The sequence below is a fragment of the Hesperophylax consimilis genome, chromosome 29 (genome assembly GCF_061612785.1).
Source record: "Hesperophylax consimilis isolate HC1 chromosome 29, BYU_Hcon_1.0, whole genome shotgun sequence".
Classification (NCBI taxonomy): domain Eukaryota; kingdom Metazoa; phylum Arthropoda; class Insecta; order Trichoptera; family Limnephilidae; genus Hesperophylax; species Hesperophylax consimilis.
The window spans coordinates 1,649,845-1,912,530 of NC_142864.1; the positions used below are offsets into that span (position 1 = coordinate 1,649,845).

The following is a 262,686-nucleotide window of genomic DNA, read 5'->3' on the forward strand; positions in this document are numbered from 1 at the left end:
AAGCAACGTTTCAATTCTGAATGGTGGTCTTACACCAGGGCGATACTGAGAGTATCTTCCACTCTGGAACGTGCCGCAAATATACTATATATTATTTTAAATTAATTAATTGTGAAATAACACAAATTAATCAAATAAAATTTATTTGCGCACGCCGGGTTCGAACCCGCGACCTTCGGATCTGTAGTCAAAAGCGTATACCACTAGACCACGCCGGCCGTCGTATGAACGCGTAAAGGAAACAACTTCAAAAAAATACAATTATTATCGCTAAGATTATCTGTGACAGTTTCACTTGATTAACTTTTTTATAAAATTATTTAAAAAATAAATAAAAAACAGTTTTGTGCTTGAAATTGAACGTTTCTAGACTCCATTTGTCAAGCGATTTTAATGCCTATTACCTACAATATAAGGTACACCAAGAATACACACATTTTTGGCTTGTAGCTTCCTCTTAAGACGGAGATCGCGGACTTAGTTAAAAATCTGTTTAATTTGACAAATATCAATTGATTACGCAGTGAAAATGTAAAAAAATAGTAATACAAAAATATCAATTTACCAAAGCAAATACGGAATGCATAATAAAATTGGCTAAATTTCTATAAATTCAATGTTAGTCAATGACATCCATAAATAAACCACTCTCTAGATCGATATCTTTGGGCTTTTTGTATGGCCCCATTTTGTCACCCCCTTAACCACAGATAAAACGGTCGTTTGGTCCAGACAGGTAAATATATTGTGGACCATAAATAAATCTCAAGGCCATTTAAAAAAGTGCAAACATAGACAATATAACTGCACCCAGCTAACATCGTTCATTCACTAGCCCACAAAAATTATATTTTAAAAATAAAAATTTGGAATGCAGGAAAAGGAAAATAAAAAAAACCCACAGCTATGCACACATAAAAATACTTTTTATTTTCAAAAAGACAATGGACAGTAATACAAAAGGGTCAGTACAACCGATGTATTGAGCATTGATTTATCATTGAAGTAGAAGATAAAACTAATATATATAAACAAAACATGAAACAGAACAAGACACAGAAAAATAAAAAGTAACGGTCTCAACTAGGAATCGAACCCAGGATTTCTGTCTTACTGCAACAACTTAATAGGATTTAATTTGACCTTGCACAAAAATACAAGAATATATACACAAAATACATATTCAACAAATTTAAGTGTTAATTATTATTGCCACAGCACTAGAAGTTATTCAAATTCTCCTGCAAGGGTTTCATATAATTTCCACAGCTTTGTCGTCAGCAAACATCATGGAAAATGCTGGTTAAATCTGAATACTTACATGATGCAATTCTGGAGAGGTTTAAATGACCTTGTAAGATGTAATCGTGGCTTTTTTTTAGCAGTTTTAGCATCCTAATACGTGGTATTGTATCGCGTCGGAATACGGATAGGTCTGAAAAGGAAAATTAATTAAATTATTAGCCAATGAAGTACATTCAGAAATCAGGAACATTGTATCAAAGAACGAGAGGTTAGTACCTGTATTTTACAACGGGTTCGGGTCCTTCTTTCAATTGGTGGAGATAGACCGGATATCACACTTTAACACAACACGGCATTAATTTATCACCTTGAAGAATTCTAGCACGTAACATTATTTTTAGATGGGTGAAAGAAAATTCAAAATATTTACGCTAAAAACTTCAACTGACTTTTCAACTTACGAAATGGCGTCTTGGAAATTACCGTTAATTTTTATCGGAGCATAAAGCATGCTTAGCTTCTCTTTCTGTTACACAAGTCGCTATGGTAGAGAGCGAGAGATCAAACTACAATTTTTGCTCTAAGCCAATGAGATCTGAGCTTTCAGCCACAACAGCTTTGTCTATAAGAATTTGGGTATTGAATAACTCCTCTCATCAGGGTTACAAGGTCATGCGGGAAAAGGGACTGGGACACGGTCAAGCGGCTTGATCGCAAGCACGTAGTTTTTTTGTCTATTGTTGTCTATTGTTGTCTATTATTGTCTATGCTTAGCGGCTTGCCAGCCCGCATCAAGCCTCTTCGTCAAGCATGGCCACGCCTTCCTGTGATTTCGTGGTGGTCAAAATTTTATTGGTTTATTTATGCATCTATGTATATGTACTTCTATGCCTTCCTGTCATTTCGCGACTCGCGACTGTCAAAAGTCAATTTTGTGCAAAATGGAATCTGTCAAAGACAAAGCGTTCTTGGCTCTTACGTTAGCTTTATGTTTGAATAAAAACAATAAAAAGAAACGAATTTGGTGTCAAGAATGGTACAAGTTAAGGTACCGCTTTACCCATGAGCATTTGCAAAATGTATTACAGGCTACAGCACTAAATGATTTCAAACATTTTCTCCGAATGGATGACCATATTTACGAATCATTATTACAGATGGTTGGACCTCTTATTAAAAACACAGGGGAAACAAACCAGTCTGGTCTTGTCGCTCTATTCTATTCATGTGTTTTAATAATAAGTATCAATATTTTAGAATGTCAATAGTTTATCAATATTTTAAAATGTCATAGTCTCACTGGATCCAGATGGGAGCAGTTGATACTCTTGTGCGGTATTCATACAAAAAATAAGTTTTCTTCATTGAAAATTCAGAAAATTATTTATTCTACAGTTTGATTATTAATGACCTTGAAAACCGCTGTCATAATTATTAAAAAATACTAAAATACTTCCAGAATTTATAAATTAGATGGATTTCTACAAATTGAACACAAAAACAATAACTAAGTACCCATTTTATAATAATTTTATTCAATTTATATCATTGTTTATGATACGTGATATTTATTTGTCTATTTTCGTTTGTCTATTCCCACAAAAATATAAATTCGCATCAAGCCCCGCCGCCAGCACGTAGTATTGCGCAATGCTTGCAAGCCAGCTTTGGTACACGGTCAAAATGCTTGTCACAAAGTGCCATAGACAAAAACTACGTGCTTGCGATCAAGCCGCTTGACCGTGTCCCAGTCCCTTTATACGCCCCTGATGACATCGCAAATGTCATCTGAAGAAACGTGAAGTTAGCAACTAAACGCAAAATGCAAAGAATTACCGTGTTTTTGAGGATCAGTACAAAGTGGTGCCAGTCTAAAAAACTCTTGCATGAATATTATTATGAGTAAATATTTTAACCTGAGCAGTATATTTTGTTCAGGTTTATTTAGAAGTCGTATTCTGACACGAAAGTCATAATTTTAGCCACTGCCGTGCCCAAGAAAGCGGCTGCTCTGTATACTTGCATGGATACCTCCAGAGTAATATCTTGAGGACCTATTAGAGGTTTGATGAGGGATATTACAGCAATCTGCGGATAAGTAGTCAACCTGAAAAATAAAAGATTAGTGTGACAGTTCGCGCTACGCAGCATAGATGGCTCTAGTGCTAGTATCTCACAGAGTTTGTAGACTTCGCCAAGAGATGTCTCTAATATACAGGTTCGCCTCTCCAGTTCACAAGCGAGAGCAGATTTTGAGAGCATTAGAGATAAGACATTTTAATAGCCAGCCTTCCGTGTGAATAATTTAGATTTGGGTAACACCCACAAAAAACACAATATTTAGTTTTAAAAGAATCCGACAGAGGTGTCACTGTCTGAATTCGTATTAGGAATAATTTTGGGGATGATTTCATAATTTAAATGACGGAATTAAATTACCGACATCTATTGCCATTTTAGAAAAACAAACCCATTTTTAGTTAGCACCGAGCAAAAGAACGAAAGTTGAAATTTTTTTTTGTATTAGGCAATTCACCCTAAAGAGAGTGCTTTGTGCCGATTGGGTTAAGATATATGGTTAAACTGATGTGAATTATCTATAAGGGCACTGGACATATCATATATTAAAGTCATTCAAATCTATAAACTTATAAAGAATAGAATATACGCGAGAGTTGTTGAGAGACAGCAAATATGGAATACTAAGGGGAGACTGGTGGGTGATTTTAATAAGCAATCGATACATGCCTTTGAAAGAAGAATGGTTTTTACAATTGAAGAAGACATGGTCAAGAGTCTCATCCTCCACACCACACTGGCATAATGAACTTTCGAGCACCCGAATTTAAACAAATGAGTTGCAATAGAGCAGTGGCCAATTCTCATTCTCGAGATACAGGAAATAAATCTTTTGGACTTTTTTTTGCCGTGGAACCAGGGTTTACTTGGAATATGATTTTGTATTCCAGCATAGAAAAATCCAGTTTGAGTTTTCGTGACTGTCCAATTTTCTTCCCAGGAACGAGACATGTTGGATTTAAGAATAGAGAAGACGTCAGAGACAGGAATTTTAAAATCTAAAGGAATAGAACCAGATACAGTTCCAAGTTTAGCGAGAGAATCAGCTTTCTCGTTACCCTCAATTCCTAGATGGCCAGGCACCCAAACCAGTATTGTCTCAAACATAGAATCGTTTAAAGAATCGAGGATGTTTTTAATATTACAAATAACATAGTCTTCTGGACATCGAACGATATTAGAGGAAATTTTTAATACTGCACTTAGAGAGTCAGTACACACTAAGGCTCGACGAATATTGAGGAGTTGGATTTGAATTAAAGCTTGTTCAATTGCGAAGCATTCTGCAGTAAATATGGAAATTTCTTTAGGCAATTTATAAGACAGATTAACATTGAATTCAGGAATATATACCGATGCGCCACATTCTTTGTGGTCGGATTTGGAACCATCTGTGTATATGAGGGAAAATCCAGGAAACTTTGAAAATATAATGTTTTAAAAATGTTCTTCAACATTTTGAAAGTTATTAGCTGATGATAAAATGTTCGTCCGGAAGTCAGAAATTATTACGTTTGGGATAAAATTAATAGCATTAAACGGGGTACTGTAAATAGGAAGGATTGGATCATCTTGTAGATTTTGAAGGTAAGAAGACAGAGATCTAAATGATAGAAAACTTTTCAATAAGAGAGGGAATCGATCTCTATCTATTACCCTCCTTCTGTTATTCAAAATACTGAACAAACGATCGAGACTCTGTTTCAATGAGTGACGCGATAAAGATAACGCTTTGAAGATATATCTATCCGCGAGGTATTGTCTTCTCAAAAATAAGGGAGGATCTACACATTCTATCTGAAGAGCATTAATTGGAGAAGATTTCATTGCCCCAATAATCATTCTGAGCCCTTTTGATTGGATTCTTTCAAGTTTTTTATCCAGATATTTAGGAAGTGGGTCGAAAAGAAATGTGCCATAATCCAAGTGACTTCGAACGAGGGAATTATACATTAGTTTAAGAGTAGTAGGATGGGATCCCCACCATACTCTGGAAACAGCTCGCATCATATTAAGCCCCTTTTCACACTTAGCAGAAACGTTCTGAATATGCGGGAGCCAGGAAAGCTTATGGTCCAAAAGCAGGCCGAGAAATTTTATTTGCTTAGCGATTAGAAGGGGGAAATTATCAAAAGAGACTGTAAAGTGAGGCAGTTTTCTTTTGCGAGTAAAAGCCACTACCTTAGTTTTAGAGGTAGCTAAATTCATTCCATTTGTCAACATCCAAACTTTAATATTATGTAAGGCCAAATTTAATTCCTTCGCAGCATGCGGTAAATTTTTGTGAGATAAATATATGAGAAAATCGTCCGCAAAATAAAGTCGCTTAGTAGACGAAGGGATTACAATGTCTAAATCACTCATATAAATAATAAATAATAATGGACTGATTACAGACCCCTGGGGTAGCCCTTTCCAAAGTTTGCGCTTCAATATGTTTGAGGAAGAGTGGATAATAATGGATCTGTCTGTTAGCAAGTTGATAATAAATTGAACTAATTTTATGGGAATTTTTATTTTAATTAATTTTTCCTTCAAAACATCAATTAATACATCGTCGTAAGCTGAAGAAAGATCTAGAAATGTGGCCAATGTACAAGAGTTAAGGGATTGAGAAATACGGATATCTGTTGTTAACAAACTTAAATTATCCATAGTAGATTTCTTTTTCCGAAAGCCGTATTGATTAGGAGGGATAATACTGTGATTTTCAACAAACCATTCTAATCTGTTCTTTATCAAATGTTCCACTACTTTAATTAAACACGACGAAAGAGCAATAGGATGATAGGATGAGACTTCGGACGGATTTTTCCCTGGTTTTAAAACCGGAAGGATTTTTTGAACTTTCCAGACATCCGGAATAAATCCTGTTTCAAACATGTTATTAATTAAGGATAAGAAATATTCAACCGACATGTCGGAGAATGCTTTAAAGAAGCTATATAATATTCCATCAGGACCCGGAGAAGAGTCAGAAAGAGATTTAATTACTCGTTTTAGTTCACTAACTAAGAAAGGAGAGTCTAGCCAGTTAGAGTAAGATGGATATGAAATAAAAGAGGGCATTTCTTCACATCTGGCAACTGAAGGAGGGGCAATCTTATCAGCAAAACCTATAATAATTTCCTCCGGAATATGTTTGGTACGCTCCGGAGCATATGACGAACCGATTTTTTTTAAATTAGTCCAATCAGATGACTGAGGAGTTTCAGGAGACAAGTTTTCACAAAATTTTCGCCATCCAGACCGCTTTTTATTTTTCAAAATACGTTTAGTTTCTGATTAGACGCGTTTCACTGATAAGAAATTTTCAAAGGACATGCATTTGCGGTAAATGGAAACTGCTTCTTTTCTAGAGTTAACAGCACGAGTGCATTCTTCGTCCCACCACGGAGTCGAATGTTTAGTTTTAATGCTAACTTTACGCTTTGGAATGGATTTTTCTGCTGCTTTTATAACTATACTAGGAAATAATTCACATTATGTTCTGATGTTCCCAAGAGAAGATTTTACAGAGTGAACAAGAGAGTCTAATACAGAAGAAAAAAATCTCCAGTTCGCATCTTTCGTTTTAAATTTAAAATTATTGTTAATTGTAAAGGAATGCGAGGTGGTTAGATAGTGAAAGAAGATTATAATAGGGAAATGATCACTGGAAAGGGGGGTCTTTAAGTATGTTCCAAGAACATTTACGTATCACCGAAGATGAACAGATAGATAAATCAACAACACTTTTCCTTTGTTGAGGGGGGGGGTGAATCTGGTTGGAGATCCGTCGTTTAAAATACATAAATTATGGGAATCAATAAAATCTAAAAGATTACGGCCAGAACGATTCGTTAATTCACTACCCCAAGAGGTAGAATGAGCGTTAAAGTCGCCCAGTAACATATACGGGGGACGGATCTGAGACATAAATGATGACCTATTTTTGACACTATTTTTGATGAAAACGAAAGGTTGTTTTCATCAAAAATAGTGGAGGGAGGGACATATATTGATAGTATTGTAATATCACATACAACAGCTGCTACTATCTGAAAATTGTTAGAGAGAGTATGAAACATGATTGGCTTGAAAGGGATAGAGTCATGGATGATTAAGGCAGCGCCACCTTTACCATCCAGTCTATCATGTCTAAGACAATTATATCCAGAAATCTTAAATATATACGAGGGTTTAAACCACGTTTCAGAAATAGCGGCAACTGAAATTTCATGTTCATTGAGTAATTTTACAAGTTCAAATTTATTACAGATTAGACTTCTGATATTCCACTGAAGAATTCTGTTCAGTTTCGGAGACATTAGGAAGACAGGATAGTAAAGATTTAATGCAATCGGCAGCGTTGGACGGTATATTATTGTTGTTTGAAAGAATAGAAATTAAGAGGGTAATTAAAGTCTGAATGAAAGCAGAATTTTCATTCACCACTTTCCCTAAATTAGGGGAAGATTGGGAACTATTTAAAGCACTCCCATTGAGTGTCTGAGATTTATAATTCTCATTTGGGAAACAAAATATCACTATGTTGATTTTTATCAATAGAAGCAATAAATTTTGGTTTTGGTTTTAGTGGTATAAAAATTGTTTCCCTGTGAGAAGATGATGGAGGAGATTTAGAGTAAGATAGATTGCAAGGAATTGAGGTAGATGTTACCTCTGCAAACGATTTTATTGCAGGTGGGAATAATTTTGATGCCTGGAAATAGGAAATGTTGTCTGAAGCCATTGATTGTTTAATATTCCTTTGTCTGGTCAATTCTGGACAGGCCACACTAACCGCTGTATGATTTCCCTTGCAGTTAATGCAACGTGGATCATTCGATGATTTTTGGCAAAGATCAAAGGGGTGGTCCTCTCCGCAATGAAAACAACGTGGAGGGGAACGACATATGGGTTTTGAGTGTCCGAAACGGCAGCAGTTAAAACACTGGATCGTCGGGAATTTGTATACTTCCACAGGGAGTGCGTTGTAATAAATAAATACCCGAGATGGCAAAGTTTGGCCTTCAAAAGTAATAACAACCGATTGTGAGGGTTTCCATGTAGTGGTTCCATTAGATGTATCTTTGTAATTTCATCTACGTGCTTTTAAAACCTTGGGGGTCACTTGAGAATCATTAAGTGCATTAACAATTTCAGTTTCTGAGAGATCGGTTGGTATACCTCTCACTCGGCCCATTCTAGTAAGGTTGTAAGTTGGAATATAAGATTTAAATTTGTGGTGTGAAAGCGTATCAATTTTTTGGACAAATTCATTTGCAAAGTTTGCGGATTTAAATTCTAGGGATAACTTATAGCGGCCTTCCGGCTTAATAGATCCGTTAACTATGCCAAGGTTACTGTTTTTTGAACTAAAAATGAATTTCCCGAAATCCAGAGGATGAATGATTTTTCCTTGTTCAGTACTTTGGACATTGACAATGAATGGAGCCGAGGAAGATGGGGAATAACTCAGTTCAGTATTTTTATTTTCTGATAATATGGTATCCTTACGACTTTCCTTAGGGTTTGAGGTTTCATCGGATTGCGAAGGTTTAATTTTGGGTGGTACATTAAGACAGAGCGATGGTCTTCGTTTTCTGGAAGGGAGTATTATAGAAACATCCGATTCATACTCATCTCCAATATTAAATATGGACTCGGGGTCAGGAGGTCGATTTTCATCTTCTTCCATATTTATAAATTAATTAACAAAAAAAAATAATACAGTCTATTTGATTGACTGTACACACTAATTTATCAAAACCTAAATATAACAAACAAATAATAGAAGAAAAAAAATGTAACAATAATTTCTTATCTGTACGAAGTCCGCGACAGCAGGTAGGAAATTCGTCAAACACAGAGCACGACTATCCACTACCGTAGTTCGATGACTAATCGAAAGTTGAAATTAAGATGGTTCTCAAAATATGGGTTTATTACGGATTTAATTAATTAAATATTTTTTTAATTTTTACAAAAAAGTTATTTGTAGAGGTATAAAAAATTAATTTTCTTTAGTAAAATACTACATAAAATACTTAAAAAAAAGTTAATTTAAAACTTTTATAAAATCAATTAATATTTACATATTTTTTCAATTTTTTTATTTATTTATTTCTATTTATAATTTACAGTTTCACATAATTATTTATATTTATATATGATACATTTCAAACTTATAACTATAATATGTTGTGTGTAAGGTAGGTTTGAGAAGGTGATACTGTATGTGAGTAATATTGTATGTTTCGTGAACACCTCACTAGGAGAACCTGTGCTGAGGTGTTTACGTGGTTATGTTTAGGTGTGACAAGTATTTATGTGTTGTTGAAGTTTTTATTTTTTATAAGTTTTAATATCTCATCTATGGGATGAGTGGGATTGCACTAACCTCCCCACATCCTGGAATAAAGAATTTATTATTATTATTATTATTAAGTTTTTTCGGAATAACTTTATTGAGTAAAATCTCAAATTGTAATATTTAAATATTGAAGACAATATTAGTGATTTTTAAACGAAAATCTGAAACAGAAAAATCAGAAAAGGAAATTTTTTAATTATTATTATTATTAATTTTTTTGTTTTTTTTTTTGTTTTTGTAAATTGAATATTCATAAAATTTTAATGGTTTTTGTAAATTGAATATTCATAATAAATATGTAAAAAAATATATATTAATATATATTAACATATATGTAAGTGCATATATTTGTATTGTAAGTGTGAGTATAGTTGGTAAAATCTCGAAAAACGTGTTTATTTATTTTACACTTTTTATGGTTTAGTTATGTTTGGTTTGGAGTTATTATGTATTGAAAAAATAAAATATCTTGGTTTTTGATCCAGGCTGTGATATGTTTTTTGTGAATGTTTGCGGATGTATTTGCAGTTAGTAGTTGCTTCAGAGTAATGGGCATATTATTAAACAGTTTTGTAGCGTAGTATTGAAAGTGTCTTTGTCCGTGTGTGGTGTGTGTTATCGGTATGTTTTATTTGTTAAGGATCTGGTTTTTAACGAGGTTTTTGGTTGAATTGGAATATGGAGTTTATGTTGGAGGAGGTGTAGTAATGCAGATTTGGCGTAAAGTTGTCTTATTGACAAGACTTCTAATGTTTTGTAAATTTCGCTTAAATCTGTGTCAAATGGTACTTTTAGGATTATTTTAATTATCGCCTTTTGAATTTTTTGAATTGGGTCAATTGTCATTCTTGTAGCACTTCCCCAAGCTAGTATTCCATATGTGGCAATGGATTGACATAGTGCAAAATATATGGATCTGAGTATTGTTAGAGGAAAAATGTTTTTAATGGACTTCATTAGGTACATGACTCGTTTTAGTTTGTTAGTGATGAAAGTAATGTGTTCAGTCCAGCGTAAGTGTGTATCAATAATAACCCCTAGGTATTTTATTTGTTTTACCCTTTCTAAACGTTCGCATTGGCAATTAAATGAAGTTTGTTCACAGTCATGTAGTAATAGGTCTATTTTAGTTGGAGGTTGGCCTCTTTGTGTTATACTGTGTGTGATGTATTTTGTTTTATTAATTTTTCGGAATAACTTTATTGAGTAAAACCTCAAATTGTAATATTTAAATATTGAAGACAATATTAGTGATTCTTAAACGAAAATCTGAAACAGAAAAATCAGAAAAGGAAACGGTCACATCTGGGACTCGAACCCAGGACCCTTGTCTTTCCGGGACAATGCTCTACCAACTGCGCTAATGGGACCCTATCCTACTCGGTCACTTTTAACTGTATCATACTTCGAATAAGAACTACCAACATTGTCTTCATTTTTTCACCGCACATTTTTATTGGCAACTATCTTTATGTATGATCGCAAGATTCAACCCGAACTAAATGCAATCCAGACAGCGTCTTTTAGATAAACCTATCTTATTATTTTTATTTTTAATGTGCGACATCTGTTGACTTTTTCTGCAAGTCTAGAATGAATATTAATTTTTCGGAATAACTTTATTGAGTAAAACCTCAAATTGTAATATTTAAATATTGAAGACAATATTAGTGATTCTTAAACGAAAATCTGAAACAGAAAAATCAGAAAAGGAAACGGTCACATCTGGGACTCGAACCCAGGACCCTTGTCTTTCCGGGACAATGCTCTACCAACTGCGCTAATGGGACCCTATCCTACTCGGTCACTTTTAACTGTATCATACTTCGAATAAGAACTACCTTGCGATCATACATAAAGATAGTTGCCAATAAAAATGTGCGGTGAAAAAATGAAGACAATGTTGGTAGTTCTTATTCGAAGTATGATACAGTTAAAAGTGACCGAGTAGGATAGGGTCCCATTAGCGCAGTTGGTAGAGCATTGTCCCGGAAAGACAAGGGTCCTGGGTTCGAGTCCCAGATGTGACCGTTTCCTTTTCTGATTTTTCTGTTTCAGATTTTCGTTTAAGAATCACTAATATTGTCTTCAATATTTTGTTTTAATTGTATTAATGGTAAGAGTAACTGTTTAGCCATTTTTTGACAATTGATAAACTTTTTTCGGCTATTAAAAATACATCTTTCCATGTGGCTGCTATATATATCAATAAGGTTTTTCTTATATGGTTATCTTTACAGGGTGTCCGGGGCTAAAGTGCTCAAACTTCAGGAGGTTATTCTAAATGCTAGTAGTAGTAAAAAAGAAATGGAAATTTTTCGAATTTCCAAATTTTTTCCACAAAAATTTATTTCCCGTAGAAGAAATTGTTTTTTTTTCTATCAAAAAAAATAAACTTTTTTACCCGAAAACTATCTTAAAACGTTGAAATTTCAAAAAAGTTTTTTTTCTTTTTTACTTGTACTATCAAGTAGAATCACCTCCCGAAGTTTGTGCACTTTACTCCCGACATCTTGTATAATATGCGTAATATAATATTTATACACATGTTATATCTACTTTTGTACATTCATATAAATTATATACACGCTTAAATTTTTATGCTCATCAAATTTATTATATTATAAAGATAGATAGAAAGACCCTTAGTGCCTCCTAAGGACTTACAAATCAGAAGACCTTATTGTAATTATTTATTTATTCATTTAAACAATTATAAAGAGTAATAAAACATGTATGCAACATAAAATTATATTCTAAAATGTGAAAGGGGCTTTATTTATTTACATTTTTTTGAAATTACTACTTTTAATAGTTTAAGCTTTCAGTGAACTTTCAATTTTATTTTTAACTTCTCTAAATATTATTTGTTTAAATTTTCAAATATAATTTAATCACAAACACAAGATTCACTCAAAATGAAGGATTGGCGGTTCCGAAGTGTTCCCATAAATACGGTGAAAGAACCCTTAACTATAAACTTATTACCCTAAACATGCTTCGAGCGAAATGCGGATCTGGAAACCTTATCGTCAATCTGAGCAAAGAGTTGGCCTAACGTCAAAAATACTTTTGGAGTGTGACATGTGTCGCGTCAAATTTACAGTCATGGCAACTAACGCGCATTTCTCCCACTCCCTTGACACTAACACATTTTTATTGTTGAACAATTTTTGGGACATCGGGGGTATGTTAACAGCCGTCAAAAGCTTGGACAGTTCAGCAAGTCCAATTCCTGCAGGAGTCATCCCCGATACTACTGCTACATTGACGTCCTTAGTATGTTTAGGTTTTGGGTCGCATGTCTTCACTGTAAATTTGGCGCGACACATGTTACATTCAAACAGTATTTTGAACATAAGGCCAAATCTTTTCTCAGATATGACAATAAGATTTCCAAATCCGCATCCAAAAAGAGGATGGTCCGATATGGATTTCAATAGTACATTCTTGTTTACGTAGACTCGTACATCAGATAAACTGTAAAAAAAATAAAGTAATAAATAACAAAATAAATATTTCACAACACAATAATTTCATCGAAAATCTTTAATCCGTTTCACCTTTCTACATTTTCTATATTCTCCTTAAGAGTATAATCCTTAGGTAATGCCTTTTCAGATTGTTCGTGGAAGCTAGAAAAAAATAAAATCATTGATTATAACTGCATTTCAAGTGACCTTTTAAATAACAGTAAAAGGCTCAAATGATTTTATTATTACCTTCGTGCTATAACATCTTTACAAGATTCGGGCAAAACATTCTGTAGCGGAGTATAGATTTCACATCTGAAACATAATTAAAGATTTTATTGAAAATAGAACACCTAGGTACGGTTAGTCAAAAAACGTACAATAAAGTTAATGCTGGGTAGAAAATGTACAGTTGACATTCAGGACAGGTTCACTCCCTCCTCCTCAAAAAAGACCCTCTACACAGCATTCTCAAAGATGACACAGGCTCTGAGGGAAATTATTTTCTTCAGGGCCTCCTTCCGACATAAAAAAATAACATCACTGAATTAAACTAAATTCCCCACAGTTTCAGAACTTTCAATAGCTGTTTTCGCTCGCACGTTCTTTATTTTTCTAGCTTGCACGTTCAAGTATTGTTATTTGAAACAGATGGCCCATATATTATTATTACATATTATATTATATTTCGGACATCGTTGCAGTGTCAATCATTAGAGCAGATGTGAAGTGACGTGTGTGTTTTTGTACGTAAAAAGTTAATTCACAAATAAATCACGATCATATAGGTTATCCTCAACAAGCAAACTAAAAATAAAAACTTACCCCGTAATTTCTAATGCATTGGAATTAGTTTTATTTCCCAAAGTACGTATTCTGAAAAAAATAAAAAAATATTTTTTATAACTTTTTACTACACAATACATAAATAAAAATATGAATAACTAATTTTATAATAAATTATCGTTTTTCGTATTCTGAAAAAAATTAAATAATAATTTTTATAACTTTTTACTACACAATACATAAATAAAAATATGAATTACTAATTTTTATAATAAATTATCGTTTATAATAAATATAAGTTTATAAATCAAATATTGTATTTTTTTCTTCTCACCTATTAGCTTGCATCATGCGTTGAACCCTTTGGAGATATATTGTTTTCTTTGAAATACGAGATGTCTTTTGGGTATTTCCCATCTTTGAAAAAACAATATTTACTAACTTATATACTTTACACGCGTAAAATTATCTTTATAGGTTCAAATATTTGCACGTAATCGCACGTCTGTAGATCATAGAACGTGGAGCGACACATCTGCCCCCAAAGCCCTCGAGTTGGCGGATGAAGTTTTGCAATGAAAGATAGGTTAATCTTCATGTGGAGCGGGCGCACTATAATAAATGTGATTTAAAAGCAATAAGCGTAAGCGAAAATTGTGAAAATATTTAATTAAACACGACTTATTTACAATATAGCCAAAATTTCTTTAAAATCACCTTGAGTAGCATTAAAAGAAGCAATGTGACTTTTTTCATACGTATAACTTGTAATATAACAGAAACAAATGTGTAAATAATCATTTTTGGAGCATACTTGCAATTTTTTTCTATCGAGGGAATTTTATGTAATTAACGTTTCGGCCCTAAATATATTCAGATAATATCTTGAAAAATAGCATATATTTTTTTAAGAACTTAGAAACTTAAAGTGTTCAAGGGAAATATGATACAAATTGGTAGAATATCGGAATTCCGGCCCTCTCCTGACTGTCAAATACACTCTTTCCTGATAACAAGAGTTTTTAGTCAAAAATAATAGTTCTGTGAACAGCAGTCCTCGCATTCACAAAAGTATGTTTCTAATTTTCATTTACTAGACTTCGCCGAGAGATGTCTTTAGTATATAGATTCGCCCCTCCAGTTAACAAGCGAGAACAGATTTTGAGAGATAGTAGATTTAGAGATAGTAGATTTTAATCTCCCGACTGTCAAATACACTCGTTCCTGAATACAAGAGTAGTCTAAACTAATCTAGTCTAGTCTAAACTAATAGTTTTGTGAACAGCAGTACTCGCATTCACAAAACTATGTTTCTAATTTTCTTTTACGTAATAAAACAAAACCAATATTTCATTTCAAATCATAAGATTTGTACATAGGTACTTAAATACCTACCTAATTAATTATCAACCAAATAATATTGTTTCTGTAACTTTTTTTTTTTAATTCAGAATCATGCAATTTGTCCAAAGAAACGTCACTATCTCAGTCCAGTCCCCGAAGTATTGAATAGAAAGAGGTGGTGCGTGGTGTGCTAGCAGAAATCCACAAATCACTGATAAAAATTATGAAAATCCAATTACCCAATTCCTTCTCTTCCCCATTCTTCAGTCTCGCAAATACCCCGATTGGGTGTAACCAAAGTTCTTTCTCCAATTCCACGACTCACCAAAAGTAAACATATATTTAAAAAAATTGGATTTTATCAAATTTTACATAATACCAGTATTTTTATTTGATAAATAAGTACCCATACATACATACATTCACAATAAGAAGTATAATTTTTTTTTCAAAATGGGACAGTGTAGCAAAAATCAATCTCATGTTATTGCTATCGAAATTAACAAGAATCAAATCCGTGTTCTTACTGCATCTATTGAATTTAAAGTTTTCACAGAGCAGAAAAACCATTTTTGTGTTCTGACTGCAGTCATGTTAAAAAAGGCGTATTTTCAAAGGCATAATTTGGACTAACAGCCGAAATAATCATTCTCGCAGCTATTCGTGCAAGTCATATATAGACAAACACGGGATGACTCACTTTGAAAAACTATTCCAGGGGTGCAATGCAACTATTCGTGTTAAATGATAAGTATTATGATTCAATCTAACTAAAACTAAGCCTTAGAATAGTTAACGAATCTACTTCAGTATATAATACGGGAATCATTCATTCATTGTAAATTTAGCGTCACACTTGTCTTAGCCCTGCTTTGACCGCTGCAAAATATTATCTTTGTTTTGCACACAGAACCTGTTCTGTGGTTTTTCGTTATTATTTTTTTGAGAAGGGACAAAATATTTAAGAAGTTTTCTTTTCACAGTGGCGGAAAAATTAGCGTACCATTGCACACCGGATTTGAGCACTGAGATAGTCCCACCCAAAAGTGTTATATTTGTTAGAGATTATCGACAAAAAAACTCACTTGAAGTAATCACTGGTAGCTATTTCCACTCCTGGAGGCGCTCTTGTTTCCACTAAACTCAGTGAGAACCACGGTTGAGTAGAGTTTGAACCTTTCATCGTGAAAATTTCCACCTGAAAAATCATACAGAAATTAATTCAGACAAAAGAATTTGGAGTGATACTAACTAATCTGACCGGTTATTAACCGGTTACCTATCTGGTAACACATCTAATACTTATTTTTTTTTTAAATTTTGAAATATTTTGTGTTTGTATGTAGAATTAATTTATGTTTGTGATTACTCTTGTGTTTGCTTCACTATAATGTAAATTGTTAACCTCGATACAGGCTCAGTCCTAGTGAGGTTGATTTTTATGAGAAAAAAAAGTGTTTTATGTATAGTGAGATGCAATAAATAAATAAATTAAATGAGTGTAAAAATGCGTCGGGTTCCCAAAAAGCCTTCATCATAGATTCGATTCCTCCGCTCCTTCATCATTGTAAAAGCAACATTTATAATGGTTGCTCGGGCACTGCAGGCTTATTATTACCTTTATCCGCCCCCCTTTACAATAATTTTGTCACTGTTCAATAAGCTACAAGTTCAACGCTGAGGTACGTGCGCTTTATGAAGCAATTTAAATAAGAGTGGATCAAGTATGAATCCTTTAGGAACACCATAGTTTATGCTATAGAGTTGACCTTTTTTTGACAAGAACAAGAGTTTAGGGAGCAAGAGGTCACCCAAGGTCATTCATATTCGATATTATGGTGGCATCCTCCCAGCCGTACCAGTTCACTTATCTCACTTTTCCCAGGTATCAATCATCCCATAATTTGACAGCCAAAATTGAAATTCGTGGCCTAGATTGCAATTTCCTAAGCAAGCTTTCGAAACAATGGTGATAGTACGAGTTTTTCAAATATTGTCAGTTTATTCGCTTTATGCACACGGTGTCGTACTAATAATGGTTTTGGCCCATCTCCCTTGTTTCTATTATCTACGATCTTACCTGTGGTCGACCACTCATGGAAATGTTCAATTTGGATACAAAGGTGATAAAGTTGAAGGAGTATGTCGAGGGTTGTTGGATACAAGTGGGGTCGTCCGTCCGGCAAGTTCCTGGGAGGCGATCACAACGACTGTAAGGGAGAAATCGCTAATAATACCTATAGTATTTTTCCACTGGCCTTTTACGCTTTTGCAGAAAATGTATCAAAATAATTTCGTTCAACTCATTTTGATTGTCTCCTTTATTATTATACATCGAAACTGTGTTTTTGTGCTTGATATTCAATTTTAAATTAGCCTGGAATAAGCGTGGAACTAGTATGAATCCTTTAGGAACACAATATTTTATGCCATTGACTTGAGTCAATTGAATTTCAAGCAGCTTATTGCATTATGTTGTTTAGGTACGATTTGATAATTTTTGTCGAGCAGTTTTGGACAGGTTTGAACAGTTTGGATAGGTTAGGTTACCAACTTTTTACTGTTAGGGTGTCTGATGTAGCCATCGGGGCATATAATTGAATTGCATCGTGCTCCTCCATGAGTGTTCTGGCACAGTTGGTCTTCCCTGCACAGGTGCTCTGATTCCTCGCATTCGTTAATATCTGCAAATATCAACAAAGTCATTACTGTCTCATATAAAATGTTTTATTCAATGATACTCATTTCTGATGTTTATTATATATAAAAATAAGAAAAAATATGTACATGTATTGTTAGTTATAATAAAATTGTACCATAATTGGACTAACCTGTCTGTCGTACAATAAAAAAAAATAAAAAAAAATAAAATTGATCGATTAAAATATTATTGTAGAGTGTATGGTATGGATTAAATAACTGAAAATATTTTCCCTAGCAGCACAATATACCCCAAATTTAGGATGCTATAGTTTCACTGGCTCCAGGGCATCGATTTTTTTTTTTTTTCTAACAAAACATATTTTGCATAATACATATTATATTTAGACGATAGATAGGTAGTCCAGCGAAGCTGCCACATGGCTGCTTGTCTGCAGGTTCTACCTCAGTATAAATTCATTTATATTTATATACAAAGACAAAGATACACGCTTTCAGAGGTACAAAAATATTTTAATAGCCTTCCCCAAGAATAAAAAAATAACATGTTAGGTATCATTCAAGAAAAGGTCAAATTATTCTTAAGGTTAACAACCCCACCACACATCACCACTCTTTTCTTTTTTATTCTTTGTTTATTTAATTTTTTACAGATATATATTTTTTTCATTCATAAGCCACATTTTTCATGCTTAAACTCTCATTTTCCTCAGTCCTTCAATCCAGGTCTCTCGCAATCGCCGTCGAAAGTAATACATTGGTCGATGTTCTTATTCTTGAGTCTCGTTGAAGGTATATACTTACACACACCAAACGTCAAAAGTCGTTCCGATCATTCCGAAGTCATTACGATAAAAAAATAAAAAAAATGATTACATGATCAGCAACGAGCTTAGGATTTTTTGTGGTTTCAACAATATGTCCATCAATAGAAAGTTTATTTTGTAACGTAGCTTGTCACCATATATTATATTAAACTCACCGTATTCTGGTAATATGCTCCACCATAGCTTGTAGCAATAAGGAGAATTGAAAAGAAGACTCAGAATATCAATTGTGATATAAAATATGAATGTATATTGAATTTAAACCTTAAATACAAGAGCAAGACTTAAATTTAGAAAATCAGGGGTGGTTGGCTATTTGATAGCACAACGTAATTTGAACTCGGCCACGACATTTACTCGTAAAATTATATTAACTATATAGCTTAAAATAAGACATCACCTCTGAGCGCCAGTCTAGAAAACTCTTCTAAACAAATTTATAAACATGGTGATATCTAAGAAATTATGTGTCTAATTCATCTGGATTAATAAAATGTCTCACGTGCGCGTTTCAATCTCCGACGATCAAGCAGCCCGTCCTCAGGTGTCCTTTCGCCACACGCCTCGAAAACCAACTGACGGCTTCTCTGGAATTCAACGCCTAGCTTATTATAATCCTCCGAGTGGCAGCTGTAATTCCTGCCAACGCGTGTCTAGAAGTCATGGTATGTCAGCGGATGGTTCCTACCGCTACATTACCCCCCTGGCCAACAGAATTTCTCCAGGAAGTTCCACTACGCCACCTGGCGCCTGTAGTCGCATGACAGAAGAGTGTTGCAGCTTCCAAAAGTATCTTGAAGCCATCCTAGAAGACCAACGTGAAGACGTCCAAGGAGCCATTCCCACAGAAGAAATAATTTCAGTACCCTCTATGTTACTTGAAGTCGGTTTAAATATCAGACTGGTGAGGTATTTTGGAGTAAAAGTGGTGCCATCCATAAAAGCAGTTCCAATTGAAGAGAGACTTCTGCATACTCAATGCCACTTATCTTCAAAATTACCAGAATACTGTAGACGTCCAGAGAAAACTGAAAAGCCATTCTTGAAGAAGTTCCAATTGAAGAAATATTTCTGCATACTCAATGCGATTTAGCTTCAAAATTACCAGAAGACTGTTGACGACCAGAGAAGACTGAATAACCATTCTTGAAGAAGTTCCAATTGAAGAAAGATTTCTATATTGTAGGTTAGAGATGGTTGTAACCGATGACTGATGTTGAGATCCAGAAAGAATTCCTAATAACACGTGAGACCTACTGATGGATATACTAAAACTTACAAGAAAAATCACCATGTTTTGAAAGATCTATGTTTTGAAAAAAAAATGAATAAGATATACAATATTAACCATGATAAGCAAAATTTAAAAGCAAAAAACAACTCTATTTCAAATTATCAATTGATCTCCACCTTATGTAGTTGCTGATGAAATACGAGTATATTTTTTTTAATTTTTTTTTATTGTGAGACCTCACAAGAGTCCCAACTGCTCCCGTCTGGAGCCAGTAAGACTATGGCATCCCCAATTGGGGGATGTTGTGAGGCTGAAGGTAAGTGGGGAAGGAAAAGAGAAAGGTGGGGAAGTACCTGGCTATTCAGATCTAGTCACTAAACACGGCTAAAGCCATTTGGAGCAACGTTTCAATTCTGAATGGTGGTCTTACACCAGGGCGATACTGGTAGTATCTTTCACTCTGGAATTGAAATAATAGTTATTAGTATTGAATAATAGTATACTGACACCTATAGAATCCTAGAAAAGTAATATCCAAGAACCAAACCTCTATAGATTTATTTGAAATTTGTCATTTGAATTTTTTTTTTTTTTAACTCCCCTGACATCTGTTGAAAAAAAAAAAATATTGTAGTCATCTGAGATCCACCCCATGAAAATGACCATTAGAAATAATTAAAACTTCTGTTGAATAAGTTTGTTTAATTTCTAATTAATAATATTCGTCATAATTAATCAAAATTAAATTCGAGATTCGTATTTAACTCAAATGTAATAACTTTTAAACATGCAACAGAATTTCCTAAAACTCTGGAAGAATAGATATTATAAGCTTCTGTAGCTATCATTTTCAACGTACAATTTATCTGGTGAGGAAAATAGAACCTCCTCTGGAGAAAAAAGAATTGCTCAAAAAAAAAACTAAATATTCTAAGACATTCACTACAACACATGTTAAGACTAAGTAATACACACAAAATTAGGATCATCATACTTGTGAGAAGTATACATTTCAGGGATCCGAATGAAAACTTCTAACAACCACGTTGTTATGCAAAAGACATTCCCGTTCTTTTCCTTTTTGTAATTATAAAAAAAAAAACAACAATGCCAATCACAAATCCAACATGTCTGATATTTCTCAACTATACCTAATCAAAGTATGGTCGTGATGGCCAGTCACTCCCACACTCTGACAACACTTAAGAAAGATAAAAAATATATAATAATGACAAAACAACTACAATACCCAACAAATACAAAACACAATCACCACAAACATTCAACGTAAGGACACAAAGCGCAATCGTGTTCTCACGATGAATGTAAGTTTGCAAACATAATGTCGGTTTATGCATGCCACATAAAAATAGCGGTACAACAGACCGAAATAAAATCTCACCAAGAGAACAAAGTTTTGCTAGAAAGAAAATTGATTAAGACGCAGAACCATCAACTTGTTCTACTTTTAGCATATCTTTCACACGAAAGGTACCCAGTGCCTTCCCATTCATGTCAGCTAATTGATTCGCAACCGGGGAAATTTTCCCTACCACCTTGCTTTTGATGAATTTTGGTGCAAGTTTAGCGGAAAAATGTTTACTCGCATCTGAAAGAATGAACGATCTCCGCCAGATGATATCTCCTACTTTGTACTGAATATCCCTGCGACGCAGGTTATACTGACGTTTGTTGCGTTCATAAGACTGTCTTAACGATGTGCGCACCTGTGAAAAGATATCATTTAATTCCTGCAAATCAGCAGCCCAGGTGTCACGTTCTGAAAATTTAATATCCTCAGCATTGAAATCAGCATCTGCATATTCCTTACCTGAGATGACAATCTCTCTACCAAAATTAAGGAAAAACGGCGTGTACCCTGTAACCTCATGCACTGCTGTATTTATTGCTAATTCAATCTCAGCTAAATGGTTCGCCCATGTTCTGTGGTCAGAACCAACATAAGAAGCAAGGGCTTAAACTAGAACCTTATTGACGCGTTCCACCGGATTATTCTGCGGGTGATACCTACAGTTGTAAAACAAATGCCTTATGTTGAATTTTTAAACTAAAGCCTTCATGTCCCGTGAAATGTACTGTGGACAATTATCCAAAAAGATGGTGTCTGGTACCCCAAACTTATAGAAAATTTCATCTTCTAGAATGCTAGTAATGTTATTCCCTGTAGATTTTCTCAGAGGGAAAAGTTTGGTATATTTAGAGAAGAAATCAGAAATAACCAATAAATAAGTGTACCTTTTCTTGTATGAACTCGGATAAGGACCTAGTAAATCAGTCGCAATCATCTGCCATGGGCATTGAACTAATTTGGGATTTCCCATAAGACCTGGTGGAAGCAAATCAGTGCTTTTATAACCTAAGCAAGTTTGACATTTGTTAATAAATTGTTTCACATCTGCTGCCATCTTGGGCCAATAATATTTATGCATTATCCTATTTAACGTTTTCATTTTACCAAAATGAGCACAAACCGGAGGAACGTGGTGTTCTACAATAACATTCTTTCTAGCTTCTTTAGGAAGAACCTCCTTCCAATCATACGACCTATGAACAGCTTCCATGCTTTGAATGTGTTTGAAAATCTTATTACTCACCACTTTCCACGCCGAAAATTTATCAGGACTGGCAATAATTTTTTCTCTTAATTTGATGTACCATTTATCAGATGTGACAAAGGTTTGAGTAATTATGCTAACTTGTAAGGGGTCACGCGATAACGCATCTGGAATTATGTTGTCCTTTCCTTTACGGTGAATAATTTCAAAATTAAATTGTTGAAGCCTTACTGCCCAACGCGCCAACCTTCCCGAAGGTGATTTTAGGCTAGTAAGCCATTTGAGACTATAGTGGTCCGTAATTATTTTTACCGGAATTGGTGAGCCTTCAATATAACCTCTAAATTTTTCTAAAGCGAAAATAATGGCATTTAATTCCCTTTCCGTAGTGGAGTGATTTCTTTCTTGAGCCGATAATGATCACGATATGAAAGAAATAGGGTGTTCTATTTGATTATCATCATGTTGGCTAAGAACCGCACCGAGGCCAACACTTGATGCGTCGCAGCTAATTGTGAAAGGCTTACTAAAGTCAGGACAAGCGAGAACAGGAGCATTTACCAAACAGGTTTTCAATTTCTCAAAAGCCGCCTGAGCTTTCTCGTTCCAAGCAAATTTTCTCCCCGCGAATTCTTTCTTTGTTAAGTTATGTAAAGGAGCAGCAATAATAGAAAAATTAATAATGAACCTTTTATACCAGGAAAGAATCCTATAAATCTACGTAGGCTCTTTTGAGATGTAGGCGTTGGAAAATCAACAATTACTTTTACTTTATCTGGATCGGTGCGAAGCCCTTTGTTGTCAATGACAAAACCCAAATATTTCAGGGAATATCTGCAGAAAACCAATTTATCTACTTATTTTTCGGAATAACTTTATTGAGTAAGTATTACTCAATAAAGTTATTTCGAAAAATAAATATTCATTCTAGACTTGCAGAAAAGTCAACAGATGTCGCACATTAAAAATAAAAAATAAGATAGGTTTATCTAAAAAGACGCTGTCTGGATTGAATTTAGTTCGGGTTGAATCTTGCGATCATACATAAAGATAGTTGCCAGTAAAAATGTGCGGTGAAAAAATGAAGACAATGTTAGTAGTTCTTATTCGAAGTATGATACAGTTAAAAGTGACCGAGGGGAATAGGGTCCCATTATCTCAGTTGGTAGAGCACTGTCCCGGAAAGACAAGGGTCCTGGGTTCGTGTCCCAGATGTGACCGTTTCCTTTTCTGATTTTTCTGTTTCAGATTTTCGTTTAGAAATCACTAATATTTTCTTCAATATTTCAATTTATCTACGTTTATCGTAAGGCCCGCGGCCTGTAATTTCTGTTTAACCTGTCTCAAAAGATGTAAATGTTCTTCAAAGGAAGTGCTAATGGTTTTAATGTCATCAAGATAACAGAACACTGCCGTCGAACTCTTGGCCAAGTATCTTGTCCATTAACCTAGACATGCGCGAGCTAGCATCATGTAAACCGAATGGAATTGTCACAAAATGAAATAATCCTCGTTTAGGAATTGTGAACGCGGTTTTTTCTTTTGAGTTCTCCTCTAGAGGTATTTGAAAGAATGCGTCATTCAGGTCTAAAGTAGTTAAATAGCGTGCACCCCCCAGACTATTCAATATATCAGAAATGAACGGTGTCGCGTATGCATCACGCTTAGAGTTGGCATTTAAGACTCTACTGTCAAGACATAATCTGTAAGTGCAATTCTTCTTGGGTACCAAAACTATCGGAATATTCCAAGAGCTATTGCTAGGTTCCACTACCCCAAGTTCTAATAGTCTGTCCAATTCTGCGTGTACTTTCGGAAGTAAATGAGGCGAGATAGGATAAACTCGTTGTTTTGTGGGAGAAGTGTTACCTGTGTTTATGACATGTTTTTCAAATGATGTTCTACCTAATCAATTACCCGAATAGGAAACATATTCGCGAATTACACTATCTAAAGCAGAGCGCTGAGAAGTGTTTAAGTTTGCTGCATTGTCTAAACCTATAACCTCAGTTTTGCATTTCGTATTGTCTAGCTCACTTGAGGACATCATTTTCGAAACTTTCGGACAAATATTGAAAACCTTCCAAAAATCACAGCCTAGAATAATGTTAGCTTTAATTTGAGGCATAACTACAAAACTGAAAGATTTTTCTACCTTATCTAAATGGACCGGAACCGTAATTTTGTAAGAACACAAAACAGAATGCCCCGTAGCAGATACTAATGAAAAACTAGAGTCTAATTTGGATAGCTTGAAGCCTTCATCTAAAAACTTACTATGAAAATTGTTACCTAGAATAGAAACGTGTGAACCAGAGTCTAATAAACCAGAGTAAGAAGAATTACCTACTTGGAACGAGACGTGAGGTCGACCGTCCCTGTTGGCCGCTCTCGCCTCGCTTGAAGCACGCAAGTCTTCATAAAATTTTCTTACTACCGCCAGCCAGGAAACCCATTCTCCGGAAGCGACCTTGGCGAACGCTGACGTCTTGGCGCTCGCTTTCGGGAACTCCCGGGCAATTAGTTTTTTTGGACGACGGCAACCGCAAGCTGGAGACTTGACCCCCGGTCTGCCGCAACGGAAGCAATGCACGTTCCTGGAAACATTATTAGACGGGCTAAGATTATCATAGTTTACATTACGCTGATTATTCCTTAAATTGGGATTAAAATTTCCATCGTTAACATTACGTTGTTTGTTTCTGAAATTAGGATTAAAGTTACCAGAATTCCTATTCTTATCCCTATTCGGAATATTATTACTACCCCCAGAATTAGAATTCAAGGAATGAGACACAACCTGAGGAGATCTGTCATTTGAACGGCTGTCCGCCAATTCTATCATTTTACCTAGTCTCTTAAGAGAAGAAATGTCTGGAATTGTTGAAACCGCCAGCTTCTGTATATACCTGGGCAACATATTACAGTGAAAAATCTCTAATAATTCTGACTCAGGAAGTTTAGAAGATAAGCGATTATTCAAAATCAAAATCCGTGTTATAAAAGAACTTAGATTTTCTTTTTGTAGCTGAACTGTAGATCTTAGCTCTGCCAATAACCGTCTTTCTTGATCTAGAAGTTCGAACTCATCTTTCAGTCCTTCAACGATCTCCTCCCAAGAGGTGAAAGAAGTACGATTAACCCTGAACCAAAGGAGTGCATTTCCTGTAAATAATTCAACAGCTGAAGAAAAAAGTGAATCTCTACTCACGTTTTTAGCGAGAGCTAACTCTTCGACTCTTTCTATGAAATTGCGAACATCGGATGATCCATCATAAGAAATGTCCCATTTGTAAACCGGTACTGATGCTGGCGTGGGAACAGAGGCAGCTGTCGACGATGTTTCTGCTAATTTCGGCATATTGAGATGTGATTCAGAATTGCTTCTTGTGATAATATTTATACTTCATAACCTAGCTCAAGCAGGGTAGGAAAAAAAAATTATTAGAACATGCAACAACAATGCAACGTGTAGACATATGTAACATACAATAATTGTACATGAAAACTACCGTGATGTTTAAACAGGTAGGAATAAAAATATTAAAACTAAAATGTCTCCAGCTCACTGGGGAACATTAAAAAACGCCGAATGCGCTGAACTATGAGCTGGTTCGGGCACAAAACTGTATAAATCTATAAACTACGAAGTGGTAAGCACAATGAGAACGAGCTGCTTGAAGATTAAACACGCATGAAAAACAATCCACCACGAAAACGACACATGATTTAGTAAAAGTTCGTACAAATCGGAAAAAAACATCGCTGGCCAAAATTCAAATCACGGTTCGATTAGCCGTTGTGCGCCATTTTGTAACGTAGCTTGTCACCACGTATTATATTAAACTCACCGTATTCTGGTAATACGGTGAGTTTAATAACTCTACAACTAACAATTTGTAGGCTTTTTGAGACAGTTAAAATACAGTTAAATTAAAATAAAAAAAATATAGCAGACTTAAGGTCATGCGATGACCAGTGTTTTTTGATATAGTGTCCTCTGCGTGCAGTTTTATCTTTTATAAGCATAAACTTTTTAATATAAGTGTGTTTGTCGGAAGTGACTTGCCAGGTAAGTATGTTTTGGTATCTTTTCTAAATAACAAATGTAGATCCTAGGAAATAAATTGTACAGCGCCCTTGAGGTGATTTTTCACAAAAACGGCGCTCTACAAATTATCCAATTATTTTCATTATTATTATTATTAATATGCTCCACCATAGCATGGAGCAATAAGGGGAATTGAAAAGAAGACTCAGAATATCAATTGTGATATAAAATATGAATGTATATTTAATTTAAACCTAAAATACAAGAGTAAGACTTAACTTTAGAAAATCAGGGGTGGTTGGCTTGTAACATTATTGCAATGGATGGGTGATGAAAAGGTTAATTGTATAAAATAATGATGGATCTAACGATTGTGACATTAATTGGTAATTACCAAATACAATAATCTAGTCATCTACGCACACGCACTGGACACTATGTATGTAGGTAGAGATGAGATCTGAAGGAAGTTAAATAATAGAAGGTTATAAATATCAACAGACGCTAATTTATTAAAATAACAATTAATAAAATACTTGATCAATAAAAATAAACATGAGACTCTAATAAACATCTTATCTCCGGGCGTGTCAAGAATGTACGTAAGTTTAACGCCATCTTGATAAAAATATGACTAAAGAGCAGGTAACATTATTAGTTTAAAACATTAAAAATCTTGTAAGAATGTCTGAGTGGGCGCCAGCGTAGTATAAAATAACTATGCAAAAAGTTAAATAAGTAATCCCTATTAGAATGATAAGTTACATGATTAAAAAGTAAAAAGAGAAAAAGACCTTTCGTGACTTGCAAAATAGACCCCCATGTTCCAGTGTCGCACGAAACACACCACAGTCTCCAGAGTCCGGCCAGCAACTGAACTCAACGAAGTACGCTCCGCAACATCAAGTCGAAACAGTAGTGCCAAGCGGAGAAAATTAACCAATGATTATTCTAATCGGGTAGGAACTACGCCGCCCAGAGTAAGCACTGCTACATTACCCCCCTTCCAAAGGAAAAAAAAATTTTCCGAACGACAAATTTTTTTTTTTAAATTTTCTTCCTATGCCTCCAAATCCAAGTCCAATAAGAGGTAAAGAGTCCCAAAATGCAGATCATGCTTCAGAAGATGAATCCAGCCCGTTCTGTAGAAGTCCGTGATGTGCTCGCTGAGCAAGGATTGAAGCGCCAACACCAAGGAAGTAGAAGGAAGAATTCTCGCTGATGGACTATCTGAATGACCCTCTTCTGACAGCAGTGAAGAAGATTGAACTTGCTTGGCGAAGATAATGAGCCCCGATAATTGTATCACCATTCTCCAATGTTGACAACAAAGGCAATCTTAAGAAGCTGCACCCTCTTTCGAAATAACAATTGAAATGATAAACTGTATTAAAGACTAACAAAATTTTTATTAAAAATTTATAAAACGAGTCTAGCTAAAAGAATAAGACAAAAGTGAAAGCTGAGCACCCAACAAAAATTAAATTGAAGCTAAAAAACACTATAAAATGAAAATAATAAAGTCTAAACCCAATTTGAAGTTACTGCCCTCTGCGAGCAGAGATGAAAAATTATTAAAATTATCCCAGAAACAAACCCAAATTCAAAATAAGATAAAAGTGACCGGCTCAAACAGAACCATATATTGATGATACAAAATTGACAAAAATACGGCTAAATCCAAATGAAATTGATGCGACTTGTCTTGAGCTCAGAGAGAAGCCACACCAATTGCATGTGAAAACGCATAGTATTTGTTAACAAAATTTAAAAAAAATAACTCATTTACATTCTTAATAATATGAACAAATATCATTTTAATAATAATTCAAGCCAAGGACATTATGAGCAAATAAAAGTAAAAAAAAACTTCATGAAAGGATGCAATTTTTGAATGTTCATAATATGTTTATGTAATTCTCAAATAACATGAGCGAGTGAAAACTCACAAAATTCCAAAATAAATATTAAATAAATAAATAAATTATTAAATTAATTATTATGACATAACATTTTTATAAAAATATTTGAAAAGTGTATTAAACAATGACTAAATCAAAGAAAACACCATGCCAATGGTTTCCTAAAACCAGAGAAAAATAGAACGTTATGAGCATCTATCGCGGAAAACTGCATGAAGTATTTTCTAAATTATTGAATTAAAATAGTCAACCAACACCAAGGCAAACTAAGGTACTATTGAACAACATTTGAAGAACAACCATGCACACAATTAAAATGACACGAGGACCAAACTCGGTACAGAACTGTTAAAACGAAATACAGCTTCGTAAATGCCATAATTGAAATACAGTATGTCCCTCTAGAAAGGACAAACCGTACCTCAAAACAAGTCGCCATCACGGACTTAGTTCATTAAAGAACAATTAGTATAATCTCACAAAGTAAAATCAGCTATTAAAAGATCCCTCGAACAGAAAAATAGCACAAAAAACAGTGGCCAACTGAGATTGTGAACCTTACTGCCCTAGGATAACGCATAAAATGATACAATGGATTCAAATCGTGAGATTACAAAATAGTCACTACAATATGATTGCACTTAAATCCAAAAAAAAATGGATTCAATGCGTGAGATTAAAAAAGTCAATCCCCCGCGTTGAATCGGAATGGACAAATTACTCCCCAAAACACATAATACACATGTACACAAAGACAAAACAAAACTTATACAAAAATACACTCAATGTGAAGACACAAAAATACTAGTCATGTCCTCACAATGACAGAACACAAAGAAAAATTGCAAACCTGAGGGCAAGGCAAGCAATAACCTAATTTATAACAAGAGAAAAGGGATTAATTCTCAAATAAAAATATAACGGTTACAACAGAAGAAAAAATAGTTCATCAAATAACCAACCCGAGATCAGTTAGCTTCTTCTAACTTGATTATATCCTTAACATGAAAGGTTCCCACGGGTTTCCCTGTCATATCCGCTAATTGATAAGCAACCGGCGATATTTTGCAAATAATTTTACTACGTATAAATTTGGGGGCTAATTTTGCTGAAAAGTATCTACCAGCGTCAGACAAAGCAAATGACCTTCTCCAGACAATGTCCCCAACCTCATATTGAACGTCCCTACGACGCAGATTATATTGAACCTTATTACGTTCGTATGATTGTCTTAAGTACGTGCGAACTTGGGAGAAAATGTCATTTAATTCATGTAAGTCAGATGCCCACGAATCGCGTTTTGAGAATCTAATGTCTTCCGCGTTGGAGTCTACACCTTTGTAGTCATTTCCAGAAATTACAATCTCTCTACCAAAATTAAGGAAGAACGGTGTATAGCCTGTGATTTCATGAACAGCCGTGTTTATAGCCAGTTCAATTTCAGGTAGATGGCACGCCCAGGATCTGTGATCAGATCCCACAAAAGAACCCAGGGCTGCTACCAAGACCTTGTTTACACGCTCAACAGGATTGTTCTGCGGGTGATATCTGCAATTATAAAACAAGTGACGGATATGAAATTTATTGGCCAGCGCTTTCATGTCACGCGATATATATTGTGGGCCATTATCCAAAACAATCGTATCTGGAACACCGAATTTATAAAAGATATCATTTTCCAAAATTTCCGCAATAACACTACCCGTTGCTTTCCTAAGTGGAAAAAGTCTAGTATACTTCGTAAAGAAATCAGAAACCACTAAAAGGTAAGTATAACCTTTTTTGTAAGAATTAGGGTAAGGACCTAATAGATCTGTCGCAATCATTTGCCACGGCCTTTGCACAAGTTTCGGGTCACCCATCAGACCAGGAGGCAGTAAGTTAGAACTTTTATAACCTAAACAAGTATGACATTTACTTACAAATGACTTCACATCAGCTGCCATTTTTGGCCAGTAATATTTAAGTTTAATCCTATTTAACGTTTTTAAGATGCCAAAATGTGCACAAGAAGGGGGAACGTGATTTTGAATAATGAAGTTTTTCCTACACTCTTTTGGGAGAACTTCCTTCCAGTCATAAGACCTGTGTAGAGCCTCCATGCTCTGAATGTGTTTGAAGATGACACCATTGCAAACTTTAAAGGCTGGAAATTTTTCCGTATTAGCCAAAATTTTCTATTTCAAACTTAAGTACCAACGGTCGGAAGTGGAAAAGGACTGATCAATCAAGTCAACATGTAAAGGGTCACGAGACAGTGCGTCCGGAACAATGTTGTCTTTACCGTTCCTATGTATTATTTCAAAGTTGAACTGCTGTAGTCTAACCGCCCACCGCGCTAATCTACCCGACGGAGACTTTAAGTTCGTAAGCCATTTTAGACTATAGTGATCAGTGATAACCTTGACAGGAATAGGCGAACCTTCAATATAACCCCTAAATTTCTCTAGTGCAAAGATCATAGCATTTAACTCCTTCTCGGTTGTGGAGTGATTTTTCTCCTGTGCAGATAGTGATCTGGAAATAAAGGGAATAGGGTGTTCTATACCATTAACGTCAGATTGAGAAAGGACCGCCCCCAAACCGGTGTTCGATGCATCGCAACTAATTGTAAAGGGTTTACTAAAGTCGGGACAAGCAAGAACAGGAGCCTTGACCAGAATATTCTTTAATTTAGTAAAGGCAGCATCAGCCTGTACATTCCATACAAACTTTTTACCAGCTAACTCCTTTTTGGTTAAATTATGCAAAGGTGCTGCAATTAAAGAAAAATTAAAAATGAATCTTTTGTACCAAGAAAGTATACCGATAAACCTACGCAAGCTCTTTTGCGACGTTGGAATGGGGAAGTCAACGATAGCTTTTACTTTTTCCGGGTCAGTTCTCAAACCATCCTTATCAATCACGAAACCTAGGTATTTAAGGGAATCACGACAAAAGACTGACTTCTTTACGTTAATAGTCAAACCCGCAGCTTGTAACTTTTGTTTAACCCGTCTTAAAAGATCAATGTGCTTTTCAAAGGTAGAGCTAATGATAATTATGTCATCTAGATAACAAAAGACCTTCCCATCGAACTCCGGACCCAAAACCTTGTCCATTAGCCTCATCATCCGAGAACTCGCACCATGAAGACCAAAAGGCATTGTTACAAAGTGGAAGAGGCCTCGTTTAGGGATAGTAAATGCGGTTTTCTCTTTAGAATCTTCCTCTAACGGGATTTGAAAAAAAGCTTCATTAAGGTCTAAGGTTGATAGATAACGTGCTCTTCCGAAACTATTTAAGATATCAGATATCAACGGTAGGCTATAAGCGTCCCGACGCGAGACCGCGTTGAGTTTTCTACTATCCAAGCAAAGTCTAAAAGAACCATTTTTCTTGGGCACTAAAACAATAGGATTATTCCACGAGCTATTGCTGGGTTCTACTACTCCCAGATTTAATAGTCTGTCAAGTTCTCTGTGAGCTTCCGGCAATAAATGAGGAGATATCAGATAAACACGTTGCTTAATAGGCTGACAATCACCCGTGTCAATGACGTGTTTTTCAAGAGACGTTCTACCCAAACGATTTCCAGAAAAGGCTTCAAATTCTTATATAACGTTATTTAAGATTGATTGTTGAGATGAATCTAAATTTTCAAAGCTATTCAGTCCTCTTACCTCAGACACGCAACTATTGTCAGAATCATTAGTCATTAATTTAGTTAACTTGGGACAAATGTTAAAAACTTTCCAAAAGTCGCAACCGAGGATGATGTTAGATTTTATATCTGGCATAACTACAAAATTAAAAATTTTCTTAACGTTACCAAGAACTACCGGAACCGCAATTTTGTGAACGCACTCCACAGTATGACCCGTAGCAGAAGTGAGTGAAAATTTTTTCTTAAGAACAGAAAGATTTAACCCTAGTTTTAAAAATTGACGATGAAAATTATTACCAATAATTGAGATATGCGAACCAGAGTCAAGAAGGCCAGAAAAGTTTGTACCCAGAACCTGGAAAATGATATGTGGACGGCCATCCCTTTTAGCCGCACTCACCACCTTCGAAGTCCAAAGGTTCTCGAAGAAAGCTCTGGTTTCCGACAGTACAGCAAGCCGATGCCTGGCGGTGATGTCAGCGAACGGTGTCGACTTGCCGCTCGCAGACAGGACCCCCAGGACATCTAGTTTTTTGCCTGCCGGCAGTTGCATGAAGGCGCCTTCACACCAGGACGGCCACAGCGGAAACATCTCACCTCCCTAGAACTCATATTTGACGGGCTACGTTTATTGAACTCAAAAGATTGACGATGATTCCTGAAATTGGGATTATTCTGAGACATTCTGTTGTTCCCTCTGCTAAATGGATTATTTGAGGAGGAATGAGAAACATTATTATAATTAACAGTATTTGCATTTGGCGGGGAAGGTCTGGAATCAGACCGACTGTCTGCTAGTTCAATCATTTTTCCCAATCTTTTAAGACAATTAATGTCCGAGATGACAGAGAGCGATAATTTTTGAATGTATCTCGGTAACATATTACATTGCAATATTTCCAGAATTTCATCATCTGGTAATTTTGACGACAATTGATTGTTTAAAGTCAAAACACGAGTTATGAATGAACCCAGGTTCTCTTTTTGATGCTGGTACGTGGCTCTGATCTGAGCAACTAAACGTCTTTCATGGTCCAGTAACTCAAATTCTTCCTTTAGAGCATTTACAATATCCGTCCATGACTTAAATGAAGAACGGTTGACTCTAAACCAGTCTAGAGCATGACCTGTAAAAAGTTCCACCGCAGATGAAAAAAGAGAATCTGTACTTACGTTCCGAGATAGAGACAAATCGTTGACCCGTTCAATGAAATTATGTACGTTCCCAGTACCGTCGAAGGTTAAGTTCCATTTGTAAACCGGAACCGTGTTAGACGCGACCGCCGAATTCGCCGAAGTAGTGCCATCCTCTGGTTTAGACATGATTAACGCACGACTTCTTGTTAAAATGGTTGAATCCGTCATACCTAACTAACAGGGTAGGTAGAAAAAAATCATAAGAACATGCAAGCATACAACAACAACAATCGCCGCAAAACACAAAAAAATAACATAAAATAAGTGTGACGTCATCGTACTAACGAACACGATAATGATAAGACGAAAAACGTCATGAGTTGTGCCGGATAACAAAGCTGCGTAAAAAGATAATTAATAAAAAACTCGGTGACACGATGTAAAATCGTACAACACCCAAACATCTACCATGCAACACGAAAGGTCTTTTCAAGGGATTATACAAGAAAATTCATTAAAAAAATCAGACATCTCAATACAAGATTAAAACAAGGAAAGAAAAAAATACTGCATTATGATTTAGTCAAAATTAGGTTCTCCCACAAGGGCTGCCATTTGTAACATTATTGCAATGGATGGGTGATGAAAATGTTAATTGTATGAATTAATGATGGATCTAACGATTGTGACATTAATTGGTAATTACCAAATACAATAATCTAGTCATCTACGCACACGCACTGGACACTATGTATGTAGGTAGAGATCAGTGGCGTAGCTAGGTAACCAAGGGCCCTGGGGCAAATTAAAAAATGGGGCCCCACTGCTATGTAAACTGATTAGGTTTTACCAAATAAAAATATAAAATATACAAACACTTTAAAAATGCTAAGCTACTTAAGCTCTTTTTTGTGCACTGCAGACTGCAGGGCAGGTAATAAAAATATTAAACAGTAACAACATAAATTACAATTAATACTTGGTGTAGGTTTGGCTAATAAAACAAAATTAAAGCGAGAAGATTAAAGGTCGGGCCTACCAACTGACTAAATAACAATTATATTTTAAAAAAATTCCTAGCTTTAGTTTTCGCAAAAGTATCAATGACTTCGTTTAAATCCAGGCTTGATGCGGTTTTGTTTTCAATCGCTATTAGCGATAAACGTGTTTGGCCCATCTTATTTCTTAAACAATTTTTTATTATTTTTAATTTGCTAAATGATCTTTCAGCTGCTGCAGAAGTGACAGGAATTGTAAAGAATAATAACATTGCTGTAAATACTTCCGTTAGGTCGCATTCTAGCACTCCATATTAGCTCATTATTTCCTTACATCATTGGTGAACAGTCCATGCTTGAGTTAGTTTAGGTAAAACTAGATGGTAAATATTAATAAATTGAAGTGAAAAACTAGGGCCTATTTATTATATCTGAATATTTTCTTTGGAATTCGTCGCACTTTTGTAATAAAGTTGCTTCATCAACATGTAATAAAAATGTTGGTGTTAGAAAATCGAATATATGACAGACTGCACTCATACCAATAAAACATGCATCTAATTGAGATATTACTGTGTCTAGTACATTATTGAAAATCTCAATTTTAAATATTTTTTCACGGTTTGGAAATCGGTGATCAGCAGCTAATTCATCAAAATGTTTTAAACTTTTCTTTGCCTTTTTTCTTGAAAATGGGTATCAATACCATATTTTCTTGCAGTTTCACTGGCTTTGCACTTGAATAATTAGAAATCATTTCTATAAATTTGCAACTTTGCTTTGGTCTCTGCTAAAACTTTACTCGCCTTGCTCAAATTGATGTCGCATTTTTGTAAAGTTTTGGATGCATAATTGATGTCGTTCAATACACTGTGCATGAATTCGCAAAGCAACACGAACTCGAAATTTAGCATTTTTGTTTTAATACTCTCTGCTTCACTACGCTCATCTTTATAAGGACTCTTTAGAACTATTTCTGATAATGCTTTGATAATATCAAAATAAGGAAGTTTTATTGCAGATATCGTATTGACCCTACTGGACCATCTAGTCGGATTTAGTTTTTTTAGAGTGGTGTCCGATTCGCCAGTGAATTTTGACAGTAGATCCCAACGTTTGATGCTGTTTCCTGAATTTAGGGGAATTCCCTAGGCATAACTTTTGAATTTCTCTCAACTGAGTTGTCATGATTAAAGTGGGGTTGCAAGTTGCAACCTGTCATATTTATTTTGAAAATGGGAGAAATTTCCAAAAGTTCAGTTCGATCGAGATTTCTGGTAAGGATTCGAGGGCCCCCTGAGCTTGAGGGCCCCGGGGCACTGCCCCGCGTAGCCCCTAGGTAGCTACGCCGCTGGTAGAGATGAGATCTGAAGGAAGTTAAATAATAGAAGGTTATAAATATCAACAGACGCTAATTTATTAAAATAACAATTAATAAAATACTTGATCAATAAAAATAAACATGAGACTCTAATAAACATCTTATCTCCGGGCGTGTCAAGAATGTACGTAAGTTTAACGCCATCTTGATAAAAATATGACTAAAGAGCAGGTAACATTATTAGTTTAAAACATTAAAACTCTTGTAAGAATGTCTGAGTGGGCGCCAGCGTAGTATAAAATAACTATGCAAAAAGTTAAATAAGTAATCCCTATTAGAATGATAAGTTACATGATTAAAAAGTAAAAAGAGAAAAAGACCTTTCGTGACTTGCAAAATAGACCCCCATGTTCCAGTGTCGCACGAAACACACCACAGTCTCCAGAGTCCGGCCAGCAACTGAACTCAACGAAGTACGCTCCGCAACATCAAGTCGAAACAGTAGTGCCAAGCGGAGAAAATTAACCAATGATTATTCTAATCGGGTAGGAACTACGCCGCCCAGAGTAAGCACTGCTACAGGCTATTTGATAGCACAACGTAATTTGAACTCGGCCACGACATTTACTCGTAACATTATATTAACTATAAAGCTTAAAATAAGACATCACTACTGAGCGCCAGTCTAGAAAACTCTTCTAAGCGAATTTATAAACATGGTGATATCTAAGAGATTATGTGTCTAATTCATCTGGATTAATAAAATGTCTCACGTGCGCGTTTCAATCTCCGACGATCAAGCAGCCCGTCCTCAGGTGTCCTTTCGCCACACGCCTCGAAAACCAACTGACGGCTTCTCTGGAATTCAACGCCTAGCTTATTATAATCCTCCGAGTGGCAGTTGTAATTCCTGCCAACGCGTGTCTAGAAGTCTTGGTATGTCAGCGGATGGTTCCTACCGCTACAATTTATGCTCTGTTTCTCTTTTGTAGTTTGCGAGTTTGTGGCTTCTCTATGTATTTCCCATATTTTTTTGGGTTTATTGTTACTTTAATTCTTTCTGAGTAGTAAATTTATTTTGCTTTTCTGATGACGTTACAACACATGTTTCTATATTTTTTATAATAGTTGAATGTTAGTTGGTCATACGGATTTTCTTTGGTTTTTTGTGTAGCGTGTTTCTTTTGTGAATGCAATTTATAATGGAGTGTTTTTTTTTTTTTTTTTTTTTTTTTTCTATTTATTTTCATTTCTTTACATATATTATACATAATAATATACAGTAAATAATAACATAATATATATTACCAAAATTGTATACACAAGAAATGAAAACCCACTAAGGCACTGCCTGAGTGTGGGTAATATAAAACCATTACTATATTTCAAGTACCTAAGTATAATATATATAAGTAGAAAAAGTTTTTTTTTTTGTTTATAGTTATTATAAAAGTAAAGAGAAAACATTATGTACAATAGTTTATAAAGTTTCAGCAAGTGAGTTGTAGAAAGGATCAATAAATTTATATAAAAAGCGTTTCAATATCTGCGTCATTCAGCCATAATTTTACCTCCTTAACATATTCTCTTGTTTTATTTATCATTTGAGTTTGTAGTGGTAGAAGGTTAAATGTGCGAGGACCAATGAAACTGATATGTGTCTGCATTAATTTAGTATTTGTTTGGGGGGTGTAAAATATATTATTTGTTCTTTTGCTCATTCTGTTTTCATTTATTTTGAATTTTTTTTTTGTTTTTAAATAAATATTTCATTGTTTGTAATATAAATAATTTACGAATGCTAAATAATTTAGTTTCTTTGTATAATAGGTTGGTCGAGAATGTTTTATTTTTGTTATATATTACTTTAATTATGTGTTTTTGAATTATTTGTAGGGGCTTAATAAATGTATCAGGTGCACCACCCCATCCTATTATGCCATAAGTGATTGCAGATTGCACCAGGGAGAAGTAGATCATTTTCAATTTTTCAGTTTTTAAAATTTCCTTGAGTCTATAAAATATGAAGGTAAGATATCTTAGTTTAGAAGTGGTTTGATTAATATGTGATTTCCAATTTAGATTAATATCTATTGTTACTCCTAAATATTTTATATTTTTGACATTAGCGAGTTCGTTGCATAGGAAGCACATTTCTTGATTGCAAATTGTATTATGGATTCTAATTTTAAGGTTGTCTTTTGGTTTGTTTTTATGTTTTTGTAAAAAGGCAAGTAAAATGTTTTGCTGTAGTTTGAGACAAGTTTGTTGTATTTTAACCATTTTGAAACAAGTGAAATACATTCAGTTGCTTTCGAAAAAGTTTCTGTCCAATTATTACCATCCACTATTATTGCCGTGTCATCGGCGTAAGAAACAATTTTACCAGGGATGACAAAATTACATAAATCATTTATATAAATTAAGAATAAAATCGGGCCAAGCACAGTTCCCTGCGGAACTCCGTTTTTTATCTGTGTCTCTGAACTATAATTATTCCCAATTTTTGTTCTTTGTGTTCTGTCTTTAAGATAGTTTGATAGTAGTTTTGGTGTGTCTTTTTTGAAGCCCAGTCGAGTTATTTTTTTAATGAGTAAATTATGATTAACGGTGTCGAAAGCTTTTCTTAAATCTAGGAATATGGCAAGACATTTCTTTTTTTCATCGATAGATGTGTAAATATTATTTGTCAATTCATATATGGTATCCTCAGTGCGTAGATCTTTACGAAAGCCGTATTGGTTTTTCGATAGAATTTTATATTTTTCTAAGTGTTCAATGACTCTAGATTTGATGCATTTTTCGAATATTTTTGATAGGTTTGAAACAAGGGATATTGGTCTGTAATTGTCTAATTTATGCGTATCCCCATATTTATGAATAGGTATTATGGTGGAGATTTTAAATTGTTCTGGAAAATGACCATCTTTGAGGCATATATTAAAAATATGTTGTAATGGAGTTAAGACATAATGTTTTATTTTATTTAATGTATCACATGATAGTTAGGGGTACGTAAATTTCGCAAATAAAAAATCGTGATTTCGCATTTAAAAAAACTCAAAATAGAAAATTTCGCATTTATTTCGCAAAAAAAATACAGTGTTAAAAACTCAATTAAAGTGTTGTTATTTCTACATTTTCATCTTTCATTGTTTGCCTGCGATCAGTTACGACAATGTTGTAGATACTAAAGTACCTCTCGGCATCAACACTATTGACAGGGCAATTGAATAGCTGCTTTTGCAAATCCAGGGTAGCATGATTTTGATGTAACTAAAACATGCATTACATCCACAGGAGCTTCTTGACCGACCAATCGAAGTAATTGTCTGTGAAAATGTGAGTACCCGTCAATTAGTTCTTCTTGTGGTACACTTTGAAATTTTTGCGAAGCTTTCCACTATGGAATTTGAATTGACAGAAGAAGAGGGCACATTTGCTGCTTCTGATGGACAAAGTAATCTGTCAATGTGCTTGTAGCACTCATTTGTTGGATTCGGCCCCCCATGTGTACGAACAATTTATCCAAGTTCTTTTGAGCTGCTGTCTTCAACATCATGCTATGATCGATAGAATTTTCGGTTGATAAAATTGCCGTCTCTGTCTGTTTTGAACAGAGTTGTAATAATTATTAGCGCGTCTGATCAACATTTGAAAGCACGTAACGTAAAAAGGTGCAAAAGTATTTAATTTTCAAATTTCGCTTTTATCGCAAATAAAATGCAGATTTCGCTTTTATCGCATCTATTTCGTAAAAACGAAATTTACGTACCCCTAATGATAGTCCATCATTTCCCTTAGAGTTGGATGGTTTTAGGCTATCAATATATTTTTTTTATTTCATTAAATGTAATAGGAGAAAAATATTCTATAGAGTTAATTGAATCGTTATTAGAATTTAATTGAGGAGATGTCTCCATATAATCATCATTAACATTAATGCCGGAAGATTGAAGTACCTCGTCTACTATATTTGTAAAGAAGTTATCAAAACATTCTGAAATGGTCGATTTGTTAGTTATTATTTCATTATTTATTTTAACCTCATTTACAATATTTGAAGACATTATTTTTTTGTTGGCAATTTCATTTATAATATTCCAAGTTTTTTTAGTATTATTTTTAGCATTTTCAATTTGTTCACAATAGTATTTCTTTTTGCAGTTTCGTATCAGTCTATTTAGTAAGTTTCGGTACATTAGATATTTTGTTTTAAGATAAGGCATTGTTCTGATATTATTATTTTGGCAATCCATTTGATATTTTAACATTTCTCTATACAATTTATCCCTTTGTTTAATTGATATAATTAATCCAACTGTAATCCAAGGTTTATTTTTTTATATTTTTTGTTAGTGACAACTATTTTACTTTCACTTTTTAGAATATAATCTCTAAGAGTATTATAGAAATTCTCTAATGCTAAATGTGGATTTTCTAGTGAAATATCAATTGTAATTTTTTTTTTTTTTTTTTTTTAAAGTAATAACATTTTCCCAGTTTTCTGATTCAAGTAAAGAGTTTAGAGTTTTATAATCAATGTCTACTTTTTCTAGAGTAACGGAATTTCGGTTTAAAGGTGTATTTTTGAAATGGTGTCCATAAAAGATCGGGTAATGATCTGTGATATTAGTTTCGAGAATTGAAGAGATAATATTGGCCGCCTTGTGCGACTTGACAAATATGTGGTCTAAACATGCAGAGTTACTTAAGGTTACTCTTGTTGGTGAGCTAATATATGACATATATCCAGAGCTTGATAAACAATTTAAATACTCATTTTGACCATTTACATTTATATTGTTATCATTAATATTTATATTAATGTCACCTGTCAAAATGGAAAACGTAAAATTATTTCTGTCAAGATTTCTAACAAAAGATTTTAGTTCTTTTACAAATAAAAAAATCATTTAATGATGGGGATATGTAAATGTCTAGTACATGATATGTATAGTTGTTTTTAAAAAAGGTTAATTTTATTGCATTGGCTGACTTAAATTCAATAAATTCAGTGGCAACATTTTTCAGAGTATTATGAGAGAAGACAGTGACTCCATCATGACCAGTATGCTTACAGGCAGAGGAAATTGTGGTATATTCTGATAAGTTATAAGGAATAACATCTTTCATTTGAGTTTCAGTCAAAACAATTACGCTTGGAGAAAAATCTAGGTTATTAATAAGGATACAGAGCTCATCGAAGTGTTTCCTTAAACTTCTAATATTCATATTTAATATCGAGAAATTAACATTTTTAAAAAGTAGATTTAGTTCATTTGGGTTTGTACATATATAATTTTCATGTATATGGTTTTCTTCAGCCATGTTAAAGGTTGATTGGTGTTTGCTATGTGGTGTTATTATTATTTATTCGGAGGGGATGTCTTCTGAGCTTCTTATTTCTGTGATTGGAGATTTTTCATTTTTTCTCATCCAAATTTTTCCGTTCTTTGCCCAAATAAATTTATACCCAAGCCTTGAAGATTTAGCAAGGTAAAGTAGATGTTTATTGTATTGGGTCAGTTGTTCGTTAATATATATTGTGTTGTTTGCTTCATAATTTATGTTTTTTGCATATAAAATACCATATTTCTTTTTATGTGTTATGATTACATCTTTACTATCTTTGTTTTGTAGACAAACTACTATGGGAGGATTTTTGTTCGGGTTTTTATTTTTGTTTCTGAAAATATTTGCCACTTTAATAGTTTCTTTATCACATTTGAGTGTTTCCAATATATTATTAAATACTTTTGTGATATTTTCATTTTCCTTCAAAGGAACACCCTGTATTTCGACGTTATTTTGTTTTTCATTTTGCTCCATTTTATTAATATGTAGTTTTATTTCTTTATTTTCTGCTTGAAGTTGTTTAATCAGTAATTCTTTGTTTTTTTCTTCATATTCGTCTAGTTTCTCACAACAAAATTCGACGGACTTCTTAAGTTCTTTTATTTGTTCATTAAAAGATTTCATAAGTTGACTGGTTAATTCATTAAATTTTTTTTCAATGCATTTGATCATTTTATTAGTCATTGTGTCTTCTTCTTCTGAGTCGCTAGATGGCGCCTTTTTTGAGGTTTCTTTTGCTTATTCATTTTAGAAGAAAGGTTCGATGATCGGATATTTTTAATTTAAAAATAAAAATGTACGAATTTATTTATTATAAAATATTTTTTTCTTTGGGCTTCAGTAGGATTCAATCCGGCTGTTTATACCACTGACCCACGAACGCCGCAAGGTGAGCTGTGAATTTATCAGATTATAATAGAATCCGAGCAGCAGAGAAATAAAAATAGTTGTTTATTGTTGTGTTCATTGATTGCTGTTAATTTTGTTTTAGAGAGATGATTCCTATTTCACCGATTCAAAAACACTTCGTATGATAATTTAATTTTTGTTAGCTAATTTTATATGAACAGAATTTGATGTATTTCGCTAGACAATTTTAAATCATAGTTGGTAGCAGGAAGAGTTTGCCTACCTGGGCTCCATCATAACGCAGGACAACGAAGACCCAGTAGAAGTAAGAAAGCGCATCACAGCCGCTAACAACACTTACTTCGCGTTGCTGCCAGTGTTCAAATCCCGAAACGTCCATAGGAAAACCAAAATAACCCTGTACAAAACAATTATTAGAACAGTCTTGGCCTATGGATGTGAGGCGGGAACATTGACAGCAAAGTCTGCGGAACGGCTGGACACCTTCGAAAGAAAGGTACTTCGAAGAATCTTAGGAGCGGTGCGAGAGGGAGAGGCATGGAGAATCCGCCACAATAAGGAGCTATATGACATCTACCAAGCTCCCAGACTCTCTACTCATTTACGGCTCCAAAGACTAAGATGGGCCGGACATGTGCACCGAATGCCAAGCACACGTGTACCAAAGAAGGTTTTAACAGGACACCCGGGAGGCAAACGAAAGGCGGGCAGACCTAGGCTGAGATGGGAGGACGATGTCAGGAAAGATGCCAGAGGACTACTCCATGTTGCAGATTGGAAGACGACGGCCGAGGACAGAGGGCGGTGGAGGCTCATGTTAAAGGAGGCCAAGGCTCGAAATGGGCTGTAGCGCCATTGAAGAAGAAGAAGGTAGCAGACATTGAACTGTCACTTTTTGATTGTCACTTTTTGATTGTCACTTCACTTTATCATTGGATCACAAATGTTTCTCAGTACACAAGTCACTTTTGTATTGAATTAAATTGAAATCCTTCACTGTAAACACTTCAAACACCGCAAAAACTTTTTACTTTGTATTTCATGGGTTAAAAATCATAAATTTTTTATTTTTGTTCGGAGCGATTAAGATGCGTGTATACTGTTTAAGGTGGTACTTGTGTCTTCTTGGTTAATCCATGGTTTCGAGGGTTTCAATTTGTTACTTATATTTTTGGTCATCGTTAGGGTATGGTGGTGTAATTCGTTTTTCAAATAGTTAATAAAGTATATCCATGCGTCCTCTAATTGTTTAATTTGGAAGAGTTCTTGCCATGATTTGTTCTTAAAATTGGTTATTATATTTTGAAAGTTGATTTTATTGTATGCTAAAGGCAGGCTACATTTATTTATTTTGATAGCTGTTTGTAGTGCAAAGATAGTTGAATAATGGTCCGTGATAGTCTATTTGTAGACGATACTTTTAGATGGTTTTTTTGACTTTACCATAATGTGGTCAATGCATGATATAGATCCATTTGTTGTTCTTGTTGGTGAGTTGACAGTACTCACTAGTCCATGATATTCTAACATGTTGATATAGTCTTGGCTTTGGTGGCGTTGGTTGCTCGGTAGTATGTTAATATTTAAATCGCCTATTATTATGATATTTTTAGTATTGGAAAGATTTGAAAGTGTGCAACTAAGACTGTTTAGAAATGGCGTGATGTTACGAGTCGATGGCGAGCGGTATATAGCGAGGATAACTGTATCATTGTTGTATTCTATTTGTGTGCAACTTGCATCCTGAATTTTTAGTTCGGTTACTGTGAAGTTTTGATTATTTGTGTGTAAACAACAATCCCATCGTTCTGATAATCAAACATAGTTGAATTGTGTGATGTGTAATTTTTGATGATTTTAGGTGTATATGTGTTTGACAACCAGCACTCGGTCAGAATGATTATCTCGAAAACAACATCTATGTGGTGAAGTTGTATTAAGAGTTCGTCAAAGCTTTTATTTATAGATCTTATGTTTTGGTGCATAATTTTTGCATTGGCAGAGTTTCCAATCAGGCGTTTACATATATTAGTATCTGAAGTTGCGTAAGACAGGTTTTGGTTGTGTAATTCCTCATCAAAAAATTCCATTGAGAAAAGCATATTGATATAATAATTATACAAAAATTAAAAAAATACTTTATTTGTTTATTTATTTATTTTATTTATTTATATTTTAAATGCATATTTACAGAATAAAAAAATTCCAATAACAAAGATGGGAGCTTATGATAACGGATTATAGATTGTATAGATTAAAGATGGGATTATAGATTATGGGAGCTCCACTGTCCGTGGCAGTCACCGGGAGTTTCACCCTAGTTGTAGATAGAGAATTACCGAAATGGAAGCCACCCGTTTTATAGCATCAAAGGGCTGCTCGTCATTTTTTGGAATGAGGCCGGCAAACTCCAGTGAATCATCTAGTGATCTTTGATCAACTTCCGCCAATCTGACTTCCAGGCACTGGAAGCACCAATGGAACTGCACCGCGCCGCTCCTCGTGTGTTCTGGCAAACTTCGTCTTCATTACTGAATATCTGTAAAAATTAAAAGTCAGGGTAAGCAATTATTAATCTCTGGAGAGTTGGAAGCCTGTTTTAGATGGCTAGCTCTTCTATCCAGGATGGATAGACTGAATCTGGAGAGATTCATTCTTTGATGATGATATTACATCTTACCAATACAACTGCGCTTGTCTGAACCTATGCGGTATCCCCTGGGGCAGGTGCACTGGTAGCTGCCGGGGATGTTCTGGCACTCGCCCATGCAAAGACGACTATTATGCTCGATACACTCGTTAATGTCTATGCAGGTTCTGGAATCAGACACGCATACTGAGATAGTGCAAAAAGTATAAAAATACATTTATCGGCATTTCAACCTGAAAGGAATCTGATGGAACAATGGAAACTGACACTTTTGGATACTATTTCACCCAACGTTGAGTGCCAATTATACATTTTACGACGGCTGGATAGTATTCGAATCTGGTCCTTTAAACACAACTAAGCCATAATCCAATAATGGGTTTCAATGTGGCAAAACTGAAGGAATAACAAAACTGACAATATTTGAAAATCTCCTACTAACAGCACAGTAAGCAGAAAATGTTGCTAGTGCTTTACCGTGATGGAGAATTTAGCCAGTTGAGAAATTGAACGTACGATGCCTGGGTGGGACCCAAACACGATTTCAACTTAGCCATTGATCTTTCCACGAATCCACGACTCTGGAACGATGTGCAAATCTTTCGCTTCTTAAGTGTGGGTATTCTTTATAGCATGCCTCTGGCAGTGGCAATTCATCCCAATCAATGAGGCTCACCATCTATTCTTTCTGCCATGGTAAATTCATGGTATACCAATAAGTATTATCGGCGCGTTTCTACTTTTTCGACTCCCATACTCACAATAATCTTGAAAATCGTGATCCGCTTTGTATCATTGATACAAAACCTTTAAAAAATCCAAACTAAAAACATTTTGCGAGCTGATTACCAAAAAATATTGCGCCCTTAGTTCATTTTCAGCTATATGCACAGATAATATCACTACGTACTCGTCTCTCACCCTGCTTGCCGCCTGAAGTTCTTAAAAACCATTCTAGATGGAAGGAGAGAGACTCCTACGGTTAGCCCACACTCCAGGCGATAAGTGAAAACTTGAGTGGCAATCTGTCAACTTGAGAAATGCTCAACTCTTACATAAACTCACTGTCTCATAAACTCAGGTCCTTCTTCAACAGGATAAGGTGCTCCCACTACCGGTATGCCCACATGATGCATAGATGATGCTAAGAAATGGTTAGGACCCATCTGGACTTGAACCAGGTGTAATGCAATTTGCTAGCTCAGTGTTAAAAGGTAAGCCGATGAGAACTCGAATCCATCAGGGGTGGGGAGCTTCTTAGTTCATTTCTTCGTCCATCGGTCAGGGATGGGGCAGGTCAAAGCAATAATTACTCATGAATATGAAGGACACAGGTATATTTAACATTTTCTAAAGAAACACAGGGTTGAATTGAATCTGACTCTCTCTCTTCCTCTCTCTAGGACGACCGGGTGAAACGGGGATTATTACATGAATTTACCGATTTGAACACAAGTAAGGGTATACTGAAGATGCTTACTGAACTCGCCAAGGCAGGGCGGTGGACATCTTGACTCTTGTGCACTTTTGCTCGCGAATATTACCGAGGTACGGGTCCGACAGGCGAGTTAAAATAATGAATCCAAAACATATTGAGACTGGTATGGCATAATATTAATTACAACCATTGTGAGTTTGTTAAAAATACGTAAACTACGCGTGACTTTGTTCTTAGCGTCATGTTGAGAGCTTTAATCTTTGTTAAACGCGGGACGCTGCTTACGCAAAGGCGGGTGATTCTTGACTGCACGTGTGTCCGAGGCAAGCGAAGGATTAGAACTGACGGGCCGTCGAGCCGAGGCAAGATGGTGGCCGAACGGTCGCCGCGGGTGGTCTATCACGTGCATTTAACATGACCGTGGCCATGGGGGAAAGTGGGGTAGCACAAGTTGTTAAGCGATCGTATTACGTAACACATTCCCCCTCCGCCAGTAAAAGGCGACGTGGTAATGAAGCTTTAGGCGCTAAAAAATCCTCTTCACCTTGTCGTGAGGGAAGTAGAGAGTAAAAAGCAGTGTTGATTTAAAAAAAAAAAAAAACAAACATGGTTATGCAATGATGAAAAGAACAAAAAACAAGGTTATGCAGTGATGAAAAGACAAACATACAAGGTTACGCAGTTATGAAAAGACAAACATACAAGATTATGCAGTGATGAAAAGACAAAAAGGACTCTAAAATTTCATTGGTCTGTAAGCTAAGTTTGAAGAGCGTAGTGTTTTCGTAGAGTTACACTTTCACTGTAACTTGACCCATTTGAGATTGCACTCAAGGCCTATAGGCTGCACTAGGGCCTTAGGAATTTAACTGTGCTTCTTGGTTGTGGTTGAGAGATGATGATGCGGAGGGCAAGAAGTATCCGGGTTTTGTTGTCGTACCAGCGTGAATTCAATTATGTTGATGTGGTGGAGCAGTGGTTGTCAAGGTGAAATGAAGTTGGTAATAACATGGAGTAATACCAGTAAGTTGATTGATGGTTAATGCGCAATGGTTATTATGTTGAGTTTGCGCATCGGCAAGTGGTTGATTTGTACAACGGCAAGTGGTTGATTTGCACAACGGCAAGTGGTTGATTTGCACAAACGGAAAGTGGTTGATTTGCACAGCGGCAAGTGGTTGATTTGCACAAACGGCAAGTGGTTGATTTGCACAAACGGCAAGTGGTTGATTTGCACAACGGCAAGTGGTTGATTTGCACAACAGCAAGTGGTTGATTTGCACAACGGCAAGTGGTTGATTTGCAGGAACATAACTAACCCTGAGCTGGCATGCTCTGAGGTTGGTTCTTTTGAATATGGTTTGAATGGTGAGACAACTTGATTTGCTACTGCACGCACGACTCACACCTAATTTGGGTGCGGTAGGGTGTTTTTGGTACGCAGAGATTGGAGAGATGTGAATGATGGAAGTGAAGGCGGTGATGAAGTGAAGCTCAGCTTGCAGGTGATGAGGAGGGCTGCTGGTCTTCTTTTTAATCCAGGGACAGGTTATTATTAGAGCCAAAATTCTTGAAGTTTACCTTCCTGGTAGACCAATGATGCAAAAAAGGTTTGGAGAGAAACAAATTGTGTTCAAGAGAAAAGACGAAAAGACAATAAAACGTAGTTGGTTAGAGAGGAGAGAGAGTAGAGAGAGATTCCATATGCTGACTACACTATGAGTATCCCGAGATTGGGAAGACAAAAAGTATCACGACTGGCGTGAGGTTACCTATTTGACATACAAGGTATAGGTAGGTGGTTGTACAGTAGTAACACCAAGTTTCTGAAAAAAGTTGGCCTTCCATGGCCGGTGTTAGCGCTTGAGCGATAGCAACTTACGACTTTCAAAATCACAAGAAATGTGTTGATTACCTAGGAATGGGGTGAAAAGGAGAGATTATTTTGAGGCAAATTTCATGGATAAAGATTGTCTTATAGACAGACGATGCGCTATGTGCGTAGGGTACACTTTCCAGATTCATGAAATTAACCTCAAGGATAATGAGGGATTTTTTATTTATTGTTTTTGTGTTTAATTCGTAGAACTCCATTTAATTTTTTTATAAATTTAATTTAGATTAAATTTGATAATATTATTATTAAGTTCTGCAAGTGTTTTAGTTTTTTATTATTGTGACAGCTGTTTCGGCTTACAAGGCCATTTTCAAACTGTGGTTAGTCCACATTGAGACGACGTTTTTATACTATTTCAAATGTAAATTTTGAAGGTGCATACATTGATTTATTACTGGTTACACCGATGACATGATCTATTGTTGGTTAAACCAATCTATGTTTTCCCCTCAGTAAATGGTAATGGGTTCTTAATTATTTACTAATGACTTTATTGCTATGAATTATTTGGGTGCATTATACTGCTTGGGTTTTGTGAAAATACTAAGAAGTTTACTTAATTTACTCACCACTTCTTAGTATTTTCACAAAACCCAAGCAGTATAATGCACCCAAATAATTCATAGCAATAAAGTCATTAGTAAATAATTAAGAACCCATTACCATTTACTGAGGGGAAAACATAGATTGGTTTAACCAACAATAGATCATGTCATCGGTGTAACCAGTAATAAATCAATGTATGCACCTTCAAAATTTACATTTGAAATAGTATAAAAACGTCGTCTCAATGTGGACTAACCACAGTTTGAAAATGGCCTTGTAAGCCGAAACAGCTGTCACAATAATAAAAAACTAAAACACTTGCAGAACTTAATAATAATATTATCAAATTTAATCTAAATTAAATTTATTAAAAAAAAAAAAAAATAAAAAAAAAAAAAATAAAAAAAAAAAATAAAAAAAAAAAAAAAATAAAAAAAAAATAATAATGAGGGATGAAAAAAAGGGGTTGAGCGAGAAGGTCTGTTGGTGATGGGGCTGATTCCCCATTCGATCTCTTTCAGAGAACGAAATATGGTCAACCACAGATTTCCTAGCTTCTTACAAATGTACAAGAGTTTGATGGAAGGGTGAAGGATGGAGGGTTGAGCAGCGAAAATTGATAGTGACTGAGCTAATTCTCAATTCGCTCTCTATGTGAGGACGAAATATATCAAATTTCCTAACTCTTTACAAATATACATGGATTTGATGAAAAGGTGAAGGAGAATACAAAGTAATAACAATCTATTCTTTCACGTGTATTTGGTGAAAGATTAGGGGTCGTTTTTAATCTTCCACAGTTTGTGAGAACATGACGGACCCTTGCTCAAATTTCACAAACCTGGGAGTTTTTCTTATTCGTCTCCCAGATAACGATTTAGGTGGTTTTGTGTCACTGTCCCGATTAATTCCCACGACACGATACCTCATAACCAAAAGTGAAGCTGATGGCTAGTCCATGGTCAATGGATAGTGGATGGTTCTTGGGTACGCTGACAAGAAGTCCACAGGTATCAATTACCGAAAAAATTGCTGAATGCACAGCTTCATGTTTGTTTAAGTAGAACGAAAATTCTCACTACAGTGAAGGACATTTCCCTCAGTGTGATGAGTTATACAAAAGGATCCCAATTAAGGGTGACAAGTCAGGGTAAAATGATCTACGTCCGGCAGAACAAGTACATAGTGTCAACCTATTTAAAGAAAACAACAACAAGATATTGTATCGTTCGCACGAATCATGATAAGTATTATAACGTCTCCACGTCTCATGTAGAAATATAACGAATTAAGAAAGAACCCTAGTATTGAAAAGACGGTACAACATAGATATTTATAACCATTTAATGGAACAAGTTATCTCTTTGGCCACAGCGTATTTTAGCCAGTAAAAAGTAATTATAACGAGCTTCTCGTATCGTGGTAGATATTATAACATTCTCATGTATAGTGTTAGATTTTATAACGATCTCTCGTCTCATGGTGGATATTGTAACATTCTCATGTATCACGAAAATAACATATCAAAAAAGTACCAATTCAATACCGGAAAAAAGATACATACACAATGTCAAAAACAATCAAGTAGTGGCTATTTGTATTATCAAAAAAATGACGATGGCATAACCTTTGGTTGGGTTTTTTTTTTTTTTTTTTTTTTTTTTTTATTTAGTTACTTTTTAAAATAATTAGGTACATTTTTGTATGGCACATGAAATAAAATATATAAATAAAATTAAAACAGATCATTGAAGTCCTCCTCACTAGGAGATCCTGTGCTGAGGGGGACTATATATGTTAGAATACGTTTTCAGCAACTAAGATGATGTTTTAAATATATTAGTTAGTTCTTCTTCCGATATTTCCATAAGCCAAGATTTGATGTCCTTAATGTAGTTATTTTTCGTTTTCCTTTGTTTGATGTTGAGAGGGAGTTTATTATATAATTTAATTGCTAAAAATTCAGAGTTTCTTTGTCCAAAGGTAGAATTACATTTAGGAATATTTAGCATGTCTGTTTGCTTGGCTCTGGTTTTATGATCGTGAGAGGGGTTTGCCTCTGGTTTATTTTTTAAGTGATGAACTAGAATATTTTTAGCATAGATTTTTTGTAAACTTGGAACATCAAACAGATTAAAAATATCAGTAGTTGGCGTCCTTACGGGGAGCTTTAATATGGTCTTTATGATCCAATTTTGAGTTTTCTTTAGTAGTTTAATATGGGTTGATGATGCTGAGCCCCATCCTATTATTCCATATTCCAGTAGAGAGTGGCATAGCGCATAATATACTCTCTTTAGATCTGTAGTTGACAAGATATTTCGTAATTTTTTGAAGAAATAGATGAGTTTTGTTAGCTTTTTTGAGGTTCCTTCGATGTGTGCATCCCAATGAAGTTTGTCGTCAATTACGATCCCAAGATATTTAATTGTTTTAGTTTGGACTATATGCGGGCAAGAACATTGCGGATATTTATTTAGACATTCATGTAATTTGAGTGTATGTTCATTCGTTGGTTGACCTCTGTTGGTTTTAGAGAAAGTTAGATATTTAGTTTTACTCACATTTAATGTAAGGGAGTTTGCTTTTAACCAGTTTTGGAGTACAGTCAGACCTTGCTCCGCTTTTTTATGTGTGCTTGTCCAATTTTGTTCATAGAATATAATGACAGTGTCATCTGCAAAGCTCATTATGTCTCCTTCAATGGGAAGACTCATAAGGTCATTAATATAAATGAGAAATAGTATTGGACCCAATACGCTTCCTTAAGGGACACCGTACTTGATTGATAGTGTTTTGCTACTTTTATTACCAATTTGTACATACTGCTCTCTTCCAGTTAAGTAACTTTTAATTAGATTTAGAGTTGTTTGTGTTATTCCATTTTTTTTTAATTTAAAAAATAGTATTTCATGGTCAATTGTATCAAAAGCTTTTTGAAGGTCAATAAAAACTGCCAAGCATTTTTTACCTTCATCCAGTTTTTTTATAATTGTATTTGTTACTTTAGCTATAGCATCACCAGTACCCAGGTTTTCCCTAAAACCGTATTGTGTCGTTGATAATATTTTATTTTCATCCAAAAATTTAACCATTTGTTTTTTTATTACTTTTTCCAATATTTTCGATAGTGTAGGTAATAGACTAATTGGTCGATAGTTAGATATATCATTTTTGGGACCGCTTTTGTATATTGGAATAATCGTAGCAACTTTGAGACGTGTGGGAAAAATACCTTTTCTTATTGAAAGATTTACAAGGTACGTCAGTGGGTAGATTAGCTCATTTAGTAGATATTTAATTGCTCTGTTTGATATCAGTTCATTTCCCGATGAGGTATTTGTGTTTAGGGAGGCTATGGTATTTCTTATATCTTCACTTGTTATCTTGACTATGTTAAGGGAGTTTTCTTGATTGACATTTTCATTCCATACTGTTTTTTCGGCAGTAAATGAAGATTGTTTGATTTTATTCGCTAAGTTCGAGCCTATATTGCAAAAATAGTTGTTTGCAAAGTTGAGAATTTTTTCTGGATGTTCTGCAAAAGATGTTGGTATCCTGTCAATGTTTAATTCTTTAATGTTTTTAACATTGTGCGAGGCTTTAGCGTTTGTAATTTCTGCGTTAATGCGTTAAGTTGGCAATGTTGGTTTATGCGTTAAGTTGGCAATAATACAAGACATATGCTTAAGGATGTCTTACACAAGACACACAATATAGCAGAAGAGACCTATTTGGTTTTACTAACTCTTTGCTTACAAAAAGGTTTGTAGTGGTTTATTTAAGACCTGATAGGGTTTTACCTACTTAAAATGACCAAACAAAAACTGGGAAACACACTTGGTGTTGCCAAAATTGCCACGAGCACGAATGTTGTGAACTTTATGATACAAATTTAATACAAAAGGCACCTAGAGACACAGGATGACTTAATATGAGTGACCTGGCTTGGTGTATTTGACAAGGCAAATTAATGCTATTTAATTCAAAATATAGTACGCAATATAACAAATTGGGGTCAGGAAGTTGAGATCTTATTATTTTACATACTCAATGTGACTGAAAGGTGTTAAGTATGATACATTGTTATTGATGAGGAGGACAAATCGGCGTTTGTTCTCCTTTACAACAACCTTTTTCAGAATTGACGTGTCAATATCAAATTCTCAAAAAAAAAACAAATTAGAGCAAATGGGAATGTTGAGCGCCATTCAATTTTTTAGAAAAACTGAAAAAACTTTAAACAAAGGTAAATGTAACTTTTATTTCTTACACCTGTGTAACTTGAATCAAATGACGATACCAAACTGGAATTTACTCACGCATTATGATTACAAATTACAGGGGTAGAACATTCACCTCAATTGGGTGTATGTTGCACAGGGCCATTGGTTTATACGATGGAACCCAATGGAACAAATGTGAAAGAACAAAAGTGAAAGAACAAATGTGAAAGAACAAATGTGAAAGACAATGTGAAGAACAAGGAACATGAGGGAGAAAAAGAAAAAATATTTACAACACAATGTTGTACGTGACTTTTGTGGTAGTTATGACAAAAAATAGTTACGTATTTAGTGACGTAAGTGTCAGAATGGTAACGACTAACAATTAATGTCCAGGGACGCGACTCCGGGAGCATCAATTATTTGGGAAGCAGAAAAGTCTCTTGACTGGAATGATCAGTTCCAGAGAAGATACGTACAAAATATGAGTACAAATTATATACATTACACGGTGAGGTGTGACAAAGAAACAAAAATAACAAAGGGTTTATACAAAAGAGCATAGTAGTACAAGTATGAGTGAGAAATGATTTAAAACCACAGTTGACACTTCTGTGTTTTTAAAAAAAAAGGTTACCTTACAGGGGTCGAAATGCGAGTTTTTGTATGAAACTAACGCGTTAAGACATGCTGTTTGTCTGCACGAGGGCCAAATCTCGTGGGACAAAGGTAGAGCCATAAGTTTGTTAGTTATGGGTGAGGTAACCTAGTGAAAGTGGTGTCCATTATGTCCACACTTCCTAGTTTGACAATATCTTTCACGTGGTAGTTACCGATGTGTTTACCAGAGGCGTCCGATAGGGTATATACTACATCTGAGATTTTTCTCAGCACTTTTGCTTTAACAAAGCGAGGAGCTAGTTTTGCAGAGAAGTACAGAGCACCTTGTGAGAGTGTGTTGTTGCGTCTCCAAACTGTGTCGTTTTCCTTAAAGGTAACATGTTTCCTGCGTAAATTGTATCTGTTTGTGTCAGAGATTATACTGCCGGGTTGAAATTGCAGCCCTTTTATGTATTTCCTGTTGAAATATGCTGCGTATTTAATCAGGACGTTTTTGTTTTTGTTGAAGGGAGAAATATTCCTGTCTTTTAATTCTTTTTCTAGGCTTTGTGTACTTTTAGAGCAGATGTTGGATATTTTGCCTAAGGTGTTGTTTTGAGGATTCATTTTGTAGGAAGTCGAGTTAGACTTTGTGAGAGAAAGAAAGAATTGTCAGAGTATTGGTTGCTGGGTTATTTAAAACAAAAGGAATTTGCTTGTGACGATGGGTGAAAAATTTGTGAAATTTTTCTGTGAATAAAAGTCCTCAACTTGTGAAAAAAACGGCCAGGGATTATCCTGTATTTTTAATGAAAAAGTCCCTGAGATGCGTGTTTTTGAAAAAAATTTCCGAAAAAATTTCAAAGTCCTTGATTTTTGAAAAAAACGGCCAGGGATTATCTTGTATTTTTAATGAAAAAGTCCCTGAAATGCGTGTTTTTGAACAAAATTTCCGAAAAAATTTCAAAGTCCTTGATTTGTGAAAAAAATTTCAAAGTCCTTGATTTGCGAAAAAAACGGCCAGGGATGATCCTGTATTTTTAGTGAAAAAGTCCCTGAGATGCGTGTTTTTGAAAAAAATTTCCGAAAAAATTTCAAAGTCCTTGATTTTTGAAAAAAACGGCCAGGGATTATCTTGTATTTTTAATGAAAAAGTCCCTGAAATGCGTGTTTTTGAACAAAATTTCCGAAAAAATTTCAAAGTCCTTGATTTGTGAAAAAAATTTCAAAGTCCTTGATTTGCGAAAAAAACGGCCAGGGATTATCCTGTATTTTTAGTGAAAAAGTCCCTGAGATGCGTGTTTTTGAAAAAAATTTCCGAAAAAATTTCAAAGTCCTTGATTTGCGAAAAAAACGGCCAAGGATTATCCTGTATTTTTAATGAAAAAGTCCCTGAGATGCGTGTTTTTGAAAAAAATTTCCGAAAAAATTTCAAAGTCCTTGATTTGTGAAAAAAACGGCTAGGGATTATCCTGTATTTTTAATGAAAAAGTCCCTGAAATGCGTGTTTTTGAACCAAATTTCCTAAAAAATTTCAAAGTCCTTGATTTGCGAAAAAAACGGCCAGGGATTATCCTGTATTTTTAATGAAAAAGTCACTGAGATGCGTGATTTTGAAAAAAAATTTCCGAAAAAAATTCAAAATACAGATTTCGAGGGAGAATTGTTTGTTCTTTCAACAATTTTTGGGAGGTTGTAGTGATTCGTGACTCTTTTAGTCAGAGCTTAAGCAAAACCAGTTTTTGGTTATTTACACGCAAGTTCCTTACATCCCGTCAAAGCTGCTCGAATTAGCGAATATGTGACAGATGTTGGGGAATTTACGTCAACGCGACTCTCAATTATATGTAAAGAGTAGGTCGGCTTTCTATTTTTAAAAAACCCAACCCGCCTTCATTACATACAAAACGGATTATCAAATGGCAGAAAGATTTTAATTTTCCCCGATTGTGGTCATGCTAGGCAAGGAATGTCTTATCACTTCCACAAACAAGAAATTTATTTTGTATCATGTACAAGATTTGAAATTGTTGAATTGTAGTTAATTGTAGTTCGTTCCCACTAATAGTTGTATTTGGAAAGAAAACCTTTATGGTTTTAGATCACCATGTGATGTTTAAGATGTCCGAAAAGAAGTAAACGTCGTTTGCGCACTTTGTGATGAAATACCGTTACTTAAATTATTGTCGAGTGACGATTCGTAAAAGTTGTAATTTAACACTGAACAGTTTTAATGTGACACGGTTATTTAGATTTATCGCGATGGTTTGTAGAAAGGCTATGATTAATTGGAAGAAAAACATGGTATTCAATGGTTATTACAAACAAGACATAAAACACAGTGAAAGAGTACAAAGTTATTCCCAATTTGACCTCCTGATGGACGATAAATGAACAAAAAAAAACCCACGTTGCGCCAGTGCTAAGAAATGGTTATGACCCATCTGGACTTGAACCAGGTGTAATGCAATTTGCTAGCTCAGTGTAAAAAGGTAAGCCGATGAGAACTCGAATCCATCAGGGGTGGGGAGCTTCTTAGTTCATTTCTTCGTCCATCGGTCAGGGATGGGGCAGGTCAAAGCAATAATTACCCATGAATATGAAGGACACATGTATATTTAACATTTTATAAAGAAACACAGGGTTGAATTGAATCTGACTCTCTCTCTTCCTCTCTCTAGGACGACCGGGTGAAACGGGGATTATTACATGAATTTACCGATTTGAACACAAGTAAGGGTATACTGAAGATGCTTACTGAACTCGCCAAGGCATGGCGGTGGACATCTTGACTCTTGTGCACTTTTGCTCGCGAATATTACCGAGGTACGGGTCCGACAGGCGAGTTAAAATAATGAATCCAAAACATATTGAGACTGGTATGGCATAATATTAATTACAACCATTGTGAGTTTGTTAAAAATACGTAAACTACGCGTGACTTTGTTCTTAGCGTCATGTTGAGAGCTTTAATCTTTGTTAAACGCGGGACGCTGCTTACGCAAAGGCGGGTGATTCTTGACTGCACGTGTGTCCGAGGCAAGCGAAGGATTAGAACTGACGGGCCGTCGAGCCGAGGCAAGATGGTGGCCGAACGGTCGCCGCGGGTGGTCTATCACGTGCATTTAACATGACCGTGGCCATGGGGGAAAGTGGGGTAGCACCAATTGTTAAGCGATCGTATTACGTAACAATGAGTCCTCAAGAAGAAGCTACAAGCCAAAAATGTTAATATTCTTGGTATACCTTATATTGTTATATTGTAGGTAATAGACATTAAAATCCCTCGACAAACAGAGTCTAGAAGCGTTCGATTTCAAGCACAAAACTGGTTTTTATTTATTTGGTAAACAATTTTATATGAAAGCAAAAAAGTTAATCAAGTGAAACTGTCACAGATAACCTTAGCTATAATACTGTATTAAAAGTTGTTTTTTTTACGCGTTCATACATTTCTATTGAAGATATATTTTTTTGAGTAGGTAGTTTACATTTTTATTTTTTATTGAGTAATTTAATATTTTGTTTGTGTTTTAGTCAAGCGAAACGATAGGAAGACCTTCAATTTATCTAAAGAATATTTTTTGGTATTCATAATGTACACCAATTCGTTGTAAATATTAATCAATGGCGATGTGTGAATGCGGTGCGGTGCAGACCACCGAACATGTGGTCAATGAACTGTGAGCATTCATTCATTCTATATTCATTCCCCATAGGGATTGATGTGGTCCACGGGGGCGGCTCCTGAAGCTGGCCCGCTGACCTAGATGTCTCCCTGTAACCCACCCCATCATACGAAAGAAGAAGAATAATAAATATCTAGTTACCTGTTGTCGCTGGCTAATCTGAAGCCACTATCACAAGCACAGTGGTACGAGCCCCACACGTTGACACACTTCTGGTGGCAGTTGCCCAGCCCACCGTTGGGCAGGCACTCGTCTATATCATTGCAGAGCTGTTTTGACACTGGGGAGGTCGTGAAACCGGGGTGGCAGTCACAGCGGAATGAGCCTATCGTGTTGATGCACGTAGCGTAATGAGTGCACACCTGGAACGCATGACAATCAGTTATAAGTGTATTGAAAATACTACAAGTTTTGTGAATATTGAATTTCAACACAAGAATCAACTGCTCCCTGCTAACTTGGAATCGAGGTATGTTGTAAGACTGGCGGATGAGAATGAAAAGAGATGTAGGTGGGGATGTACCTGATTATTTTTTCACTATTCTGGCCTTACGTAATATTTACACTGGGAATATAAGTTGAGGCGGTCAATAAACTAGTATGCGCTCTACATGAGGCCCTGTGCCGAATTCTAGAACCCATTGTTCACTAATATGCTGACCGACGGCTGGGTCATCACCTGGATGTAGGAATTTCGCAAGATCCAACTGCAAAAGGCCAGCCTCATCAACTGTAGAGTGGGACAATGTACTTGTAGTATATAAGGCGTAATTTGAGTTAATATAGTTCATTTGATATTATTCTGTCCCATTAACACACGAGTTTTGTGATTTTTAAGTGTGAAAATATGATTTTACTAAAGCCCACCTTGCCCTGGCTGTCCTTGCACTCGTCGATGTCCACACAGTCCCCCTGGGGGGTGATGCGGTGTCCGGGCGAGCAGTGACATAGGTAGCCTCCGGGGATGTTCACACACTTCTGGTTATCTTGGCAGGAATGCTTATCACTTGCGCATTCGTCCACGTCTGTAAAATAAACAGATTAAATTTCATTACTACCAGGCCCGGTTCTGGACCGAACAGCACCTCGGCAAGTCGGCGCTGGCCCTGATTATTACTACTACTTATTTTAGTGTCCCTATATGCATATGTGGACATATTCATAACAAAAAGTAACAATCACAGAATAGAACATTGAAGAAAAAGATCAAATAAACCTAGCCTAACCTATCCAAACATATTCCTTTCAAAATCAATTTACCAGATGGAGTTGGTTCGAAAAGATAGAAAGATCTTCCACAAAATGGGCTGATGACCCAAAGATAATTGCTTGTCGCCAAGAATCGACAAGAGCTGACACATTTATGTTCAAAAATGGGTTTCAGATGGCTTACGAAGAAGAATAATATACCTAATCTATTGGAAATAACAATAACAATCATAGGAAAAAGAGAGTCAGAGGTATTGGAGGATTGATATTAACAGTTTTTCTAAAAACAGCAAGATGGTTTTGTACTTACCAACACAGCTATTTTGAACTTTATCCATTATATATCCCCAGGAGCAAACATTGTTTCGAGGAGCACTGGTCACAGAAACTACTCGCACTGAAATATCAACAAACAAAATCCATTAGTCATCCATCTTAGTCAAACTCTGTGTTACTTTAAGTGACCTGCTCAAACAAGGGGCTCCATCAAAGCAAGTGTACTATGGTAATGCACAACTGCTTACTCTTTACAAACCGTAAATATACCCCCACTGTTGATTTTAGCAGCCACCCATAGGTGACCAGAGTCTGGAGCCAAAAGATGCGTGATTTTTATCATTGATCAACAGTAATTTTGACACTGATCATTGTATTGCAAGGATTCTCAACTTACCCGGTGGTCTGGATCTGGTATAAGGTGGTATTACAACTGGTTTGACACATCTATCTTCTATCTGTTCAAAACCGGGAGCACATTGACACCTGAATCCACCGATTGTGTTAGAACACTCCTCATTAACGGAGCAGCGATCGCTTTCAGCGCATTCGTCTATATCTGTAGAACAAAAAATGTATTTTGTAACTCTAACTAAATGGATACCACTCACGAATGTCCAAAATGGCCAGACTTGTCAACTCAAGTCAGGATCTTGAATTTTTTTATGTCTTAATGATTTTTGTCAGTCATTGAGAAAGTAATATTTTGTATTGATGTAGCAGAAGTCGTGAACTCCATCAAAACCTTGTTCCTGTCTTGACTTGACATTATCTTTATTTTTTGTGCCCTATTTTTGTCAAAGCTGTAATTATTTAAATATCCTTTACTAGTTAATTATCATGTTCTCGTAATTGGCATACAACCATAGACTAAATACAACTAGACAAGCCGTGCAACCATTGAAAAATAACCTCAACACTATTTTGGTTTGGTTCACGTGCACATTTATGAAAAGGCGCACGCATTGTGTCCCAATGCGAAATGGGCACTGTGCATTGCGTTTTACCTTTTGTTGGTCTAGAGTTAAGCTATTTTGCTTGTCAGCTATGCTGGGCAAGTTCATTTTTTCAATCACAAAAATAACCCAGTTCCAAATATTTTAGATTGTACCTATCGCGGACTTTATTTTAGAAAATGTAATCAGCTATCTGAATACAAAAAAAATATAAGTACCTTACCGATAGATTGAAGGCAACGCATTAACAAATATCAGAAATTAATAGAATTTCACTAACTACAAGTAAATTTTCTGACGTCATCTTTCAAACTAGTCACAATCATGACGTCATGCAGTGTGTTATCCGCTTTTAACGAATACATATAAACAAGAGTACATGGCACGAGCTTGCCACATGGTAATTATTGATGTGTTGGTTAAAATCACGCGTTTTTACTTGATGCGTGCAAAAAACTTCATAAGTATTGGTTATTTTTTAGTCTTGTCACTAATTCAGGGTTGTATTAAGTCCACAATTATTTGCGTGTTAAATTATATGAAAAAATCGCGTCGTTGAGTAATTGTAACGTCAAAGAATTGTGCAAGTTTGGATTGCCAGGGTAGTGCCCGATTATTGTTTTGTTGAGAGTTTTTTTCGGGTGGCTGCCCTGCGATCGGTTGGACGGGCGAGCAAAAATAACGCGGGTAGGTAGAGCGGGAACAATACGAGAGACGACGATTCCGCGGTGCGCGTGGCGTTAGGCGAGAAAAAATGGAGATTGAAATTATTAAAAAAAGATCACGCGGATACCATGAACCGATCCTTCGGAGACTTTCAGTGTAAATTTACAAAACACAAAAGAGACGTTTTGACTCCTGCGCGAGATCAGCAGGTTCTTAAAGTTCGAGTGTGGTTGTTCGGTGAGATGGAAATCTTGAAGGATACAGCCTTTCCGTGTAGACTAACCAAACATAAAAACAAACGTTTTGACTCCTGTGTGAGATCGGCCTATTCTTTGTTCGAGTGTTGTTGTTTGAAGAGATTAAAATATACAATCAGTTATTTGAAATAAAAAATGGTTTTATTTGTGAGTGGTTTTGAAGGGTAATTCCTTGGAGACTATACTGGATTACCAAGCATGCTGTCGAGGTGACGCAAAGATAAAGCATCATTGTCCCTTTAAACGTTCAATGGATGCTGATTAATTGAGGATGGCTTCGCGCACTCCATCCCACGAATCTCTACCCGGAGCTAACTCATACGGATTTCGTGGAGACCTGTCGTCCTGCTCACCGCTGGCGGACTCTCCAAACACCTTTAAACATGATCAAGGTTCTTCAATGCTTTTATACATTATGTCTCCTTGCCTTAGCCCCATAATAGCCCTGGTGATTGACAAGGGTCCATGCTCATCAGACGGGACATCAGACGTGACATAATTTATTTTGTGTTTACTATTTTAATTACATTTTTCTTTTCATTGAAAAAATATATATTACAAAGTATGTATAAATATATATTACACTTACTTTTTTATTATAACTATTGCCGTAGAGGTGATGAAGGTGGTGGAAGATATGTAATATGAAAAGGAACGTTCATGTAGGCTTAAAATGTTAGGTACAGGAATAAATATTTTCTATATACATTGCGATAATTATTCTTAAAATGTCTTATTTTCGCTTAGGTTTCCCCACAAACCGAGAAAAAATTTAGAAATGGATATAAGCAATCCGGATTCAATTTTGTGAAAATAACTAGGTTATATTTATTATTTATAACATTCGAAAAAAATTCCCCAATTCCTCGTATATGTGCACAATCTAATACAAAATTTTACAGCATTGACATTTTTGGTAATAACCTAAAGAAATATCGATATGAAGTAATGCGTACGATCGATTATTAATATGAGAGTATGGAATGTATCGGGAGCATCTCCTATCATCTTCCTATTTTCCTCTTCCTCTCCCCTTCCTTTAACACCAAATTAATTTTAAGATATTACACTTCATTTCCAATGAATTTTAGCATACGAAACTTCTGTGGCTTGACTTCAGTTAACTTGTATATTTATATTTATCATTTTATATTATATAAAAGCTGTTTGTATCTTACAAAATAAGTAAATAAATATTTACAAATACGGAAAAAAAGAGTGTATGCTAATTTATTTTAAAAAAGCGGATTGCAGGCCTTTAACGAACGAATGAACAGGTTTCTGGTTGAACTTTTAGTAAATTTCCAATACATTCATTATCACGATGTCGGAACAGAGTTTTTCTAATTTATTTAAAAAGGGATTGCAGGCCCTTAACGAATTAATAAACAGGTTTCCTGTTAAATTGTTAGTAAATTTCGAATACATTAATTATCACGATATCGGAACACGTTGACCGTACCATCATCAGGAAGCCATTTGTGCTCAAATCATTTTCATCCCAAACGTTTAGACTGCAATTTCCTACAGGTCCTTTATAATCTTTGAGCATTCTGTGTGGAGGAGAGAATGTAATATACCCACAAATTAGGTATCGTTGCTTAATCTTAAATAGGTTATTTTAATTACTGGTTGTTATTGTCTAGCTTTGATTAAGCACCATCTATAAATTTCACAAAAATGGTACTACAAAAATAAACCGAATAGGCATTTCTCTGAAATCGTATGACATTACAGCAGTTAATATACGAAATAAATGTCGGTCCGATCGGCATGCATTAAGCAAGGTTGTTGGCGCGGTTCACTCCAATCCTTGGGAAGGAAGGTACAATCATAATTTTTTCCGTAGATATCTAAATTTGTGCCTATATTAAAAAAGGAGACAAACACAATGTAAAAATGTAAAAGCTTATTTAATGTGCATAAATAAATTGATATTATTACCATGTAACCCCCACCCTCCCTTTTCCCACCCGACCACACCCTCTCTGAAGCTCTGTCCTCGTCTAATATGATTTCTCTCGCTTTATTTTGATATTATATTTTATAAATTATTAATAAGTACCTAGACTAGTTTTTTATAATGCTGTCTTATAAACCTAAGCGGTTAAAAAAAAAAACTTTTCATTTGATTAAAGTATCAAGCCACAAAGTAAACGCTTTCTTTGATAATTATATACTATTTTATTTAAATAATTTTGTAAATCATAAAACTTCTACTCAATAGTAAATATGTGTACGTTTCCCGTTTTGGTTCAATATGTAGTGTACAGAATCCAAAACTTAAAATGTGAAAATAAAAATCATTTTGTGTTATTTATTAGTCCTTTACCTGATTCAGACCTGGTTAAGCAAAAAAAAATTATTTTGGTGACGGTTTTGTATTCAAATTACAACAACAACTCGGTAACAAAATGAACGCTGTTCCTTAGTTTCGCTTACGAGTTTGAACGTTTGTACAAGGAGTTAAAACAGAGTTGGGTTGTTAAGTTCATCTCCATATTTGTGACGTACGCTATGTGGTGTCATTTTTAAAATGGATTTAACTAGACAAGGCTAATCTAGTATAATACATCAATCCATACAACCGTCTGTCTGTCTGCCGCCCCTGATCATAATTTTACATCTTAACCTTACCTACATATATTTCTATTTCATGTTTGCATTATTTAAGCAAGAACTATTCTTGAGCTCATAAACCTAGCTATTATCTATAATATTATTATCCTAGCGTCTGGACGGTCTGGGCCCTCTGATTGGTCAAATTTAAATAGTATGTTTCGGATAAATTCCGCTAACTTGAAAATTAAGACCCGATTTCATACTAAAATAGCATCGCCTCTTAAAAATACGAGATTTCTTCAAAAGCATCGTTTTTGCTCATATAATTTTTAGATAATATCGAAGAAAATATGTTTTAGAAAGTCCATAATTCATTGGATTAATTACATTACAATGAAAATTATCCACAGTTACGTGATTATGTTTGACGTTTATAAAAAAATCACGCTTTCCTTCAATATGGCCGATACGCACGGCTATAGATGGCCGACAGAGCGCACCTCTGGCGGTATAAAAACGAACCAAATGACTGGCGCGAATATTTAAATATGCAGCTCACAATACTTGACTACTTGACCATTAACAAGCGTTTAATACGAAGATTTCTTCTGGAAACTTATCACTTTGTAATAGTATTTTTCATTATTATTTATTTATTTTTTTTGCTTATTAATTATATCTGATTTTATATTGACATGTTTTTTAATTTCTAAAATTTCAAAATTATTTATTTGCGATGATTAATATCCTGAGTGAAGTATTTTAAGACATGAATTATCGAAAGTGTGATCATTATTCAAAAGATGATTTGCAAACTCAGATTCACTATTTCCATTTAGAGCCCTGAGATATTCTTTAGTACTGACTTCAAAGTTTCTATTGGTTCTACCTTTGTAAAAGAAATTACAATACTCCCAATTGAGTTTTTAAACTCCTGATTTTTTTTGTTTGATTTTTGCTATCTTTATTATTAAGAATAGATTTCTTCGTTGTTATTAGTACCCGTTCACGGTTGACGTTGGCTTCATGAGAACGGGCCGTTTTTACGACTCGTTTTTGTGTAAGTCGGCTCGTATGTGGAACGAGCTACCGGCATCTGTTTTTCCTCCCTCCTATAATCCGAGCCTCTTCAAGGCCCGCATTAACAAATCCCTTCCTACAGCCCCTACCTTACTCCGCCTCACAACGCTGCCCAACCGGGTGGTGACATAGTTCCCCTGTCTGTGCACTGCACAGGCAGGGACACTCTTGTGAGGTGTCACATAAAAAAAAGTATAAAACGCCAGTTGAATAGTACCAGGATTGTTTTTATATATAATTTTAGAAGTATCGTTATCCACAAACAGAATTCTACGCCATTGTTTATTTTTATCTTTAAATAATGAATGAATAGTGTTGCGGCGTGAATGGACTGTAATTGCGGTATTTTGTGATATTGTTTGATCGACTTACCAATATCTCCAAACTGTCGGCACCTTCCACTTTGCTCTGCTTTAATCACCGGTGGGGGTAATTGTTAGTATTGGAGGAGGTCAAGGAAAGGGAATAGTGATATTGGATTTTGCGAAATGGTTCAATGCGTTATATATTGCTATTTTTATGCACTCTTCACGGCGTTCTTTGCGGTTTAACATTTGCCTTATACAGCGCGGCGCGGTGGGTTTTAACTCAATATAGGTTATGCGGAAAGCGGTTGCACTTGCGGCGCGGTTACTTAAACAACTGACTTGATGTAGGTAAACGCGCGGAACGCGGGCGGGAAACAACTCGAACCAAATACTATGCAACAATAACTGGCCCGAGCATGCCCCCCGCCTTGACCAATGGTCAAAGTAACTAATACAACAAAGAAAAAAAAAGAAAAACAAAAACACGTTATGAAAGGATTCAATAAACAATACTGAACCCGCGGTAGAACTAAATTCTAAATTAACTAAATCTAAGATAACGTTAAAGTTATTGTGTAGGCAGGGGACAGAGTTTAACGACTGCCCTGCGATATGTTCCGGAGTTAGTCTTAACGTCCGCAACGCGGATCACCCCATCTACGCCGGGGTGGACGTTTACCACTACGCCAATAGGCCATTGTAGTGGTGCGATATTGTCACTCTTAATTATTACCACGGTGCCTTTCGTTATTGGATTCGAATTTGTATTCCATTTCTGACGCGATTGCAGCGTGTTCAGATACTCCATTCGCCATCGATTCCAGAAAGTCTGGACGAGACGATCGACAAGATGTTTTCGTTGCAGCAAATTTACTGGCGCATCTGACAAATCAGCAGCGGGTAAAGATTGTAATGGAGTGAGCGTTAAAAAATGCGCGGGTGTTAAAGGCAATGGAGCCGAAACATCGGTAACGCTGAGCACTGATAATGGGCGTGAATTTAGAATAGCTTCAATCTGATGAAGAACCGTTTGCATCTCTTCGTATGTGAGAAGAGATGTACCCACAACTTTATTTAAGTAACATTTAATGCACTTAATGTTACTCTCCCAGATCCCACCGAAGTGGGGTGCTTGTGGAGGATTCATCTTCCACTCGATACGGTTTTCCAACAAATTTTCTGAGAATTCTTTCTTGTAGTCCGGTGACTCTAAAAGTTCGAATAAAGCCTTCAAATGCTCCTACGAAATTTGTCCCATTATCAGAATACATTACATTTACAGGCCCTCGACGGGATAGAAAACGTTTGAACGCGTTGAGAAAGACTTCGGTCGAGAGGTCTGAAGCGAGTTCAATGTGAACCGCGCGGGTCACCAGACAGATAAATAAGCAAATGTATGCCTTTTGGCTTCTAACACCCCGACGTCTATGCGGGATTATTTGAAGCGGCCCAGCGTAGTCGACCCCCGTGTGCAGAAAGGCCTTAGCTTCGCGGACGCGGCAAGCGGGTAAATCTCCCATTATTGGGAATTGCGGTTTGGGATTGACTCTAAAGCATGTATTGCACTGATGCACGCGTTTCCGAATCAAATTGCGCGAAGAAAGTATCCAAAACCTTTGCCTCAACAGAGACATAAGTAAGGTGGGTCCCGTATGCAAGTTCTTAGTGTGGTAATAATCTACTATTAAATCAACTATATGATCATGAGCGGGTAATAAAATAGGATGACGACTATCAAATTCGAGTTCGGCGTTTCTCAATCTGCCTCCTACTCTTAGGAGACCGTCCTGAATAAATGGATTTAATTTAGCAAGAACTTGCCGTACTTTCTTGCCATCGTTCACTGACTTCATATCATCGGAAAAATGTACTTGCTGAACTGCCTTTATAATAGCGGTTTCTGCAATGTCAATATGGCTTAACTCAAATTTACGCGGCAATTTCCTAATGAAGCGAAACACGTAAATGACAATTCGAATCAATTTCGACCACGAATGAATGCGAGAAGCCAATGTGCATAATAAAGGTGACACGATTGTCTTGAGGCGATTATCGGTTTTAGGTTTCATTTCGGGTGTATCAGCTACACGAGAGCACAAGCCAAAAGTGGTTGGCTGTTCATACTGATTGGGTTTCAATTCCGGTAACTGTTCTGAATTTGCGTGCTTAAATGGTGAAATAGGCCACTCGAAATGCGGCTGGCAAAGCCATTTTGGACCATTCCACCAAATGTCATTTGCTATCAATTGCGATGGTAGCATACCTCTTGACAGGCAGTCGCTAGGGTTATCAGCACCTGCGACATGATAAAAATGACAACTGTTTAAATTTTCGTGTATTTTTGCTACGCGATTGGCAACAAAGGTTTGCCAGCGGTGAGGTGATGAATGAATCCAACTTAATGCAGCGCATAATTCTAGGCGTGCTAAGGAGACGATTTTTAGCGGTGCTACCTTTGATTTTGCGCAAACTAATTGAACCTTAATTCGGTTATCAGGAGTGGTCACATGAGCGTATACCACTCCTCCATATGCCTTTTCGCTTGCATCCGCAAATCCAACAAGTATTAACGTGCATCCTTCAGTGACTCCTATATGACGTGGAATACGAATCGACGATATTGACGGCAATTCCACGTTGAACTGCTGCCACTGTTGTGATATCCTTGCGGGTGGGATTTCGTCCCAATCGATTTTCAAATTCCACAGCTCCTTTATTAGAAGTTTGGCTTGTACAATTATAGGTGCTACCAGACCCATCACGTCAAAGAGTCTAGCGACAGATGATAAAATATTGCGTTTCGTACAAGTTCGATTGTCTGGAGTAACTTCAAATGCGAAAATGTCATCCGAAGGATGCCATCGTAGCCCAAGGATTTTTAGCGATGCATCATTATCGAAAGTTACACTTTGCGACAGGCGAAGTTCCAATGGAACGTTTTCTAAAACTGTGCTGGAATTGGATGCCCACTTAGCGAGTTGAAAACCTCCTGACTGGAAGAGCTCAATCAACTCTTCAGCCGCGCGGATAGCTTCTTGCTCATTTAAAGCAGAGCTAGCGATGTCGTCTACATTTTTTTTTATTTATTTTTTTATAATATTTAATTTTTATTTAATATTAAATTTACAATTACATGTTATTACATTACATTAAGATTATTTTCTTTTTATTACAGTACATCGTGATACACCTTTTTTTAGAGCAAATGCTCGTGTTAAAAAGGCGGAGAAACGCGTGTAAATAGTAATTTAACATATTTTTTCAGAGAGTGTAATGATAATGAAAAGAATTTTTATTTTTTAATATAACAAAATAAAAAATTTATATGTAACAAAATTTTATCAAATAGAAAAGAGAAAAGGATGTAAAAGAAAGAAAGAGATAAGAATAAGAAATAAGAGAAAAGGATTTCAATATAATAATAATTGAGAGATTATATTGTCTTTTTAAGTATAAACGATTTTAATGTGCTATTGATATAGTGCTTTTATTGAGCTTTTGAATTTTTTGTAATTCATTTCCAATCTTAAGTTAAGAGGTAATTGGTTAAACCATTTGACACCAAAATATTTATAAAATTGTTGGGCTGTGGTGGTGTTACAGCGCGGGATAGTTATAGAGCCAAGAATACTTTGTCTATTGCTGTTCGAAAAAGTTATTAAGTTGTCAATGTTGAAACAATCTTTATGTATTTGAAAAAGAGTTATTTTTTTATAAATAATATGAAGTGAAGGGACTTTAAATTCTTGAAATAATCTAATTGTGGGGTAATCATACGGTTTTTTCAAAATTATTTTTACTAATATTCTTTGGATGATTTCTAAAGGTAAGAGAGAAGTTTTGAATGCTCCACCCCAACCAACAATTCCGTATTGTAATACTGATTGAATTAGTGAAAAATATATGGTTCTTAATAATTTAAAATTTAGTATGTTTCGTATTCTAAGAAAAATGTACAATAATTTTCTTAATCTTTCTACTATTGCATTGATTTGTAATTTCCACTTTATGTTACTATCTATAATTACACCTAGATATTTTACATTAGTTTTAACAGTAAGTACAGAGCAGTCAGGTTTACATAAATTTGAAATTCTATTACAATTACATGAGTGTATACTTATCTTTAAATTATCAGGGAATGAATTTTTATTAATGGTGAAAGGTATTATAAAAGTTTTTTCAGTATTAAGTGTTAACAAATTATTATCGAACCATTTTTTTAGTATGTTTATATCTAACTCTGCTGTTCTTTGGGTTTCATTCCAAGTTAATCCCTCAGTTAAAATTGCTGTGTCGTCAGCGTATGAAATAAGTTTAGACATAATTGAGAGATTAAAAATATCGTTGACATAAATGATGAAAAGAATTGGACCTAGAACAGTTCCCTGCGGGATGCCAAAATTTGTGGTCTGCGAATCACTCAGAGAGCCATTTAACTTTACAAATTGCTCTCTATTAAAAAGGTAATTTTCAATCCACGTTAAAGCATTGTTAGTTATACCAATTTTCGCTAGTTTCGAGATAAGATTAGAGTGTGATATACTATCAAATGCTTTTCTTAAGTCGACAAATGTTCCAATGCATTTTTTTTATTATCTAAAGATTTATAAATTTCAGATGTTAAGTCAACGATAGCATCTTGAGTGCTCATATTTTCTCTAAAACCATATTGATGTGCATTTAAAATATTATTTTCTTTAACAAATTTAAATATTTGTTTTTTTACAATTTTTTCAAATATTTTGGCAATGTTTGAGGTGAGAGAAATTGGCCTATAGTTACTACTTAGATTGGGGTCCCCAGATTTAAAAATTGGGGAAATAATAGTTTTTTTGTAGGTAAAGGGAAAGTTGCCATTTTCAAAACTTGTATTTATGATGTGAGCCAATGGTTTACAGAGTGAGTCAGAATTTTTTTAAAGTATTTCTACAGAAATATTGTCAAAACCAGGGGAAGAATTACCTTTTAATTCATTAACAATTTGTTTAATTTCATCAACATTAGTTCGTTGAAATTGACTCAAGTTGTTACAATTATTGGATGGTGACTGTAGATCTTTATTATCAGTGTTATTTATTTTAAGTGATAATTTTTCATTATTATCAGTGTTTTTTATTTTGAGTGCTAATCTTTCACCAACTGACCCAAAATAACTATTAAAAATATTTGCACATTTCGTTGGATCCGTGTTTACATCGTAAAGTTTGTTATCAATATCTGTGATTTTGTTTATGTTAGATTTTTTTGGTTTTTTATTGATAATTTCATTTATAGTTTGCCATATCTTTTTATTATTGTTGCCAGCAATATTGATTTTTTCTTTATAGAAATCTTCTTTGGTTTTCCGAATAATGTGGCATAGTTTATTTCTGAATTTTTTAAAGTATTCGTATAGTTTATAGTTTTCTGGAAACTTTTTATGTTCTTTATAATTTTTTTCTTTATGTCTAATTGAAATTATGATTCCTTGAGTGATCCATGGTTTTAATTTTTTAAATTTAGTTTTTGGAGAGTATTTTATAATGGAAGAGGAAGATTTGATGTGCTTATTCAAGATTGCTTCAAAATTTAGTGAACATAAGTCGGTGTTATTAGAGGATAGAACAGTTTCCCAATTTTCAATATTAAGGTTTTGTTGTAATTTTTCGTAATTAATAATAGTTTTTGGGAAATTATTGCGGGAGTAATTATTCACATCTATTTTGTCAGTTTTAAAAGCTACAATACATGTGTGATGATCAGTAATGTTATTTTTCCAAATAATTGTTTTTATTTTTTCAGTTTCATTAGAATTACACCAGATATGATCTATGCATGATGGCCTTTGTCCATGAAATTCTCTCGTATATTTTTTTATACATAGTTTAAAATTTAGTTCCGTTAATGTGTTGATATATTCAGTTTTTTCATTATTTCTATTATTTTCAAATTCGTTAGATATATCAATATTAACATCGCCTACAACAAATGCATTTTGAGAACAATTAGTATTTATAATAGATTTCAGATTCTCGGTGAAATTACTAATGCTCGAGTTATGTGTTCTATATAATGCTATTATATCATAAAACGTGTGTTTTATAATAATTCGAATATGAAGACAATTTACAAGATCGATATGAATTTCATTAACGGAAATATTCTCATGAATAGATTTTACAAAAACAATGATACCGCTGTTTTGATTTATTTTGTAAGTTGTGACAAAGTATTTGTAACCAGGTAAATTATAGGTACCTGAGTAGCCGCTAATTCTGGCTTCAGACAACACAATACAATCCGGTTTATGAGTGAGTTCATTTAATGCAAGTGTAAAATGATCAAAATTTTTCGAGACACTTCGAATATTTAGGTGAAGGATTGTTAATGCTTTTAGAGAATCTATTTCTAATAATGTGTTATTACATTCAACACTAGTTAGACAAATATTTTCCGAAATATTAAAAGATGAGTCTATCTCTTCAAATAATGAGTCAGACATGGTAGTGTTTTAAGAGTATAGAAAAAAAAAATTGATTTCGACATTATTGTATTGTTGAAATATAATTGTAGGAAAAAATGTATTTGAGGAGAAAAAGTGTTCGCCGAGTGAAACATTAGTTTCAGCAAGAAAATAAATATTAACAAAATTATTAGAATAAAAAAAAACACAATGGTAACAAAAAATAAATTGGTAACAAAATCTCTTATGAATCTCATGCATGAATTTATACATGAAATGTAATTTAATTCTGCTAACATATTTAAATAATTTAAGTGTCCGATAAATAGCAATGATATTAAATGAATAATTCATAAAATTTATCTCCAAGTTTAATATATTGACATTGTTCACCATTATTTCATTTACACTTGTGACAGCGTAAATATTTGATACAAATATGGCGACGCCGCAAATTCTGTTAGTTTTATATTTTGTTGTATAGTACGAGTAACCCGGTATATTATAATTAATTTCACTCGATGAATGCATTTCTGATAATATTATACAGTCAAGTCTATTTAATTGTTTAATAGTTATTAGAAATTCTTCGAAATTTTTTTCCAAAGATCTAACGTTCATGTGTATTATTATTAGGCTGGCTGTAGGTTTTATATCTATAAAATCGTTTGTATTATTTACCGTGTCAACAATCCTTACGTCTATTTTATATGAATTATCTATTGCGTTTATTATAAAGTCGTTCATTTTGAGGTAGTAATAAAAATTAACAATAATGTTGGCGCTGGGAATACACTTCACATTTGCAATTATAATATTACTTGTGTTGACTTTTATATTATCACTGCGTGTTAACACTTTGCGGGAGGGCTTTTCGCAATATTTTTTTGAAATATTGTGCAATTTATTTAGGTTTTCGTTAGACTTGTAATTAATGATATGCATCATTAGTCGTAATCGATGCGATCCCTCGCAATTTTCAGCATTTTGTTTCTATAGTTGCACCTAATACTGTTGGCTGCGTGGTCCGTGGTGTTTTTTTCTCCATATTTAGAATTTTGTCTGGTGCAGTTTACACATGCTGGTACTGTTTTTTCTCTTCCCGGACATTTTGAAAGGATGTGGTCGCCCATGCAGTGTGGGCAAATTGGAGGGCTGGTTCGGTGTAGGCATCTTTTAGCCGTATGCATGAACATACAGCAATGAAAACATTGAGTTAATGGATCGCAATCTTCAATTTTTACTCGTTGAAACTGTATATTTAGTTTACCGAGTGCAAGGAGACTTTTTCGCATTTTGCCACTGGTTTCCATGATGTAGCTAGTGAATTGGCGCTGCTTTTCGTTTATGTTTGTGTTTTTTATCTCCGTTATAAGTGTGATTTTGTTGTCTTCACTTTCCTTGTAAACATCTTCAATTCCTTCATTCTGGGTAATTATTCCGCAAACTATTTCGTCTTCAGTAAGATTGGATTTTAATCCTTTTATTATTATTTTTGGTCTTTTCTTTTGAATTTCATTTACCACCAAATCGGTATTCAGTTTTTTTATTTCGGCTGTTAAGGTATTTGCATATTCCTTTTTTGGGCATGATATTATTATTTTTTCTTCTTTTGTTTTTCTCAAACCATTTATTCCTATCTTTATGTTACTTAAATTTATTTCTTTTTTTATTATTTTTTCAATTTCTTCTGCTTTAGCATTATTTTTGGTCGACGAAATGATGATTGAGAATCTCTCTTCTTCTCGAGGAGTAACTTTGGTTGTTGATACTTTCTGGGCATATGATGGTGTTGTTGCGCTTTTCATTATTTTTTCAAATTTTCCCACATAAACATCTCTATTAATAATATCCCTTGCAAGAGGGAAGCGAGCGCCTTCATCTAACATTAATTGTTTGATTGCTCGAAGGGCTAAGAACGGACTACATTTAAGACCGAATGTTACGCGATTGTATTGGTAAGCCTGAAGCGGCTTTTGCGGATCGAATCTATATAAAATTCGTTGATAACGACGATCTTCTTTGCGAACATTTATACATAAATACATTTGACGAACGTCTGCGGATATTGCGATAGGAAAAAGGCGTAAATTCAGAAGAATGCAAAATAAATCATTCTGTAGGCTTGGTCCCGTGTGTAAAATATCGTTCAAAGATAAACCAGTTTTTGTCTTTGCGCTTGCGTCCAGAACCACTCTCACCTTTGTTGTCAATTTATCTTCACGCCTAACTGCGTGATGCGGGATGTAGTATGCGTTTTCTGACGGTAAGGCTTCCACCTGGGACAGATAACCTTTATGAATATGTTCTCTTATTACTTCATCATAAAGCGGTTTTAGTTCTGGCAGATGATTAAATTTTCTTTCTAGTGAGTAAAACCGATTTTGCGCAGCTTGCAATGAATCACCTAAGTCACAAGGGTTGCTTTTGAATGGCAAAGCCACTTCATAAGAACCGTCCTCGAGGCGAGTTGTGGTGCCTTTAAATATGTCTTCAGCTTCTTTTTCTTCGAGGCTGTGAACTGGTTCCGAACCAATATCTTCGATTTCCCAGAATTTTTGCATTAAGTTCTCAATTTCGTGCGTAGCGCAGAAAGTGAATGCGGTGTTTGGTTGAGAATTTACTGGGGCGTCACCCATAAAAACATAACCTAATGTGGTTTGAATCGCGACTGGAAAACCGGGGGTGATTATCTTATTTGGTAGCAACAGTTGAGAGAACAGACTGACGCCAATTAGCAAATCGATTGGGCCTGGTATTGCCCAGGTGTCGTCTGCCAGCGGAACATTTATAAATTTATATGACGTCAAGTCCACCTTGCAAGTAGGTAAATGAGCGGTAATTTTTTCTAAAACTAGAGCGGTTATGGAGTATTTGAAGTAGGGATCAATCCTAGATTGAATTGTCAATGTGACACTTCCTCTTATTGATTGCGTTTTGCCACCTAAACCCTGGACTGCGAAGCGCGTTCCTGAACTGACTGCCAGGCCTAATTTTTCACAACATTGTGAAGTTATATAATGCTTTTGTGAGCCTGGGTCTAGAAGACAGCGGACGGTATTCTCTTCACCGTTTCGATCAACAGTGTTAACTTTGGCGGTAGCAAGAACTTCAGTGGTTGCCCCTTGTCGCGTGGTTGCTGACATAGTACATATCGGCGGTTCTGCATCGTTAGGTTGAGTTTCTCCATTGGATGTGGAGGCGTTTGCTTGACTGGGTTTATCAAAATGAAGAAAAGTATGGTGCTTGCCATGACACTTATGACAAGTGCCTTTTGATTTACATTTTGTAGATGTATGTTGCGGGCTCAAGCAATTAAAACACAAAGATTTTTCCTTTGCGAAGGAAAACCTTTCCTTTGGTGATAATTTTAAAAATTGTGTACAAGTGTACAGTTGCGTGTGGTTCTCATTTTGACAATAAAGGCATTTTGATTGCGTACTTGTGTAAGTATGATGTGTGCGGAGTTGAGCTGTGCGACCAGTTCCACCGGAACTGGTTGAATGTGTGTTGGCGGTGTTAGGTCCACGAGTTGTTGAAGTTCGTTGCAGAATTTTGACCTGATCTTGCACAAACGACACCAATTGCTTGCAGGTGGGAATCTCAATTTCTCGAACTGAGAGCTCAAATGCTTGTGCAGTTTGCGACTCTAACTTCTGCAAAGCGCATTGTAGTAATATAAAATCCGAAAGGTCTTCTATTCCCAATTGTTTTAGTGCGGCGATAGATGCTGAATATTTTTCTATAAAAACTGTCAGATTGTTTGCGTTGTGAGCTACGGTTTTTGAATGAAATATGTTATTCAGATAATAAGTGGCAAGAGATCGCTTATCTTGATATTTATTGACTAGCGTATCCCAGATTATTTTATATGTGTCTCCAGTTGGCACTAAACCTGACGTAACATTTTTCGCGGTTCCAGTTAATTTTCCAATTAAATATTGTACGCGTTGCGAATCAGATAGTTGTGAATTTAAATGAACATTTGTTTTGAATGTTTCATAAAATATATGCCAATTTTCCATCCGTCCATCAAACGTAGGTAATTCTATAGCGGGTAACTTAATAAAATTATTATTATTAGTCGTAGCAGCACACGCAGATGTAGATGTTTGCGGTTTTGTAGCTAAATTTGGTTTTAAATTATTTCGTGCGCGAATAATACGTGTGTATAATTCTTCAAACTGTTCCCAGCTTGAATAATCTGGTTCAGAATTCGGGTCTGACGTAAGAGTATTCTCGTTAATTTGATCAATAATTAATTCAAATTTATTTTTAATTTCTAAAATACTTTCAGATTCAGACATAAATGCTTCACCTGAGCGTGACGCTTCGAAATTAATTGGCAAATTATTTGCAAGCAAAACTAAATTTTGAACCCTTTTTAGAATAATATCTCTTTTACCTTTTAGTAAAACTAATTGTCTTTTTAGTTTGTCTTCCATTTTTAGAATTATTTGCAAACTAAAAGTTTAATTATTTATAAAATAATGCGCAAGAAACACAAGTGTACTGGGCGACAATTTGTACTGACGAATTATAGTGGAGAAGTTATTTTCCAAATAATTAAATATATTGTGCCATAAACTCAAGCGATGTTTACGTACGTACTTAGGTTGGCATTAATACATAGACGAATATATTACGCTGGAATATCTTTGCGATTTGCACCGAATAAATTTGCTACAACAACATCGATAAATAATTTAATTACCCAAAATATCAAAGAGTACCTATACCTAGGCATGTAATTTCAAATAGCGGGCGAGTATTGCTAACTGAATTCTTACACAAAATGAATGCGATTTGCGATTGAATAGGAACAAATATGGTTCTAGAATTACCAAAATGTAATTCTCAATTTAAATAATGCGGCTCGAATAGGACCAAATGTTGCGGCGTGAATGGACTGTAATTTGCGGTTTTTTTGTGATATTGTTTGATCGACTTACCAATATCTCCAAGCTGTCGGCACCTTTCCACTCTGCACTGCGGTAATCACCGGTGGGGGTAATTGTTAGTATTGGAAGAGGTCAAGGAAAAGGAATAGTGATATTGGATTTTGCGAAATGGTTCAATGCGTTATAGATTGCTATTTTTATGCACTATTTCACGGCGATATTTGCGGTATAACATTTGCCGTTTTTAGCGCGGCGCGGTGGTTTTAATAACTCAAGATAGGTTATGCGAAAAGCGGTTGCACTTGCGGCGCGGTTACTAAAACAACTGACGCATGTAGGTGCAAGGCGCGGAACGCGGGTGGGAAACAACTCGAACCAAATACTATGCAACAATAACTGGCCCGAGCAAATAGGTTTAATTTTTTTATTTAGTTTTTCAACTTCAATTTATTATAATAACCGTTATTAAATGCTATTTGTCTTATGAATATATTGTTTTATGGTTATATGCTATTTGTTTTTTTTCAGGTCTTAAAATACTTCACTATAAATAATTTAGAAATTTTAGAAATTAGGAAACATGCTAATATAAAAGCAGATATAATTAACGAGAATTTTTTTTATAAACTCTCTTTTAAATATTTTCCCACTTAACTGGTCTTTCCCGTCTAACGATATTGTAATTCCTAATTATTATAAACCCAGCCTACTCTTACCCCTCCCCCCTCCTTCCACTTCTTCTTTCCAATTGCAATCTATATTTAATTTTTGACTTCGGTGTGTACAAAATAAAATGTAAACATTATATGATTTAAGATTTTCACGGCCAAAAGTATTTTTGTTATTTGTTTTTGGGGTGTTATGCCGTGTTACGCTAACTCCTTCTTTAGCCAACGTTTCGGACAGCATTGCAGTGTCCATCATCAGGGCATATATAACACATAAATAGGGCATATATAACACATAAATAACACATCTGCCCTGATGATGGACACTGCAATGCTGTCCGAAACGTTGGCTAAAGAAGGAGTTAGCGTAACACGGCATAACATGTAAACATTATATTTATTTATTTATTGGACAATTTGCATAGCGCCGCTTTTGTGAGATATCACCTCAGGGGCGCTATGTTGTAATAATCTACTTTTATATAAAGATTTTTACTCGCCTGATGAAGGTGTATATATAATCTAACTTTAAACTTTATTAGATACAGTAATAGTTGTAGGTAAAGAATTACCACCAGTTGGAGTAAAATTAACACATTTTAATTAAACCGACTGCTAATCTCATCGCACAATTACCCTCCTTTTATTCATAAACACGGGTACAGTTAATCAATATGTAATAATCTATTATTTAAGTCAACTTTGTTATAACTATCTTTGACTGTGACAAACCATACGATATTGATTCAACTTATAGACATTGACGGTTGTAACACATATTTAAGCACTGCAAGTCTCCTACGAGCTAATTATATTAGATACGATAACAGTTAATATCCGTTGTAGACGTGTAGTCAATAATAGTGTTTCATTTGAAATAATCCATCACAAATACGTAAAATTGCATTTATTCAAACAACTGTCATTCTTATTATGCGTAAATTAAGCGTGTTAATATTCATTAACTCCTTCCTCTTCCGTGTTTTAACAATATATACTCACCCTCTCTCTGTGAATGACCTAATATCTATCTATTAAATGTAACTGTTGTTAATATCACTTAAAATGGGCGAAGCCAAAGCAAGTGCCGTTGAAGCGGAGCGGGTTTTTAACTGCTAGTCATATTTATTACTCATTATCGAGCCCCCTTAAATAATGAAACAATCCTCGAAATTCGACTTGATTACTTTGTTACCTCAAAATCACTGGATTGTTCAAGCTGTTGAATTAAACAACTGAAAGCAGGCAAAACAAATCAGAAAACAGAAATGTTTACCTTCTGGTTTTGCCAGTTCAAGGATGAATTACTAGCACGACAAACTGTGGGAATTTAGTAATTAATTCTCGGCGCTGTGATGCCTTTTCATATTTCTGTTTAGATATGACGACTTTCGCAAGTTGTGTTTCTTTGCAAATCCTTACCCAAGGTACCCCCCAGAGGAAACCGGCATTTACAGTCGATGTCACTGGCGTAGGTGTCCAGTACAATTATAATTATGTGAATGACTACGAATTTTAAAGCGTTTCATATGACGTTTAATTCATAATATATATTGTTCGAAGACGTTTCAAAATGATTGTCTCGGACTGTGTTATGATTTTTGACAGAATCGATTTGTCCATGAAAATCAATCGAAATATTTCGATGATCAACAAGATCAAGTAAACCATAGCATTCACTTGGGGTTGGGGGTTGGTTACACCTTAGGGGAGGGGTGAGGGGCGGGTGATAGAACCATTTTAGAAAGTTAGCATTAGCAGTAGAGTTAGCAAAATGCATAAAAAATGATGTCTTACCAATACAGGTGCGTTTGTCATCCCCCATGCGGTATCCTTTGGGACAGACACATCGGTAGCTCCCAACGGTATTCACACACAGACCAGGGCACATGCGGACATGCATCTCATCCTCGCTGCACTCATCGATATCGAGGCAAGTTCTGGAAAAAACAAATATACACTCGGTGTCACAAAAATCGCACATCTTCGAAAATAAGTATGCGAATCACTTTGTGGTTTTATTGTGAACTGTAATAATATTTGACACCGGGGTGGCTGTGGTTAACAGTTAGAATTGGAAAAGGATTAAAGGAGGAACTTATTCTGACTTAAAATCTGCACTGGCTCAGATGTCCTGAAAGAATCCAGTTCAAGGTATGCTGGATGGTATTTAAGTCACTTAACGGAATGGCTCCGGCTTATTTATCAGAATTGTGTATTCCAGAAGATTCCAACTCCCGACAGTCAACCCTTAGGTCAGCAACGTCATCAGCTATCGGAAGGTTGAAGGAACCAAAGCGCACACCAGATACTAAGTTCGGTGAGCGTGCTTTTGCCGTGTCAGGACCTAAAGCCTGGAATGGACTGCCACATGATTTGAGAATGATTGCAGACTCGACAGAATTTAGGTCTAAACTTAAAACGCACCTTTTCAGACAGTCGTATCCATAATTTCAGAAACCTCCACTTTCACAGTTGACGGCAATTTAAATTTAAATTAACAAAATGTAAAAAATACTAAAAATAAAATAAAATAAATAAAAATAATAATTAAAAATAAATAAATAAAAATGATAACAACTAACAATTTGTAGGCTTTTAAGACAGTTAAAATACATTTAAATTAAAATAAAAACTATAGCAGACTTAAGATCATGCGACGACCAGTGTTTTTTGATATAGTGTCCTCTGCGTGCAGTTCTATCTTTTATAAGCATAAACTTTTTAATATAAGTGTGTTTGTTGGAAGTGACTTGCCAGGTAAGTATGTTTTGGTATCATTTCTAAATAACAAATGTAGATCCTAGGAAATAAATTGTACAGCGCCCTTGAGGTGATTTTTCACAAAAACGGCGCTCTACAAATTATCCAATTATTATTATTATTATTATTATTATTATCCCCGGTTTTTTAGATCGATATTATGGCCTTAAGGGACACTGCTGGTAATCGACTCAAATTAAACGCACTGAGGGAATAATTAGCGTGTACACTGCACAGGTTTTCTTAACAGACTTGCTATGTCACTGATGTAGGTACTAGGGTGGAAGAATGCAGTAGCATATATTAAAGGGAGACGCATATGGATGCGTAAATTTCCCAGATAATTTCACGGGAGGCCGACAACACAGACTTCTCATTTTTCCCAGATGAACTAACAGTGCCCTAATAAATAGTAAAACTTGACTTCTGTTAGACGTAAACAAAATATTGTCTATTTACCTGCCGTCGCTGGTCAATTTGAAACCACTGTGGCATGCGCAGTGATAAGTTCCCCAAATGTTAACACATTTTTGTTGGCAGTTCCCCAGCCCACCGTTGGGCAGGCACTCGTCTATATCAACACAGCGCTGCTGGGACGCTGGAGAATAAGTGAGGCCGTTACTGCACTCGCAGATGTATGAGCCAAACGTATTTATGCATTTCCCGAATTGGCCGCAAACCTGGAATGCAATACAAACAAATGCTAAAATAGATCTTAAGGCGAAGCTTAATGCTAAATCACTATTTTGATTAGGCTGGCCGCATACATACGTTTTCCGTATTCGATTTACTAATTCGTTTTCCGTATTCGGACATCCGAATGCACGGAATCAGTAGAAAATACATTAACTGCCGCACACGTTCGTTTTAGTTCCGAACGGAACAAATTCCTTACGCACGTTCCGAATGCAAGCCGGCGCGTTCGGAGAAACCGAATGGAAAAAACTTAATGACGTCATGTGGAACGCAGCTCTTGCATACATTTTGTTTGTGTCGACGCAAACGTTCGGAAATTTCCTGTCAGTAATTCAGTGTTGCCAACGGGTCTTGACCTAATATCGCCGTTTCTCATACATAAGGTAGCGTAAAGTAGCCGAATTTGCTGTTAGGTGGGACATGTTTAAAATTGATTTTTTTACGTGAAAATAAAAATTTCTTGGGGGGGTGGCTAGAGAATTTCAAGAAAATATAAAATTTGTCCCCAGAAAAATAAATTTCATGGGGGGGGGGGGGGGGGGGTGGCTAGAGAATTTCGGGACATGTTTAAAATGGATGTTTTTGAAGTAGCTTAATTGGCGACCAGTCGCCTTTTAGATTTTTTTTCGGCGCCGATTCTCGCTCTGAGTTGCCTAAATGGCGATATATCGCCCTTGTTGGCAACACTGGTTCTGACGTTTATACATTCCGAATGAAGAAAAACGAACGTTTGCGCTAGTCTCATGGAATTCCGAATACGGAAAACGAATTCGGAAATCGAATACGGAAAACGTATGTATGCGGCCAGCCTTAATCTTTATAACGAATTGGTTTACATTATGAATACCAAAAAATATGCTTTAGATAAATTGAAGGTTTTCCTATCGTTTCGCTTGAGTAGAATATAAATAAAATAAATAAATTACTCAGTAAAAAATACAAATGTACAAACTACTAAAAGAATTTTTTTCCATAGGAATGTATGAACGCGTCTTTACGCGAAACAAATTTAAAAAATACAGTACTATAGCTAAGATTATCTGTGACAGTTTCACTTAATTAACTTGTTTTCTTTCTTATAAAATTATTTACAAAATAAATACAAAACCAGTTTTTTGCTTGAAATCGAACGTTTCTAGACTCGGTTTGTCAAGCGATTTTAATGCCTATTATCTACAATATAAGGTATACCAAGAATAAAAATATTTTTAGCTTGTAGGTTTCTCTTAAAAAAACATTTTGGTAATTCCAGAATCGCTGGAAATCGTTAATAAACACAAATTATTTTTATGACCTTTAGAGTCAGTTCAATTACAAAGAGGAGCATCTATTTCAGAAGCAAAATGATGCAAAATAATAACCACTCCGTTAAAATTATAATTGATTGTTCAAATTTTAATTGATTAATTTTATTTTAGCCATTTTTACATCCCGATTTACCAATTTCTATTTTATTATTATTTATATATTTACATTTATTTTGATTAATATGGCTACTACAATCCAGATTGAATCTATTGATTGGTCTGCTTATGGTTATAGTAAAATATTTAGTGTATTGGCTTTGTCCTTTTTTGTAAGCCTATTTTCATTGCTCGTTTTTGTATGTGACTATTTTGTTGTGTCTTTAATTATTGATAAAATTTTTAAAGGGAACAATTTCATTACTATATTAATAAACAAAATAAGAAGGCTAGCCCACATTTTCAAAAATCTAAGAAACATATTGAACAAAGTTAAATTAAAAACTGTTTATTATTATGCTCTTGTTCAATCAATGCTTTCGTATAATGTTGTCTGTTGGGGTTCTTGTAACAAGACTACCCTAGAGCCTTTGAATGTTGCGCAAAAATTTTTTTTTTTTAAATAATGTATAAGATAAGTTTTATGTATCCATCAAAGTTATTATATAGTGAAAGCAAAATTATGACAGTAAGGAAGTTGTACATAATACAGGCTTTCTGTAAATTTTTCCACAACATTTGTTTAGTATTGAAACAGCCATTTTGAATATTACCTACTATTTTTCCTATACTATTCATCTCCTTTCCTAAAAACAGCCCTACCCACATTGGAGATTATGAAGACTTATGTTGCACTAATTGTCGCAAATGCAGTCGAATTCGTGTCGTACAACAAGAAGGTGCCACCTTAGTTTCGTCGTCGTATCATTCACATGCAAATACCAAAATTACAAATACCCGTGATATTCAGAACCAATTGAATGAGCTTCTAATTATCGTATTAGTTATTATAAATTTGGTTTTACAGTTCACTTAATGTGTAATAGAATACGTAACAACATTATTTCTGCCAAAAGATCTCAACAAGTGCGCAACACTAGATTGGGTTCTTCTATGTATCAGCCGGTGTATACCAGAACATCCTTCGGACAAAGGAGTTTGAAAATATAAAAACTATAGGTACATTAAATTCATTCAAGAAAATGGTCAAAATCTCTGTACTAGCTGAGAGTAATGATTTTGGTTCACCCATGTTGTCTTATATCATAAATCCGTGTGGAAGCCCTGTTTTGATATTTACTTATATAATCCATATTTACTTACTGCATATGTACTTAAATAGTTCTTAAATTACTTTTTGTTAATATTATTTTCTTATTGTTTGACTTAATTTCCGGGTTAAATCTTCCCCACAGGAAAAACTAAACCCTTCCACACACTTTACCACAAATGATCATCTAGTCCAGGGGTGTCCAAACTAGATGGGACCCAGGGCCAATAAAAAAGACTAAATACATTGGTGGGCCGCAAAATATTTATAAAAATAAAATACTGGTAATAATACGTAATATCGTTATTTTATTATCTACTTTTTCATTAATTTGTCTTTTACAATTCTGTCAACATCAACCTCAATACTAGTGGTAGCTAGGCGCAGTGCATGTTTAAGTGAAGTATCTGTCAATGAAGACCTGTATTTCGATTTAATAAACTTCATTGTTGAATATGCACTTTCACAAAGGTAGGTACTGCCCATCATCGAGCCCATTTTTTGCCCGAAATTCGTCAGTTTCGGGAAACGTTCAGCGAGGAGCTTAAAAAAATCAATTCCTGTTTCTGTTCTGCCCTTGTAAAAGGGGTCTGATTGCAGATCACACAGTTCCAATTGATAATCAATCTTCACACTCGCAACTGCGATCGTTAATGGATGAGTAAAGAGAGCTATATCACTCTCAATTTTTTTTTAAATCTGCAAAACGCCGCTCAAATTCGACGATTATTTCGTCCATGTATTTGAGGTGGTCCAAAAAATTACATTCTTCAAAATTTTTCATCTCTAAATACCTAATGTTCTTTACAACTTGAAAAAAAAGAAAAATCATTTTGTTGTAGAGACGTTTTGAACAATTTCAGTTTACTTCTGAATCCATTCACATTTCCGTACATGTTGGCTATATTGAGGTTTTTACCTTGCAATTTTAAATTTAATTCATTCAGGTGTTGCGTCATATCAGTTAAAAACGCAAGATCAGCCAGAAACTGAGGATCTCGCATTTTATCTTGTAGTTCAGAAGTGTCAGATGATATCTCATTTTTTAGAAATAAAGGTATTTCTTTTCTTAAGGCGAAAAAGCGTTGCAAGCACTGGCCAGCACTTAGCCATCTGATTTCCGAATGCAATAGTAAATCTCCATAGTTTGCATCGATTTCACTTAAAAAGTCTCTAAATTTTCTATGTGTCAAAGCCCTGTTTCCAGAGGCGGTTCCTTGGTACGTGCATTTGTGCATTGCACTGCTTGTCTTCAATCTCCATATAATAAATTACAAAGACATCTGTGCCCCAGTGATCGATGTAAGAAATTCGTAATTCCCGTCGGGTCATTATTTGAGCTATCTTCTAGTAAAAAAATCCCGCACAAGAGCAAGCGGTCGTGCATACCCAGATATGCACAGAACCAACTTTTACCATACTACTAAAACAGCATCGGGCGGTATCGAGACAGCCCGAAGTAGCCGAAACGGTGACATGAGCGAGACAGATTACACTCTTGACGTCAAATTACGTGTTAGAGCAGTGCAGATACATAACCCATCCGTGCATTATCGAAGTGCTTTGACGGCGAGTGAATTTTGCATCACTTTGATCATGCGTAATCCAATGCGTTTGGAATGGATTCGCTTAGAAATACTAATGTTCAATGTTAACGCAACAACATTAACACATTGGAACTCGTTCGCGGTGAAATCAAACGGTTTCGCTATATTTTCAACGATGAATTGAGTGTCCTTTATTTTCGAGATAATTTTGTATTTTTGTATTATTTAATCAGTTATTTTACAAATATAACTTAGAAGATAGAATGAATTGCAGTAGGTGTTCCCATTCATTAATTTGCTCCACCTAAATTACAGACTAGGTACATTTTAAAAGTGAAATGCACTGCTGGTAATTACAGTCACGGGCCGCCTCTGCCTGTTTCCACCTCTAATCAAATTGGTTATCCTTATAACAACTTTCATAGCATTCATTTGACGCAAAGATTTTCCACACAAGGCTTCCTGATGTATAATACAATGCAACAACGGGCAATCAATGCCATTTTGTGTTAGAAGTCCCGCGAATCCTGTCACTGTCCCGGTCATAGCTTTTGCCCCATCGGTCACAATACAAGAACACTTACGAAATCCTCCATATTCTACTATAGTTTTGTTAACCGCTTCAAATATATCACTGCCTTTAGTTGTTCCATGAAATGGTATTAAATCCAGCATTTCTTCCGTGACTGTAAAATCTTTGGAAATGCAACGTATAAAGATTATTAATTGACTGACATCGGTCTGGTCGGTACTTTCATCCAAACATATTTTTTTTTATTTTTTTTTATTGTGTTTATTTCTTGCTAGAGCAATCCCGATGAGTAACAGAACTCATTTTAGGACAGGAGGAACTTACAATTCATATGTAGGAGGTAGTAGGAACAATTTTACAACGGTATTTTGATATCAAATATAAGTTTCACATTCAATACAGCATAAAAATTAAAAATTAAAATAATGACACTTTAAGTAGAACAAACAACAATAGAAAACAAGTACAGAAAGAAAAAAAAACATGGATAAGATACAACAAGAAATGACAACACAGTTACATATTTTCATTTTTAAATGTAGTTAAAAAATATTCTTTTAAAGCATTGCTTTGCAATTTTTTATTGTGGTGGATGTGTTTGTACATATCTGGAAGCGAATTATATAGTGTATAGGCAATATAGTTCAGTGATTTTAACCCATATTTTGTAGTGTGTGTTTGAGGAATGCGGATTTTATTGTTATTTCGAGTATTGTGGTTGTGGATGTCTTGATTGTAAAGTGGCTTGATGTTGGTGTGAGTTGATTTTTGGGTAATTTGTAGGATGGTGCTTGTAATTTCATATTTAGGAAGGATTGTAATTGGAAGGATACCAGAAACTGAATAGATGTCCCTAACATGAGTGTCCCATGGAAGTTCAAACACATTTCTGAGAGCTCGGTTTTGAGCCACCTGCAGGTCAGCTATCAATTTCTTTGAGGCAAAACCCCAGATACAGCAGAGATAGGAAAGGTGTGAATGTACCATGGCATAGTATACTGAAGTTAGTAAAGGAATGGGTAGTAACCCTTGAAGCCTATATAGTACACCAGTTATAGGGGTAATTTTCTCTTTTATATGATTTATATGGAGATCCCACGTGAGTTGGGAATCTACGATCAGACCCAAATATTTTGTGTTCATTTTCTTTTCGAGGCAGTTGTCTCCAATTTTAATATCGAGGCTGAAATTTTTCTTGTTACCGAAAAGAATATAATGGGTTTTTTTTACGTTAAGAGTTAGTTTGTTTATTCTCAACCAGTTTGTGAGATGGGAAATATCAGCATTCATCTCCGTTTCAAGCTCCGCTAGGTTCAGTTTATTGTAAAAAATTACCGTATCGTCAGCATAAAGTTGTATAGTTCCTTTAATACCCCACTTTGTTATGTCATTCACGTAGATTAGGAATAGCAACGGTCCAAGAATTGATCCCTGTGGTACTCCACATGTTATTTTACCTAATTCACTCATTTCTCCTCCAAATTCTACTGCCGAAAAGCGATTTGATAAATAAGATCGGAAAAGCTCCAGAGGTGTACCAACAATACCCAAATGCTTCAGTTTTTCGATCAATACGTTATGATCCACCGTGTCAAACGCCTTCTTTAGATCAATAAATATTGCCGCCGTAAAATCACCGTCATCTATATGTTTCTGCAGATTTGATATAAAATCGAAGGCTGCACATTTAGTGTTAGATCGTCGTCTGAAACCATATTGTTTTGACGTGAGAATTTTGTTGTGTTCGAGATATTTCAATAGTCTTTCTTTAATGACACTTTCAAAAATTTTAGAGATAGCTGGAAGTATAGAGATTGGACGATAATTTTGGACATTTTTTTTACATTCATCTTTATGTACAGGAATAATTTTTGCAATTTTTAGTTTATCTGGAAATATACCCTTTGATAGAGAGAGATTTATTAAGTGAACGAGGTCATCCACCAGTTCACCCTTGCAGTTTTTGAGAAGGAGAGAGGTTACACCATCGGAACCAGCTGCTGCTTTAGACTTAAGGTTAGATATGATCCGTAAGATTTCCTTTTTATTTGTCCTGATCATGTTAAAAGATTGTTTTGCTTGAGGTTCCGTGTAGATCGTATTTACATCAGTTTTTGAAGATTTTATGACTGATGCTAAACTTTCCCCAACTGAGAGAAAAAATGTGTTAAATGCAGTTGCAATCTCTTTTGGTCCCTTTACTTCTTTGTCATTTATGACTAGAGATTTACAAGCTATTGTTGGGTTTCGCGAGCTATTTGATAGAATGGAATTGATTGTTTTCCATGTTCGTTGTGGCTTATTAATGTTTTCATTAATCAATTTCGTATAATATTTAGATTTAATGTATCTTCTATAGTTGGTGACAGTATTACGAGCTTTATTTTTTTCTATTGTCAAAGGAATACTTTCTTGATTTTGTTTCCAAAGTTTAAATATACTATTTCGTTTTTTAATAAGTGTATCAAGTTCAGCATTAAACCATGGAGTATTGTTCAGTCTTTTGTCGCCTGTATTTGTTTTTACTTTTGTTTTGCTTGAATTTATAGCATTCTGGAGATAGTCAGCGAAATTATTATAATTTTTGTTTACATCATCAGACGAATGATCAAATTTACAAGTTTTAAGTGAAGTATTTAATTTTTGATAATTTATTTTGTAAGCATTTGTGAGGTTTATTGCGGATCTGTTATTGGGAAGGTTTTTCAAGGAATTTTCATAATCCAATATAAGTATATTGTGGTCACTAAGGGGATCATCAATGTTTGAAATTGTGCCGGAAACATTTGTCCTATTTGTAATGATGTGATCTATCAACGAGCTAGTGTTATTAGTTACCCTTGTGGGAAACATTGTGTTACATAGATAAAAGTTATATGATTTCAAGGTGTGAATATATCTTCGTGTAGTATCAGTGTCTTTTGAGATATCGATATTGAAATCTCCAAAAAGTAATGTGTCTTGTTTGTTATTGTTTAATATTATTTCGAAAGATTCAAAGAAATCTGTTATATTTGAGTTCGGCCTACGGTAAAAAACATACAAATTTAGAGGTTTAATACTTTTTGACGTGACTGTAATTCCTAGAAAGGTATTTTCGCTGCAGCATTTTTCGATCTTCTTACTGTTGAGTGTATTATGCATGTAGATGGCGACCCCTCCTCCTCGGTCCATCTCGCGGGAAGCAAAGATTCCAGAATAGTCAGCAATATTGAAAAAAGTTTCCTCTCCTTTACGTAGCCAGGTTTCCGTAATCACGAGAATATGTACTGTTTGTGTAATGTTTTTGAGGGTTTCTTCGATTTCGTCTATTTTGTTTCTGATGCTTCTAGCGTTCATGTACATAATACGCATACAGGAATTTATAGTAGTGTATTCTTGTATACTGAAACATTTTTTTTCCTTTATGTTGCCTTTAACAGTGGCCCACGTAGTCTACCCTTTCTCTTGAATAGTATTCGCAATCTACAAAGTAATCACATATTTTTTTGTAATATAATTACCCATGTCCTCTATTCGTCGCGCCACCGTTTGATGAGATAATGCAACAGATTCAAACTTTTCCGCTAATTTCGGCTGCATAAAGCGTTTAGCCATTTCAACTGCGCATTTTTTTATTAAAACTCCATCACTAAATGGTTTTTTTGCTCTGGCTAATTGTAATGAAACTTCATATGAGGCAGCCAAGCTTTGTTCATTCTCAGTACTTACTTTTGAAAACATACTTGTTTGCTGTATTAGTTTTTTTTTGTACTCAGCCACCATAACTTTTCTTGCTTCACCGACATGTTTTTTATACTTTTCTTCATGTAAAGAAGTATAGTGTCGCTTAACATTATATTCTTTACTTACAGATAAAACTTGCATACAAATCAAACACTGAATTTTATTGTTATTGTTGGAGATAAAGTAGTCTAACTCCCATTTCGCATTGAATGTACGATTTTCTTCACTTAACTTCCTCTTCTTTGTAGACACGATGAAAAGTTCAATATACTCAAACACAAAGCGAACAACGTAATACCAAACTTTAAAATAATGTTAAAGTCTTTAATAACCTGAGAGTAACCTTGCGCAATCAAAACTTTCATTGCGTTGAATGTAGAAGTGAGTCGTTCGCGAACGAGTCGGCTCAGTGAACCGGATCTTTACACCGATCCGTAAGATCCGGTTCCCAAATCAGCCGCTCACTCGTTCGCGGATCGGTAGTGACTCACCCGTTCGGGAACGGTGAGCCGGTGACCCGGTGACCCGCTTCACTCGTTCGCGAACGAAGAGCCGGTGAGCCGGTGACCCGCTTCACTCGTTCGCGAACGGTGAGCCGGTGAGCAGGTGACCCGCCAGACCCGAAGAGCCGACTCACCCGTTCGCGAACGAAGATCCGCATACATCGTTCAACGGATCTCACGGCTCGCGGGTCACTACTGACGTACTGACCGGATTGATCATATATACGACATAATAATACTGGTATTCCCGCTTGCATAACATTTTAGTTGTTGTGTCGGCACTTATTTAGTTTATTATAACAGGAACAAGGAAGAGTTATATTATGTTCATGGTTTATTTTCAGTTAATCATTGATATCGAAATAATCGTAAAAAAGTAATGTTGGCATTGAGTACTTACATGAACGACGTTTAGCTATTATTCTCACACCGAAGTATTTTGTTTCACAACACAATTTTTATATTATTATTACACTTATTTGGGACAGAATTAATTTAAAATAGATTTAAGTTTATTTTCATTGTTCTATATTTTGATTCCATTCACCAATTGATTTTTTTAAACTTAATTTAAAGAATTTTTTTCAATTGTATTGATACAGATTATTGTAATTTAAAAATAACACATCTGACAATTTTTGTGGCCGCAGAAAAATGATTCCAAATTTCACTCTTTTTTCTTGTGGAAATCATGGTAAATTTAAATTAAAGCTATTATAAAGTTCGTAATTATGTTTTCCGGGTAAAAAAAACTAAAAAGCGATAAGAAACGTGATTCAACGATTACCGTACGATTGAAGTTTGACGTTTTGTACCAAAAACCTAACAAAACAAAAGATTTCTCGATTTCATTTTTTCATTCTAATAAAAGGGTATTCCAATAAAATTGGGAATCCCCTTTGAATGTAATCATAAATATACGATATATTGATCGATTTTTCTGGGCAAAAATTTTGTCTTCGAAATATATAATATTCCCAAAGAAGCAAAAATGTCGGAATGTTTCCTCACGATAGCAAGGTCCCATCTGACGAAACGCAGTCCTGAGAAATGACCTTTAAAGCATTTATCTTTTCAGCTTATTCTTCCGGAGGGAGCTTTGTCAGACGCAACCTGTTATGAAACATCATAAAACCCTAAAAATATTTTAAATGCAACTTTTATAAGAGAAAAATGAAATCTCATGGTTTCAAGTTTAAATGCTTTTATTTTATAAGCAATAATTATTAGCCTAAAACACTCATCCACATTGAAAAATCTCCTGATAAAAGATACATGACGCCAACGGGACTTGAACCCGTGTCCTTTCGATTTCCGGTCGACAGCTCTGACCACTGAGCTATGGCGGCTTATCTCTTATCCGCGAAATAATTCAATATATATACTAGTGTTTCAGGCTAATAATTATTGCTTATAAAATAATTGTTACCCTTTGTAATATGCATAAAAAATCTTGTCTTAAACATTAGTTTACCAAAAAAAAATAATAATAAGTACTTTTAATTTCACCAAAACATAAAAATAGCACATTGTATAATAAACGATCCAATTTGATTTCGGTCACAATGTACAATTAAAATAAATTTCACTAGCGAATCTTAAACATCTTAGGACACTGTAGAGTGTAGAACACAGGTCGATTTCAATATCTGTACCATTGTATAATATAGACGACTACACGTATGTATTCTTTTATCGCGAAGAACTTCGTTTTTATTTTATTTATGGAGGGGAGGGGGGGGTTCAATCGAGCCGGTTCACTGAAGCGGATCTTTCAGGTGAACGGGACCCAGTGAACCGGCTCCCTCAACTGAGCCGCTTCGCCCATCTCTAGTTGAATGACAAGTGACAAACAAATGCCCAATGAACGATGCGCGGTAGGTACCTATTTTGAGTTCGGGGAATTCCCCCAATTCTCGAGTCAATAGTGATGTGAGCGACGTGATCGAACATACCCAAAACGTTTGAATTTCGTCGCGAGAAAAATAGTTTGCTCATTAATGTATTTAAAACTTCGAACAAAGAATATAATGAACTAAAATCTGAATAATAATTGCTTTCATTCAAAATGTGACAAGAAATAAATAAAGTAACTAAGTTAAAGCAATTATTAATTAAAATAAATATAGTTTAAAAAAACTAAAAAACACGCTTTTAAATAATATCGAACTAAAAACTTCAAAATAATTTTTAAAATAAGCTTAAAGCAATAATGAATGAAAAATGATAGTATTATTGTTAAAAAGCGTGGGCGCTTTGTGCCATATTTTTCGTATATCGTGCGCCCGACGCACAGACATATATGTCTATGGCCCGACGCTTTTTCACAATAATACTATCATTTTTCATTCATTATTGCTTTAAGCTTATTTTAAAAATTATTTTGAAGTTTTTAGTTCGATATTATTTAAAAGCGTGTTTTTTAGTTTTTTTAAACTATATTTATTTTTCACTTTTTAGTTTCGTATGCTACAAAAGCGTGTTTTTTTAGTTTCTTTAAACTATATTTATTTAATGGTAGTTTCTTTATTACCGACTATGGTTCTAACAGGTAACTTTTATTCCGGAGAGGGAGCCTGAGAAACGGCTACCACTAGGGCCGAGGAAGGCAGCAGGAGAGTTACATACAAGCAAGCAAACAAGCAAGCAAGCAAGCAAGCAAGCAAACAAACATACAAGTGAAGTTAATATAAAAGCGTGTAAATAAAGTATTATTATATGCAGTGGGTACACCTACAGACCTCTTTGTAGTCGGTGTAACCGAACCGGACTTTTTTTTGAAGTCGGTTAAAAAAAGGTTCAATGGGCCGCAATAATCTAAACCGCGGGCCGCATGCGGCCCGCGGGCCGTGGTTTGGACAGCCCTGATCTAGTCAATCCACATTATGCAAGGGAATTATATAAGTATAATAATACAAAATAATAAAAGAACAACACGCCAACTCACCAGAGATCAAATGGGAAAATAATTCACCGACTCCCGATATTTTCTTATCAGAGTGTTCGGCTCGGTAGAACTTCTAACTGGACCTATAAATCCTACTGATCCCTCATTATAAATATTTAAAAAATCTTTCGTAATCGTGCATGTATTTAAAATGACTGATTTTTCCATTTTTATGTATAAATTCTTTGACAGATCTAGTATGCCTAAATTTTGAATGAGAGAGTTAGGTATAATGCCAGTAGCCGAAATAACAAATGGTAATATTGTTAGAGTCTGAGAATGCCAAATTCTTTTAATCTCATTTCCTAAATCTGTATATTTTTTTTATTTTTCAGAAACAGATATTTGAATATTACAGGAATTTGGAAAAGCGACATCAATGATTTCAGTTATTTTTTTAATTTTGTCATGTAAAACTATATCGGGTCTATTATGACTAATCGTTAGGTCTGCTAGTAAAGTTTTATCATAATATATTTAGTGAAATTCATTTTCCAAAAATGAATTTGGTTCGTATTCATAATATGGTACTATATTACGGAAGTCTAGACTAGTATGGTCTAATCTATTTGATTTTGGGTATCCTAAATACTTAACCTCATCCCTTTTCATACTAGTAATTTGGAAATTTCTAAATATACTCTCAATTTTGCCTTTCTCTATATGGATCGTTCTACATTTATCTAAACCAAAAGTCATTTTGACATCATCTGAAAAGTTTTGAACTACCTCGATCATTTCCTCTAAATTTTGTTTAATAATAATAATGATATTTGGCTAATTTATATAGCGCCGTTTTCGTGAGAAATCACCTCAAGGGCGCTGTACAAATATATTTCTTAAATAGTTTAGAATTGGAAAATAATTTTATATCATCCACAAATAATAAATGCGAAATTATACTACTCTCCCTTGTATTACCCTTAATTTTTATTCCAAACTTGCTTTTAATTAACATTTTAGATAGAGGATTCAATGCTAAGCAAATTTTTTGGTCATTTTATTTTTTCTTATAATTTATTATTCAATTCAATTCAATTCAATTTGTTTATTCCTTTAAAAACATTACAAAATTACATTTTATTTCGTTTTTAAGTACATTTGTAAAATGGTATTACATAATAAGTAAGCGGTGTATAAACTATACCAGCATCAATAGAGCGTGCCTTTTAAAGGCAGCTTCACCTTCAGCTAAATATGTCGATATCCGAATTAATTCTGTTCAACAGCAAGACTGCTCTCCCCACCGGCATGACCATTGGCAAGTTAGTACTGCAGGCCGGGAGATAAACCAGTCTATGCTGTCGGTGACGGAGATAACCATCAGGAACATAGAGACTAATACTCTCCATGATAGTAGGATTTTCAAACCATCCACGAATCAGTTTGAAGAAGTGTGATACAACATGCACATCTCTTCTGACCCGTAGATGGTTCATACCGAGCATGCCCAAGAGAAAGTCAGTAGGATAGAGCCACGGGTAGTAGCCATACTCCCTCAGGTAGAGGAATCTCACAAATTATTCATACTATCCATCGTGTAATTGTTACTAAGCGTGACTATTAGTAAGTATTATCAAACTGTAGTAATAAACACACAGCAGAACTTGTTTATAAAATAAACTGTTAATATAAGATGAATTGTAATAATTTTTTTCAAATTTTCTGGCTTCACTCTTCAGGGGTGTTCTAGGCCATCATTTCAAAATATTGGAGAGAGGGAAAGTGAATTCACATGTTCATTTTGTTTAAATGGGCAAATTTCAAAATTACATGAGAGATAGGAGTCAATTTCGGAGTGGAGGGGAGGCAATTTTAGATAAGCTTGATAGAAGAGAGGATATTTGTTTAGGGAGGGACAACCAAAAAATATTTGATATTCCCACTTCTAGACCACAGAATGTACAATATGGGGGGACAAATTTATAAAGGAGTGAAGTGAAAGGAACAATGTCCAATTTTCATTCGAATAAGTTAGGAAATTTCTTTTATGGAAAATGGAGGAATTGTTGAAACCACGGTTTTGATGGGATAGTCCTTTGTATCGAGGCGTAGCGAGCTCCTTTGAATTAGCTAGCAGAGTGCCAATACTCTATCCAAACATTGCGGGATCTATCTTTGAGGATAGAAAAAATTTCAGATAGGGGAATGTGGTTTATAAGAGTAACAATTGGATGCCTCTTGTTTTGCCAATAAATCTGCAACAAATCAGAGCAATTTTTTCAGAGCCTATGGATGGAGGCCATCAGAATTAGTATTGAATCCATGAAAAATAAGAAAATTTCAAAAATAATAAAAAAAGAATGGACAGGCAGTTGGAAAGTTGGAAAGGATAATGATAAAGTGCCCACAGTGACCTGTTTATCGTTGCACTCGTCAATGTCCAAACAGTCACCCTGCAGAGTGGTTCGGAGACCATAATTGCAGTGGCAAGTGTACCCCCCTCCAGGATTATTCTCGCACCTCTGGTTGTCCCGGCAGGTGTTATTTTCCCTTTCGCATTCACCCCCAGCTGAAAATAATTGAAAAATTGGACTGTAAAACATCTGACACTGAATACATATCAAGGGTCGGAAGTGGTTGGAAAGGTCTATAAAACGCCACATACCTGAGGGTATGTGAGTGTGTGTATTGATCTTTTGAATCGAATATGAAGTTACTTAGACTAAAACAAAACTACTTTATTTTGTACTTTTGAATGTAGGTGTAACTTTGTGGGTGTCTTAATAATTGCTAAATATATAAGCCAATACTCTTAGTTTTGAATCCATTTTCACGCCTCCCCCATTATGTCGTTACGTTAACATATAGTTCGCCCTAAGGAACGAAAGGTTGTTCTGAAACCTGTCGGCTTGGATATAAAAAAAAATGTACATAGCGGGTTCAAACAAAGTTATATTGTTTGATTTAAAAAAAAACTGCTTGTCAGTAGGAAAATTACAAATAAATAAAATACGACGATAATTCATACATATATATATATATATATATATTTTAATTATATTTAAACAAGAAAATTCTTTACAATGTATGATATACATATATATTTCACTAGTAATAAGATAAAAGAAATTATGATATGGTTATTATTTATTATTTTCAATGTTCTCCCTTAATAAGCAATTGCTTGTGTGTATGGGATGAGGTATTATTTGTTTAGTTTCTTAGATTTATTTTATTTTTTAAATTAATGTTGTTTTTTTTTCTTTTATTTATTTATTTTTTTAATTTAGTTTAGGTTATCAGTATATTTTTTAATTGTGTTTTGAATTCTTTGAATCTATCTTTAAGTGATCTTATATTTTCTGGCAATTTATTGTATTTGTAGTTTTGTTGACCTAAAGTTTTTTTACAAATCGGAATTGGTAACATGTATTTTTGCCTGAGATTTGCTGTGATTTTGAATGGTGCGGTTTTGTTTAGGATATCATCTTTGTAAACTTGTAAGGTTGAGTGATACAGGAAAAGAGTATTTAATTTTCTGACTTTAAATTCTTTGAAAATGAGTTCAGATGAATATAAAAATGATTTATTTAATATTATTTTAATTATTAGTTTTTGCGCAATCTAAAGAGGTTGCGTGTGAATTTTATAGGCACCCCCCCATCCTATTATACCATATTGGATTATCGATTGACAGAATACGAAGTACGTCATTCTCAGTAGTTCTTTATTTAGAATATGTCTCAAGCAGCTAAATATAAAGGTTAATTTTCGTACTCTGTTTTTGAGAATGGTTATATGTGGTATCCATTTTAGGCATTGGTCAATAGTGATCCCTAGATATTTGGTTGAAGTTTTGATTTCAATATTGGTACATAGTAAGTTACAGTGGTGTTTTTGAGTGTTTGGTGCAGAGTGAATTCTAATGTTTATTTCATGCGGCGTTTTTGGTTTGTTTATGAAAAATGGTACGTAGTGTGTTTTTTTAGAGTTTAACGCAGTAGGATATTGTCAAACCATGTTTTCAATTTATTGATGTCTGAATTACCCTTTTTGTTCAGTTCTAACCATGTGTTTGATTTTAAAGGAAGCACTGTGTCCCTTCCCTTGCCTGCCCTAAAACCGGGTGGCGATATAGTTCCTCTGTTTTTGCATTGTGCAGACAGGGGCGCCCTTGTGAGGTATTACACCAAATGAAAATGGACCAGGAAAAGCAACGGGAATTTCTTTCTGTAGCTAGCCGTACCCCTTGTTCTTTGTTAGCGCTTATTCCGATCAGTTCTTCTTGTCTTATGATATCCGATTCTTCAACATTCCATTTCCACAGTCAAAATGTCCTCAAACTTAGTTTTGAAGTCTGTGTGAAGTACATCTAAATGTTGAACGTCATTATTACCCTGGACGTTTTTCAAAAAGTTTTTCGAAAATTCGCGGCTTCCAATGTGCAATGTTTTGGTTCAATATATTAATTCTGACGAGAAAAGGAACGTAGACTCTATTTATATACCTCAATAAACAACTTTACGATATTTAAACATACAAATATCAAGTGAGTAATTTCTCTGACTATTATTATTACGTAAACTGTGTTATTTGGGTGTATTGTGTTATTTACGGAACTCCTAAATATTGAGTTGAGGTAAATGGGGGTCCGCTCGTATGTACCCCCATTTGATTTTTTTTTCTCGCTGACATAGACCCCCAGCAAGCCGATATCGACCCCTGGGGGTCCATATAGACCAATTTGGGAACCTCTGTTTCAGAAGGTTAAACGGGGCGTGTTTGGAATAACAAAATTTAATCTGTTTGATCCTTATAATGCACATGTTACAATATACAATGTTGGTAAATCACGCTTGGTTATTGCAAAACCTGAACTTTTTAATATTTATAACTTAGCACATCTTAATCAAGTTACACCAGTTTGACACATCTATAAACCACCCATGTTTGACAATAATATAAATGATTTGAAACGAACCTTCGTAATTTTTTATTTCCGTACAAGCGACCACCGATATTAAAACAAACAAAAATTGACAATACCACTTCATGATGAAATAAAAAATTATAATATTTCTTTATTCGCGGACAAAGCGGCAATAAACATGGCTTGTACACAAATAAATACAAGGCTAGGTGATAATTTTTAGATTATAGCATACAGTGGCGTACGGTGAATATCCAAGCTAATGTAAAAATAAATGTGCTGAAAAAAAATAACGCATAATTTAAACGAATTATGTTATGACTTTTAATTATTATTTATTTATTAAAGAAATAAGATAAGTACATATAAAACAGGATTTACAAAATGTTTCTACATATTATGAGATTTTAATACTAATCTTCCATGTAAGCGTTTGCTTGTGGTTGGTAGAGGAGTGTACAGTGCATTATTGTAGTTATTTATCAGTAATTATTAATTAATAATATTGTAGGTATATGTATGCTGTTGTAAGTATATCGTAGAGAGAAATTAAAATAGTAATAAAATAAAAGTAAAGTATTTTAACTCAAAAAATGTCATTTTGAGTTTTTCATGTATTTTGTTTGGATATAATATAAACTTTGTATTGTGGGAGTTAGTAAAAAATGTAATTTTTCGTAACTCAATAATCCAATTTCATTCTACAACGTATACTATCGTAAGTAATTTTACAATAGTTTACACGGGCGGTCTGCGCAAAAGATACAGCGAGATAATAGAGAGAACTTACATATAATAAATGAAGCCATTTCTGATTTAGCTCGTGTAACTGAATCAGTTAATACAGTGCTGTTAGCCAGCAGAGATTTTGGGAATAATAACGAATAATTGAATTTATATGATTACAACAGTAATAATCGTACACAATGCAAAGTATAATATGTTTTTTTGTAATTAAAATTAAAATACATTAATATTTATAATAATAATAATAATAATACTTTAAAACGTGTTAAGAATTATTTAATTACGATGGTTTACGTCATTTTATTAAATTGAATAATTATCGTTTGTAAAACCTACGGTTTGTCATTTTTGGCCAGTATTATGTTTACCAAACGTATCTAAACAATAAAATTAGAAATAATACACAATAAAATCCACATATTAGAAAAAATGGGATAAAATCTCTTAACTATATTGCCTACACACTCTATAACTCTCTTCCAGATATGTATAAAAACAGATAGCAAATAAAAAAACATCAAAGTAAGGCTTTAAAAGAATATTTATTAATACATTTAAAATGGAAAATACGTAATTCTTGTCGGGTTGTATTTTGTTATGTTTCTTTCTCTCTCCTTTCCTATCCCCCTTTATTTGTAATCGAGCACAATCAATTTTTACCAATGTATTAGTGGGTAAGTACCTTTTTGTAAATTCCTACCCTGGATTTGTGCTTATGGGTATTTGTCTGTTTCTTTTTTTTCTTGTTGTTCTACTTAAACTCCCTTTTCTATTTTTTTGTATGTGAAACTTTTAATTTTTATTTTAAAATACCAATATATTGTACCTATTAACTGCCACCTACAAATTGTACGTTCCTCCCGTCCTAAAATGAGTTTTGTGCTCATCGGGATTGCTCTAGCAAGAAATAAAAACAATAAATCATGTGTATATTTTGGGAAGAGTTTTTGGAAACAATTTTTTGTTATTAATGTTTTTAATTTCATTTCTGTTATTAATGATTGAAAAGGGTTCTTCCTTGGTGAGAATAATAATTTAGTGCAAATAAACTATTTAATTTGTTTTTCATTTCACCGTAGAACGGAAATGAATAATCCTGGTGGGGGAGAGGAGGGAAATCAGAAAGATGAGGGTTGGGTTCTAGCAAGTACTTGGGTTTTCTTATCTCGTCACAAAATACGGCTGAAGCCTTTTCAAGCGACATTTCGATTATGAACGGTGACCTTTCCTGGAAAGTGCCCCAAATATACTGTATACATTTCTTTATTTGAATAATGTTTGAAATGACTCATAAATTAGTCAACTCGCGCCCGTGACCCCTGATTCGAAGTATGTTTTCAAAGGGTTCGAATGTTTAATAGCACTGGTTACGTCATAGTAACAACAACCAAAACTATCGACCACACAAGCATATAATCCAGCTATCTAATAAGCGCGTACGCAAAATCATAAACTATATTAAACTCTAAATTCGATTGTCGTAATCTACTGAATTCAATCAATCTTTTTCTCGGAAGATTTTTTCAATTTACATAGGGTTTCAGGCTAATTGCTTAAAAATTGTATGTTATCCTTTGTCCTATGCATAAAAAACCATGTATCTTAAAACATTAGTTTATCATTAAAAAAAAAATAATTGATTTGATGGATACTGGGCAGATTGTGAGTGAATTATTTAATTATGCATTTAAAAACAATATTTAAAAAAATTCAGGAGTACCTATATGAGCAAAATCAAAACATACATCATCGGTTTTCCCAGAGTCAGTGTGTTATTAAGTTATCTTACAAATATGTGATTATGGAGGTCAATAGGTTATGCATGATGCGCAGAATTCACAGATGCGGACACAGTATTGTTTATTGTTTATTGTTTATTGTTGTTGTTATACGCCCATAGGGGCTTTTACATAGATTATAAATAAGTTTTACATAAGTTATCGAGTTAGAATTTATACTAAGAGTTATAAAAGTGAAGAATTTTAAAAAAATATACAAGTAGTTAGTATAGACCAGGGGTGCTCAAACTTGAACTGCTGGCGATCTACCTCAATATTATTAGATTCCGATCGATCGACTCTGAGAGGCTGCAAGTATGTGTGATGCAGGATTGTCGTCTATGTGGGTAGGGTGTATCGTGGCAGGTATAAGTGTATATATAGGGACGTTGCATAATTGCATGGCCACGAATCCACATAGAATTTGGAGGAACGACAGAAATTAGTTCGCAATATGCATTTTTTAGTCAAGGTAGGTGGAGGTCTGCACTAAAAAGTCAAAAAAAAAACTAATATTTATTCAAAATTGCAAGTTTATTGGTTCTTACAAAAACAAACGAGTTATATTTTCTAAACTTAACTAAATAATGACTTTGGATGTTGAAGCGTGGCACTGCATGTCCTCAGCATACTTTTCATACGATGGTACGTAATTACCGAGTGCTAATCGCAAGCACGATGACATATGTTCGTCAGTTAGTCGATTGCGATATTTTGACATAATTATCTTCATTTCAGAAAATGCAGACTCGCACAAGTAAGATGACCCAAACATTGTCGTCAACTGAAGGGCGATTTTCCTTAGATTCGAATATTTATCTTCAGATATAAAATACCAGAATTTTGTGTCAGATGCTGTGGCTATGAGATGTATATCTGATATTATCTTCAATGTTCCAGAACACTCCGTTCAGTAACTCAGTCCGCTACAAGCTAAAAATAAATAATAAAAAAGAAGGCATGAAAAATGGGAAATTTTTCTCGAGATCGACTCAAAAAGCACTCGCGATCGACCGGTCGATCGCGATCGACCGTTTGAGCACCCCTGGTATAGACTATAGATTAGTTGGGCAAAATTGACGATTAAAAAGTCACAAAAGTGACTACTGACTTAGCTTTTTTAATGTCTTGTTTTATGCAACAAACAAATAAACATATTGAAATTTTATGGCCGTTTATTAAAATAATAAAATAAATAGCATCTACTGCCAAATAAAGAAACAACATTTTATGTAACAAAAATCTAAATCCAAGTAATTGGTAGAATCAATGTGATTTCTGACATTGATTTTGTTTTAATAATTCTCCTATGTTAGGAGTCAGTTCAGATGTTGACAGTAGCAACAAATCGTATGTTGCTCAGTTAGAGATGTGCGGTATTTATTTTTAACAAATTTAAGATTAGAAAAAACTTTTCACAGACAAACGTTGATCCAAAACTACTTCAAAATTGAAACGCCAGTCTTACTTTGGCACCAATTTCCAGAAATCTCCAAATTCTTCCGAAGAAGTTTGTGATTTAAAAATATTTTTTCTGCAAAATGGTTTTTCATTGCAGATTGATTTTTCAGTTCAGTGAGTTCAAAAGAAGTGAGTGGTTCGACCCACTCGTTGTTCGAGTGGAATGACTTCGTCGAGAATCGGTTTTCGGACATTCGATCGGCGAGCATCTCACATTACAGTGATGGTATGTCTAGGAAATTTCCGTAGATCTAGGGAAAAAACTTTTTGGCTCAAAAGGTCGGAATATTTCCGCTTTGCAATAAAATCCAAATAAATGGAATATTTCTGAACGTTTCCGAAAACTGTTTTTGAAAGGTGATAAAATACGCTTTCAAATTTTATTATTAGAAATAAACATATTTTTGACAAATGTATGGTTAACATTACTGTCACCTCACTTTTTGTCGTTTCATATAAATATAATTAATAAAAAAATCTTTTTTAAATTGCGGTTGGAACCTTTGGTTTAAAAAAGTGCACATTTTAATTCTTCTGTGGTTAGGTTATTTGAATATAAAGCGTGGTGTTGTCTCTTTCTAACACCGTTTAGATCACATTTCTCCTCACAACAATAAGGGAGATACAACGATTTCTGTGAGATCATATGAGTTGTTGTGTACAATTTAGCCTGAAGTAAAAGGTAAAAATAAATCATTTAGGGGATTTACATACACCGGCGGATCCGTGTGTAAATTCTGCGCATTACAAATTACACTGTCAGTGAATTACTCTGTGAACAACGATAAATTTAGAAAAAAAGATATTGCCTTTAGCCTATTGACACTTTAAATTATTCAAATTATTTCAATAGTTAGAGATATGAATGAAAACACTGTTAATTAAAGTGACTTGTATTTATTTAAAACTAAGAATAACACTTTTTTGTGCAAATTGTCTGCCGCCAAGTCATATTATTTTGGTCCTTCATGAGTTGGATTAACCGGCTCTGTGCAGGTGCAATTGAAGCAGCCCTCTCCGGGCATCGACTTGCCAAGGCGCTGATAATACTTATCACCTAACACAGCGCTCTTAAGGTTATCAGTAGCGCCGTTTGACTCAGGGCCGGGCCTGTCCACTAGGGTGTATCGATTTTTAACTTTTTTTTTGTTTTCAAATTCCAAGTTGAGAAAAAGTTGCTACTACGTACCACAACTTACCACAAAAAGTTTTGGATTTAAAAAAAAAATGTTTAGGTCTCCCGCACAAGGCCTAAAGTTTTAATTTTTTTCAAAAAATATCCAATTTTTTTAAAAATAAAATCGTAATTTTTGTGTTTATTCCAAGTTAAAAAACAGTAATATTAGGGCATAAAAATAAGTAAAAACGATTTTTTTTATAAAAAAATTATTTTAGGTCTCCCGCACAAGCCCTAAAGTTTGTTAATTTTGATGAAATTTTGTAATTTTGTGTACATATATGAACCATGTTTTTTGTTAAAGTTTAAACCACCGGAATTAATTTTAATTTTCTTACAGAAGGCATAAAATGAGTTCAGAACACAAAAGTTACGATTTTATTTTTTTAAATTTAATTTTTTTTTAATATTTTTTGAAAAAAATTAAACCATTAAGCCTTGTGCGGGAGACCTAAACATTTTTTTAAAAATCCAAAACTTTTTGTGGTAAGTTGTGGTACCTATTAGCAACTTTTTCTCAACTTGGAATTTGAAAACAAAAAAAAAGTTAAAAATCGATACACCCTACTGTCCACAGGGGGCAGCTTAATTTCTTTATAGAGCTTACAGGAAAGGAACAAAAAAGTAGTCAGAATAAACTAGAAATATATTTACATACAAGCTGACACATACCCGGCGTTGCTCGGGGTTATGAACTGGGCCGTTTTAAGCCGTGAAGCCGCCCAAAATATTATTTTGCGTTTAGAAATGTTTTTTTAAATTTATTTTGTAGATTACCTCCATACATATAAACATGACTTGCCGCAGATCAGTCCCAATTCCTTAAGTGGAGTAGACTCAAGTGACCAGAGCAAAGGGCGTGGCAAATCCGTTTCAACCCTCTCAAAGACGCGGAAAAGCACTGCAGGCATAGACATATGAATATTAGTAGACCTGCCCTAAGTAATTAAAAGCGTATTATTCCCCACTCCCCATACCGGTTCCATTGGAGCCGGATGGGCTCGCGTATGGCTTCCCGTGAATCTTGAGAATGTGACGTCATCATTCTTGTTCGAACTAGCGTCGAGCTATGGTCGAGGCATTTTACGAAAAAACACGGCAAAATGGTTGCTTGTGATATGAAAACTTGTAAAAATAGATGTGAAAAAGAGAATAAACCCAACTGTCGTATTACATTCCATAAGTAAGCATTATTTTACTTTATTTTAAGCTTATTCACACCGTATTATATGGATCAGTTTTAGAAACATATACTATCACCTCACAATGTAGCGATTCTCAAGTGTGCTCATCGTTGTTTACTGGGGTAAGTAAATTATGAAACATTTGTAAAAGTGTCATAACTAAATACTCTGAAACTAACTACGACTCTGAAAATGGAAGAAATTTACTTTGCCAAATTTGGACTTCGCAAATTAGTTCATAACGTGGCGAGTAATTTGCGCTCCCATGAAAAAATGTCTATTCATTCAAAAGCAGATTTTACTTTTAAGAACTAAATGGTGATATTATAATGCGAGATGCCTATATCCTGTCAGATTGATTTATTGACGAATCACAGTCAGCTTTACCCCCTTCGTTCTTCAACAGTTGATTTTACCCCTCACCTTTAATTTCTAGTCTATATATTCTTATGTCTGTGACTGCAGGTGAAATTTTTCCATGGTATCTCCTTGCGGCAGATATTTTGTGTGGAGAAGGGAGTGGAATATGAAACGCGAGCGAAAATTTTTCTAGGTCGAATGCTTTCGAATTTTATTTCTCGGAGAGTCAGTTTCCCAACAATATTCAGATGAAAATTCTTTGGTATTTTCTTAAACGGAAATATTTTAGTATTATTTAAAACGGAAATCTTTAAAACATATCAGCTTAACCGCCTAGTAGCCGAGTGGGCAAATGTTTAGGATTCCCACCCAGACTCCATGACTTCAAACCACTACTAGCTAAGTCCTCCATCATTGCACAAGAACCATTTCCACTTACCCATGTACCTGTAGCCGGGGCCTTCTCCGACATTGGGGCCCTATGAAAATTTTGTATATTGTTTTCTGAGTCCTGTGTCATCAATGTGTACCGTTTTCACCGCATCCCTAAGGATGACATATTATATCTTAAGGAACGTATTTCCCATCGGGGCCTCCGTGTGGAGTAATTAAAAAAATTAATTAAATTCAGTTCTTGGTGCGGGACCCCATCATGAGGTTGATTCTCTTGGCCGGGATCTCTCGGGTCTAAGTCCGGCCCTGACCAAAATGACGCGTTATGTGTGTTTCTGACAATAAACACATTTATTTCACATTATTATAAAAAAACAGATGTGTAGTTTTGGCGCCAGTTACAAATGTCTTTTTTCCAAGGTCCTCAAATTTCACAAATTACTCATTTAAAATTATATGTGGTATATTTGCGGTACGTTCCAGATTGGAAGTTACTCTCAGTATCGCCCTGGTATAAGACTATCATTTAAAATTGAAACGTTGCTTGAAATGGCTTTGGCCGAGTTTTGTGACCATATTTGAATAGCCAGGTACTTCCCCACCTTCCTCTACCCCATCTCCTTCCCCTCCCCACTACCTTCAGCCTCACAACACACGGCATGCATAGCATTGGGGATGCAATAGTCTCAATGACTCCAGACGGTTAGGAGCAGCAGCACATGTTGCATATCATTGGAGACGAGCATTGATTCTTGGGACACCTTTATATCTTCAAGTGCCTCACTTCTGATGCGATGGAGAATGCCAGAGTCTTGAGAATGACTTTAACTCTTAGAATGTCCTCCGTATGCCAGCTGACACTACTTCAGTAATAACATTTTTTTGTCTTACCAGAGAATTCTCAGTTTTTGTATTTATAAAAAAATGATATATCTGCCTTATATAATTTCTCCAGGAAATCTACTTAGAGCAAAGTTATTTTCTCAAATTTTTTCGCAATAAAAATAAGTTATACAAGAATTTGCTGTAAATAAATAATACAGTACTGACTTTTGAAAATAGGAATTACGACATTTGGCATGGAATTTTGCGACGCGCTTTTTCACAGATAAAATACATTTTTGCAAGTGACGAAACGACAAACTAGAATGATATTAAGATGCATTATTTTCTTACCAAGCGAATAAAATATATTTGACTATGCTATGAGCATTTTTTAATATTCAAAATCAGTAAAATCAGGGCAAGTCTTGTGAGCTACTTGGAAATCCACGGTGGATTTCTAGGCACACTAGGGGTTAAGGTTTAGGTGTGTTCAAAAGTTGGAAAGACTTTTAAAGGGATTTTGCTGTGGAACAAGAATTAAGACCAAATGATGACAACAAAAGGAAGGAGTTGGATTGGGCAAAATGAGAAGAAAGTAATGCTTTGTGAAGGCAATTTATTTTTAAAAGCATTTTATTAATAATAAATCAATAAAAAAAATTGAAAGCAATATTATTATTTGTTTAGTTTGTTAAACCTTAGTTGGAATTTAAAGTATCTATATTCATAAGAATGTTCCGATGGTCGGAGGGATGGAGTTCATGTCCACGTTGGACACGGTGTTCATGGCCACGTTGGACATGGTGTTCATGATCACGTTGTACACGGTGTTCATGGCCACATTGGACACGGTGTTCATGGCCATGGTGGACACGGTGTTCATGGCCACGTTGGACACGGTGTTCATGGCCACACAAAGCTCTCTATCCAGGGAACGTACTGGGCCACACGAAGAAAGAGTTGTTTGCAGGTGTCACCCTCTTTGCGATTGTGATCTAAGTAGAGCCCCACCAACATCTGTGTGCAGGACACCCTGTAGCCGTTGCGGGCGGTGACGTGGTACCAATGGCCGCTCTGCAATGCGTACAATAAGAGTCAGACAATGTGGAATATCAATTTAAAATAACAATTTTTTCAATGAAATTAATAATCTTTGCATTATTATTGATTACAAATTTAATTTTCTTACACACATCAATACAATAACAAATAAAGGATTAAAAATGCTTTGCTTCACTCTCCAAAATTTCAGATAATATTTCTACATTAAAAATCTTTTATTCTTCTCTAGTTCTAAGTCAAGTTGAATATAATTCTTCTATCTGGATATCTAGCACGGTCGATCGATAAAACCCTATACCAATATGATATTGACTAAATCCATCACCATCAGTTACCGATATTTGCGAGCACGGTCAACAATTATCAATAGACAAATTATAGCGCGGCCTCCATAGTATCAGATAAGATTTGGTTAACTGTCAATAAACACATATTTAAAATAATTTTGTTCTCTATGCAATATTACTGGCTTATTCATGAACAGAGTTAAAGTAACGAAGCTCTTAGAATTGAAAGAAGTCGTGTACGCGGCGAGTTGAATCCGTTCGGACCAATGACGTTACGGTTCGGTTTATCGTGCCAGATCCACTGCTCCCCTCACTTTCAAATCCACACCAATTCCATTGAAAAATATCAAAATAATTTTCTAAGATAATATATTAACTATGAACTCGGTCCTACCTATTTTAACCACAAATTACAATAACTTAATTAAAGAATAAATTATTTTTATCTCTCAGATAAAATACTTGACTAATACAAGTAATAATAATATCAGGAAAGAATCATTTGGATACTCGTTTGTTCCTAGATTGTATACAGTTGGCAATGATTTAGCAGAAATAGTAGATGTGTTCAACTGCGTGAAATATAGTTATAAGAAGGCTATAATAGCATACCTCCTAAATAATTACTAATGTAAACATAATATTTATTTATTTATTTACTGTACGCCCATAAGAGCTTTTACAAACATTTGATAATATGAACATAATAATTCAGTAAATCAGTAATTAATATTTGCATTTAAGAATATACAGAACCCATACAGAAGAATGGTATTATGGTAAACTTAATCGTTATTATTATTGAGGTATGTTATTATAGCCTTCTTGTAACTATATTCCGTGCAGTTGAACACATCTACAATTTCTGAGAAAACATTGCCAACTGCATGCAATCTAGGTGCGAGTATCTAAATGACTCAGTCCTGATATTTTTATTGAAATTAAAAAGAGTTTTGGATCGATTAGTTCTTGTAGGTATATGGAAGGTAATTATACTTAATAAATCAGGGCTGTCTATAATACCACTAACAATTTTATAAATACTATCACTCATGGGTTCCAGCTCGGTTGTGGAATGATTTACCGGCCTTTGTGTTTCCTCCCTCTCTTCAAGAACCATGTTCACTCCTTTGTCTCCTCAAAAAGATCACCCACACAGCATCCCCAAAGATGACATGTCGGACTGTGTGGAGTTAATGAAATATAAATAAATAATAATAGTTGTGCGATCGCCACTTACACGACACCGCACATCCCCTGCCCTGGTGGTGACGCACATATGCCGGTCAGTCACTCCGTCAGGCACGCCTGTACTGCCGGGAGGGAACAGCTTACCACAGGCTTCTTGGGGAAGGAGGTCGGCCGGGAACTGATACCATGGGTAACCCTGTACATAGAACGAATAATAGTAAATTATTATATTATTTTACCAATGCATGTACATGGAGAAGAATAGGTTTTGCGAATCTCTTCAAAAAAACGGGATTTTAGACCGTTTCCTGATAAGCTTTTAATAAATTCCTAATACAGATTAGAAAACACTATAACTTTTGCCAATGGCGCCAAATGTCAATTCCGTTTTGAAATTTGTGAAGTAAACAAACGCAGAATACAAATCAACAAGATATGAATCGGTTTACTCCGGAATAACAAGCAGTACCAAAGTTTGTCATAAAAAAAAAAATTACAGCAAAAGAACATCGGGTGATTACTTTTGCCCCACCCTGTATATCCGCACACGTTTTTGTGCACATCCATTTGCCTACGATTACGAATAATTTGAAGAGATTCTTAACAAATTAGTAACAATCGATAAATAAATTTGAAATGTTGGAGGTCAAAAATTTACATACATAAAAGCTTTTTAAATCTGATATTATTAATACTCCAGCGTCTGGACGGTGTAGGCCCTCTGATTGGTCAAATTTAAATTGTGTTTAAATAAGACTTTAAAGATTAAGACACGATTTCATACTGAAATAGAATCGCCACATGTAATACGATATTTATTCAAAAATATCGTTTCTGCTCATACAATTTTTGGATAATATCGAAGAAAATATGTTTTAGAAAGTTCATGATCCATTGGATTAATTACATTACAGTGAAAATTATCCACAATTACGTGATTACGTTTGACGTTTGACGAAAAAAGCACGCGTTCATTCAACATGGCCTCATACGCACCGCGTCAAAGATAGCCGACAGAGCGCTCCTCTGGCGGTGAAAGAACGAACCAAGGGGCTGGCGCGAATATTTAAATATGCAAAATAAAAAGATTTCTTCTGGAAGTTTATTTAAACTTTGCAATGTCATCGTTTCTAAAACAAATATTTGATTCAACTTAATGACAATAAACAACAACTCTTTGCATGTACGATTTTGAAAAATATTGAAATTTAATATTATTTACGTAAATAATAATTTCGCATTATTTTGACAGAACACCGATATGATATACGCGAAAGTATAGGCACTGCCAACCCAATAAAATAACATGAAAGACAATCGGAAGATAGAAACGCTTCGTTGATTGTAAAATTAGCCAACAAATCTCTAATCTGACATGTACTTATATGTATAATAAAACAATCATTTTGCCAGGTATAAATATTTATATAATATATATTAAGGTATTATTCGGAAACGCTGGACAAGGATAATACGAAATATTTTTAAGTAAAACCTTCGGATTTACCTTAATTAATATAGAAGGAATCTGAATGCATTCGGGAATTTTTGAATTTTAGCATTTTAATTTTTAATCACGTAAAATTAAAATTTGCTTTCGTTGTATTGGATGACAGCCGGAATAATTTCCATTGATGACATTTTCTTTTTTTGGTATTCCTGATATGAGTGTCTAGAATTTTTACCATAATTTACTCTATGCAAATATTATTTTGGTATTTTGGTTTCTTTTACAAGTAAGGAAATATTTAAAAAAAGGTTATTATAGGTTAGGATAGGTTAGGTTGGGTTATGCTAGATTAGGTTGGATTAGTATAGTTCAAGTTAGTTTATAGGTAAGGTTAGATTGTTGGATTATTATGGGTTAGGATAAGTCAGGTTATGTTAGGTTAGGTAACATTAGTTTGGGTTATTATGGGTTAGGTTAGGTTGGGTTATTATAGGTTAGGTTGGATTTGTATAGGTTAGGTTAGGTTAGGATAGGTTAGGTTAGGATTGGTTCGGTTAGGTTAGGTTAGGCTAGATTGGATTATTATAGGTTAGGTTAGGATATAGGTTAGGTTAGGTTGGATTATTATAGGTGAGGTAAGCTTAGGTCAGGTTAGATTATTATAGGTTAGGTTGGATTATTTTAGGTTAGGTTGGATTATTATAGGTTAGGCTGGATTATTATAGGTTAGGTTAGGTTATTATAGGTGAGGTTAAATAAAATAATAGTCAAATAAATCATCTGTGCTAAGTAGGCACTATTTTGCCGGAATATTGTATAACATTATATTTTTTTAATTTACGTTTTTCAATTGTCTCTAGCCGCTCATTTCAGGAATACCGACAAAAGAAAATGTTATCAACAGAAATTATTCAGGCTGTCATCCCATACAGCGAAAGCGAATTTTCATTTTACGTAATTAAAAATTAAAAAGCTAAAATTAAAATTTTCCCAAATGCTGTTCGATTCCTTATATAGTAATTAAGGTAAATCAGAAGGTATTATTTAAAAATATTTCCTATTTTCCGTGTCCAGCGATTCCGAATATTTACCTATATTAATTTACCTTTAGCCATTTAGGCAATTATTCGGGAAAGGTAAAGTTTTACCCGAACAACTGTCATTATTATTATGCCTAAACGCCTTCATGTTCCGTGTTTTAACAATATATACTCACCCTCTCTCTGTGAATGACCTAATATCTACCTATTAAATGTAACTGTTGTTAGTATCGCTTAAACTGGGCGAAGCCCAAACAAGTGCCGCCCGCAGGGCCTAGCAGAAAAAAACCCGCGGAGCGGGTTTTTAACTGCTAGTATATATTAATACCGCATAGGGGTACTGACTGCTCAGCGCCAGTGGGACTTTAAGGCTCCTAATAAGCGTTCAAAAGGAAGAAGAAGATGGTTTGAAGGGCAGATATGTAAATTCGAAAGTTAAAGGGAGCGCGCTAAGATTAAAAAAAACGTTTTTAATAAACAGCAAAAACCTCTCGAAAGAAACACTGATTTTTTTCATACCTATAACATGGAAATAACAGAACCAGATGTGTTTTCAATCATTTACGGAGAAAACTTTTTTTTTCTATTTTTTTCCTATCGAGGGAATTTCATGTAATTGTTTTTTCAAGGCGGCAAACGTACAGAGATTATCAAAGACTTGCAGAGTCCCAACTGCTCCCAACCATCTGGAGCCAGTGAGACTATAGCATCCTCAAATGTGGTATGTTGTGGAGGCTGAAGGTAGTTGGGAGGGGAATGAGTTTGGGAAGAGGCAGGTGGGGAAGTACCTGGCTATCACCATCTGTTTCCAGTCACCAAACTCGGCCAAAGCCATTTCAAATCTGAATAGTGATATTACACCAGGGCGATACTTGAGAGTATCTTCCATTACACTTCTAAAGCTAATTTAATTATGAACAAATACTTATTGGTAGCTATTTTTACATAAACAAGATGCAATTATTTGTGGAGGAAAAACCCTCCTTCTTCTAAATTAATTTGGAAACCCCAAACACCACTTTAATGACCAAATTAAAACAATGTAGTTGTTTATACTGTTTTATTTTTGGGATATTATGCCGTGTTGCGCTACCTCTTTCTTTAGCCAACGTTTCGGACAGAATTACAGGGCATGATGCAAAAAGGGCTGATCCTTGGATGAATACACTATTAATCCCAGTAAATTTTATTGAAACGTTGCCCTTTTGTCTTCTTAATTATTTAATTGATAGTTTGGAGCAGTTCAAGGTACGTTGTTCACCTGTGTGTACGAAGCCAATGATAGTAAACTCACCACACCAGCCCACCATCTGACTGTAAGGTCTAGCACTGCCAAGGGTAGGGGCTCACGTGGGGGGAGGCACACCGGTCGAAGACTCTTGCTAAAAGTAACCCTGAAACAACAGTCAAAGTTACTCAATAATATATGTATTATTTTATGCTTCCGATTTTGTTGTCCGGGTTAAATCTTCCCCATAGGAAAAACTAAACCCTTCCACTCACTTTTCCACAAATGATCAGCTAGTCAATCAACAATATGCAAGTGCATTATATAAGTAAAATAAATACAAAACAATACAAGAACAACAACACGTCAACTCACCAGAGATCAAATGGGAAAAAAAAATTCACCGACTCCAGATATTTTCATATCAGAGGGTTCGGCTCGGTAGTACTTCTAACAGGGCCTATAAATCCTACTGATCCCTCAACATAAATATTTAAAAAATCTTTCGTTATCCTACATGTATTCAAAATGACCGACTTTTGCATCTTTATATATAAATTTTTTGATAGATCTAATACGCCTAAATTTTTAATGAGAGAGCTAGGTATAATGCCAGTAGCCGAAATAACGAATGGTAATATTTTTATAGTCTGAGAATGCCAAATTCTTTTTATTTCGTTTCCTAAATCTGTGTATTTTCTTATTTTTTCATTAACAGATTTTTGAATGTTACAGGAATTTGGAATAGCGACATCAATGATATAAGTTATTTTTTTAATTTTGTCATGTAAAACTATATCGGGTATATATTTTTATTGAAGAATAAGATAATATTAACAGACGAAACTGAAAAGATACAGAAATTAAAAAAGTAACGATCGCAACTGGAAATTGAATGCAGATTCTCTGTATTACCGAGACAACACTCTCCCAATTAAGCAGAATATAAGAAATGCATTGTGGGCATATTTTGTGAACAAAAAGTCTGACCGGTCTGACCTTACATTTTAAATACAGAAATTTGATTCACCATCATTTCATTTGATCAAATGGAATAGCAATATACAATCTCAAGACAGTGTAAGAGAGATAGAGTGCGTGCAATATGTAGCATATTTTCAAGTAAAGGTAAATAAGTAAATAATACTGTGCTTTCACTAGGGTGATAGGGGCCGTTCAAGTATTGCGTAAGCAGATTTATTACAATTATTTACCCCCTCTTCCCCTTGTCACCAAAAGTAAGCAAAGCTCTTACCCCCCCCCCCCCTTCCCATGCTTACGTAGAAATTGGTACCTATATGCATTTTTCTGTTAATGTATTCTGTTTTTTTATTGATTCATAAGCAGCACTTATGAAATAGACTTAGGATAGAGGACTTTAATGCACATAATATTCATTACAAACTTTATTGACACAGTGGGAATCCCCGAATATGTATTCGGTTTTCAAACATAGACAATGTGTAAAAAAAATAACTACTGCTGAGCAGTGCTGATGTAATCACTATCTCGACCCCCCCACCCCCCCATGTCATCAAAAATAAGCAAAGCAAAGACCCCCCTGCCCCCCTATAGTGCTTACATAATACTTGAACGGCCCCATACTGAGAATATCTACTACGTGCAAAAAATAAACTTGCCGCAAAATTTACTACTGAGGCGGTCGCCGACGGGTCGGTAAAGAATCTAAAAAAACCGAGTGCTGTTAAACCGATGTCGCATGTTCTCTGGACGCGGCAGATAAGCTACGTAGCTTGTAGCTCAGTAACTGTAAATTTCTGTTGTCGGTGTTTCTGTCACCGACTTTACCCTGATGTCATCATATCATCTGTAGGTTGTAATTATATAGGCACGGGTCAAGGTTCGTAGAATATTATACTAAATACTCTACAACCTTGGGCATCGATGCCTCTTGACCTCCGTTATTAATTGGAAATTGATTGTTTGTTTTACTGCGACAATAACAGATGACTGAGTAGACGGCCTAATGGCGCGTAACACGTAAACAATAACAAAAGACTGTGAATTAAATGAGTCACCAAGTGACAACGAGGTTGTGGAATTTTACATTATGCGTAAATCCTTAAATAATAAATGATAATTAGAAGTTCGTTACGTGATATCGGCGATGTCACGATAAATATTGAGTGTCAACTGTACACAGAAATTGCATTGTTGCATCGTTGCACCGTTTGCAGGCCACAATACAAAAATATGTGAGCTAGGTGTGATCTTGTATATACAGGGTGTATCGGCACTAACCCGACAAACTTTAACCAGCTATTCCTTAGCACATTTGGAGTAAAAAATGTTATGTGCACTTTGCTGTCCGGTAACGTTTTTTTTTAATAAAAAATTAATTAAACATATTTTCACCACATGTCACCACTGTTTTATCCTTTGTCAAAATTTGAAAGCAACATCGCAACTCTCGCGTGTTGCTGCGAACGAAGCCCGTATTACATAATCCAGTACCAGAAAAGAAATATTTTATTTAACAATAATGATTATTCACATTTTTCGTATGCGAATCACTGATTGTCTTCTTGTATTGTACACATCAGTTTTATTTTTGTATCTAAATTGTTTCACCTCTGGAATGCTTTGGTTTCACCTCTTACGCGTTTCACGTATTAAATAGTCTAATTTTGAAACTAAGAAACTAATTAGTAGATTTCCTGAATTTATAATCGAAGTCCAATAATTCTGAGCACTTTTAAAAACAATTTTCCTCACTTAGGTACTTATCAATAATAATAATTGGATTATTTGAACAGCGCCGTTGTTTTTTAAATCACCGTAAGTGCTCTGTCAAAATGTTACTTGCTAGGCTATCCTACAACGTATATTTTTTAATAAATTTAGTTATTTACAACTTCGCGGAATGTGATTTATGAATATTATTGCTTATGTTAAAAGCCTTCCAGAATTACCGGAATATAACGAGCAGCTTGACACACTTAAGTTTATTTCCACTAATTTGAAGGTACAAAGAATGTATAGTTTTAAAAACAATCCCGATGAATCAAAAAACGGTTCATATAAAACTGCTGCGCAACACACTGAGACAAAGGAAAGCACTCACACAAACGTCATGACTGCATTGGATTGACCACCTGCAAATGAATGCTGCCAGATTGCTAATTTATTTAAACAATAATTATTAAATTTTATTTAAAATATCGCAATTTTTTTAAAAAATCGACAATAAATTACAACTATAATTTAAAAAAAATATTCTTAACCCCACGCTTTTTCGTAATTGATTAATTAATTCAGAATTTAAACGTTGCTTGAAATGACTAGCCGTATTTGGTGACCAGATCTGAATATCCAGGTTCAGAATTTAAACGTTGCTTGAAATGACTAGCCGTATTTGGTGACCAGATCTGAATATCCAGGTTTAGAATTTAAACGTTGCTTGAAATGACTAGCCGTATTTGGTGACCAGATCTGAATATCCAGGTTCAGAATTTAAACGTTGCTTGAAATGACTAGCCGTATTTGGTGACCAGATCTGAATATCCAGGTTTAGAATTTAAACGTTGCTTGAAATGACTAGCCGTATTTGGTGACCAGATCTGAATATCCAGGTTCAGAATTTAAACGTTGCTTGAAATGACTAGCCGTATTTGGTGACCAGATCTGAATATCCAGGTTTAGAATTTAAACGTTACTTGAAATGACTAGCCGTATTTGGTGACCAGATCTGAATATCCAGGTTCAGAATTTAAACGTTGCTTGAAATGACTAGCCGTATTTGGTGACCAGATCTGAATATCCAGGTTTAGAATTTAAACGTTGCTTGAAATGACTAGCCGTATTTGGTGACCAGATCTGAATATCCAGGTACTTCCTCACCTTCCACTCCTTCCCTTAGCCATAAAACTTACCCCAATTCAACATAAAAATTGTTTAAATTATCGGATGTAATGAAATGCATAATAATTAGACCCCAAAATACTTAATTATTCAGGGAAATAAACCCCTGAGTCATCAGTTGGAAATACCAACGACATTAAGTGAAATTAACAATGCAATAATCCTATTATTGCATTGTTTAAAATTTCACTTAATTATTAGCATTAGCAAATAATATTGGGATTAGCAAATAATAATTTACGACAATTTACTCGGAAATCAATAAAGCCAGAATAATAAAAAAAGAAAGTTATCACTTACGTCGTCTGTAAGTGGCTTTACCAAAGTTTGATAATGCCGTCAGAAGGTGAAACAGCTGTCACGCGTAATAATAATTACAACTAGCAGAACTTGTTTATAAACACACTGTTTTTATAAATTTTTTAATAAGACTGTTAAAATAAAAAAAATCTCTAAATTGAAATGGAGTTCTACAAACTAAACTTAAAATCAAATAAATTTATTGCGAAGGTTCAAAGTACTGTACTGTAATATTATATTAAATAATTTTTACGTGTTTAATTATTGTTTAAAGTCAGATTAAAGCGATTAAAAAACCCACCTGGCAATTCTTATTCGAGTTTCGTTGTTTTTACGTATTGGCGCGCTTACAAGCATCAGTCGTCTCATTTTTAACCATTAATATTTAGTGTGTAGGAAAGAGAGAAGACGCTTTTCGACACACTTGTCGAAAAACTTGTTGAATGCCGACGGGCATACTCTTCTACAGATTTTATTAAATATTGATATGTAGGTAATATTGATGTGTAAATGAATGACATTGTGAGAATTTTACCAATAAATAATAAATGAAAATGCGGACATGTAGTTTATGTTAATTTTTTTATTGGAGCATTTGTTCGAAGTGACTACCATTATTTTCGATGCAAGCGTGTAGTCTTGTTATATTTTGATTATTTAAGTTTGCAGGATTTGCTTTAATTTCTGCAGCGGCTTCCATCACTCGTTCGAGCAGTTGCTCTCTTGAGGCTATTGGCTTAGCATACACTTTTTCCTTGAGAGCCCCCCACAGGTAGTAATCCAGGGGGGTCAGGTCGGGTGATCTTGGTGGCCAAGCAATGGCCGGACTTCCACGGCCTATCCAACGACCAGGAAACTCGACATCCAAGTAGTTCCGCACGGCAATCGAATAGTGTGGTGGGGCTCCATCGTGCTGGAACCACATTCTCCGTAGTAATTCGAGGTTCACATCTTCCAGAATCTCGCCCAGTTGCACTTGTAAGAACTCCAAATACATCGGTCCATTTAGTCTGGGAGGCAACTCGATTGGACCGAGTATTTGATTTCCCAGGATTCCTGCCCACATGTTGATGGAAAATCTGTCCTGGCTCGACGACTCCCGAACAAGCTTGGGGTTTTGTTCAGCCCAATGGTGCAAGTTGTGCACATTTAGCACTCCTGTTTTAGTGAACTGTGCTTCGTCGGTAAACAATATGTTTTTCATGAAGTCTGCATCTCTTATGACATTATGCAGCATTCTTCTGCAGTACACGACTCTGGAAAAGTGGTCATTCTCCATGAGGCCTTGGCAGCGCCTATAGTGAAAAGGTTTGAGCCCGTGCTTCTTCAGAACTCTCCATACCGCCATGTGTTCCCTGTGTCCTATCATCAGAGCGACCCGACGCACGGACAGCGTGGGGTCTTCGGTAATTAAGTTCAGGATTCTCTCCTCAACTGCCACAGGAACGATGTTGTGTCCTCCGCCGGCGCCTTCAATCCGTCCGATGCCACAGTCACGCAATTGTTGATACATCTGAAACAAAACAACAAATAACAACTGCTTTTATTATTCAGCTCAGTAATAATGTCAAATAAACAATCGCGGGCTTTTTCACTCATTTTATTTTTAAAGAACACTTATTTTAGGCACATATCAGAAAACTTACGTTTTCTCTTCATTTATTTCATTTTTTTATAGTAAAATGTATAACAAAGTGTTTTAAATTATAATTTTCTTAACTAGGTACGGTTGATATCTTGGATTCACAGGGGTGAAATTGAATTCAAGTAATTTAAATAATCCCATGGTGAGAAAGGGAGTGAATTCAATTGCAGTGAATGATGCATTTATTAGAGATTAAAATTAATTAACTTTTTAAAACGCCGTTTAGTGACCACTGAACACAAATCACCTAAAGTACAATTTACATTTTTAAAGTTGGTGGCCCCTTGTTATGTTTTTAATGTTCCCAGTTTAAATTTCAAAAGCGCTTTTTGGCATTATCAATGAATGTAAATAGTTTCAATAAACAATTGATAGGGTACAAACCTGGACAAAGGTAGCATGGTGTGGGACGCGTCTTCCAGGAAACCTCATGCGATACTCCCTTACGGCTGCTCGTGAATTTCCATTGCAAAATCCATAAACAAAAACAATATCTGCTTGCTCGGCAGGTGGATAATTGAGGGGCATATTTCAACAGTAAAAACTTAGATAACAAAACAAAAACGAAACTAGAAACTTGATGACATGCGAACTCCCAAAACAGCACTGACCACTGATACGAGACGGGGTGGCGGGAACCACACGGGACTTGAGACAGAATATGTGTGAAAGAGATGACAGTAGCGCGGCGTTGCCAATTATTTTACCCCTATACTGTGGGCAGTAGCGGAGTGTGGAAATTTTATTTATTTTTTGTTTTTAAAAGAAAAAAAATGTTATGTGACAGCAAAGTGTACATAACATTTTTTACTCCAAATGTGCTAAGGAATAGCTGGTTAAAGTTTGTCGGGTTAGTGCCGATACACCCTGTATAGGACAATATTTTTATCGATTCTATACCGACACGTGGGACGGCCGCCGTGCTTAAAAAATAATAGTAAGAATTAACAATTCTAATGATGATTAATGCTTACGGCTTGTTCATTTCCAGTAGGCCTATATTATCAGCTAGTGTGGTGTTACTGCTGTAGTATTGTGGGAGATGTACAGTGCGTGATACAGTGAATATAGCCTCTGGGGTTAAGGTGATATTCTGACCAGGGGACCTGCAACAAATAAACATTAAAAACAAAACCGTCAAAACTGACTTTTCATTTTTTCGAGATTCACCAGTTTCACGTTTGAGTTTTAGTGTATATCCTTGGTTGTTCAGGATTCTAACTTAACTTTCGTTTGTTCTGATACATGATATATGTCAAATATTGCACAGACAATTTCTTTTTATCAATAAATAATCGCCTTATGTGAGTTCTGAAGTGACAAAGTTTGCAAAGATGAATTCTCACAATCTATTGAAAAATTTCTGATTTTGAGGTTAAATTTTGTGTAAAGTTTTTTCATTTAAAATATTATAAAAAGAAACATTTTAATAGGACTTATACTTACCATATTGCAGATAGAACCATATGCAACAAGTTAGGACATAATAATTCATTGCATAAGGTTCTAACTACATTCCTTAATTCCATTCCAAAACAGGGCCCACGTCCTATTTAAATGGCTTCCTTTAAAATATGTTAAAATAAAATAATTTATACAAAATTTAACCTCAAAATCAAATATATTTCAATTGATTATGAGAATTTATCTTTGAACACTCTGTGACCTCAGAACCTGTAAGGCGAAGTTCGAACCTGATTCAATTGAAGTTACGAATTACACAGTGTAATTACAGTGTGATTACATTTTCGTCATACAAGTATCTACTGAAATACAAATCAGATGGCTCTGAAAATTATTTTGGTTATAGAAATGAGCAAATGAAATGGTTTTGCATTCAATGATTCTTTTTGAAAAAAATGCCTGTTGTCCAATCAAGGTGACAATGTGCTCTTGATATTAATCATTTCCCAACGAATTTGTTCAAATTTACAAAGTGTAACTAACGTTTTCTGTGCAGTACTAGTAATACTACCCAGAGGAATATAACTTCTGCTGCTGTTATTTTAATATACTTGATATTAGTGTATAATCTCACCCATAGATGGCACTAAATTAGACTGTTGGGTTACCCATAGATGACGTTAGCCGTCGAGAGTAATAAGATAATAAATAAGGTGAGAACTTCAAGAACAGATTATTCCAATTACCTGCTAATTAAGATATTAGAGTCAATGTCAATATATCGATACGTACAATTTTATTATTTAATCAGAGAGTTTCTCTCAATAATAAAACCTCGAAGACACAACAGTTACTATTACTAACAGTCTGGCCTACAAATACGCTGGAAGTTAGTATTTGAACTTACTCTAGCACGGCATCCAAGTCTGTTGCTTTCGCAAGAATCCAGCGATCACTTACCAAGAAGACTGGAATGGTAAAGGACGAACCAAACTCCAACAATGCCTGGAAATTGTAAAATATAAGATGTATTAAAAGTGGACACTGTGAGCGCGTTAAGCAGAAAGGGCTATTGACTACATCCCTACATTGCGATGAATTGCAACCATTACCAGTTGAAAATACATTGAAGCCTGTCACGGCCATCTTCAGACTGGTGTAAATACTCAACTTTTGGGGGTTGTTGTGGGAACATGTTATGTATAAACAGAGTGTAACAGCACTTACCCGAAGGACTTCAACTATTGACTCGTGAACATCTCACTGTCTGACGAAATATATTTTTTTTCAATTAAAAACAAAAATAATATTTTTCTATGACAAGTCGCTACTGATCACACTGCTACACGTCGCGACGCATCACATGATACACGCTTTGTCTCGTCTATTACCGTACTGCTGAAATCAGATGGAGTGCGATCACATGACCCGCTAGGCTGTACCCAACTACCTAGCGGCGACGTGCGATGGAAAAAAATGTTGTTTTTAATTGAAAAAAATATTGTCGGACGGCAAAATGACATCTACGTATTTAACACCAGATATGCTCAGGTTACTGGTTAAAATCCTTTGGGTATGTGCTTGTACATCATGTGAACCACAGTTTAAATAAAAATTATACCAGTCTGAATATGTCCGTGATAGGCTAAAACTAAAAAAAAAGTTTAAAATCGTTATAAAATATAAATATAATGAAATTCAACCACGAATTGTCAATCAAATCATCATTTATCAAAAATCGAGAATTATGGGTCTCAAGTTTTCAGAAGAGCTAGCGTTGATTCGTTTGACATTACTTTAAAGCTGGAAGATCTGCCAAATCGTTTTTACGACTTGCTCAACAACTAGATTAAACAACATTTTGCCGGCTTATGTTTCCTACCTCCTGCGCCACGGTAAACAAACTGTGATTTCTTTCATATATATTGCCACAACTCAACTCAACATATTAAGATATTAAATTTTATATTTCTTCAAGAATTGTTACTTACGTATCTCTGTGCCTCTGAGGGATTAGCTTTTGCTAAAGGAACCATAAAGTTCCCTTGGAGAAGTTGGTCCGGCGCGGTTCCGCAATAGTCTCCTCTGCTCCAACTGGAACCGTTTTTCTGGCAAGGAAACAGCTTCTCAGCCAAATCCACGCAGTCTGCAAGCAACAAGGAAACATGATTATTCGAGTGATGGAAATTCCTTAGGATATAGACCTAATCTTTTGTAATAATTGTGTTAATGATTCGCTAATTATTGACGAAGACACTTTACCTATGCCTCCATAATCACACAATAATCATTCTCTGTTCAACTGATGGAGGAGTTGGTAAGAGTTGGGGTGAACTCTTTATCATTGATGATACATAATAAAAAATGTATTAATTTAAGTTTTTCCATAAAAATAAACAACTTATGGATTATCACATGCCACCTAAACTAAGAAGCCAACGTAGTCACCATAACACAACTCAGCGCTTTAAAAAAATAGTTTACGCGGTAGCCAGCCGAGTACTGACGTCAGCATAATTCTTCAGGATAGTACGAAGCCACGACCATACCCCTACAAGCCTTCTGGCGTTTATAGTCCTCCCTTAAATGTTTTCAGATTTGTCAATTTTTGGCAACTCTCACCCACACGGGGACTTCAAATCACCAGCCCATCTCAGACCTCTGCTTCTATTCCCCAACCAAGAACCCCATGCGATGAAACTGTGATACCAACGTCTGTAGTATAGTTTCCACTAGAGGAGACAGATTGTAATGATAATGTCGTCCATATTCTACTTGATCCTTATTCATTTTCGTTTAACACGAAACATATGAGTAAATCTCAAATTGAGGCATTGAAGACCCAGAATTCATGCAGAAATAATGCGTGAAATAATACTTACAGTCGTTGGCCTTAGAGCCAGTTTTCTGCTGGTTGACAGTCGAAGTTGGCAGAGGTGGGCAGGTCGGCGCAACAGCCACACAGCAAATCTCTGGACTGGAGGGGGAGCAACTCTAAGAAAACGAAAACTCTAATATTATATACTTGTATTTATTTTCTGCATAAAAGGTTCATACATAAATATTATAAAATAATACACTTATGTTTGAAAAAATTGTTTGTTTTAACCAGTTTTGGTAAACTACATTCTTTCCCTTTTACGATAGGAACGTCTTCGGGCTATAACTGGGATCAGGGGTGAAAGTGATTTCAGCACAGTGAAATTGATAACTTTACAATATTGGATCGATAGGCATAACTACCGATGACTTTATGATGAGCACAGTCGTGCTGTTGATGGCCAGACCGATAATGATAAAGCAATAAATAAGAAATCAATATACGCCAGCAACACTGAAGGTATTGTCTATGAATTTACATTCTGAAACATCATACGCCATACTTAATTAGTTAATGAGGTCTTTATTCATGTATGTGAAAAAATTTCGTTTCTCCAAGTCTAAACAAATGTGGGGTCATTGGCCCAAACAGATTCAACTCGCAGCATATACAGCTTCTTTCAATTCTAAGAGCTTCGTTAGATCAACTCTGTTCGTTAATAAGACAGTAGTTTTGCATAACGAATGACATTCTTAAGGAATAAGGAAAGTATATTGACAATTAACCGATGCTTGTCTGATACTATGAAAGACACGTTAAAATTTCTCTATTGGCCATCGGAACATTTCTTATCAATAGTTGACCGTGCTCACAAATATCGCTAACTGACCATAGATGACGAATTTGGTCAATATCGTATTGGCACGGGGCTTTATCAATCATCCATGATATACACCAGCTTTTTATACCACCCGTGAAGTGTAGATCCCTGCTTGTCCAACAGAGATGAGAGTAACGCCTCTGGCGGCAAATCAGCGAACTAATCACTGTGGCGGAAGTATGATATAACTATAAGTCCGGCACTGAACTCTAAAGCTTTTGCATTGAATTTAAGTTTCATTTTCAAAATTGTAAATATTTGTTTGAATAAATCAGACAAGCGATCAAGCACCTACCTGTAATGTATGGTATTTTTAGCTGAAATTATTTCCATTTTCAATATTGGTACTGATTTGTTGAGAATTCAGACCATCCCCATTAGATAAGACACCGCACACTGCTGTGATAATAGTGGAACACGTTTCAATGAGATATTAGTATCCAATAACGCCTCTATGACTATCCTGTGATTTGACAAAACGTGAGTAAAGTTGCATTTTATCTGTATTGGTGCACTCCTTGCTGGTAAAGGATCTATCTATTCAGATAACCTAACGTGAGGTAACTTTCCGAACTAGTAGTTACTCAATATACAAAAAAGTTCCATAATTTGTCCGTTAATGTTATACCTGCGGCAGAATTCTATGTGCAGCCTCTTCAATCGCTGCCGGACAGTCGGAGAAATTCCGACAAACGCCTGAGGATCCCTTCACCCTACAGCCAGCTTCTGCAACTAGAAAAACATACAACTCTCATTCAGGGAAAGGTACAAATCGAAATATCACTCCAAACCTAAAACCTTAAAAGAACAAGCACACAACAGGCATCCAAGCTAATAAAGCCGAACACACATGGTGGAGCTTGGAGCCTTTTGGACCCGGTCCAAATTATTGTGACTCACATTACCGTACGAGCCTCGCCGAGCCAGCCCAGTTTGATCTGTCACCATCGAATGAACAACTAGAACTTGTGTGTTAAAGTAGGTTATTTTCTTCACAAATATTCAACAGAGCTGTATTTAAAATTGAGTGGGCATTAAAAAATAGTTTTTTGAACAAATACATGAAAAAATGTTTATTTCAAATTAACTACAGAGTTTAAAATAATTAATATCATCCAGAATTAAATCATGTCCGCTTGAAGAGGCCATACTGTCCAACTCATAGATATACCACTAAAGTCACCACCGACTCGAGATCTGAATTCATAGTGGATGGATTTTAAGTCCGGGATTGCCCAAACACAGCAAAGCTTTCGAGTCATTGGCCTGGGGATTTGCCACATACGGCCGAGCCAAGCCTTGACTTAGAAAACGAGCCTGTGGAGCCATGCCGAAATATCTGAGTTTCTCCACACAAAATGAGTTTTGGCTCGGCACGGGGCCATTTGGCTCGTTGGCTCAGTCGTGTGTGACCAGCACACGTTAAGGTTCAGAAGAAAACTACAGAAAGGGAATTGTTGATTGTTTATGGCAAAAATACTGAAGACCATATTCAAACAAAAAAATATAGAAAGATTTGCGATCTAATGGTGATTTCAACATCCAGAAAATTAGATTTACCTCGTGGTTGAAGGTCGTCCAAATTTTTGGAAAGCCAATATCGATGCTTAAATATGTTTGTGTAGAGAGCTGCAACGTTATTCTTGCAGGGATTGCTCAGGTCTTTGGAAGTCGGCGCATTGCTTAGTATGGCGCGCAGATACCAGCGAGGAAGGTTTGTGCTTGCGTTCTGCAGCGGTAACACCAGCCCGCCCCCGCTGTCTCCCGGGCACACGGCTGTTCCTGGAAGGTAATGGAAGTTTGTACATGATGTAGTAAGTAAGTCTTCCTCACTAGGGTTTCCTGTTCTGAGGCGGCTTGTACTTTTATAACTTTGTATTATTAATTAGTTGTCTTTACATACTCTTCATAATGTTTGCAAGTTGATTATCGCTCAGTTCTCTCAGTCATGTTTTTCCTTTTCGTTTAAATATATTAGTTTCTTTTTTTTTTTTTTTTTTGTTATTTGTTTTTGGGGTATTATGCCGTGTTGCGCTAACTCCTTCTTTAGCCAACGTTTCGGACAGCATTGCAGTGTCCATCATCAGGGCAGATGTGTTATTTGAGAGGAGTGGAGAAAAGTTGACAACATGACAGACGCAACTTCTGTACTGGCAAAGGGGATGAATTTTGCAGTGGCCCCCAAAAAGATACCTGTGGAATCCATCGTATGTGGTGTAGAGACTGCACTACATACAATGATGAAAGTACACAAAATGTCAGAGGTGCAAGCAGAGGACATCCGGCAAGAGACTTGCCATATTTTGAAAAGGGCTGAAATACCCCGCCCCAATATCACGAAAGGAGAGTTTGCGGCCCTAAAAGAGTTACGCGCCAATGAGGAAATCTTGGTTCTGCCAGCCGATAAAGGAAATGCCACTGTCGTGATTAATACGGCAGACTACACAAAGAAGATGGAAGACCTCTTGTGCGATTCAGGCACCTATAAAAAGATTAAAAACAACCCCACCAACAAGATTGACATAAAGACAAGGGAACTAGTGAAAGCTTCTAGCATCAGGAAAGAGGATTGGTCTAAGCTTTTTGTAAAAGCCTCTAGAACTCCTGCCCTGTACGGTCTCCCAAAAATACATAAAAAGGAAATCCCAATGAGACCGATTGTCAGCGCTATTGGTGCTCCTACATACAAACTTTCCCAATACCTTTCGAGATTACTGCAGATGCAAACTGGAAAAACCGAATCGTGGATTAAGGATTCAACAGATCTGATTAGTAAGCTGAAGAAAGTTAAGACTGAGGAAGGAGATATTCTGGTCAGCTTTGACGTCGTGTCACTTTTCACAAATGTGCCTCTAGAAGACTCCATGACAATGCTCAGGGAGATAGATATATGAGGAAGACATTTGTAAACTTTTTGAACACTGCCTCAAAACGGGATACTTTGCGTTTCAGGGTGAACTATTTGAGCAATTGGAGGGAGTTGCGATGGGCAGTCCGTTGTCGCCAGTACTAGCCAATTTTTTTATGGAGAAGTTTGAAGAAGTGGCACTCGACACAGCTTCGGCTGTCCCTAAAGTATGGTGGCGCTACGTCGACGATGTCTTCGCCATTTGGCCTCATGGAACGGAGAAACTAAACGAATTCCTGGACCATCTTATTTCTCTCCACAGCAAAATTAAATTTACAATGGAACTGGAAAACGAAGATAAAATCCTGCCCTTTCTAGATGTGGAGGTGATGCGGAAACACGATGGTAGCCTAGGGCATACTGTATATAGGAAACCAACCCATACGAATCGGTACTTACACGCTGATTCGCACCACCACCCAGCGCAGAAGAGAGGACTTATCCATACATTGGTGACCCGAGCGACCAGAATATGTGAAGAACATAAAATCGGAGCGGAACTTACGAAGCTGACCGATGCACTGGAGCGTAATGGCTACCCAGCAAGTCAGACAAGGCAAATCATAAGAGCCAAATCTGCACCAAACGAAGACAGAATTGAACAAGAGTCGAAAGGCTGTGCCTTCCTGCCTTATGTGCACAATGTGACAGACAAAATTGCCAGGCTATTGAGAAAGGAAAATATCAAGACTGTCTTCGGAACAACAACAAAGATACAGGACTTACTGAGGTCTGCAAAGACTAAGTTTCCTCTGGAAACAGATGGAGTGTATAAACTCAGCTGTTCCGGATGTGACAAGGTCTATGTAGGCCAGACAGAGCGGACTATCTCCAAAAGGATTTCAGAACACTTCAGAGCTTGTAAACTCGGCCACCCTGACAAATCGGCAATTGCCGAGCATTTGATTGACACCGGGCATTACTTTGGATTTGTTCCTGAAATCCTGGGGAGACCGAAAACTTATAGAGCACGGCTGATTACGGAGGCCATTGAAATTCATAAAAATCCCGTAAACATTAATAGAGATGATGGAGCTAAGCTTAATAGTTCTTGGTATCCGGTAATTGACGGATACACCAGAGCTAAACGAAGAAAACCACTTTAAATAAAAATGATACGTTAATGTTAGCTCAGAGGGTTGGAGCTGGCAACACGGTATCACAACCTCATACATAAGCTCACATTTTAACACAACCTCAAATAACACATCTGCCCTGATGATGGACACTGCAATGCTGTCCGAAACGTTGGCTAAAGAAGGAGTTAGCGCAACACGGCATAATACCCCAAAAACAAATAACAAAAAAACTTTTGGCCGTGAAAATCTTAAATCATATATTAGTTTCTGTTAATTTTCTGTTTGATTTGATACTGTAAAGTTTTTTTTGTTGACATTAATACCAAACAGAGGCCCTGAGAAAAATAATTTCCTTCAGGGCCTATGTCATCTATGAGGAAGCTGTGTGAAGGGTCTTTTTTAAGGAAAGGAACTTCTGGGAAGGTAAAGGGTACGAAGGTGAGGGTGTCTGAATATATCCCTCCCACTGCGAAGAAAGGCAATGGGTCGAGACACCAGTTCGAGAGGTCAAAGGGTCTCCCCAAACCAGCCTCTCCCGATCTAACACGCTACACAGCTGATGGACAGACGCATCTTGAACACATCTCACCCAATGAACCCGGGCACCTCTGCCAAATCACCAAACGTAGCGAACCACTTGGAGTGTTTTTTTTTATGTTTAAAAAAAATACATTTTGAATAAAGTTTTAGCGTATTGCAAGCTTAAAGTTTTTAAATAATTTGTCTGTCAGAGTTCTAATCTGAAATTTCATTTATAATTAACCATTTCATGGTTAAGGCGAAGCTTAATGCCAAATCACTATTTTGATTAATCTTTATAACGAATTGGTATACATTATGAATACCAAAAATGTGCTTTAGATAAATTGAAGGTTTTCCTATCGCTTCGCTTGAGTAGAATACAAATAAAAAAATAAATTACTCAATAAAAAATATAAATGCAAACTACTTAAAAAAATATGTTTTCAATAGAAATGTATGAAGGCGTAAAGGAAACAACTTTAAAAAAATACATTATTATAGCTAAGATTATCTGTGACAGTTTCACTTGATTAACTGTTTTGCTTTCTTATAACATAATTTAGAAAATAAATAAAAACCAGTTTTGTGCTTGAAATCGAACGTTTCTAGACTCCGTTTGTCAAGTGATTTTAATGCATATTACCTACAGTATAAGGTAAACCAAGAATATACACATTTTTGGCTTGTAGCTTCCTCTTAAGAACTCCTTTATGGACTGTGTTGTGCCTTTCTGTGTAAGTGATCAAGTATACTCTATTTGTGATCGACACAGAGCATAGCAGTATACTTTTAATGTCGTTTATATTGAGGATATTTCTAAAGAAGTGAGTTTTTTTGTAATAACATCAATATGTGTGTTCTATCGGAGATTTTCATCAATTTCAATTCCAAGATATTTAATGTTTTTAGAGTGTATTATCGTGGAACAGAGGCTTGATAAACCTTGATTGTATTTATTTTATTTAAATGCCCAAAGGCAGCTCTGTTTTTCAAAAAAATGACAGTAAAAATAATAATGAAAATGCACGAGAGTTAACGTAATAAAAATAAGTAACATAAAATATAAACAAGTATCATTAAAACGGAAAAAATGTATTACATAATTGTTGTTAACAATAATTTATAAATTAATACGTCCATGTTGATTGAATATTTGTTACCAAGCAAACATAAACGTTGTATTGGTGAATGAAAGCTATAGTTCGAATGAGATGTATTTATATATTATAAAATGCTAATGTTTGTCTATTGCTCGTGTAGGTACATGTGGATTTATTAAATGCAAGAGTTCACAGCAAAAATGTTAGGTCGTTTGTTTTGTCTAATTTCTAAAATTGGAATATTTAAAATTTTCTTTAACAACGGGTCACTTATGTGCTCTAAAGGGATGTTAAGTTTAAAATTTACTAAGAGTAGAAATTTTCTTTGAATTGTTGATAGATTTCTTGGCATTTATGTAATTTGAGTGTATGGTCATCCGAAACGTTAAATATTTTTGTTTTATTCACATTTGAATGTGAGGGAAGTATTCAGGAAGGGATTATCGGAGGCGATATAACACCAACCAGGCCCTGCTGTCTCCCGGGCACATTGCTGATCCTGGAAGGTAATGGATAGTGTTGGTCTGGCAGGGATTATTGATGGCTGTGGTATTCGAGAACTTACCGTTAGTGAGCCCCGCGCAAATCTTCTCCGACGTGATGAATGACGTGAAGGAGGATGGGAACCCCTGGATGCACTCCACCGGTCCTACTACAGGGACCATCAGGAAGTTGAGATTCTCTGACGGTACGAGCAATTCCGTGAGCCCCCAGCCCGCCACCTGCAGGAACATTAAACAATTTAAGGATAAACATAAAATAATTTATAATCTGCTCGGTCATAGATAGTATTAATTTAATTATTTTATTAATATACGCTTTTTGCAAGTTATGTTTTACAATATTAAGACGAAATTTTTGTTTGCGCCCGTACGTATGCTATATGAATATGAATAAATAGTTTTGTGCGTATAAAAACTCAAACCATTTTAGAGAGGCATGCAAATACAATATTGCATTGAATCACTATGCAATATTGTATTTGTATGCCTCTCTTGAAAGAATAGAGTATTAATAGGGAGAAAATTATTTATTTTAAACTGTAAAAAAAGTGTATACCTACATGTATTTTTTTTATTTTTTTTTTATAGTGAATACCTCACAAGAGTCCCAACTGCTCCCGTCTGGAGCCAGTGAGACTATGGCATCCCCAATTGGAGGATGTTGTGAGGCTGAAGGTAAGAGGGGAAGGGAAAGAGGAAGGTGGGGAAGTACCTGGCTATTCAGATCTAGTCACTAAACACGGCTAAAGCCATTTGGAGCAACGTTTCAATTCTGAATGGTGGTCTTACACCAGGGCGATACTGGTAGTATCTTCCACTCTGGAACGTGCCGCAAATATACTATATATTATTTTAAATAATTAATTGTGAAATAACACAAATTAATCAAATAAAATTTATTTGCGCACGCCGGGTTCGAACCCGCGACCTTCGGAATGGCAGTCCAATGCGTTACCACTGGACTATGCCGGCCGTCATTGAATAATGAAATAAAATATCACATTGCGTTTTAAAAATATCTATTTAATATTTATTCTCCATTATAGTTTGTTGTGCAGGAAAAATCCCCGTTTATTTATTTATGCTCTTATCAAACATTATCTCTTCACAAGAGAGAACTTTAAACTTTTTGGTAGCATAATTCAATGAACCACAATCGCTTATCAGAAAAATAACCACGGCCAAGGGGAGTTTTTTGTGCAAAGCTCGATACAAGTCTGTATTAATGATTATTTGAAATTGGCGTTTGTCCGTATCGGGTGAAAACGAAAAAAATATTTTAATACCTAACGTGGAGAAAAATATACTCTGTCCATAAGAAGAGGAGGTTTTCTGTAAAGTTGGTTTGTGCAGTAAAAAAGATAAGACAAACTTGTATTACAATTTTACCACCCTTTAAACAGCAGAAGGCGGGGACGCTCGAGGAAGTCATGGCACGATCGAGTGAATCAGATACTTGATTCGGGCCATACCAAGAGTCAGAATAATGGAAGAGTATGTGTGAGACGATGTATGAATTTGAATGAGACAAGCAGTGTGTGTCAAGACCGAGTTGTCTGTCCTATCTGCCTACTACTCTGAAACTAAAAAATTCACCCCTCAGAATGATACTCATACTGCCCAAAAGGGAGTCTGGAATGAATCCCATAGGTGCGTTAAGAACGTAAGCTCATATGGGACCTTTTTTAATATTTATTAGGTTCATACAAAACATACTGGTGGCGCCAGAACGGTAGATATGCAAGCCATGGGAATACTGCCTGAGTGCGGTGCACCTATGAGAAATTTTACTTTACTTATTACTTTTTTGTATAAAATCGAACAGTTTGAAAATAGTAATATTCGGATGTATAATAATTTTTGGTAGCCAGCCCACGGCATTGTAAAAGTTTATTCATAAACGTATTAACGAAACGCCAAATTGTAATTTGTTGCTAGGTCGCTAACCTCTGTTGCAGTGATTCGATGACATTTCTTTAGATCTAGGAAAAAAATATACATATACTCGTATATGTTATGGAAAAGACCAAGATGGGATTTTTATTTCCATTTTTTATATATTCTATAATTTTTTATATTTTCTTTATGCAAATGAAAGACTATTTCGGGTTTTAATATTACCAATTGCACATACACAAATTATAAGCGTTGATTTTGTCATCTCAATCAACATATATTTTAAAAGTAAGTGTACAATGTGCGTGACGCTAAAAGAAACAAGTCCCGGTACGATCAAGAGAGTTATATGGTGTGGTAGCCCTCTATCCCCCATCCATGAAGAAGGTTCCCGTTTTTACCTGAAGGGCGTGCTTTTGAAGAAACAAGGGCTGGAAATTTCGCCCTCTAGAAATTTCTAGAACAGTCCAGAACATTTGAGATTATTCGAGAGCATTCCACAACATTCCAGAACATCCCGGAACATTTTGGAATGTTCGGGAATAGTCTTAATGTTCGGGAACATCCCGGAACCGCATTGGTATTCCTAAATAGTATTAAACAAAGTCGCTATCCGCGTCTATCTGTTTATGGGCTTTTTTTTTTTTTTTTTTTTTTTTTTTTTTTTTTTTTTTTTTTTTTTTTTTTTTTTTTTTTTTTTTTTTTTTTTTTTTTTCTATTGTTTAACTTATAACATTGTTACATTGTACATAAAATAAGTTAAAAATAAGTAATAGTGTAAAACATATGTTGTTGAATTTCTACTCCAATGAAGAGTTTGGCGTAGGAGTTATTTGACAATTATTTCATGTTTATATCAGTAATTAACATTATTACAGTACAATAAATATAAACTTAAAAGAGGATTGTGACTGGTTGATTAGTTCCTCTAAACTATGCAACGGAGTTTGATAGGGTTTTCACTATCATTTAGAGAATTTTTTCCGAAAGATTTATATGTATAAAGTAGAGAAAGGTCAGCTAGTAATGAAATATATAAATTACCTTTCCCACACTGCCTGAACTGGTCTGCGTGGTGTAAAGATCCCTATCTACCAGGTCAAGGCAGACAGCGCGTACTGTGGCGGAGAAAGTGAACGTCGTCATTAGATGGATGATAGCAATGTCGTCTTGAAAATTTAGGACACTTCCTCCGAAATCGTCTCCTAAACGCACTGCTCGCACCTGCAACATTATTTAATTATAATCTTATTACATTTTTATAATCTTATTTCATATCATTCTTAACCCTTAAGAGGAAGTTAAAAGCCAAAAATGTGTACATTCTGGGTATACCTTATATTGAAGATAATAGGCATTATAATCGATTTATAAACGGAGTCTAGAAACGTTCGATTTCAAGCACAAAACTAGTTTTTATTTATTTTGTAAATAATTTTGTGAGAAAGAAAAAAAAAAGTTAATCAAGTGAAACTGTCACAGATAATCTTAGCTATAATACAGTATTTTTAAAAGTTGTTTCCTTTACGCGTTCTTACATTTCTATTGAAAAATTATATTTTTAGTAGTTTGCATTAATATTTTTTACTGAGTAATTTATTTTTTAATTTGTATTCTACTCAAGGGAAGCGATAGGAAAACCTTCAATTTATCTAAAGCATATTTTTTGTTATTCATAATGTACACAAATTCGTTATAAAGATTAATCAAAAAAATGATTTGGCATTAAGCTTTGCCGCAATATTAATGTATTTTTACAGCGCTCTTGAAGTGATTTTTACGAAAACGGCGCTATATAAATCAGCCAAATGTAATTATAAATTAGCGCTCGTTTTCTGGTAAATCGAGTCCGAGATTTGAATTTTTTAGGACAAATTTGCTAATATCTGCTGCACCTATAAATGTTTTGAAAGATGCGTCAAAGATATTGATGTTCCAAGAATTTTTTGAAGAAGAAAGAAAAAAGGTGTCTGCGATAAACAAACTGATTTCCGGCATATTATGTTGATTTTTAAATAGTTTTTATATATTAATGTACACTTATCTCGAGTTGTTGAAAAATACATGTTTACAAAGTAGGTCGAGTGAGATATCGTTTACAATGTTTTCATTCATGCTGAATAGAATGAGATAACTCCGATAAAGTCGATAGTATCAATATTTGGTAAGATAAGATATTTTTAATAAAATAACGTGAAAATAACAAGGATTAACTACCTAGATCAAGGCTGCCCAACCCCAGGCCCGTGAACGAATTATAAGCCGCCCGCGTGAACCATTTTCAAAATAACCGCCAATTTGAAAATTACTTGGATCGAATATTTTCGTATCATTGCATCATCCACCAGGAGGCGTTGTGTGCAAAGGACATAAAGTTGAATGATATAATGGAGCCGGTAGTACGCTACATAAACTACATACGTTCAAAAGCTCTTCACAGACGTCAATTCAGAATTTTTTTTGAAGAAGAAGAAATCAGCGAATTTGGAGAGTTACAACTGTATTGCGCTGTGCGATGGCTTTCAAGGGGCAATATGTTAAAACATTTCTTCATCTTGAGAGAGCAGGTGTTGGAATTTTTAGAAGAAAAAGGGGCGTTACCTTTGGAAAGTGATTTACTCAAGAATAAGTAAGTACTGGTTGAGTGATCTTGGATTTCTTGTTGACATCGCCAATTATCTCAATATTTTAAATCTCAAATTACAAGGCAAAGATTGTTCACTTCCGACTATGTTTAGCCGACGAAAATATTGACCTTTTTCCCATACTCAAAGATTTTAAAGAGAAGCTCAATATTGTCACCATAAAGTACGAAGCTAAAATTAGATGCTTATTACAGTCGTTTGAAAGCAGATTCCAGGACTTTGAAAGTACAAAACAATTTTTTTTTCTTTTCTTAATCCTTTCACATCAGTTTAACTGAAATAATTAGTTATCCTGCCAATATCCAGTTGGAACTCACTGAACTGCAAAATCATTCTGCACTGAAAAACCTTTTTAGAAAAAAATAAAAATTTCAAAGTCACAAACTTCTTCAGAAGAATTTGGAGATTTATGGAAATTGGTGCCAAAGGAAGACTGGCGTTTCAATGTTTAAGTAGTTTTGGATCAACGTACGAGTATGTTTGTGAAAAGTTTTTTTCTAATCTTAATTTTGTAAAAAATAAATACCGCACATCTCTAACTGAGCAACATACAGGGTGTATCGGCACGTACCCGACAAACTTTAACCAGCTATTCCTTAGCACATTTGGAGTAAAAAATGTTATGGGCACTTTGCTGTCCGCTAACATTTTTTTTAATAAAAAATTAATATTCATATTTTCACCACATGTCACCAATGTTTTATCCTTTGTCAAAGTTTGAAAACCCATCTGGCAATATTTTGTTCGAGTTTCGTTGAATAATGTACGTACGTACCTACGTTGGCGCGCTTTTACAATCACAACGAAATGGCACGGCACCATTCGTCTCATTTTTAACTATTATTATTTAGTGTGTACGAAAGAGCGAGGACATTTTTCACACACTTGCTAATAACAGCTGTTGAACGCGAGAAACAATGCAAATGACAGTGACGGAGTGTTGATTTTTTATTTATTTTTTGTTTTTAATGGAAAAAAAATGTTACCGGACAGCAAAGCGCCCATAACATTTTTTACTCCAAATGTGCTGAGGAATAGCTGGTTAAAGTTTGTCGGGTACTTGCCGATACACCCTGTATATCTGATTTGTTGCTACTGTCAACATCTGAACTGACTCCTAACATAGGAGAATTATTCAAACAAAAACAATGTCAGAAATCACATTGATTCTACCAATTACTTGAATTTAGATTTTTGTTACATACAATGTTGTTTCGTTATTTGGCAGTAGTCAGTGGTCCGCCAGTGACTTTAAAATCGTCAATTTTGCCCAACTGTAAAAAAGGTTGGGCAGCCTTGCCCTAGATCTAGATGGATGTCCCATCACTTTATTTTGGGCTGACTTGTGGATCTTTATTTCTACTGCCAAGATGAATGTACGAACAATGTTTTGTGAACACACAAATTTTGTCATTTATCGAACCATATTTTACCTGTACTATAAATTATTTTCACAAAAGTGACAGAGAAAAGAGAAGGGACGGAAAATGAAAGAGAAAGAATGAAGGCGAAGCTTAACTAATGCTAAATCACTATTTTCGTTAAATCTTTACAACTAATTGGTTTACATTATTAATACCAAAAAATATGCCTTAGATAAATTGAAGGTTTTCCTATCGTTTCCCTTGAGTAGAATAAAAATAATATTTTTAATTACTCAATAAAAAATATAAATGTAAACTGTTAAACAAATTATTTTTTTCAATTGAAATGTATGAACGCATAAAATAAAGATTATGTGTTACAGTTTTCCTTGATGAACTGTTTTGCTTTTTTATAAAATTGTTTAAAAAAAAAATACCACTTTTGTGCTTGAAATCGAGCTTTTCTAGACTACGTTTGCCAAGCGATTTTAATGCCTATTACCTATATTCGTGACTATAATAGACATACCAAGAATATACACATTTTTTTATTGTAGCTTACTCTAAAGATTGGTGGAAAACAAATATTTTTTTACCGATTTTCAATAAAGGCAAATAAAAAACAGTCCTTAAATAAATAAAACCAACCTCTGATTGTTGTCTACCTATCTCTGTAGAATTCCAGGAAGAGAGGCGGGTTCCTCCAACTACTCTATAATCATCCACATTAACCTGGTGATTATGAGTTTGGTCGGAGAAGCAATGCGCAGCTAAAAACCAAAAAATAAACAAGCTTTTAACGAATATTTAAAAAATGTATTAAAACAGTTCTTCTATGACGGCCCCACGTTGGGTGTCAATTTGTAACAGGATTTATCTACATATTCATACAATTCTTATTAGTGCCAAGAGTGTTTAGAGAGTGGTTTGAATTGTAGAAGACTTCGACCAAACAATGGTAAAAGACATCAACCAAACAATGGTAGAAGACAATGACCAAACAATGGCAGAAGACATCGACCAAACAATGGTAGAAGACATCAACCAAACAATGGTAGAAGACATCGACCAAACAATTGTAGAAGACATCGACCAAACAATTGTAGAAGACATAAACCAAACAATGGTAGGAGACATCGACCAAACAACGGTAGAAGACATCAACCAAACAATGATAGAAGACATCGATCAAACAATGGTAGAAGACATCAACCAAACAATGATAGAAAACATCGACCAAACAATGGTAGAAGACATCAATCAAACAATGATAGAAGACATCGACCAAACAATGGTAGAAGACATCAACCAAACAATGGTAGAAGACATCGACCAAACAATTGTAGAAGACATCGACCAAACAATTGTAGAAGACATAAACCAAACAATGGTAGGAGACATCGACCAAACAACGGTAGAAGACATCAACCAAACAATGATAGAAGACATCGATCAAACAATGGTAGAAGACATCGACCAAATAATGGTAGAAGAAGTCGTGTTATCTCTGCACTGGAATGAGATACGAAGTCGAATACAAATCGATATAATGTAGTTTTTTTAACAGTAACATTGTGAAAGAATTCAAAGACATCCGAGAAATACTGTTAACAATGAAAAATTTAATATTAACAATGTGATGTACCGTATTGAACGGTAGAAAATATGATTAAATGTGGTTTACAGTAGTGAATGGTGGAAGTCTGGCATGCCCGAGGAAGACGTGGCACGATCAAGTGAAACTAAAACTAAACATAAAAATTATAAGTTTTCAATTCTTTAGAATAATATTATTTCCACCTTAAAAATAAGACCAGTTTTTAGGTACACTAGAATTCACAATCTCAAAACTTTATCCCAAACCATTAATAACCCCGAGCAATTCCAGGTACACGTCAGTTAGTTTGTTATAAAATTAATTTATTGAATTCGTATCCAAGACTTTTTATCAAGTAAGGCAAGCAACAGTTAACACCTTGGGTGTTTTTGTGCCTATACTGACACAGAATCGTCGAATTCGATACGAAATTTGACACGTGTCACTGCTAACGCCTCGGCGTCTAAAAGATAACTACCCTGCAGATTATTGAAGGATTAAGCGGCTGATTTAGCCCGCTTAAATTTGAGCAAGGATACGGACTCTTTCTCTTACGGTAGTTTCTCCAGGGGGGGGCGCTAAGGTTATAGGGTTAGATAGGTACCTGAAAGGAAAACTGGAGACTATTATAATTGTTATTGTAATTAAAGGAGAGTGCGTAAAAGGGAGTCTGCCTAAGAACTCACCACTAAGCACCACCTGCTTCCGTACAATGCTTCCTCCACATATGTACTCGAACTCGTCTCCTTTCTTTCGGAAAATAGCCACGTGCCACGGGAACTGATTTGCTTCCACACCTTGTCCTTCCCACACGCGGTCAGCTAGAGACATTTCTTCCAATCCGCACTCTGGAATTATAAAGTCATCATCATAAATCCATTGCAGGTCCATCCTCTCCTCGCATAGTCTCTGCTATTGCTTTATCCAACTTAGTCTGGGGCCGCCAACTGCACGTTTTACATACTTCCGGGAGTATGGCATCGGTGAACAGGGCCGTATACTGCCCGAGTTAAAATCTTTATTCATAATAATATTTATGCAAGATTTTTTTAGACTGTCACCAATATTGTTCCAATCCTCAAAAACACGGTCATTTCGCATTACGCGTTTAGTTGCTAACATCGCGTTTCTTCAGATGACATTTGCGATGTCATTGACCCGGTCTGTTTTGAATTGCTTCGAAAGTTATGTAGGTATTTTCTTTGGTAAATCGATTTAAAATCTCTGATAGTGCTGTAAATTGCGCGACCGATCGATATTTGCAAATCAACCGGATTTTTAACAAAATCCGCGATCTTTGTAAGAATTTCGTCCCTTTATTATCAATTTAGTGTTACCAAAGAAAAATCACGGAATGTAACTTGACTTGATTAGCCAAGCTGAAAACTGTGATATTTTGATCCTTACAAATCAAAAAAGATTACACGACTTTGATTACATCAGTTCCAATTATTATCTTAATGACTGTACAGCTAAAGATTGTTGTAAACGGAAGTGGTGCCCTCTGTTATTTTTAAAAAGAAGCGCTGAATTATTCAAACCGCGGCAGCGGTTTTTTGTTTGCTAGTTCATTATAAATATTATATTTTTACAAACTTTGTTATACCACTATAACGTTCCTTACTTTTTCATGTTGACAGTTTATCTCGCAAGCTCTTCGAATAACAAAAATAGACAGAAACCAGTTTTTTTTAAATAATACAAAAAAAATCTCAATCACAAGCCAAAGACAAGGCATTTGCCAAAGCAAAACGAGTTTCAAATGATGCATTTTAAATTTATTAGTATAAGTAGGTAGTATTTTTCCTCCTTAGTATACAGCGTTATTTATACAATGACCCACTGAATAAATTAGCATGCTTAATGACAAAATATTTTGTTTTTCATCTGAATTTTTTATCTGAAAAATGACTGAAAATATAAACGGGCAGTAGTATAATTGCCGGAATAATTTTATGTTTCGCGTTTTTCAAAAATTTTGATTTAAAAAATAACACATTTTGGTTAAGTTTTTTGGCCTCAAACCTCAATCCAAAAAAAAATTTTATGTGAAAAGATACCCAACCTAATCTTTCCAAGACAGACACAATGTTTGCATCAAACAATAAAGATATTGGTGGATGAAAGAGTTAGTAATACTTTCAAAATAGTTTTTTTTTACTTAAACCCAAACATAGAACCTATTTTATGTACTTGGGTTCATAGTTTGGGTTAAATAAAATAAGAAAAAACTTACATTAAAACTTTCACGATAACGATTTTTAATTTTCCGTCAAAACAAATACTGTTTTAGAAACAAGATAAAATTATCTTACCGGTGTAGGTATGCATTTAAAATAAGCATTACAATTTTTAAATAATAAAATTTTAGTATCTAAGTGAAAAATGTTGTCCAAACCACATTTGTACTTCATAGAAACATACTCCAATCATAGAAAAATGTTGTCAAAACCACATTTGTACTTCATAGAAACATACTCCAATCATAGAAAAATGTTGTCAAAACCACATTTGTACTTCATAGAAACATACTCCAATCATAGAAAAATGTTGTCAAAACCACATTTGTACTTCATAAAAACATACTCCAATCATAGAAAAATTGTGTGAGCTCGATATTTCGAAAGCAAGTTTGTTTGTTTGGGGAATTTGTAAGAAAACTGTACCTTCACTTTTATCTCGTTTATGTAATAAAAAATAAATTTTAAAGTTAAACCGATTGTTACGATAGCGGCGCGAAATATGAATTATTCATTTTGGCTATTTTTTAGATTTTATTAATGGATTCCTGTATAAATATTTGAGACAAACTGGAAAGAATTATTATTTCCATTTTTTAACTTCAGAAAAATTAAGTTTATCCGCATGATAGTAAAAAAGAAAAAAATACTTTTATTAAATATGGACGCCCGGTCATATATGACCTTAATAGGAAGCTACAAGCAAAAAATGTGTATATTCTTGGTATACCTTATATCTTAGGTAATAGGCATTAAAATCGCTTGACAAACGGAGTCTAGAAACGTTCGATTTCAAGCAAAAAACTGTTTTTTATTTATTTAGTAAATAATGTTACAAGAAAGCAAAAAAGTTAATTAAGTGAAACTGTTACAGATAATCTTAGCTATAATACTCTTTTTTTTAAAGTTGTTTTCTTTATGCTTTCGTACATTTCCATTGAAAAAAATATTTATTAGTAGTTTGCATTTATATTTTTTATTGAGTAATTTAATTTTGTATTTGTATTCTTCTCAAGCGAAGCGATAGGAATACCTTTCATTTATCTAAATCATATTTTTTGGTTTTCATAATGTACACCAATTTGTTATAAAGATTAATCAAAATAGTGATGTTAGAGATCTACAAATGAAACTTTAACCAAATAGAAATAATTATTTTATGCACATTTACATAGCAATGATAATGAATGTAATAAAGATATTATATTGACATACCGTCTTCAAATTGGTCTCCGACACAAAACGCAGCACAAAATACAAAAAACACTTTATAATAAATCATTTTAGCAAGATATGATTTGATAAACATCGCGCGATGGCCGCTGTACTTCGCTAAATAACTAACTAATTCAAAGATCTAGAAGAAGTTTAGAGAGAAGTTAGTGAAGTTGTACAAGTGCACAGTCGACGCGGCAGTTCTCGGCGAATAAGCCGGAGATGCAGTTTGCTGTGAGTAGTTAGTTGTGCGGTTTCAAGTTAGATGGCGGGCGAGGCTATTCTGGTTAGACTGGTTAGATAAAGAATTAGAGATGGGCATGCTGGAGGCCACCGTTTAAAAGAACCCGGGTTCTAGGAGTAGTTTCCGGAATCTCGAGGTCTTAGGTTCAAGCGTTCAAAAGTACCGACGGGTATTTTTTTATCATATTTCAATCGTTTCTTTGTCATTTATACCTGCACGTTTTTTGCCGGTCACCAAAAGTACTTTTGAGTAAGAATCGGTTTTGGAATAAACCTCTTGAACTTCGGTACAGGTTCACCACTGTGCAGGTACAAGGACAGGTAAACGGTTCATAGGTGGGTAGGTACATACATATTCTAATATATATTTTTTTAAGTTACATGATATATTCATTTAATTTATGATGTATTTATTAAGAAATATAATAATTGGATAAAGATACGTAGATTCTGCTGGGTTCGTTTGATGAAGATTATAAAGATGTAAATTCTCAACGAAAACTGAAATTTACATAAGTATATTTAATTTCGTCGTAGTCAGTCAGATGGGCTATGTTAAAACACAAATGGATTTCGTCAAACTTGGGCAAAACGACATTAGCTCGCGCCTAAATTTTAAAAGGGAGTAGGAGTGGGTTCTTCTTCTCGCAAAGAACTCGGGTTCAAGAACTCGAGTTCAAGGACCCATTCCAGCTGAACCGACACATCGCTATTTCGAGTAGGTCTTGAGAGCCGGCACCGCGTGTTCGCCGGCTGACTTCGCGTGGGTCGGCAACCTCTGGTGATTGGTGGCCCGCGCGCCCGTCCTTAGCAGGGCTGGCACACAGCTGCAGTCAGCAGCAGGGTTACCCTCCCAGAAGCGAAGTCGCGATAAGTAGCTGATGACTGCTTCTCCGAAATTTAAACACTTATTAAACAAATTAGTAACATTAAAAATACAAATGTAGGTTTTTTGTGCGTGGGTAAGTAACATTATTCAAGTTCAATACAATTTTAATAAAAAAAAATGGAACTACCTATCGTATCAGACATGTGATAAAGTAGGTACCAAAATAATTGTATCAATAAATAATTTTTGTTCCAAATGCGTATTTCTTTTTATTTATTGCTTCACAGATACTTATATGAATTAACCCTTAGTTTACTTGATCAAGCCTCAATCAACTTTATCAAGTAAACTTGACCTGTGTGTAGTGTAATCGAATGACAAGTGTTCGATTTTCGATTCTGCCAACTTGATCAATCTTCAAGCGTCATGCAATATTTTTTTATTTATTTTTTATTATATACAATACTATACATATTTTTAAAAATTATTTGGTGATGTGGGCCTCACTGAGTGATTTGCCCGTGCTGTGACCTCAATTTTACAATTTAATAAAAATACAATATGAAATAATAACAGGGTATACAATAATAATAAAGGCGGTAGTGCTTTTTTTAAATCGGTACTTTGGTAACTTCTGTGAAGTACGGTTTTTTATCGAATGAAAGGTCTTTGTCCAAAGCTTGTGTTTACCGTCGGAGTTTTTGTGTTTTTTTTTATACACTTTTCTAATTGATCTATTTATGATATTTTGTGTTTGTTGATATTTGTTTTTTTTTGTAAAAATGTAGTTTAGTAGTGTTTTTATGTATACTTAATGTATATCTAGTACGTCAAATGTGTTGAATATTTGATCTGTGTCATTCAACGTTTTTTAAGTTTTACCTATTATGGTTTTCTGTGCGATTTCCATCTGACCGATAGCTGCGTTTGTTGCTTCTCCGCAAACAATGAATTCATGTTCTATTATGGATTGACAAAGTAAAGTGCGAATTTGTTTTAGTTATATGTATATGATTTTTATATTTAGGGAGATGTGTATTTTTTAAGGAATTTATTTGTGATTTGTTTAATGTTATGATTTGTCCATCTGAGGCTATGGTCAATTGTGACATTTTATTTGGTTTATACTTGAACGTGTGTGTGCGCGTTTGACAGTTCAGTCACAGTTACTTGGTCAAACATACTGCGACTACAACAGAGTACTTACCGCGACCACTCAAAGAGGTGAACTCACGTGAACTGACGTCACTTCAAATACAATGTAATGTGTATACCCACTATGAATGAACTACATATTGGACCTAATCTCAAGTTTCGTGCTAATTAGACGGGAATTGAGCCCGCAACCTTCCGATTACCGGTCAGGTGCTCTACCAATCGTAGCGCAGAAGGCTGCGGGTTCAATTCCCGTCAGCGGCATGTATTTTTTTTCTAGGAATATTTTTAATTTATGAAGGTGTTCCAGGATAACAATTATTGCTTAAAAATAATTGGCTAAATATGCAAAAGTAAATAACAAACAAGAATGGGTTAAAGGTAGAACAGAATTCTGTCAATAAACATATTATTACTGTCACCACTGATCTGGTAGGTATTATTATTGTCACCTGTACTGTTGAGACACTGATCTGGTAGGTATTATTATTGTCACCTGTACTGATGAGATACTGATCTGGTAGGTATTATTATTGTCACATGTACTACCGGTGAGACACTGATCTGGTAGGTATTATTATTGTCACCTGTACTGTTGAGATACTGATCTGGTAGGTATTATTATTGTCACCTGTACTGTTGAGATACTGATCTGGTAGGTATTATTATTGTCACCTGTACCGGTGAGACACTGATCTGGTAGGTATTATTATTGTCACCTGTACTGGTGAGACACTGATCTGGTAGGTAATATCGAGGAAATTTCATATAATTACCGTTTCGCCTCTACAAATGGCTCTATAAATACAAATGATACTTAAAAAACAACATATATTTTTTAGGAATTTAAAAACTTATAGTGTTTGTTGAGAAGTGAGTTAGTTAAGAGCTTCACTCAAAGAAGGCAGTGCAAAGAGCTTGCTTGGAAGTCCGTAAGATGGCAGCTAGTGGCCAGTAGTCGCCATGGCCAGTGAGAATGCTCCCAGACAAACTTACTGTTCCCAGATCTGGTATAGCCAGCATCTAGTTAGGTCGACTATCGAGTCAGCATTGTAATACGCGAAGTATTAATAAATCCCTGATTTATCACAAAGAACCAGTTATTTATAATCTCCTTCCACGACGAATTGGAGAATTGTTTGTGGGAACACAACAGTGTTTGAGAAAAAAACATTGTAAATCGTTAGAAATTCGGAATACCGAGTCAACAATATATTTCTGATTCAGATACATTCTGCACAAATAATAAAAACACGGCATATATTTATAAAACATAATTTATTGACAAAATACTGAAAAAACTAACGTGAGACATAAAAGTATATTTTAAGTATTCATAATTATATCTCCATCTACAACTACAAAATTTTTGAGATAAATATAAAAATATGGTTATAGATTGTTGATCATAAGGTTCATAAGTTCACAAGGTTCTTAAAGTACAAATGTAGTCAATGCTACATGTGGTATCCACTCTATCTTTCCTCTTTCCTTAACAGGGACATAAAAAGACGCTGTCCATCATTCTTCTTTGATTCAACTTTTGTGCCCAAGTAAATCGTTGATCTCTTTTTTTAAATACAGTATACTCTCGATTTATCAGCAAATGTGGTAACAAATTGGTGGTTGGTTAAAATATGTATATTATACGATTAATTTGGTTAAACATTGACCCCCTTACTAATAAACGCGGTATAAATAGTTCGCGGTGTGTAAGGTCGGAATAGTGAAAAACTCAACTTATTACCGCGGCGTTTATGTGGATAGGAATATGGATAAAATCAATTTTTTTGAACCTATTATTTTTTAATGGACTGTATTTTGTAATTTAAAACACAAATAAATAAAAATAGATTATATCCGTACAAGATATTTGTTATATTTATTTATTAAAAAATGAACTATTCAGTTTGGTTGAGCATTTTGGCGTGAAAACCAAATTAAAGTTTTTGTATGAAAACGGCCGCTTATATACTTGCAGGCGTGCCAGTACTGATTTAAGGAATACATAATGAAGTATCCAGCTTCTATAAGAAGGTGAAAATTGTCATTATGATAGTAAATTTCGAAAGGAGGGGGCATTAAAAGAAGAATGAAGAACGAAAAATAAAGACTTGACATGAACTGCCACAAGCAGTCGATATCCGAAATACATGGACCTTTATAAACTACAGATCGGTGTGCAGTACGCAGTCACTGCCTGAAGCAGTCGATATCGACTGTTTGTAGAAATCAGCGTATTCCCAACGTATAAGTATGGTAAAATATTCAACCACCAATAGAATCAAAACATCAATAAGAAGACTCCAAGCAATACAATTTTAGGACCAAAAATCCAATATTATTGCTATTGATTTTGTGAAGTTCTGTCGTTTTGCGCATTCTCCACCTTTATTCAGCTTTTCAGACCGCCTTGCAATGACCATCATCTCTCCAGCCATCTGACTTGCCCTGATAATGGATACTGCAATACTGTCTGAAACATTTGCTAAAGGAGGAGGAAGAGCAACACGGCTACCCCAATAATCAATCACAACAATACGTTTGACCGTGAGAATCTGACAAATAATCTATGGGTTAAATTGTGACCAGAGAATATATTATCGAATCCATCAAAGTAGCTAGCCCAGGATAGTCCCTCGCCATTATGCTGATAGATTTTTTACAATATTCTTAGGAAAGTATTTTTATTCGTCTATTCATAAAAACACTTATTATTATGTTATTTAGAACTCGAATTCTGATACAAATATGAATATTTTAGCGACTGCTGTTCCCTCGAAGTTGCCCCAATTGTACAGCTCCATGGACAGTTCTAGATGAATGTCTTGTGGACCCAACGGAGGTTTGACGAGGGACACCAAGGCCTGTTGCGGTGAAAGGGTTAATCTGGAAAGAATAGGGTCATAAGGGTTAATTCGATTAGTCACCGAACCTCGGTAGTGTGCAGTCGTGTTTACTACCAGTGCTCTGTGTTTGAAGGCTTGCTGACGGCGGCGCGGCGTACAGATAAGATTTATTTATTGTTACCTTTTCGTATTCATTATTTTTGTTTGTGTTATTGGTTTGCGACGAAGTTGCGTGTATTATTTCTATCAATTATTATTTCTAAAATAATAATTATTGTTTAATTTTTTTTTTATTTGTTTAAATGGAGGAAGACGAAAATCGACCTTAGGACCCTGAGTCCATTTCTGATATTGCAGACGTCTACGATTCTGATGATTACCAAACTTCTGTAACCATTCCTTCCCGAAAACGACGACCTCCGCTTTGCCTTAATGTACCTCCTAAAATTAAATCTCTTTCACAAACAAACGAAGCCCCAATCTCTCATGGAAGTTATAATGATACCATTCCTACAGAAGCAAAAGCCATTGAGCTTATGTATTCTATTTCATCTTCAGCTCCATTTATTGTTAATTTCCAAAGGACTGAACAGGGGAAAATAATTCATCCCCTGGATTTTGGTAAATTTAGTTTTAGCTCAAAACTCAATAACCTCGGTATAATAAATGGATCAATAAAACCGGAAGGTCGATACAAACTATCCATAGAATTTAACTCCGCCACATTAGCTAATGATTTTGTTAAAAAAATAGGTTCTCTTTCAAATAATAAATTTTAATCGTTCATACCTACTTTCAATTTAACCAGAATGGGCAAAGTAAGAGGTATCCCAACCGATCTATCAGAAACAGAAATAGTAGACGCTCTTAATGACTCTCAATTAACTCCAAAAGTTTTAAAAGCACGTCGTTTGAATTTCAAGGATACTTCCACCGGCACCACTATATGGAAACCTTCCCAATCCGTTGTATTTCTTTTGAAGGTCAAACATTACCATCCCGTGTATTTATTTATTATAACGCTCTTCCCGTTGAAGTATACAGATTCCCGACGATCCAATGTTTCAACTGTTGCCGTTTTGGCCATTCAAAACCTATTTGTCGTTCCCCTCCTCGTTGCTTCCATTGCGGAGAGGATCATCTCTTTGAACAGTGTCAAAATACAACGAATAACCCTATTTGTATTAATTGTAAGGGCAACCATACTGCTGTTAGTGTGGCCTGTCCAGAGTTATCTAGACAGAGAAATATCAAACAGTCAATGGCTGCAGACAACATTTCCTACTTTCAGGCTTCTAAATTATTCCCTCTTACGAAAAAATCTTTTGCAGAGATAACGTCTAACGCTTCTCTCTTTCATTTTTCTTCCCCTAAATCCCCTCTATCATCTTCCCACAAAGAAACAATTTTCAAACCGATAAAATCTAATCCAAAATTTATTCCTTCTTTCGATAAAAAACTACATAATGATCTTTTACTTAACCCGAATGGGAATAATAAATCCCAGGCTCCCAATGGGACTGCCTTAAAAAACTGTTCCACTTCCGATATCTTACCTAAAGTCACGATTGAAAATTCTTCTTTTATTCAAACTTTAATTACCCTATTAATTACGATCCTTTCAAATAACCATAAAGTACCGTCCAACGCTGCCGATTATATGAAATCTTTACTCTCTAGCCTTCCCGATGTATCCGCAACTGAGCAAAATACTTCAATGGAATAGTAAAAGTCTATTTGCCAACGAAATTGATCTTGTACAGTTACTTGATGAACATAATATTTCAGTTGCTGCCATCTCCGAAACGTGGTTAAAACCCTCATATCAATTTAAGATTCCCGGATATCATTGTCTAAGTCATGATAGACTGGATGGCAAAGGTGGCACGGCTCTTATTATACATAATTCTATCCCTTTTAAACAAATCATTTTCCACACTCTCTCCAATAATTTTCAGATAGTAGCAGCTGTTGTATCTGATATTACATTACTATCAATATACTATATCCCTCCCTCTACAATATTTGTTGAAAACGAATAGTCAACATTTATATCCCAGATTCGTCCCCCGTATATGATACTTGGGGACTTCAATGCTCATCCTCTTTCTTGGGGCAGTGAGTTAACAAACCGTTCTGGCCATAATCTATTAGATTTTATGGATACCTATAATTTATGTATTCTAAATGACGGATCTCCAACTCGTTTCACTGCCCCTCATCATCGGAAAAGTGCAGTCGATTTATCTCTTTGCTCATCTTCGGTGATTCCCATATGTTCTTGGAACATTCTTAAAGATCCCCTTTCCAGTGACCATTTTCCTATAATAATTACCTTCCACCATATATCTTCCACGCATTCCTTTTCGATAAACAATAGTTTTAAATTTAAAACGAAAGACGCGAATTGGAGAAATTTTTCTTCAGAATTAGACTCCATTGTTCAAGCATCTAAGTCTTCCCTTGTATAGTTTACAATGTGAATTATTTCCTAACATGATAATAAAAGCTGCAGAAAAAACACTTAAAAAACGTAATGTTAACATTAAGATAAAACATTCCACCCCATGGTGGGATGAAGAATGCACTAGTGTCGTTAAATCCAGAAGAGAAGCAATTTCCATTTTCCGTAAATGTATGTCTTGAATGTGTTGATCCCCCCTTAATTTTGAGGAGACAATTCCTGGCTGATAAATATATTTTTAAATCTTTTTCTGTATCGCGTCACCCTTTAGAACAAAGCCTTGATTATTTGTTCAGTAACTTAAATAACGAAAAAAGATCGACAGATAAAAATCGACTTCCTCTCCTTCTAAAAAGTTTTCTTTCATTCAAATCTCTGTCTTCTTCCCTCAAAAATCTACAAAAAGATCCTATCCTTATATTATAATAAAACAAATAAAAAACTTTATTCCACTTAATTTTATTTTGACCGTAACCGGTTTCAGCTCGTCAAAGCCATCTTCAGACTGGTACACAAAATTCTTAGTCTACGGTTTATATACACAACATATGGGGGAGGGGGAGAGGGGTAGTTTAAAGGGTTTTAATCAATTTTATTTGTTACTAAGTCGTTTAATATTGTGGAATTTCTAAATATTTGGTAATTCCAGTAAGCTAATTACCTTGGGTTTGTAGCTCATTTCAATATTTATTAGGGAAAAACCTCACAGGTAATATGCATTATTAATGACCTAATTTTATTGTCAAATCATTATTTATGATGGGATTATATTTGCTTTTTGAAATGATACATGTTTACCTTTGAGAAATTATTATAAGAATTAAGAAAGTAGGGACTTAGCAACTGATACTAATAGCTTATTAATTACAAAGTTACTTATTGAAGGGGTACATGTTTACATTGAAGTAGGGATGGTCTAACCCAGTGATTCCCAAAGTGGTCTATATCGACCCCCAGGGGTCTATGACAACCTGCAAGGGGTCTACGTCAGCGAAAAAAAAATTGGGGGTCCATGAAATGAAAATGGGGGTCCACGATAGTGGATCTCAACATACACTGATAGTACCTATTTACTTACATTATACTATCTTATAATATTAAGACATATACATTATTTATAAAAGTACATAGGTACTTCATAGGAAGTAAAAAAAATATTTTCTATTTGTTATTTCAAATATTTCAAATAACACATCTGCCCTGATGATGGACACTGCAATGCTGTCCGAAACGTTGGCTAAAGAAGGAGTTAGCGCAACACGGCATAATACCCCAAAAACAAATAACAAAAATACTTTTGGCCGTGAAAATCTTAAATCATAATATTATATATGTTTATAAAATTGTGAAAGTTGTAGGATGTAGGCATTCGCTATGTGGTTGTAATACATTTTGAACTTGTAAAAACCTGCACATAATGATATACCAGTATCATCTTGTTACAAGCATATGAGCAGGAAAAATTCTTGTCAATTATTGTCTCAGAGCTTCGCGAACTTGCACTGACTTGTTCAATTCGTCACTCTATAAATACGAATGTGAGACAAATACGTTTATTCGTTTCCTGAATCTTGAAAAGGAAAGTGCTAAGAAAATATTTAAAAAAATATAAACTGGTAGTTTATCACACAAATTATAGTGAATCAGTGTTATTTTGTTTGAGAGTGCCGGAGAAAAGTAAGTACATTATTTTTTATTAAATTTTAGTTTTGTACTCGTACTTAGCAAAGATAGATAAATTATGCCGATCATAACTTCAGTTATTAGTAGTTTAATATTCAAATAATGCAAAATTATACGAGTACTCCTCAATAGTTTCTTTTTCAAAGTTTTAGCAATCGGTATTATAATTACAGTGCAATCTCCGTAATCCGAACTAATTACCGAAAAGTTCGGATTATGGAATGTTTTCGGAAAAATATAAAAAAAAGACAACTTTACATACATATTACGTATGTATTTTATTATTAACACACAATATGTTACCACTTTGAAAGATAAATTAAGAAAATATGAAATCCAAAACTGTATAGCTGCGTGTTTTTTGAAGAATTTCCAATACACACTCTCATTTCTTTGTTTTTTTTTTTCATAGAATTTAAATGTTTACATATAGGAAACATATTAAAAAAAATATTTTGGAATTAAACTACATATTTTGGCCGGTCACATAAATAAATATGTATGTGTGTCAATATTTACTTATTTATGACCTTGCTAAGTATTTATTATTCTTTTATAAATACATATATCTTACCAAATAACTTCACAAAAAAGTAAAAAAATTGTACTTTTGTCCATTGGTCGTTACACTGTGGGCCAGTTCGGATTACTGGAACGTTCGGATTACGGAGGTTCGGATTATGGATATTGCACTGTACATACTTCTCTATATTAAAATTTTAATTTTGTATTATTGCTAAAGTGCAACCAGTGAACTTTTACACATGACAGTCGAATGTACGTAGAGATAAATCGCATAAAAATTTGTTATTATTATTCGTTGTATAATATTTTATTTTAACATTTTTTGTCATGTTACTTTCAAATTTCCTTAAAGTTCCATCATACCAAAACCTTAGGTAACATTCATAACATTCCCCTTCTCACATTAATTTATAATGGCTGTACGCCTATGCCTGCCATAAAATCTAAGACCATACAATTTAAATTTGACTTTGATTTTTTAATATACAGCTGCTGGACTTTATGTCTTATTTAAATAGATTATTTTTGCCCACAGATGATTGATGCCATGTTCGAATCTAAAAAGAAATGTAGACAGTACAGTGTTGAATATTTGAAGCTTGGCTTTATTCCATCATTGTTGGACAAACAATTGCCTATGTGCCTTTTATGCAACAAAGTTTTGGGCAATGACGCTATGAAACCATCTAAGCTGCAGGATCATTTGAGAAGATGTCACCCTGATAAAACAGATAAAGATTTGAAATACTTTCAAACACTCAAAGATAAACTTCAGAAGAGACCTACGCTGGACAGAATGTTCGCTTCGACGTCACAAAGAAACGATGATGGTTTTCGGGCGTCTTACAATATCTCGCTACTTATAGCAAAATCCAGAAAACCGCATACTATCGGAGAGAAGTTAATTTTGCCAGCCGTTGAAGAGGTTTTAAAAACTTTTTTTTTAAAAACCTGCATCTGATATCATTAAAAGAATTCCCTTAAGCAACAATACTGTTGAAAGATGTATTGATGAAATGAGTTCTGATATTGAAAGGTTCTTGTGTAATTATTTGCAAACGACCCATTTCTCTATATACAACTGGACGAGTCAACTTTACCTGGTAATGAAGCATTATTATTGGCATATGTTCGTTTTATTATGAATCAAGAAATCTACGAAGAACTGTTCTTCGCAAGAACTTTGACAACCGACACTAAAGGTGAATCAATATTTCATGTTTTGAAGGATTACTTCATTGAAAAAGCAATCCCTTTATCAAATATAATGTCAGTAGCTACAGATGGAGCACCTGCCATGGTTGGACGTTATCATGGATTTATAAGCTATTCAAAACAAAATGTGCCAGGGGTGATAGCAATACATTGTGTCATCCATCGACAACATTTAGTTGCTAAAAATTTGAGTGTTAGATTACATGAATCTCTTCAATTAGTCATTGATGCAGTAAACCGAATCCGAAGCAACGCGTTGAATACGCGGTTATTTGCGCAGTTGTGTGAAGAAAATGACACTTTATATAACTAAAATCGTTTAATAAAGTCGCCTTCTACCGTAGATATGTAGATGACATTCTGATTATCTGGACAGGAACAAACAGACAATTAGATATTTTTCTAAAAGAAATCAATAAAATTAACAAATCAATCCAGTTCACAATGGAAATGGGAGGTAATAAGATTAACTTTCTCGACATAGGTATCGAAATCATTAACAATAAATTAGAATTTTCAATTTATAGAAAACGTTTACGTATACGTATACAGTTTGATAATGCCTTTAGAGGGCGAAACAGCTGTCACGCGTAATAATAATTACACAGCAGAACTTGTTTAAAAATAAACTGATTTTATAAACCCAATAATAATATTATTGTATATATATAAAAAAAATAAAATGGAGTTCTACAAATTAAACTTAATAACAATAAATAAAAACGTTTACGTTTACCAAGTGAACTGCGCCAACTGCCCAGCATATTACGTTGTTCAAACAGGGAGATCTTTCAAAACCCGAATTAAAGAACATTTTACAAATCGGGTAAATAATAAAGGCGAATTGTCAAATGTAGCATCACATTTATTAGAAAACAAACACTCGTTTGATAAAGACAGAGATGTTAAAGTCCTCCATACTTGCAATAAAGGCCACAAGCTTGATAGATTAGAATCTTTAGAAATTACTCGCTTAATTAATAAAATAGACCCTAACTTTGTAATGAATAAACAATTAGAATCATTTGCCAAGTCTCCGCTCTTGTATCCATTGTAATTTTCATAATAATTTCGACATTAAAATATGTAGTTAGGTTAGACCATCCCTACTTCAATGTAAACATGTACCCCTTCAATAAGTAACTTTGTAATTAATAAGCTTTTTTTTTGTATTAGGCAATTCACCCTAAAGAGAGTGCTATGTGCCGTTAAAGTTAAGGGAGATGGTTATAATTTTATGGGAAATCTATACGGGAATAGGAAATCTCAAATATTGAAGTCATTCAAGTCTATGAACTTGTATAGAACTGAGAAAATGTGAGAATTGTTGAGAGAAAGTAAATAAGGAATACTAAGGGGAGATTGGTGGGTGATTTTTATAAGTAAACGATAAATGCCTTTGAAGGATGAATGATTTTTACAATTAAAGAAAACGTGATCAAGAGTCTCATTTTCCATGCCGCACTGGCAGAGTGGACTATCTAGGACCCGGATTTTAAACAAATGGGATGCAATGGAGCAATGACCAATTCTCATTCTCGAGATACAGGATATAAATCTTTTGGATTTTTTCTTGCCGTGGAACCAAGGTTTACTTGGAATATGATTTTGTATTCCAGCATAAAAAGCACCAGTTCGGGTTTTCGTATTAGTCCAATTTTCTTTCCAGGAGCGGATCATGTTGGATTTAAGAATTGGGATGACGTCAGAGATAGGAATTCTAAAATCTAAAGGATTAGAGCCAGAAATTGTTCCAAGTTTAGCTAGAGAATCGGCTTTCTCGTTACCCTCAATTCCCAAATGGCCAGGGACCCAAACCAATATTGTCTCGAAATTTAATTCATTTAAAGATTTAAGGGTGTTTCTGATATTATAAATAATATAGTCTTCTGGTTTATGGATATTTGAGGAAATTTTCAACACTGCGCTTAGTGAGTCAGTGCACAGTAAGGCTCGTCGAATATTGAAAAGCTGGATTTGGCTCAAAGCTTGTTCAATTGCGAAGCATTCTGCAGTAAATATGGAAATTTCTTTAGGCAATTTATAAGACAAATCTAAATCGAATTCGGGAATGGGTACCGCAGCTCCACAATCTTTGTTATCAGACTTAGAACCATCTGTGTAAATGAGAGAAAATTCTGGAAACTTAGAAGATGTAATGTTTTTAAATTTTTCCTCAACATTTTGATTAGATGAGGTTAAAATATCAGTTCGGAAGTCTGAAGTTATAACGTTGGGGATATAATTGATAGAATCAAATGGGATGGTGAAAATAGGAAGGATAGGATCTTTTTGTAGATTTTGGAGGGAAGAAGACAGAGATTTGAATGAAAGAAAACTTTTTAGAAGGAGAGGAAGTCGATTTTTATCTGTCGATCTTTTTTCGTTATTTAAGTAAATGAACAAATAATCAAGGCTTTGTTCTAAAGGGTGACGCGATATAGAAAAAGATTTAAAAATATATTTATCAGCTAGGAATTGTCTCCTTAAAATTAAGGGGGGATCAACACATTCTACCTGGAGAGAATTAATTGGAGAAGATTTCATCGCTCCAATAATTATTCTGAGCGCTTTGGACTGAATTCTTTCAAGTTTTTTGTCCAAATATTTAGGAAAAGGATCAAAAAGAAATGTTCCATAATCCAAATGGCTTCGCACTAGAGCACCATAAATTAATTTAAGAGTAGTAGGATGAGATCCCCACCACACTCTGGAAACAGCTCGCATAATATTTAGCCCCTTTTCACACTTAGCCGAAATGTTCTGAATATGCGGGAGCCAGGAAAGTTTATGATCCAAAAGTAGTCCAAGAAATTTAATTTGTTTAACGATTTGAAGAGGGACATTATCAAAGCAGACATAAAAGGGGGGTATTTTTCTTTTGCGCGTAAAAGCCACTACTTTGGTTTTAGACGTAGCTAAATTCATCCCATTTGTCAACAACCAAACTTTAATATTATGTAAAGCCAAATTCAATTCCTTCGCAGCGCGCGATAGATTTTTGTGTGATAAATATATAAGGAAATCATCAGCAAAATAAAGTCGCTTGATAGATGAAGGAATTACACTGTCTAAATCACTGATATATATATATTAAATAATAATGGACTGATTACGGACCCCTGAGGTAACCCCTTCCATAGTTTGCGATTTATAGTTTTTGAGGAAAAGTGGATAATAATGGATCTGTCTGTTAGTAAATTAATAATAAATTGAACTAGTTTTAAGGGAATTTTTATTTTAATTAATTTTTCTTTCAAAATGTTAATTAATACATCGTCGTAAGCTGACGAAAGATCAAGAAATGTGGCCAGAGTGCAAGAATTAAGGGACTGAGATATACGGATGTCTGTTGTTTTTTTTTTTTTTTTTTTTTTTCCTTATTATTTCTGGCTTTCACCCTTCAAGGGTGTTCTTGGCCATCATTTAAAATTATTGAGAAATGAAAGGTGAATTTAAATATTAATTTTATTTAAATTGGCAAATTTCAAAATTATAATGAAAATTGGAGTCGAGTTCAGACTTAGAAGAGATGAGATGTTGAATGGAGGGGAGGCAATTTTAGATAAGGCTTGATAGAAGAGAGGATATTTGTTTAGAGAGGGACAGCCAAAAAATATGTGATCTAAAGTTCCCACTTCTAGACCACAGAATGTACAATCTGGGGAGTCAACAACGTGAATTTTAAAAAGATGGGAAGGAACGGAACAATGTCCGATCCTCATTCGAATGAGTGAAGAAATTTCTTTTTTGGAAAAATGAGGGAATTGCTGAAACCACGGTTTTGATGGAATAGTCCTTTGTATTGAGGCATAGCAGGCTCCCTTGGATTGACTAGCAATGTGCCAATACTCCGACCAAACATTGCGGGATCTATCTTTGATGATGGAAAAAATGTCAGATAGGGGAATGTGGTTTACGAGGGTAACAACAGGGTTGGACGCTCCTTGTTTTGCCAAGGCATCCGCAATATCATTACCCATGACACCAACATGTCCAGGAATCCAAATCAGAGTTACAGTTTTACCAGAGCTTTGAATGGAGGCTATCATCTCTCGAATAAGGCATACAAAGTGATCATCAGGATGAAGAAGAGGACTGGATTTAAGTTTTTGGAGGGAACTGAGAGAGTCAGAGAGAACGAGGGAATGTTCAAAATTATTTTTGATTATATATTTGAGAGATTCTATTATTGCAATGCACTCGGCTGAAAATATTGAAAATTGATTTGAAATTGAATGAAATATTCTGTCATTAGAATTATTGTGGTAAACGTTAATACCTATACCACAGTTAGGAGAGTCGGGAGATTTGGATCCATCAGTAAATAAAAGAGAAAAGTTGGGCCATTTAGATGAAATAATGTCATTGAACATATTATTGACAGTTCGGGCCGGGAGATTGGAATGGCTTTTAAGGATTCCGATCCCTTCTATTATTGTTGGGGATAGGGTGACGTGACTATATTTTAATTTGTATAAGGGAAGTAGATCATTTTGGATAATGTGAAGCTCTGAGAGAGACTTAAAATTTTTACAGATGTCAGGAAGAGGTTTAGTTGAAGCTCTGATTGTAGATGAATGAGTTGAGTGAATGAACAACGAGACGCTGGGGATAACCTGATGACATTTAGAATTTAAACATTTAAGAACAAATTTGTCAGCAAATAGTTGACGCCTTAAATAAAGAGGAGGATCAGAACATTCTACTTGAAGGGAATTGATGGGTGACGATTGCATCGCTCCAGTTATAATTCGCAAAGATTTAGATTGAATTTTGTCTAATTTATCAAGTACATTTTTTGAGGCAGTACTAAAAAGTGGGCAGGCATAGTCAAGATGGCTTCGAATAAGTGCGTTGTAAAGCAACTTAATGCAAGTAGGGTGAGCACCCCACCAAACGCCAGATAATGATCTGATGATATTTAAATTTTTTTCGCATTTAGTAACTAAATTATTAATATGGGAAGACCATTTAAGTTTCCTATCAAATGTTACTCCCAAAAATTTTACTTCAGAAGCGTTGGGGATTGGAGAATTTTTAAATAAAATTTGAACGGGGGGGTTTTTATGGCGATTTGAGAAGGTGACACACTGAGTCTTTTGGATTGAAAGTTCAAGACCATTTAACGTGAGCCATGTGCAAAGGGCATTCATGGCTTCGTTAAGATATTTGACGGCGAGAGGGATGATTTTGGATGATAAGAAGAAAGCTATGTCATCTGCGAACTCAATAACTTTTACTTGTGGGGGAATAGCGACATGCATATCATATGTGTATATATTATACAGTAAGGGGGACAATACATCGCCCTGTGGTAAACCCTTCCAAATAGACCTACTTTGAGGAAAAATATCTGGAAGTTCAATGAAAATTTTTCTATCTAGAAATAGATTAATAATAGATTGAACAAACATGGGGGGAAGGCCAAGGCCTAGAAGTTTTTTTTTCAAGATTGGGATGGAAACATTGTCAAAGGCGCCTTCTATATCTATAAAGACGGCAAGACAAACTTCCTGTTTAGAAATTGATAAATTAATATCAGTACTGATGATGGCAAGGTTATCTTGAGTGGATTTTTTTTTCCTAAATCCAAATTGAGATGGAGAGAGAAGCTGTTTACTCTCGACAAAAAATTCTAATCGGTTTTTAATTAATTTTTCATAAAGTTTACTGAGGGTGGATGAAAGAGCGATTGGCCTGTAGTTGGATCCAGAATTTGGTGATTTGTTTGTTTTTAAAATAGGGATGATTATTTGACAACTCCAGTCATCAGGCATTATACCAGTCTGGAAGATTTTATTTAAGATGCTTAAGAAGTGGTTTAGAACATTATCATTACTATTTTTGATTATGCTGTAAGGTATACCATCTCTGCCTGGAGATGAGTCCTTGACTGTTGATAAACAATTTTTTAGCTCAATTAAGGTGAACGGAGAGTCTAGCCAATGATTAGACATAGGAGTATTATAGATGGGCGTTATTTCATCTAAGTTAGGTACAGAAGGGGGGGCAATTTTGTCCAAAAATTCATCGATCCATTTAGAATGAGACGCTCGAGGAGATGGTGAACTGAAGGAGGATCTAAATCTTCGGATCATAGACCAAACTTCCGAAATTGGAGTGTTCGGAGATACTGAACTGCAGAAGTTGTACCACCCAGATCTTTTTTTTGACCTCAATACCCTTTTGGCATTGGATTCAGCATTTTTGTATATAAGATAGTTCTCCATAGTCATATTGTAACGATAGGAAAGAGATTTAGCTTTCCGAATTCTTACTACTTTGGAACATTCCTCATCCCACCAGGGAGTTGGAGGGAGTTTTTTGAGAGATTTAGTTTTAGGGGGAGGATTTGATTTATTTATTGCAGTTATGAGCATTGATTTGAAGTTATTATAATCATCTTTGACGGAAAATATATCGGTGGCGGGTGAATTTAATAGGAACTTGTCCATATGAGAGTTAAATTCATCCCATTTGGTGTGTTTCGTTTTAATTTTTGTCGAAATATGAGACTTGTCTGATTGGAAAGAAGTTTGATAAGTAATGGTGATTGGGAAATGATCACTGGAGCAAGGGTCGGGGGACACCACCCACGAGGAGAGAGAAGCCAGACTAGTAGAACATATCGATAGATCCACTGCACTGGGGTTTGTGCTGGGGCGTGAGATCCTAGTAGGAGATCCGTCATTCAAAAGGAAAAGGTTGGATTGATCTAGGAAATCCATCACACTTCGACCATCTCGGTCGGAGAAAGCAGAACCCCAGACGGGGGAATGGGCATTAAAATCGCCTAATATAAAGAAAGGAGGGCTTAGTTGACTTACAATTTGCAACCAAGTTTGTTTATTGAAGTGGGCTGTTGGGGGAAGATAGACTGAAATAAAGGATGTGTCCTTTATTTTAGCTGCAACCATTTGAAAGTCAGCATTGGGGGGTTTGATATTATTTATTGGGGAAAATGATATGGATTTTTTAATAAAAAGGGCAGCACCGCCGCCCGAACCTTCCGGGCGGTCGTCGCGGAGACAGGAATACCCTCCCACATTAAAGTGGGTGGATGGAGTAAACCAAGTCTCCGAGATAGCAGCCAAAGAAATAATGTTGGAATTTAATAGGTTAAGGAGATCAGATTTGTTAGAAATAGCACTTCGGCTATTCCACTGAAGTATTCTGACATCCTGAAGAGTCATTTTGAATAAATGATTTTAATGTGGAAATAATAGTAGCAGCGTTGGACGGTAGATTAGTTTGAGAAGAAATAAGGTCAATTAGAAGCATAATAAGAGTTTGGATAAATGAAGAATTGTCTTGGGAGAGTTTTTCAGAAAGTTTAAGAGAGTTCATTGAGGACGGATTATAATTATTTGCACACCCATTTGTGGCATTTGAAAGAGGTGAACCATTGGGATTTAAGAGCAGTGAGTTGTGTTGTGGCTGATCGTATCCAGGAGCCGGTTTAGAGATAGCGTTTTTGTATGTGAATTTAGTTGAACGAGAAGAAGTTGTTGTAGTGGAGGGAAGAGAGTTGGATGAGGAGTTGCTGGATAAAGCCTCAGCAAATGATTTTTTGACAGGCGGGAATAGTTTAGAAGCCTGCAGAAAAGACAAGTTCTGAGAGGCCATAGAAATTTTAATATTTTTTTGGCGAGATTGTTCTGGGCAAGATGTGTTGATAGCTGTATGTGAGCCTGAGCAGTTAAAACATTTAGGTGAGGATGAAGAAGGACATTGGTCAGCTGCGTGGTTTTCTCCACATTTAAAACATCTGGGTTGAGATCTGCATGCAGCTTTGGTATGACCAAAACGGCAGCAATTGAAACATTGAGTGGTGGGATAAGTATACATTTCAACTGGTAATGAGTTGAAGAATAAATATATATGGGAGGGAAGAGATTGACCTTCAAAGGTGATAACGACAGATTGGGAGGGCTTCCAAGAAATTATACCCTCAGAGGAGTCCTTGTAATTTAGCCTCCTGGCTTTTATGGGATTGCCAATGTGTTGGGGGGTTGAAAGTGAAGACAGAATTTCTTCGATGGACAGATCGGTCGAGATACCTCTGACCAAGCCCATGCGAGTGACATTGAAAGTAGGGATATATGCCTTGAACTTTGAATTAGATGAAATGAAGATATTTTTGATGAAACTGTTGGCAGCTGACCCTGAGAGGAATTCGACGGAGATTCGGAAGCGACCCTCGGCTTTTACACCTCCAGGCTTGATTGAAAGATTCTTGCTATTTGATAGGAATTTGCCAAATTCAAGAGGGTGGATGGTTTTTCCTTGCTCAGTTTTTTGGGCGTATACTATGAATGGGCCACGGGAATGAGGAGAATAAAAGTTTGTTGGAGGAAGTTGAGAAAGTGCTGGTGGGGACTGTGAAGTCGAAGGCGAGTCAAGTTTTATTGGGTAAGAAGGAGTAAATTTCCTTTTTTTGGTAGAAGTCAAAATGACAGAATTACTGTCAGAAATTTCTACATTTTCCCCGTCTGGGGGGTCCGGAGAGGGATCTGGGGGCTTTGTAGGGGGTCCAGGAGGGAAATCTCCCTCCATTATTCACAACAGTAAACAACTACAATAATAGTATGAAAAATGACAGAAGTAAAAAAGTTTATAAATATCTGGAAATCAGCAGCGAAAAGTGACTCCTGGAAGATCAGAAGGGAGAAGAAACCTCAAGGCACAACACACTACACTTTTTTTTTGGCCAGAAAACAAAATAGAATGGAAAAAAATTAATTTTAGATAGAGCAAAACAAAACAACTGATGACAGCCATGTCTGTTGTTAACACACTTAAATTATCTATGGTTGATTTCTTTTTCCGGAAGCCATATTGATTAGGAGAGATAATTCTGTGATTTTCAACAAACCATTCCAATCTGTTCTTTATCAAGTGTTCTGCTACTTTCATTAAACATGACGAAAGAGCAATAGGACGATAGGATGAGATTTCAGATGGATTTTTGCCAGGTTTTAAAATCGGAAGGATTTTTTGAACTTTCCAGACTTCCGGAATAAATCCTGTTTCGAACATGTAATTAATTAGGGATAAAAAATATTCAACCGACATGTCTGAGAATGCTTTAATGAAACTATATAAGATTCCATCAGGGCCAGGAGAAGAGTCTGGAAGGGAATTGATTACTCGATTTAATTCACTTATTGAGAAAGGAGAGTCCAGCCAGCTAGAGTGAGATGGATAAGAAATAAAGGAAGGCATTTCCTCACATCTGGCAACTGACGGAGGATAAGATAGTATCAGCAAAACCTATAATAATTTCTTCTGGAATATGTTTAGAACGCTGCGGAGTATATGACGAACCGAATTTTTTTAAATTGGACCATACGGATGACTGGGGAGATTCAGGAGACAAGCGTTCACAGAATTTTCGCCATCCAGACCGCTTTTTGTTTTTCAAAACGCGTTTCGCTTCTGCCTGGGCGCGTTTCACAGAAAGGTAATTTTCGAAAGACATACATTTACGGAAAATGGAAATTGCTTCTCTTCTGGATTTAACGACACTAGTGCATTCTTCATCCCACCATGAGGTGGAATGTTTTATCTTAATGTTAACATTACTTTTTTTAAGTGTTTTTTCTGCAGCTTTTATTATCATGTTAGGAAATAATTTACATTGTAAACTAGTGTTGACAAGGGAAGACTTAGATGCTTGAACAATGGAGTCTAATTCTGAAGAAAAATTTCTCCAATTCGCGTCTTTCGTTTTAAATTTAAAACTATTGTTTATCGAAAAGGAATGCGTGGAAGATATATGGTGGAAGGTAATTATTATAGGAAAATGGTCACTGGAAAGGGGATCTTTAAGGATGTTCCAAGAACATATGGGAATCACCGAAGATGAGCAAAGAGATAAATCGACTGCACTTTTCCGATGTTGAGGGGCAGTGAAACGAGTTGGAGATCCATCATTTAGTATACATAAATTATAGGTATCCATAAAATCTAATAGATTATGGCCAGAACGGTTTGTTAACTCACTGCCCCAAGAAGGAGAATGAGCATTGAAGTCCCCAAGTATCATATACGGGGGACGAATCTGGGATATAAATGTTGACCATTCGTTTTCAACAAAAATTGTAGAGGGAGGGATATATATTGATAGTAATGTAATATCAGATATAACAGCAGCTACTATCTGAAAATTATTGGAGAGAGTGTGGAAAATAATTTGTTTAAAAGGGATAGAATTATGTATAATAAGAGCAGTGCCACCTTTGCCATCCAGTCTATCATGTCTTAGACAATGATATCCAGGAATATTAAATTGGTATGAGGGTTTTAACGACGTTTCGGAGATGGCAGCAACTGAAATATTATGTTCATCAAGTAACTGTACAAGATCAATTTTGTTGGCGAATAGACTTCTACTATTCCATTGAAGTATTTTGCTCAGTTGCGGAAACATCGGGAAGGCTAGAGAGTAAAGATTTCATATAATCGGCAGCGTTGGACGGTACTTTATTGTTATTTGAAAGGATCGTAATTAATAGGGTAATTAAAGTTTGAATAAAAGAAGAATTTTCAATCGTGACTTTGGGGAAGATATCGGAAGTGGAACAGTTTTTTAAGGCAGTCCCATTGGGAGCCTGGGATTTATTATTCCCATTCGGTTTAAGTAAAAGTTCATTATGTAGTTTTTTATCGAAAGAAGGAATAAATTTTGGATTAGATTTTATCGGTTTGAAAATTGTTTCTTTGTGGGAAGATGATAGAGGGGATTTAGGGGAAGAAAAATGAAAGAGAGAAGCGTTAGACGTTATCTCTGCAAAAGATTTTTTCGTAAGAGGGAATAATTTAGAAGCCTGAAAGTAGGAAATGTTGTCTGCAGCCATTGACTGTTTGATATTTCTCTGTCTAGATAACTCTGGACAGGCCACACTAACAGCAGTATGGTTGCCCTTACAATTAATACAAATAGGGTTATTCGTTGTATTTTGACACTGTTCAAAGGGATGATCCTCTCCGCAATGGAAACAATGAGGAGGGGAACGACAAATAGGTTTTGAATGGCCAAAACGGCAACAGTTGAAACATTGGATCGTCGGGAATCTGTATATTTCAACGGGAAGAGCGTTATAATAAATAAATACACGGGATGGTAATGTTTGACCTTCGAAAGTAATAACAACGGATTGGGAAGGTTTCCATATAGTGGTGCCGGTGGAAGTATCCTTGAAATTCAAACGACGTGCTTTTAAAACTTTTGGAGTTAATTGAGAGTCATTAAGAGCATCTTCTATTTCTGTTTCAGATAGATCGGTTGGGATACCTCTTACTCTGCCCATTCTGGTTAAATTGAATGTAGGTATGAAAGATTTAAATTTATTATTTGAAAGAGAACCTATTTTTTTAACAAAATTATTAGCTAATGTGGCTGATTTAAATTCTATGGATAGTTTGTATCGACCTTCCGGTTTTATTGATCCATTTATAATACCGAGGTTATTGAGTTTTGAGCTAAAAATAAATTTACCAAAATCCAGGGGATGAATTATTTTCCCCTGTTCAGTCCTTTGGACATTGACAATAAATGGAGCTGAAGATGAAATAGAATACATAAGCTCAATGGCTTTTGCTTCTGGAGGAATTGTATCATTATAATTTCCATGAGAGATTGGGGCTTCGTTTGATTGTGAAAGAGATTTAATTTTAGGAGGTACATTAAAGCAAAGCGGAGGACGTCGTTTTCGTTAAGGAAGGTTTACAGAAGTCTGGGTATCATCAGTATCGTAGTCGTCTACAATATTAAAAATTGGCTCAGGGTCCGGAGGTCGATTTTCATCTTCCTCCATTTCAACAAATTAAAAAAAAAATTAAACAATAATTATTATTTTAGAAATAATAAATGATAAAAATAATACACGCAACTTCGTCGCAAACCAATAACACAAACAAAAATAATGAATACGAAAAGGTAACAATAAATAAATCTTATCTGTACGCCACGCCGCCGTCAAAGTAAGCCGTCAAACACAGAGCACTGGTAAACACGACTGCACACTACCGAGGTTCGGTGACTAATCTAATAAGCTATTAGTATCAGTTGCTAAGTCCCTACTTTCTTAATTCTTATAATAATTTCTCAAATGTAAACATGTATCATTTCAAAAAGCAAATATAATCCCATCATAAATAATGATTTGACAATAAAATTAGGTCATTAATAATGCATATTACCTGTGAGGTTTTTCCCTAATAAATATTGAAATGAGCTACAAACCCAAGGTAATTAGCTTACTGGAATTACCAAATATTTAGAAATTCTACAATCTTAAACGACTTAGTAACAAATAAAATTGATTAAAACCCTTTAAACTACCCCTCTCCCCCTCCCCCATATGTTGTGTATATAAACCGTATACTAAGAATTTTGTGTACCAGTCTGAAGATGGCTTTGACGAGCTGAAACCGGTTACGGTCAAAATAAAATTAAGTGGAATAAAGTTTTTTATTTGTTTTATTATAATATATTATAATGGAATTCCACCACGACTTATCGGTCTCAAAAATAGAAATATTTAAAAATCCTATCCTTCTTATTTTCACCATTCCATTTGAATCTATCAATTATATCCCCAACGTTATAACTTCAGACTTCCGAACTGATATTTTAACCTCATCTAATCAAAATGTTGAGGAAAAATTTAAAAACATTACATCTTCTAAGTTTCCAGAATTTTCACTCATTTACACAGATGGTTCTAAGTCTGATAACAAAGATTGTGGAGCTGCGGTACACATTCCCGAATTCGATTTAGATTTGTCTTATAAATTGCCTAAAGAAATTTCTATATTTACTGCAGAATGCTTCGCAATTGAACAAGCTTTGAGTCAAATCCAGCTTTTCAATATTCGACGAGCCTTACTGTGCACTGACTCACTAAGCGCAGTGTTGAAAATTTCCTCAAATATCCATAAACCAGAAGACTATATTATTTATAATATCAGAAACACCCTTAAATCTTTAAATGAATTTAATTTCGAGACAATATTGGTTTGGGTCCCTGGCCATTTAGGAATTGAGGGTAACGAGAAAGCCGATTCTCTAGCTAAACTTGGAACAATTTCTGGCTCTAATCCTTTAGATTTTAGAATTCCTATCTCTGACGTCATCCCGATTCTTAAATCCAACATGATTCGCTCTTGGGAAGAAAATTGGACTAATACGAAAACCCGAACTGGTGCTTTTTATGCTGGAATACAAAATCATATTCCAAGTATGTCAAGTATATCAATCAAGTATGTCAAGTATATCATATTCCTTTTTAATTTGGGAGGTGGTCAATGGGTACCGCCGCCCCGGGAACCATACTCTGGGTTACCAACACCTCTGCCACAGGTCACCTGAAGTGGTTCGTTACGTTTGGTGACTTAGCAGGGGTGCCCGGGCTCATGGAGGGTTGTGCGTTCTGGATCACACTGATGAATGGGTCAGCCTACTTACTGTGGAGCGGGCCGGGCTGGGAGAGGCCGGTTGAGCCGGTCACGACCAAGGGTGGGCTGCCCCATCAGCCAGCGAAAAAACCCTGCCGCTGATATTGTGCCGGTTCGTGACCGGTGAGGACCCAGCATCCAGCGTTTGGGGCGCACTGGGCGACCTCCACAGCCGGACTCTCCTGCCCATTGCCTGGAACCGCAGTCAAAAGAACATACCCTACATTTGGTGTATCCAGTTGCTCAACTCTCCAACTCCCCACCCAACCTTTTTAACCTAATCCTTCCCAACCCATCCTAAATCCCACAAACAAATAAAACAAACTTAAAAACTATGAACTCACAACAAATCAATATAAACTCAGCGACAGCGAACAGTAGGAGTCCTCAGTGTGGACCGAGGATGAAGGTGAATTTCGCTAACATTCGCGGTCTGCACACCAACCTAACTCCCATCCACCACCACCTTCTCTCACAAAATCCCCATCTCCTCTTCCTTACGGAAACACAGATTGCCGAGCCCCCAGATACCTCCTATCTGAACTGCCCAGGATATCATCTGGAAAGTCTTTTCAGGCCAAAAGGAGGTGTCTGCCTTTACAGCCGCGCTGACATCAGCTGCGCTCGTCTCGCAAATATCGAGAGCGCAAAACACAAAGTGTTATGGGTACGCGTGGATCTCACCGGTATGATGAGAATTTATGCGTGCCTATATCGCTCACCAAACCTTGCCGAATCAGACACTGTTGAGTTGTTTAAATACTTGAGTGACACTGTAGATATTCTCTTGCCCCGTTACCCATCGGCCGAGTTTGTAATCTTAGGGGACTTCAATGTTCATAATGAACAATGGCTGAAGTTCTTGGGCCCAACAAACTCTGCCGGTAGATCAGCGGAATCCTTTGCTCTTATCCATGGACTAAGCCAACTCGTAGAATCTCCGACCAGAATACCAGACATCCCATCACATCGAGCCAACCTACTCGATTTGTTTCTCACTAGTGAACCACTCGGGTACAGAGTGGAGGTGACAGCGCCCTTAGGATCCTCTGACCACTGCCTGATAACCACCTCTGTCCCATCCTCCATGAACCGTCAACCCGACAAACATGTAAAGAGGAAGGTATGGCACTACAGGGCAGCGAAATGGGACGGCATGCGGTCTTTCTTCGGCGCCTTTCCTTGGAGTACTGTATGCTTTAGCTCCGAGGACCCATCAATTTGTGCACGTGAGGTAGGAGAAGTAATCACATCAGTAATGAATTGCTACATCCCCTTCTCCGTCAAATCCTTTGGAGCGGGCACAAAACCGTGGTTTGACCATCGCTGTGCTGAAGCTGTCAGACTCAAAAATACGGCTTTTGATGCACTCCGGAAGATTAGCTCCATGAATAACCTTTTGGAATACCGAAAACGGGCAAGGGAATGTAAGAGAGTTCTAAATAGAGCTAAGAGCGATCACGACCAGAGAATTGCGAAAAAGCTGGCTGACTGCCCCACTGGTAGCCGTGCTTTCTGGTCACTCGCTAGCTCGATCGGAAGAAATTTCTGCAGAACCAATTTCCCACCTCTGACCAAGCCTGATGGTCGGCTGGCTAACTCGGCCCGTGAGAAAGCTGAATTATTAGGCAAAATTTTCGCGGAAAACTCAACTCTTCAAGATAACGGAGAGACTCCCCCTTCCATTCCGCACTGCGGTTTTCAAATGGAGGAACCGAAGATCCGGAACAGAGAGGTTCTCCGAGTCTTGAACGAGCTGAAAGTCGACAAAGCCAGTGGGCCGGACGGAATACCTGCCTTGGTCCTCAAGAGGTGTTCTGCAGAAATGACTCCAGTGCTCGCGAAATTATTTAGTCTCTCTCTCAAAGGTGGAAAGGTGCCAGATCTTTGGAAAAAGGCAATCGTTCACCCAATCCCAAAAAAGGGGGACCGCTCCGACCCTTAGCCGCCCCATAGCCATCACTTCCATACTCTCGAAGGTATTAGAAAGGGTGGTTAACAACAAATTGCTCACATATCTCGAAAATAACAATATCCTAAGCGATCGGCAATATGGATTTCGTCGTAACCGATCGTGTGTCGATCTACTCGGATATGTAACGCATATTTGGGGGCGGTACATGGAACGTTTTGGTGAAACCCAAACCGTTGGGTTGGATATCTCCAAAGCCTTTGACAGAGTCTGGCACCGGGCGCTTGTCGGGAAGTTACCATCGTATGGGATCCACCCAACCCTGTATAGTTGGATCGCGGACTTTCTGAGGGGAAGAACAATTCAAACCGTGGTTGACGGCTCTTCTTCCTCACCGCACCAAATCAATGCGGAGGTGCCACAAGGATCTGTGCTGTCTCCGACGCTGTTTTTATTGCACATCAATGATCTCGTTGAATGTGCACCAATTCACTGCTACGCTGATGACAGCACCGTTCACGAGGGTTATCTTTTTGACAAGCCCCCTTCCACCTCTGATGTCCGAACAGCTCGGGAAGTTTTAAAGCAAAAAATTGACCACCACCTAGAGATGGTTCGTGCGTGGGGTAAGGCCAACTTGGTCAGTTTCAACGTTTCAAAAACCCAAGCGTGTCTGATTTCGGCAAAGAGGGAGATCAATGACTGTCTGGTGCAATTTGATGGGAGCACTCTCCCCAATAAAGACTCCATTGAAATGCTTGGAGTTACTATATCAGACCAGCTCAAGTATCGGGGATCCATAGAAGCCCGAGTAAATCAGGCCTCCAAAAAGTTGGGCGTCTTGTACAGGGCTAGGAGATTCTTCAACAGTGACCAGCTGCTGACCCTGTACAAGTCTCAAGTCCGCCCAACTATTGAATTTGGGAGCCACCTTTGGGCTGGTGCCCCAAAATACTTGATAAACCTGCTTGAATCTGTGCAAAGGAGAGCGATCCGTCTGATTGACAATCCGTTGTTAACAGACCGATTGCCTTCTCTAATGCATAGACGCAATGTAGGCATGCTGTGTCTGTTCTACAGGTGTTTCAATGGAGCCTGCTCCAAGGAGAAAGCAGCATTGATTCCTGATGCACCGGTGCACGTGCGCGAAACTCGACGGACACAAACTGAACACCCGTTCACGGTTGACGTTGGCTTCATGAGAACGGGCCGTTTTTACGACTCGTTTTTGTGTAAGTCGGCTCGTATGTGGAACGAGCTACCGGCATCTGTTTTTCCTCCCTCCTATAATCCGAGCCTCTTCAAGGCCCGCATTAACAAATCCCTTCCCACAGCCCCTACCTTACTCCGCCTCACAACGCCGCCCAACCGGGTGGTGATATAGTTCCCCTGTCTGTGCACTCCACAGGCAGGGACACTCTTGTGAGGTGTCACATAAAAAAAAAAAAGTAAACCTTGGTTCCACGGCAAGAAAAAGATTTATATCCTGTATCTCGAGAATGAGATGAAATGAGAATGGTCATTGCTCCATTGCATCCCATTTGTTTAAAATCCTGGTCCTAGATAGTCCACTCTGCCAGTGCGGCATGGAAAATGAGACTCTTGATCATGTTTTCTTTAATTGTAAAAATCATTCATCTTTCAAAGGCATTTATCGTTTACTTATAAAAATCACCCACCAATCTCCTCTTAGTATTCCTTATTTACTTTCTCTCAACGATTCTCGCATTTTCTCAGTTCTATACAAGTTCATAGACTTGAATGACTTCAATATCTGAGATTTCCTATTCCCGTATAGATTTCCCATAAAATTATAACCATCTCCCTTAACTTTAACGGCACATAGCACTCTTTTTAGGGTGAATTGCCTAATACAAAAAAGGGTTAATTCATTGACTAGCCTCCACACTAGCAACTAAATACTTGCATTGAGTACATAAACATTACTAAGATTCAATCGAAGATCTGAGTTCAATCACTTTTATTTTTATTTTTATATTAACTCCACACAGGAGGCCCTGAAGAAAATAATTTCCCTCAGGGCCTATGTCATCTTTGGGGATGCTGTGTGGAGGGTCTTTTTGTGGAGAGGAAGGAGTGAACATGGGTCTTGAAGAGTCCCATGTTGTAGGAGTGAGGAAACACAGAGGCCGGCAGTTCGTTCCACAGCCAAGCTGTTGAACTTAAGAACGAATCGTAGAAGCAACCCGTTCTCATATGACAAGTGTCAACCGTGCACAAATGTTGGGCACGCGTTTGGCGTGTATCCCGACTACGCACCAGTGCCGAAAGGATCAATGACGCTAGTTCCTCAGAGCATCTTCCATTGTAATACCGATAGAACAAGGACAGCATACCTACCTGACGCCTGTGCTCTAAAGATTGCAGTCCGTTTGTTAAGATTGGGGAATCTATCAAACGGACCGCCCGTTTTTGCACAGAGTCAAGGGTTTTTTTCAGGTATTTAGGGGCTCCGGACCAGAGATGGCTGCCAAATTCGACAGTAGGGCGCACTTGCAATTTGTATAGGGTCAGCAGTTGTGTACTATTAAAGTATCTGCGGGCCCTGTACAGTACGCCCAGCTTCTGAGAGGCCAGCTTTACTCTGGCTTCGATGGAGCCCCCATACCTGAGCTAGTCACTTATAGTTACACCAAGCATATCAATGGAAGGCCTGTTCGGAAGATTGCTTCCGTTGAAGGAGACTAGATTATCATTTAGATCCCTTTTAGACGTAATCAGACTGGATTGGGTCATTGAAACATTAAATTCGACGAGATTATTTTTACCCCAGGAGGAAATACTCTCGAGATAACCGTCCATTCTCTGCTTCAAAGCCCTCCGAGCCGTTGGAGTTTGTGTGCCCTTTGGGGGCTTGTCAAACAAAAAGCTATCATGAACTGTACTGTCATCCGCATAACAATGAATCGGTGCACATGTCAAAAGGTCATTGATGTGCAACAAAAACAAAGTCGGAGACAGAACCGATCCCTGTGGGACGCCAGCATTTATAGAGTGTGAGGATGAGGTGAAACCGTCAGCAACTGCCTGAATCGACCTATCCCTTAAAAAGTCAGCAATCCACGTACACAGGTATGCGGGAAGTCCGTAAGAAGGCAATTTGTTGACAAGTCCTCGGTGCCAGACCCGGTCAAAGGCCTTGGATATGTCTAGTGCGACCGTTTGGGTCTCACCGTGACGTTCCAGGCACCGCCCCCAAACATGCGACACAAACGCGAGAAGATCACCGCACGAGCGGTTCCGCCGGAATCCGTATTGATGGTGGTTGATAATTTTGTTCTTCTCGAGGTATGTGAGCAGTTTGTCGTTGAGCACACGTTCCATCACTTTGGACAGAACTGATGTGATCGCTATGGGGCGGTAGTTGGCCGGGTTGGAGCGGTCACCTTTCTTGGGAATAGGGTGAATGACCGCTTTTTTCCAACCAGAGGGCACAGTGCCACACTTCAGGGACATTTTGAAGAGCTTTGTCAAAACTGGAACTATTTCCGCAGCACACCTCTGCAATACCAGGGCAGGTATTCCATCAGGTCCACTAGTTTTGTTAACATCGAGCCCCCGTATAGCTTTTTCATATAGAAGCCGCAGTGAGGAACCGACGGCGGAACAGCACCTCCGTCATCGAGGGTCGAGTTTTCCGCAAACATTTTCCCTAATAAGTTAGCCTTTTCGGTGGCGGTGTTTGCTAGTGAGCCGTCAGGTCTGGTAAGAGGTGGCAAACTGGGTTAGCAAAAATTCCGACCTATTGAGCCCGCAAGGGACCAGAATGCTCTGCTGCCATGCGGGCAGGCAGCCAGCTTTTTGCTGATCTGCAGGTCGTGTTCGAATTTTGATCTATTAATGATTCTCTTGCATTCCTTTGCCGATTTGTTGTATGCTGATCTGCTTTCGGGCGTTCGAGATGTGTTGTAGGCTCGGTAAGCCGCGTTTTTTCGTCGAACTGCTTCGGAGCATTGTCGACTGAACCACGGCTTTGAGCCCACACCAGTTTCTTTAGTAGTCGATTGTATGAAGCCATCCATCGCCGATTTGATGACTTCACCAATCTCCTGGGCACATCTTGAAGGGTCCGAAGTCCGAAAACAAACAGCTGACCACGGAAAAGCGTTGAAATGGGCCCGCATACCGAACCAATCTGCTGACCTATATTGCCACACTTTTTTCCTCAGCCTCTCATTGGTTGGTCTGAGGCTAACGGGGATTGATGTCGTCACTAGGCAGTGGTCAGATGATCCCAGAGGCGCTGTGACGTCAATCTTATAACCGTGTGGCACAGTAGTTAAGAATAGGTCTAACAGATTGGAACGGTGAGTCTGGACATCAGGAACCCTTGTAGGCTCCTGAACCAGTTGCTCTAATCCGTAGCAAATGGCAAAGGATTCCGCCTGTCGGCCAGCCGAGTCCGTTGGGCCAGAGAACTTCAACCATGGTTCGTTATGAACATTGAAGTCCCCCATAACAATAAACTCGGCCGAAGGGTAGTGGGGCAAGAGATCATCAATAGTATCTCTTAAATGTTTGAAGAGCTCGGAAGTGTCTGATTCGCTTTGGTTCGGGGAGCGGTATAGACATGCGTAGAATCTTTCCGTACTGGCAAGATTGACGCGCACCCACATTACGTCGAATCTGGAGTTTTCCAGACTCAATAGTCGCACACAGTTGACGTCAGCTCGACTATAGAGGCAGACTCCTCCTTTGAGTCGGAACTTGCTTGCAAGGGTAAAGCCCGGGCAGTCCAGATAGGAGGAGTCTGGCGGCTCGGCTATCTGAGTTTTGGATAGGAAAAGAAGGTTGGGACGTTGGAACAAAAGATGGTGATGAACTGAATTTAAATTAGTGTGCAGACCGCGAATGTTGGCAAAATTTACCAACAGTTTTGGCCCGCACCGGGGACGCCTGCTACTCGCCGCTGTAATGATGTTAAGTTTGTTTTTATGTGTATTCATGATTTTAATTTTTTTTTTAAGGGTATGAAGTGAAAGGAAGGTCTGGAATGGAAAGGTATGAGGAATGGGTAGGAATATGGGGTTCAGGCTGTCCAGGAGTGATGAGTGTTTGGTTCCAGCCCACCCACTGCGGTGCTAGGCGATAGGCTGGGAGAGTCCGGCTGGAGAGGGCATCCAATGCGCCCCAAACGCTGCTGCTGGGTCCCCTCCGGTCACGAACCGGCACAACAACAGTGGCAGGGTTTTTTCACTCGCTGATGGGGCAGCCCACCCTTAGTCGTGAGCCTGAGGGTCGGGCCCCTGTACTATCGAGCGGCCCGGACAGCGGTAACCGGTTGTAAAGGGTCTCCCTCAACCAGCATCTCCCAACCGGCCCGCCACGCAGAAGGTGGGCCGAAGCACCCGCCACCAAGACCTGGGCAAACCTTAACCCATGAACCCGGGCACCCCTGCTAAGTCACCAAACGTAGCGAACCACTTGGGGTGACCTGTGGCAGAGGTGTTGGTCATCCAATAAATGGTTCCCAGGGCGGCGGTACCCATTCCCGCCTACCAAATTGAAAATCGTAAAATGTTACGACATGTAACGACATGTAATGACATGAAGTAAATACCCTTTTCCAACGAGTTCCATATCTGATTTACGTTCGGTAAATGATGCAGTGAACAAAAAATCTAAGATGTCGCAAATTTAATACGTTATTTCTAAGTCCCTGATAGCTAATGAAATTGAGTGTCTCTAAAAAATACAATTTTGATGTTTGAAAAAAGGTTTTGATAATTTTACAGAAGTGAGGTAATTGACTAATTGATAATTAAACAAAAAAATTATCCCAATAAAACATTAATTAATAAAGTAAAGAAAAAATATTTTTTCTCCACTTCTCGGTATGTTTTCAATTTTTCAATTCAATTTCAATTCAATTTGTTTATTCCTTTAAAAACATTACAAAATTACATTTTATTTCGTTTTTAAGTATATTTGTAAAATTGTATTACATAATAGTTAGCGGTGTATAAACTATACCAGCATCAATAGAGCTTGCCTTTTAAAGGCAGCTTCACCGATGCTAAATATGTCGATATCCGAATTAATTCTGTTCAACAGCAAGACTGCTCTCCCCACCGGCATGACCATTGGCAAGTTAGTCCTGCAGGCCGGGAGATAAAACAGTCTATGCTGTCGGTGACGGAGATAACCATCAGGAACATAGAGACTAATACTCTCCATGATAGTCGGATTTAATAACCATCCACGAATCAGTTTGAAGAAGTGTGATACAATATGCACATCTCTTCTGACCCGTAGATGGTTCATACCGAGCATGCCCAAGAGAAAGTCAGTAGGATAGAGCCACGGGTAGTAGCCATACTCCCTCAGGTAGAGGAATCTCAGAAATTTCTTCTGCACTCTCTCCAACATGAGGGAATACTTCACCTGATGTGGGCTCCAAACCACCGACCCACTCTCAAGCCTACTCCTAACCAACGCAATGTATAGCACTTGGAGAACCCGGGTGTCTCTAAAATTCGTCGCAGTGCGTAGGACGAAGCCCAGCATTTTCAGTGAAGCACTACACGTCATTTCGATATGAGCATGAAATGTCAGCCTACTATCAAACATGATGCCAAGATCTTTCATAGTGGAGACACGTTTTAAACTTCGGGCATTCATGGTATACCGGTAAAACCAAGTATGACGTGCCCTTGTGAAAGAAAGAATGAAACATTTAGAAATATTGAATTCGATCCGATTCCGTTTACTCCAGTCAACAATTCTATTAATGTCCGATTGGAGTCGAATGCAGTCTTCTAAAGTTTTAATTTCCAAGAATAGTTTTAGGTCATCAGCAAAAAGAAGTGACCTGGAATGCAGAATATTTTCTGTAATATCGTTAATAAAAATTAGAAAGAGGAGCGGTCCTAAATTAGAGCCCTGTGGAACGCCTGAGAGTACAAGGAATAATTTTGACATGAATATTCCATGAGATACAAATTGCTTTCTTCCAGTAAAATAGCTTGTTCACAAGACCAATTAAGAAAACTTTACCATTTAATGTGGGGAAAACAAATTTCAAAGTACGAAGTTTAAGAGGGTAAATAGAAAAACACAAATAAGTTGTCTCAACGCAGCCTAGCCACAATTTGAATGCCGAAACAGCTGTTTCAATAATAAAAAAATAAAATTCTTGCAGAGCTTACAACATAACTTAATTCGATTTACATGAAATTTTTTTAAGTAATTTAATGGAGTTCTATTAGAATTCATTATTAGAGCAGTGTGTAGTGTTATAATGTATTAATGTTTGCGTTAAAGGGAGCTGTATCTCGAATTTGATGTAAAAATCCCTTCCTCTGACTCACTTGAAGCACTCGATGGTAGCCAACTCTACGCCTTGAGGGGCCCGGGCGTCCACAAGCTTCAGCTGGAAACGTAGCATGGCCTGCGCCCAGTTGGGACCGCGCATTGTAAACAGATCAACCTGAAAACGATGAAACAAAAATCAGCTTATCACCACTTTAATCAATATGTATTGGTTTTGTAGCGGTTAGGCCAAACTAAATACGAGTATGATAAATAAAAGATAAGTAAATTAAAGAGTATGAAGAACAATGTGACACGTGTAAGATATGGTAATTAGAGAAGATAGTTTGGGGCTGACTCTGTGTTTCTCACATCAAACTATTCATGTTTTTGCTGCAGTTTGCCACATAGGTCGCTTTAAACTAAAATAATGACTCCAGGAAAGAAAAAAGCTAACCCAAGTTGGTATCTGAACCAATTATATTTCATATAACATAGTATGCTGGGGATCATGTCTAAAGTCCAATGTAAAGCCACTAAATATTACCCAAAAATTGATTCTTAAAGTTCTGTTATCCATCCAACATACTATAATACATATATAAGGAGTGTAACGTTATGTGTATAAAACAGCTAAATATCACTCAAATGCTTTGTCGATTTTTGATCAATATCAAATTTGCAGAAAGAACACAAAAAACCCGTACAACTAGAATTGGCTCTTCTTTGAACTTTGTGGCCGTAAATACTAAAACTTCTTTTGGTCAAAGAAACTATTTATATTAGGCACCACTTATGTTTAATATTCTTCCAAATCTACCAATTTCTTAGTTAAATTAAAAAAGTTAGTTTATATGTTGTATTGACAGGCTTGTCTTAATATATTTTCACCCTTGTCCTTTCTTAAATAATAAGATTTTATATAATTCCTGTTTGCTAAAAACTAAATGTCACCCTTGTTGTCTTTGTTCCCCCATTTACATTTCTTCGAGGGTACTCTCGGAAAACTGGCTAAGGGACGCGGGTGCTTGGGATCGTTGTGGCCAGGCCGCTTGCCACGCTCATTCTTGCCGGGACTGCCCCGTGATAGTGGGGTAAACTGCCCTCGATACGCGGCTTGTATATTTTTATGTTACTAACAATCATGCATGCAGGGACATTGGAGGGTCTAGAATCGTTTTAAAATAAATTTAACTTCTTTTTACAAAAAAATTAGAGTCCTGACGTGTGCGGCTAAGGAGGTTAAACAATCAGTTTCCTCACACAGCCGTCGGGAAAGGGTGGGTCCCCTCCAATGTTGTCTTTGTTATCTACTTTGTTTCTTCTTGGGAATAATGATTAATGATTAGTTGTGGTCAATTATTGTTATTATATACTGTCAAATTACCCCTTTGGTAACTCATATAATACATATTTTTTCTTACTTTTTGAAATATTTTGTGTTTGTATCTAGTATTACTTTATGTTTGTGATTACTATATTGTGATTACTCTATGTTTGCTTCACTCAAATGTAAATCGTAAACCTCGTTACATGCTTAGTCCTAGTGAGGTTGATTTGTATGAGAAAAAACATGTTTATGTATACTGAGATGCAATAAATAAATAAATTGAAAACTACCTGGGAGTTATTCAAGGATCCGAATAGGGTACAATTTTAACTATAATTTACTAAATTGATGTAATAACAATACAACATTAGGAAATCAAACGTTTTGCGGATGATAAGTTAAGAAATATTATTTTATATTTATTATAAAGACTGCACAAACGACGCTAATTGAAGCGAAGTAAGTTTGAAACTGACACTTCGTTGATCACATTTTGCTGCCTCAACTCCTACTCAAGGTAAAGCTTCGTCACCTGGTGCCTGTAGGCTGTGGGATTAATTATGTGTTGTCACGTTTGCCTCGCTCTTACTTACGCTTTTGGACTTCTTTGTAAAAATATTCACTCCGAGGTAATATTATGTTTATACCTGTGATCGAGGTCCAGTGGGGATGTTCAATTTGGACACAAATGTTATAAAGTTGAAGGAATAAGTCTCAGGTTGGTAAAGGCAAGCATAGTCGTTCACTCTGCAACTTCCTGGAGGGCGACGGCAGCGACTGGAAGAAAAAAATCACATTAGAAATGACAATAGAAGTATAGGAAGAAGGATGTAATGCTGTACTTGAGCAATCGTTTAAATATACACTTCATAGGACCAGCGAATATTGTACAATCTGTTGACTAGCTGGAAGCAAATGCTTCCACACCTGTAAGAGACTAGTGGGGCCTAATATACTAGTAATAGAAGCATACTTAAAACAGATTTAGACCAGAAGAACTGCAATAATCTATAGAAAGAATATTTTAATATTTGAAACTGTTATTTCGTGGTGGAATTCCATTATAAATATATATTTAAAAAAAACAAACAATTTTAAACTTTTTTCCACTTGTTTTTATTTGACCGTGACCGGTTTCAGCCTGTTAGGGCCATCTTCAGACTGGTACAATTTTTGTCTTAAACTAGGGTTTTTATACATAGGCAAATTACATTGAGGGGAGGGGTTAACGTAATAGGTTGGTTTGAATTATGAGGGGTTTTTCGTGAAATATTATATTTCCTAAATAAGTATTATACTATCAATTTACATACAGCGACAACATTATACATAACACATCTAGACACCACATTTCTCACAAATTATCAGTATTTAACTCACTCATTCACAGACTCTTACATATACCCCTGAATTGTATAAATTAAAATAATGAACTCAATGTTATTAAAATCATAGCAAATAATAATGGATATAGTAGTGAACTTATTGATGGATTATTAAAGAAAAAAGGATAAAAAACTCACACTGGCAATTATATTACAAGGTCTTACAATCAACAATGAAAATGATGTCACAAAAAAACAATGGGTTAAAATACCTTATATTGGTGATATATCCACAAAAATATCTAGGATAACCAATAAAGAAAATTGTAAAACAGCATTCTATAATGTAAATTCATTAGGTAAAATCCTAATAAATAATAAAGATAAAAGGGATAAAATGGAAAACTCAGGAGTTTACCAAATCAACTGTGCCAATTGCCCGTCTTACTATATGGGCCAAACAGGTAGATCATTCAAAACCCGCATAAAAGAACATTTTTCAAGCTGGGTAAATGACAAAGGCGAAATGTCGAATGTTGCGGCACACTAACTTGAAAATAAACACTCGTTTGACAAGGATAGAGACGTAAAATTTTTACATACCTGCGACAAAGGTCATAAATTAGATAGGCTAGGACAGTGGTTCTTAACCTGGGTTCGATCGAACCCCAGGGGTTCGGTGAGTCAGTCTCGGGGGTTCGGTGGAGGTCAAGACCCCCGACTTATATGATTCGTGGTGACACGCCCCGCTTGTCCATCATTGGCTAAAGGTGATCACGCAGCGGTAGAGCTTGAGATTACCGGTCAAGATGGCCGCCCGAAAATGACCATAGTCATTATATACGGACCATAGACATTTACTCCTAATTTTTCAAATTAGGAGGGGTTCGGTGAATGTGCATATGTAACTGGTGGGGTTCGGTACCCCCAAAAAGGTTAAGAACCACTGGGCTAGAGTCATTAGAGATAACCCGCCTAACTAAAAAAGTAAACTCCAACAATGTTATGAACACAAAATTAGAATCAGTTGCTAAATCTCCGCTGCTATATCCATTATAATCAGTATGTCACCTATCCTAAATAGGTATTTGAATTATATAAAATCCATTAAAATATTTTTACCTAACCACACAATAGATTCCTAATAGGCACAATTATCATAGTTCTATAAATAAATTCATTTGATTTTAATAGTTAACAATTAGCTGATAACTTTATGTTGGGTAAATCCTCAAATTGATAGTAAAATACTTATTTGGGAAATATAATATTTCACGAAAAAACCCTCATAATTCAAACCAACCTATTACGTTAACCCCTCCCCTCAATGTAATTTGCCTATGTATAAAAACCCTAGTTTAAGACAAAAATTGTACCAGTCTGAAGATGGCCCTAACAGGCTGAAACCGGTCACGGTCAAATAAAAACAAGTGGAAAAAAATTTAAAATTGTTTTTTATTATTTTTTTTTATATATATTTATAGAAAGAATGCCATTAACAAGATACCGAAAAACATGTCCAAGTGCCTCCAGTCCTTCCTGTCTGCTCGAGCTACCTTCCATGCATGGTCCATTTTTTTCTGGTCTCCAGTCTGCCTGGATTACTTTCATTTGGAAACAGTTAGTTAGATTAGGTTAGGTTGGGCTCCAACGACTTTCTACGCACTTCTTTCTGATCGCCAGTCTCTCTGGATCACTTTCACATGGAAAGAGTTAGTTATATTAGGTTAGGTTCTGCTCCAATTACCTTCCATGCAGACAGTCCACCTCTTTCTGGTTTCCAGTCTACCTGGATCAATTTTACTTGGAAAGAGTTGGGTAGGGTATTTTGAAATAAGGGACTCACTGTTTGGTGCCGGGGTCCCTGTTGTAGCCAGGAGGACATGCAATGGAACTGCACCGCGCCCCTCCTCGTGTGTTCTGGCAAACTTCGTCTTCATTACAGTTGAGCTCTGACAACTCGCATTCATCAATATCTGTAAAAATTAAAAGTCAGGGTAAGCAATTGTTCAATATGCTCAGTTTGGTGAGCGGTGTGTCCAGTAAGAATGACGAAGAATAAATTAACAACAAAGTAATTAACAACTATGCAGGGCGTGGTCTTGAGTGAGCTTGTGCCCAGCGCTCACTCAGTAGTGGCGTTTGGTGCTGGTAGGCTGCGGTCACCAACGTATTGGCGGCGGCCATTAGCCGCATCCTGGCTCCAGTGACCCGGTGTCTCATCAGGCCGACAAATCCATTCAGTCCTAGTTCCGTGAATACGCCGCTGTATCTTCGGTATCCAAATATGATTCTACAGGCGTCATTATATTGAATTCGGAGTCGTTCCATCGAGCAAGTTCGGTAGTGACACTGGTGTCTCACACGTATACAGGCCAATACAGAATGCTTTGAACAGTATTGCTGCATTTGCAAAATCTGCGGGCAATCATGTTAGACTATGCTTAGGCTTCTTCTTTGTCGTTCGATATCGCCATCGTCCAATAGGTCTTGATTAATAATGTGCCCCAAGTATTTCACTTTCGAACATGTATTTATTTTTGCCTCGTTAAGGTATACGGGGAGCATCTTACTTGTATCTTGACTTTTTCCGTGGTGAAACGCAATCAATTCCGTCTTCTTTAGGTTGTGCATCATATTATGCTGTTCCAAAACTGTACAGTACTAAAAACAACAAATAAAATTAAATATCTAGGAGTAATTATTGATAAAAATCTGAAATGGAAGGAACAAATATGTCAAGTAGTAAACAAAATTAGAAAATTAATATATATATTTTTAAGAATTAGAAACTTTCTGTCGATAAAAAATCTATATTTAATTTACTATGCCTTAGTTCAATCCACTTTACAATACGCTATTATTAGTTGAGGATCCACGTATAAATGTAACCTTCTTCCAATTGAAATTATACAAAGAACAATTATTAAAATTATATTAAAAAAATCCTTTGACTACCCAACAGAACGCCTGTCTGAAGAATTTCAAGTACCCACATTTAAAGACCTATATATTAAAAACTCATCAATCCAAATTATAAAAGAAAAAGATAAATATCATTTTTTAAATGAAAACAGAACGCGACTTAGACATGTTTTTCTATGCCCAAAACTAAATACGTCTTTTGCACAACATCATTATACTTACAAGGGAAGAACTTTTTTCAATCGTCTACCAGAAGAAATCAGAAGCATTAATGATAAAACCCGAATACTGCTCTCTGTCAAGAGACATTTTAAAAATATTCTGAAAAAAAAACTACTGTCACTTAATTAATCTCACAAATATCCTTAGTTTTCCATAACTTCCTTTCTTTTTTAAATTTAATAAATTAATATATTATCCTTCACTACTATCAAAAAAAATACTACAGCAAACATACATTTATGTAAAAAAAATTATTTAAGTACTAATTAACAACAACATTTATGTACACTCCCCTTCCATACACAAGCAAATGCTTTCAATGGAAGAGTAGTAAAAAAATACAAGATGTAAAATGAATTATGTACCATGTAAACATATTATTAAAAATAAAAAATAATTACAAAAAAAAAAAAAAAAAAATTATGCTGTTTTCCATATTCTTCACAAGTTTTTAAGAGTAATTTTAATCCCTTGATCGACGGAGCTAGTTAGCTCATATGATTCATACATATACTGTTAACACGACAGCCCCCTCTGATGTCCAGGCGACTTGACAACTCGTCCATGTATACATTAAATATAATGGGGGACATACACCCTCCTTGCCTTACTCCTGACCGCAGATATATCGGCTGGGAGTATGTACTTGCCCACTGTACAACATTTTCCTGCTAGGAGTGCCATCGGGATAGTGTGTTTATAAATAAGGTAGGTATATTCCTAGCTTTCAATTTGTCCCATAATGTTTTATGACAGACCCTGTGGAAGGCGTTACATAGGTCTAAAAAGTTTTTCGTACTTTTTCGTTTCTTGTAGAATTCTATTATTTGCTTTGCAGTATATATTGCCATATTAGTGGATAATCTACATTTAAATCCCATCTGGTTATCTTTAGACATTATTTATTTATTTATTTTATTTATTTATTGTTTGAAACATTTACAGAGTGTTAACAAATTATTACATTTATATTATTTCGGTGGGAATGTGCACATATATTAACACCCCAATTAAAAATGTTCACAGCATGCGTAAACAAGGTTTAGTTGATATTAGGCGGAGATGCTAGTGGTGAAAGAAAAAAAAAATACAAATATAATAATAATTAAAAAGAAATATAAAACATGAATATTAAGTATGAAATATGAAATATAGTAAATGTACAGAGAAAGGATAAGGAAGAAAAGTAAAGAAAATAATAAAGCAATTATATCTCTTAACTGTTCTCCATAACATATCATGGTAGAAGATGGTTGATTTGTTTTTTAAAATATGCGAGACTGTTTGCGAATATATCTATAAGGTCGCATTCAACTGTATTGTACAGACGACACATTCTAGATAGTGGATTGAAATATGCAATATTATTATTAAATATATCAATATGGAATATATTTTGGCTCCTTAAATTATGTCTATTAGGGACTTTAATATGAATATTGCTCAGACAATTAGTGGTAAGAAGTTTATCATGAATAATTTTATATAAACATATTAAGTCTGCAAATTGTCTTCTTTTTTCCAATGTCGTAAATTTGAAGTTTAGTAGACGTTCTTCATAAGATTTGAGTGAGGCATTTAATCCAAGTTTATAGGATAACAGTCTTAGGAATTTTTTTTGCACAGATTCAATACTTTTAGAATATTTTATATAATGTGGGTTCCAGATAACACTCCCATATTCCAATTTGCTTCTGACCAACGAGTTGTATAATGTTATAATGGATTGGGGGTATTTAAATGGTTTCGATATTCTATGAATGAATCCAATCATTTTCATTGATTTACTTATAATATCATTTATGTGTACATCAAACATAAACTTTGAATCAAGAGTGATTCCTAGATCTCTTATAGTGGTGACTGCATTTAATCGTACATTATTAATGGAATATGCAAAATCCTTTCGTTTTCTGTTACGAGTAAAAGTAATAATGCAACATTTTTCAATATTTAAAAACATATCGTTTTGAATGCACCAGCTATTTAGTGTGCAAAGGTCTTCTTGAAGCTTAACATGATCAGAATCAGTGGAAATTTTGCGGTAAATCTTGAGATCATCGGCAAATAGAACAAAATCACAGCGTAACATGGGGCCAAGGTCGTTAATAAAGATTAAGAAAAGCAGTGGGCCAAGATTGGACCCCTGGGGTACGCCTGATGTTAAAATTATGGGAGGTGATTCGTACCCATTAATAAGTACTAATTGTGTTCTATTTTCTAAGTAAGACTTAAGCCATCTAAAAAGATCACCGTGAATACCTATTCGATCAAGCTTCTGTAGTAGAATAGAATGGTTAACTTTATCAAATGCCTTTTGAAAATCTGTGTAAATGGCATCTACTTGAGTTCTTTCATTGAAAGCATTACAAACATAATCACAAAAGTCAAGAAGATTTGAATTTGTAGATCTGCTGGGAACAAACCCATGTTGATTGATGCATAATTGCGGTTTAAAGTGTGAAAATACAGAAATATATATTATAGATTCAAAGACTTTCGCAAAACAAGATAAAATGCTGATTGGTCGGTAATTTTTCACAAAAGATTTATCACCAGATTTATGTATTGGAACAATATGTGCATTTTTCCACAAGTCTGGGAAAGTTCCTGAAGATAATGATTCATTATATATTAAAAGAAGTGGGTTAATCAGCGCGCTGGAACAACATCTTACAAACAAGGGAGGTATTTTATCAGGTCCTGGGCCTTTGGATGTATCGATTTTTTCTAAACAAGATTTAATGGTTTCCTTGCTAACATTAATTTTTCCAAGATTAAATTGGTTGTTTTGTGAAACTTTTGGCATGGCAGTATATAACAAGGGATTAGATTGAGTATAAACGGATGCGAAATAATTAGAGAAAAGATTGGCAATGTGTTGTCCATTATCTGCAGATATAGAATCCAGGTGCATTAATTTAGGAATGCAATTGGTAGTACGCAACGATTTTGAGTATGCCCAGAAAGCTTTTACATTTACTTTTATGCCTTGTTCAACAGAATTTATATATGATAAATAGCATTCTTTTTGCATTTTTTTCGATCTTTTTCTTAGAATACCAAACTCAGCATAGTCTAGCGGGTTTTTATATTTATTGGCCCGCAGTCTTACTTTATTTTTCTCTTTGAGGGGCTTAATAAGAGACTGACTAAACCATTTGGGGTAGTGATTTCTTATTTGTGTTTTTTTTTTCGGGATATGTTTATCAATAATATCCCACAAAGTATCGTAGAATAATTGTACCTTATTGTTGACATTCGAGTTACTGAAAAGTGAGATCCAATTAACATTTGACAGATCTAGACGACAAGCTTCATAATTTCCTTTCTTAAAATTGTATTTAATAGGGCAATTTTTTTTTTGTTATTTGTTTTTGGGGTATTATGCCGTGTTGCGCTAACTCCTTCTTTAGCCAACGTTTCGGACAGCATTGCAGTGTCCATCATCAGGGCAGATGTCTTATTTGAGGTTGTGTTAAAATGTGAGCTTAAGTATGAGGTTGTGATACCGTGTTGCCAGCTCCAACCCTCTGAGCTAACATTAACGTATCATTTTTTTATTTAAAGTGGTTTTCTTCGTTTAGCTCTGGTGTATCCGTCAATTACCGGATACCAAGAACTATTAAGCTTAGCTCCATCGTCTCTATTAATGTTTACGGGATTTTTATGAATTTCAATGGCCTCCGTAATCAGCCGTGCTCTATAAGTTTTCGGTCTCCCCAGGATTTCAGGAACAAATCCAAAGTAATGCCCGGTGTCAATCAAATGCTCGGCAATTGCCGATTTGTCAGGGTGGCCGAGTTTACAAGCTCTGAAGTGTTCCGAAATTCTTTTGGAGATAGTCCGCTCTGTCTGGCCTACATAGACCTTGTCACATCCGGAACAGCTGAGTTTATACACTCCATCTGTTTCCAGAGGAAACTTAGTCTTTGCAGACCTCAGTAAGTCCTGTATCTTTGTTGTTGTTCCGAAGACAGTCTTGATATTTTCCTTTCTCAAAAGCTTGGCAATTTTGTCTGTCACATTGTGCACATAAGGCAGGAAGGCACAGCCTTTCGACTCTTGTTCAACTTTGTCTTCGTTTGGTGCAGATTTGGCTCTTATGATTTGCCTTGTCTGACTTGCTGGGTAGCCGTTACGCTCCAGTGCATCGGTCAGCTTCGTAAGTTCCGCTCCGATTTTATGTTCTTCGCATATTCTGGTCGCTCGGGTCACCAATGTATGGATAAGTCCTCTCTTCTGCGCTGGGTGGTGGTGCGAATCAGCGTGTAAGTACCGATTCGTATGGGTTGGTTTCCTATATACAGTATGCCCTAGGCTACCATCGTGTTTTCGCATCACCTCCACATCTAGAAAGGGCAGGATTTTATCTTCGTTTTCCAGTTCCATTGTGAATTTAATTTTGCTGTGGAGAGAATTAAGATGGTCCAGATAATAGGGCAATGATTATCTTTTAAGTATTTCAGTTTTTCAAATTTTAAAATCATTTCGAAAGGGGGATGATGATTGTCGACTTTTGATAACCCTGTTGTTCTAGACAGATTAATATTAGTTTCATCACAAAAAAGTAGGTCAAGAATATTAGAATTTCCATTAAGAATATAATTGAATTGGTGAAGGTTACACATTGAGGCCAAGTTGACAACACAGTGAGCTTTATGACTAGTGTAGTTGGACGGAGCTAGTGTTTTGTTGTTATATGCTATGTCAGGTGTCCATTTAATCTCAGGTAAATTAAAGTCGCCGATAATTATAAATTTAGATTTCGGATTACTATGTTGTAGATATATATCCTGAATATTCTTGATTCTATTACAGTAATCATCAACAGATAAATTGGGAGGAATATATAATACACAAATGTAGATAAGTGAGTTAGAATATTCGTGCGGTTTTATTGATAACCATAAATCTTCTCCATCACTTTCCCAAGATGATTTGCGTGTTGTTATTAATTTTTTATCGACTGCTGCTAAAACTCCACCGCCTTCTGTGGATGCTGAACTAGTGGATTCGCGATCTCTTCGAAAAACTAGGTAACGCTCGTCAAACAATTCATTACTAAATATTGATGAATTTAACCATGTTTCAGTGAAGCAGATTATATCGTAATTGTTGATTGAAATTTCATTTTTTATGTCATTTGTTTTAGTTTTGACTCCTCTAACGTTTTGATAAAAAAAATTCAGTTCCATTTTGTTTTGTTGAGATTTTGATAGATTATACATTCTACAGATAAATTTAATTGGGAAATTTAGGTGAGAGAATCCAAGGAGTCATGATCGCGGATCAACAGTACGTGAGCAGAGTTTTCATTTTTTCGTACAAAGATCCGTCCATTTCGGATCCATACGAATTTATGATGTGTTTCTTTGGCTTTCATCCTAGTAGCTGCATACAGGGCCTTATTTGCGGGAGAGAGATGTTCACTGATGTAAATTGGTGATTTCGTGCCATCGATGCCTTTGTGTGTAGAATTTAGTTTGTTCGTCTTGTTTTTTTTATTGAAGTTGGCAACTGCAGCCAGCACTTCATTCTTTACCCTCACGCTTGGAAGCTTCACTATTATTGACTTGGGTCGGCTGGATTCAGGATGGACCTTGGGAACCCGATGTAAGTGAAGTATTTCAGATTCAGCAATGGGACGGGAAATTACGCTTCCAAGTTGTTTGATGATGGATACTAAGTTCTCAGATCTATTTTCAGGAACACACTGAATCTCTACATTGGTTTCTCTGGCCATCTGTTCAATTTGGGATACGCGCGTGTTAAGATTACGCATTTCTGTGTGAAGCCTCGTATTTTCGGCCTGTAAGCTTTTGATGGTGGCTAGTGATTCCGAGAACATTTTTTTTAGGTCCTCGTATTCAGCGGAGATGAAGTTTACGGACTTTTTTAACTCCGGTAGAATGTTGAGTTTGTCGTGAAAAGATTCGAACTCTGATGCAATACATCGTCGAACTATAAGCATTATCTGCTCGACATCCGGGTTCTGAGGCGACTTCATACCGCACGCAGGAGAAGCAGTAGACACTCTGTTCCCGCTCGAAGATTGGTTGACTTTGAACATTAGTTTATCATGTATCTCACTTAATATTACCCTTTCAAATAATCTTGCAGTTATAGTTGCTAAAGATATTGGCCGGTAATTGCTGGAGTTAGTCATGTCACGCTGTCCCGATTTCAGGATTGGAATTATAATCGTTTTCGTCATTACAGCGGCGAGTAGCAGGCGTCCCCGGTGCGGGCCAAAACTGTTGGTAAATTTTGCCAACATTCGCGGCCTGCACACAAATTTAAATTCCGTCCATGACCATCTTTTGTCCCAACTTCCCAACCTTCTTTTCCTATCCGAAACTCAGATAGCCGAGCCGCCAGACTCCTCCTATCTGGACTGCCCGGGCTTTACCCTCGCAAGCAAATTCCGACTCAAAGGAGGAGTCTGCCTCTTTAGTCGAGCTGACGTCAACTGTGTGCGACTATTGAGTCTGGAAAACTCCAGATTCGACGTACTGTGGGTGCGCGTCAATCTTGCCAGTACGGCAAGATTCTACGCATGTCTATACCGCTCACCGAACCATAGCGAATCAGACACTTCCGAGCTCTTCAAACATTTGAGCGATACTATTGATGATCTCTTGACCCGCTACCCTTCGGCCGAGTTTGTTGTTCTGGGGGACTTCAATGTTCATAACGAACCATGGTTGAAGTTCTCAGGCCCAACGGACTCGGCTGGCCGACAGGCGGAATCCTTTGCCATTTGCTACGGATTAGAGCAATTAGTTCAGGAGCCTACAAGGGTTCCTGATGTCCAGACTCACCGCTCCAATAGACCTATTCTTAACTACTGTGCCACACGGTTATAAGATCGACGTCACAGCGCCTCTGGGATCATCTGACCACTGCCTAGTGACGACATCAATCCCTGTTAGCCTCAGACCATTTCCGCAGCACACCTCTGCAATACCAGGGCAGGTATTCCATCAGGTCCACTAGCTTTGTTAACATCGAGCCCCCGTATGACGTGGAGTACATCCCGATGCCGGATCCTCAGCTTTTTCATATAGAAGCCGCAGTGAGGAACCGACGGCGGAACAGCACCCCCGTCGTCGAGGGTCGAGTTTTCCGCAAACATTTTCCCTAATAAGTTGGCCTTTTCGGTGGCGGTGTTTGCTAGTGAGCCGTCAGGTCTGGTAAGAGGTGGCAAACTGCGGTGGCAAGCGACCAGAATGCTCTGCTGCCATGCGGGCAGGCAGCCAGCTTTTTGCTGATCTGCAGGTCGTGTTCGAATTTTGACCTATTGATGATTCTCTTGCATTCCTTTGCCGATTTGTTGTATGCTGATCTGCTTTCGGGCGTTCGAGATGTGTTGTAGGCTCGGTAAGCCGCGTTTTTTCGTCGAACTGCTTCGGAGCATTGTCGACTGAACCATGGCTTTGAGCCCACACCAGTTTCTTTAGTAGTCGATTGTATGAAGCCATCCATCGCCGATTTGATGACTTCACCAATCCCCTGGGCACATCTTGAAGGGTCCGAAGTCCGAAAACAAACAGCTGACCACGGAAAAGCGTTGAAATGGGCCCGCATACCGAACCAATCTGCTGACCTATAGTGCCACACTTTTCTCCTCAGCCTCTCATTGGTTGGTCTGAGGCTAACGGGGATTGATGTCGTCACTAGGCAGTGGTCAGATGATCCCAGAGGCGCTGTGACGTCAATCTTATAACCGTGTGGCACAGTAGTTAAGAATAGGTCTAACAGATTGGAGCGGTGAGTCTGGACATCAGGAACCCTTGTAGGCTCCTGAACCAATTGCTCTAATCCGTAGCAAATGGCAAAGGATTCCGCCTGTCGGCCAGCCGAGTCCGTTGGGCCTGAGAACTTCAACCATGGTTCGTTATGAACGTTGAAGTCTCCCAGAACAACAAACTCGGCCGAAGGGTAGCGGGGCAAGAGATCATCAATAGTATCGCTCAATGTATCTACCTCAGTATTTTATGTGTTCAATACTTACTGATTATCATGTCCCGGAGACTTACCAGCCTTAGTGCCTGTTATGGCCTTCATTATACTACTTTCAGAGGGGTAAACGTTTTGTCCATCATATTCCATAATATCAGGGACAGACGGTACTTCATTTCCGGAAATATCTGCAAAGGTTCTTCTAAAAGTATTAGCAATTTCCTCCGTGTTTGTGGACCCATAAATTTGGCTGGCGATTCGATTTTTTGGTTTGATCAGGTTATTGCTTTTCTTCCGGAATTGGGCAAACATCTTTGTGTCAAGTGAATTTACGATATCATCAATTTTTGTTTGTTCAAAAGAGCTTTGGCAGTGTTTTAGAGCCATTTTGAACTCCTTCCTTTTTCATTTTATTTCATCCGCAATGGCACCATGTAATGGTCTCCCATTTTTAATCCACTCCATCAACGCCGATCTGGAATTTTCGTAGTGTTCTTTAACTTGTTGATTCCACCCAGCAATGTCACGATGTGTTTTTGGTCTGCTTTGATCGTTCTCTCGATGAAATACAGTATTGGCAGCCCCACTTAGGGCTTCAACGATGTCTGTGTATATATTTTTCATGTTTTGTATATGGTCGCATCTGTCACATATAGAATCCGAATTACAAATGGATTCGGAGTGTCTTTGATAGATCACACTAAGTAATGCTTCTGCTACAGACGTATATTCATTGATTTTCTTATTATTATTCCTTCTCCATATTATGTTATTAGGCTGTTGTGGAATATTAAAAAAAGTTGCAGGTAATTTTTCTGCAGCGATTACGCAAGAAGTCGGCCGGTGATCGGACCAGTCGGTATCATAGTGTATTTTCAGACTGCCTATTTTGTTCTTAAGATTATTAGTGCATATACAGTGATCGAGCCAGGAAGTGGTATTGAGTGCATCGCCAATATATGTGTAATTTGGTAGTGTTTCAATATCGACACAATTGTAGTTATTTTCGGTGTAGAAATGAGAGAGTTCTTTCCCAAATATGGAGGATGGGTGAGCGTTGAAATCTCCCATAACAATAATTTAGGAGTGTTCGTTATCTTGAATGATCGTATCTATTTTGGAAAGGTAGTTGGTGAAGTCGGTAAGGTTGTCCGCGTGACATACCGGCATGTAGACAGTCAGTATGCTTATCGTCCTTCCGTTGGTGGTTATCTGAATACCAGCGATGCGGTCATCTCCACACGGTATTATTGAAGCTTGCCATGCTTAAGCTTATGCTACAAAAAGGCCAACTCCCGATGCAAGTTATTGATTTCCCAAAATGATCCTATAAAAGTAACAGTCTGTTAACTAAACCCCGAAAACCTTCATAGGAGGAACTTACGATGTAACACTGACATAACCATAGTAGTGATGGGCAGGATCAAAACATTTACATGATCTAAATATTTTGTACGAAACATCAAAAGAATCGAGTGATTAATCGATTCAATCGCTCGGAGTTCAGCGTTAACAGCAGCTGAGATTTGGTAAGCCTAAATTTTGGTAGGAATTTTCGAAAAATGGGCTAAACCAGTGTTTTCCTATTGGCAATGATGTTTATTGTTTACTTGCAGATAGCAACATAATGATCGTATTATTATTATAATTATGTGAATGACTACTAATTTTAAAGCCTTTCATATGACTTTTAAATTATAATATATATTGTTCGATTACATTTCAAAATGATTGTCTCGGACTGTGTTGTGATTTTTGATAGAATCGATTTTTCAATGAAAATTAATCGAAATCTTTCGATGATCAACAAGATCAAGTAAACCATAGCATTCACGTGGGGGTGGGGGTTGGTTACACCTTAGGGGAGGGGTGAGGGGCGGGTGATAGAACCATTTTAGAAAGTTAGCATTAGCAGTAGAGTTAGCGAAATGCATAAAAAATGATGTCTTACCAATACAGGTGCGTTTGTCATCCCCCATGCGGTATCCTTTGGGACAGATACATCGGTAGCTGCCAACGGTATTCACACACAGGCCAGAGCACATGCGGACATGCATCTCATCCTCGCTGCACTCATCGATATCGAGGCAAGTTCTGGATAAACAAATATACACTCGGTGTCACAAAAATCACACATCTTCGAAAATAAGAATACGAATCAGCTTGTGGTTTTATTGTGAACTGTAATAGTATTTGACACTGTAGCTGCGGTTAACAATTATAATTGGAAAAGGATTCTGACTTACCCCCGGTTTTTGCGATCGATATTATGACCTTAAGGGACACTGCTGGTAATCGACTCAAATTAAACGCACTGAGGGAATAATTAGCGTGTACTCTGCACAGGTTTTCTTAACAGACTTGCTATGTCACTGATGTAGGTACTAGGTTGGAAGAATGCAGTAGCATATATTAAAGGGAGACGCATATGGTTGCGTAAATTTCCCAGATAATTTCACGGGAGGCCGACAACACAGACTTCTCATTTTTCCCAGATGAACTAACAGTGCCCTAATAAATAATAAAACTTGACTTCTGTTAGACGTAAACAAAATATTGTCTATTTACCTGCCGTCGCTGTTCAATCTGAAGCCTCTATCACAAGCACAGCGGTACGAGCCCCACACGTTGATACACTTCTGGTGGCAGTTCCCCAGCCCACCGTTGGGCAGGCACTCGTCTATATCAACACAGCGCTGCTGGGACGCCGGAGAATAAGTGAGGCCGTTACTGCACTCGCAGATGTATGAGCCAAACGTATTTATGCATTTCCCGAATTGGCTGCAAACCTGGAATGCAATACAAACATATAATAAAATGGCGACAATATTTTGATTAATCTTTATAACGAATTGGTGTAGGTACATTATATATACCAAAAATACGCTTTAGATAAATTGAAGATTTTCCTATCGTTTCGCTTGAGTAGAATACAAATGAAAAAATAAATCACTCAATAAAAAATTTAAATGTAAACTACTAAATTTTTTTTTCCTCAGTAATGTATGAACGCGTAAAGGAAACAAATTTAAAAAAATATAGTATTATAGCTAAAATTATCTGTGACAGATTCACTTGATTAAGTTTTTTGCTTTCTTGTAAAATTATTTACAAAATAATAAAAACCAGGTTTGTGCTTGAAATCGAACGTTTCTAGACTCCGTTTGTCAAGCGATTTTAATGCCTATTTCCTACAATATAAGGTATATCAACGATATACATATTTTTGGCTTGTAGCTTCATCTTAAACAAACATTTTGGTAAATCCAGAATCGCTGGAAAACGTTAATACACACAAATTATTTTTATAACCTTTAGAATCAGTTAAATTACAATGAGGAACATCTGTTTCAGAAGCAAAATGTTTCAAAATAATAACCACTGCGTTAAATTTAAAATATATTTTTCAAAGTTGTAATTAATTAATTTAATTGTACCCATTTTGCATCCCGATTTACCAATTTCTATATTATTATTATTTACATACGTACAACATTACATTTATTTTGATTAATATGGCTACTAAAATCCAAATTGAATCTATCGATTGGTCTGCTTATGGTTATAGTAAAATATTTAGTGTAACGGCTTTGTCCTTTTTTGTAAGCCTAATTTCATTGCTCGTTTTTGTATGTGACTTTTTTGTTGTGTCTTTAATTATTGATAAAAATTTTAAAGGGAACAATTTCATTACTATTTTAATAAACAAAATAAGAAGGCTAGCCCACATTTTCAAAAATCTAAGAAATATATTGAACAAAGTTAAATTAAAAACTGTATATTATTATGCTCTTGTTCAATCAATGCTTTCGTATAATGTTGTCTGTTGGGGTTCTTGTAACAAAACTACCCTAGAGCCTTTGAATGTTGCGCAAAAATTAATTTTAAAAATAATGTATAAGATAAGTTTTATGTATCCATCAAAGTTATTATATAGTGAAAGCAAAATTATGACAGTAAGGAAGTTGTACATAATACAGGCTTTCTGTAAATTTTTCCACAACATTTGTTTAGTTTTGAAACAGCCATTTTGAATATTATCTACCATTTTTCCTATACTTTTCATCTCCTTTCCTAAAAACAGCCCTACCCACATTGGAGATTATGAAGACTTATGTTGCACTAATTGTCGCAAATGCAGTCGAATTCGTGTCGTACAACAAGAAGGTGCCACCTAAGTTTTGTCGTTGTATCATTCACATGCAAATACCAAAATTCACTCGTTTCTCGTTCATCTCGTTGTGGAGGAAAATTCACCCATTATTGCCCGGATTCATGGGAATTCAGGTAGGCTGTTTCCTTCTTTCCACTTATTCCCGTGATATTTAGAACCAATTGAATGAGCTTCTAATTATCGTATTAGTTATTATAAATTGGTTTTACAGTTCACTTAATGTGTAATAGAATACGTAACAACATTATTACTGCCAAACGATCTCAACGAGTGCGCAACACTAGATTGGGTTCTTCTATGTATCAGCCGGTGTATACCAGAATATCCTTCGGACAAAGGAGTTTGAAAATATAAAAACTATAGGTACATTAATTGTATAATTTACTACCGTTTTCTAATTCATTTGATATCAAGCAATTCTTGCTACCATTTTGTTTTTACTTCTTGCTATCTCATTAATAGTACTACATCTAACTACAACATTTATACTATATTATTTATATTGAGCACATTTACCATTTTAACTACATTTGGAATCGCATTTAATTATATATTACTCGGGAACCAACTTCTATACAACACACAACCAACACATACTTATGATTCAATTAAATTATGATACCGGAAATGATTCCGGCATAGATCTTAACATGAATGTCATTGATGATATGAACAATCTAAATAACTATAAATGGTGTGCTTACGGCGTTAAAATTATACACCAAAATATAAGAAGCATTTCTAATATTGACGATTTTTTAATTTTTCTGGATCAATTCAATTACCAATTCGACGTTATTATTTTATCGGAATACTGGCTTAGTACTGTTAAACAAAATCACCAAACTTCTGATGTTTTTCAACCTAAGATTTATGGTTATGCGCCCCTGAAGCCTGTCTGCTCATTATGTACATCACTACTGTAAAGCGTATCACATTTGTACGTCGCACACTAACTCTGTGTGAAACTTGGTACCTACTACGGTAATGATTTATAATAAATACATAACACAATATGGCGTACGAAGTAATGCACCAATTTCACCAAAGTAGCACTAAATCAGGTACTATGTATTTATATTCATAGTTTATGTTTCATAGTTTATATTTCTATCTATATATATAGTTATTGTTTTTACATTTTAGCAGTAGTTCAAGAAATGAGCGCGGTATATATTCGTATTGCCGTATAATATAATTTGTTCTGAATTCATGTTTTAATTCTAGTTACAACGCTTACCTCATACTCTGTAAATTTTAATATTTTATGTTACCAGGTTAATTCGGTAAATCCGATTATAATATAAGATTAATTTTTTCTACTTCTCACAAAACAATGTATGTGTACTTATATTTATTATATACATTTTCTTTATTACACAACTTAGTTTCAGAGAAAAATGAAACTTTTTTTTTTTTTTTTGGTTTTTGTTATGTAATTATGTACATTTCAGTAATAATATGAACTAAACATGTCAATTTGTCTGTCCTAGAACGGGAAACTTTCCTAGTTGGACAGGCAAAGCATCCAATATGTAATATGTACTTTCTTTTGATAAATAAATAAATAAATAAATAAAAAAAAAAAAAAAAAAAAAAAAAAAAAAAAAAAAAAATTAAATTCATTCAAGAAAATGGTCAAAATCTCTGTACTAGCTGAGAGTAATGATTTTGGTTCACCCATGTTGTCTTATATCATAAATCCGTGTGGAAGCCCTGTTTTGATATTTACTTATATAATCCATATATACTTACTGCATATGTACTTATATAGTTCTTAAATTACTTTTTGTTAATATTATTTTCTTATTGTTTGACTTAATTTCCGGGTTAAATCTTCCCCACAGGAAAAACCAAACCCTTCCACACACTTTACCACAAATGATCATCTAGTCAATCCACATTATGCAAGGGAATTATATAAGTATAATAATACAAAATAATAAAAGAACAACACGCCAACTCACCAGAGATCAAATGGGAAAATAATTCACCGACTCCCGATATTTTCTTATCAGAGTGTTCGGCTCGGTAGAACTTCTAACTGGACCTATAAATCCTACTGATCCCTCATTATAAATATTTAAAAAATCTTTCGTAATCGTGCATGTATTTAAAATGACTGATTTTTCCATATTTATGTATAAATTCTTTGACAGATCTAGTATGCCTAAATTTTGAATGAGGGAGTTAGGTATAATGCCAGTAGCCGAAATAACAAATGGTAATATTGTTAGAGTCTGAGAATGCCAAATTCTTTTAATATCATTTCCTAAATCTGTATATTTTCTTATTTTTCAGAAACAGATATTTGAATATTACAGGAATTTGGAATAGCGACATCAATGATTTCAGTTATTTTTTAAATTTTGTCATGTAAAACTATATCGGGTCTATTATGACTAATCGTTAGGTCTGTTAGTAAAGTTTTATCATAATATATTTAGTAAAATTCATTTTCCAAAAATGAATTTGGTTCGTATTCATAATATGGTACTATATTACGGAAGTCTAGACTAGTATGGTCTAATCTATTTGATTTTGGGTATCCTAAATACTTAACCTCATCCCTTTTCATACTAGTAATTTGGAAATTTCTAAATATACTCTCGTCCCCATCTACAATTTTGCCTTTCTCTATATGGATCGTTCTACATTTATCTAAACCAAAAGTCATTTTGACATCATCTGAAAAGTTTTGAACTACCTCGATCATTTCCTCTAAATTTTGTTTAATAATAATAATGATATTTGGCTAATTTATATAGCGCCGTTTTCGTGAGAAATCACCTCAAGGGCGCTGTACAAATATATTTCCTAAATAGTTTAGAATTGGAAAATAATTTTATATCATCCACAAATAATAAATGCGAAATTATACTACTCTCCCTTGCATTACCCTTAATTTTTATTCCAAACTTGCTTTTAATTAACATTTTAGACAGAGGATTCAATGCTAAGCAAATTTTTTTGGTCATTTTATTTTTTTCTTATGATTTATTATTCAATTCAATTTGTTTATTCATTTAAAAACTTTACAAAATTACATTATATTTCGTTTTTAAGTACATTTGTAAAATGGTATTACATAATAAGTAAGCGGTGTATCAACTATACCATCATCAATAGAGCTTGCCTTGGCAGCTTCACCTTCAGCTAAATATGTCGATATCCGAATTAATTCTGTTCAACAGCAAGACTGCTCTCCCCACCGGCATGACCATTGGCAAGTTAGTCCTGCAGGCTGGGAGATGGCACAGTCTATTCTGTCGGTGACGTAGATAACCATCAGGAACATAGAGACTAAGGCTGGCCGCATACATACGTTTTCCGTATTCGATTTCCGAATTCGTTTTCCGTATTCGGACATCCGAATGCACGGAATCAGTAGAAAAGACATTAACTGCCGCACACGTTCGTTTTAGTTCCGAACGGAACAAATTCCTTACGCACGTTCCGAATGCAACCGGCGCGTTCGGAGAAACCGAATGGAAAAAACCTAATGACGTCATGTGGAACGCAGCTCTTGCATACATTTTGTTTGTGCCGACGCAAACGTTCGGAAATTTCCGTTCAGTAATTCAGTGTTGCCAACGGATCTTGACCTAATATCGCCGTTTCTCATACATAAGGTAGCGTAAAGTAGCCGAATTTGCTGTTAGGTGGGACATGTTTAAATTGATGTTTTTACTTGAAAATAAAAATTTCGTGGGGGGGGGGGGGGGTGGCTAGAGAATTTCAAAAAAATAAAATTTGTCCCCAGAAAATAAAAAAAATCATGGGGGGGGGGGGCGGCTAGAGAATTTCGGGACATGTTTAAAATTGATGCCTTTTAGATTTTTTCGGCTCCGATTCTCGCTCTGAGTAGCCTAAATGGCGATATATCGCCCTTGTTGGCAACACTGGTTCTGAAGTTTATACATTCCGAATGAAGAAAAACGAACGTTTGCGCTAGTCTCACGGAATTCCGAATACGGAAAACGAATTCGGAAATCGAATACGGAAAACGTATGTATGCGGCCAGCCTAATACTCTCCATGATAGTAGGATTTTCAAACCATCCACGAATCAGTTTGAAGAAGTGTGATACAATATGCACATCTCTTCTGACCCGTAGATGGTTCATACCGAGCATGCCCAAGAGAAAGTCAGTAGGATAGAGCCACGGGTAGTAGCCATACTCCCTCAGGTAGAGGAATCTCACAAATTATTCATACTATCCATCGTGTAATTGTTACTAAGCGTGACTATTAGTAAGTATTATCAAACTGTAGTAATAAACACACAGCAGAACTTGTTTATAAAATAAACTGTTAATATAAAATGAATTGTAATAATTTTTTTCAAATTTTCTGGCTTCACTCTTCAAGGGTGTTCTAGGCCATCATTTCAAAATATTGGAGAGAGGGAAGGTGAATTCACAAATTCATTTTGTTTAAATGGGCAAATTTCAAAATTACATGAAAGATAGGAGTCAATTTTGGAGTGGAGGGGAGACAATTTTAGATAAGCTTGATAGAAGAGAGGATATTTGTTTAGGGAGGGACAACCAAAAAATATTTGATATTCCCACTTCTAGACCAAAGAATGTACAATGTGGGGAGACAAATTTATAAAGGAGTGAAGTGAAAGGAACAATGTCCAATTCTCATTCGAATAAGTTAGGAAATTTCTTTTATGGAAAATGGAGGAATTGTTGAAACCACGGTTTTGATGGGATAGTCCTTTGTATCGAGGCGTAGCGAGCTCCTTTGAATTATAGCTAGCAGAGTGCCAATACTCTACCCAAACATTGCGGGATCTATCTTTGAGGATAGAAAAAATTTCAGATAGGGGAATGTGGTTCATAAGAGTAACAATTGGATGCCTCTTGTTTTGCCAATAAATCTGCAACAAATCAGAGCACTTTTTTCAGAGCCTTTGGATGGAGGCCATCAGAATTAGTATTGAATCCATGAAAAATAAGAAAATTTAAAAAATAATAAAAAAAGAGTGGACAGGCAGTTGGAAAGTTGGAAAGGATAATGATAAAGTGCCCACAGTGACCTGTTTATCGTTGCACTCGTCAATGTCCAAACAGTCACCCTGCAGAGTGGTTCGGAGACCATAATTGCAGTGGCAAGTGTACCCCCCTCCAGGATTAGTCTCGCACCTCTGGTTGTCCCGGCAGGTGTTATTTTCCCTTTCGCATTCACCCCCAGCTGAAAATAATTGAAAAATTGGACTGTAAAACATCTGACACTGAATACATATCAAGGGTCGGAAATGGTTGGAAAGGTCTATAAAACGCCACATACCTGAGGGTATGTGAGGGTGTGTATTGATCTTTTGAATCGAATATGAAGTTACTTAGACTAAAACAAAACTACTTTATTTTGTACTTTTGAATGTAGGTGTAACTTTGTGGGTGTCTTAATAATTGCTAAATTTATTAGCCAATACACTTAGTTTTGAATCCATTTTCACCCGTCCCCCATTATGTCGTTACGTTGACATATTTATAGTTCACCCTAAGGAACGAAAGGTTGTTCCGAAACCTGTCGGCTTGGATATAAAAAAAATGTACATAGCGGGTTCAACAAAGTTATATTGTTTAATTTAAAAAAACTGCTTGTCAGTAGGAAATTACAAATAAATAAAATACGACGATAATTCATACATATTTACAGGTAACACATATTTTAGATGAATCAAACCTACCGTTTGCAGCGCCGGACCTGGTAGAGTTAGAACTTCCTGAAGGACAACAAACCACTGTTACCGTTCCTTGGTAAAAACAAACCTGAAAATAATGTATTTTGGTAATGAGTATAACAAGAATTTATTCTAGAATGTATGCATGGATAGTGCGATGCAATATATTCCATATGTTGAAATAATATATAAAATAATTAGAATAAGAAAAATAATAATACATTGATAGCAGTGGCGGCTCGTGACTTTTGGGTGTACAAGAGTACTAATATTGTTAAAACTGGCATTTCTGATGTTGTTGTAGCTGAAAACAATTTTTATTTATTTTTTCTAAAAATTGATTATTTGTGATCATTGATCAATCCTCATATAAGAAATGAAACGCTGCTTGCCCTACGGTCAGCGAAAACCCCCTTACTAATAAACTTGTTATAAAATTTACACAAGTGATGCAATGGCATAACTTATGTAAAATTTTAAACAAGTTTATTAGTCAAGGTCCTTTTTGTTTTAAAAATGTATTATATTTTCTTCACTTAATTGAATTTATAAAATAATAAAAAACATCAGACCCAAAACTAATCCTTGTGTTACCCCTAATGTCTTATCAATCTGGTTTGGTATGAACTCATAGACCTACTGTTATTAAATTATAAAATTAAAAAACCTCCTTTATTTTAACTAAATAATTTATCTATTTATAAAAATCATTCCGAAGATATCGAACTTTTGAAATCAAAACACAAAAAACATAAATTCATAATTTTTGGAGATTACAACCTTCCAAATTGTAATTTCAACTGTACTGATTCCCAATCAGTTACATTATGCGAAAGAAAAATCATTGATTTGTCAATTTTTCTGAATCTCACCCAATTTAATAATGTATATAATTCGAATAATCGCCTCCTAGATCTTGTTTTCTCAAATGAAGAGGACATAATAGTTAGTAAAGCATTAGAGTCTATCCTTCCCATTGATAATCATCATTCTCCACTGTCGGTAATTATTCCAAACAATGTAAAATAAAATATTAAATTCTCAAGTTCTAGTTTTAATTTCAAGAATGCCAATTACAATGATATTAATGACCATCTCAGCAAAGTAGATTGGAATTTTCTCAAGGAAAACAATATGATCTATAATACAGAATCATTTTATTATAAAATAAATGCCATTATCATAGACTGTATACCCTTAATAAAATTCAAAGAATCAAAGCATCCAAAATGGTTTAACAAGGAATTAATTCAATTAATAGCCAAAAAAAAACTTTTACATAAAAAATTTAAAGCAGTGAGGTCCCTACCAAATTATATAGAGTTCAGTAAAATAAGAAAAGATTGTAAAAATATGTCAAAAATTTGTTACAACAATTATATAAATACGGTAGAAATGTCAATTAATGGAAACATAAAACGATTTTGGAATTACGCAAAGTCCATGAAAAATGATGATATTAGCATACCCTCTAATATGTTTTACGAAAGTAAAAGAGCCAACGACTCCCAAAATGTAGCTCACCCATTTGCCGACTTCTTCAAAAGTGTATATGTCCGTGACTCAATAATAATCAACGATCAATTGCCTAGTTTCTTCGCGGATCATGACTTAAATTTGACTAATGTAATAATTGAATTTAACGATGTACTGACTCAGCTAAAACAATTGGATCAAAGCAAGAGCGGAGGTCCTGATAATATCCCACCTGTTTTCTTAAAGAATTGCGCCACTACTCTTGCATATCCACTATATTTTCTTTTTAATCAGTCACTACAAACAGGACACTTTCCTGAAAAATGGAAATACAGCTTCCTCACCCCAATATTTAAAATAGGAGATAAAAATGAGGTGAACAATTATAGACCGATCTGCCTTTTATCAACTATTCCAAAAATGTTTGAAAAACTTATTTTAAATAAAATCATTCACTGTATCAAGCCAGTAATTTCTCCTAACCAGCATGGTTTTACATCAGGAAAGTCTACTTTGTCCAATCTCTTAATTTACCAAAACTATATATCAGAATCCATGTCTAAGAAGTTACAAGTTGATTCAGTCTATACTGATTTCAGCAAAGCATTTGATAAGGTTAATCACGATCTGTCGTTAAAAAAGCTTCATAAATTAGGAATAGCAGGGTATCTATACATGTGGTTTAACAGTTATTTAAGTAACAGGCAATTGGCGGTTAAAATTGATGGCTTTATTTCTTATAAATTTAAAGCTACCAGCGGTGTCCCCCAAGGGTCACATTTGGGACCAATTTTATTTTTGATATTTGTGAACGATTTGCTCACTATATTCAACGATGTCGAAGTTTCAATGTTTGCGGACGATATGAAAATATACAAAGCTATAAGAAATATGAACGACTGTCAAACATTGTCAAATAACTTGCGTAAACTATTTGTTTGGTGCCAAGAGAACTATCTAGAACAAAATATAAACAAATGTCTAATTATGAGATTTCATAGAATAAAAAATCCAATTATTTATGATTACTCCATCAATGATGTAGTTCTAACCGCTGTAACCGAGGTGAATGATTTAGGTGTAAACTTTTACCAAAAACTGAATTTTATAAATCATATTGAAATTACTTCAAATAAAGCTTTGAAAATGTTGGGTTTTGTTATAAGAATTTGCAGCCAATTTAAAAATATTCAAACATATAAACATTTGTATGTGTCATTGGTTAGGAGTCAAATTGAGTACAACTCGACAGTGTGGGCACCTAGTTACGCTAGTCATTCACTCACGATAGAAAGAATTCAAAAAAAATTCTTAAGATTTATTAATTTCAGAATGGGTATTACAAGGGAATGCGTCAACTATGATTATCTACTATGTCAGCTTAATTTATTAAAATTATCTGAACGTAGAATAGTTAATGACTTAAAATGTTTATATAAAATCATAAATTCAATAATTGACAGCCCTGAACTATTATATTTGATTTCCCTACATATACCTCGTAAACCAACATTGAGGCATTATCTACCGTTCTATGTTGATAACTCCAACACTGAATCTCAATTCTATACCCCCGTTCGCCGTATACAAAATTTGGGTAATGACTATAAAGATGTTGTTGATATATTCAACACATCATTCACCACATATAAACAAGTCATTACCCAATTTATTTTGGAAAAAAGAATATCAAATACAATATAATTTAATTACAGAAACTAAGTAGCTTCATTTTATTTCGTTTTTGATATTATTTTTGTAAGAGGTTGTGTTTTATTATGTATTCTATTTCCTTTGATTTTGTTTTGTGATTTTACTTTGACTTTGTTTTACTTTTGATTTGTTGTGTTCTTTGTAAAAAACAAGAAAATAACATGTAAAAGCCCTGCCGGGCGTAAATTTATAAATAAATAAATAAATAAATAACTGATCAATACTACCTCCCCCCAATTCTAATATTCTGTATTTTCTACCCCACCTTTTTTAATGTGAAACCCCACAAGAGTCCCATTTGCTCCCAACCGTCTGGAGCCAGTAAGACTATGAAATCCACGATTGGCGTACTTCGTGAGGCTGAAAACGACCCTACACAAATCATAAAAATATTATTATTCAGATCTGATCACCAAACACGGCCAAAGCCATTTCAAGCAACGTTTTAATTCTGAATTGTGGTCTTGAAAAACACAAATAATTCATTTAAAATTTAGTTGCGCAAGCCGGGAGTTGACCCCGCAACCTCTGGCTTGCTAGTCGACTATATAGTGGTTGAGAGCCTTACCCCACGACCACTTAGGCCGTCAATCCTTTGTCCATCTGATCTCCCCAATGAGAAACACCTTTTTTACGGGACTATGCGGTTAAATATAACAGGTTTTAAAATGAAACGGTGTCATTAAGTATGATCAAGATGAAAAACATGTTTGTGCAAGGGTATGTACGTATTATTTCTTGGATATGTTGCAATGGTGGTTAGAGGCAACATAAAGTGCCACCGGACGGTGGCTGAGTTGACATCGCGTTTGGGTCCCACCCAGGCGTAGTGTATTCAATTCCTCGGTTGGCTAAGTCCTCCATCACATTCTGGTGGTAGTAGAAGATTTTCAAATATTGTCAGGTTATTCGTAACCCGGGAATGTTCATCTTTCTTTTAAAAAGATAAAATAAAATAAAAAAGTATTGTGATGTTTTTTTTTTGACTTTCACCCTTCTAGGGTGTTCTAGGCCATCATTTCAAATTATGGAGATAGGAATATGTTAATTATATGGTGGGCAAATTTCAAAATTATATGTATCGAGTTACGGTTGAAAAGAGATGAGACGGAAGGGAGGCAATTTTAGATAAGGCTTGATTGAAGAGAGGATATTTGTTTAGAGAGGCACATCCAAAAAATATGTTAAAAATGGTGCTATAAAAATAAGCCAGGTGTTAGTAATGTGATGTGTACCTGCGGATGGATTCCTTGATTTACTTCCTCCAGTACGACCGCGCACTTGGAAATGTGGGTGCATCGTCCGACCTGATCAGTTGCCGTCAGAGTGCAAGAATCACCTGCAATCAATGCAATAATGTATACGTGTTTATATTATTTATTTTTGTAATAACTTAATGACTAAAACCTCAAATTGTAATATTTAATCATTGAAGACGATATTAGCGATTTTTAAAACGAAAATTTGAAAAATAGGAAAAAGATACGGTCACATCCAGGACTTTCGCATTCCCGGAACTCTGCTCTACCAACTGAGCTGATATAACCTTATTTCCTTCCGTCATATTTAACTGCATATTTATAATTAAATATTACAATTTGAGGCTTCACTCGTCAAGTTATTCCAAAAATAAATATTCATCCTAGACTTGCACAAACGTCAATGGATGTCGTACATTAAAATAAAAATAGGATACATTTATCCAAACACTATCTAAATAACATTTATTTTGAGTTGAATCTTGCGATCATACATAAAGTTAGCAGCCAATAAAAATGTGCGGTGAGAAAATATGAAACAGTTAAAAATTACCTTAGGAAATAGGGTCCCATTAGCTCAGACCAGGGGGGTATAACTCCGAACGAAAATTGGAACCGAAATATTGTGACGTCATATGTTTGCCTAACTCTATCCACCAATGAAACACTCTATGAAATAAACTTTCAAAGTTTTTCATTGGTGTAGAGAATTTTACTATCTATATATTGGCATATCTATGGTTTTGTAAGTCCAATTTGATTCATACAAAAAGCCCGAAGTTATCGATCTAGTGAGTGGTTTATTTATGGCTCAGACCTTCTTCGTTTGCTCGAATCCTCTTCCAAGCAGCTGGTCAACCTCTTTGTCGATTTGTCCTAACCTGTTGGAAGCCTGTGGGACAAAAGCCACCACTTTATATTTTCATCATTTGCAACCGTGCTGAAGTATCCTTGGTACAAATTGTCACAATGTGCAGCTATACACCATAGCTAATTTATAAACATTTGGAGTGACAGCTGTCAATGTTACTCTATGAATCTGTGTCAGTTGCATAAATAAACCACTCACTTTTTTACAAACGAAAAAAACTAAGCAGAATTCTTGCCTGAATAGACTATGCAATAATTACAATAGCATATTATCCGAGGTTGATATTTTCAGTTGCGAACTTACCAAATACAAGAGGTCCATAAAAGAATATTTTTTTCTGATGGTTTGTGAATAATGTGTATATCTGTATTGTTTATATCTCTATTATGATTTGATTTATATCTACAACCTCTCTCCATGGCGATAAATGTATTGTTTTGTAAATTTTTCGTTTTATATAATCTTTTGTTTTGTATAAATTTTTTAATTCATATTCCTTTCTCACAAATTTAATGTACTTATTCCATATTATGCTGTCTCAATAGAGGTAAAGTGAGGAAATCCAGAATTGGTTTTATTTTACTATATAATACTTATGTACAAACTGATTAAATGTAAGCTGTCGATTTCCCGAAAATGAATAAATAATAACCTCTAAAAGGAACTAATTTTCTTTTTCTTTTTAATATCATTATATTATTATCACCGTTGTAGCGGTATCTACAAGAATAATTCTTCGAACCCTCTAGAACTTTTCAGGCCGTAAGTAAGCAGGCTGGCGGCTTCGCATTGGTTCCAGTAGGTATTATATGTACCTACTACGCGCTGCTTTGAAAGGTCTCAAGTGTTCGATGTACTCTGAATTTAGCTAGTAGCTACCGCTACATAAATACTTTTTTGTTTTTTTCACGTGAAAAAGAATTGCACAGTAGATTTATTTTTTCGTATTATTGTGTCCCTGTGTTATGGTGGGTGAAGTTTACAGATTAATATTTTTCATAATATGCCTAAATTACACAACTCAGATTAAATTATAAATATTTAAAATTATATTTTAATTAAGGAAATTGGATGAGGAAAAATTATTAATAACAATTACAACACCATTTTACAAAAACGGGGCAAAATAGAAAACATCGAATACGCACGTTTGCCTCTCAATCTTTCCTTACTTTAACACCGCTTGAAAATATATGTAGATAATAATTGCAGCTTGTATCAAGCCTTCTTCCAGAACAGAGGTTCCCAAACTTTTTTGCCCCGTAGACCACTTGCCAAATATTTTTTTCCCTAGACCCCCTGCCTGCCGAATATTGAATTTCCCTAAAACTTTTAACGTCCCATGTGATAATCATTTATTTTTTTCGTAAAAAGATTCCCTTCCCTTGCCTGCCCTAAAACCGGGTGGCGATATAGTTCCTCTGTTTTTGCATTGTGTAGACAGGGGCACCCTTGTGAGGTATTACACCAAATGAAAATGGACCAGGAAAAGCAACGGTAATTTCTTTCTGTAGCTAGCCGTACCCCATGTTCTTTGTTAGCGCTTATTCCGATCAGTTCTTCTTGTCATATGATATCCGATTCTTCAACATTCCATTTCCACAGTCAAAATGTCCTCAAACTTAGTTTTGAAGTCTGCGTGAAGTACATCTAAATGTTGAACGTCATTATTACCCTGGACATTTTTCAAAAAGTTTTCCGAAAATTCGCGGCTTCCAATGTGCAATGTTTTGGTTCAATATATTAATTCTGACGAGAAAAGGAACGTAGACTCTATTTATATACCTCAATAAACAACTTTACGATATTTAAAAATACAAATATCAAATGAGTAATTTCTCAGACTATTATTATTACGTAAACTGTGTTATTTCATTGTGTGTATTGTGTCATTTACGGAACTCCTAAATATTGAGTTGAGGTAAATGGGGGTCCGCTCGTATGTACCCCCGTTTGAATTTTTTTTCTCGCTGACAAAGACCCCCAGCAAGCCGATATCGACCCCTTGGGGTCCATTTAGACCACTTTGGGAACCTCTGGCCCAGAAGGTTAAACGGGGCATGTTTGGAATAGCAAAATTTAATCTGTTTGACCCTTATAATGCACATGTTACCATATACAATGTTATTGTGGGGGCAAGAACTGTCTGCCAGCCTAAAATAATATTTTAATACGGAAACACTGTTTCACGGATGGCAACCCGACGTGAAACAGAGCTCGCTGCCAATCCATTACCGACGAGCATTCCTGTTTCTCTGATCTGACCTGGCGGTCGACATTTCTTGATTCCTACTAAATCCTTCTGATATTCTAATCGTGTAATAGTGTAACGTGTTTGCAATAAACTTAAATTATCAACTACATCTGTTTCACTCTATCATAACCTACACTATACACATTTATTGGCTGCTATAAAGGTAAGTATAACACACGCACCACAACACGCTAGCCAAATTGGTGACCCCGACTATAACACAACACCCTAGCCAAATTGGTGACCCATCGACTCAGAACAATATACCGACTTTAGTATTTTAAAATCATTTTGCAACATTCCGTCACCGCCAAGGATCAGAAAAGAGAAACAGCAATCCCGGGCAAGATCAGTAAGTAAAATCCAATTCATATATCTCTTACAAATCAATTTTTTAATATAAATGCTAGTAAATGTCCCGGTAATTTAAGGAAATATACACGTGGTATAGTTCCCATCAATACCCTATTTTGTCAATCAATCCCTAGCTTGAAATGTTTTACTATTTTTATGAAAATTAAGTGCGTGTTAAAATTAATTTCAGTGAGAACGATCCTGAAATCAGGCTGTCAACAACGTGGCTAACCATGGCATCATAATCTTGCGATGAATTACAACCTACCCACTATAACCTACAACGGCAGCATCTACTCCCCGGACAAGGAAGATGACGCAACAATCCACGTGGACAACCTGCAGTTGAACAAGCCAACCTACCCACATATCTCAATCAAGTAACCTATATCACGATTTCTTATTGCCATTTCGCAAAACAATGAATTGTTCAGCATACCTACATAATCATGTTTTAGATATACATTATTGTAGTGATATTAAGGTTATTGTCCAATAATTGCCAAACCTTACTTTGAGGTAATTTAACATCATACTATTTTGTAATAACAAATTTAAATTATTATTGCACTATATAATAATAGCGCCAAATTGGCATATTGGTATTTCACAATAACTTACGTGACGCGGTTTGCGTCTTCACTAAAATACAATACAAACGCGAACTCGCTAATAACTTGCTAAGATATCCGGTAGATGGAATAGATTCTTACACAGTATTCTCTAGTTTTTTTTTGGATTTTTTATGTCTTGCATAACGTATTACGTAACATATTATTGGAAATGACCTCATCGGAAGAAACAAACATACCTTCATCGTTTCAAGAACCTGTAACAATTTCTCAAGATAAGTTGAACAATATGGAAGACCAACGCGCAGGACATTCGGAAGCAGATGTACATCATGTATTTTACCTACAAAAACAAATACTAAAGCTGCCCCTTCAAATGGAACAAATCAAACCAGTCATCAATCAGCCGTCATCAATTAGAGAGAAACACAAGCAATAATCCGCGCATCTTCATCGCGCGAAGGACAATATTCCCGGCTCTGCTCATGGACTCCATCGGGACATCATTGTAGCGCCCAGGTCCCGGGAATCATCCCTGGCCAGCCTACATCGGATCTGAACGCCCTGGTTCCAGCAATCTGACCAGCGCTTCATCCATACATCGCGACCACCACGAGGACACGCAACACCCTCACTGGTCCAAACAACTCCCGCTCAATCGCCTGCAAGGTCCACTGTACCTTCGGCCTTTACGTCAGCACTGGCGTACTTGAAGAACCACGTTCTTCCCCAGTGCCTGATCATCATCGAGTCCGGTCACCAGCGCCCGGCGTCGACACACTGACCCGCGCTTGACCAACAAGCCGCAAAGCAAACCATCGCGCGCACCCGGAGAATTCTAAACCTATCACCTTTGCCTTCAATAAAAAACGAGCGTCTAGTTCTCCACGCCAGGAGAGACAACTGGATTTTATTGCGCAGTTTTCTACAGATATAAGGCATATTTCGGGACACCAAAACACAGTAGCTGACACTCTATCTCGGGTTGAAGAGATTAATAGTCCTACTATTGATTACAAGGAAATGGGACAAGCGCAGAGTCAAGACGACGAATTAATTAAGGCAAAAGATGACTCCTCCCTATCCTTACGACTAATGGTGATCCCTGACACAGACACATCAGTATGGTGCGACATCTCGACAGGTCATGTCAGACCTTTTGTACCACTCGACATGCGAAAAACTGTCATACAGAGCATACATGACGTATGTCATCCAGGCGTCGCAGGAACAACTAATACGATCAAACAACGATTTGTATGGCCAAACATGAAAGCTGACATAAGATACTTCGTGAAGCACTGCATCGCTTGTCAGAAAGCAAAAATCTCCAAACATACGGTTGCCCCCCCGGCAACGTATTTATTACCAGAAGATCGCTTCAGCAACATACATATTGACATCGTAGGCCCATTGCCAGCTTGCAACGAGTACCAGTACCTATTAACTATAATAGACAGATTTACCCGCTGGCCCGAGGCAATTCCTTTAAAGGACATTACAGCCGAGACAGTAGCTTCAGCACTGACGAACCACTGGATCGCACGACATGGAGTACCGATAACCCTAACTTCGGACCAGGGTCGTCAATTCGAAAGCCATTTATTTAAAAAGCTTACTCAGAAATTCGGAATTAAACACTTAAGAACCACAGCGTACCATCCCCAAGCGAATGGAATTATAGAACGTTGGCATCGTACTTTAAAAGCATCTCTCATGGCAAGTGGTGAGCAAAACTGGATGGAAACCCTTCCACTTATATTACTTGGCCTGAGATCTACTGTTCGTGAAGAATTGAAATGTTCGCCAGCCGAACTTACTTATGGAAGAACTCTTAAACTTCCCTGCGACTTCTTCACAAGTACTCCACGAGAAGAACCCGATACTTATATCGGACGTTTACAGAGGAAATTTGAATTAATTAAATCAACCCCTACCTCTAATCACAGCTCAAGAAAATTTTTTGTACACTCGGAACTTCCCGTTTCTACGCACGTATTTCTGCGGACAGACAGTGTTAAAAAACCGTTACAAAACCCATACGAGGGACCTTATAAGGTCGAGGAACGAAATGACAAGACCTATGTCATCACCATTAAAGGTAAACCTAAGCGCGTTTCGATAGACCGCCTGAAACCAGCCTTCGTTCCCACCGAGGAAAATGTTCCAGATCATGTATCTATTCCAGACTCACCTGAAGCAAAAACAACAACAAGATCAGGCCGACAAGTCCATTTTCCAAAAAGATACGGTACATACTAATGCATAAAAAAGACATAATTTTCTCACACATCGCCAAATTGGCATCACACATAAATTTTCTGTAACTCATGATAGAAACATTGATTAAGAATCTACTCTTGCTATCGATTTAAAGATTGAATTTCATATACCTACATTTATTTTTCTTTAAATTACTGTTACATAGATAATATTTAAGCGTTCAAGTTCTTGATGAAAACCTGACCTTTATATTATAATTACTTTGCAAATTACTACGTTTTTTATCATTTTATAAAAAACCTTATTACGGTGAATACTTTCATCCTTTAAAACCATGAAGTAATACCATGTAATCGCACAAAGTTACCTAGCTAACTTTTTACTTACCATATTATAGTGCAAACTCATATACATATATTTTCTTGGATAATTATCCATTTCGCTATATGCGACAACTTTTGTATAAATCTTGTTTAGAAATAACTTACCACTATATGTGATGACTGTGTTATAAATATAAATACTTTTAACCATGCTACATCAAATATTCCCAATTATGCATCTGATGTAACATGTGGTTGAGACATATATGTATTATTATTAATTTTTTTACAGAATTGAACCATTGTCATTTGTTCGTAAGAAAACATAGCCATTTGATAATATTATCAATACAAACACATTCTACGAACATATGACAGTTGTTTTTTGTTATATTTTTAGTTACCTTGTAATCTCAAAGATAAACATTTAGAGTTATGTACTCACAGCCATGCTATTGCTAAATGTACTTTTACAAAAACATTTAAATATGTATTTTTTTTTTCCTTTTTTACACCTTTTTTCCATAACACGGATATAAATAATTTTATAATATAGTGACATTAATCGTCGTTTCCTTTTGTTCAAAGATTGAAGAAACACTTATGTTCATACTTTATACATTGATATCATGTTCCTATATTATAAGACAAATTTGTAGTTATTTAAATATGTAATAAATAATATTTAGAATAATCAACTTTAAAATAACTCAATAATTGACAACTCATGCTCTATGGATTATTTATCGCAAATACTGAACTTTTTAATATTTATAACTTAGCACATCTTAATTAAGTTACACCAGTTTGACACATAAATAAACCACTCACGTTTGACAATAGTATAAATGATTGAACGAACCTTCTTTAACATTTTTTTCGGTACAAGCGACCACCGATATTAAAACAAACAACATTTGACTAGACCACTTCATGATGAAATAAAAAATTGTAATGGTTCTTTATTTGCGGACAAAGCGGTAATAAACATGGCTTGTACACAAATAAATACAAGGCTTGGTGATCATTTTTAGATTAAAGCATACAGTGGCGTACGGTGAATATCGAAGATAATGTAAAAATAAATGTGCTGAATAAAATAACGCATAATTTAAACGAATTTGAAGAAACTCGCTGAGGGAATTGGTAGGACTACTAACGGGACACTGCCACCTCAGGAGACACATGCAGATATTGGGAGTGATAAACACCAATAGATGCAGGAAATGTGAAGAGGATGAAGAGACTCCAATTCACCTATGGTGCCAATGTCCTGCCCTGGTGGGAACTAGGCTCAGATACCTGGGGAGACATACAGTAGAACCAGAAGACATAGCCACATACCCAATGACAACCCTGGTGAACTTTATTAAAGGGACTGGGTTGTTGTTAAAGGATTGAGGTAAAATGGGAGATAGCCAAATGGGCCTATGGCCTAAGTGCTCACGGTAACTACGTGTAAACCGTCTCCGCTTTAAAAAAATAAAATTAAACGAATTATGTTATGACTTTTAATTATTATTTATTTATTAAAGAAATAAGGTAAGTACATTTACACAAAATTTTTCGACATATTATGAGATTTCAATACGAATCTTCCATGGAAGCATTTGCTTGTAGTTGGTAGAGGAGTGTACTATGCATTATTGCAGTTATTTATCGGTAATTATTAATTAATAATATTATAGGTAAATGTAATCTGTAGTAAGTATATCGTAGAGAGAAATTAAAATAGTAATAAAATAAAAGTAAACTATTGTAAATCAAAAAATGTCATTTTGAGTTTTTCATGTATTTTGTTTGGATATAATATAAACTTTGTATTGTGGGAGTTAGTAAAAAATTTAATTTTTCGTAACTCAATAATCCAATTTCATTCTACAACGTATACTATCGTAAGTAATTTTACAATAGTTTACACGGGCGGTCTGCGCAAAAGATACAGCGAGATAATAGAGAGAAGTTACATATAATAAATGAAGCCATTTCTGATTTAGCTCGTGGAACTGAATCAGTTAATACAGTGCTGTTAGCCAGCAGAGATTTTGGGAATAATAACGAATAATTGAATTTACATTATTACAACAGTAATAATCGTACACAATGCAAAGTACAATATGTTTTTTTGTAATTAAAATTAAAATACATAAATATTTATAATAATAATAATACTTTACAACGTGGTAAGAATTATTAAATTACGATGGTTTACGTCATTTTATTAAATTGAATAATTATCGTTTGTAAAACCTAGGGTTTGTCATTTTTGGCCAGTATTATGTTTACCAAACGTATCTAAACAATAAAATTAGTAATAATACACAATAAAATCCGCATTCTAGAGGAATGCGGATTTTATAAGAACACACATTAGAAAATATGGGATAAAATCTCCCTACACACTCTATAACTCTCTTCCAGATATGTATAAAAACAGATAGCAAATAAAAAACATCAAAGTAAGGCTTTAAAAGAATATTTTTTTTAAACATTTAAACTGGAAAATACGTAATTCTTGTCGGGTTGTATTTTGTTATGTTTCTTTCTCTCTCCTTTCCTATCCCCCTTTATTTGTAATCGAGCACAATCTATTTTTATCAATGTATTAGTGGGTAAGTACCTTTTTGTAAATTCCTACCCTGGATTTGTGCTTATGTGTATTTGTCTGTTTCTTTTTTCTTCTTGTTGTTCTACTTAACCTCCCTTTTCTATTTTTTTGTATGTGAAACTTATAATTTTTATTTTAAAATACCAAATGCAATATATTGTACTTATTAACTGCCACCTATAAATTGTACGTTCCTCCCGTCCTAAAATGAGTTTTGTTCTCATCGGGATTGCTCTAGCAAGAAATAAAAATAATAAATCATGTGTATATTTAGGAAGAGTTTTTGGAAACATTTTTTTGTTTTCACAGTTTGAAAATGTTTTTGTTTTCACAGTTTGAAAATGGCCTTGTAAGCCGAAACAGCTGTCACAATAATAAAAAACTAAAACACTTGCAGAACTTAATAATAATATTATCAAATTTAATCTAAATTAAATTTATAAAAAACATTTTTTTGTTATTAATGTTTTTAATTTCACTTTTGTTATTAATTACTGAAAAGGGTTCTTCCTTGGTAAGAATAATAATTTAGTGCAAATAAACTATTTGATTTGATTTTCATTTCACCGTAGAACGGTAATGAATAATCCTAGTGGGGGAGAGGAGGGAAATCAGGAAGATGAGGGTTGGGTTCTAGCAAGTACTTGGGTTTTCTTATCTCGTCACAAAATACGGCTGAAGCCCTTTCAAGCAACATTTCGATTACGAACGGTGACCTTTCCTGGAAAGTGCCCCAAATATACTGTATACATTTCTTTATTTGAATAATGTTTGAAATGACTCATAAATTAGTCAACTCGGGCCCGTGACCCCTGAATCGAAGTATATTTTCAAAGGGTTCGAAGGTTTAATAGCACTGATTAGGTCGTCAATTCACGTGGAACAACAACCAAAACTATCGAGCACACAAGCATATAATCTAGCTATCTACAAAAGCGTGTACGCAAACTCATAAACGATATTAAACTCTAAATTCGATTGTCGTAAACTCCTGAAATCAAACTATCTTTTTCTCGGAAGATTTTGTACTTAAATGTTTCAGGCTTATAATAATTGCTTAAAAATTTTATGTTTTCCTTTGTATTATGCATAAAAAACCATGCCTCATAAACATTAGTTTTTCATTTTTTTAAATTTATTTACGTTGATTTGATGGATACTTGATTGTGAGTGAATTATTTAATTATGCATTTAAAAATTATATTTAAAAAATTCAGGAGTACCTATATGAACAAAATCAGAACATACGAAATCGGTTTTCCCAGAGTCAGTGTGTTATCAACAGTTATCTTACAAATATATAGTTATGGGGGTCAATAGGTTATGCGGACACGATATAGACAGCGGCGTAGCTACCTAGGGGCTACGCGGGGCAGTGCCCCGGGGCCCTCAAGCTCAGGGGGCCCTCGAATCTTTACCAGAAATCTCGATCGAACTGAACTTTTGGAAATTTCTCCCATTTTCAAAATAAACATGACAGGTTGCAACTTGCAACCCCACTTTAATCATGACAACTCAGTTGAGAGAAATTCAAAAGTTATGCCTAGGGAATTCCCCTAAATTCTTTCTGTAGGTTGGCAGTGTTGTCAATTTGACGGATAGTGATATGTGCGTCGGTATATTTATGCGTGCGTCATTCCCCAACGACACTTGTGGCGTATTAAAATATCGATAAAAAGAAGAAACCCAGTGGTGCATTTAAACGAAAACAACGCCAAGAAAGAGAAGATAGTAAACAAAAATTACCCAAAATTGACAAGTTTTTTAGTCAGCCTTCTGCAAGTACATCTGGCCAAAATATTTCTATTGATAGTGACTCAAATAATGTGGTAACTGCAGTGTTGGTTGAGAAGCCTACTGAAGAAGATTCGACAATTATTGCAGTTGGAGATACCTCCGCCGCCGATCATGTGAACGTGGATGATGTTTGCATGACACACATAAGAGCGGAGGGTTTGGAGGAACCACAGACCTCAAATCTTCTTATGACTTGGGAAACTTCACGAACAAAATATTAAGTGATAACGAAAAACGTCAAATTCTTGATATGGGGCCTTTACACCTTCAGGACCTTTTCCAACAGACATCAACCAGAACAATAGGTGTTTTTCAAAATCGTACTACTTTTCGTGTTCTAAATATGGGCCAGTTAATCGTTTTTGGTTGTGTTATTCCAAAATACTAGACGCTGCCTATTGTCAACCCTGCTGATTATTTGCTTCACAAAGGAATAATGTTTGGTGTACGGGAATTCGAGATTGGAAGCATTTATCAGAAAGAATTAAACAACATAGTTGTTCGAGTGGCCATTCGGAAGCATGTGCTGTGTATGAATTTTGGAAAAAAAACGATACTAATACTATCGACAAGGAACTTGAAGATGAAATTCGCAAAGAAGCATCATTTTGGAAAATGGTTCTTCAAAGGTTATGCGATATCATACTTACCCTAGCAAAGAGTTCTTTGGCTTTGAGAGGACATCAAGAAGACTTAAGTCAGGAAGGATACCATCTGTCTGTTTCTGTCCTTTGTAGAGCTTGTCGCCCGATATGATCACATTTTGCGGCAAGTTTTGGATATGCCCAAAGATAATAATAATTATTTCTAAGTTTTTTTATCGTTTTATTTGGTTTATTAACTGTTTAACTTGACTTGACTTTTTTGAAATTGTGTTTTTTATGTTATGTGCAACAATTCAAAATGAAATGATTGAGAGCTTGGGGACCAAACTCGAAACCCATCTACTAGAACAAATTAGAGCGTCACCGTTTTTTGCCATCATAATGGATACGACACAGGGCATATAAGCATTGTTGTGAGGTATGCAGTGATATCCAGCCTAACGCAGAGTACGTGCCACTCATTATTTAAATGTGGTGATAAATTATGCCGTTAGCAGTTTATTTTATTTTATTTGGGAAAAAAACAGTTATACAAATATATTTTAATAAAAATCATTTTTACCAAGTTGCATAAACCAGTAAGGTTTCCACAGAAGATTCATTTTATGTATAGGTAGAAAAACATATGAATATAAATAATACAATACAATATAAATATTAACTAGTAGAAAAGGAAAATCTCCAAAAAAATAAAAATAAAAAGACTACAGATTCAACCCATACAAAAACAATACACACACTAACACTACTAAGTTTCCCGCAACGATCGAACGCTACTCTCTTAGGAATGCTATGAATCCTGCGAGGCTCGTATTTAACACATCGATATTTGTGCATAATCTATTAAAGGTGCTACAGCTTCTTCTTATAAATACATTTTCAAGATAATTAGTATTGCTCTTAGGAATATAAAATGTTTCCGGAGATCGAGTTACTCTTAATGGACATCTGAAATGAATATTTTGTAAAAGGTATGGGCTATATAGCATTACTAGGTCTCTGATATCTCGGCGTTGATCAAGAGTTTTAAGGTTCATGGACACATTGTTTTCATCATTTCGCATGCGATAAGAGACATATTTCAAAAACTTTTTCTGAACTCTTTCTATGTTTGATTTATATGTAGAACTATGAGGGTTCCACACTGTTGATGCATACTCTAGGTGGCTTCGGACGTAAGATATGTAGAGAATCTTAAATGTTTGTGGATTTTTGAAAACTGAACATTCTCTAAGTATAAATCCCAGCATTTTCAAAGCCTTCGACGTAATATGCTCGATATGAGATTGAAAAAGAAGCTTACTGTCCATTAGGACTCCAAGATCTCTAATCACATTTACCCTGTTTAAGAGTTTGTTTTTAATTTTGTAGGGATATAATATTGTGTGTTTCTTTTGAGAGTAAGATATGACGCTGCATTTGTCTGCATTCAAAAGAAGGTGATTTTTTAAACAATATTCATTCACCAGAGAGTCAAGGTCATGCTGGAGTTCTATGCAATCCATCTCAGACTTTATGATTTCGACTATCTTTTTGTCATCAGCATATAAGAATAGCTGAGAATTAAGGATAATTTTGCTAACGTCATTCATTAAAATATTAAATAAAAGGGGGGCAAGGTGAGATCCCTGGGGTACTCCTGAGGTTACGGGCACGAAACTAGAGCAAAACCCTTGAACAGTTACAGCTTGTGTACGATTGTAGAGGTAAGAGGCTAACCAACGAAGGAGGTCACCGTGTATACCCATTGCTTCGACTTTCTCAATTAAAATGCTGTGTGGGATTTTATCAAAGGCTTTGGAATAGTCTGTGTAGACTACATCTATTTGATGTCCGTTATCCATTGCAACAAGGACTGTGTCAACAAACTCACAAAGGTTAGTTTCTGTTGATTTTTTGGTCGTGAAGCCGTGTTGATTCGGAATAATGTGTGGCCATATAACAGGAAAAATATCATCATAAACAATTTTTTCAAAAAGCTTACCCATTACATTTAGTTTAGAGATCGGTCTGTAATTTTCAATATTGTGCTTGTCTCCTTTTTTTAATATAGGTACAACATATGAGCTTTTCCATTGCTGCGGAAAAATGCCAGAAGACAGTGAGGTTTTAAATATTTGACTTAGCGGATAACATAAAACACTAGCGCAATTCTTTAAAAACACTGGGTGTATACCATCAGGCCCACTGCCTTTGGTAGGGTCTAATGATTTAAGATATTTACAAACTACATAATTCAGCGTCCATATTAACATTACTAAGATTGAGTACTGAGGTGTTTGGATTATATACTCGAGTGGTAGACGAGGTGCACGGGGTGGGGGATTCGAAGGGAGTAGAAAGGAGCTTAGCATTTTTAAAGTGTTAGTAAATTTCATATTTTATTTGATAAAACTTAATCAGTTTACATAGCAGTGGGGCCCCAGTTTTTTAATTTGCCCCAGGGCCCTTGGTTACCTAGCTACGCCACTGGATATAGATTCTGTAATTCAGGCTGATCGCAATCTCCGTCGAAAATATACACATTGGTCGATCTTATTATTCTTGAGTCTCGTCGAAGGTACACACTTACATAATACGCCAAACGTCAAAAGAAGTGAGTGGTTCGACCCACTCGTTGTTCGAGTGGAATGACTTCGTCATAAATATACCACTCTCGACTTCGTCTAGAATCGGTTTTCGGACATTCGATCGGCGAGCTTCTCACATTACAGTGATGGTATGTCTAGGAACTTCCAGAGATCTAGGAAATAAAAATTTTGCTCAGAAGGTCGGAATATTTCCGCTATGCAATAAAATCCAAATAATGGAATATTTCTGTTTTTGAAAGGTGATAAAATACGCTTTCAAATTTTATTATTAGAAAAAAACATATTATTGACAAATGTATGGTAAACATTACTGTGACTTCGCTTTTTGTCGTTTCATATAAAAATAATTAATAAAAAATTCTTTTTTAAATTCCCGTTGGAACCTTTGGATTAAAAATGTGCACATTTTAATTCTTCTGTGGTTAGGTAAGGTTATTTGAATATTAAGCGTGGTGTTGTCTCTTTCTAACACCGTTTAGATCATATTTTTCCTCACAACAATAAGGGAGATACAACGATTTCTATGAGATCATTGTTGCGTACAATTTAGCCTGAAGTAAAAAAATCATTTAGGGGAATTACATTCACTGGCGGATCCGTGTGTAAATTCTGCGCATTACAAATTACACTGCCAGTGAATTGCTCTATGAACAAGATATTGCCTTTAGCCTATTGAAATTTACAATTATTCAAATTATTTCAATAGTTAGAGATTTGAATGAAAACACTGTTAATTAAAGTGACTTGTATTTATTTAAAAGTAAGAATAATCTTTTTTGTGCAAATTGTCTGCCGTCAAGTCATATTATTTTGATCCTTCATGAGTTGGATTAACCGGCTCTGTGCAGGTGCAATTGAAGCAGTCCTCTCCGGGTATCGACTTGCCAAGGCGCTGATAATACTTATCACCTAACACAGCGCTCTGAAGGTTATCAGTAGCCCTGTTTGACTCAGGGCCGGGCCTGTCAACAGGGGGCGGCTTAATTTCTTTATAGAGCTTACAGGAAAGGAACAAAGTAGTAGTCAGAATAAACTAGAAATATATATACATACAAGCTGACACATACCCGGCATTGCTCGGGGTTATGAACTGGGCCGTTTTAAGCCGTAAAGCGGCCCAAAATATTATTTTGCGTTTAGAAATGATTTATTTTATTTATTGTGTAGATTACCTCCATACATATGAACATGACTTGCCGCAGATCAGTCCCAATTCCTTAAGTGGAGTAGACTCAAGTGACCAGAGCAAAGGGCGTGGAAAATCCGTTTCAACTTTCTCAAAGACGCGGAAAAGCGCTGCAGGTTAAATTTTTCCATGGTATCTCCTTATGTTGTGTGGAGAAGGGAGTGGAATATGAAACGCGAGCGAAAAATTTTCTAGGTCGAAGCGCAAACCAATTAATGATTTCGTTTTTTTTATTTTTCGGAGAGTCAGTGTCCCAATAATATTCAGAAGAAAATTCTTTAGTATTTCTTAAACAGAAATATTTTAGGTAAGTTTTTAGATTCTCACGGCCAAAAGCATTTTTGTTGTTTGTTTTTGGGGTGTTATGCCGTGTTGCGCTAACTCCTTCTTTAGCCGACGTTTCGAACAGCGTTGCAGTGTCCATCATCAGGGCAGATCCGGTAGATCCGAAGATGTGGATCTTCGGATCTACCGGATCTGCCCTGATGATGGACACTGCAACGCTGTCCGAAACGTCGGCTAAAGAAGGAGTTAGCGCAACACGGCATAACACCCCAAAAACAAACAACAGAAATATTTTAGTATTGTTTAAAACGGAAATCTTTAAAACATATCAGCTTAACCGGCTAGTAGCCGAGTGGGCAAATGTTTAGGATTCCCACCCCGACTCCATGACTTCAAACCACTGCTAGCTAAGTACTCCGTCATTGCACAAGCACCATTTCTACTTACCCCTGTACCTGTAGCCGGGGCCTTCTCCGACATTGGGGCCCTATGAATATTTTGTATATTGTTTTCCGAGTCCTGTGTCATCAATGTGTACCGTTTTCACAGCATCCCTAAGGATGACATATTATGCCTTAACCCTAGATTCATAACCATTCGTCCCACAGACCGCACAAAACGTAAATTTGTTTCTAGTGTCTCGGGTGAAAGAGATAGAATGATGACCTCTCAAGTACCTTCCTAGATCGCTCGTTCATTAGTAACGCGGGTGCGCTTGCCTCGCAGTGAAGTCTTGTGGACAAGTAATAGACCTTTGAACGTCTGAGAGACGAATGTTTATGAATAGTGTAACTTTTGACGAGACTGCAAGTTATTTTGAAAACATTGTTTTTGATGAGTTCTGGTTATACAGAGTAAAAGTAAGTATATGATATTATTCTATATGAGTTATTATTTATAGTTACATCTTATTTTATCGTAAAAAATGTATTATTGTGTGTATTTTACATCAAATCTATTTATTTTATTTTATAATGGATGATCGGCAAATTGATGACTATTTGAATTGTTTATCTGATTCTGGTGATGATGATTTTACCAGTCAGCAAAAGGATGTAAAAATCAGTGATGTCGAAGATCATGTGGAATTAGATGAAATGGTACCGACAGATTCCGACAGTGATAACGACATGGTTACGTAAAAGACACGAAATGCAAACTTTGAAGAGATGCCTAAAAAGGAAAATCGCCGAAGTTTTAGATGAAATGCCTACTATTGCCTCACCTGGTCCAAGTGGTACCCAAAAAAAGGTTTGTGGTTATTGTGATTATAAAAAACGGCATATGACAAGGTTCCAATGCAAGCAATGCAAAAAGTATATGTGTATGGACCATCGCGGTCTCATGTGTGTGGAATGTACCGATGAAATTTAATTTTAACTCGTTTATTATTTTTTTTGTTACCTAATTAAACATATTAAAGAGTGCCATACTTAATTTATTTATTTTATTTACAAGTACCCCAAAATTCGTCACTTAAATTTAGTCGTCTGTGAGACGAATGTTTATGAATAATGTTCCTCTTAGATAAGGTTATGAATCTAGGGTTAAGGAATGTATTTCCCATCGGGGCCTCCGTGTGGAGTAATTAAAAAAAGATTAAATTCAGTTCTTGGCGGGGGACCCCATCACGAGGTTGAGTCTCTTGGCCGGGATCTCTCGGGTCTAAGTCCGGCCCTGACCAAAATGACGCGTTATGTCTGTTTCTGACAATAAACACATTTATTTCACATTATTATTAAAAAAAACAGATGTGTAGTTTTGGTGCCAGTTACAAATGTCTTTTTTCCAAGGTCCTCAAATTTCACAAATTACTCATTTAAAATTATATGGTATATTTGTGGTACATTCCAGAGTGGAAGTTACTCTCAGTATCGCCCTGGTATAAGACTACCATTTAGAATTGAAACGTTGCTTGAAATGGCTTTGGCCGAGTTCGGTGACCAGATAAGAATAGCCAGGTACTTCCCCACCTTCCTCTACCCCATCTCCTTCCCCTCCCCACTACCCTCAGCCTCACAACACACCGCATGCATAGCATTGGGGATGCAATAGTCTCAATGACTCCAGACGGTTAGGAGCAGCAGCACATGTTGCATATCATTGGAGACGCGCGTTGATTCTTGGGACACCTTTGCGATGGAGAATGCCAGAGTCTTGAGAATGACTTTAACTCTTAGAACGTCCTCCATATGCCAGCTGACACTACTTCAATAATAATTTTTTTTTTTTTCTTACCAGAGAAGTCTCAGTTTTTTATTTTTTTTAAATTGATATATCTGCCTTGTATAATTTCTCCAGGAAATCTACTTAGGTACTTCTAGGCACACTAGGGGCTAGATTTAGGTGGGTTCAAAAGTTGGAAAGACTTTTGAAGGGATTTTGCTGTGGAATAAGAATTAAGACTAATGATGACAACAAAAGGAAGGAGTTGGATTGGGCAAAATATGTTAAGAAAATAATGCTTTGTGAAGGCAATTTATTTTTAAAGGCATTTTATTAATAATAAATCAATACAAATAAATTGAAAGCAATATTATTATTTGTTTAGTTTGTTAAACCTTAGTTGGAATTTAACGTATCTATATTCATAAGAATGTTCCGATGGTCGGACGGATGGAGTTCATGGCCACGTTGGACACGGTGTTCATGGCCACGTTGGACAAGGTGTTCATGGCCACGTTGGACACGGTGTTCATGGCCACGTTGGACACGGTGTTCATGGCTACGTTCGACACGGTGTTGATGGCCACGTTCGACACGGTGTTCATGGCCACGTTGGACACAGTGTTCATGGCCACACAAAGCTCTCTATCCAGGGAACGTACTGGGCCACACGAAGAAAGAGTTGTTTGCATGTGTCACCCTCTTTGCGATTGTGATCCAAGTAGAGCCCCACCAACATCTGTGTGCAGGACACCCTGTGGCCGTTGCGGGCGGTGACGTGGTACCAATGGCCGCTCTGCAATGCGTACAATAAGAGTCAGACAATGCGGAACATCATTTTGAAATTAACAATGTTTCCGCCACCTTTTTCATTACAAATTTAATTTTCTTACACACATCAATACAATAACAAATAAATTATTAAAAATGCTTGGCTTCATTCTCCAAAATATCAGATAATATTTCTATATTAAAAACCTTTTATTCTTCTCTAGTTCTAAGTCAAGTTGAATATAATTCTTCTATCTGGATATATAGCACGGTCGATCGATATAACCCTATACCAATATGACATTGACTAAATCCGTCACCATCAGTTACCGATATTTGCGAGCACGGTAAACAATTATCAATAGACAAATTAAAGCGCGGCCTCCATAGTATCAGTTAAGCTTTGGTTAACTGTCAATAAAAACATTTCTTTTATAATGTCGTTCGTTATGCAAATATTACTGGCTTATTCATGAACAGAGTTAAATTAAAGAAGCTCTTAGAATTGAAAGAAGTCGTGTACGCGGCGATTTGAATCCGTTCAGACCAATGACGTTACGGTTCGGTTTATCGTGCCAGACCCACAGGTCCCCTCACTTTCAAATCCACACCGAATCAATTGAAAAAAATCAACATCATTTTCTAAGATAATATATTAACTATGAACTCGGTCCTACCTATTAAAACCATAAATTACAATTACTTAATGAAAAATATTTTTTTTTAATCTCTCAGATAAAATACTTGACTAATACAAGTAATAATAATATCAGGAAAGAATCATTTGAATACTCGTTTGTTCCTAGATTGTATACAGTTGGCAATGATTTAGTAGAAATAGTAGATGTGTTCAACTGCGTGAAATATAGTTATAAGAAGTCAATAATAGCATACCTCCTAAATAATTACTAATGAAAACATAATATATATTTATTTATTTATTATACGCCCATAAGAGCTTTTACAAACATTTGATAATATGAACATAATAATTCAGTAAAACAGTAATTAATATAATCAAATTTGCATTTAAGATTATACAGAACCCATACAGAAGAATGGTATTATGCTAAACTTAATCGTTATTATTACTGAGTTATGTTATTATAGCCTTCTTGTAACTATATTCCGTGCAGTTGAACACATCTACAATTTCTGAGAAAACATTGCCAACTGCATGCAATCTAGGTACAAGCGAGTATCTAAATGACTCAGTCCTGATATTTTTATTGCAATTAAAAAGAGTTTTCGATTGATTAGTTTTTGTAGGTATAAGGAAGGTAATTAGACTTAATAAATCTGGGCTGTATATAATACCATTAACAATTTTATAAATATTATCACTCATGGGTTCTAGCTCGTTTGTGGACCGATTTACCGGCCTCTGTGTTTCCTCCCTCTCTTCAAGAACCACGTTCACTCCTTTGTCTCCTCAAAAAGATCACCCACACAGCATCCCCAAAGATGACATAATGGACTGTGTGGAATTAATGAAATATAAATAAATAATAATAGTTGTGCGATCGCCACTTACACGACACCGCGCATCCCCTGCCCTGGTGGTGATGCACATGTGCCGGTCAGTCACTCCGTCAGGCACGCCTGTACTGCCGGGAGGGAACAGCTTACCACAGGCTTCTTGGGGAAGGAGGTCGGCCGGGAACTGATACCATGGGTAACCCTGTACATAGAACGAATAATAGTAAATTATTATATTATTTTACCAATGCACGTACATGGAGAAGAATAGGTTTTGCGAATCTCTTCAAAAAACGGGATTTTAGACCGTTTCCTGATAAGCTTTTAATAAATTCCTAATACAGGATGGGGCAAAAGTAATCACCCTATTAGAAAACACTATAACTTTTGCAAATGGCGCCAAATGTCAATTCCGTTTTGAAATTTGTGAAGTAAACAAACGCAGAATACAAATCGACTAGATTTGAATCGGTTTACTCCGGAATAACAAGCAGTAACAAAGTTTGTCATAAAACAAAAAAAATTACAGCAAAAGAACATCGGGTGATTACTTTTGCCCCACCCTGTATATCCGCACACGTTTTTGTGCACATGCATTTGCTTACGATTACGAATAATTTGAAAAGATTCTTAACAAATTAGTGACAATCGATAAATAAATTTGACATGTTGAAGGTCAAAAATGTACATAAAAGGTTTTTAAATATATAAATACGGCATAGGGGTACTGACTGCTCAGCGCCAGTGGGACTTTAAGGCTCCTAGTAAGCATTCAAAAAGAAGAAGAAGATGGTTTGAAGTGCAGATATGTAAATTCGAATGCTAAAGGGAGCGCGCTAACAATGACCAGCAAAAACCTCTCGAAAGATACACTGATTTTTTTTCATACCTATAACATGTAAATAAGAGAACCAGATGTGTTTTCAATCATTTACGGAGCAAACTTTGCGATTTTTTCCTATCGAGCGAATTTCATGTAATTATTTTTTCAAGGCAGCAAAAGTACAGAGATTATCCCAGACTTGCAGAGTCCCAACTGCTCCCAACCATCTGGAGCCAGTGAGACTATAGCATCCTCAAATGTGGTATGTTGTGGAGGCTGAAGGTAGTCAGGAGGGGAATGAGTTTGGGAAGAGGAAGGTGGAGAAGTACCTGGCTATCACCATTTGGTTCCAGTCACCAAACTCGGCCAAAGCCATTTCAAATCTGAATAGTGATATTACACCAGGGCGATACTTGAGAGTATCTTCCATTACACTTCTAAAGCTAATTTAATTATGAACAAATACTTATTGGTAGCAATTTTTATATAAACAAGATAGTGCAATTATTTGTGGAGGAAAAACTCTCCTTCTAAATTAATTTGGAAACCCCAAACACCACTTTAATGACCAAATTAAAACAATGTAGTTATTTATACTGTTTTATTTTTGGGATATTATACCGTGTTGCGCTACCTCCTTCTTTAGCCAACGTTTCGGACAGCATTACAGGGCATGATGCAAAAGGACTGATCCTTGGATGGGATGGCCCGAATACACTATTAATCCCAGTAAGTTTTATTGAAACGTTGCCCGTTTGTGTACTTAATTATTTAATAGATAGTTTGGAGCAGTTCAAGGTGCGTTGTTCACTAGTGTGTACGAAGCCAATGATAGTAAACTCACCACGCCAGCCCACCATCTGACTGTAAGGTCTAGCACTGCCAAGGGAAGGGGTTCACGTGGGGGGAGGCACACCGGTCGAAGACTCTTGCTAAAAGTAACCCTGAAACAACAGTCAAAATTACTCAATAATATATGTATGATTAATGTACTTTTTTTATTGAAGAAGAAGATAGTATTAACAGATCTCAATGACAGACGAAACCGAAAAGATACAGAAATTAAAAAAGTAACGATCACAACTGAAAATTGAACGCAGATTCTCTGTATTACCGGGACCACACTCTCCCAATTAAGCATAGAATAATGAAAAATACAAGAAATACATTGTGGGCATATTTCGTGAATAAAAAGTCTGACCGGTCTGACGTTACATTTTAAATACAGAAATTTGTTTCACCATCATTTCATTTGATCAAATGGAATAGTAATATACAATCTCAAGACAGTGTAAGAGAGATAGAGTGCGTGCAATATGTCGCGTATTTTCGTGTAAAGGTATATAAGTAAATAATATTGTGCTTTCACTAGGGTGATACTGAGAATATCTACTATGTGCAAAAAAGAAACTTGCCGCAAATTTACTACTGAGACGATCGCCGACGGGTCGGTAAAGAATCGAAAAAAACAGAGTGCTGTAAACAGATGTTGCATGCTCTCTGCACGCGGTAGATAAGCTACGTAGCTTGTAGCTCAGTAAACTGTAAATTTCTGTTGTCGGTAATGCAGATTTCTGTCACCGGCTTCACACCATACCATATTACCATCTGTAGGTTGTAATTATATAGGCACGGGTCAAGGTTCGTAGAAAATTATACTAAATACTCTACAAACCTTGGGCATCGATGCCTCTCGACCTCCGTTATTAATTGGAAATTGATTGTTTGTTTTACTGCGACAATAACAGATGACTGAGTAGACGGCCTAATGGCGCGTAAACACGTAAACAATAACAAAAGACTGTGAATTAAATGAGTCACCAAGTGACAACGAGGTTGTGGAATTTTACATTATGCCTAAATGTCGAAATAATAAATGATAATTAGAAGTTCGTTACGTGATATCAGCGGTGTCATGATAAATACTGAGCGCCAACTGGCACAGCTAACTATACACAGGAAGAACATTGCATCGTTGCACTGTTTTCAGGCCACAATACAAAAATATGTGGGCTAGGTGGGCTCTTGTGATACAGCACAATATTTTTATCGATTCTATACCGACCCGTGGGACGACCGCTGTACTTAAAAAATAATAATAATAAGTGAGAATTAACAATTAATTAATGATGATTAATGCTTACGGCTTGTTCATTTCCAGTAGGCATATATTATCAGCTAGTGTGGTGTTACTGCTGTAGTATTGTGGGAGATGTACAGTGCGTGATACAGTGAATATAGCCTCCGGGGTTAAGGTGATATTCTGACCAGGGGACCTGCAACAATTAAACATTAAAAACAAAACCGTCAAAAAAATCGAGATTCACCAGTTTCACGTTTGAGTTTTAGTGTATATCCTTGGTTGTTCAAGATTCTAACTTAGCTTTAGTTTGTTCTGATATATGATATGTCAAAGATTGCACAGACTATTTCTTTTTATCAATAAATAATCGCCTTATGTGTGTTCTGAAGGGACAAAGTTTGCAAAGATGAATTCTCAAAATCTATTGAAAAATTTCTGATTTTGAGGTTAAATTTTGTGTAAAGTTTTTAATTTAAAATATTTTAAATGGAAATATTAAAATACGACTTATACTTACCACATTATAACATATTTAAATATGCATATAGAATCATATGCAAACAGTTAGGACATAATAATTCATTGCATGATTCTAACTACATTCCTTAATTCTGTTCCAAAACAGGGCCCACGTCCTATTTAAATGGCTTCCTTTAAAATATGTTAAACTAAAATACTTTATACAAAATTTAACCTCAAAATCAGAAATATTTCAATTGATTATGAGAATTTATCTTTGCACACTTTGTGACCTCAGAACCTCTAAGGCGAAGTTCGAACCCGATTCAACCGAAGTGACGAATTACACAGTGTAATTACTGTGTGATTACATTTTCGTCATACAAGTATCTACTGAAATACAATTCAGATGGCTCTGAAAATTATTTTGGTTTTAGAAATGAGCAAATAAAATGGTTTTGCATTCAAATACTATTTTTGAAAAAAATGTCTGTTGTCCAATCAAGGTGACAATGTGCTCTTGATATTAATCATTTTCCAACGAATTTGTTCAAATTTACAATGTGTAACTAACGTTTTCTGTGCAGTACTCAGAGGCGGATTTGCCCTTAGGCCTATGTAGGCCCGGGCCTAGGGCGGCCAGATATTAGGGGCGGCCAATCGTGACAAAAAAGTCACAGATGATAACAAGAAATTACTTCCTAAGTACCTAAATATTCTACGTACGAAATAGCGATATGCAAGAGCATGTTCACACACAGCACACAGCGCGCCCCCACGCCCCGCAGCCGCCCTCGCCACACCTATCATGCTCCGTCGCTCGCCCGCTCGCGTATTTCCAATCCATTCAGTTGCGCTAGTGACTGAACCGCGTTAGGTATTGTTATGCATAATAGCGTGTTCACACACAGAGCTATAATATGCGTGGGATGGCGTATTTCAGCATATCGCTCGCCATACTTTCCAATTTGGAATGTACGGCGAGCGATATGCCGAAACACGCCATCCCACGCATATTATAGCTCTGCATGAACACGCTCTTAATCACCTTACAAAAGCTATAATAAATAAATAGATCAGAGATTATAATATAATACAATAATAAGATGTTATTTATGCGAATTATGAACTTTCCACTGATGATGGTGAATAATAAAGTGTGACATTATAAAGGTATTTTCTTTAAAAATAAAAATATTTTTATTTTTAGTTAAAATCTGTGAAAAGGGGGGGGGGGGGTGGAGGGACGTAGGAATAGGATTAAGAGGCAAAGGATTTTTATTTCTTTTTAGCATTGTTCTAAAGTAGCCTACGGAGTTCGGATTTGTGACATCTATGGTCAAAATAGATAAAGCATTGCAATTTGCAATAGCTCCGTGTTAAAATAAACGGCTGGCCAAGAAATTTTTTTAAATAATTATCTACAATAAATGTTTTACGAATGGTAGGAAATATGGTCCATTTTTGGACCGAAATCAATCGCAGAAAAATAAAAGTGGTCCGTTGTCTATTTTTCAACTGCGGTGCAAGGCGATGGGTCAAGATAGTCCGGCTGGAAAGGTCAAAAGGCCTCCCTCACCCAGTCTCTCTCGATCCGGCCTGCCACGCAGCAGGTGGGCATACGTATCCGCCGCCAAAACCTCGACAAATCTTACCCCATGAACCATGAATGATAATGGCAGGAAAATTAAAACGGTTTTGACCCTAGGAACTTACTGAAAAGTTTGGATACTGCTGGTCAATATGATGGGTACTGAGAAAGGGGCGGCTACATGGTCTGGGGCCTAGGGCGGCCAAGACTGCAAATCCGCCTCTGGCAGTACTAGTAATACTACCCAGAGGAATATAACTTCTGCTGCTGTTACTTTAATATACTTGATATTAGTGTATAATCTCACCTATAGATGCACTAAATTAGTCTGTTGGGTTACCCATAGAAGGCGTTAGCTGTCGAGAGTAATAGGATAATAAATTAGGTGAGAACTTCGAGACCAGAGTATTCCAACTGCCTGCTTATTAAAATATTAGAGTCAATGTCAATATATCGATACGTACAATTTTATTATTTAATCAGAGAGTTTCTCTCAATAATAAAACCTCGAAGACACAACAAATACTATTACTAATCAGTCCGCCTTACAAATACGCTGGAAGTTAGCATTGGAACTTACTCTAGCACGGCATCCAAGTCTGTTGCTTTCGCAAGAATCCAGCGATCACTTACCAAGAAGACTGGAATGGTAAAGGACGAACCAAACTCCAACAATGCCTGGAAATTGTAAAATATAAGATATTATTAAAAGTGGACACTGTGAGCGCGTTAAGCAGAAAGGGCTATTGACTACATCCCTACATTGCGATGAATTGCAACCATTACCGGTTGAAAATACATTGAAGCCTGTCACGGCCATCTTCAGACTGGTGTAAATACTCAACTTTTGGGGGTTGTTGTGGGAACATGTTATGTATAAACAGAGTGTTACAGCACTTACCCGAAGGACTTCAACTATTGACTCCTGAACATCTCGCTGTCTGACGATATATATATTTTTTCAATTAAAAACAAAAATAATATTTTTCTATGACAAGTCGCTACTGATCACACTGCTACACGTCGCGGCGGATCACATGATACACGCTCTGTCTCGTCTATTACCGTACTGCTGGAATCAGACGACAGGAGTGCAATCACATGACCCGCTAGGCTGCACACAACAACCAGTGGTGACGTGCGATGGAAAAAAATGTTGTTTTTAATTCATAAAATATTGTCGGACGGCAAATTGAGATCTGCGTATTCAACTCCAGATATGCTCAGGTTACTGGTTAAAATCCTTTGGGTATGTGCTTGTACATCATGTGAACCACAGTTTAAATAAAAATTATACCAGTCTGAATATGTCCGTGATAGGCTAAAACTAAAAATAAAAGTTTAAAATCGTTATAAAATATAAATATACTTAATGAAATTCAACCACGAATTGTCACTATCAAAAATCGAGAATTATGGGTCTCAAGTTTTCAGAAGAGCTAGCGTTGATTCGTTTGACATTAGTTTAAAGCTGGAAGAACTGCCAAATCGTTTTTACGACTTGCTCAACAACTAGATTAAACAACATTTTGCCGATTTGTGTTTCCTACCTCCTGCGCCACGGTAAACAAACTGTGATTTCTTTCATATATATTGCCACAACTCAACTCAACATATTAAGATATTAAATTTTATATTTCTTCAAGAATTGTTACTTACATATCTCTGTGCCTCTGAGGGATTAGCTTTTGCTAAAGGAACCATAAAGTTCCCTTGGAGAAGTTGGTCCGGCGCGGTTCCGCAAAAGTCTCCTCTGCTCCAACTGGAACCGGTTTTCTGGCAAGGAAACAGCTTCTCGGCCAAATCCACGCAGTCTGCAAGCAACAAGGAAACATGATTATTCGAGAATGTTCCAAAGTGATGGACATTCCTTAGGATATAGACCTAATCTTTTGTAATAATTGTGTTGATGATTCGCTAATTATTGATGAAGACACTTTGCCTATGCCTCCATAATCACACAATAATCATTCTCTGTTCAACTGATGGAGGAGTTGGTAAGAGTTGGGGTGAACTCTTTATCATTGATGATACATAATAAAAAAATATATTAATTTTAGTTTTGCATAAAAATTAACATCTTATGGATTATCAAATGCCACCTAAACTAAGAAGCCAACGTAGTCACTATGACACAACTCAGCGCTTTAAAAAAATAGTTTACGCGGTAGCCAGCCGGGTACTGAAGTCAGCATAATTCTTCAGGATAGTACGAAGCCACGACCATACCCCTACAAGCCTTCTGGCGTTTAAAGTCCTCCCTTAAATGTTTTTAGATTTGTCAATTTATGGCAGCTCTCACGCACACGGGGACTTCAAATCACCAGCCTATCTCAGACCTCTGCTTCTATTCCCCAACCAAGAACCCCATGCGATGAAACTGTGATACCAACGTCTGTAGTATAGTTTCCACTAGAGGAGACAGATTGTAATGATAATGTCGTCCATATTCGACATGTTCCTTATCCATTTTCATTTAACACGAAACATAAATCTCAAATTGAGGCATTATAAGAAGACCCAGAATGCATGCAGTGAAATAATACTTACAGTCGTTGGCCTTAGAGCCAGTTTTCTGCTGGCTGACAGTCGAAGTTGGCAGAGGTGGGCAGGTCGGCGCAACAGCCACACAGCAAATCTCTAGACTGGAGGGGGAGCAACTCTAGGAAAACGGACACTCTAATATTATATACTTGTATTTATTTTCTGCATAAAAGGTTCATACATAAATATTATAAAATAATACACTTATGTTTGAAAAAATTGTTTGTTTTAACCAGTTTTGGTGAACTACATTCTTTCCCTTTTACGATAGGAACGTCTTCGGGCTATAACTGGGATCAGGGGTGAGAGTGATTTCAGCACAGTGAAATTGATAACTTTACAATATTGGATCGATAGGCATAACTACCGATGACTTTATGATGAGCACAGTCGTGCTGTTGATGGCCAGACCGATAATGATAAAGCAATAAATAAGAAATCAATATACGCCAGCAACACTGAAGGTATTGTCTATGAATTTACATTCTGAAACATCATACGCCATACTTAATTAGTTAATGAGGTCTTTATTCATGTATGTGAAAAAATTTCGTTTCTCCAAGTCTAAACAAATGTGGGGTCATTGGCCCAAACAGATTCAACTCGCAGCATATACAGCTTCTTTCAATTCTAAGAGCTTCGTTAGATCAACTCTGTTCGTTAATAAGACAGTAGTTTTGCATAACGAATGACATTCTTAAGGAATAAGGAAAGTATATTGGCAATTAACCGAAGCTTGTCTGATACTATGAAGAACATTTCTTGTCAATAGTTGACCGTGCTCGCAAATATCGCTAACTGACCATAGATGACGAATTTGGTCAATATCGTATTGGCGTGGGGCTTTATCAATCATCCATGCTGTACCCCAGCTTTTTATACCACCCGTGTCCGACAGATATGAGATTAACGCCTCTGGTGGCAAATCAGCAAACTAAACACTGTGGTGGCAGTATGATATAACCATAAGACTGGCACTGAATTCTAAAGCTTTTCTTTGAATTTAAGTTTCATTTTCAAAATTATAAATATTTGTTGGAATAATTCAGACAAGCGATCAAGCACCTACCTATAATGTATGGTATTTTTAACTGAAATTATTTCCATTTTCAATATTGGTACTGATTTGTTGAGAATTCAGACCATCCCCATTAGATGAGACACGAAGCGAAAACTACCGAATCCGGTCCGATTATAGTGGAACACGTTTCGATGAGATATTAGTACCCAATAACGCCTCTATGACTATCGTGATTTGAAAAGAGTTGCATTTTATCGGTATCGGTGCACCCCTTGCTGGTAAAGGATCTATGTATCCAGATAACCTAACCTAACCTAACGTGAGGTAACTTTCCGGTAGTTACTCAATATACAAGTAAAGTTCCATAATTTGTCCGGTAATGTTATACCTGCGGCAGAATTCCATGTGCAGCCTCTTCAATCGCTGCCGGGCAGTCGGAGAAATTCCGACAAACTCCTGAAGACCCCATCACCCTACAGCCAGCTTCTGCAACTAGAAAAACATACAACTCTCATTCAGGGAAATGTACAAATCGAAATATCACTCCAAACCTAAAACCTTAAAAGAACAAGCACACAACAGGCATTCAAGCTAATAAAGCCGAATACACATGGTGGAGCTTGGAGCCATTTGGACCCGGTCCAAATTATTGTGACACACATTACCGAACGAGACACCCCAGTTTGATCTGCCACGATCGAGTGAACAACTCGAACTTGTGTTAAAATAGGTTATTTTCTTCACAAATATTCAACACAGCTTTATTTAAAATGGAGTGGGCATTCAAAAATAGTTTTTTGAACAAATACATGAGAAAAAGGTTTGTTTCAAATTAACTACACAGTTAAAAATAATTAGGTATCATCCAGAATTAAGTCATGTCTGCTTGAAGATGTCATACTGTCCAACTCATAGATATACCACTAAAGTTACCACCGACTCGATATCTGAATTCATAGTGAATGAATTTTGACTCCGGGATTGCCCAAACACAGCAAAGCCTTCGAGTCATTGGCCTGGGGATTTGCCACATACAAGCCTTGACTTAGAAGACGAGACTGTGAAGCCACGCCGAAATATCTGAGTTTCTCCACACAAAATGAGTTTTGGCTCGGCATGGGGCCATTTGGCTCGTTGGCTCAGTCGTGTGTGACCAGCACACGTTAAAGTTAAGTTAAAGTTCAGAAGGAAACTACAGAAAGGGAATTGTTGATTGTTTATGGCAAAAATACTGAAGACCATATTCAAAAAAAAAAATATAGAAAGATTTGCGATCTAATGGTGATTTCAACATCCAGAAAATTAGATTTACCTTGTGGTTGAAGGTCGTCCAAATTTTTGGAAAGCCAATATCTATGCTTAAATATGTTTGTGTAGAGAGCTGCAACGTTATTCTTGCAGGGATTGCTCAGGTCTTTGGAAGTCGGCGCATTGCTCAGTATGGCGCGCAGATACCAGCGAGGAAGGTTTGTGCTTGCGTTCTGCAGCGGTAACACCAGCCCGCCCCCGCTGTCTCCCGGGCACACGGCTGTTCCTGGAAGGTAATGGAAGTTTGCACATGATGTAGTAAGTAAGTCTTCCTCACTAGGGTTTCCTGTTCTGAGGCGGCTTGTACTTTTATAACTTTGTATTATTAATTAGTTGTCTTTACATACTCTTCATAATGTTTGCAAGTTGATTATCGCTCAGTTCTCTCAGCCATGTTTTTCCTTCACGTTTAAATATATTAGTTTCTGTTAATTTTTTATTTGTTTGATTGATACTGTCTAAAATTTTTTTTTACATTAATACCAAACAGAGGCCCTGAGAAAAACAATTTCCCTCAGGGCCTATGTTATCTCTGGGGAAGCTTTGTGGAGGGTATTTTTTAAGGAAAGGAACTTATGGGAAGGTAAAAGGTACGAAGGTGTCGGTGTCTGAATATATTTCTCCCACTGCGACGAAAGGCAATGGGTCGAGAGACCAGTTTGAGAGGTCAAAGGGTCTCCCAAACCAGCCTCTCCCGATTGGTCGCATCCTGAATAGACCTCACCCAATGAACCCGGGCACCTCTGCTGAATCACCAAACGTAGCAAACCACTTCTCTTTGGACAAAGTTTTAGTATATTGCAAGCTTGAAGTTTTTAAATATTTCGTCTGTCAGAGTTCTAATCGAAAATTTCAGAATTGTCTTAAGAACTCCTTTTTGGACTGTGTTGTGCCTTTCTGTGTAAGTGCTCAAGTATACTCTATTTGTGATCGACGCAGAGCATAGCAGTATACTTTTAATGTCGTCTATATTGAGGATATTTCTAAAGAAGTGAGTTTTTTTGTAATAACGTCAATATGTGTGTTCCATCGGAGATTTTCATCAATTTCAATGCCAAGATATTTAATGTTTTTACAGTGTGTTATCGTGGAACAGAGGCTTGATAAACCTTTATTGTGTTTATTTTATTTAAATGCCCAAAGGAAGCTCTGTTTTTAAAAAATGACAGTGAAAATAATTATAAAAATGCACGAGAGTTAACGTAATACAAATAAGTAACATAAAATATAAACAAGTATCATTAAAACGGAAAAAATGTATTAAATAATTGTTGTTAACAATAATTTATAAATTAATACGTCCATGTTGATTGAATATTTGTTACCAAGCAAACATAAACATTGTATTGGTGAATGAAAGCTATAGTTCGAATGAGATGTATTTATATATTATAAAATGCTAATGTTTGTCTATTGCTCGTGTAGGTACATGTGGATTTATTAAATGCAAGAGTTCACAGCAAAAATGTTAGGTCGTTTGTTTTGTCTAATTTCTAAAATTGGAATATTTAAAATTTTCTTTAACAACGGGTCACTTATGTGCTCTAAAGGGATGTTAAGTTTAAAATTTACTAAGAGTAGAAATTTTCTTTGAATTGTTGATAGATTTCTTGGCATTTATGTAATTTGAGTGTATGGTCATCCGAAACGTTAAATATTTTTGTTTTATTCACATTTGAATGTGAGGGAAGTATTCAGGAAGGGATTATCGGAGGCGATATAACACCAACCAGGCCCTGCTGTCTCCCGGGCACATTGCTGATCCTGGAAGGGAATGAAGAGTGTTGGTCTGGCAGGGATTATTGATGGCTGTGGTATTCGAGAACTTACCGTTAGTGAGCCCCGCGCAAATCTTGTCCGACGTGATGAATGACGTGAAGGAGGTTGGGAACCCCTGGATGCACTCCACCGGTCCTACTACAGGGACCATCAGGAAGTTGAGATTCTCTGACGGTACGAGCAATTCCGTGAGCCCCCAGCCCGCCACCTGCAGGAACATTAAACAATTTAAGGATAAACATAAAATAATTTATAATCTGCTCGGTCATAGATAGTATTAATTTAATTATTTTATTAATATACGCTTTTTGCAAGTTATGTTTTACAATATTAAGACGAAATTTTTGTTTGCGCCCGTACGTATGCTATATGAATATGAATAAATAGTTTTGTGCGTATAAAAACTCAAACCATTTTAGAGAGGCATGCAAATACAATATTGCATTGAATCACTATGCAATATTGTATTTGTATGCCTCTCTTGAAAGAATAGAGTATTAATAGGGAGAAAATTATTTATTTTAAACTGTAAAAAAAGTGTATACATGTATTGAATAATGAAATAAAATATCACATTGCGTTTTAAAAATATCTATTTAATATTTATTCTCCATTATAGTTTGTTGTGCAGGAAAAATCCCCGTTTATTTATTTATGCTCTTATCAAACATTATCTCTTCACAAGAGAGAACTTTAAACTTTTTGGTAGCATAATTCAATGAACCACAATCGCTTATCAGAAAAATAACCACGGCCAAGGGGAGTTTTTTGTGCAAAGCTCGATACAAGTCAGTATTAATGATTATTTGAAATTGGCGTTTGTCCGTATCGGGTGAAAACGAAAAAAATATTTTAATACCTAACGTGGAGAAAAATATACTCTGTCCATAAGCAGAGGAGGTTTTCTCTAGTTGGTTTGTGCAGTAAAAAAGATAAGACAAACTTGTATTACAATTTTACCACACTTTAAACAGCAGAAGGCGGGGACGCCCGAGGAAGTCATGGCACGATCAAGTGAATCAGATACTTGATTCGGGCCATGTCAAGAGTCAGAATAATGGAAGAGCATGTGTGAGACGACGTATGAATTTGAATGAGGCAAGGAGTGTGTGTCAAGACAGAGTTGTTTGGCAGTCTGTCCTATCTGCCTACTACTCTGAAACTAAAAAATTCACCCCTCAGAATGATACTCATACTGCCCAAAAGGGAGTCTGGAATGAATCCCATAGGTGTGTTAAGAATATAAGCTCATATGGTACCTTTTTACATATTTATTAGGTTCATGCAAAACACACAGAATGATAGATATGCAAGCCATAGGAATCCACTTACTGTCTGAGTGCGGAGCACCAGTGATTAAATTTTACGTTACTTATTACTTTTTTGTGTAAAATTGAACAGTTTGAAAATTGTAATTTTCGGATTTATAATAATTTTTGGTAGCCAGCCCACGGCATTGTATTGTTTATTCATAAATGTATTAACGAATCGCCAAATTGTAACTTGTTACTAGGTTAGTAACCTCTGTTGAAGTGATGCGATGACATTCCTTTAGATCTAGGAAAAAATATATAAATACTCGTAAATACTGGGTTTTCCAATAAGAGGTGTTATTTTGAATTTGCCCGCTATTTCGGTAGATGTTACTTTTGAAGCTGTCATTTCATTTGACATTTGACAAGTAGAAACTACGCCATTAATAAAAATGGAACGATACACGCTTCAACAACGCATTGAAATTATTAAAATTCACTTGAGTGAATCAAATGCAAATCATCTTGAGTGATGAGGCCCATTTCCACCTCGGTGGCTTCGTCAACAAGCAAAATTGTCGCATTTTGGGCTCGGAAAACCCAAGAGTTATTGTTGAAAAGCCTCTCTATCCTCAACGTGTGACTGTTTGGTGCGGTTTATGGTCCGGTGGAGTCGTTGGACCTTACTTTTTCGAAAATGAGGCTGGAGCAACAGTTACGGTGAATGGATTGCGCTATCCAGAGATGATTAATGATTTTTTATGGCCGGAATTGGATTGGAACCATTGATCTTTTACGATTGAATATCAAAATAACACCTCATATTAGAAAACCCTTTATTATGGAAAAGACCAACATGGGATTATTATCTGTAAGTAGATCTTCAACGGCATACATAACCGCGGGCTGTGATATATAGCTGTGATACCAGAATATAGAATGTTATCGGGAACCTCTGAACTGCCACAAGCTGATAGGATTGTACAATTTATAAAACCATAGTTTTGTTTACCCCTAGGGTATTCTGAGATTATCTCATCAAGTTACTTCAAATAATATATCAGATTCATGATTTATTTAGAAATATTCCCCTATGACGATAATTTTATAGATTATAGATTCGCTGTTTTTGAACGCATACCAAAATGTAATATATTTTCATTATACAAATGAAAGACTCTTTCGGGTTTTAATATTACCAATTGGACAAAAATTAAAATTATTGATTTAAAAAATTCAGCAATTTTTATAACGATTTGTCGTCTTAATCAACATATATTATAAAAGAAAGTGTACAATGTGTGTGGCGCTAAAACTCAGAAACGATCAAGGGAGTTATACAGAGTGGTAGCCCTCTATCCCCCATCCATGAAGAAGGTTCCCGTTTTTACCTGAAGGGCGTGCTTTTGAAGATACAAGAGCTGGGAATTTCGCCCTATAGAAATTTCTAGAACAGTCCAGAACATTTGAGATTATTCGAGAGCATTCCACAACATTCCAGAACATCCCGGAACATTTTGGAATGTTCGGGAATAGTCTTAATGTTCGGGAACATCCCGGAACCGCATTGGTATTCCTAAATAGTATTAAACAAAGTCACTATCCGCGTCTATCTGTTTATGGGCTTAGTTCCTCTAAACTATGCAACGGAGTTTGATAGGGTTTTCACTATCATTTAGAGAATTTCTCCCGGAAGATTTATATGTATAAAGTAGAGAAAGGTCAGCTAATAATGAAATATATAAATTACCTTCCCCACACTGCCTGAACTGGTCTGCGTGGTGTAAAGATCCCTATCTACCAGGTCAAGGCAGACAGCTCGTACTGTGGCGGAGAAAGTGAACGTCGTCATTAGATGGATGATAGCAATGTCGTCTTGAAAATTTAGGACACTTCCTCCGAAATCGTCTCCTAAACGCACTGCTCGCACCTGCAACATTATTTAAATATAAATACACGGTGTCCGGAAACTCGTTGTACAAACACATTTTTGTAATCTTATTTCATTTCATTCTTAACCCTTAAGAGGAAGCTACAAGCCAAAAATGTGTACATTCTTGGTATACCTTAAGCGGCCGCTACACTACTCGCTTCGACGCTTCGACGAAGTCCTCGACGAAGTTCGAAGTGCGTGCCCACACACTTCGCAACTTCGCGAGTAACTCAGTCCAACCAGTCAGTGATTGGTTTATTTATGCCGTGACGCATCGAGTCCTTTGACTCGGGCGCATTTACCGACAACAATCGGAAGTCTTGCGAAGCGAAGCGAAGATGCCCGAAGCGAAGCGAAGTTCGTGCCCACACTATCGTATTCGGTCAACTTCGCGAGTAGTGTAGCTGGGCTATTACATTGTAGGTAATAGGCATTAAAATCTCTTGATAAACGTCTAGAAACGTTCGATTTCAAGCACAAAACTAATTTTTATTTATTTTGTAAATAATTGTATAAGAAAGCAAAAAAGTTAATCAAGTGAAACTGTCACAGATAATATTAGCTATAATACTGTATTTTTAAAAGTTGTTTCCTTAGTCGGTTCATACATTTCTATTGAAAAAATATTTTTTTAGATGTTTGCATTTATATTTTTTATTGAGTAATTTATTTTTTATTTGTATTCTACTCAAGCTAAGCGATAGGAAAACCTTCAATTTATCTAAAGCATATTTTTTGTTATTCATAATGTACACAAATTCGTTATAAAGATTAATCAAAAAAATGATTTGGCACTAAGCTTTGCCGCAATATTTATGTATTTTTACAGCGCTCTTGAAGTGATTTTTACGAAAACGGCGCTATATAAATCAACCAAATATAATTATAAATTAGCGCCCTTTTTCTGGTAAATCGAGTCCGAGATTTGAATTTTTTAGGACAAATTTGCTAATATCAGCTGCACCTATAAATTTCTTGAAAGATGCGTCAAAGATATTGCTGTTCCAAGAATGTTTTACCAAGCGTGGGAAAAAAGGTGTCTGCGATAAACAAACCTATTTCCGACATATTATGTTGGTTTTTAAATAATTTTATATATTAATGTACACTTATCTCGAGTTGTTTAAAAATACATGTTTACAAAGTAGGTCGAGTGAGATATCGTTTACAATGTTTTCATTCATGCTGAATAGAATGAGATAACTCCCAAGTGGATAGTATCAATATTTGGTAAGATAAGATATTTTTAATTAAATAACGTGAAAATAACAAGGATTAACCACCTAGATGGATGTTCCATCACTTTATTTTGGGCTGACTTGTGGATCTTTATTTTTACTGCCAAGATGAATGTACTACCAAAGTTTAGTGAACACCCGAATTTTGTCATTTATCGAACCATATTTTTTACCTGTACTATAAATAAATATCACAATAGTGACAGAGAAAAGAGAAGGGACGGAAAATGAAAGAGAAAGAATTAATGCGAAGCTTAATTAGTGCTAAATCACTATTTTCGTTAAATCTTTATAACTAATTGGTTTAAATTATTAATACTAAAAAATATGCCTTAGATAAATTGAAGCTTTTCCTATCGTTTCCCTTGAGTAGAATACAAATAATAATTTTAACTACTCAATAAAAAATATAAATGTAAGCTGTTAAACAAATCATTTTTTTCAATCGAAATGTATGAACGCATAAAATAAAGATTATGTGTAACAGTTTTCCTTGATGAACTGTTTTGCTTTCTTATAAAAGTATTAAAAAATAAATAAAAACCACTTTTTTGTTGAAATTGAACTTTTCTAGACTACGTTTTCCAAGCGATTTTAATGCCTATTACCTATATTCGTGACGATATAAGGCATGCCAAGAATATACACATTTTTAGCTTGTAGCTTACTTTTAAGATGGATTGAAAACAAATTATTTGATTGAAAACAAAATTTTTACCGATTTTCAATAAAAGCAAATAAAAAACCGTCCTTAAATAAATAAAACCAACCTCTGATTGTTGTCTGCCTAACTCTGTAGAATTCCAGGAAGAGAGGCGGGTTCCTCCTACTACTCTATAATCATCCACATTAATCTGGTGGTTATGAGTTTGGTCGGAGAAACAATGCGCAGCTAAAAAACAAAAAATAAACAAGCTTTTAACGAACATTTAAAAAATGTATTAAAACAGTTTTTCTATGACGGCCCCACGTTGGGTGTCAATTTGTAACAGGATTTATCTATATATTCAAACAATTCTTATTAGTGCCAAGAGTGCTTAGGGCGTCGTTTCAATGGTAAAAGACATAGAGCAAACAATGGTACAAGACATCTACCAAACAATGGTAGAAGATATCAACCAAACAATGGTAGAAGACATCTACCAAACAATGGTAGAAGACATCAACCAAACAGTGGTAGAATACATCAACCAAACAATGGTAGAAGACATCAACCAAACTTCTTCTTTATGTGCCGTATCAGGTCCCCCCGACGTTGGCGATCACTCTAGAAAATGTCTCTTTTTCTTGGGCTGCCCGGAATAGCTCCTCCAAACCAAACAATGGTAGAAAACATCGACCAAACAATGGTAGAAGACATCAACCAAACAATGGTAGAAGACATCGACCAAACAATTGTAGAAGACATCAACCAACCAATGGTAGAAGACATCAACCAAACAATGGTAGAAGACATCGACCAAACAATTGTAGAAGACATCAACCAAACAATGGTAGAAGACATCGACCAAACAACGGTAGAAGACATCAACCAAACAATGATAGAAGACATCGATCAAACAATGGTTGAAGACATCGACCAAACAACGGTAGAAGACATCAACCAAACAATGATAGAAGACATCAACCAAACAATGGTAGAAGACATCAACCAAACAATGGTAGAAGACATCGACCAAACAATTGTAGAAGACATCAACCAAACAATGGTAGAAGACATCGACCAAACAACGGTAGAAGACATCAACCAAACAATGATAGAAGACATCGATCAAACAATGGTAGAAGACATCGACCAAACAACGGTAGAAGACATCAACCAAACAATGATAGAAGACATCGATCAAACAATGGTTGAAGACATCGACCAAACAACGGTAGAAGACATCAACCAAACAATGATAGAAGACATCAACCAAACAATGGTAGAAGACATCGACCAAACAACGGTAGAAGACATCAACCAAACAATGATAGAAGACATCGACCAAACAATTGTAGAAGACATCAACTAAACAATGGTAGAAGACATCGACCAAACAACGGTAGAAGACATCAACCAAACAATGATAGAAGACATCGATCAAACAATGGTAGAAGACATCGACCAAACAACGGTAGAAGACATCAACCAAACAATGATAGAAGACATCGATCAAACAATGGTTGAAGACATCGACCAAACAACGGTAGAAGACATCAACCAAACAATGATAGAAGACATCAACCAAACAATGGTAGAAGACATCAACCAAACAATGGTAGAAGACATCGACCAAACAATTGTAGAAGACATCAACTAAACAATGGTAGAAGACATCGACCAAACAACGGTAGAAGACATCGATCAAACAATGGTAGAAGAAATCATGTTATCTCTGCACTGGAATGAGATACGGAGTCGAATACAAATCGATATAATGTAGTTTTTTAACAGTAACATTGTGAAAGAAGTCAGAGACATCCGAGAAAGACTATTAACAATGAAAAATTTAATATTAACAATGTGATGTACAGTATTGAACTGTAGAAAATATGATTAAATGTGGTTTACAGTAGTGAATGGTGGAAGTCCGGCATGCCCGAGGAAGATGTGGCACGATCAAGTGAAACAAAAACTAAATATGAAAAGTTTAAATTTTCAATTCTTTAGAATAATATTATTTCCACCTTAAAAATAGGTCCAGTTTTTAGGTACGCTAGAATTCACAATCTCAAAACTTTACCCCAAACCATTAATAACCCCGAGCAATTCCAGGTACACGTCAGTTAGTTTGTTATAAAATTAATTTATTGAATTCGTATCCAAGACTTTTTATTAAGTAAGGCAAGCAACAGTTAACGCCTTGGGTGTTTTTGTGCCTATACTGACACAGAATCGTCGAATTCGATACGAAATTTGACACGTATCACTGCTAACGCCTCGGCGTCTAAAAAATAAATACCCTGCGGATTATTGAAGGATTGAGCGGCTGATTTAGCCCGCTTAAATTTGAGCAAGGATACGGACTCTTTGTCTTACGGTGGTTTCTCCAGGGGGGGCGCTAGGGTTATAGGGTTAGATAGGTACCTGAAAGGAAAACTGGAAACTATTATAATTGTTATTGTAATTAAAGGGGAGTGAGTAAAAGGGAGTCTGCCTAAGAACTCACCACTAAGCACCACCTGCTTCCGTACAATGCTTCCTCCACATATGTACTCGAACTCGTCTCCTTTCTTTCGGTATATAGCCACGTGCCACGGGAACTGATTTGCTTCCACACCTTGTCCTGCCCACACGCGGTCAGCTAGAGACATTTCTTCCAATCCGCACTCTGGAATTATAAAGTCATCATCATCATAAATCCATTGCAGGTCCATCCTCTCCTTGCATAGTCTCTGCTATTGCTTTATCCAACTTAGTCTGGGGCTGCCAACTGGACGTTTTACAAACTTCTGGGAGTACGGCAACGGTGAACAGGGCCGTATACTGCTCAGGTTAAAATCTTTACTCATAATAATATTTATGCAAGATTTTTTTAGACTTTCACCAATTTTGTTCCAATCCTCAAAAACACGGTCATTTCGCATTACGCGTTTAGTTGCTAACATCACGTTTCTTCAGATGACATTTGCGATGTCATTGACCCAGTCTGTTTTGAATTGCTTCGAAATTTATGTATTTGCTTTCGTAAATCGATTTACAGTATTCCTCTGATAATGCTGTAAATTGCGCGACCGATCGATATTTGTCAAATCAACCGGATTTTTAAGAAAATCCTTGATCTTTGTAAGAATTTCGTCCCGTTATTATCAATGTAGTTGTTACCAAAGAAAAAAACACGGAATGTAACTTGACTTGATTAGCCAAGATGAAAACTGTGATATTGTGATCCTTACAAATCAAAAAAGATTACACGACTTTGATTACATCAGTTCCAATTATGATAATTGCATGGTATTATTATCTTAATGACTGTACAGCTAAGGATTGTTGTAAACGGAAGTGGTGCCCTCTGTTATTTTCAAAAAGAAGCGTCGAATTTTTCAAACCGCGGCAGCGGTTTTTTGTTTCCTAGTTCATTATAAATATTATATTTTTACAAACATTGGAATACAATTATATCGTTCCTTAGTTTTATCATGTTGACAATTTATCTCGCAAGCTCTTTGAATAACAAAAATAGACAGAAACCAGTTTTTTTTAAATAATACAAAAAATCTCAATCACAAGCCAAGGACAAGGCATTTGAAAAAGCAAAACGAGTTTCAAATAATGCAGTTTAAATTTATTAGTAAAAGTAGGTAGTGTTTTTCCTCCTTAGTATGCAGCGTTATTTATACAATGACCCACTGAATAAATTAGCATGCTTAATGACAAAATATGTTGTTTTTCATCTGAATTTTTTATCTGCATAATTACTGAAAATATGAAGGGGCAGTAGTATAATTGCCGGAAAAATTTTATATTTTTCGTTTTTCAAACATTTTGATTTAAAAAAGAAAACATTTTGGTTCGGTTTTTTGGCCTCAATCCAAAAAAAGTTTTCTATGAAAAGATACCCAACCTAATCTTTCCAAGACAGACACAATGTTTGCATCAAACAATAAAGATGGTGGTGGACGAAAGCGTTCGTAATACTTTAAAAATAGTTTTTTTTTTTAATTAAACCCAAACATAGAACCTATTTTATGTTCTTGGGTTCATAGTTTGGGTTAAATAAAATAAGAAAAACTCACTCTAAAACTTTCACGATAACGATTTTTAATTTTCCGTCAAAACAAATACTGTTTAGAAACAAGATCAAATTATCTTTCCGATGTATGCATTTAAAATAAGCAGTACAATTTTTAAATAATAAAATTTTAATATCAAAGTGAAAAATGTTGTCCAAACCACATTTGTACTTCATAGAAACATACTCCAATCATAGAAAAATGTTGTCAAATCCACATTTGTACTTCATAGAAACATACTCCAATCATAGAAAAATGTTGTCAAAACCACATTTGTACTTCATAGAAACATACTCCAATCATAGAAAAATTGAGTGAACTCGATATTTCAAAAGCAAGTTTGTTTGTTTGGGGAATTTGTAAGAAAACTGTACCTTCACTTTTATCTCGTTTATGTAATAAAAAATACATTTTAAAGTTAAACCGATTGTTACGATAGCGGCGCGAAATATGAATGATTCATTTTGGCTATTTTTAGGATTTTATTAATGGATTCCTGTATAAATATTTGAGACAAACTGGAAAGAAATATTATTTCTATTTCTAACTTCAGAAAAATTAAGTTTTTCCCCATGATAGAAAAAAAGATAAAAATACTTTTATTAAATATGGACGCCCGGTCATATATGACCTTAAGAGGAAGCTACAAGCAAAAAATGTGTATATTCTTGGTATAACTTATATCGTAGGTAATAGGCATTAAAATCGCTTGACAAACGGAGTCTAGAAACGTTCGATTTCAAGCAAAAAACTATTTTTAATTTATTTTTTTAATATTTTTTTAAGAAAGCAAAAAGTTAATCAAGTGAAACTGTTACAGATAATCTTAGCTATAAGACTGTATTTTTTTAAAGTTGTTTTATTTATGCGTTCGTACATTTCTATTGAAAAAAATATTTATTAGTAGTTTGCATTTATATTTTTTATTGAGTAATTTAATTTTGTATTTGTATTCTACTCAAGCGAAGCGATAGGAAAACCTTCAATTTATCGAAATCATATTTTTTGGTTTTCATAATGTACACCAATTCGTTATAAAGATTAAACAAAATAGTGATTTGGCATTAAGCTTCGCCTTAAAAAAAACCTTAAACGCTGGAAGGGATATTATGTTAGAGATCTACAAATGAAACTTTAACCTAATAGAAATAATTATTTTATGCACATTTACATAGCAGTGATAATGAATGTAATAAAGATATTATATTGACATACCGTCTTCAAATTGGTCTCCGACACAAAACGCCGCACAAAATACAAAAAACACTTTATAATAAATCATTTTAGCAAGATATGATTTGATAAACATCGCGCGATGGCCGCTGTACTTCGCTGAATAACTAACTAATTCAGAGAACTAGAAGAAGTTTAGAGAGAAGTTAGTGAAGTTGTACAAATGCACAGTCGACGCGGCAGTTCTCTGCGAATAAGGCCGGAGATGCAGTGGAACAGTTGCAGTTTGCTGTGACTAGTTAGTAGCGCGGTTTCAAGTTAGATGGCGGGCGAGGCTATTCTGGTTAGATAAAGAATTAGAGATGGGCATGCTGGAGGCCTCCTTTTAAAAGAACCCGGGTTCTAGGAGTAGTTTTCGGAATCTCGAGTTCTTAGGTTCAAGCGTTCAAAAGTACCGACGGGTATTTTTATCATGTTTCTTTGTCATTTATACCTGCGCGTTTTTTGCCGGTCACCAAAAGTACTTTTGAGTAAGAATTGGTTTTGGAATGAACCTCTTTACTTCGGTACAGGTTCACCACTATACAGGTACAAGGACAGGTAAACGGTTCATAGGTGGGTAGGTACATAATATACTAATATTATTTTTTTTGATGTTACATGATATATTCATTTAATTTAAGATGTATTTATTACGAAATATAATAATTGGAGAAGATACGTAGATTCTGCTCGGTTCGTTTGATGAAGATTATAAAGATGTAAATTCTCAACGAAAACTGAAATTTACACAAGTATATTTAATTTAGTCGTCGTTAGTCAGATGGGCTACGTTAAAAGACGAATGGATTTCGTCAAACTTCGGCAAAATGACATTAGCTCGCGCATAAATTTTAAAAGGGAGTAGGAGTGGGTTCTGCTTCTCGCAAATAACTCGGGTTCAAGAACTCGAGTTCAAGGACCCATTCCAGCTGAACTGACACATCGCTATTTCCAGTAGGTTTTGAGAGCCGGCACCGCGTGTTCGCCGGCTGACTTCGCGTGGGTCGGCAACCTCTGGTGATTGGAGGCCCGTCCTTAGCAGGGTTGGCACACAGCTGCAGTCAGCAGCAGGGTTACCACAAACCCCTCTCCCAGTGGTGAAGTCACGATATGTGGCTGATGACTGCTTCTCCGAAATTTAAACATTTATTAAACAAATGAGTAACATAACTAACTAACTAACTAACCATCACGCCGTTTCCCCGCAGGGGTAGGCAGAGAGGACGGACCGCCAAACAACTCGGTCTTGGCACACACTCCTTGCCTCATTCACATTCATACATCGTCTCATACATACTCTTCTATTATTCTGACTCTTGACATGGCCCGACTCAAGTATCTGATTCATTTGGTCATGCCATGTCTTCCTCGGGCGTCCCCGACTTCTGCTACCATTCACATTTGCATCGTATATTCTCCTTACACTCCTTTCTTCGCTCATTCGCTCTACATGCCCAAACCATCTAAGCGTCCCTTTCTTGATCTTACTCATTACGCTTACATCACCCTTGCACTCTTTGCGGATTTCCACATTCCTCACACGATCATACATGGTTTTACCACACATACGCCTCAGGGATCTCATTTCGACAGCATTCAATCTACTTTCATCCTTTCTTTGCCAGTTCCATGCCTCACTTCCATACATCAAGGTAGGTACCAGCACTCCGTTGTGGACTGCTAACTTCGCTTCTTTGGACAATTTTTTGTTAGCGCCAACTGCGTTCAGTCCTCCATTAATGGAGTTACCTGCATTTACTCTTCTTTCAATATCTCTGTCAGCCTTCCCATCTCTCGTAAACATGCTTCCTAAATACACAAATTCATCCACCTGCTCCAAGTATTCCTCATTCACAGCCATATTGCACACTGTTTTCGTACTTTCTCTTTCAAACACCATTACTTTAGACTTACTTACATTCATCATTAACTCATTCTTCACGCATACTTCGTTCATCCTAGACACGAGAGACTGTAGATCATCTATACTATTAGCAATCAGCACCGCATCATCAGCATACAACAGGCAACATACTTTCAAATTATTCAAATTCGCGCCCAATCTTACCTCTTTCAATTCTTGCATACAATTATCCATGTATAGATTGAATAACCACGGTGACATTACGCAGCCTTGTTTAACACCTTTTGTGATATCAAACCACCCCGTAAAACCACCGTACACCCTAACACATGCAACGCTTCCCTCATATAGAGACGCAATTGCCTGAGTCAGATTCGCATTCACTCCATACTTGGACAACACCTTCCATAGCTTTTTCCTGTCGACTCGGTCGTATGCTTTTTGTAGATCTACAAAGGCACAGAAAAGTTTCTGGTTTTTTGCCAGAAACTTCTCGGTGAGCATACGCAATGAGAAGATCTGGTCCATGCACCCCCTTCCACTCATAAAGGCACCTTGCACATCCCATATTTTATCCTTTGTTTCCTTTCTTACCCTTTCAATCAAAATTCTACCATACAGCTTGCCAACTGAACTTAGCAGGCTAATAGCCCTATGATTCCCACATTCCATACGTGACCCTTTACCTTTGTATAATGGCATGATCACTGCCCTTCTCCAATCAAAAGGCGTGTAACATTCCTTTAAACATTGGTTAAAAAGATTGCACAACCATGTGAGAATTATACGGCTACCTCTTTTAAAATATTCAGCAGCAATATTGTCGAAACCGACAGCCTTACCATTCTTCATACACTTAATTGATCTTTCTATCTCATCTATGCTAATTTCGGTAACATTCAGTCCATCATCATTCATATCTGATTCGCCGCTAGAATCACTGTCACTCACTTCGCTTTCAAAGACTTCCTCGAAATACTTCATCCATCTCTCTTTTATTTTTTCCTCATTCGTCAACATTTTTTCATCTTTCGATTTTATCACTTTCATGCTTCCGGTTTCAGGGCCACACCGGGACCTTTTGACTTCCTTCCAAAACAACTTAATGTTTTCTTGGAAATGGTTTGTCATTTTCATTCCTTCTTCCTCTTCCAGGCGTTTCTTTCGTTCTTTCACTCCAACTCTTACTTTTTTCTTCCATTCCTTATATACTTCTTTCGCTCGATCCTTCTCTTCGCTGGAAGCACTGCCAGCCGCAATCAGACATAACCATGCTTTCTTCTTCTCTGAGACCAGTGCTTTAATCTCATCATCCCACCATGCATCACCTTTCTTCCTACCTTGCGTACTTATTCCACAAACCTCTCTAGCAGATTCACAAAGACTCACTTTTATGTGGTTCCATGTTTCGTCTATGCTTAGACCGTCCATTTTCTTCTCATTCAATCTCATCTCTGCACAATTCACATACTTACTTCTCTCATTATCGTTTTGTAGTTTTTCTATTTTGATTCTTGTTGGAGCTATTACCGTTTTCACTTTAGAGCGCCAACCGCGAAAGAGGTTTACTCTCGACACCACCAAAAAGTGGTCAGTTTCAACCTCTGCCCCTCTGAAAACTCTCGTGTCCTCGGTAACAGCTCTCAACCTAGAGTCAATTACTACAAAATCGATAATTGACCTCTCATTTCCTCTTTCCCACGTATATTGGTGGATACCTTTATGATCGAAAAAAGTATTGGACACAAACAGGTTCCACTCTAAACATACTTCAAGTATTCTGTTCCCGTTGTCATTCGTTCTTTTATCCCCAAACATACCTAAGGCCGATTCAAATCCATCACGTCTTATTCCTACCCACCCATTCAAATCGCCTGCCATTATAATCCTTTCATTAATATTTTTCAGTCTCATCACATCATTCACACCAGTCCAAAAATCATCTTTCTCTTCGTCACTCTCAGAATTGACAGGGGCATAACAAACAACAAGAAACACCCTTGTCAAACCGATTTTGAACCTGATCCACATTATTCTCGGACTTACACATTCATACTGCAACATACATTCAATCATTCTGGGAGACAGTAGCGCTGCAACACCCTGACACGCCCTCTCCGTATCTGGTCTCCCAGACCAAATGACGAGCCTATCATTATACTGCATTGTACCGCTCCCCTTTTTCATACTCTCTGTTACACAAAGTATGTCCAAACATTTGCCAACCATTGTGTCACACAATTCATTCATCTTTCTTTCCATACCTCCTCTAATATTCCACGTACCAATTCGACATTGTTCGAGTTCCTTCCTCCTCTTTGCGCCACCGAAGGGTTGGCGATGTGATGGATAGCGAGCCTCATCGACACCTGTGTCGGCCATTCCCTTCTACGAACTGCTTATCTAGTCTAACATACTGATACTTAGGTATAAATCACTAACATACAAATTAATATAATATTTAACTTAATCCTAACACCATCAAAACTGTTCCATGAGTAACATTATTTTATTTATTTATTTATTGACGCCCTATTGGGCTTTTAAGTACATAAAAAATACAAATTTAATTTTTAGCAACAGTATAAAACAAACAATAGAAAATCTAAATAAAATATAATGATTTCTCATACATTATTTACATTCAAAAAGTGGTGGACTAATTTGGCTTTAAATGTATTGAAGTTTAAATTAAATATGTCAGCGACATCACTTAGTTCATTGCCCAACCTATGTATTCTTTCTAACACAGAATTTGTAGCAAAGTTATTGTTGATATTAAGATGTAATTTGTTTACGATGCACCATTCATAAAGTTTATTTAAGTTCATTTGTAGAGTTAAACAATCAAAAGAATTACCGATCGATTTAAACATCTTTAGATCATCGGCGAATAGAAGAAAGTGAATATTATCGAAAATTAGTGAAATTTCATTAATAAATAGTAGGAAAAGAATTGGTCCTAGGTGGGAACCTTGGGGGACCCCACTTGTACTGGACGGGAGTCCGCACAAGACTGTAGATTTAGGCGCCGGGTCCAAACCGTGTCTTCAACCGATGAGAATGCTCCTTTACGGCCGATGATGATGATAGTAGTATATTTGATGATGAAATCTGCCTCCCGCACCCAGGCTTGGTGAATGTTGGGCACTGGGTGTGCTGTCGTCTCTGCTCGCTTTTGGTGTTGGCGGTTTTCCAGAGGAGGGCCGGCTGGTCTTGAAGAGGTAACACCAGAAGATCTTGGAGCAGAAGACTCGGCGAGGTGAGGCAGATGTTGGGCAGGAGTCACTTGTAGATAAATAAAACGCTTGGTTTCGGTGGTAAAGATGAACTGATTTATTTTTAATTATGTGGCTGCTTATATTTAATTAGCCTGACTCGCGCCCGACATTGGGCTAGGAGCCCAAAAGTGGTGGGGGGTTGTACCCGCGCCAACAATGAGTTTATAGCCTCCGACAAAATGTTGCATATTCATTTTGTCGGTAGCACTGGTGATAGTAGTCACTTAAATTTGCGAGTTAGAAAAGATTTTGAACGCTTACATGAATGACAATTACATAGTTTAAATGCATAGTAGTTATAGGAATGTGTATCTTGACAACTAGATTTTTTGTTTGTCAAGATACGACAAAAAATAAGAAATGTTTGTAAATAAATGTGTAAAAATGATCTCAAAGCGATCAAATTTGTAAAACATGTTAAGTTAGTATTTTTCCGAGGTCCCCCGTAACATAGCGCTCAGAAAGAGATAAGATTCACTATGCTACGAGGTTCCTGGATTTTTGTACACGCAAAAAAGGTAAAAAATATTGTTCAAAAATGGGTTTACATATGGGTGAAAAACAGTTTTTTTAATATCTCCTCAGCGGTAGTATATCGAAAATAGTGTTTATTTGACTACCGCCGAGGGGATGAACAAGTAAAATACATACATTTGTAACATTTAAAAATTGATTTTTCCTAGTAATTTTTACATAGAAAAAATGCTAGACATCGATCCACGCGGCAGGTAAGCCGGCGACGCGGTATCGATGCCGTTCGTAGACAAAGTTTTCAAGAAGACCGTCATCAGGGGACTCCCGAAGTTGTCACCAGGTGACATAATGGAAGACCTTGAGAATCAAGGCTTCCCGGCAAGGACTGTGGTCATGATGACCACCCCGGGAACAGAATACCCGCTTTACCTGGCACACTTTGGCCAGGAAACAAACATGGGCCACCTGAGAGCCGCGGTGATCTACCTGTGCCACTGCAGGATTACATTAAGAAAGTACCGAAGCAACCATCTACAACACGGAACACAGTGCCACAGGTGCCAAAATTTCGGACATGGGTCCAGAAATTGCGCACACGTCGCTCGCTGCGTCAAATGCGAAGGAAGTCACGCCACACCGGAGTGCCCGAAAACAAATCGAGAAGAACCGGCCGTCTGCTGCAATTGCGGCGGAGCCCATCCCGCAAACTACGGCAAATGCCCCAACAGGGTGGCATACGTAGCTGCTCTCCAGCGCAGACAGGAGCAATCCAACGCCCAGAGGCGCAAAGAGGCAGAGCCCCGGGCACAGAGACCCGCGGCCAGAGTTGACGGCCGATCCTGGGCGGACGTAGCGGGCCGAAGCAACCACCAGCAACAGGCTCCTGAACAACAGGAACCACCAAGAACCACACCAGAACAACGCCAAGCGCCAAACACCGGATCCTCTGATGACGAGGACATAATGATCCTACTGCGAGGCCTCATCAGGGTACGCGAAAAATTGGCCTCCTGCTCATCAAAGACAGAGAAACTGATTATCCTAATGGAGCTCCTCAAGGAGATCACACCGTGAAGCTCCATGAGAAAAATAACAGCGATGACGAAGAAATAGTATCCTTTTTTAATATAACAAAATATGTTTTTTCTTCCACAGGAATTCTCTAACAAACTTTTTTGCAGGACCACCGAAGCGAAAAGGACGCAGCCAAAACATGAAAAAATGAAATACTTAAATTCAGTAAATCACAAAGTCAAACAGCGTAAAAAGTTCAGAACTTATTGTTTTCTTTTTCTTGTCATTTGTATGAGGTTTTTTATCCAGTTAAGAATTTTTCCTCATAAAACTTATTAATGTAACATAAATTCAGTCAATTAAATACAACCATCAGATGGTGATAGTAATAAGGCAAATCAGCCGCAGTACTAGTTAGTTAGAAACATGAAGGGTATTGTTATAAGCCCTAGCTAGTTAGAGGATTACGAAAGAATCCATAAAATCAAAAAAAAAAAAAGCCTGGGCCGAAAATTGGACAAAATGGCCAGTGGCGGGGAGTGGTGATTTTGCCAGTGGCGTGGGGTAGGCACATTTTATAAAAGTAAAACAATTTTATGAAATTAAATAATGTGGTCAACTACGTCCGTTACACCACTTAAGGCAAAAAAAGTGTAAGAAGTTGTGGAGGTAATTTTTTCAGATAATTTTCTGTATGATAAGTAACTTCTAAGCCATTCGAGAAAGTTGCCGCTTATTCCCAAGTGTTCTATTTTTTCCATTAAAATGCGATGAGAAACAGTATCAAAGGCTTTGCTAAAGTCAGTATAAATTGTATCAACTTGAAGACCCTTGGACAGTGCATTAGAAATAAAATTTTCGTAAAGCAATAAGTTAGATGACGTAGATCTGTCTGGCATAAAACCATGTTGAAATGTTGATATAATTGGTTTAATTTGATGCATGATTTTACTTAATATAATCTTTTCTAAAAGTTTAGGTAGTGATGACCTAATACATACGGGTCTATAATTTTCAATTTGACATTTATCTCCTTTTTAAAAATAGGTGTTATAAAGCTACTTTTCCAAATTTCAGGAAAACAACCTGTAGATAAATTATAGTAATAGGAAGAGCTAGAACATGAATACAGTTTTTAAGTAATATTGAGGGAATCATATCTGGCCCCGAATTCGACCTGGTATTGTTTATTGTTGTTGTTATACGCCCATAGGGGCTTTTACATAGATTATAAATAAGTTTTACATAAGTTATCGAGTTAGAATTTATACTAAGAGTTATAAAAGTGAAGAATTTTAAAAAAATATACAAGTAGTTTTTGAAGAATATGGCGTAAAGAAACATTTTAAACAACATAATATTTAACAATAACAAAGAACAAAATATAATATAAAACATTACAATAACATATCTAATCGTTAAATCTATTACAATAATTTGTATGATTCCACAAAGTGTTGGTTTAATTTGAATTTAAGATTATAAAGGGAATCATGGAATATATCTATAATACCACCAAACTTGTTGCCCAAATCATGCATCCTATTGGTAAGTGAGTTTGACTGATAGTTGGTTTTATATGTGTCGCAAAAGAATGTTGTATTTTGTCTAGTATTTCTTGTCGGTACATAGAGTTTAATAGCAGCAACGATGGCAGGGCTGTCAATAAGGTTGTTCATGACTCTGTATAATAAAATTAGGTCTGAAATGGTTCTTCTGTCAGACAGCGTAATTAAATTAAGTCCATTCATCAAATTTACATAATTAATGTTTTCTATTGGAATTTTAAGCTTGAAATTTAAGTACCTAAGAAATTTGTGTTGAACCCGTTCTAATTTGTTAGAGTGTACTTTATAGAAAGGAGACCAAATAGGTGAATTATATTCCACTTGGCTTCTAACTAGTGAAATGTAGAGTGTTTTCATGCAATCCAATGACTTAAAATCAGTTAGGGTTCTACAAAGGAAGCCAAGAGTCTTTAAAGCCTTATTAGTTATATCATCTATATGCGCTGTGAATGTTAAGTTTGATTCGAATATAACTCCCAAGTCACGAATTTGTGATACTGGTGTTAATTTAACATTATTTAAATTATATTCATGTAAGATATGAGAATGAGTTCTGGAAAATCGTATTACTTGACATTTCTCAATGTTCAAAAATAACATATTTTGTTCGCACCATTTAAAAAATTTATCTAAATTAGCTTGTAAAATTAGGCAATCATATATATTTCGTATTCTTTTAAACAATTTTAGATCATCTGCAAAAAGTAGGACTTGTACATCTTTAAATATGTTTACAATGTCATTAATGAATATTAAGAATAATATTGGGCCAAGGTGGGACCCTTGCGGGACACCACTTGTGGCCTCGAATACATAGGATTCTATAAAATTAATCCTGACACAAAGAACTCTATTACTGAGGTAACTAATAATCCATGTCAATAAACTACCTTTGATGCCTAACAGTCGGAGTTTGGATATAAGAATATGATGTCGAACCTTATCAAATGCTTTACTGAAATCGGTGTATATAGAATCCACTTGTTGTTTCAGACTGAGCGATTCAGATATGTAATTATTGTAGATAGTTAAATTACTTAAGGTAGATCGACCTCTGATAAAGCCATGTTGGTTAGGAACAATAATATTGTTGATAGGTTTTACAATGGTATCTAATACTAATGACTCGAAAAGTTTGGGTAAAGCAGACATAATACAAATAGGTCTGTAGTTAGATATATCGCTTTTGTCGCCTTTTTTATGAATGGGCGTTAAATAACTCTTTTTCCACAGAGCCGGAAAACAGCCAGACGCTAAGGATTTGTTAAAAAGTTTATGTAAGGGATATATCAAACTATCAATGCAAGTTATTAAAAATATGGGAGGAATACCATCCGGTCCAGCAGATTTATTACTATCTAGTGCTTTTATGCTTCTTTCTATGGAATCTAATTTTATGAAACATTGACTTAGGTTTAATGACTCTTCCACTGACGTACTGGAGACTGCTTTGATGGGAATATCTTTGTCGTAGACACTTTTAAATGAGTCAGCAAAAAGATTAACTATACCCTCAATACTGTCGGCACATTTTTCTTTAAAGAACATGCTATTAGGATATCCACAGTTGTCTTTTCGTTGAGATTTAGTAAAATTCCAGAATTTTTTCACATTGTGATGATGTACCTCATTTTCAATTACGTTAACATAGTCACTATAGCACTTTATTGATAATTCTTTACATTGTTTTCGTAGTTTAGTAAATGCTATATAATCGTTAGAATTTCTGGTATGTTTATATTTTCTGTGGATACATTTTTTTTTATTAATTAAATTAGTTAGTTCCCTTGTAAACCATTTCGGATAATTAGATGATGTAAAGCTAACCTTGGGAACAAATTGTTCTATAGAGGTATTTAAAATCGAGTAAAAGTATTCTAATTGATCATTTATATTATTTTCCTCATCTAAAAAGGACCAATCTGTTTGGGCAAGGTACTCCGTAATATGATGGTATTCAGCTTTGGAAAAGTTATACGATGGGACACTTGTTTTTTTTGAAGATGTTAAAGGCCTATTTGTTATGATAATGCCCAACGGTGGGTGGTGTTGATCTAATGGTAATAATAATTCGTCGGATAGCTCAACCACTATTTTCGAATCACTTGAAAACACTAAATCCAACATTCGATTGTTAAAGTTGAAAATCTTGTTTGATTGAGTTAGTCCCAAAAATAAAGACATATCACGAATTTCACTACATTTAGCACACTGTAAATCGGCTTGGTTTGTAGCAGGTCCGTTGTCATCTTGGCTGGTCCAGTTAGGAAGGTTATAATCACCAGCAATAATGAATTTTGCTTTAGGATATTTGAATTTGAGTACTTCTATGTCCTCATTGTGATTTTTATACGTTTGCAAATCCGATGCAGGTGGGATATAGACACAGCCAATAATAATTTTTCCATTAGGTATATTGAGCAATACAAAAATTTGTTCAACACTTTTGTGTTTTACCGGTAATTTAGTAGATGATATATTCTTGGATACGCACAGCATCACACCTCCTCCGTTAGACTTTTTGCTCGTAATAGAATTTCGATCAGAACGATATGTGGTATATTGATGTAGGCCTAATTCTGACGAGCTGATATCAGCATTTAACCATGTAACCATCATAAAGTCACAACATCATCTACTACCACATGGATGTTATGCAAGTTGAGTGAGCTTTCGGTAAATTGGGGTTTATCAGATAATATGTTGTCATTGTCTTCAACATATACACTCTTGAAGAAATCTGCAAATAAATTTACAATATCGTTTTTGTCATGACCCACTTTTTTCCCATAAAACATTCTACCGGGAAAGTTAGAGTTATTTTTCCGAAAGCAGTTAGCGTAATTCCAAAATTTATTAATATTTGTTAAAATAGAATTTTCAACATTGTTGGTGTATTTCTTGAAACATACTTTCAATTTCCTAGTACAATCTTTACGCAGAATGGAGAATGCGATATAATTATCTAGCGTTCTATTTATTTTATAACGTTTGTGGGCAATTTTTTTATCGTACGTTAGATTAATTAGTTCAGAATCGAACCATTTAGGGAATTTAGAAGTGTAATATTTTTGTAGGGGTACAAATCTATCGATTGCTTGATAAATTACATTGTAAAAGTATTCTAAGGCCTCATTTAAACTTGAGCTTTTACAAGTGAGATCATAAGCCCAATTATAAGTAGATAAAAATGCTATAATCTTTGGGTAATCTGCTTTTTCAAAATTACGTTTGACAATCGTGGGGTCGATTACCTTAACATAAATATTGAGGTAATTGATTATTAGATGGGGGTGGTATTTATCGAATGGAAGAATCATTTCATCAGAGGCATACACATTAACATTAGAAGAATTTGTAAAGACAAGATCGAGAAGACGAGAATTGATGTTGTACACATGTTTTTTCTGATGCAGATTTAAAAAGTTCGACATTTCTATAATTTCATGAGAGCCATGATTAATGTTGTCCGGACTCGAGGACGCGATGTTCTCAATATCCCATACAATATTTGGGAGGTTGTAGTCACCCATCAGAATAAATGTAGCATCAGGAAATTTTCTTCGCATAGTTTCAACTTCAAGGAGGTGCTCCTTATATGTTTGCAGGCCGGAGGATGGTGGTATATATGTGCAACCGATTATAAGTTTTTCATTTTTTAAGGAAACCATTACAAACACTTGTTCAAGATGTTTGTGAAGGCATTTCAGTTTCTTCGAATTCAGTTTGGTTGATACTGACAATAGTACGCCGCCACCTCTTGTTTTATTGCTGGAACTTTGACATCTGTCGTTTCTGTAAATGAAATGATCTAAAAACCCCAGTTCTTGATCGTTTATGCCAGCATTTAGCCATGTTTCAGTAAGAGCATAAATTTCGTAATTCATCGTTGGTAATGTACATTTTAGTTCTTGAAGTTTCGTTCTCAGTCCTCTTACATTTTGATAATATATTATTAGTTTGTGGGTCAGTTTATAAATACAAATGTCGGTTGTTTGTCCGTGGGTAAGTAACATTATTCAAGTTCAATACAATTTTAATACAAAAATGGAACTACCTATCATATCAGACATGTGATAAAGTAGGTAACAAAATAATCGTATCAATAAATATTTTTTGTTCGAAATGCGTATTTCTTTTTATTTATTGTTTCACAGATACTAACTATGAATTAACCCTTAGTTTACTTGATCAAGCCTCAATCATCTTTATCAAGTAAACTTGACCTGTGTGTAGTGTAATCGAATGACAAGTGTTCGATTTTCGTTTCTGCCAAACTTGATCAATCTTCAAGCGTCATGCAATATTTATTTATTTATTTTTTATTAGATACAATACTATAAATATTTTAAAAAATTATTTGGTGATGTGGGCCTCACTGAGTGATTTGCCCGTGCTGTGGCCTCAATTTTACAATTTAATAAAAATACAATATGATATAATAACAGGGTATACAATAATAATAAAGGCGGTAGTGATTTTTTTTTAAAATCGTTAATTTGGTAACTTCTGTGAAGTACGTTTTTTTTATCGAATGAAAGGTCTTTGTCCAAAGCTTGTGTTTACCGTCGGAGTTTTTATGTTTTTTTTGTACACTTTTCTAATTGATCTATTTATGATATTTTGTGTTTGTCGATATTTGTTTTTTTTTGTAAAAATGTAGTTTAGTAGTGTTTTTATGTATACTTAACGTATATCCAGTACGTCAAATGTGTTGAATATTTGATCTGTGTCATTCAACGTTTTTTAAGTTTTACCTATGATGGTTTTCTGTGCGATTTCCATCTGACCGATAGCTGAGTTTGTTGCTTCTCCCCAAACAATGATTTCATATTCTATTATGGATTGACAAAGTAAAGTGCGAATTTGTTTTAGTTATATGTATATGATTTTTATGTTTAGGGAGATGTGTATTGTTTTAATGAGTTTATTAGTGATTTCTTTAATGTTATTATTTGTCCATCTGAGGCTCTGGTCGATTGTGACATTTTATTTGGTTTATACTTGAACGTATGTGTGTGCGTTTGATAGTTCAGTCACAGTTACTTGGTCAAACATACTGCGACTACAACAGAGTAGGTACCTACCGCGACCACTCAAAGAGGTGAACTCACGTGAACTGACGTCACTTCAAATATAATGTAATGTGTATACCCACTATGTATGAACTGCATATTGGACCTAGTCTCAAGTCTCGTGCTAATTAAACAGGAATTGAGCCCGCAACCTTCTGATTGCCGGTCAGGTGCTCTACCAATCGTAGCGCAGAAGGCTGCGGGTTCAATTCCCGTCAGCGGCATGTATTTTTTTTCGGAAGATTTTTCAATTTATAAAGGTGTTCCAGGCTAACAATTATTGCTTAAAAATAATTGCCTAATTATGCAAAAATAAATAACAAACAAGAATGGGTTATAGGTAGAATAGAAATCTGTCCATAAACGTATTGTATTGTAGCGCCCTTCGTGGCAGCAGGACGCGTCCTAACGCTTCCTCCAATCGCTTTGTGTTTTTTTTAGTATTTTCAAGGGAAATGAGGCAACATCCCTTTGAAATTATTTTTAAAATCAATCCATCAACATTTGAACTTAAATAAAAATAAACTTAATAATTATTAGAACTTTATAATATGTGATTTGAGTGCAGTGTTTTAAAGTGAATATTCTGAAATTTGCTTTAAAATATCGGACTTTCGAAACGAACGGCGACCGGTAAATGCACTCCAGATGTTTTCAACAAAATTCTCGGAAACTGGGCAAGCTTGGACACTGGCAAGTTTTTTACTAAGCCCAAGGCAATTTATTACCCAACCGTCGCTTTTTATTGCGGACAGAATGCACCACTTCAACAATTACCAAGAACAGGATTACATGGAGATAAATGATGGACTTGCCAAACGTCACAGCGGTGCTGCCAGGGTCTCTTATCTATGTGAGGTGTCAGCGCTTTATTAGCAGCAGATACATACCTGGACGCTGTTGTTGGACGCGGTGGACTCTCTTACTGCAGCAGCTGGTCCAGTTCCTTCACCACTTAGGATTCTTGCTGCAGAGTCTCCATCTTCTATCTTCGTAGAACGTCACAGCGGTGCTGCCAAGGTCTGGTATCTGTGAGAGGATAGTGTGTCAGCGCTTTATTAGCAGCAGACACATACCTGGACGGATGACGAACCTCGTGCTGGCACTGTTGGTGGACGCGGTGGACTCTTTCGCTGCAGCAGCTGGACCAGTTTCTTCACCACCTGGGATTCTTGCTGCAGAGTCTCCATCTTCTATCTTCGTGTCACCTGTTCCTTTACTTCATTTTACTTAACTTAACTTCACTCTATTTTTGTAATATTTATATTTTCTGTAATACCTGCATCAACTGTAAAGCGCCCCTGAGGTGATATCTCACAAAAGCGGCGCTATACAAATTATCCAATAATAAATATGTGACGGACGTACTGCTCCGGGCTCGGCCGCAGTCACCCACGTTAGGATTATAAGATAAATATAGAATTGTGGAATAAAATTAAATGAATCCTAACTGTCCTAAAGAAATAAAATTGTATGAAATGTATGTAATAATGTAAAGATGTAAATGTATGAAGCAATGTAAAATGAGAATGTAAACAATAAATGAAACGTCGGAGCTTGGATAGAGGTATACGGGCAGAGAAGTATTGTTAGAGCTGGTACAATCATGAGAGCATTTTAATTCGGGCACGATTATTAGAGTCGCGCTTATACGAGAGGGAACGTTCGGCCCCGGCCCGAAGCAAGGGGCCGTGCGCCGTCGTAGCGTGCGAGGTGATTCGCCGTCAGAACGTTCCCCAAGCGCGATTCTGAGGATCGTGTCTGAACATTGAAGGTTACACCCGCCCTGTCCCACCCCGGTATAGGTGACTTATGGTCACCCCTTCGGAGCTCTCGCATGAATCTAATTTTTGAATAAACGGCTCTACAAAGTATATAAATGAAGCTAGACCTTCAATGTCCCCGCATACGGTGTTAGAAAGCGGTATGCGAGCGCTTACAGGTATTAATCCAAAGACAACACAGAACAATAAGCATCAAACAATCAAGTAACAAGTTTCAGGCAAATAGTTGGTGGAGGGAACCCACACTCCAGTACCTGTAAGCACAAAAAGAACAAAGTGAAATAATAGAGTGACGGGGGAGTTTCGCCGAGCCACGTCTGGCAGTCCTGTTGAGAGATTGGTGGTGGTTGGGGTGACTGGTGCAGGTCAGGACTTCCACACCCCTTAGCCGACCACCCGGTGGTGCCCTGAAGATAAGCATGGGAAAAAGAGGGATAAACCCTAAAGAACCTAGGGGAAAGAAGCGTCAGGAGGTCGGAGGCAGGGTGGAGGTTACCCCAATCCGCACAGTCACCCCTCTGACCACCAACGCTCCTCAGGGGTGGCGCAGGTGATTGGCGGAGTCCCCCGGTAAAAACAAGAAATTAAAAGAAGCTCCAGCAGTGCATGCGGGGACGAGGCCCGTTGTCCAACCCCTATTGGGGAAAAGTAAACAATACAAAACAAACAACGGAGTTCAGTTCTAGCCTGTAAACTCGTTGCCGTTACTGAAAAAAAGAAAGAAAACCAAAAAAAAATACATATAAAAAAGACGAGAAAAGAAAAGAAAAAAAGAAAAACAATAAACAATCCAAAAGTGCCACTTAAGAACATCGGTAGAATAAGTAAAACAAAAGTAGAAAACATAAAAATAACATTTGCATGGTCTGTAAAGAGGACAGTATGTGAAGTATAAGATAAAAGACAAAGTAAAAGAGATAATTAGCTAAGCAAAGATATATAAAGAGTGTCTGCAATGTCTGTAAAAAGGACAGTGTGTTAGACACAAAACATAAGAAAAGAAAACTGAAAATTAGAAGAAAATAGGATACAAGTTGTTTAAAAGAAATGTAAACGAAAGAAAATCATCTGAAGCAGCTGGTACAGTAAGGAAAGAAAAATAATAAAAATAAGAAGAACAGAATGCATAAACAATAATCGGAGAATTGTAAAAGAATTAGTCATGGAGCAGGAGCAATACACCAGGGGTTCTCAGTTATCACACTAGTCAGCGACTCTAAGCACAGACCATCTCTCAACCCAGATCCTAGTAAACTTCCTCAGACATTCGAAATTAACTCTGAACAAAAAAAGTGTCTGAACAAAAAAAGGCCGTGGTCGCGTTCGACCACGAGCCCGAAATTACCGGCCGAGAGGCGGTAGCCAACCCGGCGGCGAGCCGCGGGCGCGCCACAAACACGGGCTTCGATTCCAGGAATCAAAGAGAAAGCGGGCCCGTGTGAGCGTCGCTCAGCCAGCGAAGGCCGCCGGGGTCCTATAAAACGGGCAACAGTCCCTTGAAAAAGTAGATATCCAGCAACCTCCACCAGCTCTACACTTCTCTCTGCTCTGCCTTCTACCTCGCTCCGACTTCTGACTCTACTCGCCTTCTCTTCTTCTTCTGACCCTCGCCTCACCCCGGACCTCTCTGCCCCTACGAAAGACCCGGACTCTACAGCAAGGACGAGTACTAGCATCGGACCAGCTACAACGGCTACAGAGACGCCCCGTTCTACCCCTCCACGCCACTGAAGGAAGGCATCATACGCCTCCACGGATTGGGATCACCGCCCTGTTTACAGTCTTGTGTGTCACACATTACGTCTGGCACAAAATAAATAAATATTATTATTGTCACCTGTACTGATGACACACTGATCTGGTAGGTATTATTATTGTCACTGTACTGATGAGATACTGATCAGGTAGGTATTATTATTGTCATTGTACTGATGAGATACTGATCTGGTAGGTACTATTATTGTCACCTGTACCGGTGAGACACTGATCTGGTAGGTATTATTATTGTCACCTGTACCAATGAAACACTGATCTGGTAGGTATTATTATTGTCATTTTTTGTTTTTAATGAGTTTTTATTATTCACAATGTACATTTGTTACGTATAAATTTTTTTTATAAAATTAGCGACCGGTTTCGACACGTCCGTGTCATTAACTAGCTATTTTAAAAACTAAATTTTTAAGTGCAGAAATATGGGGTTTTATTTAGTTTTTTGGTTGGAGGGATTTGAGGGAGGGGGAGGGGGTTGAGCTGGAAAAGGAGGGAGGAGTCAACATAACGGGGAACATTGTCAATAGAGGTGATTTGCAAGGTGCTATTATTTTATTTACTATATTAATGCTTGAATTAATTTTTTTGTTGATTTCTAATGTTTCTAATGCGCACAAATTAAAATATTTATTAATGTTAGAATGTTTAAACTTGTGAATAATAAAAACTCATTAAAAACAAAAAATGTCTAGAAATTGTTACATAGTGAATGCCAAAGAAATACAAAAAATTATTATTGTCACCTGTACCAATGAAACACTGATCTGGTAGGTATTATTACTGTCACCTGTGCCGATGAGACACTGATCTGGTAGGTATTATTATTGTCACCTGTACTGTTGAGACACTGATTTGGTAGGTATTATTATTGTCACTGTACTGATGAGATACTGATCTGGTAGGTATTATTATTGTCACCTGTACTGATGACACACTGATCTGGTAGGTATTATTATTGTCACCTGTACTGATGAGACACCGATCTGGTAGGTATTTGTATAATAAAGGCCTTTAGTACAATATCAGCTCGATATGATTAATGGTAAAACTTTTTATAAAGTGTTTAATTGGTCATTAAAAATGTATATTTCATGTTAGAGCAATGTTTAGTATTCTAATTTCTTAACGTTCGCGGTATAGAGGAGAAATATCCTGTAGCTTTGATATTGAAAATGTCTTGAGATATTGGTATTGAGATAAGTAATAATAAATAAAAATATGAAAACAAAAATAAAATCTACAAAAGCGAAATCTCTGCGGAAATGTGTTGATATAGCATGCTCTTTTCAAAGGTTATAAGTAGCGAGTGGTGAATTGTATATTTCGGGAGCGTTAAAGTTAATATTCCTTTGGGCGAATCTGGTTTTGAAATGGATTACTACACACAAATAAGTAATCAGAAGGCTGCGTTCAATTCCCGTCGGCGGCATGTTTTTTTTTTCGGAAGATTTTTTAAATTTATATAGGTTTTTCAGGCTAAAAATTATTGCTTTAAAATAATACAAAATCTTATGCTTTTATGGCAATGTATGTCATCGAAGTTGTTGTTAAGGCGAAGCTTAATGCCAAATCACTATTTTGATTAATCTTTATAACGAATTGGTGTACATTATGAAAACCAAAAAATATGCTTTAGATAAATTGAAGATTTTCCTATCGTTTCGCTTGAGTAGATTACAAATAAAAAAATAAATTACTCAATAAAAAATATAAATGTAAACTAGTAAAAAAATTTTTTTTCAATAGAAATGTATGAAAGCATAAAGGAAACAACTTTAAAAAAAATACAGTATTATATCTAAGGTTATCTGTGACAGTTTCACTTGATTAAGTTTTTTACTTTCTAATAAAATTATTTACAAATTAAGTAAATACCAGTTTTTTGCTTGAAATCGAACGTTTCTAGACTCTGTTTGTCAAGCGATTTTAATGTCTATTACCTAGAATATAAGATATACCAAGAATATACACATTTTTGGCTTGTAGCTTCTTCTTAAATAAATAATCTAAAACATTTCGAATTTCTACCGACGTAATACAACACAACTACTTCCATTGAACACTTTTGTGTTATTAAGTTGGTAAAACAATTTGTGACATATTTTTTAATAATCTATATTCAGATGTCGAGTTGAAAAAGCAATTATATAAAAATCTCTTGGTAGAAAAAAAATCGTAAGGTATGCTCCGAAAATTATAAAAATCACGTCTAATTTTGTTATTTAGCATGCTGACATATGAAAAAAATCACAGTTTTGCTTTAAATGCTACTTAACTCAGATGTCGAGACATTTTTGCTATATTTCAATCCCCGCATTCCGAATATCTACCGATGTATAACATATTTCACTTGAATACTTAAAGTATTTAACTTCCTAAATACATATAGCGTTTTCCAATAAGAGGTGTTATTTTGATTTTAAATCGTAAAAGATCAATGGTTTCGTTGCTTGTGTGGCACGTAGCGCCGTCTTGTTGAAAGTAAACGTTGTCCAAATCAATACTATTCAATTTCGGCCATAAAAAATCATTCATCATCTCTCTCGCAATCCATTCACCGTAACTGTTGCTCCAGCCTCATTTTAGAAAAAATAAGGTCCATTGACTCCGCCGGACCATTAACCGCACCAAAGAGTCACACGTTGAGGATAGTGAGGCTTTTCAACAATAACTCTTGGGTTTTCAGAGCCCCGAACGGACGAGACGAAGCCACCGAGGTGGAAATGGGCCTCATCACTCAAGATGATTTGCATTTGATTCACTCAAGTGAATTTTATTAATTTCAATGCGTTGTTGAAGCATGTATCGTTCCATTTTTATTAATGGCGTAGTTTTTACCTGTCAAATGTTAAAAAATGACAGCTTTAAAAGTAACATCTACCGAAATAGCGGGCTATTCAAAATAACACCTCTTATTGGAAAACCCTGTATAAATTGTTTTTGAAGATTAAAATCCATACATTTGTAGATCCGAAACGGTAATTACATGAAATTCCCTCGATAGAAAAAAATCGCAACGTATGGTCCTAAAATTATTGAAAACCCATTTTTTTGTTGTTTAACATGTTATACCTAGGTATAAAAAAGTCACTGTTTCTTTAAATGCAACTTAGGCGTGTGTCGAGTGCTTTTTGCTGTTTTTAAACAAGTCACTCCTATTAAATATATTTTTTTTATATTAGAGCGCTTCCTTTTTCAATCATATTTACATATCTTCCTTTTAAATCATCTTCTTCTACTTTTTGAACGCTTAGGCCCCGTAGAAAGCTTTCAAATAGATGAAAAAGATGGTTTGAAAGGTAGATATGTAAATACGAATGATAGAGGGAGCGCGCTAATAGTAAAAAAACGATAATTTGCGAAAACTAACAAAAAACAAAAACTAACTTTTTTAAATAATTTTCGGAGCTTTCATACTTTGCGATTTTTTTCTATCGAGGAAATTTCATATAATTACCGTTTCGGCTCTTCAAATGGCTTTATAAATATAGCTTATAGTGTATGTTGAGAAGTGAGTTAGTTAAGAGCTTCACTCATAAAAGGCAGTGCAAAGAGCTTGCTTGGAA

The 262,686-nt window shown here is 35.8% G+C and overlaps 4 protein-coding genes across 5 annotated transcripts; all 4 read right to left on the minus strand.

Annotated features, from left to right (window-relative positions):
• Positions 1 to 44,070: 44,070 nt before the first annotated feature.
• Positions 44,071 to 103,540, minus strand: LOC149409760 (uncharacterized). The gene is made up of 10 exons (XM_089649063.1): positions 103,516 to 103,540; positions 93,846 to 94,000; positions 79,483 to 79,703; positions 78,058 to 78,200; positions 58,815 to 58,976; positions 58,452 to 58,538; positions 57,800 to 57,957; positions 57,074 to 57,294; positions 44,567 to 44,703; positions 44,071 to 44,425 (listed from the first exon to the last, which is right to left on the minus strand). The coding sequence occupies exons 1-10, from the start codon at positions 103,538 to 103,540 to the stop codon at positions 44,415 to 44,417; spliced, it is 1,320 nt and encodes a 439-aa protein (XP_089505189.1). The 3' UTR covers positions 44,071 to 44,414.
• Positions 103,541 to 104,885: 1,345 nt separating this feature from the next.
• Positions 104,886 to 138,712, minus strand: LOC149409761 (transmembrane protease serine 9-like). Of its 2 annotated transcripts, none has more exons than XM_089649214.1 (14): positions 138,546 to 138,712; positions 135,777 to 135,938; positions 134,142 to 134,263; positions 130,529 to 130,708; positions 127,651 to 127,807; positions 123,037 to 123,258; positions 122,105 to 122,202; positions 120,658 to 120,769; positions 119,767 to 119,921; positions 118,683 to 118,780; positions 117,346 to 117,477; positions 110,611 to 110,710; positions 106,876 to 107,022; positions 104,886 to 105,360 (listed from the first exon to the last, which is right to left on the minus strand). In XM_089649214.1, the coding sequence occupies exons 1-14, from the start codon at positions 138,637 to 138,639 to the stop codon at positions 105,190 to 105,192; spliced, it is 1,950 nt and encodes a 649-aa protein (XP_089505340.1). In that variant the 5' UTR covers positions 138,640 to 138,712; the 3' UTR covers positions 104,886 to 105,189. The 2 variants fall into 2 exon arrangements, with proteins under 2 accessions (XP_089505340.1, XP_089505338.1); XM_089649212.1 differs by having other exon boundaries at positions 122,105 to 122,208; positions 138,546 to 138,711.
• A 4,141-nt stretch (positions 138,713 to 142,853) lies between these two features.
• Positions 142,854 to 207,808, minus strand: LOC149409762 (fibulin-5-like). Its single transcript, XM_089649064.1, has 10 exons — positions 207,699 to 207,808; positions 200,216 to 200,319; positions 195,798 to 195,879; positions 195,144 to 195,298; positions 188,492 to 188,712; positions 187,875 to 188,017; positions 176,658 to 176,787; positions 174,134 to 174,263; positions 172,216 to 172,334; positions 142,854 to 143,661 (listed from the first exon to the last, which is right to left on the minus strand). The coding sequence occupies exons 1-10, from the start codon at positions 207,769 to 207,771 to the stop codon at positions 143,499 to 143,501; spliced, it is 1,320 nt and encodes a 439-aa protein (XP_089505190.1). The 5' UTR covers positions 207,772 to 207,808; the 3' UTR covers positions 142,854 to 143,498.
• Positions 207,809 to 218,586: 10,778 nt separating this feature from the next.
• On the minus strand, positions 218,587 to 242,470 carry LOC149409763 (uncharacterized). The gene is made up of 15 exons (XM_089649211.1): positions 242,288 to 242,470; positions 239,509 to 239,670; positions 237,127 to 237,248; positions 234,936 to 235,115; positions 231,984 to 232,140; positions 230,158 to 230,379; positions 229,234 to 229,337; positions 227,831 to 227,942; positions 226,940 to 227,094; positions 225,861 to 225,958; positions 223,292 to 223,423; positions 221,992 to 222,091; positions 220,380 to 220,526; positions 218,666 to 218,870; positions 218,587 to 218,617 (listed from the first exon to the last, which is right to left on the minus strand). The coding sequence occupies exons 1-14, from the start codon at positions 242,379 to 242,381 to the stop codon at positions 218,700 to 218,702; spliced, it is 1,956 nt and encodes a 651-aa protein (XP_089505337.1). The 5' UTR covers positions 242,382 to 242,470; the 3' UTR covers positions 218,587 to 218,617; positions 218,666 to 218,699.
• Positions 242,471 to 262,686: the final 20,216 nt, after the last annotated feature.

Bases quoted from the DNA above. Each gene is read 5' to 3' on its own strand.
- LOC149409763 (XM_089649211.1), bottom strand. From the start codon at position 242,381: ATGTTTATCAAATCATATCTTGCTAAAATGATTTATTATAAAGTGTTT. The intron at 239,671-242,287 runs GTATGTCAATAT...TTATAATTCCAG, and splicing joins CGGAGACCAATTTGAAGACG to AGTGCGGATTGGAAGAAATG. The intron at 218,871-220,379 runs GTAAGTGGCGAT...TACGCATTGCAG, and splicing joins CAGGGGATGCGCGGTGTCGT to AGCGGCCATTGGTACCACGT.
- LOC149409761 (XM_089649212.1), bottom strand. From the start codon at position 138,639: ATGTTTATCAAATCATATCTTGCTAAAATGATTTATTATAAAGTGTTT. The intron at 127,808-130,528 runs GTAATTTATATA...ATGTTCCTGCAG, and splicing joins GTTCAGGCAGTGTGGGAAAG to GTGGCGGGCTGGGGGCTCAC. The intron at 105,361-106,875 runs GTAAGTGGCGAT...TACGCATTGCAG, and splicing joins CAGGGGATGTGCGGTGTCGT to AGCGGCCATTGGTACCACGT.
- LOC149409762 (XM_089649064.1), bottom strand. From the start codon at position 207,771: ATGAAGTGGTCTAGTCAAATGTTGTTTGTTTTAATATCGGTGGTCGCT. The intron at 195,880-200,215 runs GTACACATCACA...CATTATTTTCAG, and splicing joins ATCAAGGAATCCATCCGCAG to GTTTGTTTTTACCAAGGAAC. The intron at 172,335-174,133 runs GTATAAACATAA...CATCGTTTTCAG, and splicing joins CCACTGGACCTCGATCACAG to GTTGATCTGTTTACAATGCG.
- LOC149409760 (XM_089649063.1), bottom strand. From the start codon at position 103,540: ATGTCGGAGAAGGCCCCGGCTACAG. The intron at 94,001-103,515 runs GTACATGGGTAA...AATTATTTTCAG, and splicing joins GGAGAAGGCCCCGGCTACAG to CTGGGGGTGAATGCGAAAGG. The intron at 58,539-58,814 runs GTAAGTTGAGAA...TTGATATTTCAG, and splicing joins TACCAGATCCAGACCACCGG to TGCGAGTAGTTTCTGTGACC.